The sequence below is a fragment of the Mauremys reevesii genome, linkage group 16, assembly GCF_016161935.1.
Source record: "Mauremys reevesii isolate NIE-2019 linkage group 16, ASM1616193v1, whole genome shotgun sequence".
NCBI lineage: Eukaryota > Metazoa > Chordata > Testudines > Geoemydidae > Mauremys > Mauremys reevesii.
This window is the reverse complement of record NC_052638.1, coordinates 30,970,837-31,221,514: the sequence shown is the minus strand read 5'-3', so window position 1 is coordinate 31,221,514 and position 250,678 is coordinate 30,970,837. Positions and strand designations below refer to the sequence as shown.

Below are 250,678 nucleotides of genomic sequence, written 5' to 3'. Positions count from 1 at the left end.
ACAGCTGGAATGACTCTCTCCCTGTTGCCTCCCAACATTGTCTGAGTATTTTCTGCACAAAACAGAATTGTTTGTGGTGATTTCACAAAGGCAATGCCTCTCCTTTAAAAAAAATAGAAGAAAGGTACAGCCTATTTTTAAATCTCCATATTTGTCATGAAGTGACAGCAAAGTCATAGCTTTAAATTAGTAAAATAAGGTAAAAAATATATTTGATAGTTCAATAGTGTCTGGTACATGCATTGTGCAGTTGTACACATCAAAAGCTGCGCTGACAGCTTTTTTCATACCAAGTAAAGAGAAAATATAATTATTTGTTTAGATTTGAAAGTTCTAAGAACATTGTGTGTATATTTCATTTGACTATATCACAAAAGAATAATTTATTGCAACTACCTAACAAAAAGCCCCCCTCTTTCAATTCCTCACTCATTTCCTTTTGTACGTCTTCTATAGTGTAGTGAAATCTCATCTCCCCAGCCCTCTGCTGTATGCTTCTAGACAGTAACAAACGTCAGTCTCAAAAATGTCAAACACAATGAAAAATGGAAATCACAAAGGAGAAAGTTGTTCTCAGTGCTCCTCTGGGCCTCACTATTTCCAGTTTCTGGGTCACTGACTGAACTGCATATGCAAGCCTAGCACTACCACCCACACTGTTGGGGATGCTCTGCAGTGTCACTGGAGTGCAGTTCACAGAGAGAAAACAAAACTTCTCTCTATGCCCTCCCCGCCCCAAAGAACAACATAGCAACAGAGGTGGCTGCCAATTTAAGAAAGGAGTTACACTGTTAAACAATGCCCTTCAAAGACATAGAATAAGTAGAGGCTCTTGGGTTCCTTTTTACTTAAAGTAAAAAAAAAAACAAAAAAAAACCCCTGGATTTATTTATTTTTAAAATGTAAATGACTATTGTCATGCCAGAGTTACCTACAAGATCCATTCTTGGTTACTTTTGATCTCCAGTGTAAATCGTCCAAGGTAATGCTGACAAGAGGGATGATTTGGTCCTCTGGACCAGCTTTAGAGTTCTGATGAAGGGAGCTCTGTTTGCATTCCCAAAATAGACTGGGCTGGGAAGAAGCACATAACACTGCTCAGGGAAAGACGTTTTCTTTCAGAGGATGTTTCTGTTGGAGGACTGGAACAGCACCTAGTCAGGTTTGAACTTCTATAAGGTTCAAAGGGTGGATTTTTATCAAAGCCTCAGATCTCCACCAATGATTCTCTAGGATATTTGTGTGGGTCCATCTCCTTCTCTCCCATTAGGCAAATTACAGACAAAGACACTACCACAAAGGGCAATTAGCATGCTGATAGCAGCACAGTGATGGGGTTCAAGATGAGGAGAGGAGAGACAGTAAGAGGATGAAGTTCACAGCATGCAGACTGCTACTAATCTGACGTATTTGTTGGCAAATATAAATGGAGTTTGACTTCTATGGTCATATTTAATAATGTGATTTTTGCTGTGACAACTTTAAGGGAAAGTCACAGGGTGGTGGTAGTCAGAGTTATGGAAACAGCATTTTAATTAAAAACAACAACAAAAGTCACAAGGAGCATTCGAGCACTCTATTCATCTAATGATACAAATTGTCAAGGACATTTGTCCACCTGTTTACCACAGGCAAAATTCCCAGGTACCACTGTAGATCATTGGATTTGCCTATCATAGTGCCTGTGTAAAGAGATCCATTGCTTTTTGAGTTATATCCAATGAGTAAATGATAAAGGTCCTTTGAAGCTGAGCAAGTTATGATGCCTTACACCAGCTGAGGATCCCACCTTATAAGTATAGCTATCATTATGTTACAAAAAAAGTGAATTAACTGTTTGAAAATAAAATGGATTCCTACTCATTCCTCCTAATTGCAATGCATTTGCGCACCTTCTGACACACGTTTAGTTTGGTCAAATCAACACTTAACATAATTTCAGTGTGCACAGTCATAAGGTATAGATAAATGTGTCCCACTGTACAAAAAGCAGCGTTCTAAAGTGCAGTGACTGGCAAAGGAACAATTAATTCTGACATCCAAGGTTTTTTCGCAGTGTGCGCTCTTTTAAATTATTGATAGTGATCAGGAGGAAACAGAGCCATGAAGAAGAGTGCAGCTGTCTCCGTTATTTTTTTTATGGTGAGAAAAAAAGAAACAGAAATTAAGATGCTTTAAATAATAGTCTATGAAGATTAAAGGTAATTTACCTCCTGAAATCTAAAGCTTTTTTTAAAAAATAAAGCCAATAACAACTTTATATCAATGTCTGAAATCAGTGAACAATGAAAGTACCTGGAACCCTGCTGATTGCTATTACAGATTCCCAGCCACACAATAAACAGCTATAATTTGAATCAGATAACGTTTTTTATAATGCCCAGTTGTGACTGCAATGTTTGTAACTAAGTTCCAGACTGCAATATTTCTGAAGATCAGCTATGTGTCTCAGTTGCTGCATGAAATCAGAAATGTAAAAGCAGCATGGCAGGTGTGATTTTAAACAATGTAATGCAAACATATTTCCAACTGATATGACTTCCCTGACTAAAAGCATTACAATATAAAACAATCAGTGACAGTTTACTTTTAATTTACTTTTTAATCAGCTTTATTTTAATCAGAAAATTGTATCTAGAAAAACTCATTAAATGAATCCGGAAGGAAGGAAATGAACCCTTAATATTATGTTGATTGTTTTTATGTAATGTTTAGTATTTGTTTATGCCCAATAAGCAGGAGATATAGTAAAACTCTTATGCAAAATAATTAAAATGATGAAATCCAGACATTGATATGAAGTTGCTACAGTTGTGTGCTGTAATGCTCTCCATTAAGATGGTTATAGTGTGACAGTGCATTATGCTGAAATCAAAACATTAGCCATTCTAGGTAGATGAAAAAGCATCTTATTTTTCTTTATAAATATTTCTGTACAGTTAAGCTAAAGGCCTTATGGTTTTTAACTCTAATTGCTTCTTAGAGACCACTGCTCCCTATTACTTAGCTGATCTTCCTGTGGTTTAAACTGGCTGACTTTCATAATTATCTTAAATACTAGGGATTACAGCTGGTCAAAAATATTTCAAAGAAACTTTTTTTCATTGGAAAATACTGCTTCACTAAAACCAACTTTTTTTTTAAATGCCAGCTTCAACATTTCTGTTGTGACAATTTCTAAGCACCAGGGTTTTTTTTTTGGGGGGGGGGGAGGGAAGGGGAGAGAGGGAAAGAAAGAGAGATCTGAAAAAAAAACTGAAAGCTCTCTCCTCCTTCTCCCCCCATCATCAAATGGAAAACAAATTCTAAAACCTCAAAAATTTTCATTAAATGGATTTTTTTTTTCTGGCCAGCCCTGTTAGTGGCTAGTGATTTGGGATGCCTAAGTTTTTGGTACCCACCTTGGGACATGTTAAAGAAGTTTGACTGTCAAAAAAATGGTATGCAAGACCTTTTAAAGTGTGTCAGGTTGGGCACCCAAGATGGCTATGTTTAACCCGGAGTGGTTCACTGAATACAGATGTTCAAAAAGCTGTAGGTAAGTTAACTGGGTAGACTAGCAACAACAACCAAACAATTGGTCACCCTCAGGCTGGCTGCAGCCTTTCATTTGAATAACGCAGTGCTTGTCAAAATTGTATTTCTGGGAATAAGCTTGTTTGGCTGACACGGAGTTCATTCTCACAATTACTGCTTGGGGTTCAGTTCTAGTGGCTTAGGGTGGGGAGTATAGGGGGAGTTTGAAACGACAAGTGTGTACATGAGAAAGGGCACTATGGAGAACTGTTAACTAGTAAAGATGTGAATAATATGTCTAGCAGGGTTTTTATATTCTGAGGTTAGGGTGCTGATTGCAAAAGCCTCCCTAACTGTGTATTTCATATGTATTTTTGTCTCCATCATGTACAACCTGCTGGATTATGCAAGTCATTACTTATAATTACATCAAAGTGCAAGAAGAATATACACACCTTTCCAAAAGACCAATAGAAAATGAACTTCTGTGCAATATTCAAAATAGTTACAATCTATTCATGTTCTGGCATGAGGATTTAATTCTGTTAACTCCCAACTCAAATATATTCATTATAATTTTACTTCAACACATTGAATGTAAATGGTTGACATTTAATACTATGGATCCACTTCTGGTTATGTGATATCTACAGCCATATCACCTGAGGCTGTGATTTTATATGCTTTTCTAAGCTAAGAAAAGTTGCTTTTGGTGGTTGCCTGGTTCAGAATGAAGCTTCACATCCTGTGTTGCATCCCAGAGTTTGTTCCATTTTAATGAATGAAAAGAACCTTAGTAGAACATTTAAAATTGTGCTGGAGATTTAACCACAGATCTTCTATTGAAAATAATGCTTTGAAAAAGTCTCAACTCCTATATTTACAGTCTGTGAAGTATCTTAGGATTCTTCTCTGTTGAGGTTATCAATATAAGATGTGCACATTCTCATTTATTATTCTAGTCAAGATGTTTAGCTCTCAAAACATCTGCCTGACAACCTGGAGAAGCAACTTAAACACCTATAAGCAGATCCAGGCAAACTTTCTGCTGAATCTTAACCCTTGATAGCACGCAGGTAGCCAGTGCAGAAGTTTGAGCACTGGTATTATTCACTCATCCCTTGTCCCATGAAGAAGACAGGTAGCTACACGCTCAAGTTTTGGTGTCATCATCACATTTAGTTCTAAGCAAATCACATTAGAGTATTCTAACCTGGAGGTGCTGACTGTTGTGTTCTCCACACCAGAGAGAAGAGGTTGCCATCTGCTCTCCAGCAGTAAATAATACAAGGAACTGAGAATTCAGAAGCACAACTGGCTCTATCTGGACCCAGAGGTGCAAACCCTTTCTACAAAATGTTTATGGTGTTTTCAGAAACATCCTCGGTGATGGGGTGTTTACTGCCTCAGCCCATTCCTCTAGAGCAGGGATTCCCAAACTATGGTACTCCTACCCTGTGGGTATATGAGATGTCTCTGGGTGGGTATACACATGAGAAATTGTGTAGTGTTGGATTATATTTATTATTTTATTTATTGCATTTTCATAATAGGCCTCTCAGATGAAGCTTTAAAACTCTGAGGGAATTTGTTATATAAAATATAGTAGTTCAAGATGTACTAATGAGAACACAGATACAGAGATGCTGATGTACAGAGCCCTCACCTACAGTCACCATAGAGCGCATGTTCAGTTGCCCAGCAACTGTCCAGTCTAACGGAGCTCAGAAGTTAGTCAGGGGGATTTTTTCAGTTGTATATGTTGCACTATATCTGTACGTAACACTGAAATATGGAAAGATGGCTAAAGACAGAATGTTAGAAGAACACACAAAGTATCAGTGCTGAGAAGGGTAAGAGTATGCAGGCAGCTGGTAGATCTGGAAGGGGGTATGAAATAAGAAAAAATGGGGAACCTCTGCTCTAGAGGCTTCTCCCAAACCACAAGCATCACACCCATCTCGAGCTAGTCAAATAGTATTTCCCAAATCAAAAATCTGATGATTTTTAGGTCTTTGTTCTGGTTCACAAACACTTAGTGAATCTCTTGTTTCTTGATGGCAACACATCTATTTATCCTATAGTGCTCCTTAGGCTTGTATAGTGTAATATCATCTAACTGCACTGCTTCGCAGAGTGACCTATCCAGATCTTTTTTTTAACTTTACTTACTCCAAACTGCTCTCTTCTGCAGAGCAGAGGAAAGGGAGAATATTATTGCACAATGTAATCAGACCCCTCTTACCACACCTTGCACATTCAGCTTGTATGCACAGATTAAGTTTGTGAATGTAAATTCTGTTTATCTCTTGCAGAAATGATAGGGCATAGAAAATTGCTCACACAAATTGGTGTCACAGACAAAATAGCACTGGAGGCTCAATCCTCCTCATGCACACAGATTCTCATGGAACCTGTTAATGGACAACTAGCCATGAGCACTCTCAGACTGGAACAGAGGTCTGACCTCCATCCTGACACCTACTGCTAATACAAAAACTGCACTGATGTTTTAAATGAGGAATGCAGAGTTTATAGATATATAATGTTAAATAACTTTGAATAGTTATTTTCCCTGAAATCAGCAGTTTCTTTAGTTCAGCAAATAATTTAAAGAACTCATAGGATCAATTGCACCTGTTTTATTGCCCAAGAGTCTCAGCAAGCCACAAGCAGATTTATGTCTCTGTAAAGCTCTGAGTGGGTCAGACTAGTTCAGAGGTCCTTAAGATGGGTGCTTAGCTACATGCCACGGATGGATCCAATTTTCACAAACAGAAAGAGAGAGATGTGGGGAGGGAGGGAGGCTTAAAATCAGTGGCCTCTATATTTTCTCTGTGCTGCACTCATTTTAAATTGGGAAGATTCGGTTTTAAAGAAGCTATGCAGGTAAAGCAAACATAGAGAGCATAAAGTACAGGTAAGCAACTTACAGGAAATAAATACCAAATGCACAAATGAATCTCTATGTCTCACATACTGCAATTAACTGCATTGCCAACAAGCTACAGTTTACACTTGGGTTCTCTGCAGATCACAAACGGGGGTAGTTGGATGATGAAGGAGGAAGGGGAAGGCAGTTGAATAGTAGGCAGAGGGAATGAGTGTGGTGACATTTTGTCCTCGAGGGAGATTTTAGTGTTTTGGGGTAGTGGTGATTAGCTTTGTACATATTTAGGCAGAGCCTATGTAACAAGATGTGCATAAAATCTCAGGCCCTGATTCATCAAAGCATTTAAGCATGTTCTTAACTTAAAGCATATAAGTAGTCTCATTGGCTTCAGTGAGATTACTCATTTAAAAAGTGCTTTCCTGGATCAGGGCCTAAGTAACCATGCAGTTTTATGTTTCTAATCCTCATCTGCCTATGCTGCTATCTTCCATATCTATTATAGCTCTCACTTGTTGCATATTTGCCATTAGATTGTACCTACTTGAGCCAAGAGGTGCATCTTCCTGGAAAGCTCCTTGCATATTTACATAATATTACAATATAAATAGTAAGAATTTAATTATGAAAATCCCACTGGACATGAATCATCTTATTCCCTGGGGCAGACACAAGAAGGTAGTCAATGTACATTTTCATTTCTATGAATGAATTCCATGGAAAAGATTCTTATTTCATGGCATCATGTGATATTCATAAAGTTTTATTTCCATGGATTTAGCTTTGGACACAGAACTTGATTCTACAAATAAATTAATTCAAATTTATAATATGATTATGCGATTCAGTGGCTAACCACAAGCTTCATACCGCATCCCTAGAACCCAGGCTCTGACAATAGCCTTCTGCTTAGCATGATGCAAGAAGTCTTCCTACCCACCTTCCCGTAAGTGATGACTGGATTGCAGTAGCTATGTCATAATGACTGAATGAAGCATGGTCAGCCAGAAAACTGGTGTTGGCAAATTGAGAGAAGCTTGAAGATTAGGAATATATTTTTTGTTCTTTTTTGGAGAAGTAACTTGTTTATTCTTTACTAGTTAAAAGTTGGTTTAGAATGGACAACTCATAGTGTAAGTATAATTTAAAAAATACCAGTAATGGAATACTAGTTATGGTACCAGTATGTATACTCCTCCCCTTCTTGATTTTTTTTTTGGTATGTGAAATTCTCAGTTTATCTGGGAAATTATTATTAACTTTGGAAAGTTATATCATTTGGGGTCAGATACGTCCCAAATTTCTACTTTATTTGCTGGAACTTTGATGCTGGAGGAGAGAGGCTTTTACTCTGAGAGAAAATTATCAGATTGATTTCAGTTTATTATTGAAATTATTTTACCTTACTAAACCCACTTTTTATGTGATTTGTATTAACAAGGAATTGAGCACTGTTATTTTTATATGTTAAATATTACTTTGATGGCCTGGAAAGACTATTTTAATAATCTTTTAATGCAGATTGATATCGGCCAAATTGAACCAAATAGAATTTAGAGGGATTATGGAATAGTATCCACACATCATTCCATTAATCAAATTCTAACCTTTCATGCTTTTCAACACTTCCATACTTTGTTGACACATTTTTCTGTGGTCCTGAGGATAAGGAATCAGATGGTGTTTGCTTGCTGAAGATTTCCAGCTAACCAGTGATTTTATCTCTGGTCACCTATCTGTTATTTAAGCTTTTCAAAGATGGCAATCACCCCATACCTCCAAAGCTGTGTAATGCACAGCTATCTCTAAATACAAGGTATTACACTATGCAATTACTTGGTCCCTTGAGTGCAAGAGGTTTACAAGTCCTTTTGTGATGTTGTCCATTTAGATAATAATTTCTCCTTAGAGAGACTGGAAGTTTGATTGAGAAAAAATCTCCTTTTCTTTGTGAAAGAGTAAATGTGGAATTAGGAAACAAATGGGCAGCCAGCTATTAATCCAAAGCGAACCAATACAAAGCAGTAAATGGAGTTTGATTAATAGGAAACAGATTCAACCAATTACAAGACATGGATTAAGTTCGTTCTTTCATTGATTCCTTTGACCAACTTGATCCTGATAATTAATTGTAATAGTAATATTATACAGCTACATAATGCACTACTTTTGGGAAGTTCTTTGTCTGCATTATACAGAACATCAGACTAAATGATCACAATGGTTCTTCTAGCCTTGGAATAAATGAATATTTCAAAGGATCCTAAATTCTTTTAGAAACTATGATTCCAACCCTGCAAACACTTAGGCATGTGCTTAACTTTATGACCATGAGCAGTCCCATTGGGTTTATGGAGACTATTTGTGTGCATAAAATAAAACATTTGCATGCCTTTTTGGAGGATTGCAGCCTATGTAGTTTAGGGGTAGAACCTGCACTGAAGTTAATAGTGTTCCGTACATCTACCCAGCTAGAAATTATTGTATGACTGGGGCCTAAGTTCTCATGCTATGGTAAAATCATCAGTGTTAAATACAGAATCCTTTGCCCAGGAGTGTTTCTAAGGCTGCTGTGGATATTCCTTTCTCTATCTAACTAGGTGCTTCTATGACCTCCATCACCAGAGTGCCTGTGCACAGGGTTCCACTGCCTAGCTACATCCCTTGATTGAAAAGAGCTATTAGAAAGCTCAGCCAGTTGAGCAGTCTGACCATCTGAACACTCTGAGGTACTTTATAACAAAATAAAGGATTGCTGAGTACTGTTAACACATCTAACATTCTGTAACGAATCGTTTCTCTCATATATCTGATTTGCCTTCTACAGTGAGTTTGTTTTGCTCTTAATATTTTTTTCAGCTCTGAAATTAATAATGGTCCAAATTCATCCCATAATGGTAGCTATATAGAGACTTCTCTCCAATTACCACAGAGATGAAGTTGGGCTAACATGTTTTATTTACAACTTAGTTTTAGTAATTATGATTGGTATTCATAAACGTTTTTATTCTGAACTCTTTGTCACTGATATGTTCATGGTTTACAATTCAATTAACTCATGCTGGGTTTATCCATTACATATCAAAGCTAAATATAACCTAATTTATGAGTCTAATATGTTTTAATGCCTATTTTAATAGCACTTTTTGTTTTAACTTTTTCCTTTCTCCCAATTTTGCAACTTTAAAAAAAAAATAGATTTTTAAGCACATTGAAAATCTCATAAAACTACCAGTAAAAACAGCTGCTGCATTTATTACAATGTTTTTTCCCCTCTGTCTGCAGTCAGAAGAAGTAACATTTTGGTAAAGTTGCATATATGCTATTATATTGTGTATGTGTGTGATTATCTAGCTGGGATTTTACCAAGGCTTGGAAAAAGCCCACAGAAAGTCACAAGCCATATATTAGTATGGAGATTAAATGGAACATGGGTTTTTTTGATTGCTTGAACTAGGTGACACTGAGAATTTTGAATGAACGTGAACTATACATTTAAACTTCATTTACCCTTTACCTTTAACCTGAGGCTAAGACAAACAAAAATGGATTTACAATGAAAAGATAAATGACTGCTTTGCTCGGTGTTTCACTACTGTAAAAATGATTAAAGGGACATTAAAAGTTCTATTCCTTTGCTTTTGCACATTATGATTTACCACTGGAAGGAGCTGGAGCAATGATGTTGAATTACTGAAGAAAGTAGCAATAGGCCAGCAATATGGTTAACTATTTAGAAGGGGGAAAAATACAACTCTCCCCCTTCCCCTTTCAAAGGGTCTTACCTAAAAACAGGGAAAGGAATCTGTCACTTCCTGACATGCAAGGAGTAATGGCTCTGAAATTGACAAAATATTCATAAAAATATGAAATGTAGGTCTTATACATGAAAACCACATGACCATTCAAAAACCTGATGGCTTCTTTTTTCTTTGACAAGGAAATTAGTGAATAGTGAGAGATTAGGGAGAAAGAAAGGAGCACTCAGATGCTTACTGGAGCGTCTGTTTTCCTTGGCAAAACAGCCATAGTCATAGGCCAGGGGCTCTGGATGAAGGCGGTGATTCATTATTAGTCTTAACAAATGCAAATGGTGGTTTTACATGTTCACTTGTGACCAGGATGAATAGAATAATACAAGAAATGACTTAAATCTCCATCTTAGAACGTGAACAATATTAGATTTAAACTCTTTTAGACTTTGGAGGTTTTCCCCCCACCCCTTAAAAGGTTAAAACAAAAACAAACCAACCCTTGTATTCACACACACATACACCCATCTTTAAAAATTTTCATGCTCTTGCAGAGCCTCAATGGTTCAAGTTCTAGAACCCAAGTTTATTTAAAACCATTTTTTTATTAACAGGGTTACAGGTAATTAGTATTATTTTTAATCCATCTCTTTTATACCCATGCAGAAGATCATAGGTTGTTTTGACGTATATATAGATCTTTCAGATTTTAAATTGTGAGGGTCCAGCATATGACTTTTAGTTATATGACTTGGTTCAGCAAAACCTTCTTGGCTGGGTTTGATTTTGTTCCCCATTACTCTAACTATCTCCCAACTCTTACTCAGTCCTGGAACAAGCACACAAATCATCAGGCAGATATGCAAGCTGATCATAGCCCTTATCTTCAAATGAGAAGACTGTTAAAGGTACAAAACTGTAATGTTGCTTTGTGAGCAAGGAATGCTCAGAAGTGATGTAGCCAGCTATTCCCATGGGACTGATGGCCATATCCTTCCACTCTGTTCTCAACTCTCACACTTCAGAGTGTGGGAGTCTTAAGGATCAAAGTAAATTGTGCCCTGAATCATGAATTAGGATTTTGAAAAGAAAATTAATTTTCAACAGTCTAAGCTATTTTTCATTATCAATAGTATACTTTGCTAGGGATTTTGTTATTTTCACAACGAAAAAAAAAGTATTTGAAATATTTTTCCAGTATAGCAATGGCTGACAGTTTGACATGTGCCTCCAACCCCTAGTCTATTTCTTTTTGAAGTTTTGGTTTATTAAGGCGCCTGATTCAACTTCCGTTGAAACCAATAATACAACTTCTGCTGACTTCCATGGGAGCAGATCGCAGTGGTTTTCAAACTTTTTGTATTGGTGACCCCTTTAACAAAAGCCTCTGAATGTGATCCCCCTTATAAATTAAAATGGGGGTTAATTTAATTCAATGAGGGCTTGGGACTGTCAGCCCCACAGAGCTGACAGCTTATGACCCCAGTGCAACCATCTCGAGAACCCTTGATATAGGGACTCTCTGCTTTCCCACCTGGTAAAATTCTGCTTATTCACTGGTTAGCGCTTGCTCAAAAACATCCTATTGAGCCTGATTCTCCTCTGCCTTGTGCGTTATGTAGCCATTTACATCTGTCCAGAGTGCAAGACTCTGCTAACTCAGAATTGTAGCATTTGCACTCATGGTGCGCAGAATGACTCCACAAGGTGAAAGGCAGTAGAGAATCCAGCCTATTGCATTTAAAAGCTGTGCTCCCACATCAACTTAACTTGTCAATTGTGTCTGATCCTCCCTTGTTCTGCTGGTTGTTGATGGTTGCCCAAGGAAAACGTTTTGCTAAACTTGCTCTTTTAAATTATGGTATTCTTGAGCTGTGGCTATTACCCTGTCTTTCAGGTTACTGACTTTTAATAACAAATCCCTGGGATGGTAGGAACTGTGGTGGCTTGGATGCTGACTAATGCCTCGGCGTAACAATTCTTTTAAAGGTTGTTTGTATGGGTTATTTTAAAAACTGGTTCCTTTTTCATCTGTGTCATTTGCTATTGTACTAGCTAAAAGCACTCACCTGTAAAAAGTCCTTGTTGAAAATTGTTCCTTATAATCAGGCTTGTGTATTTCTGTAAGCACTTGCTCTAGTAATCTCAGTAGATTTCCCTTAACTCTGTGATGGAAAATAAAACTGCAAGCTTGTCAGAAACCATTTTGGTTGTAAACTGGTAATGAAACAGCAAAGGATATCTAAAAAATCATGGTTTAGAAGAATGATGACAACTTTAATCCACTGGGTTCATCAAAATAAATGTCATAAAATACTCTGACTAGGATATTGACTGATCTGGCATGTAGGAAGTAGAAGTTAACTCTCCCACTTTATAATTCAGTATCAAGACAATACAAAAAATGTGGAACAACACATGTTTGAAGTTAAAAATAAGTCATGTTAGCTCTTCTAGAGCCAAATGCTACTCATTCGCACTTACGGTGTACAAATACCTGTTTTGTATGTAAAGGCGCAGAGCTATCTCCCTGGCTTAACTTTCCATCAAGGCAGAGTAATTCCATACTGTACATTTACTGGTGTTTTCTCAAGTCTAGTTTGAATTGTACCTAGAGATTGGAATGCTACTACTTTCTCTGGGAGAATAGCCAAAAGACTCTTCCCCTGGTCTTTGCTTGTAGAATAACCAAGAGAAGGAATTATGTCTTGATGGCTACAGCATAGAATTGAAAGTTTGAAGGCTTGGCTCTGCCATAGACTTACTGTGTTTCTTTCTTAACACCTTCTGCTTATGCTTATAAACACAACAAAAAAAGTGTTGTGGTCTAGAAAGTTTTGAATAGAATAACAAACCATGAGAAAACATTTTCAAGGCAAAGCAAATGAATCCATTTTCAGGTGCATATAGGGGGAAGGTATGAATAATGCATTTTATATACCATTTTGCCATCCATTATTGAAAGTATTTGTGCTGACTACAAGTGATCATATGGCTTTCATTATAGTTTTGTGATGCGCTTATTATCTTTGGTTGCTCACATTAGTGTAAAGACATGATATTGGACATATTGTTTTACAACCTACAGTATATTTTCAACATCTGAGATGCCACACAAATATTTTAAAAAATAATTAATTACAGCATAAAATTTTATATCAATCTTTCAGAGTTTATGGCTTTTCAAACTAATAAAGGTATAAAAATAAAATCTCTTGCAAAATCATGATTTCATAAATGCCTCAGTTTAATGCCACGGCTCATCGGCTCCATAACTCACATTTCATGGTAGTCTGGAAAGCAATACTTGTTCTTCAACAATATATATTATCCCATTAGTGTTGCCTTAAATTACTTAGCCAAAGTGTTGAGTAAAGTGAAGGTGAAGGTTACACAGAGATGAGCCAAATGTCATTCCTGGCCATGTACCTACATGGAATCTTAGTGCATATGCGAGCCACTATCCTCTTCTAAACAAAACGACAGACTATTTTTGAATATATGGCTCTCCAATGACAGGTCCACATCCTACTGCAGTTAATGAACGAAATCCTGGTCCCACTAAAGTCTATGAGAGTTTTTACATTATGTCAAAGTGATGAGGATTTATTAATTATTTATTAATAGTAATTTGTATTATCAGAGCACCTGGGAGTCCCAGTCAGGGACACCGAGGGTGTTAGGTGCTATACAAACACAGAACAAAATGATAGGCCTATCTGAATGAGCTTATAATTTAAGTATAAGACAAGGAATAACAGATGGATACAGACAGACCGATGGGGGAATATAAGGAAACAATGAGGCAATATTGGTCAGCATGGTGGGCAGTGGTCTCAGCACATCAGTGGCCTAACCAGTGTTAAGTTTTGTGTAGGCACTATGGCAAAGAGAGTAGTAAGATAATGAGTTAGTTTTGCAGATGTGTATGGGGAGCTTCTCCCAAGCCTCAGGGCAATATGAGAGAAAGTGTGAAGGTGCTTGTTTGAAATATTAACAAGTGGATGATAGAAGCTGTTATCATAGGCCAGTCAGAAGTAGGAATCAACATTCTAATAGCTAATCAGAGCTCATAGGTAGAGTGGGGGATAGGCTGTGAAGACAAGTAGCTTATGTTTAATATGACAGAGAAGACAGTAGAGGGATACAAAAAGAGGGATGACATACTCAAAGCACAATCGTGGTGGTGTTGTCCACAGTGATTGAGCAAGAAGGTAGAAGGATGATTTGCCAGGTGAGCGGGAGATTGGGAGCACTGTTGAGCATGAGCAGACAGCCAGACAGCCACAAGGAGATGTCAGAAAGAGAGTTCTGGGGTACAGAGGCAGATCTTGTAAGTTGTACATATGGAGATGGTAGTTGAATTTGTGTTTGTAGATGAGATTACCTAGAGATAAGGTGTACAGGGAGAAGAACAGAACCCTGTGGAAAGTTGGACGGGGGATAAGTACGATCTTCTAAAGGATGCACTGAAGAAGGAATTAGAGTGGTAGGAGGAAAACCAGGAATAGTACTGTTATTAATACTACTGTAGCCAAAGGAGGTTTTCCTTTTGCTTGAAGAACCTGCAGTTTTCAAGCAGAAGCTCTTGAGTTTTATCCTCACTTACGACTGAAGTCCATGTAGACACAATGTATAGAATAGTTGATGATTATGAAGTCTAAGAAGCCACAGGATTGTTACAACCAATTTACTTTTCATCCAACCACTGGACTATTTTGTTCCCACCATAAATGTCACTTTTCTTTAACAGAGCACCTTTAGGACTCATACCTCTGAGGCTATGTCTATACTTGAAGCCAGGGATGTGATTCCTAGCTTTAGTAGATGTAATCATTGAACTAAAAATAGTAGTGTAACCCTGACAGCAGTGAGTAGCCACCCCAAGTAAGTACTATGGGATCCAGGTGGGTTTGTACTTGTAATGGCTAGACCATGCCCACCACTGACTGCTGCCTGTGACACTGTGGCTAGCCTACTATTTTTAGTGCACTAACTCAGTGAGAGTATGCCTACTCAAACTGGGAATCACGCCCCCAGTGCCAAGTGTAGATGTAGCCTTCATCTTAACAAAAAGGCTGCAAGTTCTCCAGGAGCAACCTTTAACGTTCAGTCCTTCTAGATTTCATGTACATAAAGCAGTGCAATTCCTTTATATACAAGTAAGAATTTATAGACAAACAGTTTGGAAATCAGCAATAATATGGAATCAACTCTCAAAAAATAAGCCAGGAAGCTGAATCAGTGAAATTTGCTCAAGATCTCAGAATCCATCCGTATTCTTTCCTAGAAGACACTTGGTTATTTCTACTGACCATAAGCTATCGTTCACAGTGAACAACAGACATAGAAGGTCTTAGTTTAGATGTAAGTAAAACCCATTATTAGGGCCCTTTGTATAAAACACATACATTATTATTTTTATTATTATTATTTGCCACAGCATTATTGCTTGAGGAGCTCTTTCTTTATGAAAACAATACTTCTTCCCTTGTAATATTACCAAAAATTCCTTTGACTCTGCACTTTGACAACCTGCGTTTATAACTTTAGTCAAAATTGAACTACACTATAATCCATCAATTATCAATTATTCAGGCTTGATCCTGTTTCCATTGAGGTCAGTGATAAAACTCCCATGTAACATTGCAGAATTGGACCTTTAGTTTCTTTCCTATTAAACTCTCAAACATATAAACAATTTCCTTTAATTTATTTTGGATTGTCTAAGAGTTCAGTGGTGGAAAGAAAGTAGAATTTTAACAATAAACAATAAAAATGGCACTAAAATTGCTTATTTTCCATAATATTTACATTCTCATACAAGGAATTACACAAATTATTCTTTTGCTTGCAGCCTCCAGAATTTTTTCTAGTCTTCATTTTAAAATGAAGTACAACAACTGGTCTACCCTCATCGTAGTCAATAGGAAAGACTCCCAGGGATCAGACCCATGGTGTATGTAATCTATATCCTCTCTTTGACAGGGACCAGAAACAGATGTTGCAAAAAGAAATCCTTCATAGTCAGAGACTGTTAAGGCCTGAAAGCATAAGGTTTACTCTCTCTGGGTCCTTAATGAACTAATGTTAATTCTAAATGATCTCTATTTTATTTTACCAGCTGATTGTTTCAATCTGTGTTATGTCAAGATTGAGATGATATGCTGAGGCTTGTTTATATCAGAAATCGTCAGTTGAACATTTGGTCATATGAATAAATAAAATAAAACCTGCTCCCCTCCATTTTCTCCTCTCCCTAAAAAAATCCAGACTGCTTCATTCCGAAATACATTTTCAAAATAGCATTAATTTGACATATTTAAGGCTGAGAACTCAAACTGAGAATAATGAACTTCCAACCTTTAAAGTTTCCCTTGCAATGTTTGACTATATTGAAGTTACAGTATATAACATTATCTATTCCTGGTGTCCTTGTTAAATGTCAATTTTCGTGTCATAGTGGGAGATTTTATAAGGCACAGGGCAGTTACACATCCAATTAAACTGAATTAGGCTGGCTGCCTAACCTCCATTTGTGACTTTGAAATTCACCCCGTTATTGTTTATGTTTTTAATCTAAAGCATTAAATATATAGTTATGCATTGCAGCTGAGTTAAAATGGTGAAAAAGTTACTTATGGCAGTGTACTGACTTTAGTTTTTGATTCTTCAAACTTTATGTTGCATTAACAAAGACTGTGGGAGGGTTGATTGCATTTAATACAAAAGTTATTACATAGTTCTGTTTTGAGGATACAAAATGCTAGAAGGCATCAGAAAGCAGCAAATCTTTATTTAAAAAATAAGGGTTCTTTTTGTGTGGATTTTCTTAGAACTACTTTTTTGGGCTGAGACCTCATAAGCCATCTTTGCATTCTGAACTACTTTCTTTTTGTTTTTACAGCTTTATTTTCATTACCAAAGGGATTAAAAACAAAACACTGTAGCCATGTTTTATGGTTGTGATAAACCCCTGAAAACAGCATAGGGGTTTATAACTAGAAATGCTGACATGAACTTAACTAGAATGGCATGAATAGTAGTGCTCTAATAAGATCCTTGAAGGAAAGAAAGGCAGTAATACCAATAAAGTGCTCATGATAATATCTAATTGAAAGGGTTTGTGGACTGAAGTTAAGGAGCAGACTAACCCTTAAGTGATTCTTCCTGAGTTTCTTAACACAAAGGGTGCAGAGAAAGGCAATTACAGTAATATATATCTGCTTAACAAAAGAAAGCATCAACGCAAAAAACATGCATTGTGGTGATGGACAGGACAGGTGGAGAAAACATGAGGGAAAGAGGCATGGTGGTGGACCTATGAAGTGCCGCTAGCAATTTGAAACAAGAAAATGGTGCATACAAGAAAAAGAAAATGAATCCATCAAGTGAAAGTAAATAGAAAAAAGCAAAGTGAGCTGCCAAGTGGGCAGTGAAGAAGGCCGAAGAGAATACCCTAGATGATCTGTACACTGAGCTTGTAAGCTGGCTGGCAAAAGCATATAGCATTGCAAAAATGAGATTCAAAGGGAATAAAAATGGCATTTTTAAATGATGACCAGGGAGACTATTAGTAACACCTGAATAAGTGAAATAGAGGTGGAAACAGTACTCTGAGAGTCTCTTAAATGAGGCAATCCCCTTTTTTGGTGGAGTTGCCAAATGTGAGACTAATGTGTTGCCTGATTCTGGCATAATGGAAGAAGAGGTGAGAAATGAAGAATGGTAAGGCAGCGGAACCTGATGAAGTGATCATGGACCTGGTGAAAATCCTGGGTGAGAGAGGCATAAAATGGTTTAAAGCCATATAGTGAGACACGAGAATTCTGAAAGATTGGTGCAAATCTAACTTGGTCCCAATAAGAAGTGAAACATCCATGGATACAGAAACTATCAAGGGAGAAAGTTACCGTTGCATGACATGAAGATACTGGATTTAATCTTGGGCACTAGGTTAAGGAGAATGCTGGGAACCCCTCTTCAAACAAGAACAGTTTGGTTTTGGGAAAGGATGAGGAACCACAGATGTCATTTTTGTTATACAGCAAGTGATAGAGAAGTTGCTAGAATACCAACAGGATAGCATCTGGCATAGATATGAAAAGGCATATGATGCACGAGACAGAAGGATACTTTCACCAGTGCTGAGGAAATATGGACTGTCTGAGGATTTAAAAACTATGGTGAATACACTATGTAGAGCAGCAGAAAAACTGATCCAAACATGTTTTGGAACAACAAGCCCCCTCAGTCCATCTCGATCATATTGATGGACTGCATCAGCAGGAAGATCGCTATGGGAAAATGTCAGAAGCTGCTATATGCAGATGACACAGCAATAAGGACATCTCAAAACAAGACTTGGAGGAAATAGTAATCTAGTGGTATGAACAGCTAAGCAGACATGGGATGAAAATGAACATGACTAAGATTGAGGTCATGTGGGTCAGTAAAGGTGCCTTTATATTCAGGGAAACAGAATATAAAGATTAATGGAGTACGACTAAACCAGACTGAGCTATTCAAGTATCTAGGATGCTGGGTTATGGAAGACAATGAGCTTGAACATGAGACTTTGGAGTGATGAAAAAGTGAGGAATAACATTTTATATGTTGTATATAACAAGCATACACCACTGAGACTGACAGCCAAATTGTGTAGAACAGCAGAGCAGCATACAATGCTGTAGGGTGCAGAAGCATGAGCAGTAAAGAAAAGGCACATTAAGTGCCTTCAGGTGTTTGAGATGAGTTGTCTTCATGCAATAAAAAGAGTTACCCAAAGGGACAGATTTTGAAATGAAAGCTTTAGGATGGACATCAAAGTCCACAATGTGGCTGACAAAATCCAGGAAGTGCAACTTCACTGGTTCAGACACACACAGAGGATGATTGAAGAGGACCTTGTGAAGATAGCATGGCAGGAGAGGGTGATAGGAAAGAGACCCCAAGGAAAGCCAAGGAAGCAATGAATGGATTGCATCAAAGAAGATAGTAAACAGGTGGACATCAGTGCCACCTGGGACAGATGAAGATGGTAGCTGATTGCATGACAACCTGACCCCAGATGATGGGATCAAAAAGTTTTATTTTAATTAATCACTGAAGCGTATGGGAAATCTGAACAGGACAAATCTATCTCTTCCGTTCATCTTATTCATGTGAGCTATCCACCAGCATTGATGAAGCATATATCACCATAATATCTAACTGCTTATTCCATTTAACGTCTAATCCAAAACCCAATGAATTAAATGGAAAAACTCCAAGCACTCATGAAAAGTCAGGCACTGGTAACATATACTAGATGAAGCTTTATGGCAGGTGAATTGCTGTGCAAACTTAGCATGCAACTTTGACACTGTTCATATCCCATTTCTAGCCCAAATTGTCTTTGCTCTTCCTGTTCCAATCCTCTCTTAAACAGAGACTAGTGCTGATGCTTTTGTGGTGTGAGCAAGTGTCTGTGGAGGACTATCTAGTCTCCTCAATGGCTTTTTCTAATAGGAAGAAACTTTTCCACATAAACAGGAGAAATGTCCATTGGTTGCATTCTGGAGAATCATCAAAAGCTACAGTAATGCTATTTCAGGGGAATTTTCATAACCTTTCTATTTGATTGACAGGACTATTTCACAAAGTGCACAAATTGTTTTTATTACTGGGGATATTTTGTAAGGGACATTTCTTTGGGAATTTTTTTCCCTCATTACTACACACATAGTTGGCAAAATCTGCTTGTCTGATATTTCCTGTTCAATTTTGAAGACTGAAGAGGCTTGAATAATTCAGGTAATCTGTGGATTAATAATCTTGGTTTGCCAAATCTTTTGCCAGTCACTAATTCTTGTAGGCCTGGCTTAACACGAGTACTTGGACATGGGTGAGGCCTCATATTTTTTGGGAGACAGGATTAGGGAGGTAAATGGATCAGCAGGCTGGAAACAGTGTCTGTACTAGCTAAAATAAGGGGTTATTCCCAGGGAACTATTTACAATGGCAAGATAACAATGGATAAAATAAGCCTGGAACATAAGATAAGATAAAGAGCAAGACTTTCATGGATAGTGTGTGGACAAAGCATGCTGTAGAGGGACTGGTTCCTACAAAGTGACCATGCTGCTCCTAGAACGTGTAATGCAGTGTACGGTAAATGCAATGTAACGTGTTGTAAATATTTGTAAGGGAAGAGGTCTGCTGTGTAACTCTGGATGTATGGTATGCCCTGAACAGCTCAAGTGTAGTTTAATTGTATTCCAATAAAGAAACCTGAATGATGAGTCTGAAGTTGAGCTGAGTTCTTGAGAACTGAGGAGGCCACTGAATGAGTGAGATCTCAGAAGCCAGCCCAAAATACTAGTGCCAGGAATCAAATCCACTCATCTGGAACAGGTAATATATACACCCTTTAGTGTGAGAGTCACTACCTAGCGGTAAGGGAAATGGCCCTGGAAGGACGTAAGGGTTTTAAAAAGATAATACACACTGGAGAAGTAGGTTAAATCTAAGGGTGGATGCTGTGGAGTCCCCAGAAAAGTAGTAAGGGGGAGAGTGGGATTGGGTAAAAAAGGAACTCCAGAGAATGGTATTAGAGAAAAAAATAAAGAATGGTTGGCAGAGCCCAGCAGAGGTCTATTGAATACCACTGAGGTTTTTTTTTTTAAAAAAAATAGGACCCATTGGCAGTCATGGAAAAAATAGTGTCTATTTTTTTTTTTTACTGAAGACAAAAAGTCCATATCAAAGCACACAAGGATTATGTCTGGTGGCTAAAACTTTACAAACAAAATGTGCCACCTTGAGGCATGAATGTGGAAAGCATAAAGAGCAAATGAAAGTTGTAAAAGAGGAAACAAACTAAATGGAAAAAATATCTGGAAGATCAGGGACAAAACAATGTTCTGTTACCTATTTGCATAAATCCAAAATAAAAAGCAGCTGTCCTTCAAGGAGTCTATTTAATGAGTATTACTTTGCAGCCAAAGTGTACTAAATTAAGAAATAAGTGCAAAAAACATAGAAGATAAGCTTAGAACTGCCAAAAAAAAACTTGGCTAAGAAATGTGTCACTTTGGAAGATAAGTAATTTAAGAATAGAGAGTGAGGAGTTGAAAGGAACTTTTGCACAAATAAACAGTGAAGAGTTAGGAGGGAATCAAACAGTTGGGGCTAGAGAAATGTCAAAGAGTGAAAGTGCTAAAGAAGATGTTAAAGAAGAGAATGCTTTGTTTAATAATGAAACTCAGTTATGGTGGTATAACTCAGTGCAATCACACCATGTGAAATCTATGCCGGGGGGCGGGGGGGACGGGTAGGTGGTGTGCTATATGCTCCCCCACCCCCGCAAGCCTTTACAGCCATTCAAGGACATGGGCCCATCCAGATGAAGGTGTCTGGAAATGATCAATTGTGCTGTTTGCTGCAGGTGGAATGACAATCTGATCTGAATGATTGGACTATGGATGATTTAGTCAAAATAACTAAAAAGGAAATAGAGATTTCTATATGGCTTGACTGCTTCCAAATGTGCTAAATGTGATAAACTGTTTACAACATAGCAAGGGACTGCAGAATTTAAAAAAAAAAATCCAGTGCCTATTTTTGAAAAATGTTCAATGTATGTATAAAATGAATTGGTTTAAAAAAAATCACTAAAACTCCACCCAAGTCTTTCATTCAAGGTTGCGAAGTTGACACAGACACTCTTTGGGCAGTAGCCAACCTCTACTGGCAACCCTCATTTTTTGTTAGTTAACTCTTTGGGTGTCTCAATTCTTTTACAAAGTGTAACTTTTTTTTTAAAAGGCTATAAACATTAGACATAATAAGGTCTTGGAGGCTTCTGAGTAAATAAGGTCTCAGAAGCCACCCCAACAATTCTCATTTACCAAAAACTTATAAAACTCTTTGATTTTATATTAAGTAGTTAATCTGTTATTCTGGTTACACTATTTAGGACTTGATTTTTTTTCTTATTGAACAGTTACACTGGCTATGATTATAAAAGGGGTTAGTCCTGATTTAAGCAGCTCTGAGTGAAGAATCAGGCCCTTAGTTTACAATTCAAATGAAAAATCTATCAGTATTATGAGTTGCAAGAAATATGAAAACTTCTGAGCGTAAGAGGCTAGATTCAATGCTCCAGTTGTTCTGTATCGCTGCTGTGATACAAAGCAGCCATAAGCCATCTTAGTTGGTCAAGGTTTTATGGCTGTTTTGCATTATCAGAGCAGTGCAAAGTAGCCAGACCATCCCAGTGAATCTGGTTTAAGATTTTCTGTGTTGTTATTGTACGGAAACAATGGAATGAGACTGATTTAACCAGAGACAGGATTTATCATCCTAGCAATGAGCCACCAGACTTGGATCATCAGATTTTTAAAATCTTTAGCCACACAACTGCACACTTAATTTGTGAGCACAGTTATGTCACATGTGTACCAGCTGGGCAACTGGACACTCAGATGCCCACATACAATCACTTGTTGCAGTAATTGCACATCTAAAATATTTGAAAATCTGTCCACCAAAAGGTGACGAAAATCTCCCTGGACAATAGGAAATCAACTAATTGAAAACATTTGCAATTTAAAAGAAATGCAAATTTTAAAGTCCACTGTTTGTCACAGCTTTGAGTTGAGCTGATGCACAGTTTTATATTCTCCTCTGGTATTGAATGGAGCAGGACGGCAAACACTTTCTTTGATAGATAGCCCAGTGAGGTGATTGCCATGAGTATGTAAGAATGTCCAAATTGCGTTAAAACAGTTTGCTATGTATCTCACTTAAACATTATGATTAAATTGAGACTCTTCAGCCATTGGTAAGAAAGTAATTTAGATATGGCTGAAGGGATTTTCAGTAAGATAAATGACTTCACATCCGTGCCCATTAAGAAACTGACCACAAACAGAAAGATTCGCTTCTGCTTAAAATAATGGAAGAAGACCGAGAGTTTAATTCATTTTTTTTAAACTTGTATGTGGCATGTCTGATGTTCTAGCTAGCTAGTGAGATGCCATTCTATATATTTTTACCACAAGTGTACTTTTTCTTATAGCAAAGTGTTATTATTCACAGTCCAGAGTACTTAAAAATGGTGTAATACCCTTAATCATGGTCACAAATGAAATTATACTGGCCTAGATCTTTCAGTTTGGCTGAGCTGCTTTACACACATTCAATTCTGCTGTTGACTGTCTCCTGGCATAATGTAGAGCAGCCTCAGGGCTGTTTTAATGTATGCCCAGTTACCCATGGACTCAAACGATGCCCCCTATTCAGGAATCTGGAGGACGGGAGTATCATGGGGTCTCTGAGGCAGGAGGAATCCATAGAGGTTTGGATCTATTGTCTTTAATGATTTTTGTGCACCTGAGTAGGACTCGGGATCTGGGCCACTCTTTTTAATCACAATACTGCTAAATAACATCTTGAATTTGACAAGGGTGATTTCCTTTTCCATTTGAAGAGGTGTCCTGATTACTTTTATTCTCCACTGATAATATTCATCTGAAACATGTGAAACATCTCTTCAGTGGGTCTTTCCAGCCCACTCTAGACTAGTTTGAGGTAGTATCTGGCCTCTTTTAAAACAATATTGCCCAGCCCAGAAGAGAGGAGAGGAGAGGATGCTTTTTAAAACTTGAAATGAGGAGGTGATGCCATGAAGAAGACGTTCAGTGGATTGACTGGCAAAGGTTGCTCTTTTGTGTTTGTAAGACAATGTAAGTGAGAAAAAATGTTACAACTAGTGAGAAAGAAACCAGAGAATGAAAAGAGAGGGATCTTAATCAAATCCCTTTAGAGATTCTGGAATATTCAGATCTCACCTTTGATTACCAGATGAGACCAGAGGTGACAGTGCCACTCACCTTGTAAGGATGCTCCAACTCAGCTTCCCACATTTGAGATTCAGATGGATATAATGTAAATGTCTTAACTTTTGAATCAAACTCTAGTGGATTTTAACGATTCACCCATTACTAACATGAATGTCCTGAAACTGGTTCTCCTTATTTCATATTACATTGAAAAGGTGTAAAAATCTGACCCCCTGTGCTAGCTAACAAATGGCTAATGAAAGTTCTAGGTACTGTTTGGTAAAGATAAAGTGTATGTTTTAGTGCTTGCATTGTAAGACATAAGGACAGATTTTTAGAGATATTTAGAAGCTTAAAGATGAAGACAGATGCCTAAGTGCTTTTGAAAATACTACTGGGCATCTAGCTGCATCTTTAGGCATTTAAATACCTGGGCTAGATTGTAAATAGTCATTATGGATAGAAATGATTAAAAAAACAAAAATGAAAAAAAACCACTAAGGGCTCAGACATGCCATTTAACTCAGCCCCATGTTGGGAGCAATGTAGAGCTGAATCACCCCACAGGAATTCAAGGCAGAATTCTGTGTATGGTGTGCAGGGGAGTATGCCAGATGCTACACCAATTAATGGAGAGATGCTTATTCCCTTCACTACACTAGCCCTGCTCTGCGACAAAGAGCAGTGGGGGAGGGTATTGTACTCTCTACACACCACTTGTTCCCTGTGTTCCTAGAGGTGTACAAAGCACATGGACTACAAACATATCTGGTCCTTGCAAGAAAGGTCATAGGATGTATGGGGGCTCTCCCACCTTCTTTCCTCACACCCCATGTAAAAGCTAGCCACAGTCTAGCCCTAAATGAATAAACCACAGGGGAAAATATAAGACTAATGAAAGTGTGTTAATTAGGAAGAGAAAGCAAGCTTTCCTGACCCGGAGTTTCATTGCAGAATATGGAGATATTCTGTCTCGCTGAGAATGTGTTCTCCTCTATGGAGATCTATACCTCCCTCATCAGTGTAGTGTCTGAGCACCTTCCACTAGTACATTGAGCAATGTGACTAGCATCGGTTAGTCTGCTCCTTCACATCAAAGCTCTTTTCTTCTGGAGGATATGTGGGAAGATTAATATCTAGGAAAGGCATGTGCTGCCCAGAAGCCTGGCTTCAATAAACCTCTGCTGCTTTTACAATACTACTAACCTGCTGTGAAACTGTTCCATTAGTAAATTGCTTCACCCTTGTGCTTCACCAGGCTCTGCATTTGTCCTGAGTACATCCTCAAAAGGTCCCTTCTTCCTTGTGTTCATGTAGCAATCCTTATGTTGCTTTCTATACCTAGAACTTCCTTCCTGATCCACTGTACTTAGCTTCCATGCTGGCCTCCTTCAGACCCCTCTCTAGTACACACTTTCACATAGGAAGTCAGCTTCAGTGCATTTCACAAAGAAGTATTAGCCATGTGGTAGTTTTAAGCACCAAATGCATTGTCTATGGTCAGTCTTTGCTTAGAGTGCAGTCTTCTCAAGGGTATATCCTGTCTCCTCTTTTTGCACACAGCTGAATGTTTCTGGAACTCAGCCAATAATAATAATAATAATAATGAGCAGCTGTATCCTCCGATGAGACTAAATGTAGCATTGCTTACTAGGTCTGACATCAAGTTCTTCCATTGCCTCAATTTGCCTCCAATCTCACATTAAAACAACTCACTTCCTCTGGTGTTTCCACAATACTGTTTCCCTTCTGGCTGTGGTTTATTAACATGAAATAATACTCAAAGTCTTTCCAGACCTTCATCAGGACTACCCCGTATGGCTCACCATCTTTTGCAACCCTCCTAGATGAGCCTTCTTACCCACACGCCCCTTAACTAACTTATCAACAGGCTCCTTCTGTTCTTTGCAGATCTCTTTGCCTTGATGCTCTGGAAAATAGTCTTCCATCCTCTAACTGACCACGGGCTGCTCTTTTATCCCCCAGCAAACCTGGTTTAACCACATACCTCCCCCCCCAAGCACACACCATGTGACTCCCACACATTCTCTTCACCTGGGGAGTCAGGCTATTTTTGGCATAGATGAGGCTGAGTTCCAACCCCCTTATGGAATCAGCTCACCCTGTGACACCAACCGTGGGTAAACCTGTGACTTTGGGTTTAAAACCACTTTAGAAAACTACAAGGGAAAAAAGTCAGCTCAACACACAATTTTTCTTTAAACTATTCCTTTACATGTGAAATTTTACAGTCAAGCTATAAGTAGTAAAATTCAAAGTTTGTGTGTTTAAAATTTCCCAAGATGCAGATCTCCCGCCACACCTACTCCAGAACTACCTATTGTCAATTAGCAAGTGAGAGCTGCAAACTAAGGAATGAACAATGTGTATAATCATTTAAATTCTCACTTCATATTTGCTGACCACAATGAATGGGCTCCAATAATCTTGACAGAAAAAAAGGCAGTTAGAGAGTTAACACTGTATAGTTGGTCTTATTAAACCCAGAAATAGGGCTGGTCACTTCTAGATTATAAATTACCTCTAATGTACTCCCATGTTCCTTGTTGTCCTGTCTGATACTGTTTGCACTTCAACACAGCAATAGAGTCTAAACTCTCAAAGGAAGATGAACCTTGCAGTTATTACTTCAGCTTAATGCTTCATGTTATTCATTTTCCTTTATACTCAACCTATAATAGGTTGTGTTCATTATCATGGACTTCCTATTTCTAGGGCGTATCAGTACCATTGTGGTATCTGAAACAAAACAGTGATACCAGTAGGTTGCAGGTATGGAGGCACCTACTATGATCTAGCGGGATACAGATGAGAGAGTACTAACAAATGCGGAGTAATATTTATTTAGGTTGCTGGATACAGATGGAGACCTATAGTTCTCCAACTCCCAGAATGACTACCACAGCATGTGGTATGATATCACAGAACATAGTAGGAGAAATCTTGTCCTGGACTAGGAAGTAATGACATGGCTCCAGTGTGAGAACTGATACACACTCCTAAAAGAGGTTAGCTAAATTGATCTCTTTGCAACACATCTCTGTTGGGCCCTAATGCTTGCTCTGACTTTGTAAAAACTGCCAACTCACTCAAATATATATCAAAAGGCCCCATGAAGGTCTTTCAGTTATAGTTAACCATTGTAGCCACATAAATATTTTTAATTCTACTCTATATGTGCTAGCACTGTTTTTTTTCTGCTCAGTCATTTCTGTTTGTTCATCACTGACATTTGATTTTTTGTGTCACGTGTCTATATCTGTTAATGTTCTTTGTCTAATTGACAGTGAGTGGGATAATAATTCCATGCATAACTAGAAAAGTAAATACTTCACATAGCCAAACTGAGATATAAATCAAATCTGTCATCCTGAAATACATTATAGCTGACACAAGTCATAATTTTCCATCAGAATAGTCACAATTCTCTCAATAATTACTAGTCTTCAGCTCATGCCTTTGTATTTTGATTACCTTAATTAATCTAGAAATATTAGGGATTTTCTTATCTCAATTATATAATTTATTTTAATCACATCATACTTATTTTTTCCTGTAAGGCAATGGAAGTTCTTAGAACTATATTTTGAAATCATATTAGAAGGGGAAATACAAAAGCAAGTCTACAAGTTTTCAAAATGCACATATTACTTGCATATCAATCTACTGGTCTACCTAGCACTAGCTAGTCATATATTCTGTGCTCATTACCAACATATCTAAATGCTAAACATAGCCGCAAAATGTAGTCAGTGGTTTAAGCCCTGGCTCTCTCCCTCCTATCCCTGCATAAATTTTATTAATTTAATAAATTAATTTAATTTAATAAATTTAAAATAATATTATTATTAGCATTAGTGTTATTTATTGATTGTGGGAAACCAAAGCAGATATCTGGCCCTATGCCGTTCCCTATAAAGTCCCTGCACAAATCTATCCAATGCATTCTCTGTGCTGCACCATCCCAGGATTCCAGATGTGATTCAGTCTGGAACATTTCTCATTTCCTCCCTCAAGGGCCTCTTTATTTCCTTCCTTAAGGGTCCTTGCATTACTGATCCAATACCATACCCTCTACCAGGTTCTTGCTGAGTCCTGTTTAGCTTCCTGACTTCCCCTGACAGCAGAAAGCTATAAAAAGGGCAAAGTTTCACACATCTAATGTTCTTAATACCTACCGCTCTGCTGCCCCTGCTGATGTTAGTTTGCCAATCCATCTGTGTCACTGTGATGAGTTAACGGTCTGATACACACACACAGCTTCCTTCATTGATTCACAGGCAATGCTGAGTGTAGCATTGAAGCTAATCAGCATAACTTTGCCTTAGCTCTTAGGCAGCAATTATGCTGTGAGCCCTGGGATAGGCAGAGAAGCTCCTCACATGTTGAAGTTAAAATAGATAGGTGGATATGCCTATCCCTGTGGCAAATTTTAACACAAAGTGTCCAGTGAAAGGACAAATGAGATGTTTGATCTCATTTACAAATAAATTAAACTGAGAAATAGACAATTTAGTCCTATCCTCTTTTCCATATTGGGGGAAGGAATGAATTTTATAGAAAGCTAAATACACCTGAGGAGATTCTCATCTGAACATGATGGTCACAGTCGAGGAATAATGCCTACAGCAGGAGGGCCAACTTGGGACTATCTGAGCTATTGTATGGAAGGCTGGAAAGCAGTATCAGATAAGCAAAAAATGACTATCTGACCAACCTGTAACCTGTGCATTATTTATATTAGTCACTAGTTTCCGTTCAGAGAGTGGCAGGTTTATTTGTCTGGTTCAAAAAACAGTTCAAATACCACTCTCAATTATTTAAACTACAGCAGAACGTGCAGTGCCTAAAGTGTCCAGCTACTCCAGAACACCAATTTAAAATGACCTTTACACTCTGGTTCAGTTTCCTGTATCTTTTGTAACTGCTAATTGCATGTGGGGTTATCACTTTCCACAATTATAAATTTTCAGGTGGAAAGCATTTCCAGCATAGCGGTATGCTGGATTTTCATGGTTTTTTTGCTGTTGTTTTTAATTACAAAGAGCATATGAGAGGCCAATATGGAGGCCAATATGAGGAGGAAAGGAGTCCAGGAGAGCTGGCTGTATTTTAAAGAAGCCTTATTGAGGGAGCAGGAACAAACCATCCTGATGTGCAGGAAGAATAGCAATATGGCAGGCAACCGGCTTGGCTTAACAGAGAAATCTTCAGTGAGCTTAAACACAAAAAGGAATCTTACAAGCAGTGGAACCTTGGACAGATGTCCTGCGAGGAGTACAAAAATATTGTTCTAGTGTGCAGGGGTGAAATCAGGAAGACCAAAGCACAATTGAATTTGCAGCTGGCAAGGATGTGAAGGGTAGCAAGAAGGATTTCTACACTTACGTTAGCAACAAGAAGAAGGTCAGGAAAAGTGTGGGACCCTTAATGAATGGGGGAGTTAACCTAGTGACAGATGATATGGAAAAAGCTGAAGTACTCAATGCTTTTTTTGCCTCGGTCTTCACAGACAAGGTCAGCTCCCAGACTGCTGCACTGGGCAGCACAGTATGGGGAGGAGGTGAGCAGTCCTCAGTAATGAAAGAACAGGTTAAGGACTATTTAGAAAAGCTGGACATGCACAAGTCCATGGGGCCAGATGCAACACATCCGATGGTGCTGAGGGAGTTGGCTGATGTGATTGCAGAGCCATTGACTATTATCTCTGAAAACTTGTGGTGATCGGGGGAGGTCCCAGACAATTGGAAAAAGGCAAATATAGTGCCCATCTTTTAAAAAGGGAAGAAGGAGAATCGGGAAAGTACAGATTCAGCCTCACTTCAGAGGCCAGAAAAATCATTGAGCAGGTCCTCAAGGAATCCATTTTGAAGCACTTGGATGAGAGGAAGGTGATCAGGAACAGTCAACATGGATTCAATAGGGGCAAGTCATGCCTGACAAACCTAATTGCCTTCTATGATGCGATAACTTGCTTTATGAATGTGGGGAAAAACAGTGGACATGATATACCTTGACTTTAGCAAAGCTTTTGATACAGTCTCCCACAGTATTCTTGCAAGCAAGTTAAAGAAGTATGGATTGGATGAATGGACTATAAGGTGGATAGAAAGCTGGCTAGATCATCGGGCTCAATGGGCAGTGATCAACAGCTCGATGTCTAGTTGAAAGCCGGTATCAAGTGGAGTGCCCAAGGGGTCGGTCCTGGGGCCGGTTTCATTCAACATCTTCATTAATGATCTGGACGATGGGATGGATTGCACCCTCAGCAAGTTGTGGATGACACTAAGCTGAGGGGAGAGGTAGATACGCTGGAGGGTAGGGATAGGGTCCAGAGTGACCTAGACAAATTGGAGTATTGGGCCAAAAGAAATCTGATGAGGTTCAACAAGGACAAGTGCAGAGTCCTGCACTTAGGATGGAAGAATCCCATGCACCACTGCAGGCTGGGAACCGACTGTCTAAGCAGCAGTTCTGCAGAAAAGGACCTGGGGATTACAGTGGATGAGAAGCTGGATATGAGTCAACAGTGTGCCCTTGTTGCCAAGAAGGCAATGGTATATTGGGCTGTATTAGTAGGGCTGCCAGCAGATCGAATGAATGAAATGAAATATAATAGAAATAAAGTCTATTACCTGATGGCTGGAGGGTTTATAAAGTGATTATTACATCTTTGTGTACACCTCATGATTTCAGAAGATGCTTAGACACCATGATGATGAGTGTCGTAAAAGAACCTAGTAGACTAACTGAAAAAGAGTGATGGGGAAACTTTTAAATGCTTGAGGATGGATTTATAGTGATGGCACTTGAGTATTTCTATTTTGTCTGAAACAATTAGACTGTGTCAAGATGACACCTGACTACTGTGTTGAAGGACAAATTGATGGAAACTGCATATTCTCAGCTGCAGTTAAGAGCCCAAGTCATTGTGATCTCTACCTGTGTAAAGCCTTGCGAGGAAAGTAAACATTCTTATAATAGTTCCTAAGAATTTTTATGTTTTTAAGTTTTGGATTTTATCAAACAGTTTTGAGTTTCTCCAAAGGTATTTTTGTCCCTTCATGTTAAACTGTTATTTTCCAAAGGAAAATAATTAAAGAAAATAAAAAGAATTTCTAACCAAATGGAAGCATTTGCAGTGAAAATAACACATATTCTTGTCAAGTAGACAAGACTTGAGTATAGCAAGTATAGACATATAAATGATTTGAAATTAAGGGACAGCATTTGAAAAAGAATATAGCAGACCAAAACATTTATTTTTCAAATCTGTTTTTTGGTTAGGTGCCTAACTGGGAGCTGAGCATTTGAAAAGCTGGCCCAGTTATGACCAGATTGTGAGAAAGTGCTGACTGCCTTTTGAATTCTGAAGTACAGAGTGCATACCACTTCTCAGGATCAGGCTGCAACATGACTTTAGGTTTTAGAACAAGGTTAATATGGAATGCCCTTATGGTGATGGCCATTATACACTGGATCACGGAAAAATAAATGGTAGAGGGCTTTTTCCCTCCAGTTTGATAGGAGATTAACACCGACTGATGAATGGACATTTAAAAAAAAAGTTCTGTCCCTTTTTTGCCCTGCCCCCCACCCTCCAAGAGAAAATTTATTTTCCCATCAGTTTGGCCTGCCATGCAGTGACTCCTCAACATTTCATAATAACCTTGAAACAGTTAATCCCTTATGATGGAGGAGAAATTTGCCTGAATTTGCAAATGTTTTCATGTAAACATTTTAGCTGCATGACTTCTGTGCCCATTGTTACAAATGAGTTTAATGTACCTAGCCAGAATCAATTCTGTCACAGAAGAATACTGTAATTACATTTTATTGCTATGGCTGGATTTATTGCTTTTACAAATAGCATCACTCACACATAGCATGCATTTAAATAGGAGAAATAAGTCTCTTGCAATAGCTGCTAAGGTATTTATGCTAAAATGCAAGAGAATAATCTGTAATTAAAGTGTTTCAAGTTCATTTCCTCCTTTCCATCTCTCCCCTCCCCTTTTTTTGTGGTAAGAAATCCTCACACCTTCAAAATAATTTATAAGTTTATAAGAGAGATTCTTAAGCACTTTACTACTTAAGCTCTTAACTACTACTGTCAAGAAGCCACAGGCACCTCCACAATGTTGCAGGTCTCTTGGAGTCAGGTCCTGTCTCAAGGTGTGCTGCAAGGTGTGGGTAGTGATACTGTTAGATAAGGCTTTGGTTCTGGGACTCTTACTAAACCAGGGCAGTATTCTTTGGGTGCAGAACTTGGGTTGTGCAACAGGTTTGCTGTTGTTGTTTGGCATCGAGTCCTGGCTAGTATGTGCTGCTGACAGATCTATGATCTCTAGCTATCTGGGCAGGCATATATCCCAGAAAGCAGAACATCATCCTTTTGGGATGTTGTTTCTGAATTCATTATAGTAGGATTCCCCTCTGCAATTCTGTCTTCAATTCAAAGGAGCATAAAGGTTCCGTATGGCCTCTTGCCTTCTTTACAGATCAGTGCTCCAGAGGGAAGGCCGTGGAAATGTCTAACCCTACCTCTTTTTCTTACTCCCCCAAAGAGCAAATTCCCCAGGAATGAGGGAGAGCAGTGCTCTGGAATCACGGACATGCAGTGCTGGTAATACTAATATGGTAACCATGAAGACACATGCAACTAAGCCAACATATGTCAAAATACAGATGAGAATGTAGTTCAGAAATATCTGGGTGCCTCTGAACACAGGGGTACTCAAATACTATCAACAGGGAAGTGCTATTTAATACCTAGAATATTAACGCATTTGCACAATAACTAATTGAAGCAGGACTGCTCAATAAAAAGGGGCCACAAGAGGCCACATCACCGGGCTATTTTTCCCCACCCAGCTCCACCTGATCATGCAGGTAAGAGAGGTTAATGCCCTCTGAGCTTCTGGTCTGCCATTGGTCAGCAGGAGACCAGATCTTGGGGAAAAAGGAAATTAAAAATAAAAGTAATTAAAAAAGCTTTTTTCCCTATTCACTTAATTTTTTTAGTGTTTCAGACATCCCTCTTTTTATCTCCCTCTTAAAGACCCCAGAATAAGCTGATCTATCCTTCTGACTGAGGAAAGCTGTATTGGGCTCCTAGAGAACTTGTGAAAGCCAATCGTGCGTAAGGCAGAGGAATATATTTCAATTTTCCCTTAGGCTCTGAACACATATCTACATAGTGGTCACTAACGAGTGTCCAAGAATCAAGAGCGTGAGCCTGGGATATGAATTTGGATCCCCTGCAAGGTAGTTTATTCCAGTGCCACTGGCTGCCTTTTGAACGTCTACTTTGTGGCCCTCTTTGCCTGTTGTTCCTGGCTTGTCTATACACTTTTCTTTCTCCTTGATTTAATAAACTGCTAACTACAAAAGGCAAAAATAAAGGCTGTTGTACAGCTCATGTAAGGAATTTAAAAAATGCAGCAGATGTTGCTACACTTGCCAGAATTATTCAATTCCAACCAAACAGTCTACATCCCGTTAATGAAGAAAAATACAGAAGCAAAATCCGTGAGATACTGGGAATAGGGAGGGGGAAAATAGATGAGCTGCGAGTCTGAATCATTGAGCCTGTAATGGAGGAGAAGGGTTATTATAGCTAGTGCCAGAGGATATTTACAACTCTCTCCCTTTTTGTGTAAAAACTGTCCATCCTTTCACACACACAAATGCTAGCTAGCAGTCACTTACATATAAAATAAATAATACATTTTTAAAAAGTGTGGCTGCTAGCTAGTTTTCAAATACACGCTGATTCTGTATGCCACATGTGCACAGCTGTACATTTACTGCTGCTGGTCCATTTATAGAATGTAGAATATAGAAGCTTCTTGACTCAGAAAGGTATACAATAGCCATAGAGAGAATCCATAGCAGGGACGGTTAAGAAGCCTATTTTCTTCTCAAAGTCCATCTCTGCTCTCTTCTCTTTCTTGTGGCTTAGTTTTATTTTTAATCTTCTTTATGATAGGGCAGTGCTGTTGAATACTGATGAGACAATACATGGTTTGGTTCCAGACAATCAATTTTCTAGTAATTTCTGGAACCTTGAATATTTGACCTGCAATATTTCAGGTATTGTTCCAGGCAGGTCAGGGTAACAAATTATCCTCTGCTGCTATTTTTCCCTCTGCGGTGGAGAGGAAAGGAGTATTCTTTCAGAGAACAGCTGGGAGATCAGGTATTTAAATCTTTATCTTTTTTTAGATCTTGTTCTTCTGTCAGTTTAATTTGATCTTTCTGATTTCTTGTCAGTAATGGCTCCTATTTTTTGAAATTTCAGATTTTTGGACTCACCTAAAATGGTGAATGTTTAATGTGAAGTGATTTTAAATGTGGGACTAGATCCTCAGCTGGTGTAATTGGACTACTTCACTGAAGCCAAAGGAGCGTTTCCAATCTACACTCCCTGAGAATCTGGGCCACAGCATTGTATGTATGATTACTTATACTGTATTAAGATCAACACCATCTCTCTGCCCATAATAGTATGATTTCAGAAATTGTGGGCACCCATTGCTACCACTGACTGCAGTGGGAGATGTAAGTAATCAGCATCTTTGAAAATTAATGGATTGAAAATATGGATGTATATGAACATATTAACTTTGATATTTATTAAAATGAAAAGGGCAAGATTAAGCCATTTGTACCATCCATGTCTAAGGAATGGTGTGTAGCTCTTCCTCCCTATGAAAAGTCCTGAGATGGAATTGTAACTCAGTCTATGCAAACCACAAATCTGCATGTTTAAAAGAATGATAACACAAATCACTGAGACACATGACACATTTCTTCAGAAACATTATTCTGACACTTTGGAGGACAGGATTAGAATTCAAAATGACTTTGACAAAATAGAGAATTGGTCTGAAATCAACAAGATGAAATTCAATAAAGTCAAGTGCAAAGGACTTAGGAAGGAGAAATCAGATGCACTACCACAAACTGGGGAATAACTGGCCATGTGGTAATACTGCTGAAAGTGATTGGGGTGGGAGCAGGGCTATAGAGGAGCACAAATTGAATATGAATGAACAATGTGATGCAGTTGCAAAAAAAGGCTAATATTCTAGGGTGTACTAACAGGAGTGTCATATGTAAACTGATACAGGCGGTGATTGTCCTACTCTACTCAGCACTGATGGCGCACTGTGTCCAGTTCTGGGTACCACACTTCAGGAAAGATGTGGATAAATTGGAAATAGTCCTGAGGAGAGCAACAAAAAATAATAAAAGATTTTAAAAACCTGACCTATGGGGAAAAGTTAAAAGAACTGGGCATGTTTAATCTTGAGAAAAGACAGTGAGGGAGGACTTGATAACAGTCTTCAAATACACGAAGAGATGTTATAAAGAGGATGATGACATCATCATGTTGCCTGAAGATAGGACAAGACGTGATGGGCTTGATCTGCAGCAATGGAGATTTAGGTTAGATATTAGGAAATACTTTCTAACTGTAGTTAAAGTCTGGAATAGAATTCAAAAGGGAGGTTGTGGCATTACCATCATTAGAGGTATTTAAGAACAGGTTGGACAAACACCAGCCAGGGTTTGTCTAGGTTCATTTGGTCCTGCCTCGGGACAAGTGGCTGGACTTAATTATCTCTTCCAACCCTACATTTTTATGATGCTATGAATTTTGGGAATCTGTCTAATATACAACTTAGGAATTCTCATTCATATTATGAAATTGCTGTATCACTGAACACCTAAGTGTAAGGGGAGTCATATGCTCTCATGAATCCCCCCAGACCAGAGACTATGAAAGGCCATTAAACCTTGAATGACTTCCACTCATTAGGACAATGGGATGGCTGAAGCCTAGAGAAACAAGTCTGATCAAGTTTTTCAGCTGGGATGGATTTTACAGCAGTGGGATTTCCCCAGAAGCAGAACAAATAGAAGATTAGTTAATGCTGAGTTTTAAAAGCCACAGAATCTAGGACTTGGGGCTGGCAGGGAAGACTCAGAGGGACTCATGTGGAGACACATAGGAAGCTTAAGTAGGAGAGAAGAAGAGAGGAACTTGCTTTCACAGCAGATAAGATCCGTTTAACTAGAGACTGGCCAAGGAAATAGGCTGGACAGGAGAGAGACACACCATAATTCAGAGGAGAAACCATGTGCAGGAGGGTGAATTCTGGACTCCTCACAGGAGCACACTCAAGAGTTGTGAGAAAACTGAAGCCAGGAGATGCAGATAGAGGTGTTACTGTTTAGTATAGATCTTATGCTAGCTAAAGTAAAGAGTGATTGTTTTTTGGAACCCTTACACAACCCATTCATCTGTCTATGTTCACTATCTTGTTCCCCTAAATGGGAGAACTGTAAACCTACAATGCCCGCAAGGTTGGAGTTCTGTGCAAAAAGATGCACTTAAGCCACTGGGGCATGTGAGGGGCCAGTGTCAGTCCTGGGGATATAGGGCAGCTAGGCCATGAGATCCTATTGTTATGATGGGGTAACAAATAGAAAGCCTGTGCTCAGGAAGTATGCCTGAGATACTAAGGAAAGAAATGGTGCTGGAGCCTACTCAGACCAAGGGATTCTTCAGAGCACAGGGCTGTGACAATTATTCATTCCACATACAATTATTTATTCATGTGCATGCATCTCCCACAGGTTTCCATCACTTAGTGCTTTTGGGTTGCCAGTTCTGAAAATTAATACACATCTAACAAGTAAAATTTGGAATATACCAAGCTGTGATAGTTTTTGTAATACTTCCTGCATGGGTTTTATGATTAATTATTGAATGAATAATTTAAAGCACTCTGACCATTGTTAAAATCCTCACAATGTTATGGAAAAATGGATTTGAAATAATTTGTTCTAATGTGTGAGCATGGACTTCTTTCATACCTTTACAAAGCACCAGTGGCTCATCAAACGAATATAAAACTCAAAATCAAAAGGGTAAATATGACCAGCTCTAAAAAAGTGGTAATTGGTCTGTGAACACTTAGTTATATCTTAATTTCTTCTAAGCCTCCTGGTTTTTCTATGTTAGTAATTCCCCCCTTCCCATCCCCAGTTAACTTTTCAGATGCAAGGAATCTAGCACTGCTGGGACTCAAATAAGCAACAGATTGAAAAAAAAACAAAACACCTCTTACCAGATGAACCAAAGAAGAATCTCCATTAACTTGTCTTTACCTCCAGATAGTAATAGTCCAACTTGAGACTTGTAAGTTTCAGTATCAGCACCAGCCTATTGCTTTAAAAGAAAAGGCAAAAACATTCTAAGACTCAACCATGTCTATCACAAAATCAGTGGTGACCAGTAAAACAAAAGTAAGTGCTCAAACTAGGAAACAAAGTCATGTTGGAGGCATAAGTGCTGGAACTTGGGGTGCTGGGGGTGCTGCCACACCCCCTGGCTTGAAGTGGTTTCCATTACATACAGGGCTTACAGTTTGGTTCAATGGCTCTCAGTGCCCCCACTATATAGATTGTTCTAGAACCCCTAGTTGGAGGGGCAGTATATACAGAATTTGATATTAGACTAACAAAACTTTAGAGTGCTATTGGACACCACAGGAACTCTTCCAGAATACATATTCCAGAGCAATATCTAATTCCCAAGTCTTGAAACATTGGAAAGTGAGAATATCACTTTGTAATAGACATGCAGGGTGAAATACTGACCCCAGTTTTGATATGCAATCAGATGCAAACATTTCTTTCATTAAAAATAAAAATGATGCTATACAAACATTTGTAGTGCAGATAGATTTTGTATTACCTTATAACATGAAAAATTGTATAGCATTTTTCTATGCAGGGTTGTTGTAGCTATGTTGGTCTTAGGATATTAGGAAGACGGATGAGGTACTCTATTTTACTAGAACAGCTTCTGTTGGTGTGAGAGCTTTCAAGCTTGAAGAGCTCTGGGTAAGCTTGAAAGCTTGTCTCTTTCTCACCAACAGAAACTGGTCCAATAAAAGATATTACCTCACCCACCTAATCTCTCTACCTCTTCTTTGGTTAGACAGATTCTCTTGTTGGGAGATGTGTGCTTTCAATTTCTATTTATGCTTTTATTTACTTTTAATCTATTTAAGTTTTACCCACTGTACTTGTGTATGTACTTTTTCATACAGATCAGCTAATGCAAGTCTCCAATGCATTGCAAGCAATAATTGGAAAAAATGTAGACATCAAAACTTCTCTATTAAGAGTGTGGAATAAAAAGAGTTTAAAATACATTTGAAGCCATCAAAAAGAAAATACAAGATGTAGTTCTCATTCAAGTTTAATGCTTTGTCATATTCCTGCAGCAAACAGTTACGAAACTTAATGGGTTATTCTGTAGAGTTCACACTGGGAGAGGTGACAACTGAGCATCTAGGGTCCAGTTCTACTTCCATAGAAATCACTGGCAAACTCCTAATAACTTCAGTGGTGGAGGAGCAGAAACCCTTCAAGAGGCTGGTGGTTTAGGGAAGAATGGAGGAATACCTAACTTTTGTAGCTCAGGAATTAGACTGGCTGCCCAGGGTAAAAAAGGGAAATGAGTTCTAATTGCATAGTATACGTCTATTTTTAGATGGCAAAATATAGACAAACTCTGTTAAGCTCTTCACTGAGAAATTGTGAGACCTGTTTTGAGATGACACTATCCTACTTCAGAAGCTCTTGTTGAGAAGATGAGAACAGGGGTTTATTTTTAACTAGACAGACTTTCCTCGTGGCAATAACATTCCTGCCAAGATAGCAGGGCTCCTTTTAAGGGAAAAAAAGACACTTCCATTTTTGAACACAAACCTCCTTTAGGGCAGTGGAACTGCACTTACTCTACCTCACATCTAAGGAGGAACATTCCTTTTTTACAGTAATGTGAGTAGAAAAATTCAAACAAGCTTCTTTGGTAGGAAAGATCGGTCTTCAGAATTTCTCTAAATGACCTAGATAATTTCCTGGCTTGGACAGTCAACCTCATTATCATAATGACGACATGTGTCAGCTCCGAAAAAAGCTGGCAAGGACAATAATTTGATAGAATAAAAGGGAAGAAGTGAACTGATGAGTGATGGAGTTGATGTGGTGTGCATACTTTTCCATTAGTAACAGAACTGAAAGCACCATCTCATTCCATATAGGTCATTGAGCAGACTTCTAATGCATGTGACTTTTGATCATTTTACACCTGGGATGGATGGATTTGATTAGTATGTAGAGAGAAGAGTGTTTTTTCCATATATTCATAAATTCTAAGGCCAGAAGGGACCACTGTGATCATGTCATCTGATTGCTTGCATAACAGAAGCCGTAGGACTTCTCTGAATTAATTCCTATTTCAAGCCCAATAGCTGTGATTGAACTAAAGTATATCTTCTAGAAAATCATCTAAATTTGATTTAAAGTTTTCCACTGCTGAAAACTCCACCATAATCCCTTGCAGGGGCGGCTCTAGGCACCAGCGGGCCAAGCGCCCGCTTGGGGCGGCATCCTGGGGAGGGCGTCATTTGGCTCCGGTTGAGCTCCCGCCGGTATGCCTGCGGCAGGTCCACCGGAGCCCGGGACGAGCGGACCCGCCGCAGTCATGCCTGCGGCGGGTCCCGTCTTCCCGCGGCTCCGGTTGAGCTCCCGCAGGCATGACTGCGGCAGATCCGCTCGTCCCGGGCTCCGGTGGACCTGCCGCAGGCATGCCGGCGGGAGCTCCACCGGAGCCAAATGCCGCCCTCCCCAGGAAGCCGGAGCCGCGGGAAGAGGGGACCCGCCGCGGGACTGGGGAAGGGCGGCGCAGCGCTCCGCGCTGCTTGGGGCAGCCTACTTTGTAGAGCCGCCCCTGATCCCTTGTAGGTTGTTCCAATAGTTATTTACCTTCACTGTCCTTTAATACAGTCCTTTAATCATTCTTGTCTCTTCTCTGAACCATCTACAATTTTTCCAACATCCTTTTCAAATTGTAGACACTAGAACTGGACACAGTATTCCAGTAGCAGTCTCACCAATATTAAGTACAGAGTATAACCGACTCCTGCTTGATATTCCATGTTTGTGAATCCAGGGATCACATGAACATAAGAACAGCCATACTGTGTCAGATCAATGGCCTTCTAACCCAGCATCCCGTCTTCCAACAGCAGCCAATGCCAGGGGGAACAAACAGAACAGGTAATTAAGTGATCTATCCTTTGTTGCTCTGTTCTGGTAAACAGAGGCTAGGGACACTTCAGAGCATGGTTTTGCACTATAGCAAAAAACGGCAACATTGGGAGTTCACATTCTGCTGATTATCCCCCATGACCTCAAAGACTTTCAGAGTCATGGCTTCCAAGGACAGAGTTTCCCCATCATGTAAGTATGGCCTACAGTCTTTATTCCTTGATGTATGACCTTATGTTTGTCCATATTGAATATATATTGTTTACTTGTTTACCATGTGATCCAGATCACTCTATATCAGTGACCTGGCCTCTTCATTATTTGCCATTCCCCCAATCTAGGTATGAAACAGAATGGCTGAGACAATTTCCAATCTCTTTAGCCATCCAGGAGATGCTACATTGTTGAGTGCAGTATAAAATCTGCTAGAAAAGATGTAGCTATGTAGCTAGGTCCACTCCCCCTTTATTTTGTTTTTGGTTAAAACAAAAAATGTATGAAATTCTGATTTTTTTCAGAACCTTAAATGACCCAGGTACCAACCTCAGAGCAAACTTAAGAACCAGGGCACAAACCCCAAAGTGGTTGTGGCTCTTAGATTTCACCAACCTATTATCAAGTGTAAGTGCCTCAGGCACTATAACAGCCTAATCATGGATTCATGAAGAGTTCCCTTGGATACTCCAATCTGTCTTGCCTTCAAGGTAAGCTGACTTTTGTGCTAGATGGTCCCTTACACCAAGGATCACAGCAGTATTCGGGTAACTCCGAGTCACAAAGGAGCAGTCACTTACCCCAGCTCAATTGCACTTTAGATGTCACAAATACAACTCTTATCACCAATCCTATAATAAACTATCTAAATATTTATTAAATAGAAAAAGAAAATCAGAGTTATTTACAAGCTTAAAGCAGTTAAACACAAATTAGTTCCAATCTTATGTTTCAAAAGGTAATAGAAGCTTCTAAAATAAGCAAACTCTGTATGTCCTTTAGGCCTAAATCAGGCTAAGCACTGGGGTTCTCTTCCTTATTCCTAGAAAGCCTTGCCCCTCAGAGTCCAAGCAGCATAGAGATACAATTCCTCTTTCTTTAGGAGTTTTATTCCTCTCCCCTGGCCCTTTCCACTTTGAGCTGCAAACCCAGCTCATGGGCAGAATTCACTTGCAAGACTCATCTTCACGGATGTAGGAGGAGAGTAAACAACAAAGTCTTTCATCCTCTTTAGTATTCCACTCTAGCTCATCCAATGTTGATGGACCTTCCTTCTTGTGCAGGACATAACACCCCCTGTTGGAGACCAGCACTTCACACCAGTTAATGTCTCTTGCCTATCAGATGATTTACACAGTTACAATATGAACACTCAGATGTTACCTTCAGTATGGGATACGGACGTTATAAGATATTGTAATTCTAATACACATTTTAACAATATTAGCACACAGCTGACACCAGACTGGTTCCAGCTATGTATTTGTCAGTCTTCAGCTGATGCATGGGGACTTTGGCATGAGCTGGCACCTGGTATGCCAGGATCGCAATATAGTATATCTATTTCAATATAGCTAAGTCTGGGCCCATAATGAGCACAATTTATTATATACCATTGATATTGACTTTTCAGTTATGCAGCAGAAGCCCAAATGTGGCTTTAGAGTATTACTGAGCTTAATAAAAAGTCTGTTTGTCATCATCTCTTAATGTGTTTCTCATCAGGTTATGTATCATAAAATGAATTGTTGATATAACAATGCAGTCAGCTTGTTCAAGTTGGATCCATCATTTAAAGGGATTCATCCTATCAAGCTGTGTTTTATGCATTTTGGCAGATAACACTAAGCTAATTTGAACACAAAGTTTTAGTAAATAAATACAAATCGCTATTGCCTTGCATTCTCATTATTCTAATTTTCAGTTGAAAGATTCAATTGTGAGACAATAAAGTTGTCAAGTTAACATATACATATATTTTATAATGATAAATGGGGGAGCTCCAGAATTTTGGCTTGAGATTATTGAATCCCTTTTCCCTCACACTTTAAAGGGTTTCAGTGTAACATATATAACATGTCTGTGATAATCTGTTTTATAGCTCTCAGACTGTATATGTGGTAATGTGCCTTACAAAGGTCAGATGTAAATTATGGTATATGTCTCAGTTAGCACGTCTAGGTAATGCACATCATACATGTGATAAAATGTGTTCTATTGTATACACAAGTAAAAGTGTTGGAATATAACTTAGGCCCAATAAAACCAAGGAACCCTTGTTGAAATTAATGAGAATCTCACATATGGGGTCTGGCAGGGCATTTGGTATGTCAGCATTCTTTGACTTATGTTCACACAACATCAATAATTCTTGAGAAAACTGATGTTTCATCAAATATTACCACAAAGATTTAAAACAGTCTCTTATCACAAACTCAAACTGCTTTTTGATGGAGAATTGGGCTTTTGACAAAGTAATTATTGTGGAAATTTTCTGCTTTCTGCAGAAAATTTCTTTATGTCATCAAAAAACTGAAAACCAGTATATATTAGCCAAAGCCCCAAATATTTTGATTTACAATGGCACTGAGGAGCTTCCTGGGAGTTGTAGTCTGGGTGTCTTGTTCTCCCCTTCTCCTCTGGAGGCCAAACGCTCTGGTGAAACTGTATCCCACATGATGCTCCATGGCCAAAGGAGCTAGGATACATGCACTACCCTGAAAAAGAGAGGAGACAGCAGTGCTGGGAGATGTAGTTTGAACTGAAATTTTTTGGCTGAAATTTTTCACAGAAAAGTCAAAATTTCCAGGGGAGCTCTGATGTGATGCTCTAATCACCACTGCGTGGAACCACTTCCAGACAGCTCTGGGGATTAGCTCTGCCAGGCCAATGCCTCTTCCTGTGGTTGCATTCTGTCTCTTTGTTTCTTCACTCTCTGTAGCCCCTCTCTCATTCCAGGAATTGCAGCCTCCTCTTAGTGACACAGTCTCCAGCCAGGTCACTATGTGATTTCCCCTTCTGGTGTATCCCAAAGCCCTGATGCACTAATGGTCTCAGGCAGTATTCTCCAGCACTGCCATGATGGTGCCACTTCCACAGTGGCTGGTAGAGGAACCCAGCCCTGTCCTCTACTCCAGGTTTCAGTCCAGGGAACCTATACCTGGCACCTGGGTCTGAAAGAAAGACTCTGCTTTCCTTCAGACCCAGTAGTTCCTTCCCTGGAGTCCTTCCTACAGCTGCTGCCTCCCCAGTCTGACGGGTGTACCATCTCCCGGGTGTACCATTTCAATCTCTCTCCTCCTAGGGACTAACTACAGACTACTGAACCCTGTAGCCTCAAACACACCTTCCTCCTCCCATGGAGTGACTGCAGACTATTTCCCTTCAGTCCATAGGAGCTGACTCCATGGGTGCTCCGGGGCTGGAGCTACCCACCAGTAGCTCCTCACCCCACCTCAGCTCACCTTTGCCTCCTCCCCTGAGCATGCCGCATCCCCAATTCTCCCCCTTGCGCTCAGCGCTTGCTGCCTCAAAACGGCTGTTTTGCGGCAGCAAGCACTAGGAGGGAGGGAGGGAGGGAGGAGGGGGAATGTGGCACACTCAGGGAAGAGGTGGGGCTGGTGTGGGGATTTGGGGAAGGGGTTGGAATGGGGGCAGGGCAGGGGTGGAGTCAGGGCGAGGGTCAAGCACCCACCGGCGCTGGGAAAAGTTGGCACCTATGCTTCAGTCCTTTTCTGTTGCCAGCTTCCTGGCTTTATAATCACAACCCAGCTCCTTCCCCAGTTGGACTTCATGGGCCAATGCAGTCTGTAGGTTAATTCAGGCCTTGTGTAGGATGGGCACCCCATCTGGAGGGTGGTGGAGGCTATTTTGTGACCAGCTGCAGCCAAGACAACAAATTTCCCCCAACAACCTCTCTGCTTCAAGTCTGGGTCCAGTGAAACATCTACAATTCATCAGAGTGAGTGAGCCCCACACAGTTTAGGGGCTAAGGCTGCTAACAGATTTGTGCAGTTGGAAGTTACACACCTGGCAGTCTATTGAGGATGAGATTTCCCACCCCATTCAAACATTACAGGATCCATTAAGGAGGTTATGTGGGGGAAGATATGGTACTTGAGAACAGCTTCCTCTTTCACACTCTGAGGACAATCTCACTCTCATAAACCTGAGACCTGATTTGTCTGACCCAGACTTATGGTAGGGATGGTGAAGGTATGGGGTGGAACCTTGGAACAAGATTGAACTTGACAATCAGTCTCTGTATCTTCTTTACAGTTTCTTCAATTTTAAGTTGACTAAAAACAAAGCAAAAAAGAACATGTAAATTCAAACATTCTCATTAAAACCAGTTAAGGTAGTAGGGCGTAGAGCTGACCACATTCTGGCCTCAGTCTTGGCTGGCATGAGAGCTGTGCTCTATACAGCTCAGGAGGGGCTTTGCGGCTAGTGAGGATCTGGGCCTCATCAAAAGTTAAAGCAGCCTTGAAGAGTAATAGTGATCCCTCTTACGGTGTAGGCCAGAGCAGGACTCAGGAGCTGGCCTGTTACATCTAAATTCATCTCTCTCCTCCACATACGTGGCATATCTACTTTTATTATTCTGAATTATTTGCCTCTGATGCGCTGAATTTTAACACTATGTTTATAGAAATGTTATTAAAAGAAGTGATTCTTTCATTGCTGTAAGCTTTCTACAATGCTATTTCCCCCTAACAATATCATAATGGACTGTTGGAACAGACAGACAACTTCATAATCAGATAATGTAGATTTACTGGATAGTGAAAAATGAGACTGTCACTAGCCTCTTGGAAAATCATTTTGGTAGAACAACCTTGCAACTGAAAGAAAAGAAATAACCCAAAAAGGACTACTAGTGTCTATTAAAATTCATTCACATGCTGTTTTCCTATTCCATATTGTGTTAGTACTTTATTAGTTCACCTTTGGTCTCATTTTTCACTATGAAATATTTGGTTTCTTTTAAAAACAAATAATGAATAAAATAGTTTCTTTTTAGGGCCACATCCTTTACTTATGTTGTGTAGTACTTTATTCCTAAAAGATTAGTCACGTGTATCACTGCTCACCAGTGGGATTAAAGGGTTCACAGTCTAGCTTTGAATAAATGACTTTGAGTCTACTGTTCTTGATGAATAAAGGATGAGAGGGAAGAAGGATTATAATAAACATCTATAAAGGTTTGAAGGCTGCAAACACAAAAAAGGAGAGAAACTGCTTATTGTGGTACATGAAGGCATCACACTATGAGGAATGGTATAAAATCAAGAGGAGGTAAATTTAGGATGAATAGAGAGGAAATATTCTTAATGGTGTGACCTTTAGAATGGAAATGTGCCTCAAAAGAGGCAGTGACAGCCCAATCATGGGCATGATCTGCCGCCACTAACGTCAATCAAAGAAGGATCAAACCCTATGAAAGTCTTTAAAAATTGACCTGATAAATGAATGAAGTGTAAATTATGCTGTGGAGAAAATCCTGCTTTGGCAGAACTATGTAATGGAAAAGACCTAATCAATCTCTAATTTCTGTGCTAGCTCTCTAATTTGGCCACTGATCCTTTAAATAGCTTTCCACAAAACAATGTAATATACTTAATCTGAATGATTATAAAATTTTCCTTTAAAAGAGAGTTTAAAAAAGAACATATAAAAACAAGTGTCACTAAAATGAGAACTTTAATTCCTGAAAGGTTTGATTTCCCCTCTCCCTCTCTTTGTGGTGATTAATGGGTTATAAACTAAAACAAAGATTTCTTTCCAGGGTCATTTGCAAGGACAAGTTCCTAGTAAAAAAAAAAAAAAAAAAAAGCTGCACAGAAATAAGGAGATGCAATTTCTACAAATATTTGCTCACCAGACTATTGTCCATGACTCAGCAGATACCAATAGTTAGAATTCAGAGACTGAGATGGAACAATTATTTTAGTTTTATACCACTATACTTAAAAATTAATATATCCTCTTTGAAAACTTGAGGTACAGGTTGGATCCTGTTTGTGCTGAACTCCGTTTCAAAGGTGGCAGGGTCACGCTCTCAGCTTTCTAGATTGTATGTAATTTGATTATGTTTCTAAGCCTTTTATTAATTATGTGATATGATATGTTTTATTTGCTCCAGTTTATTTTTGCACCAGATCTAGCCAAATTGACACACATATTGCTAATCTTTAATGTTCACAAGTGCTTTTTGTTACAGGAACAGAAGTCATTAAAAAAGGCCAGGATACACACAGTATTTTTTTAAAAAGACGATAGGCTAGAATCTGAGGCCTTTTGTGCCATTCTTGCTATAGGAGTGTACATATATAGAGAGAGGTGGGAAATGGCTGGAACACTGTTGTGCTCTGGCAATCCTCCACCAGGCAACCGATGCTTTGGGGGCCTCTACCAGTGAGTGTACCTTAAAGCTTAGCTGAGTCTTCTCTAGATTATGCCGGGGCTGGCGTTGAACCAGCCCCAGATACCAAGTACAGATGAGAACCTGGTCTGATGTGTACAGAAATTACCTTCCCATGTGTTTCTTTCCTATACATTTGGTCAAGGCCCAGGGCTCTGACCAGCGATGCCCTCATGAGCTAAGTGTGGTTTGTCCCACATGTGCATCAGCACTATCAATGTAAACCTCAATTTGGGATGTTCAACAGCTCTCGAATAATAAATACTGCTGGTGCTTGGTTTACTATATGAGGTGCCAGCTGAAAATGCATCTTATTTTAAAATGGAGACCAATAGCTTAACTGTTGACAGCAACGAAGGAGAAAAAGAAACACTGTTTTAGTTATGTTATACCAAAAAATGTTATACTCACTTTAAAAATGAGCAGATTTTGCAGGATTTAGTCAGTCATGGAGATAAGTCTCATTTGCTATATTTTATACGTGGTTTTGACAGAACTAAGATGTTAACTTTCTAAAAGAACTGCTGGGCATGCACAGTTGCAACTTCCCATAATGTTTTCATTAATGATCAATGGTTTCAAAGCCATTGTGCCAAGACATTTTACAATTCTGCTGCAGTGTATCACTGAAAATAGGGCAGATTAAGTTCTACATGGCTTTCTGTTACAGTTCTTGATTTGAAAAAACAAACAAACAGCTTTATGTCTCAGCCTGCAGGACATAGAACACCGAAGAGTTGGTGGTGCTAAGCACGGTTACTCAGAGACAGCGCAGCAGTTGTCTAGAGTGGGCTCTAATCTAGAATTTGGGAGACCTGAATTCACGTCTTTATAGAGTCAGAGAGTTTAAGGCCAGACGGAACCATCAGATCATCTAGTCTGACCTTCTCTATCTCTTTGGCCACCAATACCTACCTAACACCAAACCCAAGTTTGCTGCAGACTTCCTGTGTGACCTTGAGCAAGTCACTTAGGGACAGGTTTTTAAAAGGTATTTAGGCACATAAAGATGCAGATAGGTGCCTGGCTCCCACTGGTTTCAACTGATGAAGTTTTAAGTGTCAAAATGCTTTTGAAAATCCAATTAGATGCCTATCTACATCTTTTGGCACCTAAATACCTTTAAAACTCAGACAATTAACCTCTCTGTGCCTCACCTCACCAGCTGGAAAATTAGGCTAATAGCACTTTCCTACCTGGCCGGGGTTTAGTGAGACTAAAAACACTATAAAATTGTGAGACACTCAGACAGGGCCATAACCAGGGCAGGGCAAGTGGGGCAGTCACCCAGGACACAAAGCTGGGTGGAGCGGGGGAGCGGAAGAGACAGAAAAATGATGAAAAAATGGCAGGGGGTAGAGCACTGCACTGGGCATGGTATTGCCACCTTACTTCTGTGCTGCTGGTGGTGGTGTTGGTGGCAGCACTGCCTTCAGAGCTAGGTGCCTGGCCAGCTGCTGCCACTCTTTGGCCACCCAGCTCTGAAGGCAGTGTCGCCATCAGCAGCAGCATGGAAGAAAGAGTGACAATACCATACCATACCACCCTTCCTTCTGCTCTGCTGGTGGTGGTAGTGCTGCCTTCAGAGATGGATGCCCGGTCAGCAGTCGCCACTCTCTGCTGAGTAGGGTACCCATATTGCTGTCCTTCTGTTACCCTAAAAAAAAGCCCCAGCTGTATTGAGTAGCCAAAATGGCAGTGTCATTGGGCAGAATGAGATGACTGGCACTTAAGTGTGATCCTAGGCACTAAAATTCAATGCTGAATGCTCACAGAAATTACTACAAGTCCTATCATATAGTACCTTCTTATAGGCTGTGCTCAGCAGCAGCACTAGGGTCCTCTGGAATGAACGTACCAAACCTTACACAGGTTATCTGACGAGAACTTGCCATAAGCAAATATGCTCACAGTATACTCATATTTACTAATATGTTGGTAAATTCTGTAATTTCTTTCAAAAGGGACACATATTTGTTATCCTGATTGTCTATCCCCATCTTTTTAAGGGCAACTTGATTTTCTTTACAAAGAGCTTAGGAACCAAAATAAGGATTCATGGAAATCTGGAACATCAAGCGATATCTAACTGAGAAAAGAAGACCCATCAGAATCAATGTATTTGGTTATTCCCTTGAAGGTAGACAACATTATTCCTGTCGGCAGATAATGAGCCCTTGTCTATCTACGCTACTTTATATCCTAAAACTTCTCCTGCTCCTCTTCTATTTTTCCCCCTTAGACCTATTCTGTTAAAAATTAAACCAGGCCATAGGGCATTGTGGGCATGGTCAAAGAGAGTGCCTTGCTGAGAGATGCTCACATATTCCAGTCCAGTCTAATGTTTCTCTCTTCTCAATCCTCCTCTGGAACAGTGTAAAATTGAGAATTAACAACAAACCACTCACTCTAGAAGCATAATGGTTATAAATGATATGATAACACAGGAACATTTTTACTCATTTGCTGAGCTTGTGAAAAAATATAATGTACCTAACAGTCATTTTTAAGGATATCTTCTGTTGAACTGATGAATTACAGATTCTTTCTCAGATTTAATCACCCCAGATGAAGACTCTGAATTGCTTTTCATTCACAAAATGAATGTTGTACTGCTGTTCCTACCTGGCAGCGCTGGAGGCTGGAGAGGGAGCATTTTACTGTTCCCCTTCCCCCTGATTCTTTCAACAGGAAGAAGTCATTGTCTACTGCAGTCCCGGTTCCACAAGTGCTCTGCTCATGTTGTCAGAAATGCTGAACACCCTAGAGAGGGTATGTATGAGGGTGTTGGGGGCAGGATATAGTCTCCTCATAGTGGGATGGTAAGCACGAGAGGGCCCTATGGGCACATCTACCCTGGAGTAGGAGGGTGCAATGGGGTGTGCATAAGAAAAGGTTAACCTCACACTATGGGCAGCAGAAGTCCCGCACCTCAGGCTGTGCTGGGCAGTATAAAAGGGAGCAGCCCAGCTCATTCTGGGTGGACTGCAGAGGGGGAAGGACCATTGTCTGAAGCTCCAGCTGAAGAGCAGCCACAGCCCCTGCCTGCAAGAGCCAGAGACCCTGGGAGCTGGGATGGAGGCCTGGAGCCTCAGGAGCCCCGGAGGATCCTCCATGCTGATGAGCTCAGAGACCCTGACACCCCATGGACAGCAGCTTCTGGAACTACGGTAGGAAGTGACCAGCGAGAGTGAGTAAGTGGTCTCTCCCACATGAGTGAGGTCAGCATGTTTCAGTGGTATTCCCTGCTGACCCAGTGACGGACTGCACCATCACTCTTAGGGCCCTGGGTCGAGGCCTGGTGGAGTCAGGCAGGCCCAGGCCCCCCGTACCCGGACCGTCATCCCTTGGTGGCAGCCCCCACCGTTCCCAGACATCTAGACTCTGACCATTAGGCTGTGCTGCCCTGCGTCCGAGGGCCACCATCTTGACTCTGGCCATTAGGCTATAACCCTGGCCTCTGGGCCTTACAGCGGTCGCCCCAAGGGCCACCAGAGAGATGAACCATGGTGAGATCACCACCCTGTCCTGTCCCAAAGGGGGATGGGGTGTGCATACACCATGTCGGAGGGGTAATTTCCAGCTTGGGTAGCCATATATGCACTAGCTTTGACTGAGTTAGTGGACTAAAAACATCAGCGTAGCTGCAGCAATGTGGGCAGCAGGACAGGCTAGCCCTTTGGGGCCCAGGGAAACAAGATGGAGGGCCAGGTAGGGAGAGCCTGCCCCCTCCCCCAGCCTGCCCCCCCCCCACCCCCACCCCCCCCCCCCCGCCCCACCCCCCCCCGCCCCGCCGCCCCCCCCCCCCCTCTCCAACCCTACCTCACCCCCCCCCCCACCCCCTCCCACCCCCCCCTCCCCCACACCCCTTCCCCCCCCCCACCCCCCTCCCCCCCCTCTGACCATCCCCTTCCCCCATCCCCCCCCTCCAGCCCTTTTCCGATGTGGCAAACAGTGGAGGGCGGAGGACTCAAGGGGGCAGGGGCAACAGCAGAGAGAGCCAGAGAGCGGCCCTTCAAAGGGCCGCTTTCTCTTCTGGCTGGGGGCCTGGGCCTCCCTCCCTCCCTCCGGTCCCCTCCGCCTGCTCGCCCTGCATCTGCCCCGCCGCCTGATGCATCTTCTGCATAGCCAGTGTGCCCGAGTGCCCCCGAGTGCCCGGCCTGGTCCCCCCTGTTGGGGGGGGGCCCTGTGTGCACTTGTTGTATCTGCCTGTAAATCTGCGCCGCCCAGCGGCGGCCCAGCAGCCAGCCAGGATGCCAGCTGCTGCCACAGAGGCCAGGGAGAAGGGGGAGAGGACGGGGGGGAGGGGGGGGGCTGGGGGAGCAGGGGGGGCAGATGGGCCAGGCGCCCCAGATGGATGATGTCGCTCGCACCTGCCCACCACCTCTGCCCTATCACCACCCCGCCTCTGACCACACCACGAACTCTCTCCCCTCTATCCAACCCCCCTCCCCCTACCACACCGCACTGCCTGGCTGGCTGGGCTGGCGGCGCAGCACACGCCCGCGCGCCACCGTGCAGCACAGAGACTGGGTCAGGCCGGGCTCCTCGCTCGCTCCAGCAGCCGCAGCCCCGCCGCCGCCCCGCCATTGCGCAGGCGGGAGCGAAGAGGCTGGAGCTGCGGGGGGGGGGGGGGGAGGGGAGGGGGGGGAGCCTCCCCTCTGTCTCAGTAGTAGGGGGGCGGGCACAGGACAGTCCTGCCGATGGATGTGGCCGGGGGGCGAGGCTTGCCCACCCCTGGGCTAGCCACCCTCAGTACATTCCTATCCTAGATGCTAGGTACACACTCAGGCAGCTAGCCCATCCCCTCCGCACAATATCAATGATATTTTTAAGCACAGTAAAATGATCAAAAGTTGCCCACACACATCAACTAGAGCTGGAGATTACACCTATCGTGTAGATTTATCCTATACTTCACTCCTCCCAGAGTCATTATGCTTGCTGCTATTCTGTGCTTATGGTACTGTACAGGGGTATTTTAACAAACCACTAGGTGCCTCTGCCACTACCAACTATCGGGATGGACTATCAATTATTTTGCTTATTGCTAGGAATAGTTATTTAGTAGATATTTGCAGTCATTTAGCTTAGTTAAGGTGAAGCCAGAAGGGAGGAGAGGTGAACCTGACACTCTTTTTTCTTGAAGTGTGGGGGTGAACATATGTGAAAAACAGATATATCCAGACTATTTACACCTGCCAGACTAACGACCCGAAACCAAAAAAACACATGCTGTTTTACATGACGTATACACCCTGCTATTGCCAAGACCGCATCCTGTTGTTGACATTCTTTGTAACCTTTGCCCAATAATTGATTCCGTTTGATCAGCTGAACTTTGGAAGACATAAGCTAGGAGAGAAGCCATCTTTGGCATCCATCGCTAGACAGGCACAAGGGGTCACAGTTCTTCCAAGCTGAGAAAGATGGGTCCTTCATCCCTGGCGGGTTGAAGTCTCTGGGAATGGAAGATTGGTAAGGACCTTGAAGAAAGACTGTTGCTTGTTAAGTTAGGTCTTAGCCATGAGAAAGTGTATTTTTACTTTTGTTAAAAGGTATTTTTACCTTTCTAACTTTATTCCTTCTACTTTGTATCACTTAACCTATGTTCTTTTGTTAATAAAGTTTATTTTTATAATAAAACAACTCAATCTTGTGCTTGAAGGGAAAGGTGTATTTAGCCAGTTACATTAGTAACCTGTAATTTGATTTTGTCTCTTTAAAAGGAGCAAACAAACCTTATTATTTCTCTGAGGGTTCCAGGAGAGGACTGGACACTTCAGAGCAGATGGTTTAAGGAAATTTGGGACAGGGAGTGTGTTAGGGTCATCTTGCCAGGTATAATCAGAGTGCAGCTGGGGGTAACAAGCAGGCTGCTGGAATCACAGCAGCGGAGCCTTTTGAAGTACTTAGGATTACAAGACAGGCAGTGACAACCCCTCACTGGTCTGGATTGCACCCCAGAATGTGCCAACGATCTAATGGTCCCTGCTGGCCTTAAAATCTATGAACAATGTCAAACACTGAGTGTCAGTCAGTAATAAAAGTCAGATCTGATTCACAGAAGATGCTCTAACCTTTAGACAACACAGCCTGTGCAATGCCAACACCAATTAATGCCAGCTGAGAGTCTGGCTATATTTTCTTAATAAAATGTAATACATTATTAATTGAACAACCCCTATCAATAGGAGTATACTACTAGCATGCCTATGTCTTCTCATACTACTTGACAGTTGTAAAAGGATTTCATCAATGCACTGCTCTTAACTGATAACATTAAAAGAACAAGGTATTTTTAAGTGTTCATTTATGTCAACACATGGTCCTGTTGTACCACAGTTATCATTTTTGGCCGCATGGTCATATGCTCCAGCAATATTATGCATATTCCTCTGATATAGTGTGCATAGGTTCTTTGCTTATCTGTTTTCTTCTAATTGAAAATGGATGAAGCACTAATTGAAAATGTATTGTTCATGTATTTTAAAATAAAACTAACTAACTAACTGCTTTGCTCACTCAGGAAATTTTGACAAGATGTAAGTGGTTAAAACTTCCCCTAAGATATAACAATATTTCAGGTAAATTAAACCTAGACCAAAATTAAATCAAATTATATTCCATGTGCTCAGTTTTCTTTTTGGGAACCAACAACAACTGAAGTGTAAAACTCTAAGTAATTAGATGATGTGCTAATGGATTTTAAATTAAAAAAAAATACTTGCAGTTTAACTCTAACATGCCACCAGTTTACTTGCAATTGACTATTACAATAAGATTTCTACAACTAAAAATTAGAAAAAAAAATATAGGTAATAAAACCATCACTATTACCAGTTCAGCATGCTGGTACTGACAAAGTGGTCCTCTTTTAAAAAAAAGGAAAGTAACTTCAGCAAATGAGCTAACAAATTCCCATTTATTTGTGGACACAGAGAGTGAGCAAGATGAAAGAAATAAATCTAATTTATGTTCCTCCAAAAATCCATGTATACAACTGTAGGGCCTGATTCTGCTACCCTTTCTCTGCAAATTGTCCCTTTGGGCTAGGTTGAGTATTGGACTGCACACCTGCACAGAGTCATAATAGGCAACAAGATACCTTTCCCCTCCCTTCAGCTTCCTCAGACTCCATTTTGCTATGTGCTTGGAGCAAGTGGTTGGGGAGGGACAGAGAGTGAGTGGAGCAAGACATTCTTCGGTGAGAGTAAGGGTGGCAAAATCAGCACCATGACTATCATTCAGTGAAGCCACTGCTGTGAGAAAGGATTACTCACATAAATATGGAGCTGTGGGTATAGAAAATATCTGCATAAACTTGGGCACATCTAACAATCTTTAGCAAGTATTGAAGACTGTGGTACATATTCCTGAGTAAGGATGAGGATTTGGCCTCAATTTTGGACTTCCCTGAGTATGTCCCTACCTGTGACAGTAATGGTGGAATGATCTCCCCCTTTATGTAGGGCTTAAGCAATGGTATAGGACACATATAAAGCTGGCTTGGTTGACAGTAAATGGCTTCCATAGACCCATCCTCATCATAGTTTGATTATACTTCACTTTTTTATTTGAGCTGTAGCTAGTGCACTTAGTACTGTTATGAGTTAGCCTTTACTTATAGATTTTAAAAAGGTATTGGGTTAAAATCTTGATCAGGGTTATGAGTAAGACTCCAGACAGAGACAAACTGTTTCAGCCCTGCATAAGGGATAATACTATCCATGTGCTATCCATGGCGGAGTTCTGGGAAAGAATTATGCTGCGTAATTATATTTTCTTCCCTGCTCTGTGCATGTGTCGTTAAGTTACTTTACCCCCTTTCCAGGTGCCGCTTTCTTCCCCATGTCCATCCAGCCAGCTACTCTGGCTGATGAGTAGGGAAGGCAGAGCCAGGACTCCTCTGAGGCCCTGCCCATTTCTATAGGCCTCTCATCCACTAACTTGCAGTGGGTGGTGTGAGATAAACAGTCTCTGCTTTACCCCTGCCCTACCCTTGATCAGAACTCCAACCTGAGCACGGGAAGTAAGGTGGGGTTTTGATTCTCTCTATGGCCAAGTAAGTGCTAAGGACAATCTAATCACCCTGTTATTAGTAGTATTACCATAGTACCTAATCATGATCAGGACCCTCCTATATAATTAAAATTGCATTAATCTTGCATTTTGTCAAGACACATTGTAAAGTACTGAACCAAAAAAATCACAGCTAACTACTGTTGCCACATCTAGAATCACTGCAGAATATAGCATTACACATATCCATCTAACAGAGAGCCAGAGGCTCATGCATAATAGTGGCATATAATAAAATATTAATTTAGATTGGCACATAGTGATACATTGGACACTTCCAAAAGAGGAAGACTCATCTTCATATCTGAGGTGGTAGCTCTTGGATAGAGAATGCATTGTGGCATATTAATTGAACTCTCAGTTACCAGAGACACATATTAAAACCCAGAGACCTAGGACACCCTGCACAATACTGAAGTGAATGTGCTGTGAAGGTAGAAAGCAATAGTCCATTATAAGAAACTGAAATGCTATTTTTCAATATACTTGTGTCATATCATATAATATTTAACCAGAATCTCAAAAGTGAGTGAGGCTTTAATGCAGACTCATAAATCAGATTCTTGCACCACATAGGTATGCTGCATTGTAAAAAAATGAATCAAACCTCACCCCAGATAGTAATACATTATACAATACAATAAATCAGATTTGCCTTTTGTTCCTGATGGTGACATTTTGCAAAAGTTCAAACTTTCATATCTGATAGGAAGGACAGCATAAAAATCTGTAATTGCATCTTACATCTCTTAATGACACAAACTGTAAAAATGACAATACGGACTGTCTGCAAAGGTGTTATTTTAACATGGGAAATCAGACTCTCACACCCAATGAAGTCCTATCCTAAAGTACAAATTAGAGTGGCAGAGCTTTGCTCTTGGTAATGATGCTGCATCAAATAGGGACAGTTCTAGAAACTGTTCCATTGTCAAGTGTGATTTTTTTGCATCCTTCTCAAAGTTTAAAAGGAGCTTAGCAGCTTAGCCCATGTTGGAGTCAGTGGAAGTGTAGTGGGAGAGTAAGGATCAAAGTACAACCCTTTTGACTATTTTTGTAGCAGGCCTGTAAGAAGAGACTTCCAGCATTGAGCCTGAAAGTAAAAGCCACTTTTAGAGTGATCCAATATACCAGCTAGAAAGGGAGAGTCTGATTGGATATTCTAAAATATTCTCAACTTATTACAAGTGTATTATTATAGCAATAAATGTTTTGTTTATTTCTTACTTTGACTTTATTTGGTAAGACCCTAGCTTGTATACATAGGCCAAATCCTCTCTCACATTCCCATAACTCCCACTGGAGCTCTGCTTGCGTAAGAGCTGAAAGATAACAGCAGTATAACATGCTGTTTCAGAAATATATTCATGGCTCTAGACTTCTTCTTTGTATGAAGAAGATACCACTATGAATTCTGCTGGAAAAAATATACAGGAAGCTATCTGAAAGCTAAACTTTAAATTAGTACAAAAGCAAAAATGATTAGTTAGACCTCTTGTTTTACAGAGCTTTAAGACAAGTTGCTGTAAATAATTAGCAGTGGAAATTGAGAGAACTTAATTCAGAATAATAATATTTGTAGGGGACATAATTGCCTTCCTCTCCATCAGGGAGTTAAAACTGTCCAATTCTCAGAAGCTTTCATAAAAACTAAGTCTCAAGTATTTCTCCATTTTTTTAAAGATACTGGTTAAAATATTTCTAGAGGTTGACACTCATACAAACTGTAAGGAAGTGTTTTTAGTTACAGATTTTCTTAAAGCCAGATAGATCCTAGTTTACTGTCAGTAAAGAAATAATGGATTAAACAATATGGAGACAAACAAGGAATTCGGGCAAACTCTTTGTGAGCTAATTCTTTTTCAGAATGAAGAAAGCAGGAATTTCACTGAAGTTAAGGATGAGGGAATGCTTTCTAACTAGGAGAAAAAGGTTCCAAGGCATATTGAGGAAGCTCCTACACAAAAGATTTCCAATGCCGGATTTGATCCTGATCTAGTCAAGATGGTGCAGGGATAGTAGACCTGATTCCGTGCAGGGCTAAATGGCTCCTACAAGACACTGACACCCTCCATTCCCATTGAAATTCTCCAACATAATCAGTCCCAACAAAGGAATGAACCTTTGACAATACAAACATAAAACTAAAGCTTTGCGTATATCTTTGACATCATGAAAATACATTATACAGATGGGTGGGTACATATGTACAAAGTGATCTGTGATGACAAATTCATGGGTAAATGTATAGTGTATGATTTTTTTTTCATTTTCAGACATTTGGCTCACAAAATGACATTGTTTACATCAATTGTCATGGGTGTCGGATGCCAGCAGCTTCCATGGATATAGTTACCATGACTACCTGGGCATTTTTAGTAAGAGTTTGCTACAGTCCTGGAGCCTTAAAATCCCACCTCTCTTAAAGAAGTTTCCCTGTCCTGTGGGATTAATTCCACTGAATAACTTTGAGTTCTTGTGACAAAGACATGCCCTAACTACAGGACAGGTAAGATTTATGTAAAAATGGGACTATGCGCATTTGACTCAGAACGGCAGCAGACTAGCCAAAATGATGGATAAAGGATAAAGTTTTGCCAACAATTTCCCTAAGATTCACGTGTCCAGAGGCTTGGGACAGTTTTAAGGGTCCAAGCTTGTAAGATGACTTCACCAGGAGCTGAGGGGGGTCCCTTAGGTAGGGGTCAGCACCTCACTCAAATCTTGGGCTCAGCACCTCATAGAGGGCTAAATTGAAAATCCAGCCGAAGTCAATGGGTACCTGTGATGGGGTGGACTAGGCCCAAAGGCCCCTGCTGGAGGCCTCAGGTGTCCATCACACCCATCCCAGGAAAGGAGTAGTGGAGAGGTCCTTGAAGCAGGCTAGAGTGGCTGCATCCCCTGCAGCCAATCAGGGCCCAGGAAGGCCCTATAAAAAGGAGCTGCAGAATAAAGCAATAGTTAGTTCCTGCTGGAAGCTAGAGAAGAAATGACTGCATGTCTGGCTAGCTGAAAGAACTGCAGCGCAATGGACAACTAAGTGGGGAGCAGAGACTGGGGGAGCAAGAAGCTCCTGGCTGGCTGTTAGGACTGAGCCAAAGGCAGTTTGCCAGCAGGGATCAGAGGAGCAATGAAGGAGTGCCTGGCTGGCTGTAGGGACTGAGCCTGGGGAGGCCTGCAGGAAGATAGTGTCTCCAGGGAGGAAGCCCTGGGGATGTGGCCCCATACCAGGGCTGGGACTGGTTTAAAGACTGCAGATACACCCAACTAGAGGCTGCACTCAGGAGAGGTGGATGCTGACCCCATTAAAAAGCATTTTCTGCGCTTCTGAGCAATTCATACTTGCTGCTGAGTAGCTATAACTCCCACTGATGTCAATGGGAACTGACGGTGCTCAGCCCTTGACAGGATTAGTTCCTAATTTACCAGGGCAGGCATTATGAATCATTCCCTTCTACTGTTCCTGAGACTAATACAACATTTATTTCATACACCATTCTGAGAAATGCAGGTCTTTTTTCCTAATTTGTGGGTAATCTGACAACCTCTCATGGCTTTTGGTCTGACTGGCGCCACAATAAGAAATGGAAGTTGGTTACTGCATATGTAAACATTTGCCTTAACTAGCTTTATTCAGCACTATCCCCATCTTCTAAATGCTCTCAAAATAAAGGCCTTTGCTGGCCCAAGTTTTAATATTTTATATACTTGAAGCAGAAAACTGCATTTAGTTCAGCAATATCAATATCTAGGTACTGAAGCAGAAGGTAGAAGCAGCATGCACACCCATGGAGAATAGAGTGCTTTTGCAAACAGTGCCACTCTTAAAAAAAAAATACATCTGTTTTGCTAAATTGACACTCCATGATACTGCAATTATGAGCCATATGTGAGCATTGTAATTTGGGAAGATAAATTAACATTTTAAAAATCAAGACTGGGTGATGTTTATAGCATTGTGTGCCAGATTAGACTTTGTGTTTTCCACAAAGATGAAAGGGGTTTCCCCCTCTCTTTGTGCACAGTTATGTCCTAGGTGCCATCAGGCACGTTAGAAGTATGCAAGGCTTAGGCTGTAGCAGAACTCCCCGAAATGAATCATGACCAACTCAGAACTTTGGCTGACCTTATGGCCTCTGGGCCACCTTTAAACAGATGCAGCAGACTCCACTGGTGTGTGAGAGACCACCATGACTGCTCCCTCATGCCACCTCTCCTTCCTCCCTTGCAGAAACTTTGGGTGAAATCCTGGGGAAGCTCCCATTGACTTAAATGGGGCCAGCATTTTCACCTGTATTCCCAACAGAGATGCTAGAAAGGAGTAGAGATTATATAACCAAATGGGATTCTGGTCAGCCTTTCCATAGGGGTGAATAGAAATAGAGAGTTAGGATGTGGACCTCCTTGTATTCTCTTTCCTCTCTGCTACATCCTGCAGTGCCTAGTCAGAAAGTCTGATTCTTAACTTTTGCACTCTAACTGCTTGCCCATTTCGAAGCATGTTGGGCCACATTTTAAAAGGTATTTAGGAGCCAAAAGATGCAGATAGGTGCTTAGTGGGATTTCCGAAAGTGCCTGAGCACCAAAGCATTAGGCACTTGGATGCATTTTAAAATCCCTCTAGGCACCTACCTTTAAAATCTAGCCCTTTGGGTACTATAGATGCAAGTAGCACACTGCAGTGAGCAGCCTGGAAGCATGATTCATAACATCCACAATCCTATAAGGTGCTGAGCAGCATTTGTGAGCTGCTGAGTGTGACAGCCAAGACCAACAGCAACGACTGAACTTAGGATGTCCAGAGTTAAAATCATGAGTCTACTGCTTCCGCCTGAGCACCTCAGCCAAGTGCCACTGAGGTCCACAGGTATTGCAGGTTTTCATCATGACATAACAGAGAGAAAGAGAGGTGAATGAGGCGGAAGGATACAAAAAATAAGATTATATGGTTGCTTGTTTTGCATGAAACCAACCTGCATCTCACTCCTCCATTCAATGGGTTCTTTGATCAATGACAGAGGTGGTTAAAGCTGCTGGCTCTACTAACTTGATGCCAGGGGCTCTGTGTCTCCTCCTTTTATGTTTTCTGATTATTATATTTTTTCACTAGAGTTTTACCCATTGACACCTAGAACATTCCCCGAATATATGGAGTTGATCTGGTGTAGCATTCAGAAAGTATTGTGCTACAAACAAACAGAAATACCATGCAGCTGCATGTGAGGCCTCACACTTTTCTCAACCAATAAAATACACAAATGCTTAATTTATTTAACTAGAACCTGAAACGACTGATTTTTAAACATTTGAGAGCATTTGGTTAAGGAGTTAACTACAATCAAATGAAATGATTATTTAATTACTGAATGGAAATTCTAGTGAAATAATCAAATTATTATTTTTAAAGTTGATTGAATGAAGAAAATACTTTAATGTCCTCATGAATCATTTAAAAAGCCCTTTTGCTGCAGAACAAGCAACTGCTAACATTCTCATTGTGGTTTGAACTTGGTTGACTTGGGACTGAGAAGAATGATCAGATTTTTATTTAAAGGTTTTTCATTAGAGTCAAGTTTTTTAAGACTTTTAAAGGTGAAGGTAATAAAAAAATTCCCCTTGTAAAATGGGCAGCTCTGAGTATTCACTTTTTTACCTGCACCAATTAGTTCTAAATGGTACTGGATTCAGAACATTTCATTTGCGCATAGCTAAACCCATGGATTGATATCTGATGTGATAATGTTTGGAGTCAGAACCGTACAGAGGTCTATCCCTACAAAAGAGCCCTATTTAAGAATATAAATATGCCCTATGGTCCATCTAGCTGAGTATCTGGTCTTCTGACAGTGGCTAGTGCCAAAATGCTTCAGAGGGAGTGAACAGGGCAAATAGTAAATGATCCATCCCCTAGTCATCCTGTCCCAGCTTCTGGTAGTCAGAGGTTTAGTGGCATCCAGATCAAGGGCTGCAACTCTGACCCTCTTGACTAATAGCCATTGATGGACCTATCCTCTACAAACTTATCTACCGGCAATTCTTTTTTGAACCCAGTTATGCTTTTAGATTTCATAACATCCCTTGGCAATGAGGTCCATATGTTGCCTGAAGAAGTACTTCCTGATGTTTGTTTTAAACCTGCTTCCTATTAACTTCATTGGGTGACCCCTGGTTCTTATGTTATGTGAATGGATAAACACAATTTCCTTATTTACTTTCTCCACACTGTCATCTCCTTTCTAAGATGGACAGTCCCCATCTATCTCTCCACATATGGAAGCTGTTCCATGCCCCTAATAATTTGTTGCCCTTTTCTATACATTTTCCAATTCTACTCTATCTTTTTTTGAGATGGGGCAACCAGAACTGCATCCAGTACTCAAGGTGTGGCGCTATCATGGATTTATATAGTGACATTATATATTCAGTCTTATTCTCTGTGCCTTTCCTAATGGTTCAACATTTAGTTTTTTTGATTGCTGTACACTGAGTGAATGTTTTCAGAGAACTATCCATGATGACCCTAACATCTCTTTCTTGAGTGGTAACAGCTAATTTAGGCCCTCTATTTAGTCCAATTTGCTTAGGACATGATTAAGGATTTTCAGGATGAGGCCCCTGAACTAGGACTGTAATATTTTAAAATACTAGAGATATGCCAAATCTTCCAGTGAACTAGGATGTACAAATAGCTTGTGAACAACATAAAAATCAGTAACTGCTTAGTAACTTTTAAAGTAATACTACGTCTTTAAACGTATACGTGCAAAATACTCCCCAGGGCATGTCCATGCAAGTACATAAATTCCTTGTAATGCATATAGGTTGAGGTTTTCAAAGCAGCGCTGGGGATTTAGTCACCATCTTCTATTAAAATACATGGAAAGCACGGGCCTAAATCTCCATCACTGCTTTTGGAAACCTAACACAAGATGTGTGTGTCTATATTCAGATAAATACGGTGGAAGGAACTAGACATGCAACTCTATTAACAATACTGTGAGCTCTCCCTCAACTGCGGAAATGTTCTGTAATATATATAGCATTAAGCAGCATGTTATGACATGGATATTTAAGCTCTATCTTGCAATCTGATCTGTGTGGGTGGACCATATGCTTCCATCAAATTCAACGGGGGCGCTGCACAGGCACACGGCTCTGCCTGCCTGGGTCAGATTGCAGAATTGGGGCCACAGATAGAATCCCTTGCTGAATTGTGAAATGGTTTAATGATCCAATTTAGAGAAGTTCTCTTTGGAAATAAGCCTACACTCTGGAATTTTAAATAAAGAAAAAAGCAGACAATAGATGTTCTCATCATAGGTGGTGCGGAAAAAAGGAATGTGATATTGCATCAAACTACTGAGCAACTTAAGACATCACCATAGAATTTTTTAGTGTAAGATACATTTTAATGTAAGGCTTTTTATTGCCCCCCCCACAAGGTAAGATAACAGGAAGCACATTTAAACTAACAAAATAAATGGAGAGACAGCCATAATTACAGAAAAGTGGGTATAAATATATACCTACAATTCATCAAGCAATGGTCCAGTAAGCAGTCATTATTCATTTTCACAGTAACTGATTGGAGCTGTTGTGAAATGCCCTCAAATTATTCTTGCACTTCTGCATGTGTTAGTGGGTACAGCAGGTAGAAGTTTACCTGTTCAAACTGCATTTTAAATAATTAAAAAAAAAAATCTAAAACTCAAGAGCCAGAAGTCCCCACGCTTATACCAGTCTGCTGTTACAGTGGGGTAGCAAATTTGGTAGAACTGTCTTGCATGGGGGAAATCCTCAGCTAATATAAAGCTTGTGAAGTAGCCTCCTTCATTTCCATCTTCTCAGCCCCAAGTGTAGGGGACATATTGTGGGTGTGACCAGAGCACTGCTTGCACTCTGGCAGGCTCTAGCTGATGTACCAACCTCAGTTGCCATAGCTAGTCACAGTTTAGAGCATCGTAGAGGCTGCTGTAAACACCAATCTGAACCAGGCTGGCAAAACTTTGGCCTGAGGATCAGGGATCCAGAACCAGATGCATCCAGGAGGTATTGGGGAATCTGGGCCCAATTGTTCAGACTAAATGCAAAGCCATGCTTTCCTTGATTGCTGTTGCCTGTCAATGGTGTGTTTTCAAATAACCTTAAGGCAAAACTATCTCCATCACTGTGCAGGAGTACAAAGTGGCATAGGACTCAGGAAGCCTCCCGATCCCATATATTCACACCAGGGTCAGTCAGAGCATTATTACACTGCTCTGAATGCTAGGGCTTCTCATTCCAGTCATGGCCTGACTGAAACATTGAAATCTAAGCATCCCAGAGGAGATGCAGAAGGGTCATGCCAGTCAAGCTAGCCATGACTGTGTGTGCACACATGGGATGGAGTACACAGTGAAGGCTGTCACAGCACCCATACTGCCCCTTCTCTTGTGTGCATTGTGTTTGACTTGGGCAAAGCCCTTCTGTGCTGCCCATATGCAACACAGACTGGCTCGAACCATTAGCAACAAACTCTAACTGACACTTAGTCATTTGGCTAATCAACCGCTATCTACCTTTGCCTATTCAGCTAAACAACATCAAAATACAGTACTTAGTCATTAGCAAATTTACCGAAGGCTGCGCTGTTACACACTCCACCAAACATTCCTCCACTAATGAGCAGGCAAGCATCAAACCAAGGAGAAATATAAAGCAAACAATGCCAGTTGGTCTCTTTCAGATCCCATTGGCCAAACATTGGCCAGGTGGTTATTCTCAGTGGAATAGTAGATGTTTCTTTCTGTGACCACACAGCCAAATGTACTGCTTGCTGCAGCAATAAGCTAATTGCCTTTTTACCTTCTGTATACATGAGGTAACCCTTCAAGGGTCAAGTAGGTATCAGCTGCCAATTGGACATTTGATTTTGAATGTCCTTTAGCAAATGGCTGCTCCTGTAGCGATATTCACAGAATATCAATTTTTATTATTCCGTTGTGATTAGCCAGCTGGCAGGCCTTCTCACACTGAAATTTCAATGGACTACTGACAACTCTTCCCCATTTATCCATCGAGAGATTGAATGATGTATTCTGGTGTGGGCACAATGTCTTACAATATCTTTTTTTTTAAAATGCTTGAAAAATGAGGAACAATTTCAGGGATATTTACGAATACCTACATACTGTACTTCCCCCTAGGTAAAGCCTCTTCATTTTATATCTTAAAAAGAGTACAGCCAACAAAGTATATATATCTCTCTGCTTGGAGTTTTGGAAATACAGGGACAATCCTGTTAGCTAATACATACTCAACTTTGGCCACACATGTTTTTAAAAAAAGGCAACATTTGTGCCCTGGTCCCAAACTGTGAACCCAACCCATCAGACTCTGGAATATTCCCATTGAATAGGGTTGATTTTACCATCATCAGTTAATTTTTCAAGTAGTTTAGTCTTCAATTCAACAGAAAGGTACATGGGCAAAGGAGAAGAGGCACCAGGGAACCTACATAGTGTCACAAAGTTCCTCCTCTACCTTGGTGAGTCCAGCACTTATTGGCAGATTTTACTAGCCTCAGAGATCCTCCTGTGTTGGATCAGGATCTAGGAAGTTTTGGGGGGAACCCGGGCCCGCCTTCTACTCCGGGTTCCAGCCCAGGGCCCTGTGGATTGCAGCTGTCTTTAGTGCCTACTGTAACAGCTGCATGACAGCTACAACTCCCTGGGCTACTTCCCCATGGCCTCCTCCAAACACCACCTTTATCCTCACCACAGGACCTTCCTCCTGGTGTCTGATAACACTTGTACTCCTCAGTCCTCCAGCAGCTCACCTTCTCACTCTCAGCTCCTTGCTCCCAGCTCCTCACACGCACACCACAAACTGAAGTGAGCTCCCTTTTAAACCCAGGTGCTTTGATTAGCCTGCCTTAATTGATTCCAGAAAGTTCCTGATTGTTCTGGAACCTTCCTTGTTACCTTACCCAGCGAAAGGGGCCCTACTTAACCTGGGGCTAATATATCTGCCTTCTATCACTCTCCTGTAGCCATCCGGCCTGACTCTGTCACAATAGTTTATCTACCTACCTATTTAATAACTGATTAAATAATCCATATTTTAGGTATTGAAGACCAATAGTTTACCAAGGGCACCATTTGGGGAATCAGAGGCATTTGAAGCATCTCTAGAGTACTTTAATTATATTAATAAAGAGATTCAGGTCATGTTAGTTCTTCAGTTACAACGCAGCCTTTGAACACAAAGGAAAAATACATATTTATGTTTATAAACAATGGATAGATAAGCTCCCTGAGCTATATACACAGTTATTTCATGATCAAAGATGAGCTTTCCCATGACCCCTGTGTTTTCATTATACATGTGAACTCTGACCTACACTTTAAAAGTACAGTGTGTCATCACATGAACTGGTTGTAAGGCAGTAGGTTGTGTATCATGGATGACTTTTTCATCTCAGAGATTAAACCTATTTTAGGCAAACGGGTCCTGTGGGACGATCAAGAGATCATGTAAAGTCTTTTGTCTCATTTCTCTTCTGGAAAGGTTCCCACTCAGGTTCATTAACATTTAATTGTTTGTTGTTGTTTTTGTAGAGTTCCTTTCATGTTTCTTGTGTTCTTGCTTATATACTACGGAAATACTTACATTTCTCTACGGCTTGTTACTTGGAGTGACTTCTCCCTTCTCCTCACCTCCATTGGGTTCTGTTTTGTGACACGTGGTGCCTCCACCCAAATTGTGGTTGGATACAAGGGTTGCTATCCCTTGGGAAAATGAATAACACTATCACTGCTGGCAAAAAGTATAAAACCCAGCACACAAGAAGAAAAACACAAATCCCAGGAAAGAAACAACACCACTAACAAACACAACAAAGGAGGAATCCATTAGGATGAGGAAAATAGGATCTGGATGAAGGAAATATTAGGATTAATTAATAAATGCTAAGTCCACCCCACCCCAAATCTCCCACTCCCAACACTCAAAACTCTTTCCAGACTTCTCTCTGGCATCTTACCTGGCAGGTGGTAGGCTGAGGATGAGTCTAAAGATGAATGCTCCAGCACTATGACCTTTGGCCATCTTAAACAAACAAACAAAAGGTACTTGGCATATGGGCCTTAACCTGTAGCACACCTTTGCAGCAAAATGAGGAATTACTCCATCCTTTTACCACCCCACTGACTTCTGTGTTCACCAAGTCTTTGTTATGACCCAGCCGTCCGGCTAGATCCTCAATAATCTGTTCCCTTCAGGATAATGTTGAGTCAAAAGTTTCATTCTAGTGGGGCTGGACAGCCCTAGGTCTGCTGGGTTTACAGTATTCTTCTCCAAAGTCCTTGGCTGGAGCAGATAGGGTAGCCCAGGCCCTACCACACCATTAGGTTCTAGTTCAACACCCTTGTTTACAACAGCAAGAAACAATCCTTGTGGCACCTTAGAGACTAACAAATTTATTTGAGCATAAGCTCAAATGTGGGAACAGGGAGTTAATCAGCGACCCCTGAGCTGTTCTGCGTCTCTCTGAGCTCCCAAAGTCAAACATCAATACTAAAATTGTCTTTGTCTTAAGGTCTAGCTGTCCTAGCCCACTGAGGAATTGAGCAGCCCTGGGCTTAGCAGTGGCCCGCAAACTCCTCGTCCATATCAACCCATTCAGAAGCATCCCTGCTGGCTTCAAGAGGAGTTTCTAGTCTGTTCTGCCCCTGCTCCTGAATTCCAGAATGCTGTGAAATGGTGAGAGGGGGCTCTGGTAGCCATTATTGTTGTAGTTCATTTGGTAGCACCCCCTAGAGGCTCAGTCCACAGTTCCAGGAGTTGGCCAACTACAAGTGGAGATTACATCAACAAAACTAACAGGGTCAGCAAGCAGAGATAGTGGCTCCATCTCAATTTAACAGGACATTGCAGAAAAAAAAAACTGTTGTAGGAACAAGAATTGACTGCATACCTAGTGAGTAGTCATTAATTGGCTGTATTAGTTGCCTTGTCTGATTGTTATGTTTTATTTGCCTTTTCAATACAGGGAAGATGTAACAGTAACTGCTGGTCTTAGTGGATACCAACCCCTGTAATGTGATAAACATATTTGCTTTCAGAACCTTACCAAGGTGATATTACTGAGCTAAGAAACAGAGTTTCCATTTCTTGCTAGCACTCTTGTGAGCTAAACCTTTATTACTGCTACAGTACCAGGATGGGTACATGTGCATGTGAACTAGTGTCCATCTGCCCTTGTTATACTGCTAAATGGGAGTGGGATCCTGGATAGATGGGAAGGAAATCCTGGGACAGCCTCACCATGGAGAAGGAAATCTTGATATGGTGAAAAAGGTTGGGAACAATAGTGCTAGATATTAAAGTACCACTAAAGAAACCAATTTTCTAAATAAAATCCCTGCTGTCATACATTGGCAACTGCACTGGAGTCATTGGCAAATGCCACTGGAGTCTGGACAGGGGAGGCCAAAATAATGTCAAATAGCACTTGTTTGGATTTTACATTCCATCAGTGCACCAGAACGAAGTCATAAGATCACTTAGATGAAAATAGAAAATGATGTGCTTTGCATTAGGTTCATCAAATAGTCCTGCTCAAGAATATTAATGAAAAGATATTAGGTCTTGTAGCGGGGTGGTCACCCCGCTCAGGCCCCGAAGGGGTTAAAGCAGCCCTGGAGAGGGCTGCCGCTGGGAAAAAGGTAGGCTGATGGGGAAAGCAGCCACAGCTGTGGCCAGCTTAAAAAGGGACCTGCTGGCCCTTATAAGAGGGCTGTGGGCCAGAAGCCAGAACACAGACACTTTCTCTAGCTTCATTGAGAGAGAAGGACCTGGCTGCCTGGGAAGCTGAGGAAGGTATCTAGGGTGGAGCAGGGCTGGGGAAGCGCTTGGGAGCTCCTGCCTAGCAAAGCCCCAGGCTGCAGGCCTAGTTAAGGGCCCACAAAAGGGTACTAGGGCTGCAGAGGGGGCTAGAGAATGACTGGCAGTAGCCACTGAAGCAAGGGGAGGATAGAGGGTTGGGGGTCCCCTGGGTGGGGAGATCCAGAGACTGTGGGGGTACTGCTGAGGGCAGAAACCCTGGGTAAAGGGCACCGGGGTCTGGGAGGGACATGGGGCCAGTGGCAGACGAGACACTGGCCTGTAGAGGGTGCTCTGGGCTGGAAAGAGCGAATTCCCGAGATGACCAGCAGGAGGAGCCATGCCAATGAGTCGTCACCCTGCCACAGGTCCGAATTGCAGAGGATCAGTGACTCTACAGGAAGAATACCTACTCTCTAAATAGTGTACAACAACAACAGTTTGGGATAAAACATGAAGAATGCCATAGCTAGCTGAAATCTCAGGTGACATTTTAGGTAGGATGCATATTCTAGTCCAGCTGGAATTTGACAAGGATACCCACTCTAGAACGCTTATGAAAAGAGACATTGGAGTTTTGTTTTATTTATTTAACTACACAGAGCCAAAACTTTGCTTTTATATCTCACCAGAAACATAACATAGCCATCAGAACTGTGCTCCCTAATGCTACTAAGATGTTGTTTCGATACTGCCCTTTGATATCCATCATTTTATGGGTTGCATAGGAAGCTGCTTCCCTTGGCCATCTGTATAACAGTGGGAGTTCATGTAGAAGTTTCATAAAATAACTACACATGACTCTCCTTAGATTATGACAGAGCATGAGTTACATTCTTGATCTCAAGAGATCTTGCAGCCTATGTCACAGGGCCTTTTCCTCCACTACCTTGAACCTTGTCAAATCATTTATTGTTGTGCTAAGTGAGTGTTGACATTTTAGGCTTCCTGCATAGACTGGCATGTTGATTCCAATGGGATGGTTCACAGTGCATAAGATTGAGCACATGCATAAATCTTTGCAAAATTGAGGTCTTAACATGGCAGGATTTTACACCTCCTATACAGATTTTCAGATGTGAGCCAGCAAATGGTAAATTTGACTTCAATGGGAGCAGAGTTAATCCAAGCCTGAGCGCTTTTGAAAATGACTCCCTAAATCACTAGGGAGATCGAACTACAGTGGTGTCAAATGCTGTACTGCCAATTTCAAAGCTGAGGTTTTTTTTATTTGTGTTTTTTTAATTCCTCAAAATATAGCTGTTTAGAAGAAAGAAAGAAAGACTGCTTAAAGAGAAGCAAACAAAAAAAAACCAGTTGCATATTTCTATACCTTTTCTGCTGTAGGAGCGATTATTTTTTCTTTATGAGTTCAGAACTAATTGTAATATTCTAGGCAGTTAATAAGTTTACTTTATTAATAGTTCAAACATAATGTGAAGCCAGTATATTTAATGCTAGTTATTAACCTGCACTAAGCCTAAGCTGCACTTAATTAATTAGGTAAACCATATTGTTTGCTCTAAATGGTTCATCTCTTTAATATGATTGCAATAAAAAACACCATAGGGTGCATTGCACTTAAAAAATGCATTAGAGTATATAGTATTCTATAAACTGTAAATTGTTGATATACTCCCTTCACCTTGGCTGCCCTCCTTCAAGATTCCATCACTGTAAAATATGCAATCTTTTCTACACAGTGATTACACCCTTTCTATAACTAATTAATTATCAACATAATCTATTCTAATGACAACTAATATTTGCAAAAGAGGTATCATTCAAATCACGTCATTTACATTTCTGTTCAACCAATGTCTACATTAAACAAAAGTAATGTACAATCAATAGTGCCTGAAAATCAGTCCACATCTCATATTCTTTTACTTTGCATTTGCTTTTAAAACAGAACAAGACAGTCCTAATCTTCCTCAAGTGGTTCTTCCTCTTCATGGAGTTTTTCCCGATTACTAATAGTCTCATTGCACTATGTCTAAATCGAGCTATTGAACGAAGCTAGAGAGCATTCCACTGTACACGCAATGAAGGAAGATCATGCTGGGACAGTCACCTTCAACATCGTGCATTCAGTCTAAATTTACAGTAATAGACTCGTACTCCAAGAATGCTTGCTGTGTTTGTTTGCAAACTAGTATGCAGTACTTACAAGTCTGTGGTTTTATTGACATATTCCTTTCCTTTCCTGTGGATTTTAATTGAAACCCCCACTGCTCTGCCTAGCTCCTGCAAGTCAGAGAACAGAAGTTTGGTGTTTACTTTAGCATTTAGACAAGATGAACACATACAGTAGAGTTCTGCTGGTTGATTATGAAATACATAGTTCAGCTTATTTCTGATTAAGTAAGAGTCACTTAGAATGTGTGTGCAGAATTAGCTCTGTGTTTGAGTGAACAATACTAAACACACAAAAACAAAAAAACCCACCACCACCATCAAAACTTAATGTGAAGAGTTTCATATGAATCAGGTATTTACCTTGGTCTCATTGGGCCAGATCCTAGAAATACTTACTATCAGGCATAGGGCCTCATCCTGTTTCCCATTGATTTTACCACATTGTTGTAAATAGTGCACTGACTTCCATAAAACTATTCACAGTAATAAGCACTATGCCTAGTAGTAATTATTTGCAAGGTCAGGATCTATGCTCAGTACTCATATTGATTTAGTAGTCCAATACTTACAAATATGAAATGATTGCAGGGCTTGGTCCAAAATTTAAATGGGGATTTCATTAAATTTCAGCGAGCCCCTTGGAAATCACAGGAATTGATAAACTCTCTGCTTGTTTGATAGGTATGAAAAGGGATGATAAATGCCTCCTAGTCCAATAGGTACTATGTACAAATGTGAAATGAAAAGTGTAATAGTAACCTATTATATTTTAGGGAGTAACTGTCATCACAGTGGTAGCTAGGAGTTCTCTCTGATATTAACATGTACCCTCTCTGACAGCACTGTGGCAACTGTTACTTTCTTGCAACCTGCTCCTGCCTCTGAGCCTTAGCTTGTTTGGGGGAATTTAAAGTATATTGCAAAATATTTACAGAGTTATCAACTGTGAAGAAATATTTCATTTAACATTAAAATGGGGCTCTGTGCAGATCAGAGTGTAGGACTGATGCCTCAGCCAGAGAACCGGGAATAGACCATACTACCAGAGGTAATAATGCTGTGAGCTCTCGTCTAGTCTTGTGATGGCATTTTTATCATTTTGCCATGTAGATTTGTCCAAGCCTCATTGCTACTTATTTTCAAACTAAACTCTCCTGGATCACTTGCTACTGTCCTATTGTGTCCCCTTTAATCTCTTTTGCAGAGTTCCAACACTTAGGGGAACAGGGCTCAGGTAAATATTACCCTGGCAAACCATTATGAGTGCGACATCTGTAGCTGTTCTGTACACAGAACTCCCACTTTAGAGTATCTAAGGGACAGAGCCTTAAATCCATGCCATTCCAACAACAGTCTCTGCATAGGTAGATGTTTAAGTGGTACAGCACTCAGGGTTACAGAAAGTTAATTAAGTGCTTGATCATTTCTCATTAAACTCGGTGGAAAGATTCCCATTGACTTCAGTGAGAGTTGAATTGGTCAAAACAGACATGCAAAACAATTATTTTTCTCCTCTTTGTCATTCGCTTCCTTCTTTTCATTTCTCATTTGAGGACCGATCCTGCAAAGCGTTGAGTACCCCACAGGATTGTTGCATGCACTCAGCTCTCCTTGAGAACTAAGTCTTGTTTGCTGAGCTCATCACGAGAGGTTGCTCATCTCTAAGCAGGATTACGATAAACATTTCTCACTTTCAGAAAGAACTAGTTGACTCATTCATTTGTCACAAAAATAAAAGAAAATGGAAGTTATTCTAGCATCTGAATGCATAGTAGATACACCAAGTAACATAATCAGCAAGGGATTCAGAAGAGGCAAGATGTAAAATTCTGGACCTTGTGTGTTACTTACTGTAGTTTCACTCATTTGTATTGCAGAGACACACAGCTATCTCAGAGACACATGTGTAACCCTGAACAAGATGTCTGGGATGGATCATATTGCATAAAGAATACAATGTAAACTAATTAATTTCAATTTGATCAATGGGCTTTCATGGGCTGCACTTCACTGTGATTGTTCAACTGATTTTTGGATGACAATTATGACAAGTGAATGAGAATAAATGTGTACATTTTCTGAATCTGAAGAACAAAGTGTTTTCAACATGTACTTAGCATTATCAAAAATGATCTTAAGCAAAAAGCTACGATCCTTTATTTCACCCTAGAACAGCGCATCAGGTTCTAGTGAAGAGGCTTTAAAAATAGTCATCTCTTCATATTAGTTTAAAAATGGATTTGTTAATTCATGGAGACAACAGCTCCACAGCTGGAGGCTGGGGGTGGACCATGTGAAGGCTTTGACCCTTCTCTCCTTTTGAAGGGGTAATGAACTAGTTGTAATATTTTGAAATAGAATTGTGTTATAGTGTTTTAATTGGTTTGATTAATAAAAGATTTAATAAAATTAGAAACTGACAAGACATTAAGTCCACATTTTAGAGTCATAATCGCAGAGGCTAAGGACAGAAGGGGCCACCATATTATCTAGTTTGACCTCCAGTATATCACAGGCTACTCCCAGCACAAAAGAACAGACATTAGACCAAAGCATTGCAGCAGTCAAACCCTGAGCATGTAAGAGAGAACTAACCAGCCAAGCACCTGAGAGAGAAAGAATGGTTGGTGGCTCTTCAGAGCACTGGCCCACCCCACCCAGTGTTTCAATTACAGCCATGGTCATCTCTGATGCTTCTGAGAAAGATGGGTCCTTCAACCCTGGGGGTTGAAGTCTCTGGGAATGGAAGATTGGTAAGAACCTTGAAGAAAGATTGTTCTTGTTAAGTTAGGTCTTAGCCATGAGAAAGTGTATTTTTACTTTTGTTTGTAACTCTTTCTAACTTTATTCCTTCTACTTTGGATCACTTAGCCAATGTTCTTTTGTTAATACATTGGTGGGATGCTTCTGAGAAAGGAGGCAAAAACCAACCAAACAGAGTATGTTGGGGAGGGAGAGCTGGAAGGAATTCTTTCCTGACCCCTGCAGGTGGCCAATGAAGCATGAGCTTTTAGGAACATACAACATAAAAAAATTAAAAAATGTTCTCCAAATTTACAACCTAAGGCTTGCAGGTGAAATCATTTGCATACATATACAGAAGCCCAGATTTGTGTATGCCTCCAGCATTTGTTTATTCAAAACCCTGGATTTTGCACATGCAGATGAAAGCAAGGAATAATCTAACCCAGGTTCTGAGGACAATGAGCTCATAGGCGCTCTCTTGGATCTGACACCAAGTCTCTGTGCGGTCTTAGACAAATCACTAGCACCATTTTTTAAAATAATCTTCTAATTTAGAATACCTCAAATTGAGATGCCTAGGGCCCAATAGTTTGAAAAATACTGCTGAGCACTCTTAAATCCTTTTAATTTCAGATACAGGTGGTTAGCATCTCTGAAAATTAGACACCAAGTTTCTCAAATTTCTAACATTTTTGACTTCTTAAAAAAAAAGACAAAAAAGCACCTCAAATTAGTGAGCACTTTTGAAAATGTTGGTCAGAATGATTTGTCTATGAATAAACTGGGAATGGGATCACCCAGCTTTTACCAATCTGCCTTAGACAACCATCCGTAAAATGGTAACAGACATACCTCTAAAAGATGTGGAGAAAATTAACTCATTAGTAGAGCTAGTCAAAGGTTTTTCAATTTTAGAAATGTCATCAACACTTTCTTAGAAAAATATTTTAGTTACTAGAGATGATCAAAGATGGCTAATTAGCTAACTGGTGTAAAAGTATGCTGTGTTGTTGTAGCCATGTTGGTCCTGGGATATTAGAGATATAAGGTGGGTGAGGCAATATCTTTTATTGGACAAACCTCTGTCAGTGAGAGAGAGGTAAAAGAAAAAAATACCATCTGACCCACCTTCTCTCTATAATGTGTAAAATAGCCACACTTACAAACTTTGTCTACAGAACTGAATATGAATCCAGACCTCCCTAACTTTGGTTGTGTTTGTATTTGTTGTTCTGGACTGGCCCATTAATGAGCTTGGCCTGACTTGCAAACTTCATATCCAAATATCCCCAAGTAATCTTTTCAGGGCCAATCTCTAGTGTAAAGTGCATTAAAGATGAAAAACACTTACAAGTATAGAAGGGTTAAGGATTATTATTAGCAATAACAGTTAATTGATTTAGAAGACAGGTTAAGGGGCCTATGAAAATGTGGCTCTACAAGTGCAGTGTTGACCCAATTTCCTTTACTCCAAAATAACCCCATATCTCAGCCATTGTTTATGTTTTAACAAAATAAATACATAAGATAATAATAATTAATAATAAATAATAATACATTAAAAAGTGAGTATTCAACCAATTCAGTCCCTTGGTTCTCCAGCTTTATCTCCAATTGCATTCCTCTTTCTAATTACAGCCATTGCATCTTAAAAAAAAAAAAAATGAAGAATATCACTTCAAAGTGGAGGAAAAAAATATTCCTCCTTCTCCCCAAACCATGCTTCATAGCTGTAAAAATACTTCGCGTTTTGACATGACATGTGTGGAGAATTCACTTTCAAGCTGCTCTATCCTTTGTCTTGGATCAAACATCACCTAGACCATTTTCTCAATGGGTTTCACAGGCTACTGCCGTGCAGGGGAAAGCCATCTGTGTCAAAGCTTAGTCACAAAGTGCAAAGGAATGGGCCAGGTGATGCCCTCCCACCTCTTCTGCTCTTCTGACAGTAAAAATCAGTTTTACATCTATTCTACCAGTGTGATCCAAATGTCAGCAGGACATGGCAAACAGAACTGGTACATTCTTTGGTCCGGAACAAAACAGGAGAAATCACTTATTATTTTTATCAAGACAAATAGCAATGTTTAGGCCTGTCTATGCTGCACAATTGACTATTAATGCAGGGTTTTTATGTCCTGCTTCTCAAACTATTTTATAACCAGGTTAAAGAAACATGACAAAGTTGGGCTTTAGCTACCCAAGTTAATGCACAATTTTTTAACCTGTAGATAACACACAGTTTACTTCCACCCACAGAAACATACTACGTTATTATACTCCACAGCATTACCAATCTCCCCCAGAACACTATCTTTGCCACCAGCGATGAAACCTCCCCACGTGGGAATTGCTGTCTTCCTCATATACAACCAAGATAATGCACAACACTTGGAAATCCACCCAAAACACATTTGCAAACTCATCCATTTAATCCCATACCATGGGAGCAGACATGGGTAACAAGATGGCTCGCCAATATGCCAATCTCTTCATGGCCCACCTTGAGAAAGACTTTCTGGAAAAAAGCACCAGGAAATCAACAATGTACCTAAGATACATCATTGATATTTTCATCCTCTGGACAGGTCTAAACTCCTTCATAGCTTTCTACAACAACTTCAACAACCACCACCCACCCATTACACTCTGTCATGACAGAGGGGTCTTCAGTCAGAGCCTGCAGCATTTATGGGAATGGCCACACTCCAACACTTCTCTGGCAACACTCCCCTGCTGACAATTGCTTACCTATGATCCACTAAGCCCAGGCCCAGTGTGAGGCTTTGCTCCTGAGGTCCAATTGGCAGATTGCCAGAGCAGCTGATTGGCCAACCTGACTTAATCTAGCAGCAGCTAGCTAGCCAAACAACTGGGCTCCACACTACTCTGAACTCTGTGCCTCCCACTCCCGCTCCTCTGCCTTGATTTCCTGGCATTCTGACTTCAGTTGACTCCTGACATCTGACTCATGGTTCTGCTCTCCAATTTGTCTCCTGCCTTTGACCTCCTGATATCCTGACCTGTCCTGATTCGACTCCTCTCTTGTGACTGCAGACTGTGGCTCTGACTAGCTGGTCTGGCTGACCATGACCCGGCCATGACACTCCAACACAAGCATCAACTTCCTGGACAACATGATCAGCTTCAACAGTGGAATGCTAGAAATGGAAGGAACATTCCAAAGAACCAACTGATCACCATCACATCTCCCCAGATCCAGCAACCACCCTAGACACACCAAAGCTCTGTCATCTACAGCCAGCCACTCAGATACCACAGAGTTTGCTCTAAGGAGACAGTCTGGGATACACAAACACACTTAAAACTGCCTTCATTAAACAAGGACACACCAGAGAACTAGATCACATTATTGGAAGGGCCAACCAAATACTCCTGGATAACCTGCTTCAATGACTCCACAGCCCTAATTGTCACCTACCACCCCACACTGGAACCTATATGGGCTATCACATAAACACTTACAAGCCATATTTGATGGGCACAATGTCCTGAAAGAAATCTTTTTCAACCCTTGTCTTCTGGCCTTCAAATAATCCCTCCCTCCCACCTCATTATCAGAAGCAAGCTCCCCACAGACCAGGGCACACCAACTCAAAACAGTGCTAGAGCCTGTCAAAACAGTTGCAAAACTTGCAGACATAACTCCACTGCTACAATGATCAATACCCCACTCCCCTACAATAAGCCTTTCATGGGTCCTAAACATGCTTATCACAAATGGTGGTGTACCTCATCCAGTGCATCAAATGCCCCAACAACAACAACTATATGGATGAAATCTGACAACCACTACACTCTCAAATGAACTCGCATAGAAAAATGAAGGAAGACAAAAACACCTTATCACCACTTTTCACAAAATGGTTACTCCATATCTGATCTTTCAATATTTGTCCTCAAGGGAAACCTGCACAACACCTTCAAAAGGCAAGCCTGGGAAATTAAATTCATAACTCTGCTAGACACCATCAGTCATGAACTTAACAGAGACACTGGTTTTATGGTTCATTACAACAATTTGTAACAGACCACATTGCCTGCTACCCTTAATTGCTCAATTCAAACCTTTTATGTACAACAATCTAACCCCCAGATTGCTCATTTCATTTCAAGTAACCAGTTCCCACATTAACCCTTCTGATTAACCATCTGTCCCAACTTGTAGTTAGCTCAGACACTCTGCTTGATTGCTTTCTTTCCTAGACCAAAAGAGCTGTGTAGCTTGAAAGCTTGTACCTTCCACCAACAGAAGTTGGTCCAATAAAAGCTACTACCTCATCTATCTTGTCTATGTTATTATAATACAGTTCAACTCAAACCAGGTTAATCTTTTTTGCTTGACTACTGTTAACTTTGTGGCATAGAGGAGTCCATTATTTCAAAGAATTTGAGTTGTGGTTCAGGCCGTCCCACCAATGATATAACTCCTGATGTTTTGACAAAGAAGTTTCTCTTTCTACTATTTTTATCTGGTTCCTTGCAACTTCAACCATTTAAACTAAGGCTGGTCAAAACCTCTCATTTTTTTTCTGAAGAAATTCTCATTAAAAAAAATATCTGTGAAGTGTTCTGATTTCAATAAAACTGCATTTTCCAAAAATTCTTTTGACCGGCTCTATCTAACCTCCTTGATCATCTTTGCAAATAGTTCTTCCCCACTTCCAAACACCTTTTATTTGGAACAACAAGGGAAAAAAATAGGATAGCTATCTATATTTGCATACAATGAAAGGAGCACAATCCAATCAGTGTATCAGGAGGATGGCCAATCCACAGTTCCAATTTATGAATTGTTGGATTGTTGACGTCCAAACCTCTGAGTCACAAAGCAGTTCCCACCCACAGAAACTGCACTGATAAGTCCAACTGAACTGAGTTGTAATCAGGGGCATCAGGAGTTGGCTGTCCTCTGCCTGTCTACTTCAGTCCAGCAAAGGCCACACCACCAGGTCCCACTCTGATGTGCAGCTAACTGGTCCAGTGCTGAATCCAGTTCTTCCACTGCTGGTCTGGTCAGACCATCTTATGAAGACCAGGTCTGTGCCACAAACACTGGTCCCCTGAGGCCTCACTGTGATGTCAGCTCTTTACAACTGCTGTTCCAGGCCCACAGAATTGCTCCACACAGGGTTCAGAATCTCTAGGCAGGGAACCCAAAGCAAAACATTACCCTGGCACAAAGTCTCAGCTTCCTGGGACAGAGATCCTGCATTCCAAGTCTGAGACATCTGCCCACTCTTGTTGAAATGAAATTCCATTTCCAAATCAGAGTCCATTCCCTGTAACATCAGGGTGATCTACACAATAATTCCCAAGCCTTTCCCTGAATGCAGTTACAGTAACAATCAATATTGATAAATTCTTATTAGTGGAACAAAATACAGTATGTGGAACGATGGGTAACCAATATTATAATTAGGGCTGTCAAGCGATTAAAAAATTAATCATAATTATTTGCACTGTTAAACAATAATAGAATACCATTTATTTTGGATGTTTTCTACATTTTCAAATATATTGATTTCAATTACAACACATAATGCAAAGTGTACAGTGCTCACTTTATTTTTGATTACAAGTATTTGCACTATAAAAAAATAAAATAAATAGTATATAGTATTCGCCTAATACAAGTACTGTAATGCAACCTCTTTATCATGAAAGTTGAAATTACAAATGTAGAATTACGTAACAAAAAAAACTTTCATTCAAAAATAAAACAATGTAAAATGTTAGAGCCTGCAAATCCACTCAGTCCTACTTCCTGTTCAGCCAATAGCTCAGACAAACAAGTTTGTTCACATTTGCAGGAGATAATGCTGCCCACTTCTTGTTTACAATGTCACCTGAAAGTGAAAACAGGCGTTCTCATGGCATATATTAACGTGCCAGATGCGCTAAAGATTCATATGTCTCTTCATGCTTCAACCACCATTCCATTTTTTCATGCTGCTGATGGGTTCTGCTTGATAACAATCCAAAAGATTGTGGACCGATGCATGTTCATTTTCATTATCTGAGTCAGATACCACCAGCAGAGAAGGTTGATTTTCTTTTTTTGGTGATTCAGGTTCTATAGTTTCTGCATTGAAGTGTTGCTCTTTTAAGACTTCTGAAAGCATGCTCCACATCTCGTCCCTCTCCGATTTTGGAAGGCACATCAGATTCTTAAACCTTGCGTCGAGTACTGTAGTTATCTATAGAAATCTCGTATTAGTACCGTCTTTGCGTTTTGTCAAATTTGCAGTGTTCTTAAAATGAACAACATGTGCTGGGTCATCATCTGAGACTACTTTAACATGAAATATATGGCATAATGTGAGTAAAACAGACTAAGGGACATACAATTCTCCTTCAAGGAGTTCAGTCACGAATTTAATTAACACATATTTTTAATGAGTGTCATCAGCATGGAAGCATGTCCTCTGGAATTGTGGCCGAAGCATGAAGAGGCATACCAATGTTTACCATATCTGGCATGTAAATACCTTGAAATTCTTGCTACAAAAGTGTCATGCAAATGCCTGTTCTCACTTTCAGGTAACATTGTAAACAAGAAGTGAGCAGCATTATCTCCTGTAAATGTAAACAAATTGTTTGTCTTAGGCCTGGTCTACACTGGGGGGGGGTGTTGAACTAAGGTACGCAAGTTCAGCTACGTGAATAGCGTAGCTGAACTCGAACTACCTTAGTTCTAACTACTCACCCGTCCAGACGCCGAGGGATCGAAGTCCGCAGCTCCCCCGTCGACTCCGCCACTGCCGTTCGCGGTGGTGGAGTTCCGGAGTCGACGGGAGCACGTTCGGAGTTCGAACTATCGCGTCTAGATTAGACGCGATAGTTCGAACTCCGAGAAGTCGAACTCTACGCGTCGACCCGGCAGGTAAGTATAGACCTACCCTGAGTGTTTGGCTGAACAAGAAGTAGGACTGAGTGGAGTTATGTAACAAAAAAAAAAAAATCTACATTTGTAATTGTACTTTCATGACAAAGAGATTGCCCTACAGTGCTTGTATCAGGTGAATTGAAAAATACTATTTCTTTTGTTTATCATTTTTACAGTGTAAATATTTGGCAAATATTTGGAATAAAAAAATATACACTTTGATTTCAATTACAACACAAAATATGTCTATGAAAATGTAGAAAAAAATCCAAAATATTTAATAAATTTCAATTGATATTCTATCAACAGTGCAATTAAAACTGCAATTAATATTTTTAATCGCAATTAATTTTTTTTTAGTTAATCATGTGATTAATCAAAAGCCCTAATTGTAATTCATGTAAATGAGGCTGCCAGAGCGGACTTTTCCCTCATCCTCTGTAGACAGAGCAGAGATTTCTATCTTTCTAAGCCTTCTAGCTCTGGGATTTGACATATTTTCAGATGTGACTAGTGATTTTTGGAGCTCCATTTGAGATGCTTTAGTGGGGCTTGATTTTCAGAGGATAGGCGCTTGGCATACTCCTGTGGTATCCTGAATAAATCAAACACTTGCCATCTTACAGATATGAAGCAATATCGTAGCAAAATCAATTAAAATATTAAACTAATGATATTAAACTAATGATTGCATTGAAATAAGTTGCCTGGTATGGTGAGGAACTGCACCACGCAGTAGGAATTACACATTTTTCACACCTATCTAAGAAATTGGATCCCAATGCTCAAAGACACTTCAGCATTGTGACACTATGGTAAAATAAGGAAAATGTTTTGAAAATGTAAGTATAATTTTTCTGTTACATTTTCAGCTTAGTCACGGAAGGACTAATTCAAAGCCCCTTGAAATCAGTTGGAGTATTTCTATTGACTCCAATATGTACTGGATCTGGCCCTCAGTATTCTGCCTCTCTCACTGTAGTGCATCCAGCCAATAATTTCTCTGGGATGGAAAACGCTCTGTTTGGTTGTCTGCACTGGTATTTCTAGGCCTACAGATGTATAGCCTGTAATCAGCAGTCTTCTTTTTTGAGTCATACATAAGACCTAAATAACCTCCACTCCTCCCCTCTAGAGCAGCATAACTTTTCTATATTAATTTCTGTGATGGAGTGCATATTAATTACAACAGTTTGTAGCAAGGAACTTTTTTCCTGGCAAATTAAATCTATATCCGGTATGTACTTTAGTGGCAGTTAATGGTACTTGTAGTAATTACAGTAATCTCGTCCTCAGATTAGTTGAAAGTATTTTTGGTTCCAAGGGGAACACATGCAAAACTGCCTGATAATTCAAAAAATAAAAAGTAAAAAAATAATAAAAAAAATAAAAAAAAAATTGGAGGATGAAAATACTGCAGTGCGCTGATGTATTTTCTATACGTAAATATCAAATGGTTTCCTTTATGGATGACTTTGTGTGTAAGCACCGATTTAACTATCTACTGAAAACACACTTGCCTTTCAAAAAAATTTGTTTTAGTTTCCTTGTCTGTTGCAAACATAGGCTCTTTTTGAAGCCCATTGAGCAATATCTTTAACAGTAAATTGCAGCATTAATTCAGAGCCCTGCATTAGGGTGGTGAAGAGCCATTAGCAGGAACTCTGGAAGTCACTGACCTTCAGAGATCCACTATGTGTTCTGGAGCTTTTAGGAAGTTGACCTTCTGTGCCACCCTTGAAGAGGACTCTGTGCAGACATCTCTCTGTGACTGCTCAGCTCCACTGGAATGGGTGAATGGTGGGGTAGGCCATTTTCTCCCCTTCTCGCTGTCCCTCTTGTCAGTGCTACTTAGGCCCTTATGAGAATGCTAGCAGCAATTACTAGGACCAGTCCTTGTGAGTAGGAGAGCACAAGGATTTCAGCTGTGGATCGCCTCTGAAGAGAGGATAAAAGAAAGAAATCCAAGGGCTGGCCACAAACTAGACCATGGGACTTCAGGGTTTAAATCCCATAAGAAGCTTTCTGTTCTACTTTATATTCCAGTGTAAAAGCAAGAAAACCAAAAAAGTGTTGTATACATTTACATTTTAAATTGTGTAATCATGTTATTATCTGAAACTAATACCATGCTGTTAAAATTTAGATAAAGTGTCCTGCAATGCATACAAAATGTTCATTTGTTGAAGGCCATTAAGTTAATTTCCTGGGAACAAGAATAAATGCAAGGCATTTACATAATCATTAGTTGTGAGGTGTAGAATAGATAATTAAATATTCCACCACATTAATTTATATTTAATTAACAGAGCTTCCATGATCCTTCTGTCTGAATATTAATATTGTGTAAATAAACAATTAGGATGCACACTCACTTTATGAAACCTTTATTGTAAAAAATGTGATCCAAGGACTTTTGTGAAATCTTCCTAAATAAATACTTGATGATTTCATAAGGCAGACTTGTTGATCTTAGAAGTTTAGCTAAGTAGTACCAATACTGTGATTTTAACACTAATTCTGCAAGTGTTCTGTATTTACAGGTTGTCACAAAAAATGTGTACTTCAATGAGAGTATTCAGTGTTATCTGTTTCTTGTCTATCCTTCCAATTAGCTGGCATCCTTTACATTGCATGGAACCTATGGCACTTCATTGTAAAAATGCATTCAAAGTTCAAATTACATTTTTAGAATACTCTGTAAAGTTACACAAATTAAATGGACATTATGGTTTTCAGGTTAAAGGGCCCCTTTGTTGGCTTCACATTTCAGACTTTCAGGTCAGAGGAATTCAACACATTCTGAGGTTCCTCTAACCCACAGAAGCATGCAAGATTAGAAGATCTGAAGATACCAGCCAAAAAGATTTCCTTTTTTATTTTAATATTTAAAGAGTATTCTAACAAAAAGAATTTTAATCTATGAAGAAGGTTAAACAAACTGCAAAAGGTTGAGTTTAAGTTCAGTCCAGTTTTTATTTTATGGTCTATTCGGCTACTTTTAATTGTCTGTACAGCATTGTCTGAAATCTTTCTGAAAGAGACAAAGTGGTGAGGTAATATTTTTTACTGGGCCAACTTCTGATGATGAAAGAGACAACCTTTCGAGGGCCACAGAACTCTTCTTCAGGGTCATACTATGTCAGCACCTCTAAGAATGATTTGAATTCTAAAGGGGAATTTCTGTAAACATGAAGTGGTGTTATGAGAAATCACAAGTATAGTGGGGCACAAAGAGACACAAAGACTTTTGAGCATGGCCTGGATTCTAGAAGTTTTGGTGGCGTGTTATGTGTCTGTTCTATAGAATAATGCTCTCTCATACATTGTTAAAGTATTAGCAGGGAACAAAACAGGAGTGAATTTTCCTTTCTGGTGCGGTTACATTTGAACTGTCAATGCTCCTGATTTTCAGAGGTCCTGAGAACCTAAAATTCCAACTGCAGTCAATGAAGATTGCAGGTGTTTTGCACCTATGAAAAATCAGAGCCATCCAGTTTTCAGGGAGTAACTTCAAATAAGTGGGTTAAAATGAATGAAATATGGACAGATACATCAGAAGCTTGAATATCAAAGAGAAGGGTTCAGTGCTAAATGGGTCTGTCAGTAAAGCAAAAGGGATTCATTGGTGAAATACAGAATGCATGAACCCACAGTAAAAAGAAAACATTTAGGTGGGTTTTTTAAGACTAATTATGATGCCATTTTTGCATTTACACAGAGATTTCTGAAAGACATCTGAGATATTTTTTTCTGAGTTTGTACAGCTCTGCATCTCCTCATAAAATGCAACCCCCATCCAAAGAAACAAAAACAAAACAACCCATGAAACACTAGCAGGAATGAATAGTCATTTTCTCTCCTTTGTTTCAAATGGCAATTTTGTGTTTTCTTTCTGTAGTCTCATTTTGATGCCAGAATGCAATGTTACTTATTCTATAGCCAAGACCAACTAATATTAGCAAACTGGTCCAATGTAAACAAAAGACAGTGTTTACAAGCACGGGTTTCAAAAAAAGAGAAAAACAATGTTTAAACAATTCCAAGCGTTCTTTCTTTTAGATTTTCATTATTTCTCTTGAGGTTTGTTATTAGAAAGGTAGTAGATGCAGAAAGAACTATTTTTCATCCCAGATGAATTGCAGAAGCATGTCAAGGTAAACAGTTACTCAGCACAAACTATAGGTTTTTCTTTAAATCATTAAAAATATTACAAAGAAGTGCACTACTTAACACAAGAGAATAAGTTACAGTAGTTATGAAGATTGTTAACAAAGTAAAATGGGACTGTGTGTGTGACAAGAGAAAGACGGAGCACAAACTGAGTCAGAAAGGCTGAGAACTACCACTTGATGTGTTTTCAAGAGTCAGTTGTTTAATATCAAGCTGAATTCATTCCTGAATGTGAGACAATCTTCCTACTTCTTACAGTAGCATGAATAGGTTCATGAAGGTCAGGAGGAAAAAAGAAGAAGAAACTATCCCCAAATAAATTGAAACTGGGCAGCTGGCTCAGCAGAAGTGAGGGCTGTGGTAGAAATGCAGCGCATTAGTTAATAAAGGAACACCAGGATGTGCAAACTGCTGGGTAGTTGAAGGAAAAGTTAGAAAAAAAATGAATCATTGGAAGATGGGTAAAACAAAGAGGGGGAAATGGGGATAAGAAGCGTATGTTTTTAAGGATGCATGCAGATTCACAAAGAAGAGGTGTTGATAATAGAAAGAGTTTGTCAAGCTGTCCTGCAGTGGCTCAAGTACCAAACTCAGAGCGGAGTGTTAAGAAGCAGGACACAACCCCCAAAGTGGTTGCAAGCTCCATGCTTTCATGATTTTACCGACCATGTATCAAGTGTAAACGCCTCAGGCATTATAACAGCCTAACCATGGGTACTCCTATCCTGTCACCTAGGCAAGCTTGCTTTTGTGATAGTTGGTCCCTTACATTAAAAATCACAATAATATCCAGGTTACTGCCTGTCCCAAGGGATCAGTCACTTACCCCAGGTCAATTGCACCTTTGGTCTTTGAGATAACACTTGTAGCCAATCCTATAATAAACGATCTAAAGACTTATTAACTAGGAACAGGAAACAAAAGTTATTTACAAGGTGAAAGCAGGTAAACATAGAAACACAAATGAGTTCCAATCTAAAGTTTCAAAGAAGCTTCTATAATAAGCAAGCTCTGGTCTGCATATACGTATGACTGTAGTAGTGTGGAATACCTGTGACCTTACTGATGTCAAGTCAATGGAACAACTCAGAGTACATAAGTTTAGCACATGAATCAGTCTTTTCAGGATCAGGGCCTAGTTACTTAAGTTGATGGATTGTTTTTTGTTTTTGTTTTTTGGTTTTTTTAATCAACAGGATGGTGGTACAGCTTAATGAGATTCTTTCCAGAAATGTATAGAAATACTCCTAAGGAATTATTGTCAAACTGGAAAAATAAATAAATAAATAAATATTTATCTTCAGTTTCCTTTTTTTCTATTAAAGGCAACATACTTAAATGATTATGACAACTTGTCATAACCAAAGTGTGGGCTGCCTGATCTAGTGGTTGGAGCAGGAGCTGGGATTCAGGCTGGGTTAGGTTACCAGGAGGTCAGAGTCCACAGAATCATGGAATATCAGGGTTGGAAGGGACCTCAGGAGGTCATTTAGTCCAATCCCTTGCTAAATCATCCCAGCCAGGGCTTTGTCAAGCCTGACCTTAAAAACCTCTAAGGAAGGAGATTCCACCACCTCCCTAGGTAACGCATTCCAGTGCTTCACAACCCTCCTAGTGAAAAAGTTTTTCCTGATATCCAACCTAACCCGCACCCCCCAACTTGAGACCATTACTCCTTGTTCTGTCATCTGCTACCACTGAGAACAGTCTAGATCCACCTTCTTTGGAACCCCCTTTCAGGTAGTTGAAAGCAGATATCTAATCGCCCCTCATTCTTCTGTTCTGCAGACTAAATACTCTCAAGACAGGCCAAAGGGCAAACTGGGATTCAGGTGTCAGATTACCAGGAGATCAGGAGCAAATATTGCAGGGGAAGCAGTCCTAAGCAGGGAGAACCCAATTGCATGGACAACTTCATGTTCCTCTGCTTGGATTAAATAAGAGCTGGGAACCAATCAGATTCCCATACTGGATCCTTGGTCAGAGTTCAGCTTCTGATTAGCAGGTCACCTGGTGACAGGTTGGAACCAACTAGCCCTTAAGACACTGTGGACTGGTGTTTAAGTCCTGTGTTCCCTGATAGAACTAAAGAAAGACAAAACCTGTTACCTGCTAAAGTAATGGAAATCTGCCCACTCTTAAGGTATAACAGTTGATTACCAATGCCAGTCTTTTTCTAGAAGGAAGTAAGATCATTTAAAATGTGACATCTGATTGCATGCTTCCCACTATGTCTAAGTGGAGGCAGCACAGTCTAGCACTTAGAGCAGGGCACTAGCTCTGGAGGTCTGACAGAGTGGTGAAAACACCAAAAGGTGCTGGTGCTTTATCTCCACTAGGAATCCACTTAGTGCTACTACCATTGCAGTTTATCTGGCTATAGCACCAATGTGAATTTTTCCACTGTGATTAGCTTTGGTTACATCACTTAAGCCACTTTATCCACGAATGTATATGTATATACATAAAAGGTGTTATATATACACCTACCTCATCTGGGCATTGTGATCCCTATGTTTTGTGATAAGCTTGTGCAAATTCAACTGAAAGGAACATTAAAAGCAAAGTACTAATATTAACCAGGGCATAGGCATCTATGAATTAATATAGAGAGATATATTGGACCGGAAATGCTACTCTTTAGAGTTTTCTTTATATAAACATCTTTGCATGGGATGGTTTACAGAAGACCTAGAGAATAAAACATCAGTACATTGATTTTCATTTGTATTCAGCCTAACAGCATGTAGTTTAGCATGTATTTACACTCCAGAAAACCATTGTATGACTGTTTTTGAAAATGAACCATCTTCCTGGGAGATACTGATGGGGTAACTCTTGAAATGTAATTATCTTGCGACAAGATGATCCTCTGGCAAAATTATCCTCTAACAAGATTATCTTGTGACACCGTTATCTTCTGATAAGATTATCTGGAGAGATGATGTTGATAATTAGCTAGGGATGTGGAAGACCGATCTAGGAATCCTAACAAGGTGAAGGGAAACTCTACCGAGACTTTAGTTTAATTTCAGCTCTGTGTGAGACTATGTTAAAGATACATGGAGAAAAAGTCAGGGTCCCTCATCATAATACATTTTCTAAATTGAAAAAACATCAAAAACTTTAGGAATCTTTGGTAGATCTTCACATTTCTATTTTATGCAATGTACCAGCCAGTATGGAGTACACACTCTGGGGAAAAGTAAATTGCTTTAGAGAGACATCACTAAATATAATGGAGTGGGATGACATCTGTTATTGTAAGGGGTCTACCTAGCTGGACATATTTTATATTTCCAAGGGACACAAAGCAATACAGGTATTATGTGTCTATGGCAATTGTCAACCACTAGAAGCATTTTTCTAGGTTAGAAAAATAATAATACCAAATAGGACACAGGATTTTTTTCTAAGAGGGGAAAGAAAAGATGACATCGATCTACCCAAACGTGTTTGTCTGGATATCAAATAACAGAGCTTACAAATCTATTGATGTTTTCTCTTCACATCCTACTAATTTTTGGGGGGTTATTTAAAGTCAGATCCTAATACAAAATATGATTATGATTAAAACAGACAAAAATGTTGCTGTACTTAAGAAAAATCTGGGACGAGGGAGGGAATGGTTTATTTTCAGCTCTCCAAATCTCTGCAAGGCTGAGGTAAATATTTTTATTGTTGCCAAGAAGTTACAAACAGTAGATTAAAGTGAATTCATTGGAGACTATCCAGAGAAGAGCTACAAAGTTGAACAAAGAAATGTAGGATCTTAGCTATGTTGATCAGCTGAAGAATGAAAGACCATAAAGTCTAATTTTCAGTTAACCTGAAGCAGGTCTTTACACTACCATGCACATATTTGGCATATGGAAACACCGTATTTTAGAGTGCAAATCGAGTAAGTGTGACTCTGAATAACTGATTTACACGCATATGCATATTGCATATGCATATAAGTGCATAAGAAGTCTGTGCAAACAAGTGAAATAGAACTCTAATTCTATACAAAGTCAGGGTGGATCCAGGTTCTACCCAACCCTATGGACATCCAGCAAATTCTGAGCAGTTTGTGGACCTAGTCTGATACTGTTTATATAGCTACTGCCTTCTTTCCTTACAGAACTCACCAACCCCCCCTTACTATTAGAACATCTTCATATGCTGAGTCCTTGAGAAATGAAGAAATCAGACTTTCTCTTTTAGAATTAAGTAACATGATGGGTGGTGTGATTTTTCCTCCTGTCTTCCTGCTTATTATTTTGGTCAGTTAGTTTTGGGATATCACCAATCCTATTATTTTGAGCTATCTTAGATCAATGGCACACAAACTGTCTCCAAGATTACAGGACCTTCACATACATGACAAAGTTTTGTCTCATTCTACCACCTTTGGTTGAAAGAACTCCGGGGTTAAAAGAACAAAAAAGCATGAAATAGTCTTGAAAAATCTCCAGTGGGTAATCCCAGCTGCCTAGGATTGACCTGCAGCTTTGGCACAGTGAATTCACAAAGCTTGCACTAGATCTGTTTACGATATTCTTAGTCCACACAGTGACAAACTATACAACCACATTCACTCCATGCACACTATTGTAATAATCTTTGTACACATATCATTCAAAAACTCATAATTTACTCATCATTATTGTTCTGGTAAAATATGTATAGCAACACTCAGGGCTGATCTACACAATGCAGTAAGTCAATCTAAGTTATGCTAATTCAGTTATGTAAGTTACATCATTGAAGCTGACATAACTTAGGTCTACTTACAGCGGTGTCTACGCCACACTATATCTATGAGAGATGCTCTCCCATCAACTTAGTGTGCCTTCACCAGACCCACTAAATTGACACCGCTCCATCGATCGCAGTGGTGCCGATTTAGCGAGTAGTGTAGACATGGCCTGAATGTAGAGTTAGAAGATTCCACTGTATGGTGTTACTAAAACACGTTCCAAGTCTGAGGAGTGGCCAAACTAGTTCCTCGGAGACAAAGGGCAAACTAATGCCTAGCCAGGTGTAAACAAGGTCAATGGGCCATTACCTGCTAAATGGCCATTCTTTTGCAGGAAATGGGACAGAGGTGAAAAATCTAAACTTAGCAAAGAAACTGAGTGGGATTCCTGTGAGACCTCCAATCACCATGATCCCAGCTGGAGATGCTTATCAAAAAGGGAGAGAGGACTATAAAAAGAAAGGGGAGACATCCCAATGAACCCCCTCCTACTCGCTCTGTCTGTCTGTTGAATCACTGCATCAGAAGAAACAAAGGAAGCAGCCGTTATACAGAAGAAGGGGTCCTGGCCTATGAAGTTTGGCCAGTAAGACTGTTGAGAACATTGGTGAGAAAATCTTTACTTTGAATTTAACATAGTTTGTTAAGTTAGGGATAAATTGTGTCTGATCTTTATTTTTCTTGTAACCATTTCTGACTTTTATGCCTCATTACTTATATTCACTTAAAATCTCTCTCTCTGTTGTTAAAAACTTGTTTTATCTAATCCAGTGTGTTTCAATTGAAATATTTGGGAAATTCCATTTGAGGTGACAAGACTTGTGCACATCATTTCTGTTAATGAAATGAAGGACTTTATATAAACGTGCATTGTGCAGGAGAGTGCTGGGCAGTATAGGTCATACATTTGTAGGGGGAAATCCAACACTGGAGGTGTTTTCAGATCACCCTGCAATATAACCAGGCTACTAAGAGCCAATGTGTATGCAGCACACACAGAGACATAGCTGGGAGTTACTTATATGCTGGAGGCGGTTTGTGAGCAGTCCTGACTGGAGGCTACCACAGCAAAGCAGTGTGAAGGGTACTCCAGGTTAGATGGGAGGGTTGACATAGCTACTCACCAGTCTGGATTGTACCCTGGGTATGTAACAACCACCTCTCATTTTTTTGCTACATTCATCATTTAAATTTAAACAATGATAAGAAAGAATGTTATCACTAATCTAAAGACATTAAATATTTCTGGATCATTCAGCCTTTTCTGAAAAGGACTCTGGTAAAAACCACCACAATAAGAATGTATTCCTCTTTTATTCCATGATGAGCTTATGTCTCTACATTAATTTCTTTTCTTCTATCCCACAGATAATTAATAGAAGATACCGGGAAGTGCTTAACTTTACTTCAACCTATTTGAAGTTTATTACCCCTGTGACTCTCACATCACAACCACCAAAAATGGATAAATTGTAAAATCTACAAAACTAAATCTTCACTTCAAGGACTACTACTCCCAAATCTCCTAGCAGTACATTTTCAGACTGCCCTTTCTAATAACTTAGTTTCCCACTGAGTAAAAAGCTTTTAGTACATTGAAAATGGAACAGTGTTATTCTTAGCCATTTGATTCTCAAACTTCCAATTCTGCTATGGGTCAAGTGGCAGCTCCTTCACAAACTCATTCAGCAAACCATTTTTATGCCATTAATATCAAGCATTTCTTTGTGACATCTAGTAATTTAATAAAATTATCATTTGGTATATGTTATAGCAATATATTTGAATACATCTGAATTCCTATCAGGAACAAACAATAAGATATTTTTTAAAGGGCACTAAATGCATAAAGCTTGAACATTTTGCTACTCTTCCAAGCTTAAAAAGAATTGCTAATATTTTCTTAGACTGTGAGAATGTTTATAATACAGACATGCCAATTACTTATTTTAGTTTAAAGAAGAAATAACATGGCATTTAAACCGCGGTTATCATGGCTCTATGTAATTACATATTCATCGCAAATTACCCATCACAGAAATAATACTGAATTTTAAAACTATACACAGAAAGAAGATGATATTGAACAATTGCCTTTTGGTTCATAGCACAAGATGAGCACATTGGTTGAATTTGTTTGAAAGACCAAAGAGAATCAATGCTTTAATTGAAGGCCAAGTAAGTTTGAAATGCACAAGAAGTAGAAAATACTAATCTGCAGCTAGCACATTTTCATAGATATTATGGCTAAACAGGGCCATTATGATCAGCTTGTCTGACCTTCTGTATAACACAGGCCAGATAATGTCACCTAGTATTTCCTCCATTAGGCCCATAACTTCTCAGTTGAGCTAGACCTAGAATCAATTAGAAAGACATCCAATACTGATTTTAAAATGAAGCAAAAAATACTTGCCTATGCTAGGGAGATATTTAAAGGAACGCAGAGAAAGTATGTGAAATCTTTGGGAACAAAAAGAAAAATCTACATAACAAAACCGTTCCTTCTGAAGCTAGTTTAAAATTTGAGTGCTTCCAGCACTGTTATCAGGCATATTGACAGTGTCCCAAAATGCATATCCGGTGAGCAAATGAATAGAATGCATTGCATACATTGGCATTGCTCACTCCATAATACATTCATTTCAAACTACACTTGCACAGCCATTGTGTGGCTAAAAGCTACAATGGTTCTAGAGAGTCTAGAAACATCTACAAGTATCTTACCTTTACTTATAGAAGAGTTATGAGATGACATGACAAATAGAAACATACACTAATGATGGGGAAATGAAGGGTAGTCAGAAAGGCATAGGCACAAGATGAGTTGGTGTACTAACACAACAGCACCCCCTCTGCTAAAACAGAGAATTGCACAGAGTCCATTCAGTCTGTCAGGGTTGTCAGTCAGCTCCTCTTGCCTGAATGTCTTCGGTAGCCCCATTGTGGGCTATGAAGGATGTTTGTTTCGGCCCTGCTGGGGTGTATGGGTTTCCCCTTATACTTGGCAGGGTCTGGAAGTACCTGCTCCGCAGGGGATCTGGAAACCCCTTTTGGTGCTTAAGTCTCTGTTGGGGGATGGGTAGGGGAACTGAGACTCACCCGCTCCCCTGGGTTCTAGCTCAGGGACCTCCACCTCTAGGTAGGTGGAATCAGGCCTCAACAACTCCTCCTGCTGTACCCTGAGCTCCTTCCTACCTCTCTTGGTTCTGATCTTCTCCAGCCTGTAGATCCAGTCATCCATTCTCTGGGTGCCATCTCACCAGTTTACTGGCAAGACTTTCCTTCTCAAGCCTGCTTGTTCCTCTGACAGCCACCCTAGCCCACTGCTGCTCTGTTTTTTTATTCTCTGGAAGGCTGCCAATCAGTGCTGGCCACAGTTCCTGCATTAACTCCTTGGTTGCCAGGGGAGCATGGGGTACATACACCCATATGACATGCATTATCAACACATTAGCTAATTAGTGTTTCCAACACAGTGACATAATTCAAAATACTTCTTTTGGGAATGACATAGGAAACAAACTGAAACCCAAAACACTCAGCTTGTCTCTCTCATAGGAAACAAAGAAACGCCTGCCACAGATTCCTGCCCATCTATAAGTTCTGAGTTACCTAACCTGTTCTAAACAGGATATAGACACACTGCAATTTTCAATGGGCCTGGTTCACACATGGGCTGGTTTTTGCCATCAGTTGAACAAAGCAGCCTTAATAGACTTAACCTATTTTTCCATGTGCGTGTGTTTATAGGTGTGTGTAGGTGTAGCAGAATATCAGGTGGAGCAGGGCACATGTAGTGAATATGGCTCCTAAGATGCCATCTACCAGAACAAAAAATACAAGTCTTGCCTCCTGATGTTCATTAAATCTACTCTGATCGTCCCAGGGAGCGGAAAGTGAGTTCCACAGTTTAGGACCTCTCCGTGTGAGACTGTCTTGACATTAGCCCCCTCTAGTTTAAACCACCCTTCCACAAGGGATGGGACACCCCGGGCAGCAAGTCCTATCGATTTGCTGGATCAGGAAGAAGGCCCTGAGTCAGTTCAAGAGTAGGTTATTTATCCACAAATCCTTTCTTTGTCTTTTGGTCTCTGGAGAATCTGGTTTGAACCAGAATCTGCTCACATCCCCAGGAGGTGGTAGCTCTCTGTAGGTGTTATAACCTGAGTGATTTGCCTTAATCATCCCCTATGGTTCTCACTTCCTGAAGGAGACATGGTCGCCCTCACTCCCATGGAGTGACTATAATCCCTGACTCACAATATTACATGAACCATTCATTCATTAATACAATATGGACGTCTAAAAATATTGCAGAAAGTTGCCTTATCTGTGACAATCTTGTCTTTCATTTTGTACTAAATGTGAAGCTCCTCAAGAGCAGTAAAAAGGAAAGGAGAGAGTGGCTGCAGAAGTCATTAAAAAGAAACTGTAATCCCTGGAGTAATATTGTATAATTGTAGATTTTACTTTGTTATAGCATTCAGAGCCAACAGAGTTAACATTGAGAGGGTATTTCCACCAAAATCCCCTATTTTCAGCTGAGCATAACTTACTAGAAAATGATTCTTTCATGATGAATTTTCCCAGGCTCGCTCTCAGTCCAGAGGTGGGCTCTTAAAAAAAAGGAAGTTTTGAACAAAATTAGGTCAGATTTTTTTTTTTAGCTGAAACAGAGCTCTTTCTTATGCTGTTTCCCCCTTTTATTTTCAGCAGACTATCTATTTCAACACCTGGGTAGCTCAAAAACAGCTGAAAAAATATAAAACTTTGCATTGTAATCCTCAAGGAAGAATGTGCTTTAAGGCAAGTTTGGGGGGAAAAAAGATCTAGGGCAAGATTCTGCTGCATTTATCAGTGTTGAGCAATACTTACTGATTAATGTCAATCAGCTGATTCATGGAGTAAGGTACTACTCAACATGAACAAAGATGGCAGAAATAGATTAATAGATTTTAATGCCAGAATGGACCACCGTGATCATCTAGTTTGACCTCTTGTATAACACAAGCCATAGGACTTCTCTGTATTAATCCCTGTTTGAACTAAAGTATATTCTTTTTGAGGAAAAAAACAAATCTTGATTTAAAATATTCTAGTGATGTAGAAGCCACCACAAACCTTCATAAGTAGTTCTACTGGTCAATTACCCTCACTGTTAAAAAATTGCACTGTAGATCCTTTAATGACCTTTGGGTTTTAATAAGAGATGTACATATAAAGCAAGCAAAATTAGGCTGGTGAGATCCTCAGCTGATGTAAATTGATGTCACTCCATTGATGTCTGTCTACTGTATTGCATAGGCATGAGCACAGTACTTCCGATGGGAAGGTATTTTATACCAGAATATGGAATCCATGTAACAGGGTTTTTTTTAAGTCATTCAAAATGTATGTGGAGTAGATGACATTCCCAAGGACATTCTCCTGAGCCCAACTAGTATGAGCAGGAGGGGTGTCAATGGGCTGACCACTCTCCCATCCAGCAAATTCAACCAGAAATATTTCCTTCATAGGTAACCCTTCACACAGATGAGAGAAAGGAGAGCCCCCTACCAATGGAGACCCACCATTGGATGGTGGAGATGAGAAATGGGCAGATACTCAGCTGGTGTAAATCAGCATAATTTAGTTGAAGTCACCATTAAATTAACACAAGTTGAATATGTGGCCCATTACTCTTCAGGGGCTTATAGCCTTGAAGACAGGAATTTTCTCTTTAGCTAATGATTTTCCCTTGAGCTGAAAAGGTGATGTCCAGCAAACAGCAATGCACCCAGCCTGCAGCTGTAGGGAAAGGAGACCTCATCTTGCCAAGTTTCGAACCTATTCATTATGTGGTGTATGCATAGAACAGAACTTGAAACTTACAAGATAAAATTCCATTTGGCGCTCACAAAACATAAATTCTGGTTTGAGGTCTATATTTTCCAGTAGTTCTGGAAGCAAGAGTTACTTTCAAACAAGAATTTATTGTTTTCGTAGCACAGTCTTCCATTTAATTAGAAATCCACGTAGCTTTTAAAAATGTTCCTTGAAACACAATGGGGAATGCTGAGGGGTTCTTCCAACCCTGGTTACATCTTACCATCAGCCAGTTTTTCAACAAGCATTTTTAAAAGTTTTCTACTTGAAAACTAATCTCCAGACAGACAGTTAGATATACTGTCTAGAGAGAAATCTCTTTGGTCTGTCACCATACTAAGCTTCCACAAAAATCTGACTTGTTTTCTTTTAATAAGAATTGGCAAAATATAAAATTTGAAAAAAATCCTTTCCAAGTTTTTTAAAAGGGAAATATTTATAATAGCTAGGAGTGATACTTATGGGTATAGCATTCTCCTCTTAGTGCAGTGTATTTGCAGCCAGATGTGAAATCAAAATACAGTGGGTCAACAAAAAGGGCATTTCACCTCTAGACTTTCCAAGAAAAAAAGATTGCTTCTGTGTCTCCATTGACCTAAGCACTCTAGGCAGTTAATCTAAGATGAAATGATAAAATGATGAGACATTCAGAAGTTTTATAATTCTGTCTGGTTTCCAGAGAAGTGAGAAGGCATAAACAGAAACAGAAATGGGCTAGTTCATTTATTGCTTGCCACATCAAACTGTTACTCCAACTTAATTTATAGCACTAGGAAGAATTATTAAATATATTTAAAACAAAACAAAACAAAACTATGATTTATGATTCTTTGGGGGGAAAGGTGTGACATTCTTTTAAGGAAAGAAACTATGAAACAATAGAAATAAGTCAACAGAAGCAGTATGTTTTGCAGATAAAGTAGAAGTGATATTTCATTTCTCTATAGCATTTTACAGGGGGAGACTATTGTGTGTTGGAGAGCAGTCTGTGAGTTATGGGAAATAGCCAAAGGCCACTTCTTATCCCAAAGAAAGCTTTGATGTAACTAATGAGAATATGTACACAGGTCTCAGACAGGTCTCACTTGCTCCTTTAGGTAGGCTAGTCTTCAGATAAACTGGAATTCTATTTGACAGCGAAAAGAAGCCTCAACTGAAGGAGGGAATGCTGCCACAAATATAGTGCCAGATTCTATGCATCACAAAATAACTTCTTAATACCCATGGAAACTGAATATATGGACATCCAGATATATATTTTGGCTATTGAAGTATGTTGAACATGCACTGATTGTGGTAGCTACACAGCACTGTAAAAACATACGGTGTAAAGGTGACATTCAGCTGAGTGCTTTACATTTGACATAGGAATGCCAGGATATTAAATGTTTCTAAGCCATTGGAAAACACCCTCTAGTTGCCTTCACAGAATGAGAAAACAAGTTGGAAATCAATGCAGAAAATGTTAAAGTCAGTAACGTCCATCTAGGACAGAAAGAGTCCAGAATATCACAATAATAGAGAGAGAGAATGCTGCAAGATCTCAGAATTGTATCAGTGGTGTACCTTCTGCAGCATGGTATCCATATTTTATTTGTAAAGGAATTAAGTTTTCAAATATAAATATGAAAATGTTTATATAAATATATATTTGGTGCTCATGAACATTTTCTTATTTACATTTGAAACCTGAATTCCTTTACAAATAAAGTATGGACAGCATTCTGCAGATGCTACACCATGGACATACAGCTCTAGGCTCTTGCAGTAATTCTGTAGTATTTCTATGCCTATTCAGTCCATTTCCTACCTGCTGAGACTAAGAAGTGTGACAACAACAGTGATGATGGTCTTTATGACATGAGGAATTGCCTACAGATGGAACTGAACAGGAACATTAGATCGGGATCTAAACCCTTAAACTCTGGATCCAGATTTAGCACAGGATCCAGGCTTTGAAGCTTTGGATTCAATTTGCTGACCCAAACAATACCAAACTCAACATGATGGTCTTGAACATTGCAAGAGTTTTGTTTGGGATCTGAACCTGGACTCAAACTTCTCTCCTTGGGCCTATTTCAATAACTACACAATCTCTGATCCTCAGTGAATTTACCTGGATTTGAACCAGTAGACTAAAGGTGAAAGGCATCACATCTGTGCCTTGATCGATTCAGCCCCCCCTCTAAGTCTACTTTAATACATTTTTACTGCATCCATTCCTCCATTTCTTGGTTTTGTCTTAGAAGAAGAAAAGTCAAGTGTAGAAGATTCAAATAATTTTATTTCATTGTTTTTTTTAATATGTGAAATTCTGATGGGAAACTATTTAAACAAAAATAACTGGGTGCTAACTAGAAACTGAAACTTTCAAACCTATGATCTACATATTATCTGAAAAGAAGAGGTTAACTGACTGAATCAGCTAAAGAAGTTATTGTGAACTGAGGACTCTTTCCTTATAGGATTCAGAGTTCAGACACTTTTGAGAACTTAGCTACTGAAAAAAGTAAGGAGGGAAAACTTTTTCTTCCTATAGGAAATGTGATATTTTTAGTTCAAGGAAAAAAAATATTATAAAAGGCAAATTATCAATCCTGTGTATAAATCTTGTGTATATGTAAAATATGGAAGAGGATTTATTAGACATAATGTTATAAGGAATCTAGTTAAAAAAAAAATTGAGTTTTCCTGCTATCAGGATGATAGGGAATTAGCTGTTTCCATAAGAACAACAAGGAGTCCAGTGGCACCTTAAAGACTAATGGATTTATTTGGGCATAAGCTTTTGTGGGTAAAAACCCCTCACTTCTTCAGATGCACGGAGTGAAAATTACAGCTGCAGGCCTTATATAATGACACATGAAAAGAAGAGAGTTACCTCACAAATGGAGAACCAGTGTTGACAGGGCCAATTCGATCAGGGTGGGTGGAGTCCACTCCCAATAATAGATAAGGAGGTGTCAATAGGAGAGGCAAAGCTGCTTTCATAATGAGCCAGTCCCTATTCAAGCCCAAATTAATGGTGTTAAATTTGCAAATGATTTTTAGTTCTGCTGTTTCTCTTTGAAGTCTGTTTCTGAAGCATTTTGTTCAAGTATAGTCACTTTTAAATCTGTTATAGGATGTCCAGGGAGATTGAAGTGTTCTCCTACTGGCTTTTGTATGTTACCACTCCTGATGTCCAATTTGTGTCCATTTATTTTTTTATGTTGGCCAAACCAGACAATCTCTACATAAAAGAATAAATGTACACAATTTACAAGCTCCTATCCTATGCTGCAGCCATCTTCAGTGTTTCTACCCTCCTGCTATCCTCCAAGTCCCTACTCTGCCCCCTTCAGACTCCTCTCTGTGTGAAACCCTTCCAGACTCCCAAACTGCCCCAAACTCCTCCCATGTCTCCTCTGGCTCCCCCCAGCCACCTTTCTTTTCTTCCCAGGCTGATCTCTCCCCAGATCTCAGTCTCCCCTCTCTGTGAACCCCCTCATCTCGCTCCAGTATCCTCTCCCTTTCTCCAAACTCATCACATTCTTCCCTCCCCCAGAAGGGGCCTCAAATCAGCTAGTTTGAAATTCTGTATATCACAGGCCCTTAAATTACAGTCGCTTCTGTACTGAGTGAGCCCAATGAGTTCTGTTTAGCTCAAGCTATTTTTTCCAGAAAGACATCCAGTCTTGATCTGAAGACATCAAAAGATGGAGAATCTACCACTTCCCTTGGCAGATTGTTCCAATGGTTAATCACCCTCACTGTTAAAAAACGGTGCCTTATTTCCAATTTGAATTTGTGTGGCTTCAGCTTCCAGCCATCAATTTTTGTTATGCCTTTCTCTGCTAGTTTAAAGAGGCCTTTAGTACCCTGTATTTTCTCCCCATGAAGGCACTTATACACTGTAATCAAGTCACCTCTCAATCTCCTTTTTGAAAAGCCAAACAGATTGAGCTCTTTAAATCTTTCACAGTATGGCATTTTCATCAGAGTTCTCCTGTCCCGAAGCTGATCTCTCTCCAGTTCCTCTCCCCTCTCACAAATGCTGCTGCCACCTTCTTTCTCCTTTTCAAACACCACTTATAAGTGCCCCTTCCTCCCCTCCCCCGGTGCCCATATCCCCCTTGCTTGCAGGTGCCACATCTATAGTCTCCACATAGTGCAGGGGGGAAATAACAGTTCCTGATGGCACGAGATTGGAGCTGGAGCTGACTCCCACCTACTGAGCCTATTAGCTTTGCAGTTCACTGGCAACTGGCAGGGCTGTGAGAATGCTGCTTCCCAAAGAAGCCTTAGACTCTCCTCTCTCTCCTTTACAACCAGCCAAAAGGGGGAAAAGGCTGTGTTGTCTCCCGCTGACTGAAAGTTGTGGGGAAGGGAAGATGACCCCTTCATTTTTTTATTTTATGTTTATTTTTGGCAGGAATGGCGAGGGGGGAAATTTCAACCAAAACGCGTCCACTGTTTCCAAGACCAAGATTGGGGAAAATGTTTTGTCCATATTAAAAATTTTAGTGACCTTTTCTTTTCAGCTTTTGAGACTCCATACTTTAGAGCAGGGATTTGGAAGGAGGTCGGTCTTTTGGGAGGTGCCTTTTGCCATCCTTGTTAAAATCAACCAAATTTGGCCAAGTTTTAAGCCTTTGGAAAATCACAGTTTTCACACATTCAGTAGAGATTTGATGTTAGCAGCTAAAATCAGCAAACTTTCTGTCTTCAGTGAGCATGCACCAGTGCCTCCCAGCTCCTAGTGCTGCACAGACTCCACATGATCCATCCCCGGATCCTCCAGCATGCTCCATCCAGCCCAGGATCACAGGGCAAAGCTGGATTTTACCTGTAATGGCTGCTTTGGGCCACAGTGTGGCTGGACACTGGAAATGAGAGCAGAGAGGGAGGAGACTGGGATAAGGAGCCAGGGAGGTGGTGGGAAGGGTGAGTAAGATTGAATAAGGAGCCTAGGGAGGGAGACTAGGCCTGGGAACCAGCCGGGTAGGAGGAGAGAGAGAAATCAGAGGAGAAGCCAAGAGGGAGGAACTGGGACTGGCTGGACAAGGAGACTGGGACTGAATGTAGAGAAGGGGAGAGAGCCCCCTTGTATCCAACCCCCAAAAGTTTGAGGGGCTGGAGATGGGGGTTTAGTTATATTTAATGCCTTTAGCATGTAGCCCTTAGCATGTAGCAAGGAAGATGCTAAACTCAGCTCATGAGCTATTTGCACAATATTTATAAGAGACATTTGGTCACAGTAGGAATCAAAACAATTATATCTTCAGTAAGGCTCTTGTGTTACTGTGATAAAATATTGATGAGAATGGAGGTGGCAAAGATGATATTTCTTTGTAATTGTATCACTTTTGTTGAACAGTTATAAAAGACCAGAATAGGAGAATAGGAAGGAGAGAAGGACCCCTGAGATACAAAAGTTTCTAGAACTAAACAACTGGTGCTACAAGAAGTTTCTCTGTAATATTCAGGGCCAGATTAGTCCTATCCCTTGCATGAGTATGGAAAGGACACAATTTAGACCTTTAAGTAATTTTCTAAAAGTGAATTTTGTAATGGGCTCCAGATCCTGAGATAAATGGTAGTAATAATAAAATGTCAGCAGTGATGTTTCCATTCTGCTTTGATCATAATCTCCACATCTAGGAGCTGATCCTCCAATGTCTTGCATCTTTGTGTCGTCATTCACACCTATGCAGAGAGGGTCTCAAACACTAACCAAATTGGAAGGGGAATATTTTACATCCAGTTGGCACAGGTGAAAATGCAAAGCAGTGGAGAACTAGTATATATGCAGCATCTCTAGCCACACTGTTAACCCCTGAGTTTAGAATGGCTCAAAAAGGAGCCCTATATTCCTCCAGCAGTGATTATAACATAAAGCTACATTGATGCTTAATACTGATCAATCAAGTAAAATAAAATTAAAAGTGTCAGTGTTTATGTAATGTTAATTGTATTAGCAGTTAACGTACAAGGCAACTGCCAAATGACCTGAAAAAGAAAATTGGATGCCAATGTGATTTTGAATGCATCAATCTCTATGTAAGACTGATTGTATTCATTCCAACATTTCCTAAGTCTGATTTAATATTTCCCTACAGGTGGATCTGATTCTCTTCCCACTTATAGGAGTTTTGCACCAGTAGAACTCCATTGACTGCAATGGACTTACTCCCAATTTACATCAGTGCAGCTGAGAGGAGAATCAGGCCCTGTTTGTGTTCTTCATTTCATTGATAGTTTCTCAGTGGTGGTTTAAGAACAAATTTTGTTGTCTTTTCTGGTGGCAGACAGTATTGATTCACTGCATTTGAGGGACAAGCTTATAACGAAGTTGTTCCCACACTATAGATAAATAAATAGTCAAAAAAGAAAAATTTCCCTATTATGCTCCAAACAGGTTGAGCCTGAATGGTAATCATTCTACTCCAGTCATATCTGAGGGCAAGGGAAGAACCTCATGTTGCTGAGGTACTATAAAATAATAAATAATCCACCAAGAGAAACAAGGTAGAATAAGGTGTTTCAAATATGACTCAAAAAGACCTGATAGCACAGTTCATATTAAGTGGTGGCAATCCAATGTGTTTATATAGAACCTGCCACCAAGGTATTTGAGTGACTGAAGAAAATATTGGTATGCCGTAGACATAAGCAAACCAAGATAGATTTATACTTTGTTGTAGAACACCTTGCTAGAAATCTTGTATGTTCCTTTAAAAATATTAGCTAATTGGACATATTACTTTAGCCCATTATCACCTCTATTCATCTGTTTTCCTGCTACAGAAACAATTGCTGACTATGTAAGTATATCCTGTCTCCAGGTTAATTTTATTAGATAATGAACATACCAATTGGTAAGGAGGAGTGGTGTTTGTGTATATCATCATTTTTTCAGTGTAATGTTTGCATGAAGCACAAAATTCTCCAGAAATATTCCTTTAGTCCTGCAAAGTGTTGAGTATCCTCAGCTGCCACTGAAGTCAATGGGAGCTGAAGGTATCACCTATATTAAATGGCAAAAAGACTATATTAATGCAGCATTAAGGTTGTTTGGTAGGATTTTAAGTTGAACAAAATTCAAAATGTCTGAAAACCAGGAAATTAACAATTAAGGATGCCCCTGCAACCTTAACACCAGCTTCTGTCAGCAATGCTCCAATATATTCTGGGGTTGTCTACACTTACAGCACTGTAGCTCTTAGTGAAGACACTACCTACATTGATGGGAGAGCTTCTCCTGTTGGCATAGTACTCCACCTCTCCAAGAGGTAGCAGCTATGTTGACAAGAGAAGTTCTCCAGTTGACATAGTGCTGTCTACACTGGGGGTTAGGTTGGTCACTTAGGGGTGTGGATTTTCCACACTCCTGAGCAATGTAGTTATACTGACATAAGTTGGTAGTGTAGACCAAGCCTCTGTTAACACAAACATGTTTACTCTGGCAGCCCCACAATACAAGCTCTTCACCTCCTTTTGCAACCCATTCACTCTCACCCACAATATTCCTTCTAACATTAGTAAAGGACAAAAAAAGTGCCCATGCCATCTTCCCTCTACCCTCTTCAAGCAGTGCCTCGATGCACCCACACACTCTAACTGGACCTTGGCACTATAAAATTAAGGTGGTTCCAGATCCTGGAGTTCATTTACACACTTGACCAACTACTAAGAAATAATACTACATGCATACAGTTTAAGAACCACTAGTCCTCATTTCCCAGCAACAACACTTTATCTGCATCTCCTCCACCCCAGTTCTCTGGCTTATTTCTACCCAAAATAACACAAATTTTGGTTAGACCAGCTGCTGCTGACTATTCTGCTGCGTTCACAGTAAACCTCTCCATATATATTACAACTTGTAGCAAGCAACAAGATATTAAATCTTTACTACACAGGTGTACAAAGGTTCAAACTAAAAACTTCAGTGGCAAGGTGTTCACCAGGGGAAAATGGTATCAACACATTCCCTTGAACTATCCACGCAAGCACTGAAGTCCTCTCACTGTTGTTTTCTTTACTGGTGCAAGTACATTGTAATCCTTCCAGACTGCACATCTACACAAGCAAAGTGAATATTTTCTTAAATATTAAGTTAGGTCCCGGCACATACACACAGGGGACCACGTGAGGGGCTCAAACACCCCTATAGGGACAAGGATCCCATATAATGTAAGGGAGCAGGGAGAGGTGTTCAGATGCCTCTAGAGGGGCAAAAACAATGAGAAGTCCTCATAGCACCTTAGAGACTAACAAATTTATTTGGGCATAAGCTTTCGTGGGCTAGAACCCACTTCATTGGATGCATGAAGTGAAAAATACAGGAGCAGGTATAAATACATGAAAGGATGGGGGTTGCTTTACCAAGTGTGAGCTCAGTCTAATGAGATAAATCAATTAACAGGAGGATACCAAGGGAGGAAAAATAACTTTTGAAGTGGTAAGAGAGAGCTCCCCCAGATCTGGGCACTCACCCAACAAAGGAGAATGTAGGGCTGACAAGTGCCCCTCCTCCTAATCTCCTCCAGTCCCTCTGCCACTTCATCCCACACCCCCCTTACCAGTGTACCCCTTTAGCCCCATACCTCCCTCATAGGAGCCTCTAACCCTCCCCCTAACTTCCTCCCATTTCTGCAGCCCCAAACCCCTATTCTCAAACTACTCCACCCTCTAATAACCCTTTACTCCCAGGAAGCATTCACATGTCTAATTCCCTTTCCCCACACTAAATTTTTTTGATTGCATTTCCCCTCCCCCATCAAAATAAAATTGCCACCCATGACTCACAAAATGTAGCAACAGCCAGCCAGCTACTCAGTCCAACATTCCTTCCATCTGAAGTGAGGACTTGTGAGTAACTTATCCTTAGTAGTGTTAATGAACTGAAGGGTGGGTTCACCGCCATCAGTCTGAACAAGACCTTTGATCCATTCAGTCCTTAGTACTTCTCAGGTAGTAGACAACTGTTTGGGCAACTGTAATTTGGGAATCCCTTGGTCAAATGACCTCAAATTGGGGTCCCTAATGCTATCCAATGCTCCCAGGAGCATACCAAATTTCAAAGCAATCCAACTAATAATTCAGCTTTTAAAGAACTTACAAGAGTCAGGCTTTAAAGCACATAAAATGGGGAGAATAGAAACCCTCTAGCTCTTTTTCTCAAATGGCCTATAAAAGTACATAAAAAAGTACATTTTCTTAAATATTGTTCTCAGCATGGGTCCCCTAAAGATTTAGTGGGTGACATGTACTATTTTGAGCAAAACTCAATGCTTTTAGAGTATCTTGACAGCACATCAATAGCTTGATCTCTAGCTCTGCAAAAACACCTGGAAAACTTTTGAAAAAAATACCTACCTACCCCCTACCCCCTCGGCCTATATCTTTGCAATTCCTAGCTCAAATAACCCCAAATTGGGGTCACTTACCCTACTCTCCACCTTCCTGAGGCATACTAAGTGTCAAAGGAATCTGACTAAGCATGTCAATTTTAGAGCATTTAGAAAAGTCAGTCTTTAAACAGACATCATGATACAACCTTAACTATTAGTGATGCTGCTATAGAGAGTGCTCTGACCTAGCCGGCCTCGTTTACTTTCTTTACAGTCATGTTTCCTTCTCAAATTTAAGACCAGCTGCTATTTTCAGTTTAGCTTCCTGTGCACTCTGACGATACAGAATTTTGTTTTGTCTGTTATGCTAGTCAGGGGAATTCAATACTGCTGCTCTGGGTACAATTAAGAACAAATGAAAAAAATGGTGTTCCCACAAGTGAAGCTGCCTACTCTGCAAGTGACAGCCCAGTGATAATTTAGGCCTCAAGCCTGCAAACATTTAAGCGAGTTAGTAACATTACACATGTGAGGAGTCCCTTTGAACTAAATGGGATTATTCACTTGTGTAAAGCTACTCATAGGCCTAAATGTTTGCAAGATAGAAGCCTCAGATTGCAAACATGAGCACCAAAGTAATTTCCCTCCTGCTGTTTTGCCAGCCCTACCCTCCCATTCAGAGCAGTTGTACTAGTGGATAGGCCATTTTCTGCTCCTGTTTTCTATTAGCAAAGGTTAAATTGGGAGTATGGGAGTATATGAACACATTTTTTTAATTATAAAAGATAATAGCTGAAAACACTTGTGTAGCAAGAGAAACCATAATGAAAACATCAGCATCCACCAGTGATAGAGGGAGAAATGTGGGTATGAGAAAGGGAGCAATTTTAAACTGCTCCACCTTTTCAAAGACTACAGCATTTAGAAGGGTTTAAAGAGACAGCACCATACAGCTTAACAAACTTGTTTTAGAAAAAAATAATAGGAACAGATTGTTTTTCAAATCAATATAAAAAAGAAGGCTTACAGCTTCCTTACTGTTATGTTTTCAGAAACTTTGAACTCATGGGCCTGCTGAGAGTCTGGTACACTGTCTTTTTTGAATATACATTTCAGTATATCACCCACAAATACCTGCATTTTCTCCATGTACCAATATATCTGTATAAATAAATAAATGACTAACATTACATAGCAACAAATCCTGAATTGTACATGAGTGTCTAGGGTGCTATTGGCTCTGACAAATGATAAAGTTTTTAGGCAATGGCTCTTTTTCCTCTTGTGTGATGGATGCAATATGAAAAATGTGTGCTCTGTTTCTACTTGAAGATTTGTACTGAAAAGCACCTGAAAATAGAGCACCAAATGGCACTCTGCATTTTTGAAGTTGCTTCCAAATACATCCTTGATTTCTGCTTACAAGCTCTAGGACTCTTGTTTTTGTCTGTGAGTGAAATATGCCTCAAATAAGCAATATTATTTTTCACTCACAAACACAAATATACAGATGTTGTGTAAAAGAACAATTCATCTATTTCAGTCAGGTTTCCACACCCTCCATCTCAAATGGCTTTTAACGAATGTGTACATTCCTCAGAAATGGAAATTATCTTTTAGCACTATGGTGTGAAACACTCCTTTCATACAAATGCATTAAGTAATCCACTAACATCATATATGAAGACAGAACATTTAGCTGTTACTATTTGTAGTGAAGGAAACTGCTGCTGGATCAATATTAACTCTGTGGTACCCTAGCTTGAGGCTGTAGCCAAAGGCATTGTTCAGGCAAATGGGATGATTAGCCTAAGGTGACAGTGATAATGTTTAGGAAGAGAATGATGCTGCTAATTAGTGGCATTGAAATTTTACTAAGGAGCAGATATGGTGAAGTGCTCTGTGCTTTCTACTCCTACTGAAGCTACTCAGTACCTTACAGTCTAAAGCCTCTTGCTGATGAATGCTACCTTCGTGATTCTGATCCTGCAGTCTATTGTAAACTGTGAGTTTCTCTGCACTTTTATGTTTTAAGCAGAAAGTTCAGGATGAAGATCTATTCCTATTTACTAGTGACAAAGGAATGGATTTTCTTGCTGTAGTGATTAGGGACTGCAGCCTGAACTGATCCTTTTCTGTCCACCAAACAGACCCCGCCTCCCCCAACTCATTTACTTACCTGATGACCAAGGCCTATATATTCTTTGATATGTAAAGGTTAATATCAGTATCTGGAATCTGTAAATCAAGACTATAACCTGCAAATGCCCTTCTGGTCTGATTAATAGTCTTTCAAATTGTCTTTCTAGCCTGGAAGTTGGTGTGAATAATTAGAATGGTGGTTTGTTTCTTTGCAGAACTGAAACACTTTTAAAATGCAAATCAGCAGTGAACATATAAACTCCTTGATGGGATTTATGACAAAGCCAAAGGTTGATTAAATGTTGACTCTAGGATGGTATTTAATTGGTAAATGTTGGCTTAGGACTGGACAAACACCACCGTCCTTTCAAACAGAATACAGGATTTAGACAATGAACACTGAAACTACTTGATACACAGGGCAACAGGAGGACTAAATCTGGTCAGGGAGAAAGGAAAAAATAAACTTTCCTTGCTGCTAGGATGCTGAAAGTAAAGATCTTTGTCTGTAAGACATATCATCTTCCACATATACCCATTTTCTCTGATTGACTAGTGATATGTAATCTTTTTTGTTTTCTACAATAAGCATAGAAGTGGCTAGTTTGGTAAGGCATGGTCTAGTCTGGAGGAGGTGAAGAAGGTCTGTGCTATAGTGAAAGCACCTGGGAAGAACAGTACTGACTTGATCAAAATTCCTCCTGGGGGCTCTAAGGGAACGCACATTGCAGTGGCAGGTATACTATCCTCTGTCTTATGCACTCCCTTTAGCCCCTAGTCAGCTCAGCTGGCTTGTTCCTGGGGAGAAGGATGCTAAACCCACAGTCCACCTTCCTCATACTGGTCAGTTGGGCCTTTTTCATGTCACAGCTATATACCAACTCACAGTGAAGATCTCATCACTGAAACACATACACAATATTTCTGTGCCATTTGGGTCAAATTCTGGCTTCACTGAAGTCAATAGGAGTTTTGCCACAGCCAGTGAAAGCTACAGGCATGGTGTCTGCAGACAGGGCAGTGCGCAGAGCTGCCTGGCCAGGCATCTGTGTAGGAGCCGGAGAGGGGACATACTGCCACTGCTTCTGGAAGCAGCTTGAGGAAAGCACTGCCTGGAGCCTGCCCCAGCTCTGATTTCCCTCCTGACCTCCGAACCCCTCAGTCTCAGCCAGGAGCACCCTCCTGCACTCCAACCCCACCCCAGAGCCCTCACCCAACCCCCAATTTCATGAGCATTCATGGCCTGCCATACAATTTCCATACCCAGATGTGGCTCTCGGGCTAAAAAGTTTGCCCACCCCTGCTATAGACAGACCCACATTTCTTTTAGCCTTTTTGAAATCACACCTGATTGCAGCTTGACTAGTGACTGAGAGGAAACCTATTCTAACAGCACATTGGAATAGAAAGTGTCATGCATTAGTTCTTTAAGGGTAGAATGTTTTCATTATACTTTAGGAAATCCAGTCATTATGGGCAGTGACATAGCAGCAGGTTGTTATCAGAACTAGAGTAACACTAGAGTACTCTAATACTCTTATGTTATTAGTTTAAGGCTAAGTGGGATTTCAATGGGAACTATGGTAACTCAAAGTCTTTCCATATCAGCTCCTTAGTGAACCAAGGCAATTAAATGTGAAACTGAAATGAGAAAAGTAATTAATATTACCAATGACATTTGTTTAAATGTTACTTTTCAAAAGCACTTTAATTACAATATGCTTTTCATGTTGGTTGAGTTCATTTATATAGGGAATACAATAATTAATTATGATAATTAAGACACCTGAATTCAGCATGACTGGCATTGCTTCCACCCTGAATTGTATCATTGTTTTATCTCTGACAGTTAGGTTTTCAATCAGATATTACCTACTTTTTTCCTAATCATTAAGAAATGCTTTACTAATTAGCGCATGAAATTCATTCTACATCAGACTGAATTGAATCAAGGTCTATTATCTTGAACAGGAAGACACTTCAGAATTCACAGTAATAGGGCATGAATATGTGATACAGTTCATACACATTTCATGAACCTCTGCGTTACCATTATTTTTTTTCAAGATTCTGCCATTAGTTATGCCATTTTCAGGTCACTTAATTCTCTCACACTGTTTAACAGTCTGTTAGATTAGAATGCTCCAAAATTGTGAGTTAACTCCTCCTGTGCTACATTTTTGACAAGATATTTCTATTTGCTTATAGCTGTACCTGAAGTAGTTTTTTCTGAAGCATCCCTTCTTAGAACTGTACTGTGGGATGCGCTGTCCATATGCAAGTCCTTGAATTACTTTTTTTTTTTAAAACTCAATGTTATTGCTCAGGAAAGAAGGCAACATTTGCAGTTGACTATTGTTACTCCACCTTTCCTCACCTTAATTCCTTAAAACAAATACAAAATAATAATGATTGACAGCATTCCCTTTGTCCTGTGAATTTTCCCCATGCTCCCAACTAAAACACCTTGATCTTCATCTGGAGGCACTACCTATAAATAGTTGATGGGACAGGTAGATCAGCCTCCATGCCCATAACTCCAGTGATAGATTGCCTACTAAGACTGACAAGGATGATAATTAGTACTAGTTTAAATAGTGGTTATTGTGATATGGTGTACAAAGAATAAACTGAGTCCACCAACAGAGCGTCCGGGAGGTGATCCTGGAGTCATCACACAGTATTGATACTCATAATTAATACAGCTGGCTAAAATATGAGCACTTTTTCTTGGGAAATATAATGCTACCAGTCTCCGCCATCTCACTGGAAAAAGTTGAACAGAATCTTTCCAACCGGCTCTTGTTAGTCTGAGCCCTATTTAACCATTGATCTAGAGGTTTGTATCCTATTGCCAGTCATCTGCCCCTCTGCATTCTACTGAGACTTTTGTCCTTTCCGTTTTTTCTATTCTTTCCAAGGAATAGTCCAGCAATCTTGCAACAGGTCTGTGTGGGGATTTAGCTTTCCTTGTATGATGTAAAAGGAAAAGTGCTGCCTTTTATACAAAGTTACTGCTCAATTGTAAGATTGTTCAGCAGATGGGGTTGTATGTTATAAGAGACAGAATAGATTAATTCACAAAAAAGATTAGAATTATACTGTACAATATGAAGACTTCTCAAGTAATAAGCCCTATTACACAGTCATGATGTTCATATGCTTGGCACAAATTTCAGACAGAAAATTTTTTATGTGGCTATATTTCAAATATGGAAATTTGTGTCAACCTCAAAAAAAATCTTTCTGTGGATGAAGTATACTTAGACTTCTGTAAAATGTTAAACTTAGTATCACATGAAACTTTGATTAAAAATAACAAAACTTAGAATGATATAAAATTAACAAGGCACAAATTAAATAGATTAAAAGGTGTCTAACTGATAGGTCTCAAAATGTAATTGTAAACAGGAAACCAACAAGCTGGTATGTTTTGAGGGGAATCCCTTTAGGGATTGGTTCTTGGTCCTACACTGTTTAACACTTTTATCAATAACCTGGAAGAAAACATAAAAATCATCACTGCAGATGACACAAATTGGAAGAGTGGTAAATAATGAAGAGGACAGGTCATTAATACAGGGAGATCTGGATCTCTTGGTGCAAACAAACAATATCTGCTTCAATGTGGATGAATGTATACATCTAAAAACAAAGAATGTAGGCTGTACTTACAGGATAGGTGGCTCCTATCCTGGAAAGCGCTGACTCAGAAAAAGATTTGGGGTTCATGGTGGATAGTTGGTGGAACATGAGCTTCCCCAGTATGACGCTGTGGAGCAATGGGCTAATGCAAAGCACAAATGCATAAGCAAGTAAATATCAAGTAGGAGCAGTGAGGTTTTTTTTTTTTTTTTGTATTTGGCACTGGTGCAACAACTACTAGAATTCTTTGTCCGGTTCTGGTGTCCATAATTCAAGAAGGGTGTTGATAAATTGGAGAGAGTACAGAGACCAGCCATAAGAATGATTAAAGGATTATTCTTCTTATCAGATGCAGAGCTTGCCAAGTCAGTTTGTGGCAATCACATCTGTAAAGTGCAGAGCCCTCAGACTGCCCTCTGACCAGATGTGATGGTAGTCATCACTGATATGGGATGATGTCTGTCTGTGGCCACGACTGCATGCGGAATCTTCTTATTGGCTCTGGGTGTGAAGGATGGCTGCACATTGACCCAATTAAAAATTGGTTCAGAAAGTCCCATGAGTGCTGTAGCAAAATCAAAGCCAGGTACATGTATGGTTGGCTCAGGCTGAAAAAACTTGTTTCTGATATCCAGTGCAGACCATTCTTCATGCCACTTTGATGTCTCCTATAAATCCGGACAAAGCAAGTGGGCCCACAATGGGTTTCTCAATGACAAATGCACTCTTGCATGGTTGAAAAGGTGCTTATACGGTGTTTATTAGGCTCAGATTTGCCCTGATTTTCTCAACCATTCTGGCTGTAGCATGTCAAGTATGGATGTGTAGGAGGAGTGATTTTGCTTAACACGGGTGTGGGCCGAATTGTACCAGTTACAGTGCACATGGTGGAGTGTAGTTGCGTGTCAAACAACTTGAGGTGAGACTAATGGAGCCAGACAGGAGTACAGTATTCTGCTGCAGAGTAACAGAGGGCTAAACTGGTTCATTGGAGAAGTGCCAGCCAATTTGCTTAGAAGGTTGTTACATGACCTCATTTTAGCTACAGTTTTCCTCATCTGATTTAAGGTATGTGTGAGATCTATCTAGAATTACTCTGAGGTAGACTGGGTGTGATTCATGTTTCAAGTAATGTTCATTGTGAAAGATATTCAGTTTTTGGACTGGTCTATCATTGAAAAGATGAAACGCTTGAAACTGTCTTAATCAGACTTGGTTGCAGATGCCGCCTACTGCAATATTCTGCCATCTTAATAAAGTCAATGATTAGGGCATCTTCCAGTTCTAGGAATGACATTTACTTAGGCATCAAAGCACAGTCATCTGTGTATATGAACTTGTGGGACTGTATAAGCAGAAGATTGTGTACTGGTTGGATAACATTGGTGCAAACATAGAGTCTTGGGGTAGATTGTTGGTCTGTCCCTTCCACAAGCTAATTGTCTCTCATGTGTACTCAGAAATGTTTGTTGTGGAGGAGAAGGTCGATGATGTTGACTATCCAAGACCTGCAACACAGTTCTGGCTGGCCTGGGTCAGCTGATTTGGATTGCAGGGTTAAAAATTGCTGTGTGGATGTTTGGTCTTGGGGTGGAGCCCAAACTTTGGGACTGTCCCCCCTTGGAGGGGGTTCCAGAGCTCCAATTCCAGTCCAAGCCACAATGTCCACACAGCAATTTTACAGCCCTTTAGCCCAAACCCCAGGAGTCTGAATCAGCTGACCTTGGCCAGCCACAGGTGTTTAATTGCTGTGTAGATGTACCCTAAGAGCCCAGTGTGCCAGACTGGACTTGACAGAAGCATGTGACACAGAAATATGGTTCCCATCTTCTGAAAACTGTTTTCAATGAATGCTGTCAGAACTAGCACTTGATAGCTGGTGCTCTGACCTTTCTGAAAGCCTGTTTAGCCAATGATGAGTATTAACTACACTTTGGGGGAAACACACTGAATAATGAATTGCTCCAGCAGCATGAGTGGCACAGACAACAGAGATATTGGTTGATAGCTTATTATGTGGGCCTTTTCCCCCATTTCAGGAGAGCAATGCCTTTTGACCGCATCTTTGCAAGTCACTCTTTGTTGACCCCTCACACAAAGAACTGCTCCAGCCACTGATGAGCACAAGTTCCAGGATGTTCAAGAACTCTGGTGATATATTGTCATAGCCAGCAGCAATGGCACTCCTAATATCACTCAATATTTTGTCTAACTCTGTGACTTTGAACAGCTCTATGAGTTGTCAAGTGGCATTTCGCAAAGGAATGGACACCAATAGTCATAGACTTGTCATCTGACATGCTTCTCATTTGGGGTGTTTGACACATTCAGAAGATGGAGGGAGGTGAGGCAATGGATCAGCATTCTCATCGCGCACTCCAGGAGTACTTGGTTCATACCAGGGAAACTGATGATCCAATCAGCTGACCACACTTGAAGTTCTTTCTAGGACTGAATTTCTTGCCAGCCAACATTCTGGATGCAATTCTTTCTCTGTCTCTCTCCTCTGCACCCCTTCCCCTACCATGTTAGAGTCTTGAGGCCTGAGAATACTGCTGCTAAATGTTGAAGCAATGTCAACAGCCAAATGCAGCATTATCAGCAATTAAAGGATTTGAAACATGCCTTATAGCAATAGATTTAGCTTCTTGAATCTGTTTAGCTTAACAAAGAGAAGGCTAAGGGGTAACTTGATTATAGTCTATAAGTACCGATATGGGGAACAAATATTTAATCTTCACTCTAACAGATAAAGGTATAACATAATTCAATATTTGGAAGTTGAAGCTAGATTAATTCAGACTGGAAATAAGGTGTGCATTTTTAACAGAGTAATTAACCATTGGAACAACAGTTGTGGTGGATTCTCCATCACTTTTTAAATTTTTAAATCAAGATTGGAGCATTCTTCTAAAGAGAGATGCTCTAGGAATTATTCAGGGCAAGTCCTATGACCTATGTTACACAGGAGATCCATCTAGACGATCACAAAGCTCCCTTCCAGCCTTGGAATCTATGAATCTAATGGTTCTAAAAGATGCAAACCTCATATTTAGGCAAAATAAAACAGGTCGATTTTTAAGCCCTCATAAGTAGAAGGACATGACCTAAGATCTAGATACCAGGCAGATCCACAGCTCCTTTATTTAGCATCTAAGTATAGAAAACGTAAAGGGGACCATGTTCTTGGTCCCCGGGGCCTGAATTCTGAAAGGTATTTAGGCACCTAACATCTAGTGAAATGAATGGCCATTAGGTGCCTAGATACCTGTCTGCAGCTTTGTTTAGGTGTTTATCCTAACAGTAATGGGTTTGGGAGCCTACATTTGGCACACAGGTTTCGATTTACCAAAGAACTTAGGCATCACAACACTAGGACTAACTTCTAGGTGCCTAGAAAATCAAAGGAACAGCAATGCAATCCACAGAGCCAACTTGGGTATTTAGGCTTCCTGTACAATGAATGGTGACTCACAAACAGGAACCTGATACCTAGAGTTAGATGGCTTTGGTGCCTTAGGAGTTTCTTTGGTGAATGAATTGGGCACCTGCCTTGCTCCATGCAAAATAGCCTGAGGAGGAGGAGCCCACTTTACCTTTTTTTTTTTTTTTTTTAGCCAGTGGTTAAAGCACTTGCCTGGGATGTGGGAAGTCCAGGTTCAATTTCCCCCTCAAATCGTCTCCCTCTTAGGAGAGTGCTCAAACAACTGAGCTATAAGACATTCACATGTGGGATTCACCCAATCTAGAACAGCTTCAACATGACGGATTGGATAAATGCTTAGTGTGATTGGAACAGGAGGACTGGACTATGGATCTCCCACCTCCCAGATGGGTGACCTAACCACAAGGCTATAGAGTCATTCTTTCTCTCTGGACCACTGACTCTTAAGTATTTATACACTGTGGAACAACTTCCAATATTTAGTCACCAGTGGAGACAGAGAAAATATGAGAATGATATCAGTGGTTAGAGAGCCTGGTTCAAACCCTTTCTTCCCCTCTAGCAAAGGGGGAATTGAACTGGGTCTCACATTCTAGATGAGTGCTTTAATCATTGTATTTAAAGTTAGAACCCCATCTGGTAAGCGGCCTATGAGCATGCCTAACAGATCAGGCCCCTCATGGTATTAAGCAGGTGAATGCCTAGCTTCTCCAGTTCTTGGATCATCTGGGGTTTAGGCAGGAGATATGTGCCCAGATGCCTAGAGCACTGCACATGCTCAGAGGCAGAAACATAGGTGCCTAGAGAAATTGTACTCTGAAAATTCAGGCATAGAGTGATTTTTAGGCCCCTACAGTGTTCAGCGGAAGTTTTGTGAATTGCAGTGGAGCCTAAAACTAGGATTTAGACTTAGAGGAGTGTTATGATGAACTCAAGGATGAGACATACCTGATGATGGTAAGCGGCTTAAAAGACCAGGAAAATTGCATTGCTCATGGACTGTTTTTAGCAAAACGCACTGAAATACCTTAGGGTCAAATTCTGTGCACAGGTGTGTGTGTGTGTGTGTGTGTGTGTGTATGGGAATTGTTTGACTGTATCTAACTTAAGTACCTTTGTGAATCTGGGTCTATAGGTTTTGCAGATGGAGAGAATTTTTGTATTGAGACTTGACTAAAGCTCATAAGCACTAATGTCGTCATCAAACCAACAGCTTTGATAGATATATCAATATTAATGGCTATTTTACCTGTATTAATAAGCCATAGAAAGTCTGTTACAGAGACTGTCATGAGGAACATCTATCCCAATAGAGTAGCCCTTGTCCTCAAGTCTGGCTAAGCTGCATTTGGCACAGGACCTAAGGGAAAGAAAGTGGGGAGAAGAGGTGGCTGTACACCGCTTGACCAAACACCGTCTCCTATAGGGCACTCTACTCCCCTTTTCTCCACCACTCCATCTGATGGTGCCGGTCTGATGCCAACAGCAAAGCATCAGCAATCTACTTTTCTCTGGGGACCTTAGGGAGGGACAGTGCATCTGGAAAAAAAACCTACAAATTCCTTTAATTCCTGCAGTTGCAACACAGTCCAGCCACAACCTGGTCCTATTTGTATTATTTGGCCAGCTCCAGTAATTACCTTCTGGCAACTGTTCAATGCTTTATGAAATGAGACCATCACAATTCAGTTCTAACAGTGTAGGTTTGATCATAAATGTCTGTCAGTCTCAGAAGTGATGCTGACGACTCGAATAGACCATAGAGTTTCTCACCACTGGAAGTGGTTTGTTGGTCAGAGATAAGGCACAATATGGGTGCTGAAGTTTTAAGAAGTTATAACTTTGGTTTTCTGGGCTGTCTACCTGACACCTTTCATGAACTCTAAATTTGCATTAAGGGAAGAAAAATGAAGAGGAAACAGTGGAAGTGCTGCACAGAATGGCATTATCAATGGCCACATAAATATTTGCTATAGGACAAGAAATTGGAGGATAGATGACCAAAATTTCAAATAGATGGACCTTAAATTAAAGTTCTTTGGCTCTACAAGTCACAGGATGCTTAGCTGTAGTAATACTGTTAAGACATACAAGATGTGAAAGACTGTAAAAGTAAATGCTGGGACAGACATTTCGGTAGTCTCAAGCTCCCAGCCCCCACCTCTCATTTGGAGAGTTCTATTTATTTACCTTTTGTAGTAAGGGGGCAATGGGGGGGGGTGTGAGGGTAATTGTCATGTTTTCATTGTCCTTATTTCTCCCAATCTTTCTTTGCAGCTGTCCAGCTCTCTGCTATGGCCTACTGTTTCAGTTATAAAGCAAATCAACACACTTTTCAATTGTGTGTAATGGTCTACACTCTCCTGTATAACTTGGACCGGTGTACTGTAATATTAAGGAAACAACACTTAAAAATTTACCTTATTTCCATATATCAATGCTTTCAGGTGCCTTTTTTTCAGTCTGATGGGTTGCAAGACAAGATTTTAAGTATTTACAATCATCTCAAATAAAATGCTTCATGGATATTTATAAGGTGCTGTTTTAGCAAGCTGTATTATAATATTAATCAAAATCCAGACTGCTGCTTGAAAACATTCTGAGTTAGGTCTTCAGTAAAATCCTTCTAGGTATCTCTTTTCCCCACTGCTTTTGGTTGTTATTAATTTCTAGTTAAGTTATTTACTTCATGTATTTGAGTGCATATGAATGCAGAGTTTTCAAAGAAAGTCAGAGAACACTAAAATTAATCATTGTTTGAATATTCTTTCCCCTTGTTATTAATATTGCGTTAAGCATTGGGTCACAATTAACCTTTTTAGGAAAAACTGAAGGGGAAAAAAGGCATTAAATACAGACTTATCTGTGGCTTGCTCTCCTTTACTGTTAATTGACTTGCATTTTTGTTTGTCTTTTTGATTACTTCTAATGTATTTATAGAACTTCGTCTTATGTCCGTTTGCTAGTTGTAATTCATTTTCTGCCTGAGCTTTTCTGATTTTTATCCTTACATTTTGTGCTATTCTTTTACACTCCACCTTAGCAACTTTGTCCTTCTTTTCACTTTTTGGATATTTCCTTTGGCTATTCGGGTCATTACAGAGCTCCTGATGCTCCATATTGGTCTCTTACTAGTCTTCCTAGCTTTTCTCTACATTGGGATAGTTTTTTGTTGAGACTTTAATATTTCTTTTTTAGTAACTGTCAGCTCTCTTGAACTCCTTGTTCCCTTAGATATTCTTCCCCTGCGTCCATATCTACCAATTCCTCTATTTCACTGAAGTCTGCTTTTTTGAAGTTAATTGTCTTTATTCTTGTGCGCTGCTCTCACTCCTTTCTTTCCTTATGTAAGACAAAATCAAAGCAAAGAAGATGCAGAGAGTAAAAGAGCATAAATAGTCTAAATACAGATCTTATTTTAAAATATTATTTAGTTATCTGAGATGGTGGCATAGATTAAGGTTTGGGGGTTTTAACATATAATTTTAAATCTGTCACTTCTACTATCCATTTCAGTACTACTCTTGCAAATATTCCAGTGACTGGAGATCAGTGTTTGATCATTTCTAATTAAAACATAGCCCTTGAATGTTTAAATGCTACACAGTACTATTAATCAGTTTTGCCATAGCAAAGAAATTTTGCCACTCAAGTGTGAGGATTTACCAGACTTGCTGTGGGCACAGATTCACAGAAATGCAAAGATTAAATCCTTGTACATTATGTTAGAACCATCTGCTTGTTCCATCCAATAAATCGTAACAGCTGATCTATCTGATCTCATGGAGACTTCTTCTCTCCTTACCACAACGTTTTTTTTTTTTTAGAATCTAATATTGTAACATTTGGTCAATCGCTTCAGGGAATATCACGGCAACCATATCTGAGGGAAGATGACAAAGTCTGAGAAATAATAATGTTGATGTTCAAACAGTTTTACAAGAGTGTTAGCAGTTGTCATATCCACTCTCCATCTTCTGCAAAGCCTCACTTAGTTCTTCTATATTGAATTTCACTCTAAGGGCCCAATTCTCCTCTCTGTTGCACTGGTCTGATGCTGGTAGAATTCCCTTGACTTCAGTGGAGCTGCTAACGCTGGTATAATGGAGAGGAGAATGAAGCCCAAGTTATTCAAGAGTTGGTCAGTCCACTTTCGTATTGTTAGTTGACAATTTTGAATAGATGTAGACAAAAGATACTGCTGCTAGTCTTAGAAACTTCTGATGACATGTCATTGCTCATTTTCTGCAGTGCTGATGCAGCTGTAACCCACACACCTTCTGGGTGTGGTGTTCTGTCCCATCTAGTGGCACCAAGGCCACTTAGAGAGAGATTAATGAGTCTGCTCTACAGCCTTAGCTAACAGCCATATGGCTTTTAGCTCATGCAGTAGAAACTCATGCACTAAGCTCCAAAAGCTCTAGGTTCAATCCTGCTGACGACCAGGGTCTGTTGATTGGTGTTACACAGCACATCTGTATTCTGGACTAGACTGTGACTATTTGGCCTTGTTGTTAAAATGGAAAATTTTGGTGGTGAAAATGTGAAAAAAATCTTGAGGTTTTTCTTCATCAAATTTTTCAAATAATATTACCACAGTTTGTGCTCCAGGGATACATACAGAAGGATTCTGGTTAGACCTGTGCAGAAAGCTTCTGGGCATGGCAGCTCTACCTCACAATTCCCTCCTCTCTACCCAATATGGTACTTAAATGATGCAAAGATCCTTGTGCTCACCCTCTACACTACGATGAATTTCTCTCTCATGGAGCAAGTGAACAATTTAAACTTGGACATTCAGGCATAGATTTATTTTTTTCAAGACCTTGGCATTTGCCTGAAGTGAATGCAAATACAGTATGGCCATGAAGGCTCTATGTAGAAAACTGCTCTGAATGAGTGAATAGCGCATTATTCTCAGTGTATCTTTTTGCAAGCTTGGTCATTGTCCTGGTGACCTCAGTTCAACTTTGCACTGAGGGAGAAAGAGTTGCATTACAGCAGTCCAATTAACAGGGCTGGGGGTGGGGTCGGGGGGAGAGGTGGTTTATGTATGCAAAATATTGATTGATTCTGCAGATACAATTTCTTACCAGACAAAAGTAAGGAATAAATTGGGCCATTAGATCCATTATAAGGTTGCCATATAAAACATGCAGTTAATTATGCCATTTTCATGTTGAGACAGTTCTACATACACTCAAATTGTTGGGTTGTGTTTTCTTAGTGGCACAGAGTTGTATTTTATGTGTTGTAGGGCACAGGTGGAGAGCAGGCGGTATGCTGAATTAAAAAAAGCACAGAGGAAAATCTATTGTATTTCATCATCTTTCAGTAGTAATCATTTGTATTTAGAGGAAGTCTTTTATCTAGTGTCTTAAAGTTCTTTACAGACTGTTAATGTAGCTTTATCAGCCTATGAGGAAGGTACATAGAGTACAGTTGCTTCATTTTTATAACAATTCTCTGAAATCCTATATCTGAGCTACTGGGTCAGATCCATGGCTGTAAAAGAGATAGGGAAGCCCCCTTTTGCAGTTCCTGGATAGTGGGTAGACAATCACCACCCCCCTGTGTGAATTTGAAAATCTTGCCCATTGTCAGTGTAATAGGAACTGCTAAGCCACTGGCTGTACATTCAAAACAGCTTTCTCTGGGATCAGAAGTGTAAACCAGAGCAAGCAATAGATTCCTTCCCAGGGTTTTTCTTTGTGGTATGATGAGCACTGCCACAATCTATGCTCCCCGTGAATCTGCCTGCAGGACAGGCAGTGCAAGTAATGGCCAGATATTTTAAACAGAGACATTGTCATATTTGGCTGCCTCTCAGTGATTGCAGCATGATAAACCCAGAAAGCAATATGTCAGTTAAGTATGGTCTGGGCAACAAGGGGCTGCTTCTTAACCTTCTGCTTGTTCTTTTGACACAGGAGATTATTAAGGAGAATGGGCTTTGGAGTGGGTCTTCTCCTGAAGGAAAGAGAGACAGTATGTCTCTACGCTCCCAATTCTATTTTTTCTCTTTTATGGGGCTGAGGTATTGGTATCTGAAAGACTACACTATACTCTCTTAATGTGCAGAGCACGTTTACCCAGCACCCAGGAATTAGCTGTTACCGTCAATCCCCCTTAAAAACTATTTGGAAATATTTCCTTTTTTGCCTGAACACAGCGATTGATATCAGCTGTTCATGCTTTCCCTGTATCGTATTGTTGATAATAAAGGGGTACATTTTATTCTTGATGAACCTGTCAAAAGCAAGTGCATGCACTAGGAGTGTAAGATACCCCTCAGGGTTTGACTTCAATCCAACAAAATTAAGGCTAACTGAAGGAGAATCTGCATCTTTAAGTAGTTCCATTGTGCTCTAGCATTGTAGATAAGCTTCAGTCAGTGTAGGGACAGTGGAAGTTTCACTCCAGTAAGAGCAATACAATTTGAAATGTTGGCAGCTGATAAGTGCAGGTGAGGATAAATGACTGTCTGTCTCATTCACTTGAATAACATTTTGAATATTTTTCTTTGTTGGAGAATCCTGTGGATTTATCCATCTCTCTGCTTCTCCATCCACAATCTCTCACCCCTAGTGTGTTCAATTATACCCTGCTTGCAAAATCTTCAGCTTAAATATTCATTAAAAATATGTTCCTACCTTCTCATCCCCCAATCCTGTGTCTGTTCTGACCCCCAGCCAAATTCAGTCTGAGATATGTATTTACAATTTTAAATGTTTCCATTCTAGATGAATGAACAGGATATAGTTAAGCTTTTTTGTAAGATAATGCATCTGTAACCTACATGATCACATCTTTGTCCCCTTCTCATGCCAATGTCCACTTCCTGAAATGTTGGCCCATACAGCTTATTTATAGTGTGTTTGATTTCTATCTTAGACAGAGCAGACTCTCTGAAAACAGATTGGTTCTCTTTGTTCTGAGTGTGTGCAAATTATTTTAATGCCGAGATTTCAGATGAGTGTATTTGACTATACACCTTGATAAAGTTGGTGTCATGCTGTTATTCTGCTATTATAAAGACAAATTATCACATTGATTTTCATCTGGAATGCAGGAAAAACATAAAGGAATGATATAGGAGGGAATCAATGTGCTGGGGCTGCCCTAGGGTTTCTTCATAAAATGAGATGTAGGTTCCATGTAGCCAGAATGGTTTGTTTTGTTTATTTTTTTAATAAACTCTTTCAAATGCAGTTTATTAATCTGTTCATATAAGCTCAAAACTTTTAAGTTAATATTTCAAGATGAGTCAGAAAAAATCTTGTGCCGTAAGTAATCCCTCCGGCATGATTATATAGGATTCTGCTTAATCCTTATTTTTCACATTTTTATCTTTTACCTTCAAATTATTAGATCAATAAATATGATTAGTATATGCAATCCTCTCATTTTAACAGACTTAAAAAAGCAGTTAGACTGGGTTTATTTTAATTTAAATTCCATCCTTAGCTTTTACAAACGGTGCTTCCCACCCTGTCACCAATTGTCCTTTTCTCTGGAAGCATTTTAGGTGCTACAGATAGTGGTAAAATACAAATCTAAATACACTGGGCAAGTTTTGCAAAGTTGGGTGCCTAAAGCTGGACTCGAGTTTATATTTAGGCATTTAAATAATAGCTTATATTTATTTATCTTTTTCCCCAAAAGTGCTGAGCAATTCCTAATCCAAAATCTGGCCATTTCTTTAGTTGTCTAAATACATATTTAGGAGCATAATTTTAGGCACCCAATTTCGAAAATCTTGACCATATTGTGAAAGCCACTAGAAATATTCTTGTAGCTGCATCCTGAACTTCCTAGCATGCTGATTATGCCTCTTACTGTGTTGTTTGCTAAAACTTGAGCTAAAACTGACAAAATCCAATGCTATTCACTATAGAAAATCATATAAATGTGTGTTGTTTAATAAATCATATTCCAAAACATTTCAGTACATGCAGCAGAAAAATAGATTGAAGTATGTGTCCTTTTTAGCTGCAGTTTGAACACTTAGTCCCACATTTTAAAGGTACTGCTCTACTCAGCTGAAGTGATTTAGGAGTCAATCCCCTAGATGCCTAAGTCACTTTTGAAAATGTGGCGTAGGCTCCTAAGTCACTTAGGCCTTGTAATGCTGAGGGTAGCAACACCTAAATACCTCCAAGGATCTGAGCCTTAGTCCTGAGGGGAGGAAGGAAATCTGAAGGTTAAAACACTAGCCTTGGATTTAGAAGACCTGGATTCAACTTCCTGCTGTGCTTCCTGTGTGACTTTTGGTTAGTCACTTGGGGCACATTTGCATGGTGCAGGAATGTGCACTACAGGTTTTTTTTTTGTTTTTTTTTTTAGTGCAGTAAAGTGTTGTGCGCTAATTGGTCTGTGTAGTCCTTACTGGTACACACTAAAATGCCATGGTTTGCTCTAATGTAGTGCAGTTTGAAACGGTATTGAACTAGAGGAGTACTTGCAAGAGTGATGCTATGATAAGAAGCTTTTAATCCCCACAATATGTGTTTGATATAAGGAAATGTATTTACCCTCGTTTTACATATGGAGAAACTGACCCATAGAAATTACATTCCCCCTAACCCCTCGCAGGACTTAGACAGAATCAGTGGCAAATCCAAGTTTAGAATGTGTGACAGGATTCCTGGCTCCCAGTGCTGCATTTAGACCTTTGGTGACATGAATCTTAGTGAGGGGTCATTGTCAAAACCTGTTCAATTAGGGTCATTCTCAAAGTCTCCAGACATGGCTATGTGTATAGATTGGCAAAACTGATTAATAAATGCTTGAGTTTCCTCCTCAGAGAGAATGCAGGCTGTAGTAAGAAGAGGCCCTGAGATATAAACCTTGGTATCAAAGGTCCGGTATGAGGCCTGAGGTAAAGTAATGGTCAAGACCTGGCTAACATAAAGCAAAGTTAAGCTGTGAGCTAGAGGCAGGCCCTGCTCACAGAAGCTGGCAAGAAAAGGGCTGATGTTGCATAAACGTATATCCATATAGTGTATTGAAGTATAAACACAGTACCAGGACACTCTAATACTGGAACATTCCACAGATAACAAGGAACAGGCTAACCCATCCCAATGACAGGGGCAAAAGGGTAATATGATAGAGTTGTTTTGTTCGAACCGACATGTACAAGGTGAGAGGCGGCACCTTACTACGTAGAGGGGTTGTACCTTGCTGCGTAGAGGGGTTGCACCTCATACGTCAGGAGTGATGTGTGACTTGTTTGTACCTGTGTATAAGAATGCATCCCTGGGGCGGTGACTTTGTCCAGCCTAGGGGGCAGTGGAAAGTCCCGCCACTGACTGAGCTGAGTCCATTGCCAGGGAGCACATAAGTACTAGCTAGCTGCACCTTAGCAGCACCTTGGACTACGTTTGCCTGGTCGACGTGCCTTCATACCTTACTAGAGTCTGTGGTCATTGGGGGTTCTCTTCGGGTCTGCTTTGTCAGCTATCTTTGAAGAGCTGGGACAGCACACAGAGGGAACACACGCACGCAGCCGAGTGATATTAACAAGGAACAGAGCAGAGCACCACACCGGTAGCATTTGACAACATAGGCCAAACTTCTATCGTGGCTGAAAAAAACCCAAAACTGCAATGCATTTATCCCAGGGGGAAAAAAATGTAGACTTTTAAGATTTAGGCTTTTCACTACATGTAAAGAGTTGATATACGTTTTGAGGAAAGCACTCTCCAAGGTTGTATTTCATTTAAGCTTTTAGGGTCCTCTAAATCAAATTCTTTAGCTTTTGGAAGATAAAGATTGTAAAACAAATTATCTCAGCATCAAGAGACCTACCATGTTGATTTATGCTTACTACATACAGTAAGTATACAACTCACTTGTAAATCACCAAGGTGATTTCTCTTTTCAGAACTGTCTCTGTAATTGGTCTGTGCAAATTTTAATGAAGTAATATGAGCATGTGTTTATCATATGTAATACAAGAAAGAACAGGCAAGAAATTATTAAAAATGATTAAATGTACCAAGAACACATAGGCCTTCCCCCCCGCCCTTTAGTCATATTGTCAATGTTTAAAAAGTGAGACTTGTGCCTGGAATAGCCTGCTGAAGCTTTGTTTGTCAGTAACATTACTTGTATAGATCAGCATGACTTGCTGAACATTTAGTGCATTGCTCCCCCCTTTATAAGACTGTGTTTGAAAACCAGACATCTCGCACACCTCTTGTGTGAATTCTCTAACAAATTTTTGGTCGTGTTAGCACTCATCAGGTTTTTTTTTTTTTTTGCCTTTTTGGTCAACATTCTTGTGCATACAAGCGAGCACAGTTTCCACCCTGCCCCCCCACCCCCTCCCAAAAGAGGGAGACAAACAAGTCGTCATGAATTGCCCTGAAAAGAATCAGTGGATATTTTTGCAAACACCTTGTAACCACATTCATCTATCTCTGTAGTCTTCATTTATAGTAATTGTTACCTCTGCTTTCTTGGGCCAGCTGGCTTTGATTAGCGATATTTTCCCTCTTCCAGACCATGGCAAAATCCTGTTTGCTTTACATATGTGAGTAGTATAACTGATCCCATTAGATAGGGGAAGATGGTATTGTAAATATGGAACTGGACTGAATTCAGAATATCTGGGTTCAGTTCTTGACTCAGGCTTCTGGTGTGACCTTGGCCAAATCACTTAGGCAAGGTCACTCAACTTCAATGAGAGTTAGGTGTCCAAATACCTTTGAGGATCTGGACCTTAATCTCTCTGTGCTTCAGATTCTTGTCAGATAGTATAGCAATAAGTATGTAAATAAAATGACTATGCACTTGAATAATTTGAGGATTTGGCTTCATATAGAACGTCTGTCTCAACTGTGGCCTTTCTTTATGTACCACATCAGAATCATCTGTTGCCTCAAGGGCATCTCACTGATGATTGTTTCTGAAAAACCTTCCATCTCTGTCTCTTTAAAATAATCTACAGAAGCAGATAGTTTCTGTTTAGAACTTATTCCAAATCTAATGGCTACAATAGTGTGCCATGGAAGCTGCTGCTGTATCTGTCTCCCTCCCCTTCATGTGCCCTGTTCCCCAATGAATTTGACATGATGCCCACAAAAAGACTAGGACTAATTCATCACTAAATCTTTTATCTGTGGAGCTGTCTGCCAATTTTCTCACAATCTACTCATGGTGTGGGGTGGGATTTTCTTACGGTTGCATGTCATTGTCTTTGCAGCATCTCTGAGAATTGGTAGCTATGTAGAGAAGAATTCTTCTGTCAACCTAGTGCTGTCTACCTGGCAACTTGGGTTAACATAACAATACCACTTGAGGGTATGGATTTTTCACATCCTTGACTGATATAGTTAAACCGACCTAATTTTCTAGTGTAGACCAGGCCTAAATTCCACTTTGCTATGCATTGCTCTTTTAATCTATAATTTATTAGCAAAGAAGACACACAGGGGTAAAATACTGTGCTTTAATAGTTAACATCTGAGTGTGATAGGGACTTCAAATTTCCATGGCAACAACTTAACATGATCAGCAAGCAGACTGGACTAGTTTGATATGAGGTGCCATTAGAAACGTAAAATAATTCATGCTGGGATACACACATGGATCATAGAATGAAATCTTTTCTCCACTCTTTTGAAAACAGTCAATTTCTGTGTGGTGCTCCATATTGATGTATTGTTTCAAAATTGCCATTATGCAAAAAATGGAAACAATAATTTACGTGGCTGTTAATTACAGTTTTGTGACTGCAATGATATAAATTTAAAGAACAACAAATTTATGCAAGAAGTAATCTGATGGCTGGCATTAAACCTCTTCTTTACAATGTGTCTTGCAAAATACTCTTACTGTGTTTTGTGTAATTTTTCTCTTGTTATTGTGCTGCATACTTTTTCTCTATGATACTAAGGATGGGCTCAGCTGCTGGTTTAGTCAGTTCTATTAAGAACATATTGATAGGAAGTACACCACTGGTGTCCAACCTTTCCAGCCGCAGAGCCAAATCTATTACTTTAAAAAGATTAAGGGACTACAATCAGTGTTAAAGAGCAGAACAGGATAGAGAATCTGTCCTGTATTTGTCACTCGGGTGGCACAATGGGAGTGGAAACCTCTTTCAAATCCCTTGCTGGAGATTCCTATGTAACCAGCTACTACATAGCATGGCCAACAGCTTTTGGCACAAGGGATCTGTTGGGAGTGGGCAGGAGGATAGCTGGAGTGTGCTGCATATAGCTACATACACTGAGCTGTTTTGAAAAGCTGGCCCCTGATTTGTGGGTGCTGAGCACTCTTCCAACTTCTGGCCTTTTGTAGAAGTGCTTATATCAGCTTCCACCCAAGTCAGGACACAGCCACTGATTTGGGGGCACTCAGCACCTTGCAGTATGCAGTATATATACTAAATGGTCTGAGGTATTTAGTATAAGTACCCTGAATAAACAGACCTGTTAATGTAAATCTACACAGCCAGCAGCTGTGAGCCTCCAAGGCCGGGTCGTCAGACTCAAGGTGTTGCTACCATGCTAAAAATAGCTGTGTAGACAGTTTTTAAGTTGTGGCTCTGAAACGAAACCCACACCCCTTCCTAAACTTCAGAGTTTCACCTATCCCCAGCCTGACCCACAACACCTACACAGCTATTGTTGCTTGGTAACGTGAGCTCAAGCATATCGACCCAGGCTCGGAGGTTTGCTGTTGCAGGCTGCATAGATGTACCCCTGTAGATGCCCCTGACCCAATCACTCTCCTAGGAAAAAAAAATTTGAGCAAGGAAGTTATCATTAATCCTTTTCTTTTTGCATCCTAGAAGCTAGAAGTATTGTGGCTGGGGCAGCTTTGAGACTTTTTGGCAAATGGTGGAGCTGGATTTCTGAACGCAGGCAAAGTGGAACTAATCATTCCTTTTGCCTCTAAGTCCAATTCTTTTTCCTATTACTTTGAAAGCTTTCCTATCACAAATCAATGCTTGAAATCACTTTGGCCTGGCATTTTAAAAAACAGAGTACGTTCCTTTATCATAGGAGATTAACACAGGATGACTTCACTCTCCACAGTATGCCCTACTCCTTCTTTCTTCAAATGTTCAAAGCTATGTCATGAATATGCTAGGGTCATTAAGCAATAAAGTTTGTTGTCCATTTCCAGTCCTTCCCTTTCTTTATTTCTCTCTTGTTTTCTGTCCCTTTCCAATCATTTGATCCCCATTCCCTGGCTTTTCTTATTCTGCTCCATCCCATAAACTACAACACTATTTGATCTAATCAAAATCAGATTGCTGAATGAAATATGAAGCCCGTTCCTTCCAACCTCTGATGAGCAATCCATTTGCCTCTTTATCCCATTTTACAGGCCAGAGCATGCATTAGCAAACAAATATAGGTGCAGTATGCCATGGAGGAAGACGTATCTATGGATTAGAGATATTTCAATGCTGAAACTTGAGACCAGGCACAATGAGAGTCATTTGGACAACTGGTTAGAGCAATCAGGTATGTAGAAGACAATGTGCCCTGAACTGTGAGAAAGAAAGGATATTCTTTGATTAAGAAAATGGACTGGAGCTCAGGAGATCTGGAGTTCATTTCCCAGCTCTGCAACAGAAATCGTGTGGGACATTAGGCTCATCACTTTATCTCTCTGTGGTTCAGTTGCACATCTGTAAAGTGGAGATAATACCACCTCCTTTTCCCCACCTTTTGTCTGACTTGTCTAGTTCGATCGTAAAGTCTTCTGGGCAGAAGCTGTCTCTTACTATGTGAACGTACAGCACCTAATGAAGTGAGGCCCTGATGTTTATTGGGCCTTCCAGGCATTAATGTTAATTTTATAATATACATTTTATATATAGAGAGAATGCAGCTGCATCACTATATCAGCATCATTCTTCATTAAGTGTCTCACGTAAGTGGGACTGGTGTTAATTGCCATTTGATAGCAATAAGATGTGACAAACTTATTGAGACTCCAAGATGCAGGACCATTCTATATACCATCTGCATTAAAATATAATTATGTGTAATGATGCAAACAGTGATGACACAGGGATAGTAGAGGTGATACTTAGTAAAAACCAAGTCAAGGTATATTTGACTAAGTGAGCATGACACAAGTTAATTTATGGATTCAGCTGACATGCGCTGTATTTTTCCTCCTTCCCCAAGGATTAACGTTATTTCTTGTTAATATAATTTTGCATATTCAGTGGACCATTTTTTATTAATAATTTTATTGTGTGTGTATATATACGTGAGACACTTCATGAAGAATGATGCTGATATAGTGATGCAGCTGCATTCTTTCCTTCGATGCACATCATGGAGGAGTCAATGTGGACATTACCATATCCATTTAAATTACAAACTCTATCTGAGGTGGTGCTAAATCTATAGAATCATTCATTTAAAAAGCAGCATCGAAGTGAGTTAGGTCAAATAGACACAGCAACAGTCTGGGACCGAGGGTTTGTTTTCAGCTCTGTCATTGACCTGCTGTGTGACTGCAGAAATCATTTCACCTCTTTGTGCTTCTATATCCCCTCCCATCATTAGTCTGTCTTGTCCACGGAGATTGTAAGCTTTTCCGGGCAGGGACTGTCTTTTACAGTGCTCACGCAAAGGGTCTCTGATCTTAATTGAGGTTTCTATGTGCTACTGTAATATAAATGAAAACAAGTAACATTCTGGAAAGAAATCTAAATTTCAGTGCTCACCATCTAAAAAGCTTCATGCATGTTTGGATCCACAGTCTTTGTTCAGCTCATCAGAAATCAAATATAGAACACCCTACCTTTCAGGGGTATTTCAATACATGTTTGTGATTTGGGCCGATCTCTAAGTAAAATTAGATCCAATTTTTCTTTTTCTTTTAATCAAGTATACATTTTAAAAAAAAATTCCAAATCTAAACACCATCTGAAAAACCTGCATACTGACCCTAGGTCTAAACAAAAATATGTTTTATGTAGGCAGTCATCTAGGGGGACACATTGCCTCCTGTAAGAAGAAAAAAGGAAAAAAAGGCAATAAGTTGCAAATCCCAAAGCAGCCAAGTAAGAATGGAAGAAACTGCCCTGGGTTTGCGGTAACTGTAAATTGTGTTTTAGTGATCCCACTGGAGCCTAGGGAAAATGAAAAGAAAAATTTTATTTTTAAAAGCTAAGCAGAGGGGGGGAAAAATAGACAGTTCTAGGAGGCTGTCATGCCAGGTGCTCAGCAATTCCTGAAGAGACTGCATGCCTGCAATTCCCTTTGAAGTCCATTGGAGTTTTGCTCAGTGCCTCTCAGTTGATCAGCACCTACAAGAATTTGGTCCTTCCTGAAAAAGGGTTTCGTATACTGGGGTGGGGGTGGGGGTTGGGGGAAATCACCTTTGGTAGAAATATGAGATATCAGAATGAAGTCCTCAAGAAAGCGGCTACTGAACATGAGAGAGGCAGATTCAGTTCTGAACATGTTAAAATATTACATATGTGTCTTATGTCTCTGGGATGACTTTGAATGTCTCTGAGAATGGATACTGTTCCATCTTTTTGGCATGAGAAAATAACTCATAAATGCTTTTGGCGAACAAAAGTGTATATATAAAAAGTATTTTAATTACTATGCAGGAATGTAAGTCTAAGGAAGTAGAAAAACTTTAAAAACAAAAAGACTAAAATTAACTTGTGAAAATGAGTTCTGTCACTAGAATCTAATTGGGACCTACTCAGTAGTTACAGTGCTGTTAGCCAGGGAGATCTCTAATAATTAAATGTTAATTTTAACTTTGCAAGCTCAACATAGGGCTCAACTCTCCATTGCAATGTAGTTGGCACATGCTGTGTCAGAAGATCCCCTAGCATACAGGGATTCTTGAGTGGTACAGAGCCAATCTAATATCCTTTACTACACACACTCCCCAAGCCTGGGGAAAAGGGGCCACAGCCGCCAGGCTATTGCTGACAAAATGGCTCATTGCAGCTGTTGCACTTTCCAGGCTGCTCTCAGTTTCCACAGGGATCAGTTTGCTCAGGGAGACAAGCTTACCACCTCTTCCCCACCACAGGTTGTATCCATTCATCCTAGCCAGAGGTGGGAATTGGGACCCCATCTTGTTTCCTTCTGAGTTTCCTAGGCTTTCTCGAATCTTTACAAAGATAGGAAATCTAGCAGCAGTAAATTAAATCTGGCCAAGCTACCAAATAAGCTGGTGTTTGGGCATTAAGCAGTACAATTGATATGTCATCATATTCCAACAAACAGTGCTGGGTGAACAATCCATAGCAAATATTTTATTCAAAGAACTAGGCTTATTTATCTGTCTGAAGTGTCTGCAGACCAATTTGTGGTTTTCCACAGCTATTCAAAATTATACTCCAGATAATCTCATTTAGTATTTCTTGGTCCATATGTTGCTGCAGCAATTAATTCCAAATAGAGCTGGTTAGAAAATGAAATAAGTGTCACAAAAGTGTTTCCATATTTCCTCCATATTTTATTTCCTTGAAGTTTCCCAACTAGTCCTAATAGCAAGTATTTGATTTGATGTTCAAATTGCGGTTTTTTGTTTAATTTTGGTGGGATACATAGGCTATATGGTATTTTTCCCTCTTTCTTGATTACGTAATCACAATAAATCAGATTACTGGTGCATCTACTGAATTCAGAATTCATTTTCCATGAAAATTCTTTAGTGTTGGGGGGAAAAAAAAGCTATAGTTAGCAAACATCCCCCCAAAATATCCATTTTGCTAAAATAAGCAGAAAAACATGAACATTTTCTTCCAGTGTTTTCCCGTTCTACTCACAAATGAATTTAAGACAGTTAACAAAGTGAGAAATAAAATCCTTGTTTTGGTGTTCTTTCCTTCAGTTTTAAATATTAATGTATGATGTTACATCGTTATGTAGTACTTTTCACAAAGAGGATATAGGCTGTTTGTATAAAAAAAACCAAAAAACTCTTAAGTCTCTGAAATGAATGTTCATAAATGTTTACAAGAGATAGCACAGTTAACATTATAGATGGGACATATTAGGTGTAGATAATCCTGCAGAATATTGGAATGTGGGACAGGATCTGTCACAAACTTTGGCAATCATCTCAAGCTACATCTTTGGATAACAGTTCCTTTCTGTCATGATTTCATTATTGCATTGCTGGCCCAGAAGTGTCCATGCTCACAAACCCATCTAGCTGCAGGAGAGAGTCAGTGCCATAGAGAAGATTCTCTTCCCCACTCCAGCTCCTCTGTGGCTAGTAAAAACCCTGGAATGCCCAGCCAAAGGAAGATTGCTCCAGTGTAGGCAATTCTGAGGACCCCCTTCCAAGTCTTGATGTGCTGGGGGAGGGAGGAGGATGTTGGGAGTGGGATTGCAGCAAGCATCACTGCTGAGCTTCTAGGCAGAGTGATGATCTATAGGGCCGTGTGGAGAGGCTGATCAAACTTAGTCCTGGGAGCCTTCTATCTAAATTGTTCTGGGGACTTGTGCAGCCCACCCCCAGAACAACAGCTCAGGCTCAGGAGTCCATAAAGGTGTCTTAAAGCTACACAGCTTGCCCTCCTTCCTTTGGGTACAGCTACACTGCATACACCTCACTGTGGCATGTATAGTACATACCCCCTTAGCATGGGTATGAATAGCAGCATAGACTGTGAGGCGTGGCTTGGGTGAATAGAGTAAAGACACCCGAGCCCTGTAGGTATGTACCCTACATGGCTGTCTACATGCCCAAGCAGGGCCTTTCCCCACCTATGCTGCTATTTTTAGCAGTGTGGTGTCCTGTTGCTGAGTGTTTCCCTCCTGCGGGGAAAGGCTCTAGTTGCTGCCCCCTGGTAGAGCCTTTCCCTGCTGCCTGCCCGAGCACATGTAGTCTTGCAGCGCAGCATAGATACAACTTGCTTTTCATTGTGGCATGTAGCCACACACCACCTACGTGCCACCGCCAGTGGTGTGCAGTGTAGACATAGCCTCTGAGGGCAATACCAAGAATGCCGATTCTTCTGAGCTAGTGCACCTACCTATGGTGGATGTAAATGCTCTTCTTGTCATTAAGTGCCACGTGGATCCCATGAGGCTTGATTTCATGAAAGAGTTAGTGACTTGAACTTGTAGTTAGATAGGGGATGGAAATGAATCATACAACACAGGTTTGATTGGAAATTTATCTTTGGAATTGCCAAAGAGAGAACACCACTCCTGGGCCTCTTTCTGCTTGGACAGCTCTAGTCATGAACCTAACTGAATGTCCCAATATTCAGGTTTGATTCGGTGGATTCAGGTTCTGGCATTTTTTATGAACTAACCGAGAACGTTGTGACAATAGTCGGTCAACATTTAAATTTAGGTGAATTATTTAATTAACAATACCTGAAGAAATTATGAATGATAAGGCTGTGGATGTTGTGCAGGGAAAAAAAAGCAAATTTAGCTGGCAATAAATACACTTGAAAACCTTTACTTATTTAACAATTACTTGTCATAGTCTCTTTAATTATCTATCAAAGTTTTAGTTATCCTGTTGCTAGTTCTAGCGCAAACAAGTCTTCCAGACTTGGAGCTGTTTTAACATGCCACTGCTAGCTCAGGGAAATTTGACGAGCACAGAAGAGAAATTTTGATTGGATTCTATTACAGTATTATGCTGTGCCTACCAGTAAAAAAATGCAGAGAAAATTGAATCCTAAAATTATCTGTCTCTCTTCCATTTACCCTTCAAGTCATTTCTTCTAGTTTTCAATTATCATCTGGCAATAAATGTTGTAGTGCAAGATGAATCCCCTGTGGGATACAGTAACATAGAGGAAGGGTGGAGAATTCAAGAATATTCAAACTTGTTTGGGATGCAAATTCAGTCATTATAGTGAATATGAAAGAAATGTACTGTAGAGAAGTCAAGCAGTAAAGCCCTGGAAATTTCCTTTTGTAATGAAACAAGCCCCTCCTCCTCTATCTCCTATGTCACTGATATACCGCAGCCTCCCTCTTTCTGAATAAAATCCACCCCTGTGCAGAGAACCAAGACAAAGTGTATGAAACCTTCAATTCATTTTGAGGCCTTAACAGAGATTTAAGTGGAGCATAGGCCCTGGGTGAAATCCTTACCCTACTGAAGTCAATGGCAAAACTGCCTTTGACTTCCATAGAACCAGGATTGCATACATTTGGGCTGATCCTCTGAAGAGATTAATCCCTTCCTCCACCCATCACTCTTTCCCCGCCTATCAGCCCATCCCAGGAAATTCTCACTGACTTATCGAGCTTGTTCTCTTCTAGTCTCAGCCTGACCTAAGCGTTTGAATTGCTGAAAAGGAAGGTGAACAGTTTTCAGATTTTCAATTTATCTGGAATCTAATAGGCAAATGGAAGTATGCTTTGAGCAGGGGGTTGGACTAGATGACCTCCTGAGGTCCCTTCCAAACCTGAGATTCTATGATTCTAAGTATAGCTCCTTCAGAAGCTCCAAATTAATTTGCCAATATTTAAATCACTGGCAACCAGCTTTTTGTGGATCTAGACATCATTTAACCTAACTCTTTTAAAAATCTCAAGAGTACACTAGTATTTTTTTCAACATGCTAGTCAAAGTTCTACAGCTCTTTTCTCTTTTAGATTGTATTATTACATAAAAAATTATTATGCTTTATAGAAATAATAATACTTAACCCTTGGAATTCTGTGCTATATTTTTCATCTCTGCTCATTTTCTGACCTGAGTGCTTCTTCCATTTCCATCTCTGATTACTCTTTTTTCTTGTTTTTCTCAGCCAAGAAATGGAGAAGGACAATGACTAACCTGGAAGGACAACCATTAGGTCTCCATGTCCCTTTAGTCCTTGGTTCTCAGTTGAAACTAACAAAGTTGCTAATTGTGAGATGTATGCCTATCTGTTGGAAAATGTAATTATGATCTCATTTGTGCAAGCAGTTACTGTGTTTGTGTGTGCAATCTGAGTAACAGCACACACAAATAGCTAATTATGCACATGTTAGCATGTGAGTATTTTGTTTTGCGCAACCCCGCACCCCAAACCCTGGTAATTGCATATGCAAATTTAAGGCTGTGATCTAGTAATTGGATCTGTGTGAGTGGAACTTTGCAACCATGCAGGGCTCCCTTTCCTTTAATGGGCTCCACCCAGGTTTAAGGATCCGTCTGTGCAGATTGGATTGAAGGACTGGGGCCTAAGTGGTAAATTATCCCTAAATATTGGAAAAATTTCACCATTGTTGTGGGCATCTGTCCACTATATCAATTAGATGGAGACCACAACTCGTTTCATGTGATTGTCATGTGAAGCAGTTTGTAGAAATGGAAGCAAAGTTCATCTGGTACCTTTTGGTCTAATTCTGATCACGCCAATACCATTTAAAATCAGAAATAATTCCACCAAAGTCATCGGTGTTAAATCAGTGTAAACCTGTTGTGAGATCAGAATCTGGCCCACTGACTCCAACACAAGTACTTCTCACTGACAACAATAACAGTCAAAGGAAAAATAGGGCCAGACATTTTATAGGATACAACATTGCACATTTCTGATGCTTTGGGAAGCCTCGGGACAAACCATTTAAAGATCAGTATCTCAAAGTGATGACGTTAACATTTCTATGACAGAATTACATCCCAAGACAGGAAATTTGGCTTCTTTACTTCTGTCACTAGTGGAAAGACATAAAATCAAGAGCATCTAGAGGAGTCTCTCTTGTCCTGAGAATTAGCCTCTTACAGTTCTGAGAATAAATGAGAATAATGTGACTATTCCCTTATGACTCTCTTTCTGGAATTAGAGAAGTGGTACAAGAGTAGCTAGTGTTAATATATATGATAATATATCAGATGCCGGTTGTATTGCTTGTGGGCATAGATTTTAAAAAATGACTAGTGATTTTTTTGGCTGCCCAATTTGCAACATTGTTTAAAAGGGGCTGGGTTTTCAAAGGGCAGGTGCTCAGCTGCTTTAAGAAAGCTCAGATTTGGCATCCAAAATTGAGGCACTGTGGGCCATAAAGTTTAACCTTTATAAATAGACCCCAACCACCTGTAAAAATGATGGTGATCACTTCTGATGAGATAAAGATATATTTGTAAATGCGGTTGGTGAGTATCTGCATCTAATCTAGCTTTCTTCCAGCAGCATCCCAATGTTCTGCCTTGCTGCTTCATTGTGGCATTTGAGCAATCTCAACCAAGCTTTTAGGGTTCTTGAGGACAAGGACTGGAAGTCCTGATGAAACATGGTGACATCTAGATGCTACCTGACCCAAACCCTTACCCTCTTGCAGATCACCTTGGAGATGCATTTGAGTGGGATGCCTCAGACCACCTATAGCATCTCCTTAACCAAAAAGGCTTATTGAGTCTTCTCATAGAAATAGCAACAGATTCCAACACACTGAATCATGCTGGGCAGCGACTTGCCCCACAAGAAGTCCCATTGATTTAAATAGGATTATTCATGCAGTGAGGTGCCACAGTGTAAGAGTATCAGAATACAGCTATATAAAAAAGGGTAGAGAGTCTATCAAAATGTCGCAGAGAGAGTAAAGAATAAGACAAATCACTTTGCAGCCTCATTTTCCCCCCTCTTCCCTAAATTACTTTGTCCTCAGAATGGGTGCAACAGGGGCAAACCAGAGTTCAACCTCTCCTGCCCCACTGGGTCAACATGCCTGACCTGATGAGACCATTGCTTTATAGGGTTCAGAGAATAATTCAATGCATGTGCCTGTTCCTGCATCTGCTGTGACATTCAGCTAGGGTTCCAGCTCTTGTCACAAAGGGGAAGTTGGGTCTCTTATTCTCTGCAATTTCTAACATAATATTAGTCAAGTTTAAAAGAGGTAACCCCACAAAGTCCTCCTCCAAAGCTATTATCTGTGAGGGTTCAGTGTAGTCAAAGTCTGACTTTATTTAATTTAAAGCTTCCAGCAGAAAAACTTCACACAGTACGGTTGGAAAGGCAGCCCCCTTGCTATTGTTCTCCACTTTTGATTTGCTGTGAAAGGATGCTCTATTTTAAGAAACATGATTGTCTTCTTTTAAGGGCAATTTCAGGACTGTTCTCTTCAAGCTGAAGTAGATGGAGATGGAGATAATAAATCTAGCAAAGTACATTATAAAGGCCTAGTAAATGCTAGGGCCGCAGTATGTACTTTAGCCTAAGGGGATAAAGACAATTCTCTCTCTGTCTTTCAAGCACACGCACACGCGCGCACACACATGCACACTTATTCCCTGATCTTAACAAGATGAAATACACCTTTTATTGCATTTATATGACCATTCTATTCCGGATCAAAAACAGTGAAATGGAACAAATAGGCATCTAAACTGAAATCAGATTCCCAAGTACTCTTGCAATGCTTAAAAAAAAAATGCCTCTTTTTAAGCACTGCCTCAGTTAAAAACTGTCTTTGAAAACAGATTAGTGTTGTGAATCTGCTACTCTATTACAGCTAATATTGTTTTGAAATTAGATTTGATTAAATATTTTCCAGAGTTCAAGCTAACAGGATTATTTATAAGTCATACTAAGCAACCCTGCTGTACTTTGGCTGGAGATAGGGGAAAGAACAGATGCAGGTAGGTGTGTGGCAGTTGCATTAGGGCTCATGCAATAAAGAGACACAAGATTTTTCTACAAAATTGGCTAGTTTCTTCTGGGCTCTAGATGGCTCCCCAGCTTTGTCCCTCTGCAATTTTCATACTCTGCATTTTACCAGTGAGCTTTTACATGATGACAACAAAAGACCTTGTCACATAACCTTAGTCTGCACAAACCATTACATGGCTGTTCTTTGCTCTTGTAAGAAAAACAGAAAAGACTAGAAAGAGAGCAGAATCAAAATAGTGCCTAAGCACCGTGGAACCTGCAATGACAGTAGGCACAAAGCAACTACATCTCTGTAAGGATAGGATTTCAAACAGCAAGGCTGCGCTCCGGGTAGCTCCAGCTCAGGAAGAGCTGTGAAGTTCCAGAAATCCAGGTAAGAAAGCAACCAGACCAAAATGTATATGGAAAAGCGTCTGAAGGGTTTATGCACACTGAAGAGCAGCTTCCTAGCTGATGTAAATTATTGGAACTAAACTGTAGTCAATGGAGCTATGACAGCTTACACCAGGGGAGACTCTGCAGTTGAATATCTCAACATTTTTGAGGCTTGGTGATCACTGTTAATCTGCCTAGTCAGAAAACTCACACACTTTTGGCTTTAGCTGTCCTAACTTGGGGTCCCCAAAATAAAAAAGGCCCGTTTTTCCTCACTCTGATGCTACTGTAAATCAAGAATAACTCCTTTGACATTAGTGATATAAAACATCAGAGAGGAGAATTTTCATGTTGCATATGACAAGCAAGATAGCAGAGAAGCAGTTAAAATGCAAATCCTATGCAGCTAAAGCAATTAGGCACAGAGGCTAACAATTTGCAGAGCTTGGCATTCTTGGAGGGGCTCTTACCATGTAGCCTTTCAAGTATGTAAAATGCATCCATAATAATGTCATTTCTGAATATCTTTGGAATCCTTTCCCAAGCTCTAGCTATTGAAATACATCAAAATCAGCTGCTTTAACTGATTTGTAGACCAGTGTTATTAGGTATTAAAATTCTTCTGTGCACACATCCTTAATATCCATCTACCTTGATAGTTCTTTTATTGATAATTCTTTTTGCATGACAGGGTTGCGTTGATATACTTTTATGGAGGGGAAGGGGGAAAGGATATGAATATCCCATCTGAGCAAGGATCCAAAGGGCAAATAGAATTAGATTTGCTGAGTTCGTCTTCTGAAGAAGGGTCTTCTAGAAAGCTGCAAACTGCAGAAAGACTACATATTTCTCTTACTTTTATACAGCTACCTCCCCAAGATATTAAGAGTGTGAAGCAAAACAATGAGGGCATAATGGGCCAAAATCAGAAGTGACATTTATTTCTCCATGAGGCTCAAATGCAACAGAAAAGCCACATTTGTGCTATGCTTGAGAGCCAAGCAGAGCATATACTATGTGCTGGGAACTGTGTATCTTCTATGCACTATATTAGACCATTGCCCCATAACAGGGCATATGCTTGTCCCTCTCCTCAGATGCCCCAGGAACCTCTCCAACTCTATCTGTTGAGTGGCAACTTTGTGTGATTTTTATTCCCATCACCAACTCCAATATGCAGCAACATTATATGCATTGCTTTTCTTTTCCACCAGGCTGGGGAAGAATAGTGGCCTCCTTTCCTTGAGATCTCTGCACACACTGGGCTCTGCTAGCCTTGGCTACTCTCTCAGTTCTTCCTTCTGGTGTCCTCCTTATGACCTTCAGCTGATGGCCTAACTGGCTTATCCTGCCTCCCAGCCACATCAGCCAAATAGCTTGCTTATTGAAGCCTAAGTGATCAGAGTGCTGGCTTCACAGCTAGCTTCCAGCACACTCGCACAGGCACAAACAGTGAGGAGCTGGCATACTGTGGGCATGACCAGGGGATGTTAATACTGCTCAGGTTAGAGGAGAACTGCAGCTTATCAGCTATCTCCCAGAACCTGTGCTCTCTGGCTATGGGGCAGCCATAAAGAAAATGAGGGATAACAAGCATATATTGAGGTTGAAGAATATTTCCTTCATCTCCATTGTACTTCATAGTCTCTTAGCAATGCCTTTTTACTGAAGTTTTGGTTTGGTTTATCAGGATGGGGCACCATCTTTGAATGTCAAAGATTTGTTCATTTTAGTGTTGTAAAATAATTTTCAAGCTTTACCCGTATTATTTAAATTTGCTCTCTGACATCAATATCATTATGTCCCCTTGGTTTGTTGCAATCATTTTGCTACACAGACTGTTAATCAATCATTCATTACTATTATTGTTATTAAATATGCTCTGCTGAATCTCTCTTGGGGACGATCCTTCTGCAGACAAACTTCTGATTACTACACAGAACTTGATCTTGTAAATACCTATACCATAACCTCCTCATTTATAATTCTACAGTTCAGCAATAAATGGCCTGGGGCCTTCCATTATTCATCCATGAATACCAAAAAGAATATTCAATTAGAGATGTGCTCTGGGAGACTTAAATATCTCTAAATGTAAGAGGTTTCTGCTGACCTTAAATAGTACCCAGGTGACACAGACAACTTGGGAAAATATTTAAAAAAAAAAAGATGCAGTTTGCTATAAAAACAGAGCAATTAAATTGGCAACGGGTTTAAAAATACTGAAAATGAATTACTGATACTTTGGAACTGAATTCACAATCCTGAATTTGCTATTATATATTACAGCCTAGAGGGTTTTTTGGTAATAAATAGCTCAATGGACAGACTCATGCTCTGGCTTCTTATTGTTATGTGGATACCAAGATATTCTGTTGTATAGCACTTAACTGTATGTGGATCTTTCCCCACATTTTGGATCATAACTCAGCTGGATTAGGTTTTTTTTTCTCTTTCATTTGTAGACATTCTTCAAGATCTGTGTATAGACCTACTTTTATTCAACATCCAGTCCCACTTCACTCTTAGATAGAAGCCTGGGAGAATATGTAAGTTCCCTCAACTTCACATCCTTTTAGGTCATCTTCTTCTGGTAATGGATGTCCAGGCTTGTAACACAAGCAGTGCAGATTCCCTGGCTTGTCTTAAACTTACAATAAAGAGACACCTGAAGTGATTTGTCTATAATATAACCACTGTTCTGTTTGTTTCAGTTAATGAGGAAGAACATGTATGCCTGCAATGGATGTACTATTGTGATATGCTAAGACTTCTTAAAGTGTGCAGTCAAAAGTGTTATATTCCTGGCCTGAAATCTGGAGTCCATTGAAGTCAATAGCCAAACCTTCATTGACTTCAGTGGGGTCAGGATTTCACCTCTGTGATTTATTTACACAGGTTGGGATTGTCATAGTAGCCCAAGGGAATTAGGCACTCTTCCCAGTGAGTTTCAGTGGGCAGTACATGCCTATGTCTCTTCACCTTTGAAAATCCTAGACTTTATATACAAGGTCACAGTCAGTAAAGGAAATATGTAAAATGTGCCCAATATACACGTACTCACACTGAGTGATACTTAATCATGCAACTATTTCCACGGATCCCCAAAGTGATTATTGAATTGGTAGGCACTACCCAATATGAGTGAGATTGCTTATGGGTCCCTGATTAGAGTACCAGTATGCTCATACATTACTGAAAGCTAAGCCAGAGATTTTGATAATGCAGTAGGATGCTTAATTGCAAAAGGAACAATTATTCAGACATATGGCATATTATCTCTGAGATCTTTGGTTCAGAAGAAGTTTTACCAAAGTCCCATTTTCAAAAGAATTGAGGCACTTTGGGACAGATTGACAAATGTGTATATAGGAGCATAAAGATGAAGGTAGGAGCCTAGTGATATTTACAAAAATGCCTAAGCAGGTTAGGTACCGAATTCACATTGATTCAATAGGATTTAGGTACGTAATATACTCTGTACATCCCACTGGGCATCTATATACAAATTAGGTCCCTAAATACCTTTACAAATCTGCTGTAGGTGTCTAAATGCCTTTGTAAATCTGGCCTTTGGAAGTATAAATCTTGGGATTTAATTTCTCTAAATAGAGCTGGATAAATTTTTTTTGGCCAAAATCTTTTTTCAGCAATGCAGAAACATTTTGGGAATGTGTGTCAGCTTTGCTGAACTGTCTGTGTTGGTGGAGGGGGATCCACAAACCATATACCTTCTAAGTGAAACATCTTATCTTTTTTCAGAAAGTGTTGAAATTATTTAGTTAAATTTTGGGGTTTAAAACAACTTTTTTATCTTTATTTCATTCAAATTTATTTTAAAAGTTGAAATTGGAACAGAACATTTTATTTGACGTGAAACACTTTTTTTTTCCTTTTTGATCTTCTGAAAATTTCTAAAAATCTTGTTCATGGTTCAATCTGAAGTTAATTTTCCCTCAATTTTTCAGAATTGCAAGCAAAACAAAACAATCTGTTGTTCACACAGTTCTACTCCTAACTGCATAAGTCACGTTTATGAAAATTGCTTAGTTAGGTACTTTTCAAAATTGTACCTCTGATCTAGATCTGGATTAACATGGCATCTAAAAACTGGGTGTGAAGAGAGCACACCCTGATTTCAATCATTTTCTTTCCTATGGTCCTTTCTGTTTGTGGGCTGCAGGGTTAATGATCTTTCAGCAGATTCAGCAAAGGGAAAAAGCTAAAACCATCTCCCTTCCCATTTGAGTTTAATTGGGTCAGCCCATTCCTCTCAAAGACAAAAGTTTTCCTTATTCTTAGATCTACCAGATTCACCACATAACTGAAGTTGTCTTTTGCCCAGAGATTGCTTTCCCTATCTGCATATTTCTGTTCACCGCAGTGGAATATGAGAAGCAGGTTAAGTTACTGCACAGACACATTGCAACTGCCAGAGTCTCCACATACACATGGCTCTGTTGACCCTACAAACATGGCTCTATTTTCACTTTGCTAAAAATTAGCTTCATGCTAAAATTCTGTCCAGTTTCTGTACTTCAGTCTTGACCTATTAAGTGCAACCTGGACTTCCCTCAGTTTCCACGGGGACGTTATTTTATTTTATTTTATTTGGCCATTGCTCAGCTTGGCTATCTGTACAATTTCTCCTCACAAATCTACAATTTTCAGAAAAGCCCATGAGTTTCCACAGCTGCTATTAGAGATTTAGCTCCCAGAGTACCTTCAAAACAAAGGTTTCACAATTCCTCTGCTTAAATTAGTTTTCTCCAATTACCTATCATTTTTTAATTACAGATTCCTATCTGTACTGGGTTTTGGGACGTATAACATGCACTGCACTATGGAAGCCTGACTGATTAATGTAGAGATTAGATGTATTGTTTATCTAAACATTTTATCTTTCTTTGTTCACTTCCAATCTTTTGAAATCATACCAGGCTACCTGTATAAGGGTGAATTTAAATCTTTAAAAGGAAAGATGTATGTTAATTATGAATATCAATTATACAGTGGAACTCCTCTAAACTGCTGCTCCAAAACTGTCTATCTCACTCCACCTCTGAGAAAAGATGTATTATTGATTGTTGTTTTTTTTTTTTTTTTTTTAAGATTTTTTTTTACAAAAAATATTTTTATTTTACTACTACAGGGTAGGCAGCAGGCCTGGCATGGCATGCAAGGCGCAACGAGAGCTGATTTTTCAGTGGCACTCACACACACCCCAGGTCGCGCCACTGGTCCAGGGGGCTCTGCATTTTAATTTAATTTTAAATTAAGCTTCTTAAACATTTTAAAAATCTTATTTACTTTACATACAACACTAGTTTAGTTATATACTATAGACTTATAGAAAGAGACCTTCTAAAAACATTAAAATGTATTACTGGCACGCAAAACCTTAAATTAGAGTAAATAAATGAAGACTCGGCACACCACTTCTGAAGGGTTGCCGACCCCTGTACTAGTACGTTCTGAAGAGCAGTATTATCATAAATACTTAAAAGTGAACTGCAACTGAAAAATTAAATGACCAACTATGATGTATGAACTATGCCTTTTCCTTGTGTTTATTCCCTTAGGGACAAATCCAACCCTTTCTTATTCAGGCATGTGAAGCAGAACAGGTGAAATTCTGCTGTGGGAGATGGGTGGGGAGGGAAAAAGAGGGGAAGGACTCTGGAGTCACACACAGGAGAGGAGACTAATGCCTGTGGGGTTGGTACACCTGGTCATTAGAAAGTGTCTGTCTGAGACTCTCAAAGCCTGTTTATTTCAAATACCTCCCCCTAAGTATAATATGCTATCACTGTTGTTAAATAAATAAATAAAAGTCCATCCCATAAATATGACACCTTTGCTATCTTTTTCTAGTAATGCAAGAAATCTCTGACAATGAGGGCTGGTTGGAAAATGGAATTTCTATCTCATGGGAAATTCTGAGATTTTGAAATATTAGTTTTGTCCTGAACTGAGACAAAATATCAAAATCTCTGGATTTTTCATGACATGAAATAATTTGAAATATTTTGGTTTGACTTTATCATTTTGACTTCTGTGGTAAATATAATAGTCAAAACAATAAAATCAAGGAAATGTTAGGGCTAGTGTTTTCAAGCTTTTAATCTGTTTCATGGGAAAATTTAGTTGAACTTTTAGACAGGAAATTATATTAAATTATACGTTTCATTGTGTTAAGGTCAAATATTCTGTATCAAAACAAAATTTTGACCTTAACACAATGAAACATAATTTAATATAATTTCCTGTCTAAAAGTTCAACTAAAGTTTCCCATGAAACAGATTAAAAGCTTGAAAAAACTAGCCCAAAACATTCCAATATTAGAAGGCTAAAAAAGTATTATTTTTACATTCATAATTTTTAAAATCTTATAATTTTTAGGGCTTCATTTATGATTTTTGGATGCTTGAGGTTGGCAGTATTGGAAAAGGCAAAGAAGCAAAGCACCTGCTCCTGTAGAGGGAATCCATTTGAAGTTTGAGTGGAACCATATTTATTCTTCCATTTTTCTTTTTCCCCCTCCCCTGCAAGCCAGAAGGATAGATGTGGGTCGTCTGGGCAATTTTTATTTGGAGGGAAATGAGACACTGCACGTTGCCTGCACTAATAGTCATTCAGTCTGTCACATGTCATAATACCTCTGTGTGTATGTGCGGAACATAACAGACAGTGTTTATCATAAAACTTGCCCCTAGGCAACTTTCCAAGTACATAGATAAGGGAATTCACTTGCACCCTGATTGTTACGAAGATGCTCTTCAACAGACAGAGACGGAGACTGACTTTGCCTTGACAGTGATGGTCTGCTTTGCATCGATGGCAAAATGTTTTGTGCTTAATGAAGCCCATAAATGCCATTGTAACAGCTTCCTCCCTGTCTTGATGCATCTTTAGAGATATAAATATTCCCTCATTTGCTTTTGTTTTCAGAGAAACTGGAAATATTTGGATTCCTGACAAGCACTCAACCTGTAATAGAAATTTGAGGAGAATGACAAGGTAATGGTAGTTGGGTATGACCTGTAATATTTTGCTTATATTAGAATATCCCCTGATAATTTCCTAACTGGCCTGCATTTACTGCAAGTACAGTTTCAGTTCTGCCCTTGAAACTTGGATCAAACATTCCACTAATTTTGGACTCAGGGATTAGCTCGAAAGCCATATTTTTCTGCCAATGTTACTAAAATAATGCTTCTATGCTTTCAAATTGAATTCATATTCATTCAAGCAAATATCAGTTTATTGGTAATCCCTGGCTTTGCATCATACCCTCTAGCATCTCCTTGTTTCTGGCAGGATGGAGATGTCTGAATAAAATCATGCATTTGGCCAATGGTCTGCCTGTCTAGCTGAAGTGAATGTGAGAGCCTCAACGTTTTTTAAAAAATTCATTCCTTGTTCATTTCTGCACCTCCATAAATGGTTTTCCTAGGAGGGGAAAAAAAAACAACAGCAACAAAAAACAAAATAAAACATTGAGAAGAACAATAAGTTGGAACACGGGAACATGGATGAGCTCCAGACCACATAATGAATGGTGCACTGCTATGGAAGTGAGAGTAATAGTGCCAGTCCACCTTGATTTTCATTGTGTTTATATAGAAAAGGACTAAATAACAGCCTGTTAGGGGAATTGTCTATCTGCATTTTGGCAGGCACTGGGTGGTGCATTATGCAGGATCATGTGTTTCATATTTCTGCATTTGTATTTCACTGTTTTATTTAGCCATGCCATTATGCCTGGATGGGACATTTGGTCCTACAGTGTTATCACTGTTGTTGCAATCCTGCGAGGTCTCACAAAATAGCCACAAAACTTAGGCAAACCATGTCTGGGACCCTGTGTTGCTTCTCTTTTTGCAAATATTCCTTCTGATTATTCTTCTCATCATTTTGTTATAGATAACATAGGTACTGATTAAGGGCACAATGTTTAAGGTGGCTTTGTGACAGATTGCATAGTGTTAAAAGCAAGCCATTCTTCAGGCTCCTCTTAGGAGCTGTAAAGAGCATGCAAACAGCAGGGTCCTCGCACATACCATCTGAAATGCTCTCCAAAAGGATATTCACCTCTAAATAGTGGCAAGGCTGCAGTGGCCTACCCAACAATCTGAAGACCAAAGAGTGTTCCCATTACATGGCATCTCCTTGATTTCTTTGGTTTCATTGCTCATGTGTGACATTCCTAAATATATTGCTGAGAGAGATGCTAGTGATTAGTGATTTTTCTAGCCAGAACTGATCCAAGAGGTTCCTCCTTAAGTTAGTTTGGTAGCTGAATTTAGTTTACAATAAAATACAGAGTACTTTTCTAAGATCTGAGTATTATATATTACTCAAAAGACAGTGGTGAATCCAGTCACTTTTGTTTGCAGTGAAGTTGATGACGTGGACAGAGTTTGGGTCATGGAAAAACAGGGTGGTGAGGAAGCCAAGAAGTGGTGTCAGAGGGTTTAGCCTTGAAATAGAGAGAGAGAGAGATTCATCCACTAAGCCTTTCACTAGACACTATCATGAGGGGGAAAAAAATCACAATTTAAACAAAATAAAGAACAGAATATACTTCAAATAAAAGCAGGAGGGCTGGTTAAGAGTGGGCTGAAAAAGATGAGTATATTATTATGATGGACTTAATTTTACATTTCCCATTTAATTAAATAATATTTTTAGATAACTTTCTTGATAACTTAGTTGTAAAGACTCTGCAGGGAAGGAATATTCTCAAAAGCAAACTGCTGTTAACATTTAATACTTGTACAGAAAACATTATTATCCCCTTAAGCTTTTTTTTGAAAAGCTGATCAAAGACATGGAAATAATGTATTTCAAAATAAAAGTTGTACCCTCAATTGCAAGTATTAAAAAGGAATTTAAAAATCGCTATCCTCTCTGCAGCTTTATGTGCATTTTGAATAATACTCAGCCACATAACTGTATATAAATATATACACAAGCACATCTGCTTTTATGTCTGACTAAAGAAGGGTAAATTAACAATTCTTGTCTGAAGCTAATGCCTTCCTGCTCACTAAATATAAGTGGGTATTAAAACTCTAGAGGCCAGATTCTAATCCGTTATGCCATTGTAAAAGGAGAGTGATTCCACTGAAATGAATGAAGTGAATCAGAATGTTACACATTGTAACTCAGATCTGAATCTAGCACTAGATTCTGCTAAGTATTTCAGAAGTAGGCCTAAGGATTTCAGTGATATTATAAGCAGAGTAAATATTCCTCTGTCTGAGTAAGGGTGGCAGAATCTATCCCATTGCTGTTTTGTCAGGCATATATAAAAAGTCTATATGTCTTGTGGTTTTAAAAAAAAATCCATTTTCTGTTTTATTCTAGATTTGGCAGCTATTCTGTTGAATTAGTGGTAATCATATGTTTGAGGAGCTGAGAGTTTGGTTGCCACTAGTCCATAATAATAATAATAAAATTGCCATATCCATAATGTTAAAATAAACACAGCAAATTTGTATTCTCCTCCCCCCCACACACACACCTTCTCTCCTTCTTGAGGTTTGCATGGAGCTCATGAGCTTTTCCAATTATATCCTTGGGTTTTAGATTTATCCTAACAGATGGCATACATGTGAGGCCCTTCTCAAATTTATTTGAAGTTGTATTTGACTGGGAGCAGTTAACTGACTGAATTGCTGAATCATGGAACACTTATTGGATTCCCTGCTCTTCTTCTTCTTTTTTTTATGAACAATATTATAGTATGTTACATTCACTTACTTTTTAGCAGTCCTGGCAAGAATATAAATTAGAGTTGTTGCCATCTGGTAATCTGAAGCAACATTCCTAGCATGTTCCTGCTGCTCAATAATTCTTCGCTACACTTAACACTGGTAACCAGCCATACTGTTACTCACCAAATATCCCATTTACTGCTTGCTCACTCTACTTTTTTGATGTGGTTGCTATGTAGGGACTAGATTTACTGAGAACATGTTGCCAAGTGACAGATTAGCTGTGTTGTCCAGGTGCAGATTCAGGAGGGAACTATCCCTGGCTTTGCCTTTGCTCTAGAAGGAATTAATCAGCCACAAGTCTAAAGCAAATTATATCCTTCTCTGTCTGGTCAGCTATGCTGACCAATCTGTTGGGTGGGATGCAGCCTTGGTTCTGCCTTGTCCCTCTCGGGCAACTATTCCAGTCACCTGTAGTAGATGGGTAGAAGAAGCATCATGGACACTACTCTCCCATCTTTGCTGGGACCCACAGGGCACATATCCCATGCAGGGGAGTAAGGAGGTACTGTAAGCATAGGTAAGTAGGGCAAGGGACAGTTTTGCCCTATATAAATCTACATATAACATGATCACTTTTGGTGGAACTGCACTGGAAAAAATGAAAAGTAGTGAGAAATGAAAAAATTATGGTTCAGTGATATAGCTCTTAAACTGAGCAGAATTGTACTTGAGAATTACATTACTCTGCAGCATTAAAACTTCCTTTCCTTTCCACTGGTGACTTACAAGATGAGAACAGCCTGTGACCGGACTGTGGAACGTTTTCCCTCTAATCTCCGTACTTTGTCCCTACAGTGGTAGCTCTACTTCTAGACAATCTTCAAAATTGTCCAAGCACCTCTCCAGTGCTAATATTCCAGAAAAAAAACATCTCTCTGATGTAGCCATCACCATTTAATAAGCATGAACATTGACTTGAGAATATTGTGTGAGGCTGATGGTCAGAATGAAATGGAGAAAATAGTAGGAGATCTTTCTGAGACAGACAGTGCATGAAATGATGGGGAATTCTTTCTTCCAGAATTAACTTGAAGATCTGTCAAAGCATATAAAATAGACCTAGCAAAAATCACCCTTCAGCTGCGATCTAGCAATTTTTTTAAAACCTATCATGCTCCAAATTTTTGTAGGTTCTTAACTGCTTTTAGACACTAGAGAATTAATGATGATTAGCAAACATAGTTATCATTAGTCTCTGACATTTTCCTTTACTGCTAGCAATGCATAGCTTTGTAAATGAGAACAGACAAGTGGACAATATGGGAGTGACAAATGTACAATGTATAGAGTTTGACTATATAAATGGCTATTTCAAAACCCATCAAGAAGATATCTGAAGCAAATTCACCTACTTTAATCCTCAGGTAACCAGATTTACCAATTCAAAGGGTGAACTTTCAGTTTACAATAATGTGATGCAAATTTCCTGGGAGATAAATAGCTGGTGGGGTAGCGAATTTTCATTTAAATAATTTTAATTGACAAGCTATTATGCCTCATCTGATTTTCCTCCCCTCCCGCCCATGTACTAGGCTCTGTCTCGCATACATCTCCCTCTGACTCCCTCTGATAAAAATTGTTTCCTAATATCCATCACATTTTCTCAGTCCCATTTTTACATTAGTAATTTCCCTTTCTAACATTAGAATACTGTGTTGTGTTAGTAACTTATTATTTTATTAACCAGAATAAGTCCTACCATAATAATAAGTAGCATTACAATAGCATTTAAATGAGAGAGGTCCATGCTATTGTGAGCGGAGAGAGACTAGTCCAAAGTTTAATAATAATTAATAAAAAAAACAGATCTGGGCCCCACTATTTTCCTTTAAGCTTTCTGTTTGGTTCTAGACAGAATGAAGATTATACGCATTTTGGAGCAGGGACTGTCTTCCATTGTGTTGGTGATATGCCTAACTCAAGAAGTCCCTAATCCTGACCGCAGCCTCTGAGCACCATTGCTATATAAATATTAAATGCTAGTAACAGCATGACAATTAACAGGAAATGGACTCAGATGCTTTTATATTAATAAATTACTGAATCTTCCCTTTCCTTTTCAGGCTTAGATTGTGACTCTAGGCATAGTCCTAGGTAAGGGGGAGTGAGGAAGCCACACCACAGCTGCAGGAACAGATCAGGGTGGCATTGTGATTCAGACACCTGAAGCATCCGGGATGGCTGCAGTTGGATATGGGGCATTGGACAGGATAGAAAGGTGTTCTGAGGTGAAACTGGTGCTTGGATGGTGGGTGTTGCTCAAATGCTCGGGGTCTAACTGATCATCATATTAGGGCAAGGAAGGAATTTTCCCCGAAGTCAGATTGACCAGGACCTTGGATCTTTTTCACCTTCCTCTGAAGCATAGGGTGTTGGTCACTTTCTAGGATAATCTGGGTATATCTCATTTTAAATAATCCCCTGTCATTGCAGTGGCCTCGGGCATTGGTGCACCTCAGTCCCTCTTGTTCTCTTCCCATGGCACATAATACTTTAATCTCTTGCAATACTTCGGTCTAATTGTGGTGGTTGAGTTTGGTGTGCAAGGTGATGATGGCCTGAGATATATGGAGTCATAGAAGATTAGGGATGGAAGAGACCTCAGGAAGTCAACTAGTCAAAGCCCCTCCTCAAAGCAGTACCAACCCCAACTAAATCATCCTAGCCAAGGCTTTGTCAAGATGGTCCTTAAAAACCTAGAAGGATGGAGATTCCACCACCTCCCTAGATAACCCATTCCAGTGCTTCACTACCCCTCCTAGTGAAATTGTTTCCTTATAGCCAACCTAGACCTCCCGCACTGCAACTTGAGACCATTGCTCCTTGTTCTGTCATCTGCCACCACTGGTCACACTAGATGATCTGATGGTTCCTTCTGACCTTAATATCTGTGACTCTAGTACTTCCCTGGGGAGCAAGACTAGGCATAATTTATGGCTGGGTTAAGCCACTTTGGACTGCATCAGAATCAGATGCTTGCATCCGAAGAAGTGGGTATTCACCCACGAAAGCTCATGCTGCAAAACATCTGTTAGTCTATAAGGTGCCACAGGATTCTTTGCAACTTTCATTTGTGTTAGAGTATACCTTTTAGGTTGGGAAAAAGCCACCTAATCTTGATTTTAGATTTGTAAGCCTAAACCTCATTGACCTTTTACGGGACTGAAGTCTCTAAACACCTAAGTCACTTTTGAAAATGGAATTTAGGCTCTTAAAACTAGTGGCCACATACAGGGAACTGGCTGCTCTTGACAATCTGTCTTCTTCAGCTTGTCCCAGCCTCAGTTTGAGAACACAATTCCTAAAGTAATTTGAAGACTCAAAATCAGCAAGTACTGAAAATCCTATGGTGACTTTTTTCCAAACTGATTGTCCAGACTCTCTGATCTGGAAATGTACATTTATTGTAATGAACATTTTGAGATTAATTAATCAATCTCTATTTAGAAACACACATGCTATCATTTGCAGTCCCAATACTGCCTTGAACAGAAGCAATGCCTTCTTCCTGATGGATTTCTCTAATGCATACAGTAGCCTCATAACCTGCATGCAAGGATATTGTCCTTGCATTCCAGAGTAAAGCTGTTAGCGTGAATATCAATTTGTACCACAGCATAAATGTTTCAATTATGTGTAAAGGAAACCCTGTCACCACTGTGGCATAATGGCTGTTTTTCAGTTGGGATGCTGATATTTTATGAATGTTTCAATTTAGCCAGATGATCAGCATATTCCCAATAACGTGATTTGCCAGGGAAGTAACTGCCTTTGCCTTCATGAACATTAAAGCTCTCCAAGTGAAGCACTGTACATAAAATCCCACCATTTCTGTTTGCTGTTACTGTGGATGATGGCAATAAACTTCAGTTTTTTGAATGGGAGGCCTCTGTGCAAACACTTGCAGTGTATTATGAAAATGTGCATTCTTCAGAGACATTTTCCATTTTTAATATGCTTCTTTATTCATGCTCTTCTCTGTCTGCTTGAGGAATTCAGACACCATATGTCCTTGTGATCATCTTCAGTGCTTCTAAATCCAGTCTCTCTCTCTCTCCTCTCTTTTTATCTAGCTTCTTTTATTGATAAATGCTGATGCTGTAGCTACAGCTGCTGAGCACAACTGCACACAGATCCAATGACTAATCTCATTTAGCTTAATGGTGTCTTCAAGGTCACTTGGGATGGAATTGAAGGCCTTGCTATCCACCTGGATGCTGTTGCATAGGCAGATATGAAGCAGGTATGTTTATTGCTCCAGAGATATCTGTAAAGATTCTGACATTTCTAGGTTATTCTGGCAACAGCTTCCTAGATTTGATGGGGATTTTTTTTTAAATAGAGGTGTGAAAATTATGTAAAAGATATACACAGAGTTCAAGGGTTGCTGGACATTATGTACATAAAGGCTGCCAGTCCTGCCTGGTTGCTCAGGTGAGAAAACGGACATACGGTCCCCAGCCACCTCTCTATCACCTACACAGGCCTAGTCATATCTGGCGGTGAAAGCAGGGGCTGTGCATCCAATACTCCCTCTCTCCCATCACCATGAACAAATAAGTGGGGAAGGAATGGGATGGAGTTGGAGGAGGTCTTCAAACCACGATCTGAGGACTTCAATAACTCAGACATAGGCTAAGGGTTTGCTACAGGAATGGATGGGTGAGATTGTGTGGCCTGCATTGTGCAGGAGGTCAGACTAGATGATCATAATGGTCCCTTCTGACCTTAAAGTCTATGAGTCTGAGGGGGATCATAACTCCAAACACCTGTGACTGACCTGAGAGGGGAGTATCTATCTGCATCTGGCAATGGGCTGATGAAAAATACTTCCCCTTTTCTTTCCTCCTTTACAAACCAGGAATCCTGGAAAGCAATGCCTCCAAAGTGTATCTCTGGTTCACAATTTCTTTCCAGAGTTCTACCTGAGGAACCATCCCTTGCTCATGGCTGAGAACACACTTTCAGGCATAACCCATAGCAAATGTTGATTATTCAACAAAATGCTAAATCCTACAGTCTAAACTTTATGCTTGCTTGGTAAATTTCTGATGACCAGGGCAAGGATTTGAGGATTTGGCCCAATAATGATGATAAAAATCTTTTAAAAGTAAAGATAACACTGCCAACCCCCATACTGTAAATAAAGGACATCACTATGCAAATCAATGAATTGCACAGTTATTATTGTTGGATAAATGTTTTTTATAAAGTTCAGGTAGAAGAAACACATTTTTATTAATTTCAATTAGTACTTTCATCTGATTGTAAGTAACTTTGGTGTTTGGATGTGCAAAGAGTCCAAATTTTGCATATGATCCAGAACTTCTTACTCATCTAAACATTCCACTGAAATTTTCAATATAATTGAGCATGGCATGTTAATTTGAAACAGTGTTGGCAAATATACTTTCACCCAGATCTCAGTGCAACTTTAAGCTCATTAACTGAAATTTTTTGAGATACTTTTTGTTTCCCTTTTGGGGAAAGGAAAATAAAATAATTGGAAATACTGATCACCTCAAAAAAACCTAACATGGTTTTCCTTTGACATAAACTTCTTACAACACTGACATTGTTTGAATGCAATCCTAAATGGATCCTACTCATTTTGGCCAAGATTGAGAGACTTTATTCTACAGGAGGTCCCATTGGCCTCACTGGGGCTACACAAGAGTAAGGGTAACACAATCTGGCATCAGTTGCTATGGAGAAAGGGGACATTTGCCTCTGGACTTTTCATAGGTCTATATGCTCCACTTTTTGCTACCTCCCCCATGTTGTTTGTTGTTGTTGTTGTTGTTTTTAAATGTGATTATATTATATTCTGCAATTATATGCTGACACAACTTTGTTTCCCTCCCTCTGAAATGGGAGGAGAAGGATAGCTCAGTGGTTTGAGCATTGGCCTGCTAAACCTAGGGTTATAAGTTCAATCTTTGAACAGGCCACTTAAGGATCTGGGGCAAAAATCAGTAGTTGGTCCTGCTAGTGAAGGCAGGGGGCTGGATTCAATGACCTGACAAGGTCCCTTCCAGTTCTAGGAGATAGGTATATCTCAAATTATAAAAATTTTTACAAAATGATGCCCCTGCCTGGCATTTAATGACATTTTAGAGGCTTGATCTGTTTTGCACTAGTAACATTTCCAAAGTATCCTTTATTCCCCTATATGTTTGTATAAAGTTAGATAAAATGGCACTGAATGTTGAAAACAAAGTATTTTGATGTAAATCTTCAATTTTTTTACTTATTAGCCATCCTGTACATGCAAATGAGACTAGATAATAGAGATGAATCACTGAGCCATTAGTATAATTCAGCTAAGGGGGAGATTGTTTAAACCATTTATTCTGTGTGACCTAATATCTGATTTGCAAGCATTATCTGTACAGGATTTGCTCTTAGTGAACTTGGGTTTAGGGATAGTTTGCTTTTGTTGACTCAGAAGCTGATCTATCTGAAATTATAGCTGATTTTATTGCATTATCTGTGGTGGTTGCTGAAAAACACTTCAAAATTTGTGGTTTACAGAGGCATTGGTGTCTGTACTGCTCTGTTTTTAACATATACAGAGATTCTTTATCCAATTTAAACATTAGGTATTTGAGCTTGGATGAGAGATGATTAGTTAAGCCGATCCTGAGTCATTGTGAAAGGCACAGTTCAGAGGTAGATAGGTTCAGCATGTTAATTTTTTTTCTTGTTGAAGAAACTAGCTATGAATGTCTAAACTTTGAGAGACAGGATGGTGATTGATGAAATAGAATGAAAAAAACCAGATTTTGCAAGCTTTGCATCCAAAGAGCCATAGGTATTTGAACATGATGGTTATTGTTTCCCTCTTGATTCTGATGTTTCTATTGGAGTTCCTGGGAATGGGGGTAGTTTGGCTGGTATAGCTCACTCTCACTGAAAAGTATGTGTAACTAACTTCATTCAGAGTTTTCCATGAGACTTTGGGGGTTAGAAGAAATGGTGGCATTGCTCAGCATAGCATACCTTGCCCAGGAACTCTGACTTATAAATTTCTATTTTTCTCACAATATGTTTCTATTCAGAAGGAAGACTTCTTTTCCCCAAGCTGTTGTGGTTTTTTTTTTTTTCATAACTTGACAAAGTAAAAAATTATGACGGATGGGCCCAATCCTGTGGTCATTTAAAATCAAAGGCAAAACTCCCATGGACTTAAATGGTTACAATTTTTGACCTAAAACAGCCACTATTAATAGGATTTAAAAAAAAATTACAAAGGTATTATTTTTGAGAATTACAGGAAATATATGAAAAAGGGCCATGCATTTCACAATATAATTCTAGTACAATGTATCTCTGAATCAGTGGACCACTCCTTCAGTGAGAGAGATACTTTGAATAGCATTTAACCTGTATTTGCAGAGGCAGAACTTTTGATTAGCCAAGAGGGCCCAGATTCTCAAAGGTACATAGTTTCCTAAATTCTATTGATTTCAATGGAAGTTCAGAGTCTCTAAATACCTTTTGAGGACCTGGGCCAAGATTCCTATGTGTAGCAATACCTCTATCTTATAAATAATTCTCGCATATCCTTTTAACTGAAGAAATTTTCTTTTTAAAGGAACGTAAAGTGAAATGGTGCAGGTTGAACCAAAAATCGTCATGTCAAGAAACAACCATATTGGTATAGAAGTGATGATATCATCCCTGATTCGTTAGAATACCTGCCACGTGGAACAGATACCTGAATTAGGGCTTAAGATTTCAGACTTCTTCAGTGAGTAACAAAATCAAATCTTTGGACCAATGTTTTTACTTCACTGTCTCCTCTAATTTATGCCATCAATGTCTCACTAACCTGTTTTTCTTCCCTACATGCAACTTTGGGGCACACTTTTTTGTATGAAAGAAGCTTTGCCAAAGGATTTTTTTTTAAATTTTATTTTATTTTATACTTTGTTCTGTCTTAATATTGAATGCATTTCTGGAATGGTAATCTTCTACATACAATATGTGTCTGAGAAGATTATATCTTATTTTACACACCAGGATTTCTTTATAATTTATTTATTATTCCTGTTATATTTTAAACTGGTGCTAGTCTATGCAGATTTTAAATGTGTTTGTCATATACCATTAGTCACTGTGTGAAATCTCTCAGTAATAGTTAGCCCTTGAATTTTCTGCAGCTAAGGAGAATTTAACACTGATTGATGGTAGATCACTTAGCTGGTTGGCAGACTTTCCAATTTACAGAAGGGAAATTGCTCTTTTCTTTATGCTCATTCCTTCTTCTGCAGGGGGACAGTAAGATATATGTGCCAGGGTGCACATAACAGTGAGAATCTGATTGGCAATACTGCAGGTCTTTTTTTACAATTATGATTTTATCATTTTCAAAAATTGTATACTGAATGTCAAGTGTTTCAGATGCATTGGAAAAAAACCCTCTATTTATCAAATTCTGCTGCTATATCTGCATCATATTCCACATACTAAAAATATGGCCTAACACAATCTTGCATGTAAAAATGACTAAGCTGTCAGCAAATTGCATTTCGTTCATTCTTCCCAAAATTCCTAAATTGTTTACCCTCCAATACTTGATAATCTAAGCAGCTAAATATATGGTTTTAAACTACAGACCTGCGTATATGACATGTGGAAATATGCCTCACTTCTAACATTAATTCTGAAAAATATTAACTACTCTGCACTGAAATAAATGCAGCACATAGGAGGTAAAACACTGGTCCAATACAAGTCAGTTGCAAATTTTCCATTGATTTCACCTATGATACACATGAAAAAATGTTACATGTAATTTGTAGAATCTGCTTTTCTTCAGGGCCTTGGGAAATGCTCTATCGTTAAAGGTTGGTGCGTATCTCAAAATGTACAAATCTATTGAAACTTCTTCTATAAACTTAATTATTTTGTTCTGCAGATGTATTAAATACAAATGCTTTCTATGCAAAATTAGGTTCTGATTTAGAGCCAGTTAAAAATAATTGGAGCCTTTCTCCATTTTCTCCTTTCTGAAAAGATCAAAAGAAGACCCAAATCTTTATATATGTCTTAATGCTCTACAAGGTTTCCAGAGTGCTATGGAAAAAAAGTGTTGACTCTGCTTAGCTTATGCACAGAGGTACTTTTCTAAATTTGTACACATGAGGGTTGGGGAGAATAATTGCTAAAAATCATATTTTTGTGTTGTAGTTTTAGAGCCATATAGCAAAGCAAAACTAACTCCTCCAAAATCTAGATAGAAAGCATAGTAATGAAAACAAATGTGTTTAGTGCATAATTGGGCCCTAATGTACACTTTTCTCAAACACTTCATTGGGAATTCTGCATGTAGTGTAGCTGCAGAATTGTTCCCATAAGAGAGGAGGCAACAACAAAGAAGGCTGTTACACCTACTGTCACAATAAGCCTATTACATTTGAGAGTTCATTTTTGGTGACTTCCTCCACACTCCAGTGTAACTAATAGCAGGCCCGTGGTACTGCAGCTTGAACTATATGCAAGACTAACCATGTAACAAAGAGTTCACCGGTGGAGGAGGATGATGATTATTTCAGGAATTTTATGGAGGCCATCATCATAAGACAACAAGTATAATAGAACCATTACCTTGTGTCCCTATTTTGTGTGTGAATGATCCAGTCTATTGATGATATGATTGTATTCAACAAAATGGAGAGCGAGAAAATGGAAAGCAGATTATCCTCCAAAGTAATCAGCATAAAAACCATGAACATAAAGGCAATATCTTTATTTTAACTCTTCTATTCTATCCCATCCTACTCTTGTCAGTTTCTTATCTGTATCTATAACATTCATATCTGATTGGATAATTTAACTTTCCCGTAGAGGCTGTTTTTGCAAATAATCTATTTGTGGGTATTCATTTCCTCAAAAATAAACACTTAGTTTTGACCTAATAATTTCTTTTTCTAAAATACTACTAAGACATCATGCCTTTTTAAAGTAAAACTACTTTAAAATCTTAGTCTTACTGAAGTTGGGGTTAAGGTTGTGCATTTAAACGTGAGGAACTGGGCATGTGTAATGTAGGTGGTTGTATCTTGGAATTAAAGTAGCTCTTATTGAAGAGTCTGTGAGTGTTTTTAAGGTATTATGATATTCTGAGGTCAGGCATCTGCATTGGTCTGAATGTGAATATTGCTTTAGCTGGTGACTTCCTTGATTTTTAGGGATTGGCATTGATAGGAAATACTATACAATACAGGCTGCTCAAGGGTAACAGAATCTTTGTTGGAATAGCAATGATAATGTCTTCCTACACTTATTCATCTTCAAGGGGTGAGACGTTTACAGCATGGTTGATCTTTCCAGAATATGACTTAATATAAGATTTCAAAAGGTTAAGAAGGCTTTTAAAAAAACTGTTTGTTTGAAACTGGACATGTAAACACAAGCCTGCAGACCTTACTCAGGCTTAACGCCTACTGAACTCAAAGAAAGTATTGCTAGAGCAAAGATTTTTGGGAGCAGGCCTGTAGTTTGTATCCTACATCAAAGGCAACCTGCAAATTATAATTCTTAGAACAGTTCAGACATATGTGGATCAATAGATAAAAAAACAACAAACCAAAACTCCCACCAATCTCAAAAACAGAATATTTAGTAAAATATCTTGTCTAGTAGCATCAGTCATGCTTTAGAATGTAATATAAAGTGATGTGACTGATGCAACCAGATGTGACATCTAAAAACTTAGCATGACAGCTTGAGAAATGTTAATACATGTGGTCTCTAGGACAGCCAAAGATAAATTAGGACTCTTAAAATCTTTTTAAGGGAAAATACTGTCACCGCCTATGATCATATTACCTAAAGGAGTAAAACGTATCATTTCAATATGCCCTGATTAGACAGTGGATATGGGTTTCCGGCTAGGGCAGTACAGGACCAGATCCTCAGCTGGCATAAATTGATGCAGCTCCATTGAAGTCAGCTTGCTTGCGCTAGCTAAGGATCTGCTCCATAATATTCAGTAATATATTGCCCCTATATAGTAGTAGAGTTATCTTACCTTTGTGTGACTCAACCTGGGTAATACTTTCATAACACAGTGTTCACTACCACTGTTGGATGCTTTTTCCATTGCTTTATTAGGCTGAAAGTACTGTCCGTCTGAAAACGAATGTATAATGTAGGAGATATGTATAGGTTGGGAGATTAACTGAGTCAATGTTACATCATTTACACCGGTCAAGTAGGGAAGTAGAAAGTAAAACATTTGGATAAGTGGCTGAGACAACATATGTTAGCTAATGCAGGACAAATCAGTTTGGCTAAAGCGCCCTTTCCCTTCTTTGAAAACTCTGCGGTGCCACTTTTAAAGTTACTAAACTATGTAAGTAGGTTTTCTTCATTTTGTTTTATTAATTTGTTTTTGGAACTGGAACTAGAATCACCAAAATAAGAGACATTGTTTTGTGCCAGTGCCAGCCAGGAACCAGAGCAAGGGTGCTGGATCTATCTAAAAAGAGACTGACTTGAGAAGATTCTTGTCCTCCTGAGGTTTGGAAACTGTTGTTTTACATGACCGTTGGATAAGCAATTCACTGTGATTCATGCATTTGTCACCTCCAGACTTGATTACTGTAACTTGATAGGTGTGGATTGACGGTACAAGTAACATGGAGGCTTCATCTTCTGCAGAACACACCTCCTTAGGAGGTTAAGCTGCTGAGAAAACAGCACTCTTCTGCTCCACTCTCTTCACTGGCTTCCTCTTTGCTTTCATTGATCATTCAAAGCCTTGATCATAATCCTGAAAACCATCCAGGGCTGAGGACCCATTTACAGCCGAGATTTCTCTTCTATCCTTTGGGACAACTCAGCTGACAGTGCCCATGTTGAAGTGCACGAGAGCCAGAGATTGATGCATGTTTAAATTAATGAGATAATTAGTGGAATGAAATGCCAGAGGGATTTGAGCTGACACAAGTCTTGTACATTGTAAGGCACACTGCAAACAATTTATTCCCCTATTCACAGATGCAGTCCTACTATAACCAATATGTGAGAATGAGCAAGTGAAACCCAGGAAGGCTTTCCTAATACAGGTTAAAGGCTGAATCCTCTATAAATTCTACTTTTCACGTCCTCATAGTATACCAGTTCAGCACTCAGATGGGAAAACTTAAAACAGACGGAGAATGTGCTGAGCAGTTGGAGACTTATCCAAACCAAACTCTCTGAATTTGTTGAGGATAGTAACTCAGTAATTGTATCTCCAAGTCCACCCCCACCCCAAAAATCCCCCTGACATTTTTGCCTCATAAATGCTTCTCACAAAATTAACTCTATATCGCTTATATTACTTCCAAAAAACTAAAAAAAGTGTAATTTCAAAAAGAACAGGAGTACTTGTGGCACCTTAGAGACTAACAAATTTATTTCGGCATGAGCTTTCATGAGCTACAGCTCTGTATTTATACATACAGAGAACATGAAAAGGTGGAAGTATGCATACCAACAGGAAGAGTCTAATCAATTGAGATGAGCTATCATCAGCAGGAGGGGAAAAAAAAAACTTTTGAAGTGATAATTAAGATGACCCATAGAAGGTGTGAGGAGAAATAGATTCAATTAGTGTAATGACCCAACCATTCCCAGTCTCTGTTTAGGCCTGAGTTAATTGTGTCTAATTTGCATATTAATTCAAGTTCAGTAGTCTCTCTTTGGAGTCTGTTTTTGAAGGTTTTTTTTGTTGCAAAATTGCCACCTTCAAGTCTATCACTGAGTGGTTAGAGAGGTTGAAGTGTTCTCCCACTGGTTTTTGAATGTTATGATTCCTGATGTCAGATTTGTGTCCATTTATTCTTTTGCGTAGAGACTGTCCGGTTTGGCCAATGTACATGGCAGAGGGGCATTGCTGGCACATGATGGCATATATCACGTTGGTAGATGTGCAGGTGAACGAGCCCCTGATGGTGTGGCTGATGTAATTAGGTCCTATGATGGTGTCACTTGAATAGATATGTGGACAGAGCTGGCATCGGGCTTTGTTGCAAGGATAGGTTCCTGGGTTAGTGTTTATGTTGTATGGTGTGCGGTTGCTGGTTGGGAGGCTGTCTATAAGCGAGGACTGGCCTGTCTCCCAAGATCTGTGAGAGTGAGGGATCATCTTTAAGGATAGGTTGTAGATCTTTGATGATGCGCTGGAGAGGTTTTAGTTGGGGGCTGTAGGTGATGGCTAGTGGCGTTCTGTTATTTTCTTTGTTGGGCTTGTCCTGTAGTAGGTGGCTTCTGGGTACTCTTCTGGCTCTGTCAATCTGTTTTTTTCACTTCAGTAGGTGGGTACTGTAGTTTTAAGAATGCTTGATAGAGATCTTGTAGGTGTTTATCTCTGTTTGAGGGATTGGAGCAAATACGGTTGTATCTTAGATTTTGGCTGTAAACAATGGATTGTGTGGTGTGTCCTGGATGGAAGCTGGAGGCATGTAGGTAAGTATAGCGGTCAGTGGGTTTCCGGTATAGGGTGGTGTTTATGTGACCATCGCTTATTAGCACAGTAGTGTCTAGGAAATGGGCCGCTTGTGTGGATTGGTCTAGGCTGAGGTTGATGGAAATTGTTAAAATCATGGTGGAATTCCTCGAGGGCTTCTTTTCCATGAGTCCAGATGATGAAGATGTCATCAATGTAGCACAAGTAGAGTAGGGGCGTTAGGGAATGAGAGCTAAGGAAGCGTTGTTCTAAGTCAGCCATAAAGATGTTGGCATACTGTGGGGCCATGCGGGTACCCATAGCAGTGCCACTGACTTGAAGGTATATATTGTCCCCAAATGTGAAATAGTTGTGGGTGAGGACAAAGTCACAAAGTTCAGCCACCAGGTTAGCCGTGATATTATCGGGGATACTATTCCTGATGGCTTGTAGTCCATCTTTGTGTGGAATGTTGGTGTAGAGGGCTTCCACATCCATAGTGGCCAGGATGGTGTTTTCTGGAAGATCACCAATGGATTGTAGTTTCCTCAGGAAGTCAGTGGTGTCTCGAAGATAGCTGGAAGTGCTGGTAGCATACGGTCTGAGGAGAGAGTCCACATAGCCAGACAATCCTGCTGTTAAGGTGCCAATGCTTGAGATGATGGGGTGTCCAGGATCTCCAGGTTTATAGATCTTGGGTAGCAAATAGAATACACCTGGTCGGGGTTCTAGGCTTGTGTCTGTACAGATCTGTTCCTGTGCTTTCTCAGGGAGTTTTTTGAGCAGATGGTGTAGTTTCTTTTGGTAATCATCAGTGGGATCAGAGGGTAATGGCCTGTAGAATGTGGAGTTAGAGAGCTGCTTAGCAGCCTCTTGTTCATATTCCGACCTATTCATGATGACAACAGCACCTCCTTTGTCAGCCTTTTTGATTATGATGTCAGAGTTGTTCTTGAGGCTGTTGATGGCATTGTGTTCAGCACGGCTTAGGTTATGGGGCAAGTGATACTGTTTTTCCACAATTTCAGCCCGTGCATGTTGATGGAAGCAATCTATGTAGAAGTCCAGTCTGTTGTTTCGACCCTCAGGAGGAGTCCATGCAGAATCCTTTTTATTATAGCGTTGGTAGGAAGGATTCTGTGGGTTAGTATGTTGTTCAGAGGTGTGTTGGAAGTATTCTTTGAGTCGGAGACGGCGAAAGTAGGATTCTAGTTCACCACAGAACTGTATCATGTTCGTGGGTCTGGAAGGACAAAAGGAGAGGCCCTGAGATAGGACAGATTCTTCTGCTGGGCTAAGAGAATAGCTGGAAAGATTAACAATATTGTTGGGTGGGTTAAGGGAGCTACTGTTGTGGCTCCTTGTGCCATGTAGCAGTGTAGACAGTTAATGTCTTTTTTTCTTTTGTAGAGAAGCAAAGTTTGTGTTGTAAATGGCTTGTCTAGTTTTTGTAAAGTCTATCCATGAGGAAGTTTGTGTTGAAGGTTGGTTTTTCATGAGAGTATCTACTTTTGAGAGTTCAGTCTTAATCTTCCCCTGTTTGCTGTATAGGATGTTGATCAGGTGATTTCACAGTTTCTTTGAGTGTGTGGCACAATCTGTCAGCATAGTCTGTGTGATACGTAGATTGTAATGGATTTTTTACCTTTAGTCCTTTTGGTATGATGTCCATCTGTTTGCATTTGGAAAGGAAGATGTCTCTCTGTATCTGTATGAGTTTTTTCATGAAATCTATTAGCCATAATGAACATCTTTTGTTTTTTAACATCTGCAAACATAATGTTTCTGTAGTTGTATGACATTTGATAAGACTCACAAGCAACAGTGGCATTTCATGGAGAAAATAGATTTATATAAGATTAAATATAATACAATTATTCTTAAAAAGTATATTCAGTTGCACAGTAATTTAGATTGAAATACTTTAAAGTGAAAGGAGAGATTTGGTGGAATTTGAGTAAGTACATTAATTCTACTGAAAAGAAAACTCCAGCCTATGATACAGGTGTTTTGAAAGCACAACTCCTCAGTGCTGAGCAATGGCCCAGCTGTTTCACAACAAATATAAAACACCCATTAAATCTCAACATTACTGTTGTGTGCCACAACCTTGGGAGGAAAAAAAAGTCATTTGTTTGTAAACTACTATCACATTAGCCATTGAGGCCAATTGAGAGCGCCTCCAAATCTGACAGAACGATTTTAAATGAAGAGGGTAGAATTGTTTACTAAGACATTGAGTGGCAGTCTAATATATTAAATCAGTTCAGAAGATTGTAAAATGCATTAGCATTAGCAATTTAATACCACCAACAAATTTAACTGTCACTCATGAGCATATCCGTCCTTGTTAAAAGAAAAAAATAAGCTCCTTCTTTGTCTTGATGGACAATGATGTTAAAGGAGACAAATGCCTTTCTGCGTACATTGGTCACTACAGGGCTGCATTTCATTTATCATAATTAACTTGCACAGATGTACTGGTGGCTTTTTGGGGGGTGGGGGAAAGGCAAAAAGTGTTACATGTTCAAGTTTGCGAATGAAGTCTGTTCATTGCAACCAAGGCTGAGCTTGTCACCTTCTTGGGCCAGGTTTTCAACCAATTTAGGAGTGTAATTATATGCCAAATGTGTACATGTGACTTTTTTTGATTGCACATAACAATTGTGCAGTTGCATATTCAACTGGTGGATTATGGGTATTTTAAAAAAAAATCCAATTTGAGGGCAGACTCATGCAAATGGGGTGTACAATGACATCCAAACATCAGAATATAGCTGTTACATAGTTGAAAAAATTAAATAAACAAAATGCCAACCAATTGACTTCTGAATATTTTCATGAATAATACATGGAGTTTGACTCTCTGTAACTGGTGTGGCCATGTTATTCAGGCATATTTGGATGACTGCTGGATCTTTGTGTAAAAGTTAATTAATTCCAATATTTGGATGTTAGTTAGCATAATTCATCTGAAGATTTGTAGATGTTCATCATTTGATTATCTTCTGATAAAGCTTCGGTCACCCAATCATGAAACAAAAACATACTATGTGATTCTGACCAATCACAGAACAGGAAAACCCAATACTAAACAGATGAAGTAAATAAAATGAATATACTCAAACCATAGTTACAAATCTCCTCTTAGAAGAAGATGTAACAAAACCATGTCAGGAGAACTGTGTGTCTCTGAACTGGAGATAGAAAAGACATATTGTAAGAGAGAGTTTAGTTCAAGATTGTGTCCTACAGTGATTTTTCTACTGTTTTATCAGTGCACTCTTAAGTGATGCAGTTTACACCTCACTCATGGGGAGTTTGTGCATGCCTTTGGTATGTTACACAACATTTGGTACCTAAAATTGGGTGTATGGGGGGAGTGACAAACTAAAGCTAAATTGAGACAAGAATTACAACAAAAATAATCCTACTCTTGTCCTTCTTGAGGGGTAAGAATTAGTAGGAAGCTGAACTTGTCCCTTCCCTTTTCCTCTTCTTGGCAACAGTTTCAAGCAGATTAGAGTGTATTCATCAAAATAGCTCAATGACTAAAAACTAGGAAATTATTTTTGACAATGTTTGATTCCCCCGACCCCTGTATTTTTTTTACAAGTTACTATATATAAAATAAAAACACAACTGTTAGCTGATAGTTTTACATTTTGCTCAGGTGCCTCCCAAATCACTTTAAAATGAGTTTCTGAAGCTACTAGTAGCTATAAAACTGTTAAGTAACCATGATGTTGAAACCATTTGTTAGAGAGCTTATTCCTTCACTCTCCCACTTCTCTGGTCCTTCTTGCATGAACAGAGAGCAACAATACACAAAGTCCAAAGGTGCAAACAATTCAATGTTTATTGGGGTGAACTTCCAGCAAGCTTAAATTCAAGTTCCTTTTTCCTTATTTTCGAATCCCCACTTACTTCCTGTTTGCCCCTAATTTATATAGTAATAATCACAGCTATACCTTAACCATCATTCTACTAAAATTTACCTAACCAATCCTAACATATTGTAACATGATTAGCCAACCAATTATATCCCACCACCTTAATTAGTTTACACCCAGCAAAATTAATTATACAGCAGACAGAAACAATCACAGAACCAGATAGAGACCATGCAAATAAACATACAAAATGATACAGAAGTGAGGATTTCACGACTACATCTATACAGACATAAGGGTTTTCCAGCTGTGTCTATTGATAAGTGAGTTCTTACCAGACAGAAAACTATTAAACTAAATTTTCTTTCACATCTTCTAGGCTCTTCCCTTTCTGGAGGTGATAGATCGGATCACCTTCCTAACAGCCCTAGATTGCCTTATTTCAATATGACTAAACAGGGCCTCAGACTGTCACAGTGAGAGAAGGCCCTTACACAGATAGAATCAAAATCATCGTCTTTCTTTTATACCTCTGTAACTAGCTAAGTGATAAGAATACATCTAAATTCTTAAAGTATAGGCCTTTGCAGACAGGCTTGAATATCTATATCCTAACACTGTTCATAATTAACATAAGTTTAATAAAAACAAATACAGCAATATACAATTAAATGCAACACCATCCCCAAGTATGAGCAACATCAGTCACAGATGATGGATCAAGTAGAAATATTTATCCTTGTCTTCACAGTTTTCTCCCTGAAAGATGTTTTCATTGTTAGACTGTCATCGTGAAGCTTAGCTATCAGTGGTGGTGTCTTTCATATAGTGCAACTTTCAGCAAAAAGCAGTGTTAGCTCTTTTGCTGGGCTATTTGTATTACATAACTCAAGTGCCTGATTGTCGTAGTAACTGGAAATGTTTGAACATGATTTCATCTCTGTTGTTTGCAGTTGTGTTGAGCTGTGTTAGCTCCAGGATATGAGAGAGACAAGGTAGGTGAGGTAATACCTTGAAGTGGACCAACTTCTATTGGTGGAAGGTACAAGCTTTTGAGCTACCCAGATCTCTTCTTCAGGTCTGGGGAAGGAAGCAGAGTGTCTGAGCTAAATAGACCTGGAGACAGATTGCTAAGCAGAAGGTGTAAGGCATGTTGGAACACACTTGAAGTGGGCAATTGTGGGTGAGATTGTTATGCTATAAAGGGGCTGAAGTGGGCATTAAGGGAGCAGGCAGTGTTGTATGTTACAAATGGTTCTAATGAGCCATAAAACCAGTGTCCATGTTAAGACCATGGTTTCTAGCAGAGTTATGAATGTAAGTTCCCAGGCTTCCCCTTTGAATATGTTGCGCAGGTGTCCTTTGAGGACAAGTATTGAAAAATTAGATAAGAAGTAACCACTTTGTGCAAAGCATGTGTCCAGAGATAAGGTGGTTTTCTCTCTCTCTCTTTTATTTTAAATCATTTTTCTTTGTGAGCTCATTTGAGAGCATAGTGATTGTCTGGTTTCACCTGCATAGTTGTGGCATTTGAGGCACTGGATGAGATAAGTACGTCAAGGACCCAGGAATCTTAAAAGCTGTGTTGTGGAGGTATTGATCATTGTAGCAGCGGAAATATGTTTGTGGGTTTTGCATCTGTTGTGCTGGCAGGGTCTGGTGCTGCTTTGTTTTGGTGTTTCCTGGTCTGTGGGGAGGTTGGCCTCTGTTTGCCAGAAGCTGGGAATGGGCAATAGGGGTTGGATCACTTGATGATTACCTGTTCTGTTCATTCCCCCAGGGGTACCTCACATTGGCCACTGTCGGAAGACAGGATACTGGGCTAGATGGACCTTTGGTCTGACCCAGTATGTTCTTATGATAATGAGCTTGACAAAGTTGGGGGACTGTTTGAAGGCCAGAAAAAGGATGTTGGGAAAGATTTCTTTCAGGGTGTGGTCCCTATCAAATATGGGCTGTAATTGTTCAATGATACAATTTCTGCAGGCAGCTTCAGAATTCCAGAATGGTATATTCTTCCCTGTCTGCATTGAAGTTATTTATGCAGCACAGACTCTAGCCTTTATCTATGAATTTTGGAGGAATCTTGTTTGGAACTCATGTCCTAAAGCAGGGGTTGGCAAACTTTCAGAAGTGCTGTGCCGAGTCTTCATTTATTCACTCTGATTTAAGGTTTTGTGTGCCAGTCATACATTTTAACGTTTTTAGAAGGTCTCTTTTTATGTCTATAACATATAACTAAACTATTGTTGTATGTAAAGTAAATAAGATTTTTAAAATGTTTAAGAAGCTTCATTTAAAATTAAATAAAAATGCAGAGCCCCCCTGAACCGGTGACCAGGACCCGGGTAGCGTGAGTGCCACTGAAAATCAGCTCGTGTGCAGCCTTTGGCACGAGTGCCATAGGGTGCCTACCCCTGTCCTAAAGCAGCCCAATGGGTTGTATGCTGACAGTTGCTGATAGACATGTCACAATAGCCAAAATAGAGAGTGAGGAAGATACTTTTGCAACCTTTTTGCATAGTGTTGCCTGCTCTAGTTCATTTGTTATCCATGTCACTTGTGGGGTTTTTTTGCATCTTGGTTAGTAGTTTTTTTTCTTCCTCTTCACTATAACTGGATTACTCTGATGAAGAATGCATTTTCTATCTTCTCTCAAAAAGGTGTTGGAATGAGCAAAGGATTTCCTCTCTCCAAAGCAATCTGAAACATTCCCATTTCTCCTGCCACAATCAATTCTCCAGACTTTCTTCTCCTTTCCCCCAGCATATCAAAGGGAAAAGCTTCAGACAATGGATTTATTTTTCAAACAGAGCAACACAAAACATGAAGTATTATTTAAATAACTTTGACTTTTTTTTATGTCAAAGTCGTGATATCTGAGGGGGGAAAAACGGTTTGGTTACTAAAATGTATGCAGTATATCACAAAGGTATGCATCTTCCCAGATTTACCAGATATCCTGTTATGAATGTGCATAATATTCAGCTAGGAAAAGATACAGTAAAACCTCAGATACGAAATAACCTGTCAACCACATGCCTCATTTGGAACTGGAAGTATGCAATTAGACAGCAGAAAAGGAGCCCCCCCCTCCAAAAAAAAAAAAAAAAAAAAAAGAAAAGAAAAGAAAAAGCAAATACAATACAGTACTGTGTTAAATGTAAACTACTAGAAAAAGGGAAATTTTTTTAAAAAATTGACAAGGTAAGGAAACTGTTTGTTTCTGTCTGTAGCGAGGCAGTGGAATACCCCACAGCCCCGCCGAGGGTCGAACTGGCCCAAACATGAATGTGGGCAGAGCCACTGGGTCTTGTGCCCACCCCTCAGAGGTCACGGCGCAGATCCGGAAGTATAAAAGCTCACCTGCAGAACTCATTTGGGCCCCAACTGCCGGAGAGACCAGACGTCTGTGACTGAGCTCCCTCTTGGGAGACAGCAGCAGACCGCAGCTGGCCTGACCTCACACCCGACCAGCCGAGCCTACCCCTCACCCGTTATCCCGAGGACTGGACAAGCCTGCCTCTTCCCAGCTACCCCGAGGAGGAGCCGAGCCTGCCCCGTGCCAACTACCCCTAGGAACAGTCAAGCCTGCCCTTCGCTGCGTACCCAGAGGAACCGATGGTGTTAGGGACCGCCGAGGACGCTAGCACGACCCAGGTACCCTACGAGGGGGAGTGTGGAAGTAGCCCGGGGGCAGCTGACCCCAGTCTGGCTGCAGCACTGCCTGAACCTATGTCAGTGTGTTGCGGCCAGGATCCCCACTGACAGCAGCGAGTCTTTACCGCTGCTAGGGCCCCGGGCTGGGACGCAGTGGAGTGGGAGGGCCTGCGTCCCCCCCCGCCACCCACTCCTTGGGTGACAGGCTCCCCCCTTGTCCTTTTTCTGGCCTGGAGAGGCTAGGACTATTTGACTATTGACTCAGCCCCGGCTTAAGGGCCCAAGCCCCTAACAGAGTGTGTGTTCTTCCACACTACTGCAGAGCCTGGACAGACGGCAAAGTAGAGCGAAGCGGTGGGATGCCCCACCGAGGGCCGAATCTCGACCGAACCCTGTTATACTGTCCTTGATGCTTGTTTCATTTAAATTAAGATGGTTAAAAGCATTTTTCTTCTGCATAGTAAAGTTTCAAAGCTGTTTTAAGTCAGTGTTCAGTTGTAACATTTGAAAGAACAACCATAGCATTTTGTTCAGAGTTACAAACACCCTCTGTTCCCAAGGTGTTTGTGACTCTGAGATTCTACTGTATGCCCTAAACTAGCAGAAATTGATCTTTCTTGCAGTCTCCTTTTTCTTGTGAGATGCACGAGTTAGAAGTTTCCCCACAATTATGACAGGAAACAATTATTTGCATTGGTGGGATTTATTTTTAAAAAGTATATAAGGCAAATATGTTTCCTCTTTTTTTTTTAAATAAAAATATCATACATTCAATAATATACATTCTACATATCCCCACCCCTCATTTTTGCCCATAGCTGTACTGGTTAAGAGTGAGGCTGCAGAAAAGATGATGATACCTTTTATAATTTTATCTTAAAGCTGAGTGTAATTTTTCTGAAAAATGTAGATTTAGAGGCCTGAATAATTCATCTAATCTGTGGAACATGATTGAAGCCATGTTTTGAAGGAGCTATCTTAGGTCTCCAAGGCTAAAGGGAATCACAATTTGGTTATATACTTCCTTGAAACATAGTGTTAGTGTGAGTATAAAGGTAGTAGCATACTCTCGCAGGGGTGATATGAGGATAGATACATTAGAATTTTTGAGTACTTTGTTTTTATGGTAATAGGTACTTAGGATCATATAAGTTAGATAGATGTACCTTTTTTAATTACACAACATTTGAGGACAGAAAGGGACTGTGTTTTGTTTTTTTTTAGGTATCCATACTGAAGTCACACCAAATAAAATGTTGTTAAAAAATTCTCTTTTTTGCTCAAAGTAAGATGACGACAAGATCTCATTAAGACACAACTCCCTAAAACACAGTGCCGTTAACCTTGCCACAGCGCTGGCTCTGTACCAACACAAACGTAAAAGACAAAAGCTAGTGAATTGCTGACTTCAATACCTCAACTACAGGTGGTTAGAAATTTTCTGATGCAAATGCCTATATGTTGAACCCAAAATCTCCCACAAAAAATCTCAGGCTTGCCTTGTCTGACTGGCAGGTTTCCCTCAGAGGCCTGCCTGGATCCCTGCCAGCTCCACTGGATCTCCAGGATCTGTTGCTTGGAGGTAATCCCACCATGTGGACTGCATCAGGGCTGGTGATCCAGGGCTTCCAGGATCCCTGCCATGGAACCTGGAGATCCTAACTCAGTTTCCGGGGTCTGCAGCTCCAGGATAGCCCTGAGCAGTCTACCTGGCAAGACTGCCCAGGAGCCACAGACAAGAATGGTCTTGCCAATCCAAGGAAGCATGTTTTGTTTTGGAAACACTATTTGATAGTGTTTCCAAAATGGAGATTTTAAGAAACTTTGAAAAAGTTTTCATTTGGATTTGGAACTAAACCAAATTTTTGAATGTTGAAATTTGTTGTAAACTGGAAATCCCGAGTTTCAGTCCGTTCTAATCCCAACAAATTTCATTGTACTTGGCCTGTCTCTCCCAGGTTTTTCCTCATTGTATAGAACTTGTTAAATATGTGACCAGGCTTTAATTACAAAAGAGGAACTGTCTCTTCTTTGGGCATTAATGCTAATCAGAATGTTGTCTCCATGGTAATGGGCTATGGCATTTAACCCATTTACTAGTGCAATGAAAAGACGTGCTCCTCACACATCCTGTTGGTGTCTTCATACATAGTTTTGGTGTCATCTCTGACCTAATTTCTGTGCAGAGGAGAGAGAATCTGCCTCATGATTAGGGATACTGGTATAATTATCTACCTTGATTCAAATTCTGTGTCTTCCAGCTAAGAAATTATTTTAAGAGATGTGATAGCAGCTACTTTCTTTCCTAAGACTTATTTTTGTGTAAGCTGAGTCCAGGCAATTCATTGATAATCGGATGCACATGGTATGCTTGACACTGCACTGATGTGGTGGGGAAAGAAAGTGAGGAAGGCATAAAGATAGGTAGGAAGATAAGTTTCTTGACCATTTGATCTAGACATATTTGTCTTCATTTTCACTCTTCAACTGTTTTTTCCTTACTGATTCTGCATTTTTGTAAGCACAGGTACTTGTGAGAGCAATTTTACATCTATGGACAAGTAGGATGTTTTTCATTTAGAAGTCAATAAATATTTTGCATATACAATCAAGTACTTAGATAACTAAGTTATGCTCAGAAATAGATTTGGGAGTAGAACTGCACCTTCAGTTTTTTGCTCTTGCAAACAGAGGGCGCACAGTGAAGGGTCAGTTGGAAAATAATTTTTTTTATAAAAAAAATTGGTGATGAAAATTCTTTTGGTTACATTTTTTTTCCATTTAAAAAAGGGAAAACTAGAAAATTGAAAAGTTTTCCATTTTGTGTGTTTGAGATTTTAACAGAAAATATAAAATGATTGAGGAAAATAGATATTCTATGAAAATATTCCACTTAAATGTTTTTTGTTTTGTTTTGTTTTTGGGGGGGTGCGGAAAGAAGTTTCAATAGAAAATTTTCAAACAGCCCTAGAAGCCAGGATTTGGAAATCTGGCCCTTGGCAACATATAGCGCAAAAATATTTTGCAAATGACAGTCCCAAATAAAAAGTCCTTGAAGTTAGCCAAGGCTTCTCACAGACATAGCAGTGCTCTGTAGTAACACTTTTAGCACTTCCATTTAACATATTAATTTCTGTTTAATGGACTCTTCAGTTTTTGCATACATGCTTCTTCCTCCACACATGCAAAGCTCATAGTGTAACATCTCTACTCCCAAGATCAGCCTGATTTTTAACCAATATTATTATTTTAAAAGCATAATTGCTCTGACTGGCATATGTGGTTGCAAAGAATGATTGCAATTAGATTCTGACAGAGGTAAATAGAACTATTTTAGACACATTGATGTTTATAGATCTTTTTTGTTTCCTAGAAGGTGACCTCCTGGCAAACTCAGACACTAGAATATAGCAACACAAATGGATATTATAAAAATTAATTCACTGGTTTGAAATCCATCAGCTTAGGTAATTCCCACATCTCTTTCCAGTCCATTAAATACTCTATTTTTTAATTGAAGTTATCATATTTATTTTCTCATTCTCACCTGTTTTGGTATGCTACATTTCTTCTGTAATTTCTCTAGTGATTTGTGCTTGGATTAGTCTATTTCTTCCATTATCTCTGATTTAATTGGCCCCTATCCTATAGGAAAGGCTCTGTGCCAGTTTTGAAGTTGGTTTTTCATAGTTTGGATTCATCTATGCCTTGAAAGTTTCACAGAAGGTGCATTTATCATTGTTTTATGGAAAATATTAATAATGAAATGCCAGCCTACCAAGGAAACTGTAAATAATAAATACAAGACAAGACAACTGTATTCAAAGATCAAACTCTCATTTCAGAGGGTTAGAATTTACTTGTTTGCTCTGTCAAAAAAAAGAATTTATTCTTTCTCAGTGAAATATATATTACGAGCATAGTAAAGCAATCATTCAATATGCTGTAAAATATATCACATAATGGCTGAAATATTTGTTAGCTGAAAAGTGTATCCAATCATAACATGGTGGGGTTTGATTGTAAATCTCTGCTTCATAACAGTGACTGAAGGGAGGAGGTTTATGTTTATATATTGTCATTTCACTGCCTTATACTTTTTTGTGTGAAGCATGTGAAAGTGAAGACGACTTTTAAAATTGCAAGCTTTAAACTGGTGCTTTAAATCCATGGTTTATTTGCAACAGTCATTCAACTGGGAAGATCATCTGGGACCTGATCCAATGAAGGAAGTGACTTCAATGGACTTCGGATCAGGTCCTCGAGCTTGCTTTATGCTTGACCACTGATGAAGGTTTAGGACAATTGCCACCGTGCTAGACTCACTTGCAGGGACTCTCAACTGGAATAACTCCTAATGCCACCCCAAACCTGCTGTAGATATAGAGGGCATAGCTGCAAGACATGAACTAAGACTCGAATACTTCTGTAATGTGGCTATTCTCAGTTATGAATTTGGCCCCTGTGGCTTGTTAGCACCTGGTGTAAATTACAGGAGCCCTCTAATTTTTGCTGCTGATCAGCCCAGTATACATAGACCACATCATCGGGGAGGGCAAAAGTGAGCTCTTCAAGTTTGAGAAACCAAAGTTTGAGGCTCTATGTATTAGAAGATCCTTTTGAAAATGAAATCTTCACCATATTGCACTCCAGGAATGATGTACACTAAAAAAACAAAACAACCCCTCTTCTCTTTTCCACGTAAAATCAAGCCAAGTTCCTTTCAGTACTTGGAAAACAAACAAAGTCTCTTCTGCCCTTTGTGCAGTCACTAATATTCTCTGCTCATATACCCTGAGGGATGACTAGATCAAATACAATGGCACTTTGCAATCTCAATCGTTCTCAAGAACTTGAAGTGCTAATACAATGTTGCTGAAGTTTGAAACTTATTGCAGAATTTAAACCTGCTGGATGATGTTCAAAGTCAAGGATGTTTAAATGCATTTCAGTAAAGCTGGACATGAGTCCAATAGTCATATGAGGGGGTGACTTTATAATAAATAGTCTTATAAGGAGAAAGTATTTAATTTAAAAAAAAAGAAAAAAAAACAAACCGATAAGGCAGTTCACGGGAATATGCCAAACTACATAGGAAAGTTAGTTTTCCATGTCTTGACACCCTTTGTGATACACCATTGGATAAGCCTCTCATATCTCAATAATATGTGTAAATCCAGTAACACTGTGATTCCAAATTGACAAATCTGTAGGAAGCTTAAAGGAAAGACATTATGGAATTACACCAAATCCAGATTGCAGGCATTCAGCTTTGGGTAAAGTCTGCAGGCTGGATTCATAAAACAGATTGCAAACAGAGCTTCTGCAGTTTTGAATTAATGAACAAACCATATTCTTATCTGTTATATGCAAAGGCAGATAAATGTTGAATAATTAACATGCACTGGATCACCCCATGCCTGTTAAAGCCCACAAAGAGCTTAAGGGAAGTAAATCTCAGTGAATGCCCCCTTTATAAATTTCCTTCCTGATTCTTCAATCTAGAGCCAGGATTTGACCCTCCTCCCACTTCAGAATCAAAATGAACAGTCACTGACTTGTTTTTGCTGGTGGATGCTCCTCTCTGCCCCTCCCCCACCCATGTGCAAGAGGTAGGCAGGGCCTTGGTGGGAAGAGGCCAAGTTGGGGCGGGCCCTCAGGGCGGAGCACAGGCAGAGTGGGGGGCAGGGCCATGGTCCAGAAAGCAGATTCCACAAAAGATTAATCTGTCACTGTGGGTGCTGAGCACCCCTTACTTTTTTCAATGGATGCTTGGGCCCCGGAGCACCCATGGAGTTGGTGCCTATGAAACTATGCCTCCACTGCTGTTCTGGCCCCTGGCAACCCTCGCCCAGTGGAGTCCACACCACCGTGAATTCTTCCTAGCCCAGAATCTCTCTTGAAGGCAGACTCCCACTGTGGATATTCTCTGTAACGTGCCTGGGGCTGGATGGGGGACAGAGGATCTAGGAATTCTAATTCCTGAACTTGGCCCCACCCAGTCGTCTCCAAGCCCTGCTCAGTCCCAACACCATCTACCATACAGATTCTCTCAAGCCTGAGAGGAGCCTCCATAGAGTCAGAAGTACCAGAGAAGTGGCTGAGCAACCCTACCAAATGAGATTCAGAGAAGGTCCCCACCACACCAAGTCACAGTCCCTCACCACCTTTTGGCCAAGTTGAATTATGTCAATATGTGTTCACTGGTGTTGATCTGTACCCTCCCGCCATAAAGAGGTGCTCCCTGTCCTTTGCTCTGGGTGCTTCTCAACACATTTTGAGATGGCAGTTATAAAAACAGAGTGCACTTGATGATAAATTTATAATGACATAGCAGCTGAAAGTCTCTTCAAAAGCATTACAGCAGAGCCCTCCTGACCACTCCTAGCCAGGGAAAACAAATGACCTCTGTTCTATGCTCTGAAGGTTGATAAAGCAAACAATCAGGATGATTTTGGACTGAGGTGGATGAGCAAGAGAGTCCCTCACAGAGGACACATTGCCTGCTGCCCAGTCATATATATGTGGAGTAGCAGCTTACATCGATCATCACTGTGGTAGTCCAGCACATAGAAAGGGAAAGTATCTTTGGTGGGTAGGTCTTATTAAACTAGCACCTCCAATTCTGCCCTTCAGTTCTCCTATATGATGAGCCTGATACCTCATTGCCTTGTATCCAGTGCAGTAATTTTTGCAATGGCAAAATAGACAAATCCAATCTAGAAATAAGGCCAAAAAATTTAACAGTGATTTTAATTAACCATTGAAACAAGTTACCGGGGGATGTGTTGGGTCCTCCATCACTGGAAGTCTTTAAATCAAGATTGGATATTTTTTTCCTCCAAACTATACTCTAGCTTGACTGGAAGTTATAGCTTGATGCTGGAAATACTGGGTGAAAGTATTTGGCTTGTGTTATGCACAAGGTCAAACTAGATGATCATGATGGTCCCTTCTGGCCTTAAAAATGATGAACATATGAAAGTGACTGCACATTGGATGAGAAACACTACCATTCTCATTCAGTAGCATTTTACAGCCACTTTGCACCTTGAGGAGTCATTCACACCTGTGCAAGGTAGTAGAAAATTAGGTTAGCTGTGTATAAATGAGACAGAAAGTGGGTATAGATGGAAAACTTGTGTGATTTATACCATTTTTGCCTTCAGTGGCTATGCAAATTCAGGTTATGGGCAGACCCTTAACAGACCTTCTGTTGAAACAGTAGGCTAAATACTGATCTTAATTTCACATTCTGGGTAAGCATTATATATTACATCATGCCCGAGATCGGTGCATATTTAACGTTACTATGTGAATTTTGTTGGAGAAGAGTTAACAAAACGGGAAGAAGTTTGCAAAATGAAAAAAAAATCTGAAGGGATATAGAAGATTAATATTTTCAGTTAACTATTTAATTTACTTTGATCTGCACCAATACATTTTGTTTTGGAATAATCCAACATTGCCTGATGAATTCTTGTCTTCTACTTCCTTAGTAAACAGACATTTGTAGATGTTTGTTCTCATGAAGCAAGGTAATGTTTTCACAGAGCATTTTTGGGCAGCACTGTAATCTGATTTATGTGTACAAGCAAAGTCAGAAGAAAGTCATATATTTTAGTATTCACTAGTACTTTCTTAACTTGAGCAATACTTGCTGTCCTGTTTCTTTGATGTACTGGATGCTTGCTATTGCTAGCAATATAAATCCTTGCTTCAATCTTATTTACATAGACAGAAGTTATGTAGTGAAAAGGTCCCTTCAAGGTTTGAATGGTTTGTTAATAACATGTACTGTACTAAATAGCATCTGGTATCAATCTTGTCCAACAGTCATGCCTGTAGTAATTTAAAGCTTTCATTCTTTGAATTCAAAATCTAATTTTTAATGCACTTTTTGTCAGCTGTCTTCACAGCTTTTAAATGAGATTCTGTCATCTTGACATACTCCCAGATAAATTGAAATTTAACTAGAAAAAATGGATGCGAACCCCCCTCAGTTTTGAATATATCTGTCTGTGTACATATACAATTGAGATGATCAGTTTTCTGTGTACAAATGAATACAGTGATCAATGAACTTTTATTTGTTGATTGGCAATTTGTTTTATTTTACCAGTGTGATTTGGACATAGAATCATAGAAATGTAGGGCTAGAAGAGATTTTGAGAGGTTATCTAGTCCAACCCTTTGTGCAGAGGTAGGCTGAGGTGTTTTGTCTAAGCTGTTCTTAAAAACCTCCAATGACAGAGATTCCACAACCTCTTTTGGAAGCCTGTTCCCGAGCTAAACTATTCTGATAGTTAGAATGTTTTATTTCTCATATCCAACCTAAATCTCCCTTGCTGCAGATTAAGCCCATTACTTCTTCTCCATGTCCACAGAAGTTAGGACAACTGATCACCATCCTCTCTATAACAGCCTTTAACACATTTGAAGACTGTCATCAGGGTGCCCCCTCAGTCTTCTTTTTTCAAGACTAAATGTGCCCAGTTCTTTTGGCCTTTCCTCATAGGTTAAGTTTTTTAACCGTTTATTACTTTTGTTGATCCCCTCTGGACTGTTGCCAATTTGTCCACATCTTAAGCTGTGGCATCCAAAACTGGATACAATACTCCAGCTGAGGCCTCACCAGTGCCGACTAGCATGGGCAATCAACGCTGTTACAAACAACACTCCTGTTAATACACCCCAGAATGATATTACCCCTTTTCTCAACTGCATCACATTGTTGGCTCATCTTCAATCTGCAATCCACTATGAATCCCAGATCCTTTTCAGCAGTACTAAGTCTAAACATGACTTATTAGGTATCATTCAAACACAGATAAACAACAAAATGAGCTCTAACCTGAAATCTCAGAATCTGGAAAATGTGCATAATTATTTTTAAAAGGCCTAAGTTAATTTAATGAGTAAGAACTTCACCTACCAACCAGCACAATGAATCTCTGAATGCTACATTCCTTTTGCTCTGTCACCTAGCTGTGATATTCATGTGCTGAAAGCAAAGCTGGGCTGGGAATGGAATACCTAGCATTTTGGGGTGCCTATGCGCAAAATGTGTTTCAAACCAAAGTCCTCCTTCCCCTTAGTCCTTTTCCTCCTGGCTGTAGATTCAGACCTCAATCTCCATTTTTAGATATATTTAATGTTTAGGGCATCCCACTGCTTGGCACCGGTAATGCAGTTTGGGGAACCCAGGAAAGGGGGAGTAAATTGGTCTCACTCCTTGGTCCTGTGCAATGCAGATGAGCATTGAAAATAGAACCCTTAGTTACAGTTGAACTTCTGTGAGAATGTCATTGGTAGCACTTATGCTGAATATGTCGCCACCAAGCCACATGCAAAACTGTAGCATAGCTATTTAAGGCAAGTATGTTTTGTTTTTCTAACTACATTCTCATACAAGGAAATAAGAGGGAGTAAGAATGCCCTTAAACTCCTCTAAAAGCTACCTGGATCTTGGGTCCAGGTGCACCTGAGTAAGTGGACATTGAGAATCTCATATTTCCCCATGGAGCAGCTGGACAGCGAGTGAGCAGGAAGGGAGGATGGACAGACTTTTAGCTCCACCCCACATCCCACAAGCCTGTGAGAATGTGCTGACCTCCTCATTGCTCCTATATTTTCTGTGGGGGTAGGAGCTCTCTGGTGGCCAAGAAGCCAGACGCCCCTTCCTCCCCTGACTTCATTCTATATTGGTGAACTGAAGAGGCCAACTGCCACCAGCCTCTTGGCTCTTTCTCACTCACTCCACTGCTGGGGTGTCCTTGGTGCTACTGAAGAACACACAAAAGCCTGTTGATTATTTAAAGCGATAAAGAAGAGAGGGTTTCATTAGTGGGACATAGGCCTAACTTACCTCTTATTACCATCTCCCACTGTCAATAAACAACATATAAAGTGGTGTCTTCCTTTCTCACCATTGTGACCATGCTCCATCTCCTTTAATGCCTCCTGTGGCTTCCTGTCTGTTACTCTATCAAGCTCCTTACCCTCCCCTACAAGACCCTATATAAGAAACCTTTCTTGAGTCTGCACTTCATTGCAACCTATCCCAGTTCTCCCATAACGCCTTCTATGCTTGGAACATTGTCCTTTTCTTCAATAACCCTCTCACTTCTCTTTCAGACCCTCTCCTTCAAACCCACCTCTCCAAACAGTCCCTTTTCTTCCCTTTCCCACATCAATTAACCCTTTCTTCATCAACTCCTGAAATGTTGTGTATATGTTACCTCATTAACACTTCACACATATTTTGGGGGGACGTGAAGTGAACAATCATTCTGACAACAGTTGAGCTCTCTGTGATGCCATTGGGAGTGAAAGACCCTGGGAGGTCCCATGCTGGTGCTAAGGTCAGCAGGGCTAAAAGACTCAACTAACACAGTCACAACCTTGCCAGTCTAACTGTCACATAGTTGAATGGCTAATGTAAATAGATAGCTGCCTAGAGTCTCTGTATCTAGAATAAATGTTGATAGTATTTTTTTATTATACTAATGTGGCATTTTTTTACCCATGAGCACAGATGGTTTAAAGTGACTTGCCCAAGGTCACAGAGCCAGTCTGTGGCAGAACCAGGAATAGAACCCAGGTGTCCTGAGTCTCTTTAGAATACACTCATTGGATGGTGGAGAAGATATAAATAGGATAATCATGCCTTTTGTTCCTATGATCTTTGTTGACTCTGACTTTTCCCCCATTTAATATTAAGGTGTTTCTTGTCTAGATCTATAAGAACTGGATAGAAAGGAGGGGAAAAACAAAAAACAAAAAACCCCAACAACCTGCTAAGTAAACTTGAAAGCCTGAGCAAATACAATTAAAGCTGACAAAAAAATTTAAGAGTAAGATAAAAATGAGGACAGTGAGAAATAGCAATAAAAAACCTAGATATTTTTATAAATTGTTCCAGTAAAAGCCAGAGGGGCCTAACACCTGTCACAACTGATGTATGGGAGGACATATATCAAGGAATGGCATGTACTTTTTGCTTGTGATTACTTTCTGTATTCCCTTGTTCATCCAGAAAAGGCTGTCTTAAAAAAAACAAAAACAAAAACAAAACCTCTATATATTTATTCCTAGAGGGCATACATAATCCCTTACGTTTTCATTTTGAGATGACATACATAGCCCTTGAGGATAGATTCAATTAAATTCTTTGAATATTTCCATTTCATTTCTGTGTTTCTCACCTCATTGCTTTGTCCTGTTCAATTTCACTCTACACTTTATATATTCTTCCAAAATTTGCTCTGATTAATTTGACTTTCTTTATTTTCCCCTTTCTGTATCTTACTTCAGTCTTCATTATATACCTACAAAATGTCATTGGCGTCATCTTCCTGGCCAAATTCTCAAGGACCCTCCCTGCATGGATCTCCCCTCATCCATGACATTTTGTCAGACCCATGGAGGTCTTTCGGTAGTACAGAGGATTCACATGTTGGCTCTGAGCCAGCAAAGCACCCAGGCATGTGCTTAACTTTAAATGAATTCCCTCATAGTTAAACCATTTTTTATTTCTGTTATAATCTCATGTAATGCAGAGATACTTTCTATATAGGAATTTATGTTCTTATTTTACAGCATATGTTTCATGTATTCAGTGGCTTGCTATTTGAAACTAAAAATCCAAATTTAGATCTGTTGCTCACTTGTGTTTGGTCACATAAGTCACATGGTATTCCTGTTCCTTGATTGGATGAATGTCATTATAATCAGATTTTTTTTTGTACAAATACCAACAGAAAGGAAGCTTGAAATACATTTCAAGAAATTGTTTGAAATGGGAAGGGTAAAATTTATCTTGTTCACATTTTTACCACAAAAGGGTCACAAAACTGGCTGACACAAATACATATAAAGCATGCATAATATTAATTGAATGTTCTTTTGCAGATTTCTTTTTCCAGATCAGTGTGTACTGGTTTAGGAGGAAACAGACTGAAAGCTGCCAGCCTTTCTATATTTACATTTTATCTGAATGGGGGAAAGAGGATGAATTAATATTCAAGCACAGCTAATGTATTTACGTGCTTGAGTTTTTTACAATGGTGCTGGAACAGTTTTTGGAGTGGGGGTGCTGAGCTTGCACCCCCTCTTATCCCTGTCCATGCCTCTCACTGCCCCCTAGAGCTGGGGCCGGGAGTAGGGCCATGGCTCCAGGAGGGTGGGATGTGAACAGGGGTAAGGCAGCACAGACTGGGACCACAGGTAGGGGCAGGTGTGGAGCCCTGGGTGTGGGGCCAGTGACTGACAGTGGAGCCCCCGTGTGTGGGGCTGGCGGCTGGGATCCTGGGGCTGGCAGTGGAGGCCCTGGTCGTGGGGCCAGCAACTGACAGTGGAGCCCCCAGGCATGGAGCCAGCAACCAACAGTGGAACCCCCCGGGTGTGGGTCTGGTGGTCAAGCAGGACCCTGGGGCTGGAAGCTGAGCCCGCAGGCATGGGGCCAGGGAAATGACGACAGAGCCCCAGGGCATGAGACCAGTGGCTGGGCAGGACCCTAGGGCTGGCAGTGGAGCCTCTGGGGCCAGCATCTGAGTGGGACCCCTGGCCAGCAGCAGAGGTCTAGGCACAGGGCCAGCGGCCGAGTGGGACCCGGTGCCAGCAGCCGAGCCCCCAGGCATGGAGCCAGCAGCCGAGTGAGACCCAGGGCTGGTGGCCGAGTGGGACCTGAGACTGAGTGGCATCCAGGGCTGGCAGTTGAGCAGGACCTGGGTCCAGTGGCCAAGCCCCCGGGCAGCAGTGGACCAGTGGCCATGACCCTGGGTGGCAGGGATTGCGGGGTGCAAAACCTGGGGGTGCTGCAGCATCCGCTGCACCCCTCCTTCCCACGCCTATGGTGTTTTATGTTTGAGGTTCCCTCATTGAGCATATTTGAGTCCTCTGCCTAAATTCTGTTGTTCAGAAAGTATTTAATGATGAAGATTAATTTGTCCTAGTCTGAAAAGATATTCTTCTGATATTTCAGGTAATGTACATGACAATTCCAAGCATCATTAAGATCTCCAGATTCTAACCATTTACTTCACTTCCTATGGGGTCAACTTTACCATTATGAATGGGCAAAAGTTCACTTATGCATATTAAAACAAATACTCACACTTGTCTGACTTTAGATCACTAGCTGTTTTTTTTAAACCAATGGAGATTAATACTTAATCATCTTTAGTTGGGAAATGGTGATTTAAGTCTCATTTGTCTCAAAGCACAAAAACATTATCAGATGTAAAGTCCATTAGGTTTTCCTTCAACAATATATTCCACTGGGAAGGCTCATAGCACAAAACATTATTTCAGCAGTTTTACCATTGTAAGGCTTTCATTTTAATTGCCACAATACAGCATTTAGAGAGCTTAAATTTATCATGCTTAGAGCTGAGGAACTGTGTGTTCTTCACACCTAGACATTTACATTTATAAACTTCACATTCCTATTGTCTCTTGTGCAATAAGTAAATATACTTACTGGTTTCACTCTTTAGTTAATTTTCACTTGCTTGCTGGAAGATAGCACAAAGTCTTCATAGAGAATTTAAGCAATGGCAATTATCGCCATTTTTGATTACTATGAAGTTGTACCAGAAGATTTTTATTTTCTTTCTCTCTCTCTCTTTCTGTTTAAGAATGAAGTGAAAGCCCCAAGGAACTTGCATATAATAAAGATGATTGTATTGTTCTAAAGACGTACTCAAAATTTTGTAATAGCTAAGTGTGTACCTTCTCAAGACACAGAATTTCAATCACTTTTATACCTCCTTTATAAAGAGATTTTCCTTGCATCTAAAATAACCTAAAAGTGTCTCTAAGATCAAAATGACTTACTTTTTCCTTCTCTTTCATAACTATTTTAATGTTGTGTTCTTGTTATTAATACTATATTACTGTAGTTTACAGGAACTCAGGTTCTTAAGCTCCTTAGATGACAGCTGTGTATTTGGTATACACAGGCATAGACACATGCTTTACTGTTATACGTACCTTTATTAAGATTTCTTTTTTCTACTTAGATTGTGTAAAATACATAAATTAAAATAAATAATAAAAAAATCACAACACAATAATATTTTAAATGTTTCTTAAATAAATCAGTAATGTTAGTGCTTACTAATCAGTAATGTGATTGGGCTCAATACAGGGGTAAGTGGATGAAATTTTCTGACCTGTATTATACAGGAAGACAGACTAGATGCTCTAATGGCCTCTTCTGTCCTTGCAAATTATGATTCTATCTATGTGTTTGTCTCCACTTAACGGAGGATTGATGTGCGGTGATCGATCCACCCGGTATCAATTTTTGTGGGTCTAGTGAAGACCTGCTAAATCAACAGATGATCACTCTCCTGTCAACTCCAATTTCTCCCATTGACCCAGCATGGTGTAGAAAGCGCAATAAGTTGACTGAAGGTATGTTGACTCCAGCTACATTATTCATGTAGCTGGGTGTTGTGTAACTTAGTTCAAATTAGCCCCGTAGTGTAGACCTGCCCTGTGTATGTCTTCATAACAAAGAAGACAGAAAGGGTTATTGTTAAAGCTGTCCCTTCCTCAGTGGGTTTAGCTTACAAGGGGTTCATGCCATTTCCCCCTCCCAGATTTACTTCACGTGAGGTCTGAACCCCTTGAGTTTGGGGATCAGGTGAGTAAAAACCCAAAGTGTAATGATGCAAAGCCTCTGAATTTTGCTCAGTTTCAAGTCAAAATCATACCCCCCTCCTGCCAATTCCTTGTGTTATTTCTGCTTCAAACCATGGCCTGGATCATCTCCATCTAGGAAAACTCCATGAGATCTCCTTGCAATGTCATCCTGAATACTATGTCCTGGAGTAGGATTTGACCCTGCTATGGAATATGCCACAGAACTTTCTCTCCCATCTGGGGAATGGATCTCTGGGGATCTGCATGAAGCTAAGGTTATTAGCATAGCAGTTCTCTTCACTGTACCGTGCTACGTGGGATTTTCCACAGATTCAGCTGCCTCTGGGGAGGAGAGCGCTGAAAATAATATAATGCAGCCCAATATTTCATTATCTTTGGTATGGAATATCTTTTGAGATGGAATAGTCCACCCTACTTCTCACCCACCCACTCATGCCCCAGACTTACTAGATCTCTGGCCCCTCTCTGAACATAGTCTGAAACTTAATTCCAATTCTGCATGGTATGGAAAGCCACCCAAAGAGCTGCTAAAAATATAACTTGGGTTACACACACACCTTCTGCAGAATGTTTTATTGTTACTTACACAGCATGTGTCATGCAAAAATTATATATTAGTTTATTGCAAGAGGTATTTCTAAGTATAAATGGCCTTTTTAAACATGTAGCATCGTCTTCCTTTCATTGCCTGCCACGCTAATAGGGAAGCAGCAGATGCTCAGGCAAGATTCAATTCACCTTAATTCATTCAAGCTTAATTAGCAGCTGGGATGCATCTGGCAAATAAACAGGAAGATAGTGACAGTCTGAGTTAGAGGGAGAAAGTAAAAGGCTTTTGTTCATTAACCACATGTTCTTGGTTGTGTAGTACTACATGCTCAAGGCAGCAGCATTTCTATGTTCCTTTTTTGCAAGAGGTAGGAGCAGAGCTCTTAACAATTTCAGGCCCCTGTCCTCCAAACACTTATGTAGCGCAGTGATTTATGCATGTGAGTAGTCCCACGGTGGGATACTGATGGGTGTAAAGTTTGTAGGATCAGGATAAAGGTGCAAAGATGAGGTGGCAAAGTTTGCAGATGATACTAAACTGCTCAAGATAGTTAAGACCAAAGCAGACTGTGAAGAACTTCAAAAAGATTTCGCGAAACTAAGTGATTGGGCAACAAAATGGCAAATGAAATGTAATGTGGATAAATGTAAAGTAATGCACATTGGAAAAATAACACCAACTATATATACAGGATGTTAGGAATCATTAAAAAAGAGATAGAGAATAAGATGGAGAATATCTTATTGCCCTTATATAAATCCATGATACGCCCACATCTTGAATACTGTGTACGGATGTGGTCTCCTCATCTCAAAAAAGATATGCTGGCATTAGAAAAGGTTCAGAGAAGGGCAACTAAAATGATTAGGGGTTTGGAATGGGTCCCATATGAGGAGAGATTAAAGAGGCTAGGACTTTTCATCTTGGAAAAGAGAAGACTAAGGGGGGATATGATAGAGGTATATAAAATCATGAGTGGTGAGGAGAAAGTGAATAAGGAAAAGTTACTTACTTCTTCCCATAATATAAGTACTAGGGTCCACCAAATGAAATTAATGGGCAGCAGGTTTAAAACAAAGAAAAGGAAGTTCTTCACACAGCACACAATCAACCCGTGGAACTCCTTGCCTAAGGAGGTTGTGAAGGCTAGGACTATAACAGAGTTTAAAAGAGAACTGCATAAATTCATGGAGGTTAAGTTCAGGATGGGTAAGGAATGGTGTTCCTAGCCTCTGTTTGTCAGAGGATGGAGATGGATGGCAGGAGAGAGATCACTTGATCATTTCCTGTTAGGTTCACTCCCTCTAGGGCACCTGGCATTGGCCACTGTCGCTAGACAGGATACTGGGCTGGATGGACCTTTGGTCTGACCCAGTATGGCCATTTGTGACCTACATTTGTGACACAGTCTTTCCATATAGTGGAGACTGGTTTATGCAAGAGGTGGGCATGAAAGACAGATTCCTTGAGGTGTGCTTAGAAACGATTTGTAACATGATATAAGGATCACACAGTGTCTTGCACAAAGCAACGTAAGCAAAGTCTACCCAAAGGAGCTCTTCACTGCCATTAAATATGTGACTGACTAGCAAGATGAGGACTAAAACTATAAGGAATGTGTAACGTAACTGCAGCGCTTTTACTTTCAGTGTTCATGGAAATATGAGTTCAAGGTAATATGAGTTCAAGGTATGTTCATTGGTGATTAATATGTAGATAGATGTAAGAGGACTCTTTAAATGATTGTTTGCTTTTTCTTCTTTTTTTAACACATAGGTTTCCTTATCTTCCCTTTCAAGAGTCAGTATTTCTGTTAGTAATTAACCATGAGGAAGCAGCAGGTTTGCATAGGATGGAGGTAATGTGTGTCAAACTGTGTTATACACTTGAGGGGTTTTGGTAGGAGACATAGAGGTAGGATTTAGTTTTGGGGTTTAGCTGTGGTTTTAATTGCCACAAATGTAGCTAAATTTCACAGGGAGTATAAGAAGATTTCTTCATTCCCCTAATTCATGTAAAACACACCATTTTCTTATTTTCTATCACAATTATAATCTCAGACTTTGAATTAATTAAAGATTCCTACAGGAGATAAAGCTAGGTGGGTGTTAAAACCCACCAATATGCAGGGTGTCTGAGATAAATAACACCCTGAGAAAATGGTGCTATCTCCTTGAGAGAAAGTCACTGAATTTTAAAGAACAATTTGGAAAACAGTGACCAGAATACAGTGATGACTTCTGCACAGAGCAGTGCAAGGTGGCAGGTGGTTCATTATTTAGAAAAGCTGTATATCTTGAGGTTTGAAGATAGCAATAATGCAGCTGTTAGCCTCTCTGTTTTTTGTTGTTCTTTATCTTCTTGGTCTGAAAACTACTCCAGGATTAGTTTAGGCGCAGAAGGTTGATGTAAGAACTCATCACACATCTAACTTATACCATCTGTATGTACAACAACAGAGGCAGTTACACAAACATGTACAGCTATTTTGGAAATGAGCTCCCGTAAAGATGATTTTTTTTCTGGCCTTTTGATGTCCTGGGTAGCTGCCCTGCCCAGAGAAGAGAGCCAAGATACATGGTGGTGTTTCTAGATATACCAGCTAATCAAATGCATTCAAGGGCTTTGTTGGGCTCTCTTTTCTGTCCAGGACAAACAGCAATAGCCATCTGGGTTTAAATTTAGAGGAAGTTAAATTAAACTCTGTGTGTGTGTGTGTCTCTCTCTCTCTCTCTCTCTCTCTCAAAATTGATGTTTGGGTTTGAGCAAATAATTAAAGATAGGCTTGAAGGAGGCAAGATCTGACCCTGAAGATCAAACCAAAGACTGAGGATGAAGAGTGGAATTTCAACTGCTCATCAGTATTTATGATAATTTGAAATAGTGCTTCGGTTATTATGCCAATAGGGGATAGGTCAGAGAAGTGCAAGGGGTTAGTGTTCTCCCTAAGAGTACAGAGGTGAAGGGATTTGAAGAAGTTCTGAATTGTGGATACTTCTGTGCCTAATGAACAAAGCCCAGGCACGCCCTATGGCTGCAATTGTGCAGCTCCTTGGGAGCTCAGAATGCAGAGGCTGAGCAAGATGAGTGTAGAGTGATGATAGATTATACTAGAGATCGTCCCAAACTGGGACCCTTATCTTTAAACCTCTCCCCAACCCAAACATTGGGAGTATGGATAAAATAAAACCTGAATCTAAAGCAACCCTTTTTGTTTTGTCAAACAAAAGCTGACTGATTTGCCAACAGGGAATAAAACCCAAGCCATTTAGTTTACTTCTTGTGGTCTGGTGTTTTAAATAAAATGGACCCTAGATCTAAGCCACATTTAGCTTGGGTTTGCAAAACAAAGCTGAGAAACAAATTGACTATCATACCAATGCAGTCTTCCAATCCTTCCTAGCTCAGCCTCCTTTCCCACCCATGCAATGATCAGGTATAATCTGAACTTAAATGAATATGCTTGGGTATTTATTATTAGGTATATTTTACTTTTTTATAAAAATGTTCAGACAGTTTAAACTTGTGTATATATATATATATATAATATATATATAATTTCTTTTAGGATGACTCATTCATTTACACCTTAGTCCAGCAAAGTGCTTAAGTAGATGCTTGACTTTAGTATGTGAATGGTCCCATGGGCTTCAGTGGGACTAATGTATTCAAACTCTGTGTGTACTTACATGCTCTGAGGGATCCAGGCCATAGAACTTAATTCTGTTCCCCTGGAAGTCAATGGTAAAATACTCACTGTCTTCACTGGTGAGGATCAGGCCCACAATGAATTTGAAGCGACAGATCTGTCCTGCAAGCACAGCAGTGCTGATTAGTTAATTATTTATAATAGCACATTCTGGGCTATGAGAATGAGTATAGCATAAAAACCTTATGAAAAGCTGTTGCAAATGGATCCTGTATTTTTTTTTTAATAAGGTACCCAAAGATACTGCATTTCAGAACTATTTTAGAAGTAAATCTCAGTATTAAGGCTGTTTCCATAACTTTGTAATGTTAAGCCTCTTTAGCTCAACAATGGGAACATTTAATTTCACAGTTTGACAGAGATGTGTATTAGTGAATGTCATAGAATGGCTGTCATGCCTGTAATTCATTCTCCTCATAAAACTTATACAACAAAGCCCGTATGGCTCGTGAGAAGACATGAGCAGGGGGAAAAAAAAGGCTAACGAATGATGTGGCATATTGCTCTTTTTAAAAATTGTTTGAATTGTCCATAGCAGAACTCAAAACTTTCAAATTTATTCACTCTCTGAAATTGTTCATCCCCTTTCCCCCCCACACATAAAGTGACACCATTCATAAAGAAACAGCTTGTTGTGAGGATCTGAAACTAGAAATGTGTGTTGGATGCATTAGTTGCGGACCTGATTCTCATCTCACACTAGACAAAATTGGAAGTAATTCAGGTACAAGGAGATCTCAGGTAGGTGGTATTGCTTCTGTTCTCTTTGACTTGTATGTGATACACCGGTTAGGGCATTAGCTTAATGGGTTGTCTGCAGGGTGGGGCAATGTGTATTATGGGGGTGTAATTTCTAAACTGTATTAACATGTTATGCATGAATTGGTCTGTGTAGACCCTGCTTGTGTGTACTAAATGTTCCTCAGAGTGCTTTCATGTAGTACAGTACTACGTTAAAGAACACTAAGGAACATTTTGGATATGTCAGCAGGATGTAGACAGCCCAATTCATGCACAACACATTCATGCACTTTGAAAATTACAAGTGTGCATCACTCCTCCCACCCTCACTCCATGTAGACAAGCCCAAAGACTCAGGAGACCTGCGTTCTGTGCCAAAATCTGCCATTGTTGTACTGAATGGTTGAAACAAGGCACTTCTGTCTTCCTTCTCACCCTTTCGTCCATTTGGTATTTTATGTGACAATCTGCCTTGTCTATTTGGATTGTAAGGACTTTGTGGTTTGCACAGTGGTTGCTACTGCACTATCAGTAACTAATAAGAAGCAACCCATCACACAATGCAAATACAAAGTACGATATGTGTGGCTGTTGATGCCAGATTATACTATGTTTCTTACTATGTGTAGTATCCTTATTATGCAAACAGTTTCAGTGAGGTCAATGGGACCGCTAGCGTAACACAGTACCACTCAGTGTAGGTAAGGGAATCACAATCTGGCTCGACATTACATAAATCACATGGGATACATTCTGTTTCTTGTTGGATGACTTATGAAATTAACCAATACTATGCAGTACATTTTACAATTAAATATACAAACCCAATTTTGATTTTTTTTAGCAACTATTTGAGCTTAAAATTTACATTTTGGTAGTGCTTCCATTAAGAAAAGCTTATGCATACAAATATTCATAGAAAGTGAGTAAGATAGAGTTGCACGTATGGTTGTTCCCAAAATGACCAGTGAATATTCATATGATTTTTGCACTATTTGTTCACTTCTTAGCATGAGTAATTGCACTGATTATAGACATCATATAGAAATCAAAATGACAAAATGTACTTTCTCATAGACAAAATATCCCTTGTAAGGCCTGGGCTACACTAGTGATGGGGTTCGAACTAAGATACGCAACATCAGCTAAGCTATTTGCGTAGCTGAAGTTGAAGTATCTTAGTTCGACTTACCTGTCCGTCCTCACAGCGGCGAGTCAACTGCAGCGGCGTCCCCGTTGACTTCACTTACTCCTCCTGCCAAGGTGGAGTATGAGCGTCGATTAACAGATCGATTTATCGTGTCCAGACGAGACATGATAAATTGATCCCCAATACATCGAACGGGTAGTATAGATGTACCCTAAAAATCAGGAAGAGTCAATATTCTTAAAACCCTACATGAAGAGAGAGAATGCACATGTATAACAATAAGATCTCACATTTAAAATCTGAAGAAATACAGTAGCTGCTGACAAGTCCAGGAAAGATGGCACACACCACTTGATGGCTTTCAGCACATGCCTTCCTCAAAGTGCAATGTGAAGTCTTGCTTCATTGTCGCTCAATTTTGAAAAGTCACAAAGAATCCAGAAGTTTAAACACTCTAAAAACATGCTCTGATATTAAGACCCCATGCTAGGAAGCATCCATTTGGTAATTTACTTGACAATCTGCCAGTCTTTGACACTTTTTTTCATAGATATTTCAATGAGCAAGGAAGACTCAGACATCTGAGTACTCTTAGTGCTTTTTTGAACCTTCTGTGACAGCTTCACAGCCAAATTAAATTCGAACATATTTTACAGATTGAGATGATCTGCTTGCATACATATTCCAAATTGTTCCAGGGCAGACTCTGAGAGACTCTGCAGAAGCTGAAATCCTGTTTTGTTTTGTTTTTTTTAAACAAACATTCTAGATTACACTGAGTTTTTATATTAAAGACTTTATCTAAATTATAATTATTGTTATACTCACATAAGCATACGAGAAACTTTATGCAGAAATGAAAAGACAAAGCTCCTACTCTAAGTGCTTAATAGACAGTGTGTAGTTAAAAGCATAAGGGATGGGACGCAAGTGAAATGAGACATCTCAGTAGTGGAATTAGACCTGTCTTTCCAATAGGATTTTTTTGTTTAATTTTGATGGTTTATTTTGTCAGTATATCTTTGAAAGGATCACTAAAAACGCTTTCAGGAGGGGTGCGAAGGAGAAGAGGATGGCACATGGCTGAGCGGTCAGGGCAAGTGCTCCAGCTAGAGGGGTTGCATGGGATTGAGCAGGTATTAGGCATGAATACAGTTAGTTTTTTCCCTTAGGCAAAATGAAGAGAGCAAGGGTGGAATGACGACAGAAGAGCAGAGGAGGCAGCAAGAGAGAAATTGTGCAGGGCCTTGTAGGTAAGCATCAAGCGCTTACATATGATTGGAAAGACTATGAGGGAAACCTGGGTCTCCCCCTTCCTCAGTTACTGCTGGTACCACTTGTCCTGTGGGTTGGGAGATGCAATCAGTTCCTCCTTTCTTCAGCTGCTCCAGGTGTTGCTGCTCCAAGAAGGGGGAAGGGACTTCTGAGTTCCCTGCCACTTTTCATCTCTATCCCTCCTTTCCTTTCCATCGTGACTCATCACCCATACCCCTTTTGGGGAACTCGCCTCATTTTCAGAATTTGGTGCCCTCTTCTGAAGGAAAGGTAATATAGTAATGTGACTAACTGGTTAAATCTATACTGCAGTTAGGGTGTGTGACTGCAGCACATGTAGACATACCTGAGCTATCTTTGATTCCGCTAGTTCGAGTTGCAATAGCAGTGAAGCTACAGCCGCATGGACTTCAGCACTGACTATACAGGCCTGCCCAGGAAGCTGAAAATGCATTTGAGCGGCTAGCCCATGCTGAAGTCTGTGCTGCTTCAGCTTCACTGCTATTGTTATTCAAGCTAGCTAGAGCAAAACTGGCTTGAGTATGTCTACAGATGCCGCAATCTCATCTTGGGTTACAGTGTAGGCATACGCATAGTTTCCCACTCCGTACGTAGCTTTTTTTTTTCTTCTTGGAATAGGCACCTTCCTGTCAAAATGGGATAGTGTCACAGCTAGTGAACAGCAAACATCAAAAAAGGGATGAGATTTGTTTTAGGTGAAGCTTCTCCAAACCTTAATTGAACCCCTGATCTTCCTTGCAAGTTTCCTGGTGTTTCCTGTTTTCAGTTCCACTGGAATTCGGAGTGTATGAGCATGGAAAAAAACCTACAAAAACAATGTGTGTGTGTGTATATATATATATAAATTTATTTATTTATTTATTTTTGAACCTTAACAAATTTGGGTTTTGTTTGAATTTTTGGTGAATGTTCAGGTCAGTTGTTTTTATCAGTACTGATTCAGCCATCCCTATCGTAGCATCCGCCAAGGAGAGTGATTGGATGTTGTTCTGTTTCAGATTTGGTGTAAAGGTGGGGTTATGTTGAATAATTGCATCCAACATGTCTAAGCTTTCTACTCTGCATTCAAACTTCTGCTGAGGTTGAAGAAATACCAAATTGTGGAGTTTCAGTAAATCACAAATTTCACTTACTGGTTAAATTATACGAATCCCAAAGATGTGAAAATAAATACTACATTTGGGGTCTGATTCTGTAAATTCCTTGCTCACTAAAAAAAACTTCTGAAGTTAGTGGGATGGGTCTTCATCTGCTGTAAATTCTCAATAAAGCTATGCAGATTTACACCAGATAAGGATCTAATGGGGTTTGAGTGCACAAACAGTGAGGATTGGACACTTAATCAGATTACCCCACAGTGAAAAGTCATGAAAAGGGAGGAGACATAATATTATCAAAGAAAGACACTGCTCAAAGGAGAGAAAACTAAAATTTGCGAATCTTGTCAATTTGCCAGGAAGAAGTCTGAGACTACAGGCAGCATAACGGATCCTTTCTACAGCCCTGGATTAGAAAATGAAAGTGGATTTAAAAACTTTCTTTTTGGAGGAGATGCTCAAGCAACTATAAAATGAGCCAATCACAGAAATTTAAAAGAATTAAACCAATTATTACAGTGAAATGACACTGCTACTTAGAGACTGAGTTGAATATCATGGAGGTTAAAGAAAGAGCAATAAAGAACAGATAGAAGGAGGTTAGTTCTAAAGGGCAGAGGCAGTGGCTTTTTTTTACCACCAATAAAAAGTTAAAGGGAAAGACTTTCACAAGTTTGGAATTATAATTCAAGGTGATGGGAAACAGTAGATGTTATCAGGATGCTGTGAAAAAGCAGCAAAGATAACTACTTTCTTCCTATACATATAGAAGCTGAAAGAATCTGGATTCCTATTCAAAACACAAAAATAACACTAATCTTAAGAGTCTATTAACTTCTGAAGGCAAGCATTAATTAATGCATTGTGGTGTACAAGCAGAGCATACGTTAAGAAGTATGGTTACATATATTGTAGATGTGTGTCCATTTGTGTCTGTGTGAACAATGTCTGAGAATAGAATTAGTTTTGAAGTGTAGGAATAAAATGCATGTTGATTTTTATATAAATTAAGCCTCTTTCTTGCTGTTTGCATTTCTTTTTCTGTTTCATTTAGTTTCTGAAGAATGAAGCATTACTGCTATGATAAACATCTCTGCATTATGCTATTAAGATTATTAAATGATAAAAAAAGAGAGAGATGATTTGTCCCTACTGAGGTGTTTTGTTTTTTGTTTGGGTTTGTTTCATAGTATGGAGCTTCAAATGCCAAAGCTGAACGAACCAGTCAATCTAATTGCCAATGCCACTATTGAAGTAAGAAAGACATTTAGATGGGATTTGTCCGAATGCCATGTGCGGTAGAGGGCAAATTGAGTTTAATCCACCATGGTGATTCTGGTAGGAAATAAAAACAACCTGAGTCCACAAGACCACTGTACTTCAGAAGCAGGCAGAATGGAGGGAAATTAAATCTAAACACATTAGTTTGGGAAATTAATTGCCTTTAAATGGCATGCTCATAAAAGGGATGATATGCAGCTAGAGCCTGATCAAGGTCCATTCGGGTCAGTGTGAGCCTTTTCATTGACTTCTGTGGGCTTTGGATTAGGCCCCTAGTAAAGGTTGGCATGGCATAGCTAGAGTGGTCTACGGTAATGATTATTTGCTTTGCTAGGAATAAGTGGAGTTTTTCAGAGCTCTGCTAAACCTCACTGTTTTCCTTCTTATACTGTCCTCCCTCAAAGGCACAACCCATCTAGCAAAGAGACCTGGTTAAACTAGTGTCCATCCTCAATACATCTTGAGTCAAGTCATTCTTGTCTAATTCACATGAGTAGCCCCACTGCCTTCAGAGTTTCTTTAAGGTTTATATATCTCAACTGCCTCAGCCATACAAAAGCTAGGCTCAGATATTATCAGCAAGACCAAACTCACAATTATATGTGCTCCAGTGTAGTATAGCCCTCACACATATGCGTCAGTCCATTCTTATGCAGGACAGCACATAAGCATTATGTACCATTTAGAATATGCATTTCCTGTTTCTATGATTTTAGGAATATTCCCTGGTAATTACAATTTAGGCAATTGCATCTAAAGGTCTAAGGGCAGGGCTTGATGTCAGGAGCCCTGAATCCCAGTCTTACCTCTCTAATTCAGTCAGTGCATAGCGTTGGGTGAATGGCTTAATTGGACAGTCTCATCTGCAAATAAGATAATTGGTTTTTTTAAAATCCCATTTTTATAGAAGCTTTATTCATGGAGTTGTTGCTTCACAGAGCCCTTCTCTGGAGGCAGCTGAATGAGTCTGAGAATCACAACAACAAACATGCTTGGACACAGCCCTTCCCTTCCTGCTGCCTCCATGCTCCCCCCTTTAAGTTATCCTGGCAGGGACCATGCTCTCAACTCCTCTCTATGCTTCCTCTGCTCCCTGGATTCCTCTAGAGCTCCATGGAGTAAAAACTTCTATTCTCTCTGCATTCTGCTTCTATGCTGGGGAGTCCATGGAGCAGTTATAGACAGGCTGGGGGGCTGGAGGATCCCTGATGATCACTGCTTGCACAAATCTGATTGGTTCCTGACTCATGTTGAAGGAGCTGCCATGGGGCAGGGAATGCCTGTCATCCTGCTGCTGCTCCCAGCTGCAGCTGGTCCCTGCCTCTGTTTGTAATTACTTCACCTCTGCATTGGATATTGCATCACGCTTACCCATCTCAGAGGGGCGTTGCTTAAGTAAAAGTCAGACTTCTACATTTAGTTCCTGACTCAGCTCACAAAGTTTTGTAGGATTTGTATCTGATGACTTCATCTTGCCCTCTTTGGTCACAGCAAAGTCAGGATATCAGTTTACTTTAGGTCCTGAAAGGGAGGTCGAATGCAATGGAAGCTATTCCCAGGCAGGAATTTCTTCATGGTGGCAAAAGCCACTCAATGTTCTGTACCACATTGTCTTCTCAGTGACACCACTGTGAACCCAGAGGAACTCTGTTTGGCTTGATTCACTCTATAGATCTGATTCTTTCTATTGGGAAGGGCACCAGCTGTCTACCTGGAGCAGTTCACAAAGTATGCCCAGAAGGCCGGGGGCAGGGCAGAGTATAGCCAGAAATGCAATATTAATACCATAGCCTGCCATCCATCCAAGCAAATCCTCCTTTCAGTGAACTAAAACAACTGTAACCGAGATTGGGATCTGACTCCTGTCTCCAACATGGGCCTGATTCTCCAGAACCAAGCACCTTGTGTCATCACTCATGGCTCTGCAACATGAGCTTAAAATGCTTCCAAATCAGAACAGCAACATTTAATACCTGGAGACTCAAGCTCAACATCTTCAGACTGATGCATCAAAGAAGTCCTATTCTATTATAAGTTTTTCAGAAGAAAGACTATATCTTCCTCCACATTTGTACAGCACCTAGGAAAAGGGGGACCAATCCTGAATGGGAGCCTTGGGTGCTACAACAAAATACAAAATAAGTAGCAATGTATATATTCATATATTCATATATTCATGCAGCTGTACCAGTCCTCTTCTCTGCTTCTTTCCATATGGAAGACATTGTGTTTTTTACAGCACATCATATTGAAACACTCTTTTTTCTTTTTAGCATTTGCTCCTGAAATTGGATATATTCATTCAATGAATATTTCATGACTTTCTTTTTAATTTGCACAGAATCTTTAATTGTGTTGTTTGCAACGTTCATTTTCAATTAAGTTTCAGGAACATGTATTTCCATATTGTTCTTATTTTGGGCACAAACATTGTCATTATTATAAAAATATTTAGATTCCTCTGAAGCTGAATTTCTGCCCATGATTTGTTGACTAGCTGTCCCCAGTGCATTGTGCTTAGTAGTTTGCTGAGAAACTAGACTCCAGCTGACTTAAGGATTGAGTCTACAAAGTGCTGAGCACCTAAACTACCATTGACTCAATAGGATTCAAGCTCACTCAGCATCTTGTAGGAGAGTCTCAGGATTTGGCCTTTATCTGTTTTGAATCCATGTCAAAATAAGTGCAGTAACATTTCAATTCAAGCTCTTGTGTATATAAATGTATCAGAAGTGTCAGTATTAAGTAGCCCTAATTAAGGAGCCAGATATAATTAAAATGCTTTATCCCTGGACCATATAAACAAGAGAAACAACAAAAGAAACAGATGAGTTTGTGCATAAATAATTATTAATTATTTTTACACTGATTCCTATTTCACTATCTAATGCTTGTAATGATCTAATAGCAGTATAAATTATCCATTTTTCTTATATTATTTCTGAACCTCCCCCTCCACTTGCCTCCTATTCCTGCAAATAAGATCTTGATTATATTTTCAAAGAGCCACAGCAGAGGGAGCCGGACTGAATGGCCACACACATAGCTTTTCAGCATAATGCCAGAAGGAAGTACAGTTTGTGACACACCTTGTTTTCACTAAGGAAAAAAAAGGTGTTTCCTCACAATGTGTTACCTAACATGAAGTAAACTGGTAGTGAAGACAAGACAATTGCAGTTTTATCAGGGTAAAGTAAACCCTAAGCTCTCCCCACCCCATTTACCTTAGTCAGCTAATGTGAAAACTATAGACTACCTTGGTTTCACCAGCATTTTACCTCATGTTAGTTACCACTTTAGCTGACACATGGTGAGAACACCATTTTTCCTCTTGTGGATGCACACATCAACGGTGGCCTGTTTTGTAGCAGCAGGTGAAGTAGCGCCTACAGAGTGATGGGAATGAAAACTGTTTTCATATTTCACAAGCCCTTGGTCACTAGACATTTGGGAAAAAGTGAGATACAAAGAATAAGAATCTTCTCACACATTCATATCTGAAATTTCAGTGATTTAGTTTCAAGGTAGGTACCTAGGACCTACAGTTTTAAAAGTGACTAGTGGTGTTTCTTGTTTTAATTTTGGGTGCTGAACTTGAGGCATTTCAAAGGGGTCTTATTTTCAGAAACTGCTGGGAACCAGCCCTCTTAAAATCAGACTTCTTTAACTAGTCTCTAGTTAGGGAACCAAAAAATTAAAGCACCCAAAGCCATCAGTTACCCTTGAAAATTTAGAACCCAACTCTAAAAATCACTTTCTTCATGGCAGACAATGGTTCATCGTAGTAAAGGCGATAAAAAGGGTACACAGAAATCTGCTACCATTGCACGCATTCCTGGCTCTGCAGGTAGGTTCAATCCCCTTGTGCCTAAGCCCTAATGAATCACAAGCAAGGTACTGAAGAATTTACTACTGTACAAACTTGTGGAAGTAGCTATTGTTCTTTGAAGCCTACCAACCAGCTGAGATTTCAACAAAGGTCAAGCATAGAAGAATATCATCCGATTCAGGATGTAAGTATAAGGTGAAATTGAACCTTTCATATAACACTTTTAATCAATCGAGTGTAACATTGTTGGGACAGTAGGTCAACAAGACTGGCTGTTGGTAAGGGTTCTAGAGTTTCTTCAGCAAAACTGGTGTGTCAGCTCAATACGTGATTTTATTTTGATATGTTGCACATATTCAGGTGCCCCAATTTATGGTGTTGGGAATGAAAGAGAGAGCTCAGTAGTGTGCAGTGAATACTGAAATGCTATTACTGATGATTTAGAATGCAAAATGCTGTTTAGTTATGATGCAAAGCAATGAATTTGACACTGTTGTCAGTGAGATACTATTTCTAGAGATGAGCCTCAACCAAGCTCTGAATAGAACTCCTGAACTCTGGGAAAATTTTTGGCTCTGGAACTGAGGTTTCTGGCTCCAATCCATCTTTGACCATTTCACAGTCTAACAGAGCTCACTGTTTCCTTTTCTCAGTTTTATTCTCATCATGGTGCAGATGCTGCTAGTTCTCTCTTCTCTACCCCCATTCTCACTCCTATATACCTTGCAGTCTGGGCTGGCTATATGATGCAGGGACTAGCTCTTAAAGGATGCCTCTTCAAGGATGCATACCTGAAGCAGCCAGTAAGTTGCCCTGCTCTGCTCTGCTCTCCAGAGGAAACTGGCTAGCAGTCATTATACTGGAACACAAGACCAGCTTTACAGATGTATTTTTTTAAAGGATTGGTTGCATAGGAAAGGTCTCCCTCTCCCCTCTGATAAAAATGTTGAGGTGGGAGGGTGAACCTAGAGTAACCCACAGAAGATTGTCCCGACAGGAAGCAATATGAGGCTGGGAGGGGCCTGAGACCTATAATTACAACTCTTTCTTCCTGACCGAACTACCCGGGGTGTTAGAAAAAATTCTTAATGTGTAAACTGACCGGTGGTAAGTTTCCAACATTTTACTGAAGCACTGCCTCAAATAGTGTCTCTCTTTTGGGAATGTATATGATATTCTTTAGATGCACTATCTTTTTTGTTCTCCTAGCTAGTGTGGGGCAGTGGGACTCATGAGAATGAGGGATGGGGAATCAGTTCCTCAGGTTAATTCCTTGTACGACCAACTCTTCAGAAGCCAGGTTGGGGCTGAGCAGCTAGGGATGGCAGGAAGGGATGTATGGCATAGTGGTTATGGGATTCCCCTCCAGGACAGCAATAGCTTGACCCCATCTCCTGTTTTCATCCTCACGTGCTGCTGGAGCGGCTAACGACTGGTGGAAGATGCTGCTACATTCACATTTTAACAGCGAGAGCACTCAGCAAGGTCTGTCTTTTTTTAACAAGCAGGTCTAGCCTTAGTACTTTGGGGCAGATTGCAAAACAGTTTTGTGCGGTCTCCCCCTGTTGCTGTGCACAAAGCTGGCTTACCGACTGTGGGGAGAGTTAGTGAGGTGATACTTTGGGATAGACTCTAAACTTAGATGACTCAGTCTATACAACAAGGCATGTGTAAGCATATGTTGAGCCCCATATTCCATCGTCCTGCTGCAGAAACAGAGCCCAGCTGCTAAAGACTTAATTAGAAAAAGGGAAGAGAGCGGAGATCCTTGTTTACAGGCTGCTTGAGTCCACCCGCATAAGCTCCTCAGCAATCCTGATATTTGGGCAACTCACTGGTTTATGTGCATTTGTCCTTTCTCATTTTTGCCATACTAGTTTGATATGCTCCTATCTCCATTCCCAAACATCTATCTTTGCCTCAGACATAGGTCTCTGGAACTCAGTTTGCTAGCTTCCTCCATATTTTAGGCTCAATGCCTCCCAACCATTACATGCTCATTATACTTCAAACATTAGCTGCCTCCTTGAGTAAACATTGGGTAGTCAAACTATAAGTATTTTATGAGTCTTTTAACAATGGCCTCACAAATCAGTCCCTCCAGTCCCTTAATTCATCCAGAAGGAACCATTAGAGAATCTTGCCTGATTTCCTCTGTAACACGGACCACAGAATTTTACCCAGTTAGCCCTGTGTTGAGCCCAGTAACATGTTTGACTAAAGCATATCTTTGCTGTTGTCTGAATTCCCTTCTGTGTATCATCATTATCACTGAAATAGAAGAGATTAAGTGACCAGGCATGCTTAACAAACTTTTCTATAAGAAAAAGGACCTTTGAACCTATCTGACCCTAATCTTTTTATAGCCTGACTTCTTGCCTGTCACAATTTCAAATTTGTAAGCTGTTGCTGGTCAAGTGGTTTCTATTAATACATCACATACTGATCAACCAGGGTGACAAAAGAAAATCAAGGAGAATAATGTCAGAAAACAGTAGTGTTGTTCTGATCACAGCTGGAGAGTTCCTTTTCTATCTTGTCAGGGTTACATAGACCAGACACGGGTTACAGAAAACTCACTACAGTGACAGTTGTTACTTTTGGGATTAGATCGATATTTGTCTGTTTCTGGGAATTAGTAGAACAACTGTCTGGAGTAATATATATATCAGAGGTGAACTTGATATCAGAGCAGAATGCACATGAATTTAATTCTGCCTTTCAAAACCCCATTTACTTTTCTAATACTTAAAGTCTTGAAGCCTCACACACCACTCACAAGAAATCCTGCAGGTAAAAAGAAAACAAAAGGATACACTTTAGAGGATTAGACATGATATTAGAATGTGAAGTCTTATGTAAAACAGGAAATCAAATTTTTCTGGGAGATGGTTTGCAAAGAAATTTTGAACGTGGCAGGGCATTTAAGTTATCTGTCACTCCTTGAAGATCAACAGAGAAAACCTAATAATGCTTTCATGGTTAAGAATGATTGTCTTTTGTAAAGCAGCTATGTTTGTGGCATTATAGAGGGGGAGAAAAATGTCAGGTTTGTCATCTTCAGGAGCTTCTTCATAGAGAGAAACTTGCTTAACTTCAAAGGACCAAGCCTGGATAAAGTATTTTTTTTTCTTTCTCGCTAAATCCTTCTTAACTGTACTCTTCTAAAAACTAATTCTAAATACGCAAATATTGTGCATTGTTCCTAGTTAAAATTGAGTGAAAATATTCGGTTCACCATGTTTATAGTGTTCACCATGGAGTGGTGTCTAAGGTACACTAATATCTAAGACTGCTGCAGTATGGTGAATTGTAATTGCTTGCAAATCTTGATGTTTGGATAACAACCATTGTCCCTAGGCTAGGGCACTGGCCTGGGACTCAGGAGATCTGGGTTCAATTTCTGGCTCTGCTACTGGTTTTCTTGGTGACCTTGGGCAAGTCACTTCTACTTCCAGTTTCCCCATCTGAGATGAAAAATGACATATAAGAGCTAGTGGTTGTTTTATTTTGTTATTATTTTATTTACTTAGACCAAACCATTTTCTCCAATCTCTGCTATAAACTTTTCTTTAAAATGATTTAACCATGGCATATAGCCTTTATATAATATATATTACACACACATTATTACATTTAAAAAATACAGTCGTCATGAACATCAAAGCCTTTATTTTTCTCTCTAATTGTACATTACTATAGAATACACTGACGCTGCTAAAATATAACCTACATTATATAGACGCCAAACATTTTTTAAAAGTTTGTCTAGAATTAGGGTCAAATGCCAACTTATTGGTGATAGGCTCTAGATTAGAGTCTGGGAAGAAGGTTTTGCTCTTTGTTGCGGGAGACCAGGGTTAGGGAGACTAAGAGGTACAACTGACCCAAAGAGAAAACTGTTTCAGTATCCTAGAATGCCACTTTGTGCCCACAAACTTCATCAGTTTATAATAATTGTGAACCTGAAGTAGCCCATTCATGACCACTATAATCGGTCTTCTCTGCACTGTTTATATAGTTACATAGTGCACCTGTAAGCCAAATGGCAATGAACAGTCACAGCTTTCACAAATGCATGCACACAATAGCAGTCAAAGATGTATTTCTTATTCATCTGGCTTAGGTCTAGCAGAAGCCCTGACCCAGTTTATTTAGCTCTTGATGGTTAAGGAGTGTTTGTTTCTTAGCACCATCCCTGCTGCTCAGTAGTGTTGCAGCAGTGATGGCTGCACCAAAGAGACTAACAGATGATCGCTCAAAGATGGGGTGCCACGTGGAGAAAATGGGGATAAGAGTCTAAAAGCAACACAGAGGAATCCTTCAAAATAAAAGTGAGTTCTAAGGCTAAGATAAGGAAGACCGTTCTAAGGATATAGACACATCTATCACCACTAGTACACTCACCTCTTTCTTTGGGGATGATCATTACCACTCTCCTACCTTCCATCTTCACAGGATCCACATCAGACATTAAACTTTTTAATTTATGTTTGGGGGAATTTATAGAGCAAATTCAGTCCCTGTAACATTGGCAAATATCTTGGCTGGCCACCAAGGCCCTTGAGGGAAGAGAGCTCCCCAAGGCTACAGAGAAGCTCCACTGAAGCTGCTTCTATCTAATGGTTGGAATAGCCCAATTAATCCTAGCGCACCACAGCCCAGGGGATAATGACTGAAGGATCCATGCAACAGTGGATTGTCTGGTCCTATGACCATCCCTTCCCTCCCTCCAACTCCCTTCTTGCACATTATTGGGCAATTAGCTGAGCTCCAAGCCATGTCAGGTACATGCACCATATTATGGCTGTCCCCATAGGCAGGTCCCATCCACATCCCCTTAAATAAATATATGGAGATATACCTATCTCATAGATCTGGAAGGGACCTTGAAAGGTCATCAAGTCCAGCCCCCTGCCTTCACTAGCAGGACCAAGTACTGATTTTGCCCCAGAGCCCTAAGTGGGCCCCCTCAAGGGTTGAGCTCACAACCCTGGATTTAGCAGGCCAATGCTCAAACCACTGAGCTATCCCTCTCACCCATTGTACAAAGCAACTGTTCTAGTTCTACTCTCGGAGAGCTCTACTTGTGTGGGAATAGAGGGAAGGAGAGGCATTGCATTAGCAATAGAGTGGGGTAGGCCCTTAAATGGAAAATCTGTTTTTAAGGAAAGCATTTGCACCCTTAACAATACCTGGCTTGAGAATGAGAACACACCCAACATTTCCAGATGAAAACATATTACCCTTTATTATTTTTATATTAAAACTAGACTATATAGACCTGATGTCCCATTCTTAGGCTGAGGAAAGGAACAATAATATGAGTAACCGAGTGACATTACATCCCCAGCTGCTTTATCTGTATTTGGATAGAAATTGAATGATTTTGTTATGAATGATAACATATTAGTACCTCGCACCTGCCTTTCCATCATTGCTAGCAGTTGAATGCAGAGGGTCAAAGGTGAACGAATGGATTAAAAGCAATACCGCACAAGCATTGCTGCATGCACTAATATTATATGCTTCATCGCTTCTTTGATTATTCATTCTTTACACCTGTCCTCTGGGACAAAATCAATGAGACACTTTATGTTATGCTTCAAAGTCATAATAATTGTTTATTTAGAAGCAACATTTGATTTTTATTTTTTCTTTTGTTTTTGTTTTCCCCAACCAGACTTTCTGCTGAAGTGCCCAATTTTGCATCAACAGTCAGCAATGAAGCCAGGAGTTTTTTTAATAATAATAGTAATAATCATTAATAACCTCTGAAATGCTATTATAAATAATGTCAATTTCTCTCTCTCTCTCTCTCTAGAGAGGAGTGGTAATATGAAAAGACCCTGTGGTGCTCTTCAAACAAACAGCAACACTGAGCATTATTTATAATACTTGTGTGACAACAAGGTGTCATTACATAATTAAAACATTTCAGAAAATGTGTAGAGCAACATTTCCTGCTGACAGCTGCTTGAATGATCAAGTTTCTATATAAAGAATTTGGAGCATGGTTTCTCAGAAAAGGAGCAGCATCATGCTTGTTCCGTTCCCCCTATGAAGGATACTTCCATGCTATTTGTTGCACACCCATGCCTGTAAGCCCTTGTTCTGTACTTTTATAAATATCTACTTTATAGTAGATCATTAATAAATGAATCAAAATCAAGAAGATTATTATGTTTATGACAGTAGTGCCTAGAGGCTCCAACTGAGACTGGGGCCCATTTGTTGTAGGCACTCCCCAAACACATAGAATCATAGAATATCAGGGTTGGAAGGGATCTCAGAAGCTCATCTAGTCCAACCCCCTGCTCAAAGCAGGGCCAACATCAACTAAATCATCCTAGCCAGGGCTTTGTAAAGCCTGACCTTAAAAACCTCTAAGGAAGGAGATTCCACCACCTCCCTAGGTAACCTATTCCAGTGCTTCACCACTCTCCTAGTGAAAAAGTTTTTCTTAATATCAACCCAAACCTCCCCCACTGCAGCTGGACTCTTTCCAATTTTTCCACATCGTTCTTGTAGTGTGGGGCCCAAAACTGGACACAGTACTCCAGATGAGGCCTCACCAATGCCGAATAGAGAGGAATGATGACATCCCTTGATCTGCTGGCAATGCTCCTACTTATACAACCCAAAATGTCGTTAGCCTTCTTGGCAACAAGGGCACACTGTTGACTTATATCCAGCTTCTCATCCACTGTAACCCCTATGTCCTTTTCTGCACAACTGCTGCCTAGCCCCTCAGTCCCTAGACTGTAGCAGTGCATGGGATTCTTTTGTCCTACGTGCAGGACTCTGCACTTGTCCTTGTTGAACCTCATCAGGTTTCTTTGGCCGAATCCTGTTATTTGTCTAGGTCCCTCTGAATTCTATCCCTACCCTCCAGCATATCTACCACTCCTCTCAGGTTAGCCTCATCTGCAAACTTGCTGAGGGTGCAGTCCACGCCATCCTCCAGATCATTAATGAAGATATTGAACAAAACCGGCCCCAGGACCAACCCTTGGGGCACTCCGCTAGATACTGGCTGCCAACTAGACATGGAGCAATTGATCACTAGCTGTTGAGCTGATGATCTAGCCAGCTTTCTATCCACCTTATATTCCATTAATTCAGCCTATACTTCTTTAACTTGCTGGCAAGAATACTGTGGGAGATTGTATCAAAAGTTTTGCTAAAGTCAAGGAATAACACATCCACTGTTTTCCCCTTATCCACAAAGCCAGTTATCTCATCATAGAAGGAAATTACGTTAGTCAGACATGACTTGCCCTTGGTGAATCTATGCTGACTGTTCCTGATCACTTTCATCTCCTCTAAGTGCTTCAGAATTGATTCCTTGAGGACCTGCTCCATGATTTTTCCTGGGACTGAGGTGAGGCTGACTGGCCTGTAGTTTCCCAGATACTCCTTCTTCCCTTTTTTAAAGATGGGCACTACATGGTAAAAGATCGTTCCTGCCCCACAGCGCTTACATGACAAATGATGAAAGATATAAAGAGAGATGAACTGACTTATCCGTGACATCACTTGCAGAACTCCAGGGGATGCAACCCGTGTATCCTGATTCCAATGATATTGCCACAATGCCTTTCCACTAAGTTAGGTATTACTTTGGGGGATAGTATTTCAGAAATACATTGTTAGCATCCCTGTGTCATGGTGAGACTCTCTGGAGATACTACGTGGCTACTTGTAAGTGTACTTTACGCAAAGCAGAAATGATTGAAAGCTGAAGAATTTCATTCCTTGTAGGTCTGTTGGGCACTATGACATTTACCGAGTCATGAGACCATGCATTGTATTGACCATTCCTTGAAAGACCTGGAGGCATGAACATGTTGCTGTATGTTCAATACATGATATGATGACTGTTTACAGTTCTTAAAACATTTAGTATGTATTGTCTATAATCTTTGTTTCTGAAGAGGGGTTAACATGCATCAGGGCCGCCCAGAGGGGGGGGGCAAAGGGGGCAATTTGCCCCGGGCCCCAGGCTCCGCAGGGGCCCCCAAGAGAAGAGCGGAGGCTCCCGCCTCCGCCCCTCTCCTGGAGCCTCAGCGCATCAAGCGCCGAGTCTCCGGCCGAGCCCCTGAGCCCCGCCCCGATCCGAGTGATGAGGGGGCGGGGCTGGGAGCTCCAACGGGGCCTGAGCCCCGCCCCGCTCAGAGCGGCATGGGGAAGGGGCGGGGCTGCGAGCTCCGGGCTGAGCTCACAGCCCCGCCCCCTCACCACGCGGCTCTGAGCGGGACGGAGCTTTGGCCCCGCCGAGACGCGCTGGGTAAGAGGCTGGGGCCGGGCGGGGGAAGCGGGACCCGCCGCCGCGAAGCGCAGCCCGGTCTCGGCGGCGGGGCCCTTCTGTGCCGGGACCCGCCGCCGAAGTGCCCCGAAGGCTCACGGCGGGGACCCCCCCCCCGCCGAATTACCCCCGAAGACCGGCCTGCGCTTTGGCGGCGGGTCCCGCTTCGGCGGTAATTCGGCGGCGGGGGGCTCCCGCCGCGGGTCTTCGGGGTACTTTGGCGGCGGGTCCTGGAACGGAAGGGCCCCCTGCCGCCGAAGACCCCGGGCCCCCGGAATCCTCTGGGCGGCCCTGACATGCATACATCTATCATGCCTTCACAGTCTGTATGGTTATACAGTAATAGAGAGATATAGGGCCAAACTCATTAGTGACATTAAACTGACTTCAGTGGGTTTATCCCAGAGATGAATTTTGCCATACTCTGTAAAACTAGTAAATATTGGACTGAAATTAGCCAAATCCTCTAGAGTCTAATGGAATACTTATGGGTTCTGGCAAGATAGCTCAACATTTAATTTGCACTAAGCTAGCCAAGATTGTGGAAGCATGAAATATACTCTAAAGGGATAGCTCTGCTCTCTTTGAAGTCAATGGCATAATTCCCATTGTCTCTAATGGGAGTAGGATTGGGTCTTATGTGGCATTAACTCCTTTTACTATAGACTGAAGTCCTCCTTCATTGGCCCTACAGTTTTGAAAACTCCAGTGTCCAGAGGGTGCAAAAATGTCACTAACCCGAGGCGTTCCAGGAGGTGTTGCACTGCAGCAGACACTATCTTGGATGCTGAAAAATTGTGGTTTTCTTGTTTAAAAATGTGGTGCGTGTGCGTGTGTGTGTGTGTGTGTGTGTGTGTGTGTGTGTGTGTGTGTATATAACCTGGGGAAGAATGGAGGAGAGTAAGGAGAAAAGCCCCTTGTTCAGCAACTAGAAACCAGCAAGTACAGACACCCAAGAGAAAAGACCAATTTCTTAAAGGGCCAGCGCTTCACAGTTGATACTTTATTATTGCACTTGTGTTCAGCTGTTTCCGGTGGAGCCACACAGCTTTGAGATCAGCATCAGGGCCCAGCTTACCTTATTCAGTGCAATCTTCATTAGCAAGTATCAAAGTGATTCTGTCAGTGACTGAGACATCCTAACCCACGAGGGCTGGCTGCATCCAGCAGAGGGCATTTGAGAAGTGTTTTTTAGATTGGTCTAGTGTGCAGCTCTTCAGCCAGATAAGTGACTGTTTCAGTTTATCCTTTTCATAAGAGCAAAGGTTTTCTCTTTTATACAATCACAAAAGGTGAATGTGCAGTGTTTAGAGAGAAGGCAGCTCAAGGGGTGATTTGGGCTCTGGGTATGGCCTCAGAGAGACAGTATAAAGGAAGAAAAAAGACTTTAAAATAATCCTACTTACCATGAAGTGACTGGTGTTATGGCACAAAATCAAATTGATATGCTGCCTCCCAAACACTTTGATTTGTTCCTGCAGTGGGTGAGGCTGTGGATGCTGAGAGTCACTGTAATAATACAGATGTGACAACAAGGATGCAGATAGGGGAGCTAGACAGGCAGCCTGAAAGCAAGGTCCTTACACCCCGGGAAAGGCAGATGCTTGAAAAAGTGGGGAAATTGCTTTAGGGGCTCTATTGCCAGACTCAGTGAATCTACTAAAGGATTTGCTGGGGCAATTAATGTTCACTACTAAGCCCCTTTTCCCACCAAAAAGAACATATTACTCTGCTCTTGTAGCCTTTGTCCCTATGATGGGCCCCCAAGCAGCAGTTGCTGCTTTTGCTTTATTTCAGTTACCTAGTGGGCTCTTCTGTTTTCCAGCCCAGGTTTACAGTTACTCTAACTACATGGTTCAAAGGAGGCGGAGCTGCCGGCCTCACTCCTGCAGGGGCAAGTCTAGAATTTGATATCTGGACTGCCAATGGGCAGGACTCAGCCTCCTCTCAACCCAACTGGAGCCTCAAGCATCCTGCGGGGCTAAGTGCAAGTAGCAAGCATTTTCCTGCAGTTACTCCTCAGCTGGCAGCCTCTCTGCTTCCCCATACCGTCAGCTGGATCAGAGCTGGAATCTGGAGAGGAACAGCCAAGAACAGAGGAGGCTGTGGAGGCACCAAGAGCTGAGGGCCCTAACAGTGTTTACTCCTGGGGGCATTCTGTGCCAAAAATTAAAAATCCTACACACAATATTTTAAAATTCTGCACATTTTATTTGTCAAAATAACTACATCATCACGCCAGTTTCAGTTATTTTGGTAATTTATTTCAAAATAGCTGTCAGCAACTACGCCTATAATATTACAGAGACACACACACAAATGCCCCCAGGAGCAGAGAGTTAAAGAACCTCCTATGACAACCCAGTTCCTCTTTCTCTGCCCCCTTCCCTCACCCCTGAGCCCAGCCTCTGGGCCCCCCTGGCCCAGATACCTGTACCCCACCCCCCGAGGCCTGCCGTGGGGCCTCCCGTGGCCCAGATGCATGCATCCCCTTCCCCCCAGAGCCCAGCCATGAGGTCCCCTCTTGCCCAGATGCCCACACCTCCTCCCAGAGAGAGAATCAGCCTGATGCTCGGTCCCAGTCTTGCATGGAGTTTCCTGCGCACCACCCTCTCCTTCCCTTAGGACGTGCTGGGAACTGCAGCTGCCCAGAACCCTCTATCTCCCTCTCCCTCCCCTCAGCAGTGTTTTCTATGTGTGAACTGGGATCCGCTGGGTCCAATGACCCCTAGTGGTGGCTAGAAGCACTGCAGCCCATTCCTGTGTGGGAAAAGGAAATTCTGTGTGCACAACTTTAATTTCTGCAAAATTCTGCATTGCTCAGTGGTGCAGAATTCCCTCATGAGTAATTGTTCTGAGACCTCTGTACAAGTCAGTTATTCCAGGCTATTTCCCATCTACTAGACAGAGGCACCTACCTTAACCCTCCTCCCACATCTGACCTGGAGATAAGGTGGTGTGTAGGCAGGTGATTCAACAGATACCTAGGAAAGGTTCTGGGGCAGCTAGGATACCCAGAGCAGCCTTTCTTCCTCCCTGGTCATTGCTCCCTTCCAAGGTTGGCTGGCAGGGAAGAAGAGCCAAAGGGGGTGAAAGAGGATCCAGTGGCTCGCACGAGCTGCTGCAAGATTTCACTGTGAAGAGGTGACAGGTGGGGAATGAGGGCACAATTTTGGAGAGGATAATATATTATAGGTGGGTTGTACTTAGGATACAATTTTATAATTGGGCTTCCGCTGACATACTAGATCAACATCCCCCCCCCACCCATTTGATTTATTAAACAAGTGTGAAAAGAATAACTGATATGGCCCACTAACCCTAGCTGAGACAGAACTACACCAGCCAAATCTGGTAGCTTCAAAAAGTTTATCTGTTTATTTTTTACACCATCCTACATTTTAATTTTTGACCTTCACTGAACAGAGGAAATGCTGAAATACCCCAAGAAAATCTATCTTCATAGTATTTGGAACCTAACTACAACAGCAAGTACTGGAAATAATAGGTAATTGTAAAGCTCTCTTTCTAGATTTGCAGATGAAATAGGTTAGGATTTCAATCTCTACCTCTTAACCTTTCTGAGATGTATCCATTTTTATTAGTGAGATGAAATTGATAATATGCAGTCAATGTAGACTGATAATATTGAATATTATATAGTCCCAGGCAGTTGTTATATCTCAAAGGATTTTAAACAACTGAGACATGTATTAGTGTTACAAGTATAGGTATCTTAAAGATGATAAAAACTACAATAGAATCCACTTAATTAGGAGATTGCATAAGATAGAAGATGATACACTGAATACATAGGAGCAAAAACTTAACAGAAATAATAAAAAATAAACCTTGCAACATGAAATATCAAGAATAAAAAGGATTATGATTAGATTATAGCTGTGTTTCATCATAACCTCATCTTCATTTAATCTTTAATTGACAATTTTTGCATTAAAAGACTGGAGCTCAGGATTTTACCTGTTTAACACCTAATTCAGCACATTTTAATTAGATCTGTGCAAAAAATGATATTTGTAATTCTATGGGGTTCATAAGGACAATTTTCTGTTGTCAGCTTGCATGGATTCAGGCTGACAGCGTTTAACTTTTGAGTTGTAGATATTGAACCCAAAAGCTCAAAATGAAACTCAACTTAGAAATAACCAACACTTCCCTTACCCTCAGCCAAAAAAACAAAACAAGAGGAAAAACAATTTAGTTTTGCTTGGTTTGAAGTTGCACAATTTCAACTCCAAACCATAAATCCTCACCAAGCACTCACAAAAAGAATCCAGGTTCACGTAAAACTCAGCTAAGATTTGCTGTAAGGTTCTAAGACCTCTCTGAACACCTGATTTGAGCTTCTTGTTTCCCAGCCAGTCCTAGACATGAGATGTGACACGTATGGGTGTGAGCTCAGAAAGACCACAGAAGGGACTAGGTGCAGCTATCCTTGGAACTGTGACATACTATTCATTGTCATGATGAAAAATCATCTGGTAGATATTCTAATAAAACATTTTGTCCTGATTAAATATGTCCCAATAGATGGACTGTATATTTAATTTAAATGTAACAGTTACTGTAAGTGTAGAAATAAAGAGACTTTCCATTTCCTACCTTATTTTTTATGTCATTGACATATAAAGGGACCCTCCATAAATAGTCTATGGACCTAACTATCAAAGAACCACAATCAAATTTGACTTTCTGATGTCAAGTTACTGAATCAATTTCTAACAATATAATGATGGATCTGGATGTTAAGTATGAATTATTATACAATAATTACCTGCATCACTCTCTTGCTTTCTCATATATATATTTATATGTATATATAATTACACTGATCACAAACATATATTTTGATCCTCCTTGCCTTTTTCACAGAAGTTTTTTTTAACTAGCCATATGCTCTTTCCGGCTCCTACCTTATTTGGAGGGCAAAGGTCAATAATCTTAACAGAAATGGCATTTGCACTTGCCTACCTTACAGCAGTTCAAATGGTAAATACCTCATTAAAGCTTGCAGTATCTAAGACTGAGTACAGCCACAAATCTCTTTGATGTTAAAGGCCACCTCGTTAACATGGCCTTAAGATTCTGCTTGGAACTTTCAAGCAGACCATCAATTTGTAGCTAATAGGTAGTTTGATAAATGCCTTTTAGCCCTAACTTGCTATTGTTACTGCCATCATCCTTGACAGAACCTGTGTGTCTTTGCAGAGATAATGGATTTCCAAATCCCTAGGTTCTGTGTCTTTTCCATTATGCAACTCTAAGTTTTACTCATACAAATGGCTGGGGATAGCAAATGTTCAGCCTGCACATGCCAGCATTCATACATATGCTTACCCAATAGAGGGTCACAACTAGCCAACACAGCTCAACTATTAAGCATTGAATCCTTTCGGGGAACTGCTCACAGTCAATCCACAGAGTAGGAAAAAAATCCCCAAACAAACTTGCATAAAAGTTTGTTGAATTAATTCAATTCAATAATTAATTTTGGGAAATTGCACTCTTCTTGTTGACATTACTTAGTCTGAAGAAAAAAAAGGTTACATTCTTCAAGTAACTTATTCCCCATTAATAATTTGTTCAGCTGTCCCAGTGGCAAGGCTGTTCTGATTGACCATGAAGAGTCACATTCAGAAATGTTCGCTGTGAAGTTTTATAAGACCTGGAAATACCTTGCTTTGACTTTTGATCCTTGTGCTAGCCTAAAATAATACCACAAAAACAGTACATTTTTGTGCCCTGTTCCAAAAGGTCCTCTTAATCAAATACCATTGTCTGAGGCTGTAGCTGATGATTGTTAGTATTGTCATTGCTTCTGTATCAGTGGGAAGCCCACGTATCAGGATGTTATATGGACACAGTCCTAGACTAAAATCACCCTGTTGCTCTGTCACTCTTTCCTACTTTGTTCTGTTTTGATATTGGGGTAATTGCTTCTTGACAATTAGAGTTTTTCAAGATTTGGGAAACACTCTCAAGCTTCCATTCAGAAGCACTTACCACCATGTAATTTTTCTGTTGTACTTTTTTAAGGTCTCATGCCCAGATTTTTAAAGGTAAGTAGGCATTGCAGTGCTCAGCATTGTAATGCCTAACTAAATTCGGAGCCTAAATTTAATTTTCAAAATTAGGCACTTACAAGCCGAAATCCCATTGACAGTCAGTGCTGAGTGCAGCAATGCCTAAATACCTTTAAAAATCTGAGCATCAGCGGCTTGCTTTAAGCGGTCTGAGTGATCTTTTTTAAATACAGAAAATAAGTTCATTTTCCTCTCCTTACCAGTGTGTAGAACACACAGTCAAGAAAACCTCATATACAGTATAGATATTCCATATAATAATGTACGGTCTTTATATGATGGCCATTTCTAGTAGGAACCTTGCACTGTAGGATGGAGAAATCCTGCTTTACAGAAGATTAATTCATGCCCTTTTAGGGCTCTGACCTTGAAACATACATGCCTAGAAAAATAACTTGATGCCTGCTAGTAGTCCCATTCAGTTTAATCTTACGCAGATATGTGTAAGATTTTAAGGGATGGATGCCTTGATGAGATGCATGGTCTGCAAACATTAAAACTATCTGGTGACCAAGGAGAACCTAATTTGTATTATATTGCAGTTATAAATTGAAAATTATTATTTTAATATAACTGGAGCATTTCACATGGTACTTTGCTTAGTTTTAAAATATACTTTATTACATCCTGAGTTATAGACATATCATGCAAAGACAAGTATGGTTCTTATATGACTGATTTCATCTCTGTATAGAAGATCATATTCGGAGTGTGAAAATTCCTATTTAAAACACCTGTAGTTCATGTTTACGTTTATTTTGATGGATTCAGTAGAAATGTGTTCGTCATATGGGTAGGGTTGTTCTGGTGTTTGATAATAATTTCATCTAGGAAAATATATGTGCATCAGGACTGATCCGAAGTCCATTGAAGTCAGTGGGAGTCTTTCCATTGATCTCAGTGGGCTTTGGATCAGGCCTCATACATTTTATCTGAACATGAATCTAAAGCTGAAATTTTGTACTGAAGCTTTTTTGAAGATGAGTTAGAGATTTTAAAAAATCTTTATCACAAATCCTCTAAATGATGTTGTTTACAAATCTATTGGGATATTTCAGTGCATATATAATTCTCAGTGTGCAACCCTCAGGGCAAGAGTAAATGATGTATGCTGGAGCTCTGGAAGCTAAGTTAGACAAACCTTTGCATTGCTACAATGTGTATTGTAAAAGGAAGGAAGAATGGGAGGAATGTGTGACAAATTTCTTTAATTATCACATCAAACATGCATGTGCCAAAAAGATAAATATCTCTGTGGAAGGAGTCTTAAATGATGTTACTCAACCTTTTGCCTGCAACATGATTCTTTAGCTCTGATTTTCTTTTAAAAAAAACCTTTAATGAAACTAACTTTATTAATTACAGCCACAGCTCTGCAAATCTGAATGTTCTGATTGGTGGTTTTTTTTTCTGGAAAACTTCTGGGAAATCTCAACGTCTTCTGCCAAATATTCTTCTTATTGCCCTGCACTTTGCAAATTCAGTGTTAAGTGATCAAATAGAAGCCCAAAGCCATTCAAGGTAATTGAATCCCATGGTTTGAGACCAGGTGTACAAAGATGTTCAAACTAATTATTTAATAATTGAAAACAATAACCAATGTAGTTAAATCTCTTGCTGATTTTTCTAATGTTTATTAATTTAGGCACCTGTGTCTTCTGCACCACTTTCTTTCAAAATGCTTGCAAAGATACGCATAGCATATAAATGTACAATTAATGGGATTACCTCTTGATGCACACTCAGGGTGCTTAACTGATTTGAAGAGCATTATTTCTTTAATTGTTTTGTAGATTTCACTCTTTAGCTTATTTATTGTTTAAATTCTTAGATAGCCATCACAGTGTTGGATTTTAATTAAAATCTCAACTTGTTATTTTTTCACGTTATTTAAGTTGTTCCAGAAATGTGACACCCCTATTTATGGAAAATACCATTAATGTGTTTAACTGCTACCCTTCAATTCCAGACAAATTAAATTTTTTATGTGATAGTTGACAACAAACAAAAATCAAAATAACCCAACAGCAGCAGCATCTTTAGCATCAAATCCATGATCTGATTTTTCCGCTATTCTACTTTAACTTGTTTTTGTTATGTTTAATGCAAACTGCCTTGAAGAGTCTCACTGACTGAGATCTGCCTAGCAATTAATATAATGCATTAGTATTTTATTATATTGCAAGTCAGCACCTGTCATCTCTTCCAAGGGGTGTGTGTAGCAATGCAGATGTCAAACCTTGCCTACTTGCTTTTGCTGCTGTTACTTCACTTAGCTAACTGTACTATTTTAATTAATTATCCTCTCTATCTCAAAGGCAATTCCTGTCACATTTCTTTACTCTGCTAATGCACCTGCTTAAAGGAGACATACTGGAAGTAGGGCACTCTGGGAAGGTTAAAATAGCAGATCTCTTTTGATTATTTTTGTTGTTCTCGTTATTTTATTTTTTACTAAATAATAGATATTCTAAGAAACAAGTTGACTGGAGGGAATTGGCCGTTATTTTTGTTTGGTCCCAGTGCTGCTAATTAACAGCAGCTATGATAGGTTATATAAAGGTTAAAAAAATCCAATAAAAACAGTTGTTGCCTTCCATTCTTATTCTACAGAAGGTATTCTATAGTGGGTATGCTGCTTTAGACTTAAAGTCATATGACAGCGGCATGAATATAGCAGCATAACCACACTATTTAACAGCATGAACAAAATAAATGGGCAGTATTAACTGTATCATTCCAGCAGCCTACACAGCAGTCCTAATGCCTTAACAGAATGTGTGAAAGTAAATGAAATGGCAGCATGATTACACTGATTACAGCAGTTCCAAATATGTTAGGCTACATTCATGCTTCAGTGCGGCTGTAATTATACTTCGAAGAACTGCATGCAGGCAGCCTCATTCTTATGGCATCCCTGCTGTTTGTTTCCTGCTATTTTGTTCTTCCTGAGCTAGGCCCTGATCCTGTAGACACTTATACATCTGTGTAACTTTCCTCACCCAAGTAGTTCCATTGGTTTCAGTTGGACTACACATCTCTGGAAAGTCACCCACATACCTTTGGCTGGATCAGCCCAGGGAACTATTATAAAAAATGTAATATATATGACTAGCTGTGACATGCTGCTACAGAAGTGCCATGAAAGTAAAGGTTTTGATATGATTTAATACTTTTTTCTCCCTTGTAGAATAAATCCATTCAGTGGTTCATTAAATCAGTTGGTAAAAGGTGTGGGGAAATGTGATTCCTTGATATCAAACATCTCCTTCTTCCACCTTGCCCCTAGGTGTTAGTACTGAACAGAAGAAATCGGAATCTTTGTGATTTGTCTTTGATTAGATCTGCCTCATGCTGCAAGCAGTACTTCAAGAAGAAAGATGCATTTGCTGCTTTTGTTTCTCACCTCCAGAATGTAAGCGACCAGCAGCACCAAAGACTAAAGCTGACCGTTTTGTTTGATTTTAAGAAACAAAGTGTAGAGAAAGAAAATGCACTTTAATGTGTCTGCATTTTTCCCCCATACTTCAAAGGATACTACTAACATTTTATAGCAGGCTCTTCTTGCCTAGCTAGATAATGAAGTGACTCCACCAAGAGGTGGTCTGGTCTGCACTAGATGCATTTGGCAGGCTAACCACATTCAGTCCTCCTGTCTCATCTGCAGCACTTATTGTTTTCACACACAAAATTGTTTGCAATGGCACACAGGTGCTCACCACATTGTTTTGGATCAGATTTTTTTTGAGGAAGGCTAACTACAAGATGATGCTCCATTGTGCCACACTATGCCAGTGCAATGTTAATGTGCACAGGGATGGTTTGTGTAATAGCCTCCATAGTTCATATAGTTCTCCACTACAGTTCCACAGTACTGCTTAAGCGGCCTGCCTGGTCTTCTCTCTGGACTCCCCTGCACAGATGTCATGTTGGCTAGAAGCCACTTGGTGCCACAAACACTGTAGAACTCAGTTGTTTGCTATTTTCATATTGATCAACTTCTTTGACTTTACTCTGTTTTTGGCATTATCATGTCTCAAAGATGGCCTTCCTAGGAGTGTGCCACAGCTGAATGGAGGCTGACATATGAACATCAAGGGAGATCCAGGGCCAGCTGAACTTGATCATTCACAACACTTTGGTATATGACTGTGTGATCTAGCACCTACTGAGATGAGCATCACTCAGGGTAGTAAGCAGTGCCGAGAGAAGATCAAGGTACTTAAAGTCCAATATAATAAGGCCTGGGACACATCAATAAGGCATAAAAGTTATCTGTTCTATGATTAATAGGATCAGATCCTCACAGATCACCCATCCTTGAGGATGAGGTGACCTGGAGAGCACATAGGTACTTTTGCACTGAAATGATGAAGAATGAGAGGAACTCCGTGAGACAACATCAAGAGTTGCGTGAGATATTGCTAGGATCTCCCAATTTCTTTGCAGGAACCTAAGATCAGAAACAGCAGTTTAAAGGCAGATGAGCAGGTTCAGACGGAGGAATCGGTAGATGCGAGGTTCCCTTGTCAACAGGTTAACTTCATTAACTTCAGAGTCCCAAACTACAGCGTTAGTGACTTATGTGGAGTTGTGCCATTTATGTTCATAGTGAATTTGGACCATGATGTGTGTGCACAAATCTTGCACATTATTACAGCTCAAAGTACAATCAGGCACCTCATGGTCCTCAGGCAGCAGGTTTATCAGGTGAGGCAAAAAGAGAGGCCCCATCTGGCTGAGCCAGTGAGAGCTGAGCTAAGCCCCCTCAGCTAGAAGTTGCTCTTTGCTTGTCATACACAGTGATATATGAAGGTAATTGCTTTAGTGTGCAGTTAATTACAATACTGTAATTAGCAGGTTGCAAGAGCAGATGTAAGGGGTCCTTGCATAGTTCAGACTCTGATATGCCAGGAAAGCATCTCAGAAAAAGAGGGCAGCACAATGTCACATTGTAATGCGACTTTGTGCCTGGAAAAGGGGGGGTAATTAGCTGAATGCTCCACTCTTCATATTGATTTCTTTTAAGGCACAGGGGGCTAATATCTTCATGAATTTAATTTTAAAGAACTAGCAAACAGTAGCAAATCTTAATTCCTCCTGGGTAGTAGCAAGGTAAAAAAGGGAACAGAATCTACCTATAATCCCTGCAGCCTTTCCTGGGAAAAGGAGAAAGAGTCACAAAATCTTTGATAACCTTCTCCATGGCAACTGGAGCACAGACCTGACCATTGGCCAGCAGGTTACGGCTACCAGAGGAAGAGAAGCAGTGGTGGCTGTAGGTTAGTATTCTATGGGGGCCCTTGTAAGTTATCTTCACTTTATGAGTACTTGTTAACAAAAAGTCACTTTTCAAAGTGACCTTCAGTTCTGTGAGGTTGGTAGCAGGCTGTGCAATGGGGTTATCTGGATCAGTTTAGTTTCAGCCATAAGGGAATCTTGGAAGGTTTTGATGATCATTTAAGGTCAGAGCTGTTTGGTAGATGAACTGGCACGAAGCTCGGCCACACACTACTTTGAGGCAGTATATCAGCATGAGGGTTTCAGACCACCAGCTTTGATGTGGTTTCAGGCCTCTTGAGAGAGCTTATTTTCTTGTTAGTTTTGTTGCCCAGAAAGGGAACCCTGTAATGTGCAGTTTTACAAGAATGCAGAATAGTTTAAGAAGTGGTCAATTGTTTTGCTGTAAGAAAACAGATAAAGTGGAGCTAACTTTCTATATATCCAGTAGCTTTCACAGCACTCTCTATTCTTTAACTCACGCCATTATCCAAGTAAATTATCAAGCCTTGGTATTAGTATTTATTGAAATTAGCTATTAAAAGGGATTAAAGTGCATAGTCTCTTGAAATGTTTGCCGAAGTCAGTACAAGTTGCACATTTAATTATTGTGTACTTAGAATCTAATAATCATAGAAGATCAAATACACAGTTAGGTTGAGTCAGAAAGTATTTCTAATAGGGTAGTATTAAATTATAGAGTTAAACATTATTAGATATATTTATTCATGAGAGATAATTTGATATGTTACAAAATAAGCCAATACATGGTGTAACCTATTGCAGTCTAATTTTCATGGATGATCTCTTGCATATTTAATATCCTTTGAGGATATATTTTAACCTACTCTAATTACTACTTTCCTCTTATTTCTATTCAGACATGACACAGACACTTTGGTGAAAAAATAGTATTGTTATTCCTGAAGAAATGAAGAAAATCTAGCTTATTACATATGGAGCCTTTGTTTACACTGTAGGTATTACTAACTTCCTGTATGTTGTTATAACGTGCATCATATACAGAGGAAAATAGTTACAATGGAAAGGAAGACCAACATGTTAAAATCATTTTTTATAAAGATATCTTATTCATGTTGCATATCATCACCATCACAAAGAATATTTTCCATCCAAGCAACTGCTTAAGATATCAGTTTCTCTGATTTAGCTCTGGTAGGTCTAAAAACCAGTAGTAAACTGAGAATTGAGTGGAAATGTAGATTATTACAATAGTGAAATAGTTAAGCATAGTAAATGAGCAGGACAGATAAGTGGGAATGAAGCCAACCAAAAAACATATAGGAGACAGATTGATTGAAGGGACTTTGTATTCACACACAGGCAAAATGAATTCATCCAGATCATGTGTGGTAGTTTTGATATTTGTATGAATTTTGAAATTTGAACACAAGGACATTTTTAATGAGGCTTAACAATTTCTTGTCAGTGTTGCCAATGCAAACAATGACCTATATGTAATATGTCCTGGTAGCTCCAGTTATAATTTTGCATGCAATATTCTACAACTCAAGTCATGTTGGCTTAGACAATTTTGTTTATTTTCAGTTTAATTAATTTTCAACACCAAAGCATAAATCCCTCCTCAGAAGCAGGAGAATGGAGAGAGAAGGGATTTGCTCAAAATGTAGCTCAGGTTGATATAAAAAAATCAATTCCAAACCTCTTGCTGAATTTCTGCTAAGTTCTGAGTTTTGTTGGAGAAGTCTTCACAGTACTCTCACTTCTGAAAAGCAAGTATTGAGATAAGAAATCCTGGGGGCAGGGGAAAATAGACACTGAGAAAATTTAAAACTGAATTCACAATATTTAGATTTACTTTACATTTAATTATATAAACTTTGATGAATGAAAATGGTCAGTCTTGCTAACCAAGATTGAAGCTAATAAACCACAGTCTGGCAAATGTTCATCCACAAAACTATAGATGAGATGGCAAATTAGAAGCAAGATGGTTCTGCAATAATGACTCAATAAGACCCTGTGTCAGTATAAATCAGGAATAATTTCATTTAAGTTAATGGAGGCAAAACTGGTGTAAATGAGATAAGAATCAGGCTTCTGAGCTCTATAGAACTTCTGTGATGAAGCCCAAAACCAAACAACAAATGGTAATTTTTAGAATTTCTTTAGAAATTCCTCTGAGTTCTACAAACCTGTCAGCTGGTCAGAGTTGTGCTTTGAGGATGAAGCCCTATGAAAATCAATTATTTCTCACCAACCTGAAACCTGATGAAATCAGGCAGCTTTAAATAAAATTCACGTTAACTTTTGGAAATTTGAAAATATGAAACTCCATGGTGAAAATCTATGTGAAACAAAATGTGATCAAAAGCTTGGTCTGAACCATTGCCAGATCACACCACTAGGTGCAGTTCCAGGTGACACCCAGCAATGACCATGTGGTACTGTCATTTATTACAATATGGTTGATAAATTCATTATCATTCTGTAGAGTTCCAGAGATCATGCATGTTGACTATATAAATTCTGTGTGTCACCAACCAGGATATCTACTAAGCTTAATATAAAGCACACTGAAGGCATGGCTGTCTTGGGCAGCCCCTTATGTATGCTGATCATTTGACATAAGATCTCATAGTCAACTCAGGTAATCAGTTCTTCTCAGGAGGAGACCTGGAGGTAGCTGTGATAAAAAATGGTTTGAGCTCATTCTGAATTTTGAAAAATAACAGATTTCCATCAGTTACTAGAGAGAAATGGAAAATGTCTTTACAAATATGACAATCAGGTTTCCTTACATGAGTCCATCATAGTTTTCCAGTGATTCTCAAGACCTCAACTACTACCTGCAATATCCTGCACAGGCCAGGTCTTGGGTCTGTTAATTCTGTATTTTGCTGATCACCTGCCCCAGAGCAGATTTGAACCCTGAGGATTCCTGAGCCAGGGGGAAAATATTCACCTACTGATTTGCTGCCAAAGCAGCTCCTACACTACAGCCCTTAGCACAGCTGGTATGTCTGGGGTGATGCTGATCCCCAGCTGCCAAAATGGCCCGGGGTCAGTAATAATCAGAAAAAAAATGCAGCAGATGGCATTAGAATCTAGCCCATTAACTAACTCTTCAGAATTATCTGATTATGTTAATACAGGAAGAGAAGAAGCTTAAAATCTTTGGATTTCAAGAAGATATTCTGTATTAAAGATCAAAATTAGCTGCTTCTTATCCTTTCAACATTTGTTTGTTTGTTGTTTTCTAGTCATCACACATGAGATTTTTTGTTGCCTATTTTCAGAATCAATGGCTCTGGTTTACTTTTGCCAATATCTTGTTTCAGAACAACGATATCACAAAAGATTTAGCCTGCTATTTAACAACTGATCATTCATATTTCAAGTAACAAACACTTTGCAGTTTTGGATTTACATTTGCTATGAGTCCCTTTTGAAGTGCAAATTATTTATGCACTTACCTCGGTAGCCTTATATTTTAATTAGGCTTCCCTGGATACAAGCAAGGCCATTCAAGTAAACTGCCCTCCATATTTAAAGATGAAAGAAACATGTTCAGTGCTTAAGATCTGACTCTGATAATCTACAGGTACCTTAACACTTTAAAACATGGCTTAACTGATTTTTATGTGAGACCTGTGTAACTCTAGTTTATGGTAAGGAAAATGAAAAGTCTAAATGAAAAAGAACATAGCAGTTGTGAATACAGTGTTAAAATTACAAGGTATCAGTTTAAGTTTTAAAGATTTCCTTGGTCCTGCTTGCAGGTTAGAGGGCCTGTAGGGAAGCATGTGATCTGCATCATTAGCAGTCAGTCTGCAAAAAAGCCAGCCTGGAGCAAGGTGTGTTGAGTTGTACCTCTCTGTTTCTCTCTTTCTGTATGTAATTGTTGTGTGGTAGAGTTCCAGGTTCTTAGAAATAAAGTAGTGTTACACTGCAGCCTTTCAGAAACAGTAAGCCGAACAACTTTTTGGTACCATCTGAGTGAGCAAATCCCCATCTCCTTTTTTTGAAAAGGTCTGTGCATACACATTACAAAAATATGTGGTAATTCTGCAAAGTAGCATAATGGGGAGGGATAGCTCAGTAGTTTGAGCATTGGCCTGCTAAACTCAGGCTTGTGAGTTCAATCCCTGAGGAGACCATTTAAGGATCTGGGGCGAAAATCTGTCTGGGGATTGGTCCTGCTTTGAGCAGCAGGTTGGACTAGATGAGGTCCCTTCCAATCCTGATATTCTATGATTAAAGATGGAGTTAGGCTTGTTTCCATGTAGTAAATTGTACATGGAAGGTACTCAGAGAGAAATGGGCACACGCTATATTTTGACTAAAATGAATACAGCTTCACCCAGTTTGGGGTGATTACTTTTTTCACAAAAATAAAGAAAACTATGCACATTAGTTTATTTTAAATTGATGGGTTGCCATGTCAACTGCTAAGAATGGGGTGAGGCATGCTTCATGTGAAAAATATTTTGATTCCACAGGCAATAGCATCATTATTTTTCAATTATAAATCAACTTGTATGTAGGTGTTGCATACAATAAAGTACTGTGACCTACAATTTATGTATTTTCTCTTTGTTTGCTTCAGATTTGACTGTGATGTGGTTATGATTTCTGAATGAATAATGGAATCTGATGCAGAGGTTCTCAAAAATGTCCACAAACAGAGCAAATGTCTAAAAAAATGTGATATGTGAAATATAGGCTTCTTTCCCAGAACTGACCAAACAGAGAGACCTGGACTGGAAAACTCTTTTAAGAGTGACAGCAATCGAAAAATGTGCTGCCATTAGGCAATATAAAGATACCAGTGAAGTTCCTAGTATATCTTATTACCTAAATTGTAGAAAGATCTTCACATGCAAGGAAACGCTGCAACAACTTGAAAAAATAAGCAGAACTTGGCAGCTGTAGTGAAGAAACTGGCCGTGAATCATGCAAATCAATAAGGGGAATGAGATCATCATTCACCAGTGTGTATGAAAAAAGTTTTGGATACTATGTCACAAAATATACAGTATCTGAAAAGGACCAAGTCCTGAGAGCCACTGTGTCAACCAGTAGCTCTGAGGTCAGATAGAAATGTATGGAAAAGAGTAGAAAAGAAGATGAACAGAAAGATATTGGCTGTGACATCAAGAAAGCTGGTAGCAGCAGAGGCACACTATCACACATCTGGTTATGGAGCCTGCACAAGGCCAATGGAAAAGCACAAGTCTCATCAAGATGAAGATGATGACTATAGCATATACTCTCCTAGAGACAAAGAGGCATATGGTAGGTTATTCAGTAATATCAGCACTGATTTGTTTTCAAAGCCTCATATTATATCAATGGTGAACCTCACACAGAAACTGGTGGCCAATATGAGCACTCTTGGTGCTGAAAAAATCAAGACACAAACAATGAAACTCATTTGGAGAAAAATGGAAGCAGATTCAGTAATAGCCTGGAGATTAGTATCATGAGATGCTAACGGCAACATGTCTCAGGCAATGTTTTCAAGGAGAATCTAAGGATGGCCTTTGAGCTGATTTCACTTTTTGTCAGTAGACCCTGATCAGGTCTTGAAGCGATATCCCCTGGTCACACGAGCAGATTTAAAGATATCTTACATTGATCAGCCATGGCCTCCACAGCCAGAGAGGCTTGATAATGATTAACAACAATACCAAAATCTCTCATGGACTTCCTCAAGGTGTTTTAAATAGGAACACAAAAGAGACTACACCACCCTCACAGATTCAAAGATTAATATAGTCCTTTTCACAAGATTGCATATATGCCATTAGTGCAGGTGTGCAGAAAATTTCCAAGCACATCCCTGCATCCCACAACTATGGCATATGATAGCATTGACAGATGTGAAGAAATATTCAGCAGTGTAGGAACACCACAGAGAGTAAATGGTATTGCAGTGCAGCCTCACATACCAACTGTTGGACAACCCAAGTAGCCTCCATACTCAGAGAAAGTCATAACTTCTCTGCCATTACTTCCTCCTTATAATGCAGTTAACCAAGCTGGTCCTGCTGTGATGAAACCAGTGGAGATAGACTATGAAGATTTCATTCAGAATACTCAAATTAAGAATCAAGTATGGTGTCTGATCAGGCAAACAGATGCAAATAACCAGATGGTCAGCTCCTGGACATCCAGAGAGACAAAAAGGTCAATGTGACTCAGAACAATGTTGGGTATTTGTCAACTATGAATGAGCCAGCGATGAAGATGTCCATGGTCTGCAAAATCCTTAATCAGACTCTGAAAATGTTGGAAAAACTCAATTTTGAAAGTAATAAAATGTTTGTTTTGACCAGGCACTGTATGCCAAGGCTGCAGAACTATTATGGAAGAATGATTTTTTAAAAAAAAATCCACTTCCTAATTATCAGAATGGGAGGATTTCATACAATAGGCAATATAATGTCCATCATTGGGAAAAGATTCTAAGATGCTGATCTCAGAGATCTTGCAGATTAGTCTGGTATTATTGCTGAAGGTTCCATCAGTGGTATAATGGAGGGACTCCAGTACAACTGAGCTATTAGACATAAATTAGAGCATGAGCCCCTGCTGAGATGAGTGGAGGAACACGACATGGTTAACTTACAAGGCGTGAATGACACAATAATCCGGATGGAGAAGCTGCATGGCAACATTACACAGGACCAGTTGAATGATGTCCTCAATCATAATCCTATGTTCGGATCATCCAACTTTTCAATGTGTACCTGAACTTCTTAAGGTATGAAAACAATGACCTATCAGCATTCTTGATGAGTTACATTGGTATGGGTGATGTAGTTCTTGGATTTATTTGACCGTGCAGAGAAGGTGACTAGTTTCTCCACCTAGCCATGTAAAGTGCCATAATACCTTGGTGTTTTGCTTATGACAAGCAGAATTATGCAAGATATCTGCTAGTGTACTACACACAAATGACATGGTTGGTAAGGGAACATCCTGAGATATGATTATTTCAAAAATTGAGGTTTCTCTATACCGATGGGGTCATCAGACCCCTTTGGCAAAATTCCTGTGGATTAGCACATTGAGGTGACAGCCAATAAGAACATACAGACAGTAGGTGGAACCAAAAGATTCAGGCTGAAGGCTGGGACAGTGAGTGGGTATTATCTAACTGAGGAGTACAGAATTACTTGTCTTGGAAAATAAAGGCCAATGGTACAGGTCCAGACACCTGGCATATCTCAAGCAGATCTTAACCCATCAAGGATAAAGACAGATGAAAAAGACATGCAGTCACTGATAGATGCACTGGAGAAAATGGGTCAATTCCTCTGCAAAACCAAATTAATAACTCTTTCTTCACTGGTTGTGTAGCTCATACAGACATTTGAGAAAATCTTTTTATATGCAAAGAAGAAAGGAGAAGATGCATATACAGCATTTAGAGATAACAGGCTAGAAACAAGAGCAGCCAGCCCAGAACTTCTACAAAAGGCTGCCAGAGTAAAAACTGAAAACATTCAGTGACATAAAGAAATCGAGGCAAACAAAAGCCTCAAACAAGGAAATTATGTTATAGTCAGATTACAGGTTTTTTGGCCATATGCTTTGGTATCCATAAGTAGGAATCTGGACATCTGGGAGGTGTTGCAGCACTACTGAAGTCTGTTGTCCTGTGCTCTTGCCAACTTTGAGATACCACAAGGATGACAAATAAAATAGCCCTGTCAAGGAATATTGAGAAAATAGTAACAGCACCTGACACAATCCCTAGTTCTTCTGCCTGTATCACAGATGAAATGGCTTTTGTACATAACAAACAAAACATATGATGATCTGTCAGAGAGTGTCTTTATGTTGGACTTGAAGACTGGAACTGACATTGACAGAGTAGATGTGATCTTTGACGTGTACAATGACATCTCCATTAAAAATTCAGATTCAGAAAATAGAAGGCCAGGTCCTGGAGTGCTATTGAACAATTTGAATCTGGCCATCTGCCTCCCCATACAAAGACTACCTCTACCTGCATGCTCTTTGGGACATATACTGCTGTCTGGTGTAGGAGTCAGGAGAAGTATCCTGTCATATCCAGCCATGAAACAGAGCATGACTGGCTTATCGAGGAGAGTGAGCTGACAATAGAATGTCCCTGAGGTGGTCTTGCAGATGATGGCTTGTAAATGCATCAAAGAATGTAAACTACCTAATTGTCAGTGCCTTGCTAATGTACTCCACTGCTCTCCAGCATATGGGCAGCAAAAGTGTGAGAACATGGGTGAAGGTAAGGAGAATGTGACAGTTACTATGGAGAAGAGTTCAGACAATGAAGATGGTGAATCAAATGGAGATGACATTCCAGTCAGATGCTGAATACAGGATTGTTTGTCAGTTATCCATTCTATATTATTGTGGGCTTGATATGTCACTCATCCATGTAATTACTACAGAACATACCATAATATTAGTAGCACTGAAAAAGCTTCCAAAACCAATGGAGAGAGACATTTCTATTGCATTATGTAGCATTTAGATGGCAGGAGTGGTTTAATTATATATTTTAGATTTAAAATTAATATCAACATGATACCAAAATGTACATTTTTGCTTTTTAATGAACAATGTGTTGAATAAAATTTTCCTTTCATTTAAGCCATTATATAAGAAAAATCTACATAAAATTGATGACTAACAAATTATTAGTTAGTAGAACAAGACTCAGTTCTACCAATAAGCTACTCTGCAGGAAGGTCCACCATGAGTTTTTTTATCATCCGTTGTGACTTGGAGCTATTCAAAGTGCAAGAAGAGATTATGCTCACTCAAATGGTACCAATGGGCTATTTTTAAGGGTATATCTCATGGACTAGTTATATTTTGATTCTGTGGGCTAGATTCACAAATGGTTTTAGGAGCCTAAATGCCATTTTTGGTGCCTAAATCCCAGAATCAAGCCCCCAGTGGGATTCACCAAACCCCCACTCAGTTGCCCCCAAGGCCTGTAGGTGCCTTAACTCCCCTGGTGTCTAACTGTGTGCAGTAAAAGTTTGCTAGAGTCTATGCTTCTCCCTCTGTGAATGTGTGCTGCAGCCCCATGCCAGGCATCCAGCTGTGTTAGCCTCAGAGCAATGCAAGAACCAGGGGAAGACAGGTGTCCCTCTACTTAATTTGCCTGTAGGGCTTGATCTAGTAAGCATGCTCAGAGCTTGCCTACCACATTGGTTCTTAAATTGAAAAGCATACACAAAATGGGGGTGGGAGTGGAGATGGCCCAATGGCTAGAGCACTCATCTGAGAGGTGGCAGATCTCTGTTTAAATTCCTTCTCCCCTCAGGCAAGTGGGGGACTTGAACTGGGGCTCTCCCACATTCCAGGTGAGGCTCCTAGGCACTGGACTAAAAGTTATGAGAAAGCTCCTTCTCCCCCAGGTGCTTTAAATGTCTATTTTGAAGAGAGGGGCAGGGCTTACACACTTCCCTCAGCTTGACACCCCTCTTCCCTTCCATTGGCTAGGTTCCCTTCCATTGGCTAGGTAAAGCCACTAGCATGCTGGCTTTTCTGAATCCCATTCTGAGGTGCCCATCTTTCCCCATCCATTGTATAGGAAGACTAGAGGCTGAACTCAGGTTTTGTGAATCCCAGGGATTTTCTAGTTGCCTAAAATTTAGTTGTGGTGACACTGAGCATCACTAGTTAAGTTTCTTTGTGAATCTAGCCCTGTATGCATGCCATGAATGTATCAGCAGTGACATCCTTGAAGTATTTTATGGATTCCAGCCCCGAGTGTTCAGGTTCATGCAGTGTAGTTGTAGCTCTGTCAGTCTCAGGATAATAGAGACAATGTGGGCGAGATAATCTCTTTTATTGGACCCACTGCTGTTTTTGAGCATCACAGAGTTCTCCACTTCTGGGAAAGGTTTATGTTGGCAGTTTATTTCATTAAAAATAAAATTAAATGCCTCTTTTTTTCTCATGGAGTCAATACAATCCCATCTACTGTAATGAAATCTCTTTTTGAGCCATTCATATCCTGTGAGCTCAAGTTTGTAAAATGAAAAGTCATTTAGCAGGAAACAGATAGCATACCAGGGTTTAGGGACTGATGTACCTTAAAATACATAGGAACTAAGAGTTAGTTATTTATAAAATAGCACTATCTTGCCAATGAACAAGTTAAGAACTCCTCCAAAATTTGTTCCAAACAATTAAATGAATTGGAATTGCATTTAATATTTAATTCATCCTGCCAAAATTTATCCCTATGTCCATTTGCCAATTTGGTGAGCTAATTCTCCATCATCTTGATATGAAAGTAGGACCTGGACTATTACCTTGAGTGGACTAAAATCACATTTCTGGATTCCGATGGTCTAAATCTCCTCTTATTAGACCTAAAAAGGTTGTGAGATACCAGAGCTCAAACCTGTTAGTTGCCCATGTCTAAATGTTGCCTGTCTTCAGCCTGAGGCCAGTATAATTTAGGGGAATGCCCACTACAGCATTTTGGAGTAGATATTCAAAAATTTCACAGGTGTTTTTGTTTCTTTGTTTCTTTGGTTTTTTTTTTTGTTTTTTTTTAATGTTGGCCCTTGAAGCTACTCAGAAATTCAGAATGTTAGATGTAATCTCAGTGCAAATTCCTTCCCAAACACCTAAGAAATATTTGGTAGCAATACACAGCTCATCTCCTGATCTTTTGGCCAAAAAGGAGAGTTGTATGACCTTCTTTGAACCCATAATAATCTATGGATCATCTGGTAGAATGGGCTTATTCTGAGAGAGGTTATCATACTCAAAGCCATGTCAAGCATACACACACATTAATTCAGCTAGTGCAAGGAGTTGGAAACCTGACACCAATACCAAATATTTGTCTCTACCAGAAACGCACCATGTGAAGCTGCCGCCAAGTCACAGCAATGTCTCTTCTCCCACCCCAGAGCTCCCTTTACAATTTGCTTGATTATTCTTTATGACTGTTCTGTGCAATGGGCAAAGTGCAATGATATGTCAGACTTCATCTTTCAAAATGAAAGAATTTCAATATCCCATGAAGAACCATTTCTTGCTCAATTCTTCTCTCATGTGTGGGTTCACAACTCTGTTAATTTTTTAAAATTGGCTACCAGAATAGGCTGTAACTTGTTTAATGATATACATCATGATATCTAGAAATGTCCAGCAATGACTGTGCCAAGGACTGAACATTTGGCCCTATCTGATTTACTAAACATAACATTTGTCTCACTTACTAAATTAAAGCCCATTTTTACAATATTTCATTAAAGTTTCAGAAACTTTATCTTACTCTGTTTTCATTACAAAGATGCCTTTCTTTAAAATACACCCACTGAGGAGTGAGTCAGGAATCTTCACCCTGCTTTGAGCAGGGTCAACTCCTATATAGCCGTCATGTTACTTTATTACTATTAGCAACTCTAACATACAGAAATCCAAAACAAGTAACACTTCAGTTTATCTATGTTTTTGCATGGAAGAATTTCAGCATATGGGAATATTTGGTAACCTATTTTATGAGTATTTGGCACCCTCTTTCATGAATAAATATATTTAGCAAGTCATTTTTCTCCATATCTACCAAAAAAAATAACAACACGGACTCTAAGAGGTTGTCAAAGTATTTTTTCCCAAGGGAGAATTTTGCTCTTCTTTCTCATTTATCTAGGCATGTGTAGAGGCTTTTGACCCAATTTAGCATAGATAAATGACCCATGATGTAAAATTTCCCAACAGTTTAATAATGCATTTAACTCAAAGTGACACTTGCTTGCAGCTGCCTTAGAGCAGTTTCCAGGCTATATATGTCTCTTTGAAATGATGTATGACAAGTAGGAAAGCTTCCTTGATAGAACTCCTACTCCCATGGGTGAGTAACAAGAAAATCCTTTTTTAGATTGCCAGCAGCAAATTTATACTTTGCAAGTCTTTATTTAATTTTATATGTTTTAATATAATTTACAGTTATGATCATTAGTTAAACTGTAGTCTAAAGCTCATAGTAACCACTATAAAAATATTTTTTCCTGACAGTACTAAAGGATTTTATTGATTTAATTTTTCACAAAAAAAACAGAAGCAAACCCCTGGGCTTGTTGCTTAGAATGTTGTCATAATCCATGTAATAACTTAGCAGGGGTGAAACTGCTTTATATTACTTTTGAAACCAATGCAGTAGAACAGAAAACTTTACATTGTGTTTGTTATCCTCAATCACTATAAAATCAAGTAACACTCTCTTAACAAAACTCCCATTCAGAAGTACTCTTATAGGTTTAAAGACAGAATGCTGAATTGTGAGTTCCTTGATTTCCACTGGCATTGTTTAAAAGATCCCTCTAGTTACAAGCCATTTTTTGTGTCAATGTGTTTTAACTTAATCGGCCTCTAGATTAGTAACAAATATCAGAGGGGTAGCCATGTTAGTCTGTATCTACAAAAACAACAGAGTCCGGTGGCACCTTAAAGACTAACAGATTTATTTGGGCATAAGCTTTCGTTGTTAAAACCCCCCACCTCTTCAGTCTTTAAGGTGCCACCGGACTCCGTGTTGTTTTTGTAGATTAGTAATAAAAAATTCCCAGGACACATGTTTACAAGTAGTGCAGGGTGAAATACATCAGTTAAATCATTTATTTGCTGAAAAATGTGGTGTTAGCACAACCAAGACTATTTGCAAATTGGGTCAAATATGTTGAATAGTTTTGTCTGAATAAAAAATAGAATGAGTCAAAAATTTCAAAACAAAATGTCTTGGCATTTGGTTTCAAAACATTTTGTTTTAAAATTTCACATTTGATTTTTTTTTTAAATTTAAAAGGGTAACAAACACTTGAAAACATAACACAATGAAACAAAACAAAAATATTTTTTTCAGTTTTTATTTCAGCCATCAAACTGAAAAAATCAATTATTCACTCAGCTCTGGTAGCAAGAACGGTTGAGATAGGTTCGCAGGTATGATTTACATCAGCCATAAGTAGAAAGAACATATGCTGTGTATTTATATAAAATAAAGTGTTGTTCATTTAACATTTGCATTAAAGTTGTACTCCAAGGTCCCAATCAGAACTAGGACCCTATTTTTCTGGATGCTGAACAAACAGATGACACAGGCCCAGTTCCATTCAATGATGATTCCCTGTCCCACTTGCCTTAAACTCACAGCAATCTTTGCCTGTGGGTTCAATGGGAAGAGGATCAGAGCATGATGAGAGACTAATATTCAGATTGGGAAAAGGACAACCTAACCACAACAAAACAGATAATTAAAGAGAAAATGCTGAGAGAACATGAGTTTTGCCACATCTGCTGTGTTGCATCTCTTACCCTCACCCTTCATCTGTTTTGTCAGGGAGGTTCCAATAGGAGCAAGGGTCCACCTGCATGTTGTCTTGGTGGGATCTGGGGCTTAGATTACAAACTCTTCAGGAAAACGACTCTCTATTACTCTGTGTGTTAGTACAGCCTTCAACACAATTTGGCCCCAATCTTGATTGAGGTCTAGGGATATTATTGTAACAAACATATTAATAATAGAGTTTAGAAGTACACTTTGGATATGTGTGCAGAAGTCTGGATGCTTACTCAGAAACACTTGGTGTATTCAGAATTGATTTGGAAAATTAGGGCCCAATCTTGTTAAATCCAATCCTACAACCTGCTTAATCAGTAGTTACTAGGGGGCATTCTAGCTCCTTACATTAGGCATTAGCATATCATAGAATTAATTGAAAAAACAAAATATTAAAAATGGATTAAAAGTTATATTCTAGTAGAACATTCCAATAGCCTCTATAAATGTCCTGGAGACATTTATATGCATGAGTAATCCCACTGAATTCAATAAGATTACTCATTACAATTGGGAAGGAAACATTTTTCCCATCTATGATGGGGTGTATACTCCACACAGGCAACTAAAAGGTGAAGGTGGGCCTGAGAGGCCAATTATGCTACTTGGCTGCTCCTGGAATGTGTTCCAAGTTTAATTTAAGATGAAATTCAGCTGGAGAATGAGCTGAGTGCTGACTATGAAGAAAGGAAGTCTGGAGCCAAAGGAGGCTGTCCCACAGCTGTTCTGATTTTCAGCATCATTATCATGTGTATTGGCAGTTAAAAGGGGTACCTCAGAAAGCAGGATCATCTACTAAATGAAATGGTTTTTGACTACAGAGTTAGCAGGCTTGGATAGCATTAACATGTATTCTAGCACATGCAATGAAATGGCAGATAAGGAGGTGAAAAATGCTTCAGTCATGAAGAAATCAATATAAAAATTCCTTTGAGTTAACAGGAATTAAAAAAAATAGTTAAAAAAGGATTAAAAATGGAATGGTAAGAAATGTGGACCAAGGAGGAAAGAAGAAGAAGATTCTGTGACGTATGCCCTAAAATAGAGGATAATGTGATACACCAAGGTTATGATGGAATCAATGTACTCATATTTAGAAACTGGCCACTGTGGTTTGAATACTAATTTATATTTATTGAATAGACACCAAGAAGGATTATGTAACCCATGGAAGGTTACAGAAACAGTTGATCACCTGATATGGGAATGCAGGGAGCATTCCCAGGAAAGAAAGGCACTTTAGATGCTTTAAGGTGACAAACTATACTATGAGGACTTTAGTGGGAGTATTGGGAACTCAGGCTAACATTAAAAAAATGATCCAATACATTTTCTTAAGAATATAGAGCAGGGTAAGAGAGGGCAGAGGCATGACTGTAAAAGGAATATGGTAGGTGATATAGAATCAGTAGATGAATCTGCTTCACCACAGAGCATAAGAAATAGAGAGAGGCTGCAAGGAGACAGAGAGGAATACTACAGTCTAGAGAGTGGAGTAACCAGGAGGGTCAAGGAGGAAGCCTGGGGACAGCTGGCTCTGGGATCCTCTCCTAAGTAGATAAATCTGGCAGGAGGCCAGGAGACACGTGGAACAGCCACTGAGAGTGGAGATGACTTTTAGGGAAAGAGCCCTGGGAACCATTTAGTGGAGGAACAAATCAAAGGGAACATGAAGGGTGTGAAAGGACTAGCCTGCGGTGGGCAGAATTTGGTTTAAATGTATACTTTTGGTTTGGGATTTATTGGAGGATTCTAGGGGATAATCCTGTAAGTCCCAGCCCTGGAACAAGGGTGACCTTAGACAAGCTATGGGAGGGGCCTACTGATGGGCTGGGGTAGGAAGCAGTCTAGGAATGCAGCAACAAGGAGTCTGAAGGAGCAGACTGCTGGTGGTTATAGAGTCCCTGTATTGGAGCCTAGTGTAGTGGGTGGGCTTGGGTTTTGCTACCAGCCATGGGGAAGGTAGTGTGAGGCCCCTTAGAAGGGGACAAGGATGAGTGAAAGCCCTTAGAGAAGAGTATGAGGACCATGGGCTCCAAAGTCAGGCCAAAAGACCTTTTTTAAGGACACTGGACTGTTATTTGTTAGACTTTCTGGTACTCCAGAAGGGATGGGACTAAAACTGGCCAGAGGGCCGAGTGAAGAGACGAGGCAGATCACTGTGGAACTGGAGCAACCGTTGACCAAGGATGTTAGAAGAGGAAAGCCTGCTACAGCACGTCTAGCCATGAGGGGACACCTGCGGTGAGTCACTATTTACACACCGTCCTACAAATGTTTTTGAGATTTAAAAAATAAAAAAATCCCATTTGAAATCGGATGAAAAGTCAAGATCTGCAATTTTCATCAGCCAAAAATCAAAGTTTTCAATTTGGATGAATCAAACTATTGTTTCAATATTTTTGAAACATTTCATTTTGATTTTGACTATTTTTAATGGTTAGCTTAAATTTCTAAATGAAAAGTTGTTTTGAACTGGAAAACTGGATTTTTTTCATTATGAAAATATTGAAGCAGGACATTTCAACAATATTCAAACTTTTTAAAAATTTGTGAGCCCAGAAATCAGTCCAAACAGGCCCTTTCCTGCTAAAAGTTTCATTTTCAACAAATTGGCATTTTCTGACCAAAAGAAAAAATCAGAAAATTCCTGACCAGCTCTACTACTCATGTGCTTAAGGTTAAACATATAACTAAATCTTTGCAGAGACAAGGGCTATTTTTTTCTTTACTATTTGGTGTGTGTTCTTGTGTGTTTAAATGGAAACAGTTGCTCCTTGAGTTCATTTTGTCCCATGTGTGGGCCAATATTTCCAGTGTAACTATTGATTTTGAGTGCTTAAATTTTTGGATGCCCAACTTCAGACACCTTAAAAGAGCCTAGTTTTCAGAGCATGGGCATTAGCAATTTGTGAAAATCAATGTCCTTTAAGATGTGCCATGTTGGACAGTTAAGAATCGAAGCATCCAAAACAAGTAGTTATTTTGATGTTTTGTTACTGGTGTAATTATAAGTTCTTTACGTATTGCCTGTATTTAAAAACTGTATATTTTTAACACTTAAAACAACATGATTCAGTCTTTTTCGTTAGTGATTCGTATGGCAAACACTGGGAGTTAATGCTACAAAATGCTACTAGAACAACTTTCTTTCTCTTTTGTATGATTCATAACCATTTTCTAGCCATTATTTGCTCATAAAAATGCAGACATGCTGATAGAAAGATACCTTCCTTTCGCTGTGACTTTAAGTGCTTAGGAATCTTTATTTCAGTGTGGGAGCCAAGAGGGAAGGGTCATACCTTGTATAATTCTCAGTGACAGACGGCAGTAATAAAATAAATCATTTTAAAAAGTGATACTTTTTTCTTTCTACATCTCATTTTTTATTAATTAGCAGTTTCTGAGAGCTCATTTTGTGTCCTGACTTTTAGGTAATTTCCAGAGTTTTGATTGATGTGTCGGTGTAATGTTATGCATTCATGCTGTTGTAATAAGCAGTTGTTTAAATGGCATACCCTGACATTAATATTTTTATTAAGGTTTTGGAAAGATTTTGGTCAGGTCTGAACTTGGGAATAAAATCCTCCTCTTCTATATCAAAACTTGAAGCAGCAACCTGGTGCTGGATTTTGATCTGGATATTCAAACGCCCCTGAAATGCAAAAAGAGTCAGATTCAAGGATATTGTTAAGTATCAGAGGGGTAGCTGTGTTAGTCTGGATCTGTAAAAGCAGCAAAGAGTCCTGTGGCACCTTATAGACTAACAGACGTATTGGAGCATGAGCTTTCGTGGGTGAATACCCACTTCTTCGGATGCGCTTTTAAGGATATTGTTGCATCTCTAATTCTGAGATGACTGCCCACGATGTAACTACCAGTCTCAGAAAGAGCCTATAGGATCATCCTTAACCTAAGTAAAGAAAGCACCTCTCATGTATGAGATTTTATTTGTCTTTCTTGCTTACTTTCACAAACCCTCTTCATTTGAAACCTTTCCATTTGCCCAGGGGACTCTTTAACCACTATGCCTAACCCAAGCTGTGATACTACTATTACAATAACAAAAAATGCTATGGGGAGGGATAGCTCAGTGGTTTGCACATTGGCCTGCTAAAGCCAGGGTTGTGAGCTCAATCATTGAGGGGGCCATTTAGGGAACTGGGGTAAAAATATACCTGAGGATTGGTCCTGCTTTGAGCAGGGGGTTGGACTAGATGACCTCCTGAGGGTCCTTCAAACTCTATGATTGTCTGACCTTCCAAGTCCCTTCATGACCTCTGCACTTCATAGTTCCCTTCCTTGATCTCTCTAGGATCATAGACTTTAAGGTCAGAAGGGACTATTATGATCATCTAGTCTGACCTCATGCACAATGCAGGCCACAGAATCTCACCCATCTCATTCCCTAGAAATGTGATGGTCTTTTATCCACTTTAGATCCCCACTCATCACTGACTTTCTCCTTGGTGAATGAGAGGTCACTCCAGGGTGCATCCCCCTCAGGTTCTTCCCAAAGCACAATTCCCATATCATTGTCATTATTAGCTATAAGTGGTTGGTTGGTGTTGTTTTAAAGTTAGCATAAAAGTCAGATTATGATAGTTGTCAAGGCATGCTTCTTCCAGCTTCCTATATATGGGGTCTGTAGAACAGCTCCTAGGAGTTCAGTTCACACTCATGTTTGACATTTATTTTAGGCTCAGAGGCCAGATTCTCAGCTGGCTCATTGACAAAACTGTATATTCCTCTTCCTGGCGGAGCCCTTCCATTTCTAGCTAGGATTTCTCCTCAGTGGCTCTGTGGGAGGCAGAGCCACTGGTCTCCAATACTGATGGAGGCAAACCATGGAACAAAGGGAGTTTTTCTGGAGTTTTTCAAAACTCCAGATTCACTCTCCTTCCATTCCCATGTGACTTCTGAATCCTGTGAGGAGCTGAACGAGACAAAGTCTACGTGTCTCTTGTGATGTTAGTGCCCTCTAGTTTATACGGTAAGACATGGGAGCCATAGCTAGGCTGGAATCTTCTGAGAACACCTGTATGATATTTACCTTTTAACCCTGAATCCACCTGAAGTCAGGGTATTTTGGGGTTCTGGTGTGTCCATGAACTTCATCCCAGCTCTAGAAATGGTCCAGGTTTGAATTTATCTAGCTGCTGTGCTGGGAAATATAGGGTGCATCTGGCCATGAGGTTATTCAGTAAGGCTTGCTCTACACTTAAATATTTTGACAGAATAGTTATATTTCTTAAGTGTGTGAAAAAAAATCACATCTTAGCTGTGCCAGCAAAAGCCCTACTGTAGATTCAGTTTTACTGGCAAAAAAAGTCCAGTTGCTGATATAGCTTATTTTCTCCCATGAACTGGTATAAGCTATATCAGCAAAATAACTCTCTTTTTGGTGTGAAAGGGGGCATATGTTGTTTATGTAAAATAGGAGAGTCTGCCCATATAGCTATACCAGTATGGTAAAATAAACTCTTTCCAGTGTAGACAAGGCCTGAGTCACTGGCAGCAGTGGTAGCTTCTCTGCTCCCACTGCATGATTGGTCATTGGAAATGGACCATATTGTGCCACACCATTTACACAGAGAAGACTCTTCTAATGACCAGGATGAGAACAGCACATACCAGGTGAGCCCCCAGAAAAGCTTGCTGGAGGGGAGCCGCTACTAAATGCCCTGAGCAGACTTAAGCATCGGGCACCAGAAATACAGCAGAAGTGGGCTGGAGAAGACCACTGGGAATCCTGAAGATATTAAAGATAATGAAGAAGGTCTCACGTTCAGGGAAAAGGAGGATATTGTTCCTAGGGTTCAGGTTCATGTGAAACTAGAGAGATCCATTCACTCTGACCCATCTGAATTCAGATGCAGAGTTCATTTTGAGAAACACATACAAAGCTAGCCTTGCACAGTTTGCACAGCTAGATTCAAGTGACTTGATTTGCTCTCTCCAACAGTGTAGCTCTGAGGTAGTAACATATTCAGAACTCCAACAGCAGGAAACAATCTCATTTTATATCTAATACTTGAATTTCCATAAACTCATTTAACAATACATTCCAGGATGCCATAACTAGACAAAGCATCAGCTAATCTGCTGGCAGAAATACTCACTTTTTAAATGTAAAAAAAAAAGAAAAGTTATTTTTTACCTCCTTCTCCACTGCACAAACACTGGATCTGTAAATGTTAACTGATTTTGAAAGCCCATATGATTATTGCAGGTTTTTTTCCCAAATTATATCTGGTTTCAAACATTATGGCATACTAGACTTGTGTCCAAAAACAAACAAATAAATAAATAAATAAACCCCTAAAGGAAACTTTTTTCAAGCCACTTCTTTAAAGTGCAATCTGATTTGATTTAGGCTCCTTCACCAGTCACTACTAACGAATAACTATTCAGCTTTTCAAACTGAAACAGATAGCTTCATTTAGTGTGATTAATACTGGTGTATAACTTCATTTGCATAATTACAAAATATAATAAAATACATCCCAAATAGGATGCTTTGTTACTGTGTGCATATTTCCAAAATTGGAAGAAAACGCATTTCAGAAAATACATTACTTATTACAAAAGTATTACAAGACACGACTCTAACATTCCACACTATCCATATGTAAGTTACTAGTTAGAATTACTTTTCATCATCTTTCATCCAAAGGTATTGATATATGCAGGTTTGTACCTTTGGGGAAGATGTAGTTGGCCTGTCAATTGTATATACCTGATTAAAAGCACCATACTTCAATACTATTTCCTTAATTTTTAATATTCGTGGTTGTTCTATGTGAAGCTTAAATAGCATTCTATTTGGTTGGTTTTGTAATAGAGTATTTTTACTTTCTCAACTACTGCCGTTTAAAAGCAACCGTCCCTTATTTTACAAATCTGAAAGTAATTTTTACCACTATAAGCTAAGTGCAGACTTAGCTTAAGCAGTGCAAAGTGGACTAGGCAGACTAGAGAATTTGGTGCTTAGTTTTTAGATACTGTAATGTTCTTTATAGTTTTTTAATCTAATGCTTTGGTTCTGGTCCAGCTCTAGACAAATCCATGTGACACCACAGCATTTTGCTTAGTTGCAAATGAAACCATAAGTCCCTTCCTACAACCTCTGAAGAGGGATGAAATTCACTCAAATCTGAGCTGACAATTGGGTTTCGTAGTCATGTGGTAACACAAATACTGTGATTGGAGAATCTGGGGAGTCCCAGTGGAATCTTCCCCATGCTCCATTTGAATCTTTCAGTTTGCCTATCTTGTGTCTACTGGTCCCTTTTGGTTACTACTGGAGCAGTCCCCAGAACCGACTGATCAGTGGACTCTTTGGTCTGTTACACAGCTTACATGCCAAAACACAGCCAGGCCAAACACTTCAAATGGAATTTTCATTAGGGAAGTAGCAAAAAAGAGCCAGGGGTGGCTCTAGGAATTTTGCCACCCCAAGCACGGCAGGCAGGCTGCCTTCCGCAGCTTGCCTGTGGACGGTCCGCTGGTCCTCCGAAGCCGCGGGACCAGCGGACCCTCCGCAGGCACTGCTGCGGGAGGTCTGCCGAAGCTGCGGGACCAGCAGACCCTCTGCATGCAAGCCGCCGAGGGCAGCCTGCCTGCCGCCCTTGCGGCGACGGCAGAGCGCCCCCCGCGGCTTGCCGCCCCAAGCACATGCTTGGCGTGCTGGGGCCTGAAAAGAGCCCAAAATTGGAGGGGTGAAATAAGTGAGTATGTAGGTGCCTATGAGGTTTGAAAACAAAGGAGCGCAGTTTTGAGAATTGGAAATGAAAAAGATAATAAACATAGGTTGATTGGGGATTATTTGTTAACACCTTACAAAATGAGCAGGTATCCTTGTATAGTGGACCCTTTGAAGTTAGAGTAGAGAATTAAGAAGGCTGTGCTGTACCTGTATCTGTAGATGAATATCTGTGAGGGAACAGAGGTCTTCTATTTCTGGGGCTGTCAGTTCCACCAGAACTGAGAAGTACAATATTATTGCACCAGTATCTACAGATAAGTACAGTAACATTGCTGGGATACTGAACACTAGATGTTCCTAGTGGATCAGTCAGTAATAATTAGTCCAAATGTTTCAATACTTGATATACTGAAAATTCCATAAAGTCAAACGTTGCCTGTGGGAGATGGAACATAGTCTTCCCTTCCCTTCCCTTACATTACTGTGTAGGATCAATCCCAGTCATTGCACACAGAGAGCAAAAAGAATTGCTCCAAGCTAGTTTCAAAAGCAAAGGTATTAGAGGACAAGTATCCTGTGTCCCTCTCCCTTCCCATGCACAGACCACTAGAGCTGGGCTCATACACAGTTTTGGACAAGAGATGGAAAAGAAGAGCATATCCAATTGCAACTGCAAAGGAGGATTTTGGTGAACTGAAATTTGGCTAGGTGCTGGGGCTTTTAACCCCTTATGAAAAGTGAAATAGAATCTTTAAAGGCCACAAGTGTTCAGGACAGAGGATTTATACCACCTCCCAAGGAGAGCACCCCACGTAGCACAGTGCTTCCTAACACCTACCTGTTGTAGATGTACAATATTGACACAGAAGGAAGACTATAACACACTGAATCCCCAGCACCATTCCCTGTGCTGAAATAGCTGTGCCATGCACTTTCCACTGGAATAAAGCATCGTCACATTTTTATGGCTATCTGAATGTGGCAGGTGGTCATGCTCTGTGATATTATTGTTAACAAGACATTTATAGTGAAAGAATACAATGCTTTCATTATAGTGTTGAAGTTTTTATCTACCCATCATTGGTAAAAAAAAAGTAAATATACCCATTTTCCTGTTGCTCATCTCTTAATATAGGAAGCAACTAGTAGTCATATTATTCGTTTTTAAACATTAATTTCTAAAACAAAATCAAAGTATTTGGAGGGGGGGAAGAACCCTCTGCGGGGGTGACCAGAAGAAATTCTACTCTCTGAATAGTTTAAAAGCCAGCCCAGCTGGACTTTGAATTTTTACTTTGCTGCTCATAAAAAATCTCTGAAATTATCCAGGACAATGGATGTAGGAAGCTTTGAACTGGGAGGAAAATCTTGCCATGTATAGTGATATTTTGTGAGCCTTTCAAAATGAGGCTTGCAGCTTCTGATTGTTCAGGAATGATTACAGGATTAAAAGAGTGATTACAAATGAAGGCAGTAAAAACAATAGCTGCACTTAAGCCTTCTTTTTTGACAGAAAAATTAGTATGATCACAGGGAATGTATGTGAACACTAAGCAAAAGTAATTTTTATATGATGGTAATGCTATAGTGAAGCTAAACTGCAAATCACAATTCCTTTTCCCCTACACTGAATGTTGCTGATAACTCCCATTCAAACTGTGACAAAGGCAGGGAGAGAGAATCTCCTATAAAAATAAATTGTGAATGAAAAATATGAAAAACAACTTTAAAATAATTTTGGATCCATGTCAGTATATTGTCAAATCTGACTGTCTATTCACGGAGGTTCTGGCTCCTGCCTCTCTTTCTGCCCCCAGCCCCCCTCACACTGCTTTAGCACACAGGCTGCAATGTGGCCTTTCCAGAGTCCAGCTTCTGGATCTGGCATAGTGTCTCAGCCCCCCGTGTGACAGTTGTGGACCACTGGGTCCGTGTAAAGTCTGGATTCAGTAGATCCTCATTCAGGCTGCCCCAGGCCACTTCCCATGACCACAGTCGACTGTGGTGCAGAGGTGGCCTTTGAGGGGGCTATGTAGACACTCTCTTCCTACCTGGGAAGGGAGGCATGGGACTTATCAGTGTATTATGCAAATCCTCAATATCTGGATCTATTTCATCTCTTAGCCCTGTTTCAATTTGGTAATCGATGCACAGTAGCACCCCACTAGGTTTTAGCAGATTTTTCATATAAAAGTGGGTAGCTTGTTTGGGCTTAATACTCTCTTGCTCTGAATTCTCTGAAAGTTTGTTTTACTTTCTGAAAAATATACCCTAGGGCCCTATTCTGCAGGATACAAGTAGCTCCCATTGTCTTCACCTGGGACGTTAGAGTTTAATGCTGTGAATGCCACCAATTGGTGAACGGTCCAAATCGTCTGGTGTGAAACCACATGCTACAAGAAACCAGAGAGGAATAAATCCATTCAGTGAAGTGTGGCTGTATTTGCATTAAAGTGCCTGAGACATTGTGGAAAACGTGAGACATCTCCTAAATCAAAAATAGGCTGTAGGTCCCATCATATTTATGATCAACCCCAGGATAATTGCCCCCAGAAATGAGGTTGCAAACATAGAAAGTCACCAGTTTGTTGAAGCCTTTCATATCATTCATATCATAACATCACCTTTGGGAGTCAGCATGCCCAGGAGCATGCCAACCCCCACCTTGTTGACATGCCAACCCCTACCTTTATTTAGCTTGGGTAGTTTTGTGGGGAGGAGCATTGGTTAGTCCCCAGAGGGCACAGAATATTTCTAACTGGGCATCTATCTAATATCAAACCATTAACAGAAATAAATTTGGATCAAAACTTTTACATTAAATTGCAAATATGGAGATCAAATTGCTATGGGCAATCTAAAACCCAGCAATTATTTAAAGGGTTTAATTAAGTGCTGTTCTTCCTGTATGCTGATTTAATAGGACATAACCTAACATTTGTAGCCAATAAAATGTAAGGAATAAAAGACTCCTTTTCCATTTATTTCTACCATAAAATGTATGCTGTAAACTATCAGGAACATCTGAAGATATTTCACAAGCAGCACCATCTGTCTTCTTGGCAGACTGTCCAGGCAGTGCGGGTGGCTTTGAGTTACTTGCCTCTATCTACAGCATGACTTGCTTAGTCTGCTAGATGGGCTGCCCTTTTCTTTCTGGAATGGTTTCAGCATCTCATCTTTGGTTCCATTTTTTATGTGCTCACTCTATACACCTCTATAAATTACCTGGCAATTCACCCAGGGAATGTTTATACAGGTAGGTCCCTTGGCATGAAAAGGAGAGATTTCGTATCTAGGCGTATGTCCTACATAAATCTCTGTTAGTGTTAAAAGTTTTTCCCAAGTGTATCCCACTCACGCTGCTTTCATGGTAAATCAGGATTACAATGGGCAGACGTACACAAGCACATAAACCGTGTTTCCTCTCCCTTGAGCCTGTTCAAGAAACTCCTTGGTGGATAGGTCCCTCTAGATCAGATTTTAAGTTTCAGTTCGACTGAATCTTTTTCCTATTACTAACATAACATATTTCATAGAGGATTTAAAGATTTTGGGCCAAAATTTAACACCGGCATAAGCTCAACCCTGTTGAGTGTGATGAACTTACCCCTGCAGGTGACAATAGAATTTGGCCCTTTATCATACAAACCTGGGGCCTGATCCTGTGAACTATTGAGGCCCCTGCAAGGTGCTTATAACAAAATGTTTCCTACTTGCATATACATAATTTTTATCAGACATACTTTTATAATATATAACCTCATTTATATTAAATAAACTTAAAGATGCTCAGCCTGTCTTTTTGCTGTTGTCTGTTTATTTGTATGTGATAGTTCCTGTGATATTTGTGTCACTTGGCAGCAGAGCTCTATCCATTCTGCAAGGCAAAACAGTGCCCAAGCTGGGAAAAAAGCAGCTGAAAAGAAAGACTAAGCATTATACACGTATCAAATAGAACAACACAAAACGGTGATGTGATGTTATTCCACAGACAAAGAGCAAACATGTATTTGCACACTGGATGACTTTTATATTACATAGATGAAATTAAGAAATACCAGGTCAGTCTGAGCAGGGGCGGCTCTAGGCATTTTGCCGCCCCAAGCACGGCAGGCAGGCTGCCTTCGGCAGCTTGCCTATGGAGAGTCCGCTGGTCCCGCGGCTTTTTGCCTGCGAGAGGTCCTCTGAAGCTGCAGGACCAGCGGACCCACTGCAGGCACGCCTACAGGAGGTCCACCGAAGCTGCGGGACCAGCAGACTCTCCGCAGGCAAGCCTCTAAAGGCAGCCTGCCTGCTGCCCTCGTGGCGCCGGCAGAGCGCCCCCCGCGGCTTTCCGCCCCAAGCACGCGCTTGGCATGCTGGGGCCTGGAGCTGCCCCTGAGTCTGAGGGACGTGTCTTGCACTGATTCCCAGGTTGTGTCCATGAAATAGGCCAAGGGTGGCCAACCTGAGCCTGAGAAGGAGCCAGAATTTACCAGTGTACATTGCCAAAGAGCCACAGTAATACGTCAGCAGCCCCCCCATCAGCTCCTCCACCCGGCTCCCAACGCCTCCGACCCACTGGCAGACCTGCTGTTTCATGGCATGCAGGAGGATCTACGGGGGGAGGAGCAAGGGCTCGGCAGGCTGAGGGCAGGGGACAGGAAGGGTTGCAGTGGGGGCAGGGCCTGAGGCAGGGGCAGGGGTTGAGCAGTGGGCACCCCCCAGCACATTGGAAAGTTGGTTCCTGTAGCTCTACCCTCAGAGTTGGTGCCTATACAAGGAGCCGCATATTAACTTCTGAAGAGCCTCATGTGCCTTCGGAGCCACAGGTTGGCCACCCCTGAAATAGGCTATGGGCCTTCAGCGCTTCAGTGCATAGAAAATAGTTTTACAGTTCAATACCTAGGAACATTAGAGATCTGTTGGGAAAGGAGACATAAATTACTAACCCTCAAGATGAACAATAACCAGCAAGCTGTAAGAGCCAAATTCTGTGTTCACAGGCCCTGTAGATGTCATCGATTATATATAAACCGAATAACCCATTTGACCTATAATGTTGTCTATTATTTAAATATGGTATTTAGTAACTGAGATTGACAATTTGGTGCACAATTTGTCCCTGACCATTTGTATGAGGCCATTTCTCTGTTCCTCTTGCCTTCTACAACCCCATTTCCCTACCCACACATATGCTAAGGACTTGACCCTGTGCCCACTTAAGTCAATGCAAAGATTCCGATTGACCTCAGTGAGTGCTGGATAGGACCATACAAGAATACATTAGCAAATATTATTTCTCATGGAGTTTAGGCTCCATCAGAGCTGATGTGCTACTAAAGTCAAGAATACATTGTGTGTATGTTCTAGTAGTTTCAGGACAAAACATCCCTGGAGCTAGAATACCTGCCTGAAAAACAAAAGAGGAAAAACAACTATTTGTTACTGTATGTGTCAATGTTTTCTGCCAGAGAGAAATATCTCGGTGCTAAACGCAGTGTACTGTACTATGTCAAGCACTTGCTTTATGGCATGTGCTGAACTTCTTTTTATGTTAAACTAATGAAGCAGACCAGAGTACTTTCCTGCCCCCACATCCATATATTGTGTTGCTGCTTCTTTTTAATAGAAAAGAAGCTGAGTTTTGCAACAATAGCTGCTTGTATTTACAAATAAATTACTCCTAAGGTAGGAGCAAAATTTGTTCTTTTCTCAGGAGTGCACTTCAATCCTGGTAAATACTCATCAAGAACCTACTGAATGACAAGAATGTCATAATGATATCTCTCTGTCAAGTACAACCAGAATCAAGCTCCCAGTTGTACCCTCAGGGAAGGCAGATTGAATAAAATCCTTTTCAAACTACTGAATTGCCCATGTGGATACAAAAAAAGATAATTAGAGTAGATAAATTATAATATTCCCCAAGTCAGCCTAGAAGACAGCACTATAATGTCATCACTACATATCTTAGTGATGTAAATATATTGTAGTATACATGGGAACTTTGATGAGAATGACATGCCCTCGGCAGAGGCTACATTGTGTAACATCCCTCTACTCAGCCAAGCAGAGTAACCCCTGCATTGGCTAAAATCTACTCAGGTCTGGATTCAGATCTAGTGCTCTGCTCTCTAGATATTTCCTGCAAGAGAGTTGGCAGAGAATGGCTCCATCCTAGTGCTTGCTAATGACCAGAATAGCTGGCCAGGCATGAGGAGGAAAGTCAACTGTACCATTTGAAGGGCTGCAGTAATTTATTTCCTTCCCTGGAGCAAGAAGAGAATAATTGTCCCTGGGAGGAGTGGCTGCAAGACACAATGTTTCCCAGGACTACTCCAGAGGTGGCATATCTTATTCACCACCCCTTGCTCAGGGCTGTGCCTAAAGGCACAATCTAGCCCTATCTGAACAGCAGACATTTTTAGTTGTGCCTTCCTATGTGACATGGGCATCCCTTTCATCCCAAATGAAATGTTCATTTTATATTCAGAACTTGTATAATGCAAAGACTATGTAATCCAGTCGCAGATTTTGTTTAAAATTTGCCTTCCTCTCATGTTTGAGATGTGGCTTTGGTTATTCTTCAAGATTATCTAATGCAGAAGTCCTGTTCTTTGGGATAAGAAACCAGAAACGTGGGTCTTCTTTTCAACAGCCTTTCGTGGGAACTAATGATTAAATGCTTATCAGGAATTTCAGTCTGGTGCAAGAGGAGGATCATGTTCTTTGGTTATAGTGTCTGCTGCTCCTGCCATAATAATGACAACAGTTTAAAGTATGGTTTGAAACTTTAAGCTAAAGCACCATGAGGTTACAATAGGCTCCTCCTACCCATAAAGTCTGTAAAATAGCAAAACTCATCTAATACGAGCCGTGACTTTTTCAGGCTTGTTCCTTTGACACATAGGACACTGCTTTAACTTTCAGCTTCATTTTATGCTGCCAATGCAATTAAAAGGCTAGGTTCTTCCACACTACTCATTCCACTCAGGTTTGTGCAGGATCTTTTTCATCAGTGGGATTACTTGTGGAATAACGTGTTATTTAGTGTAAGTAAGAGTATTGGAATTTGGCCCATAATAAGTCTGATTAATGATCAAGGAGTGCAGGAGTCACTGGGGAGCTGACATTCCATGCAGCTAGTTAAGACTTCTGAAAAGGTTCTTACCCCCTCAGCAAACTCCAGTGAGTAGACTGAAGCATACATGGGAACTTTGATGATGATGTCATATGATACTCTATGGGCAACTGTGCTCCTGTCTTACTGAATCAAAATAGACCCCAGGTCCGTTAGCAGGAGTTTTAAATGATTTTACAAAGTAATATTGGAGGAGATTCAGGATGGCTCCAGACTCTGTTATATCAGTATAGAGAACTGAGAGAGCGTGAGATTTCCTTGGATATATTTATTCAATGATTTTTTTAAAATTATTTTTGTTTTCTTTTTTGTTTTGTAGGCTGATTGCAAACATTGTGCTCTGAGATGAGCTGGACAACTGGCAGTGAAAAGTGTGTTCAATTAATTTTACTTTTCTGGGGCTTTGATTCTCTCAGGGCAAACATGGGAACAGTTTGCAAAATTACAGGGAACTGGCATGGCAGGATTAGGGAATTTATTTGAATATTTTAATTTTTCTTCTTTCTGAGCAGCTTGATTTAGGCCATCCTTCCCCCACCCCCTCACCCCCCAAAAAAATTACAGAGGGTAATTATAGTGCCCTTCTGAAATTAAAGTCTATGAATCTGTGTCACTTACAATTAACTTTCTTTCATCACACTCACACAAATTACTGTCATTGTTGATATGCTCTGTGTGTGCAGTTCCCAGATGTAAGGCGGATAGCCAGATCCTTTTCTATCTTGTTTAGTTACCTCTGTATTGTGGCTGTGTCCATGGGTTTTAAATGGTCCCACCTACAAAGGGTGCAGTAACATACCTATGTCCATCTCAAGGGCAGGTACCAAGGCCATGCCATCTCATAGCTATACTTTATGTGCAGTAACAGGATGATGTTCAAGGTCTGAGAACAAGCTGAGAGGTCTGTCCATGGGCATGTACTCTGTCATTTCCTGTAATAGATATGAAATGTATCAAGCTTGCTCAGATGGTCCTGATCCTCTCCCCCACTAGTGATAGGCACTGTCACAGGCTGGCTGGCCTTTAAGGCAAGTCAGTCTCATCCTTGTGTAACTGAACAGCTATCCCCCAGCTGAGCATGAGAGAGACTTAATTATGACCGGCCCCCAACTGAATGTGTGGGAGACTTAATTATATAGTCATCTCTCTGATTCCTCACAACTAGGATCAGGCATTATAAACAGAGCTGTGAACTCAGGCAAGAGGAGGCCCAGGAGGGAGGAATGAACAAGTTCCTTCTCTGGGAAAGACTTAGTGAAGTCAGACTGGAAGAAACCTGCTGTTCAGGCTCCTGTGAGGAGCCCTGGGATAGGGCTTGTAAGGAGCAAGGATATCTCTGAGGGGAAGCTGACAGAGTCCCTCAGAGAGGAGACAGTGAGGGAAACCTGCTTGGAACCAGCAGCATAGAAGAAACTCTTCAGGGGGCAGAAATAGGGGCAAAAAAGCAGAGATTGTTGGTAGCTCATTAGGGGCAGAAGAATTATTATTTGGATATTTATTTGGACTTATAGTTGGACCTTCTCTTACTCTCAGAGGGGGATTGAAATTGTAAGTGACCTGACCAGAAGTGGTCACTAAGGGATGCTAGAGAGAGTTCCCGGTAATGCAGCACCCTGGCACAAAGAGGTGCTCTTGAGACGAAGGCACACTATTACATACAGTTACACAGATATAAATTGTGCAGTGGCAGACAACTCAGAAGGAGCCAGTGCTAAATAAAAGCATTAGCTGATTTACCAAGGCAGGGAGCTGTCTCTTAAACTTGACATCAGAAAAGGTAAAGGGTTCTTCAAAACCCTGGGTGACTAGGGAGTAATACACCAGGCCCACTTCGGCTTCCAAATGGTGGAACTGAGTGTGTACTTGAAACACAACATGGAGGCCCTGAACTGTACATTGAACCAGTCAGTGGCCCGCTTCTCTCCTTTAGCTGGTCCCTGCGTTTTCCTAGGTCTATTTTACAATGCATAGTACTTAAAGAATGCAGTTAGCTCAAGGAACACAGGGAGAGCTGCCCGCACTATTACAATGAGACAGTTAATCACCTTTGACAACATTCATTTCTGGCTGAAATGAAGCATTTACTGCCTAGAAATGTTTGACACCTTGGTATTGCATTGCCATTAATACTGCTATCTCAATAGATGTATAGAGAGATAGTTGCTGCCCAAAGTTTTGAGCATTTATCAGATTCAGCAGAAACTTCAAATGCACTCAAAGGCTGTTGGTTTGAAAATCTTGGAACAGAACCAAACAGAGGTTTATGATCCATTAAGTAGCTGCCCTTTAAAATTTGAGTCGGGGAGAACGAATGAGTCTGAGTAGGAAACGAGGCAGCCCCATGGGTTAGTCATAGGGATAGATTCTGCTCTCAGTGACCTAGTGCAAAGCCACGGTAGCTAAGCTACAGGCAGCAGAGTTGGGTAGGCTTTACAGCAATGTTAGTCAGTCAGGCCCTTGTACCACTAGCAGCTAAGTCTCTCTGCTCAGAAGGATGAATTGGTAACTGCAGGGCTGGATTAAGGCCATACAGGACCCAAGGTACCTGGAAGTCCTGCATCATCAATAGCTCCACCCCCATGCTGTGAGCCTCATTCACATAGGGAGTGATGGGGTCCCCCTCTCCACCCCTCCCAGCATGAGAGGACTCCCTTCTTTCTCCCTAAAAGTGGCAGCAGGGCTTCATTGCATCTAAGCAGCAATAGGAGATCTTCTTTTCACCAGAGAGGTGTGCTGGCAGTAGTGGGTCTCCAGTACTTACCCCAGCAGCTGGGGTGTGTTTATGTGTGTTGGCAAGCTGATCCCCCAGAGCAGAGGGGTCTTGGAGTCAATGTCCCATAGAGATGCATGAGATCGTTATCCTTCTCTGAGCATTGTTTCAGGCTGTCAGCATACTCAGGCAGACATCACTGCAACGCTTACACTCAGCTCATGTTTTCAGTTTTTGCTTCCTGACCATGAAGGCTAGAAACTTCCCTTTTATTTATTTTTCAAATGAAAATTGAGATTTCAATGTGATCACAGGACTCCAGTAGTTGAGACCGTAGGCAAGGGCCTGTAGTGCTTATGCCTTATTCTGAGCCTGAGTAGGTGGAAAGGCGTGATGGTACAAGGAAAAAAATAATGAAAGCAGGGAGGGTGCAGATGGAAGAGGAGGAAATTAAAATGGAGATAAAAGCTCCTTTAAGCAGAGAGATGGGGCTCACAGTGGAAGCGGGAAGCCTGAGGAACAGAGAGAAAACAGAACAAAGTGAGAGACAGTGCATCCTCAAGATAGGGGGTATTATTGCAGTAGACAGACCACAAGGATCTCTCTCTATAAGACAATCAAGAGGCTTTTAAATTATTTTTATTTACAGTTTCATCAGACATAAAGTTACACACTGTTTAGGCTGGGATTTTACAGAGGGCCTAAGGGAGTTAGGTGTTCAAACCCCATTAACTTTACTTGGGACTTGGGGTGAGGGAGGGACTTTCAAAACCACTTAAGTGAATTAGGTGTACAAGATCCATTGACTTCAAAGAGGAGCTGTGTGCCTAAGTCAGTTAGGCTGAGATCCTCAAAGGTGTTTAGGTTCCTAACTCCCATTGAAAGGTGCCTAAACACCTTTAGGGATCTGGATATAATACACTTTTGAAATCCCATCCTGAACATGTAAATCTCTTAGGCTTCCTTGAAAATTCCAGCCTACATAAAAACTACACTGTTTCACTCTCATTTCATTTCATTTCATTTCACTTCCAGTGAGGTGCTCTAAATAGTTCCAATACTCTGCAAAATACTGTATTCAAGAGTTGTTTTCTTTGTTTTGTTTTAACTTTGAACTTATTACTTTTTCTCATACTACAAGCTACTGTTGCTGCTCTCATTCAGCAGGCTTTAAAATAGCTTATTAAAAATTACAAATGAACGTAGAACATCACCCACATGTACTTAAATAAATGCACGCTAATTAATCTACAGCTGGAATGGGAAATGGACAACTGGGCTGGGAAATGAGTCTAATAAAAATAAATTAAAAAGGCAAAAGTAGTGGCACTAAGAGATTTTTTCAAAGCCAGATGCTGATCAGAGTATGGTGGAAATGATAAGGTTGCTGATCCGATTTCTGCTCCAACACAATGCTATTAGTACTGTATATGGGTCAACTATGAAGAAAGTGAGCAATGCTAGATTTAGGATTAAGTAATGCATTTGATATGATTGATGATATAACGGGAAGGGAAAATCTGGTAGGCAGTAAATGCAGTTTTATTAGGTTGACTACTGAGAATGAAAATTAAAGGTGGCAAGGTAAAAACATTAATCTTTGGCATGTCAGGGCTATACTGTACATAAGTCCACTCAAATGGAGATGATGTAGTGCAGTGGACTAACACAAAGGGAAAGGGAAGCAACTCAGTGGGCTATATTCTAAGCTTTAGGGTAAGACTGTGTGCACAAGTGATAGGCTGGATGCACAGAGATGGGGCTGTAGATGGCAGAAGGCACCTGTCACAGTGTTGTCTTTCATAAGCATCCAAACATTGTAGTGTTTATTGATCCCGATTAGTGACTAGCCCTTTTTTTGAGGTTCAGTTACCACTAGATATTGGAACTACTGTTCCCTTGTCAAAACACGGAGGCACTGTCAAAGGCCAGCAGGAGTTGCTTGCAGAACTTGCACTGAAACAGATACAGGAAGCGGTGGAAAGTGAGTGACATAGATGATTAATGAGGATATTAAAGCTCAGAGTCTGACATTGTAAAGATAAGCTTGCAGTGAAAATGACTCCTACCATATGTGTATCTGGAGCATCAATGAGACCACCCCAGTTTGATGGTTACCAACCCGTCAGTAGTGAGAGGACATACATAATTGGTAGCCTTTATCTCATTGTTGTTTAGTTTGGTTAAATTATTCTGAGGTCAGTGATTGATAATAAATTAGAGAAGGCATAGACCAGGAGACGAAGGGCCTTGAGAAACAGTGTAAAACCTCAGTCAAGTTTGACTAGCCCTGATTGAGAGCTGATTAGGAAAAGCACCCACAATACAGTGATGCAACCAGAAGGGGCTACAGAAAGGTATCATTTGAGCATGGAATAGGATTAAAAATATAAAGAAAAAAATGTTTTCAAAGCTGGATGAGCGCAGGACAAGGGAAGGAAGCAAGGAGATGGAAAGGTCAGAAGAAGGAGGAGGAGGAGAAGAAAAAAGTTTCAATATACTGTTGCATGGTGACAGGTATCATAGTGTTAGCCGTGTTAGTCTGTATCGGCAAAAACAACAAAAAGTCCTTGTGGCACCTTAAAATGTGCGCCAGGCATTAACAGACATTTTTGCCAGGGTAGGTTGGCCCTCCGACATCCTTATGGATTCGGGAACTAATTTCCTGGCAGGTGCCATGAAAAGCCTTTGGGAAGCTCATGGGGTGAACCACTTGGTTGCCACCCCTTACCACCATCAAACAAATGGCCTGGTGGAGAAGTTTAATGGAAGTTTGGGGGCCATGGTACGTAAATTCGTAAATGAGCACTCCAGTGATTGGGACCTAGTGTTGCAGCTGTTGTTCTTTTCCTATAGGGCTGTACCACATCCCAGTTTGGGGTTTTCACCATTTGAACGTGTGCATGGCCGTGAGGTTAAGGGGTCATTACAGTTAGTGAAGCAGCAATGGGAGGGGTTTACACCTTCTCCAGGAACTAACATTCTGGCCTTTGTAAACAACCTACAAAACACACTCTGAAACTCTTTAGCCCTTGCTAGAGAAAACCTAAAAGATGCTCAGGAAGAACAAAAGGCCTGGTATGATAAACATGCCAGAGAGTGTACCTTCAAAGTAGGGGACCAGGTTATGGTCTTGAAGATGCTCCAGGCCCATAAGATGGAAGCGTCATGGGACGGGCCAGTTACAGTCCACGAGCACCTGGGAGCTGTTAACTATCTCATAGCATCCCCTACCTGAAACCTAAAGCCTAAAGTGTACCATGTTAATTCTCTAAAGCCCTTTTATTTCAGATAATTAAAGGTTTGTCAGCTTACAGCCTAGGGAGGAGATGATGCTGAGTGGCCTGAAAGTGTCTACTATGAAGGAAAAAGTGATGGTGGCACGGAAGAGGTGAACCTCAAATATGGGGGTGGGGGGAAGGGAGGTTTTGTTTGTGCTCTTTGTTGTTTTCTCTCTCTAGATGAGAGAGGGACCAGACAGGAAAAGACATCTCCTAAAAACCTACCTTAAATGAGCATCTAAGATTACAAAAATTGCAAGTAAAGGCAAGGAAATGTGTTAGATTATCTTTTGGTTTAGCTTGTGAATTTTCCCTATGCTAACAGGGAGTTTTATTTCTGTTTTTTGTAACTTGGAAGTTGAGCCTAGAGGGGAATCCTCTGTGTTTTAATTTTTTTTAATTTACCCTGTAAAATTACCTTCCATCCTGATTTTGCAGGTGTGATTCTTTTACTTTAAAAAAAATCTTCTTTTAAGAACCTGATTGATTTTCAGTGTCCTAAAACCCCAGGGGTTTGGTCTGGGCTCACATTGTACCAATTGGTGAAGAAATTATTCTCAAGCCTCCCCAGGAAAGGGGGTGATGGGGCTTGGGGGAATATTTTGGGGAATCAGAGATTCCAAGTGGCCCTTTTTCCTGGATTTTGTATCTAAATCACTTGGTGGTGGCAGCAATATCATCCAAGGACAAGGAAAGGATTTGTGCCTTGGGGAAGTTTTAACCTAAGCTGGTAGAAATAAGCTTAGGGGGTCATTCATGTGGGTCCCCACGTCTGTACCCCAGAGTTCAGAGCAGGGAGGGAACCCTGACATGGATAAATGGACACAAATCTGATATCAGGAATCATAACATTCAAAAACCAGTAGGAGAACACTTCAGTCCCCCTGGTCACTCAATAACAGACTTGAAAGTGGCAATTCTTCAACAAAAAAACCTTCAAAAGCAGACTCCAACACAAAACTGCAGAACTGGAATTAATTTGCAAACTGGACACCATCAGATTAGGCCTGAATAAAGACTGGGAGTGATTGGGTCATTACAAAACCTAACCTAATTTCCCGTATACTAATTTCCCCCGACTGTTACTCACACCTTCCTGTCAACTGTCTGAAATGGGCCACTCTCTATTACCACTTCAAAAATTATTTTTCCTCCCTTAGTATCCTGCCATCATTTGAATTGTCTTGTTAGACTGACCTCACACTTGGTAAGGCAAATCACATCTTTTAATGTATTTATACCTGCTCCTGTATTTTCCACTCCATGCATCTGATGAAGTGGGTTCTACCCCACAAAAGCTTATGCCCAAATAAATTTGTTAGTCTCTAAGGTGCCACAAGGACTCCTTGTTGTTTTTTCAATATACTCTGATAGAGAGAAATATATCTGTGATATTTATAAGTTAGCAAGCAAAGATTACCTTGTGGTTAAGTCACTGAAATAGAGCTCAGGCTTCAATGCTATGCCAGACTTCTTGTGTGACTTAGGGTGAGTCACCTTATTTAGGTACCTAAAGGGGAGTGGTTGGGTGTTCAGCTTTCTTGAAAAATGCTCTGAATCTCTCTGTACCTCGAATCCTTATCTGTAAAATAGGGATAATAATGATAATATTGCCTTTCTTCTACCTCTCGCCAGTTTTTAAGAGTATAAAGCCTGGATTTTTAAAGTTATTTAGGTGTAGCTGTGCTCAGTGTCACAACATCTAATTTATTTAGAAGCCTAAATCTCATTTTCAAAAGTGATTTAGGCACTTAGTAATCTAAATTCTAAGTGCCTAAATCGCTTTTGAAAATGAAACTTAGGCTCCTAAATCAGTTGTGTTGTGATGCTCAGACTAGCACCACCTAAATATCTTTAAAAGTCTGGGCCTAAGCTATTTGCAGCAGGGACTGTCTCATATTTTGGTATGTATAGTACCTAGGACAATGGAGCTCTGCTCTCATTTGGGGTCTATAGGCTCTACTTTACTACAGCCCGTAATGATTATACTTGATGCTACTCTTTTCCAATACAAATGAAGGCGAATAAGAGGATTGTGTATCCTGGCAACCCTTTGGTTCTGGACGTCATCATTTGAAAACACAAT

The 250,678-nt window shown here is 40.0% G+C and overlaps 3 long non-coding RNA genes across 9 annotated transcripts; 2 read left to right on the top strand and 1 right to left on the bottom strand.

Moving 5' to 3' along the window:
• Positions 1-42,144: 42,144 nt before the first annotated feature.
• Positions 42,145-103,645, bottom strand: LOC120384642. The gene is made up of 7 exons (XR_005589008.1): positions 103,627-103,645; positions 92,774-92,833; positions 69,677-69,753; positions 65,666-65,730; positions 65,293-65,411; positions 44,166-44,434; positions 42,145-42,853 (listed from the first exon to the last, which is right to left on the bottom strand). It is a non-coding gene; the product is annotated as an uncharacterized LOC120384642 (long non-coding RNA).
• LOC120384643 lies at positions 57,037-69,729 on the top strand. Its single transcript, XR_005589009.1, has 3 exons — positions 57,037-57,151; positions 66,221-66,384; positions 69,419-69,729. It is a non-coding gene; the product is annotated as an uncharacterized LOC120384643 (long non-coding RNA).
• Positions 103,646-105,300: 1,655 nt separating the features above from the next.
• On the top strand, positions 105,301-215,083 carry LOC120384234. 7 transcript variants are annotated; one of them, XR_005588698.1, is made up of 6 exons: positions 105,301-105,425; positions 126,000-126,139; positions 142,574-142,642; positions 153,005-153,160; positions 210,505-210,660; positions 212,429-215,083. It is a non-coding gene; the product is annotated as an uncharacterized LOC120384234 (long non-coding RNA). The 7 variants fall into 7 exon arrangements; XR_005588693.1 differs by lacking the exons at positions 210,505-210,660; positions 212,429-215,083 and adding exons at positions 149,582-149,650; positions 189,977-190,599; XR_005588692.1 differs by lacking the exons at positions 210,505-210,660; positions 212,429-215,083 and adding an exon at positions 189,977-190,599.
• Positions 215,084-250,678: the final 35,595 nt, after the last annotated feature.